The sequence below is a fragment of the Oppia nitens genome, unplaced genomic scaffold (genome assembly GCF_028296485.1).
Source record: "Oppia nitens isolate AA-2021 unplaced genomic scaffold, nextdenovo-longstitch-racon4-pilon3 scaffold13_pilon_pilon_pilon, whole genome shotgun sequence".
Lineage (NCBI taxonomy): Eukaryota > Metazoa > Arthropoda > Arachnida > Sarcoptiformes > Oppiidae > Oppia > Oppia nitens.
The window spans coordinates 226,914-447,529 of record NW_026533192.1 but is presented as its reverse complement, the minus strand read 5'-3'; the positions used below and the strand labels follow the sequence as shown (position 1 = coordinate 447,529).

Genomic DNA, 220,616 nt, shown 5'->3' with positions numbered 1-220,616 from the left:
TAATATAAGAGTAGATAATAATGTAGACATAATTTAATATATCGGATATTAAGTAAATTATTTTTAGTAATACTTTTCTGTATCAATATATATATCTAAAATTAAATTGTGAAAAATTGTGGAATAAAAATTAAATTAATTAAAATATTTGYYTTAAATAAAAAATACATTACTTGCGAAATATATTTATATAGAGATATACAGAAAGTTATATCATTTATTCAGTGCCATAATTATCAGTTCTCAATCTATTATAAAAATGCGGTATTATTTATTTGAAGTGACCTTGTTTAAGCAATTACAATCTATAATCTATTAAATAAAATAAAATATATAAACTAAATGCTTATGAGTATTATTTAAACCTAAGGCTAATATAAATTTGTGGTCTCTCTCTCTCTCTCTCTCTCTCTCTCTCTCTCTCTCTCCGCACTCATTCACTGTCCAATAAATATAACGGTTGTTGTTATTTAATATTAATATCAATTTACTGTAGTATTATATTGTTATTTGTGATATAGCTATTAATAAATAAATATACACTTATGTAATAAATTAGCATTTTATTTAACTTAAATGTTGTTGTTTTTTGTATAAACATTATATATATCATTAATGATAAATTTATATACAGTATAATACTGTACTAATAAATTATTCAAATATTACTAATAACTATATTTAAAAAATAACAACTATATTATAATATAAATTTTTATATTAGTAATAATGTATTTTTCTTTATTCAAATAACAATAATAATTTGTACATATAGCCCATAAACATTACCTTGCAACATATCATTAATTTATGTTTAAATAATAATTAAAATAATAGACTAAATTAGCAATTAGGCAACAATGCTTGTAAGCAACACTAATTTTCATCATAAAACTTATAGCAAACATAAAATTAATCCACAATTAATATTAAATTATTGATTTAGGTGTTAGATAAAAATCACAATTAATTTTTTGCGGACATTCCCTTGATTTGGTATTTATGTAATATTAGTTTTAATATATTAGAGTTTTATATACCTTAGTATTATATAAAAAAATGTTTAAATTGATTTATTTTTATGATATTAATTTTTTCAAAATAATTAGATATTGTTGATAATATCAAATATTGATATACAATATAAAATTATAGTTTGGAATTATATAATTTATTTTGCCATTTAAGTGCATTATAACTATTTCTAATGTTTTAATTTATATAGTATATGAACGTTTAATAATAATAATTGTATCAATAATATTATTATTATTTATTAAGTTTAATTAGAATCAAATCATTAATTTTTTTTATAAATTTGAAACTAAATGTAAATAAAAATTATTAAATGATAAATTTACACAAAAGTAAATAATGAATTTTTCATTTACCTAACTATTACTATCACTCTAATAATGAAACATTAATTATTATTTTTATTATTTGATTCAAAATATTTATAAATAATGACTTTAATTTTGATGTAAAAAATGATTGATATGTTATAGTTTATCATCACTCGTGTTAATATAGGAAGTCTACAAAAAAAACTATAAACTTTAGGTCATTTTAAATTAAATTACACATTCAATGACTATTTAATTATTATTTTATCAAATATAGGCTATAGGTTAGACAGTAGACATTTCTAAATGAAAATTGTAGACATTTAGGCTAACTGTGTGTTGTGATGAAGAGGGAAAGTCTATTCAATAATTAGCATATAAAATATGATTTACCATATAATGTCAAGGGTGAACATAAATGGCTGTCCCGGAGGCCATGGCCTATGAAATCATATAAATTATATATTTATTTTTTTCAAATGGCATTATTTGGATCATCGATAGTCTAATTATTTTATTTATTTATTATTATAGCGTTGATGAAAAAAACATTTAAATTATATATTATGAGTATAATACAGTAAATATTTACTRTATATTAATAGTAATTTTCTATTAAATAATTATATATAATTACATTTTTAAAAATTATATTTTATATAATTACAATCATCTTCAAACATATCAAATCATATACAGTACAGTATGATCAATCATATGATCCAATTTTTTTAATTGGCACACACCTAACTTATTATTTATCTCTCTCTCTCTCTCTCTCTCTCTCTCTCTCTCTCTCTCTCTCTCTGTGTGTGTGTGTGTGTGTGTGTGTGTGTGTGTGTGTGTGTGTGTGTGTGTGTGTGTGTGTGTGTGTGTGTGTGTGTGTGTGTGTGTGTGTGTGTGTGTGTGTGTGTGTGTGTGTGTGTGTGTGTGTGTGTGTGTGTGTGTGTGTGTGTGTGTGTGTGTGTGTGTGTGTGTGTGTGTGTGTGTGTGTGTGTGTGTGTGTGTGTGTGTGTGTGTGTGTGTGTGTGTGTGTGTGTGTGTGTGTGTGTGTGTGTGTGTGTGTGTGTGTGTGTGTGTGTGTGTGTGTGTGTGTGTGTGTGTGTGTGTGTGTGTGTGTGTGTAAATCATGCATTGTGTGTGTGTGTGTGTGTGTGTGTGTGTGTAATTATTATAAATTATTAGAAAACCAAAATCATAAGATATTAATTGTAAAATTTACAGTTATTTGTGCTTAAACTCAATTATTAAATAAAATAAATTAGTCAAACCACGCAACCTTTACTTAACTAATATTTCATTAACTAATAACTACAATATTTTTTTACAATTATTTACTAATTATTATTACTATAATTTATACGAAGAATAGATTTTTGATAAGTATTTAAAATATTCAAAAATAATGAAAAAATTATTTTTTAAATATTACAAAAAAAATCGTGACTATTAACTATTAATAAGCATATTATTTACTATTTATTATATATTTTTATAAATATTAATAGATATAAAAAATATTTTTTTTAAACAAAAATAAAGCAGTTTATAATCTATTATWTATATTTTTTAATTGGCTACTAAAATATTTTTATGCTTAATTTAAAATATTATTAATTTAAACTATAGACAATTTTTTATGTGTGTTTTAAAAAGACTCATTATTAATAATATACTTTTTATTAAAAACTATTTAAAAATACAGTACAAAAAAACAAATTATTACAATAATTCTAATACTTTTATTTATTAAATGTATGTTTAGGTATAATATTATACAGATATAATTTATTTTATGAATTATAATCAATAAACTCAAAACCATTAGTACAAAAAACAAATGGGACACAATTTTTTAAATAAATGTTTTGCTGTTTTTTCAAACATGTATTGTATAAATTTTTAATATACTTATTCAACTATTTTAAAATGCATAATACAATATTTTAACATTAAATTTATTTCATTATTGTTTTAAACTCAAATATATAAAGAGAGAAAGAGAGAGAAAGAAAAAATATTATAAATTGAATTTACATAATGTTTGCAAACAATTTGTAATTATGATATCAAAAAATTAGTTATTAATATTTGTGATACTTTTTAATAATTTTTAAAAAATAAATAAATATAATTTAAATTACTATCACATATGCTTTGATTTACATATTTATAAACTATAAATCACATATTTAACTACTTGTGGGAAACAATAATTTTTATATTCTTTAATACAATGTGTTATATATATACGAATTTAAATTATTTTTAATAATAATATAATTTAACAAATTATTCATTATAAATAAAAAAGTAATTTTAGTTAAGTCATAATTTATTCATAATTAATCACTAAAAGTGAGAATTAAATTCAGTGCCCATTCATTTAATGTAAAAATTGTAAATCAATTTTTATTTTTCAAAAAATAAAAATATATTTATTTATTTGTTTAATACCTGACAATAAGCTTTAGAACATCTGTTAAGTGTCATTTAGTGTACATTTAAAGATTAAATAAAATATTATTTAAATAAATTATTTAAAATATTTGTGTTATTATTTAAGTTTTGTATTTCAACTTATGTTATTAATTTAAGTTGTATAGCAATACAAAAATTTTATTTATATTATAGAAATTTAAGCATGTATATTAAATAGAAATCTTTATAAAAATTATATATTTATATTGTTATAAATAAAGTTATTATCATTATTGTTGTGCATGTTTTTAAATTAAACTATTGTATTATATTAATGTAAATGGTAAATTTTATCAAAAAGTTGAAATTACATTTTTACATTAGGAAAATAAATTTTTGTTTTTTAGATGCGACACAATATACGGTATTTTTTATATGTAAATATTACGTTAATCTTTAATACAACATTACTATCACTTTAAATATAATAGCTGTGTTGTATTTATATGTAAATTAAAATTTATAATATTAATAAAATAATTTTGTATAAATCAATATTTAAATTATATTTAAATAAATAGTTAGTTTAGTATTGCATTTATAAGTATTAGTGTTCATATAAATTCAGTTATATAATAGAATTCAATATTTGTTAATTATTAAGTTTATTAAATTAACTATTTTATTAAAAATTATAAATATATTTTTTTATATTATATGCTATCTAAACTTATCAATAATTTAAAAATATCTAAAACATTTAGTTATCTAATAAGCATTTTTTAATTGCTTTAAATGCTTAACAATTTGTTTTTCCATTAATTTAAAATTATAAACACATAAATCAAACTATTTCTAAATAACTACTCTTTAGTTACCGGTATTATATTAAACTATTATATATATTTATAATGCTTACAAAGTCATTTAATTAATAATTTTCAATAAATTTATGTAATTAACAATTTATTAGTTATATATCATTTCTTTTTTAATTTTATTATAATTATATTATGATTTTTTAAAAATATTTAAATAAAATAAAAATCTAATATTATCTATTTAAATATTAAAATTTATCAAATCTATATAAATGATCAATTAATAAACAAAAATAATTAATATTATTATAAAATTACAGAAAAATATTGTCATAGTTTTACGCTGAAGTTCCCGAGTTCAAGTCACTATGATTACGGGCTATTTATTGTTAAAAATATGATCACTTTATTTTAATTGTTTATTAATTAAGTTATTATTAATTTGTTGTACTATAACTCCAATATATTAAAATCATATATTTAATTAAAATGTATAGAATTTTATATACTTTAACTATACTGAATAATAAAGTAAAATTTGCATTTCATGATTTTGATAATCATTTTCATTAATCATTTAAAATATATAATTATAGGGTATTTGTTGTAAAATATAATTAATTATTTCATTTTGAAAAAAGTCTATGATTATTCAATTTTTATTTGGTCACTATGAATATAGTAAAAAATGTTGTGATTGTTATTATAAAGTATAAGTCTAATGCCTGAGTGTGTAAAAAACATCAAATGATTAAACGATAGATAAGCAAAAAAAATAAAAGGCATTTATAAACACAAAAAAACAGTTAAACTCATGAGATTAGACACCAAATGAACTGAATTCCTATCGTTTACATTATAAAGTAAAGGCAAATGTTATTTATTTTTTTGCCAATAATTATCTAAAATATTTAATTCAAGTGTAATATTTAGATAATGTTTTTTGGACTTTAATCACATTAAATAATCATTGATGTAGTAGTAGTTGAATGTAGTTTAAGTTCACGGGAGTGAAAGTTAAGATCACAGTATAATGTTATATAATATGTTAATTAATGTTTAATAGTTTTTAACAATAATTTAATAATACCTGTATTTCATGTGATGATATATGAGAAGCTCATTGAGAGTATTACAGTAGTGTACAGTATATGATCTTTTAATTATATGTTTATTGATGACATTCATTGTATGGCACAGCTATACTATGAACACAAAGTTCATAGTTTATATAGCTTTTGGTTAATTTACAGTACAGTATGTTATTACTAATTGAGTTTAATTATTATTTAATAAATTATATCATATTAACTGTAATATGATTGAAATTTATTAACATCTCATCATATTTTATGATAATAAAAATTAATAATAAGTGTCGTTATTTGACATAATAAGTACATATAATTTTCAAAAAAAACTTGAAAAGTTTTGTTTACTGAAATCTATAATGGCTTTTTGAGTCTGTCTGTCTGTCTGTCTGTCTGTAGCATTTTTTTTGCGAATTTTGAAATTCTGATTTCAGATTCGGTTAGAGGACTACTAATAATGAATTGAAAAGTTGCATCAAAATTTTGATATCTCTTCGGGAACATAAAAAAAATGGCGGCCAAAATTAAGAAATTTTTAAGAAATTTTTTTTAGGTATAGATTTGTATAAAGCATCAAAAACAAGCATAAGAAATATGCATTAAAATTTTGATATCTCTTCGGGAACAGAAAAAATGGCGGATTTGAGAAATATTTTCATGAAATCACCTTTATTTTTACTGTTTTAGATACAAATATTGACTTATATAATAAACTGAGCATATTGTATAAAAATATTGCGTCAACATTAATATTGAGTCAACATTAATATTGCATCAATATTTGATAAATATAAATAAAGTGAAAATATTATTTAACGTCTCAGTTCTAGTAGAGCCATCGAATAGACAACATGTAAGTAAATTAATAATTAAATTATATATTTAAATTATATTTATAATTATTTAATAAAATTTATTTTTATTTTCTGTTTGTTATTTTAATAACTACGTCAACATTAATATTGCGTCATTATTTAATATTGTGTCAACATTATTATTGCGTCAACATTTAATATTGCGTCACTAATAAATATTGCGTCATTATTTAATATTGAGTCAACATTATTAATGCGTCACTATTTAATATTGCGTCAACATTTAATATTGCGTCACTATTTAATATTGCGTCAACATTTAATATTGCGTCAACATTTAATATTGCGTCACTATTTAATATTGCGTCAACATTTAATATTGCGTCACTATTTAATATTGCGTCAACATTTAATATTGCGTCAACATTTAATATTGCGTCATTATTTAATATTGCGTCATTATTTAATATTGAATCAACATTATTATTGCGTCACTATTTAATATTGCGTCAACATTTAATATTGCATCAACATTTAATATTGCGTTACATTTAATATTGCATCACTATTTAATATTGAGTCAACATTATTATTGCGTCACTATTTAATATTGCGTCAATATTTAATATTGCGTCACTATTTAATATTGCGTCATTATTTAATATTGCGTCATTATTTAATATTGAAGAAACATTATTATTGCGTCACTATTTAATATTGCGTCAACATTTAATATTGCGTCAACATTTAATATTGCGTCATTATTTAATATTGCGTCATTATTTAATATTGAATCAACATTATTATTGCGTCACTATTTAATATTGCGTCAACATTTAATATTGCATCAACATTTAATATTGCGTTACATTTAATATTGCATCACTATTTAATATTGAGTCAACATTATTATTGCGTCACTATTTAATATTGCGTCAATATTTAATATTGCGTCACTATTTAATATTGCGTCATTATTTAATATTGCGTCATTATTTAATATTGAAGCAACATTATTATTGCGTCACTATTTAATATTGCGTCAACATTTAATATTGCGTCAACATTTAATATTGCGTCAACATTTAATATTGCGTCATTATTTAATATTGAATCAACATTATTATTGCGTCACTATTCAATATTGCGTCAACATTTAATATTGCGTTACATTTAATATTGCATCACTATTTAATATTGAGTCAACATTATTATTGCGTCACTATTTAATATTGCGTCAATATTTAATATTGCGTCACTATTTAATATTGCGTCATTATTTAATATTGCGTCATTATTTAATATTGAAGCAACATTATTATTGCGTCACTATTTAATATTGAGTCAACATTATTATTGCGTCACTATTTAATATTGCGTCAACATTTAATATTGCGTAATTATTTAATATTTTGTCAACATTTAATATTGCGTCAACATTTAATATTGTGTCAACATTTAATATTATAAATAAAGAGAAATTATTATTTCAAGTCTCATTTCGAGTTGAGCCGTCAAAGAGACAACATGTAAGTCTTACTTATTTTATTATTACACTTAATAATTAATATTATATTTAAAATAATTATTAAAAATTACTATTATTTGTTATTTCATTAAACTGATAATAGTGTCAACATTAATATTGCCTCAACATTAATATTGCGTCAACATTAATATTGCGTCAACATTAATATTGGATCATTGTATAATATTGAATCAACATTAATATTGCGTCTACATTAATATTGGATCATTGTATAATATTGAATCAACATTCAATATTATTATAAATAAAGTGAAATTATTATTTCAAGTTTCATTTCGAGTTGAGCCGTCAAAGAGACAACATGTAAGTCTTACTTATTTTAATTATTAAAAATTACTTTTATTTGTTATTTCATTAAACTGATGTGTCAACATTAATATTGCGTCAACTTTAATATTGCATCAACATTAATATTGCGTCAACATTAATATTGGATCATTGTTTAATATTGCATCAACATTCAATATTATTATAAATAAAGTGAAATTATTATTTCAAGTCTCAGTTCGAGTTGTGCCGTCAAAGAGACAACATGTAAGTCTTTCTTATTTTAATATTACAGTTAATAATTAATATTATACTTAAAATAATTATTAAAAATTACTTTTATTTGTTATTTCATTAAACTGATAATAGTGTCAACATTAATATTGCGTCAACATTAATATTGGATCATTGTATAATATTGAATCAACATTAATATTGCGTCTACATTAATATTGGATCATTGTATAATATTGAATCAACATTCAATATTATTATAAATAAAGTGAAATTATTATTTCAAGTCTCATTTCGAGTTGAGCCGTCAAAGAGACAACATGTAAGTCTTACTTAATTTAATATTACAGTTAATAATTAATATTATACTTAAAATAATTATTAAAAATTACTTTTATTTGTTATTTCATTAAACTGATAAGTGTCAACATTAATATTGCGTCAACATTAATATTGCATCAACATTAATATTGCGTCAACATTTAATATTGCGTCAAAGTTTAATATTGTATCAACATTTACTATTGTGTCAACAGTTAATATTGTGTCAACATTTAATATTGCGTCAACATTTAATATTATAAATAAAGAGAAATTATTATTTCAAGTCTCAGTTCGAGTTGTGCCGTCAAAGAGACAACATGTAAGTCTTTCTTATTTTAATATTACAGTTAATAATTAATATTATACTTAAAATAATTATTAAAAATTACTTTTATTTGTTATTTCATTAAACTGATAATAGTGTCAACATTAATATTGCGTCAACATTAATATTGGATCATTGTATAATATTGAATCAACATTAATATTGCGTTTACATTAATATTGGATCATTGTATAATATTGAATCAACATTCAATATTATTATAAATAAAGTGAAATTATTATTTCAAGTCTCATTTCGAGTTGAGCCGTCAAAGAGACAACATGTAAGTCTTACTTATTTTAATATTACAGTTAATAATTAATATTATACTTAAAATAATTATCAAAAATTACTTTTATTTGTTATTTCATTAAACTGATAAGTGTCAACATTAATATTGCGTCAACATTAATATTGCATCAACATTAATATTGCGTCAACATTTAATATTGCGTCAACGTTTAATATTGTATCAACATTTACTATTGTGTCAACATTTAATATTGTGTCAACATTTAATATTGCGTCAACATTTAATATTATAAATAAAGAGAAATTATTATTTCAAGTCTCATTTCGAGTTGAGCCGTCAAAGAGACAACATGTAAGTCTTACTTATTTTATTATTACACTTAATAATTAATATTATATTTAAAATAATTATTAAAAATTACTATTATTTGTTATTTCATTAAACTGATAATAGTGTCAACATTAATATTGCGTCAACATTAATATTGGATCATTGTATAATATTGAATCAACATTAATATTGCGTTTACATTAATATTGGATCATTGTATAATATTGAATCAACATTCAATATTATTATAAATAAAGTGAAATTATTATTTCAAGTCTCATTTCGAGTTGAGCCGTCAAAGAGACAACATGTAAGTCTTACTTATTTTAATATTACAGTTAATAATTAATATTATACTTAAAATAATTATCAAAAATTACTTTTATTTGTTATTTCATTAAACTGATAAGTGTCAACATTAATATTGCGTCAACATTAATATTGCATCAACATTAATATTGCGTCAACATTTAATATTGCGTCAACGTTTAATATTGTATCAACATTTACTATTGTGTCAACATTTAATATTGTGTCAACATTTAATATTGCGTCAACATTTAATATTATAAATAAAGAGAAATTATTATTTCAAGTCTCATTTCGAGTTGAGCCGTCAAAGAGACAACATGTAAGTCTTACTTATTTTATTATTACACTTAATAATTAATATTATATTTAAAATAATTATTAAAAATTACTATTATTTGTTATTTCATTAAACTGATAATAGTGTCAACATTAATATTGCGTCAACATTAATATTGGATCATTGTATAATATTGAATCAACATTAATATTGCGTCTACATTAATATTGGATCATTGTATAATATTGAATCAACATTCAATATTATTATAAATAAAGTGAAATTATTATTTCAAGTCTCATTTCGAGTTGAGCCGTCAAAGAGACAACATGTAAGTCTTACTTATTTTAATATTACAGTTAATAATTAATATTATATTTAAAATAATTATTAAAAATTACTTTTATTTGTTATTTCACTAAACTGATGTGTCAACATTAATATTGCGTCAACTTTAATATTGCATCAACATTAATATTGCGTCAACATTAATATTGGATCATTGTTTAATATTGCATCAACATTCAATATTATTATAAATAAAGTGAAATTATTATTTCAAGTCTCAGTTCGAGTTGAGCCGTCAAAGAGAAAACATGTAAGTAAAGCTTATTTTATTATTAGTGTTAATAATTAATATTATATTTAAAATAATTATTATCTGCTATTTGTTTTATTTATTTGTTTATTAATTATTGCGAAAATAATAATATTGCGTCACTAATTTATAGTGGGTTTACATTAATATTGCGTCAACATTAATATTGCGTCTCTATTTAATGTTGCGACAATATTAATATTAACATTTAATATTATCTATAAAGTTATTTTGACTTTTTCTTATACATAATATATTTATTTTATATTAAAATATTTAAAGTTAATTACAAATAAATATTTTAGTAGATTCAAAATCATGTCTGATTCTGAAAACGAAGATTACTTAGATTCGAAAAAGCGAAAAAAATCAGCTGATAGACAGAGAATAGCTGATAAAAGACTTAAAGATAAAGAATCACGTGATCGTGAAAAAGAAGCCGACAAACAAAGAAAAGCTGATAAACGTCTAAAAGATAAAGAATCACGTGATCGTGAAAAAGAAGCCGACAAACAAAGAAAAGCTGATAAACGTCTCAAAGATAAAGAATCACGTGATCGTGAAAAAGAAGCCGACAAACAAAGAAAAGCTGATAAACGTCTAAAAGATAAAGAATCACGTGATCGTGAAAAAGAAGCCGACAAACAAAGAAAAGCTGATAAACGTCTCAAAGATAAAGAATCACGTGATCGTGAAAAAGAAGCCGAAAAACATAGAAAAGCTGAAAAACGTTTCAAAGATAAAGAATTTCGTGATCGTGAAAAAGTAGCCGACAAACATAGAAAAGCTGATAAACGACTTCAAAATAAAAAGACACGTGATCTTGAAAAAGAAGTCAAAAAACTAATTAAAGTAAAAAATCAAAATAATTCTAATTTTAAGAAATTTGAAGATGCAAAGCTATTAGGTCCTACTGAAATCTGTTCGTGTTGTGGATGTTTATGGTTTATCACACAAATTCGTTCTTTCAACATAGTTAACTTCACAAAATTGAATGACAATGAGAAAGCACAAATCGATTTCTTTAATTTAAAAGAAAATTGTCATTTTTGCAATACATGTTATCAAGATATATTAAAGTCTAAAATTCCTCGATTATCTTTATCTCATGGACTGATGTTTCCAGAAATACCAGAATGTCTTAATAGTCTCAATGATTTAGAAGAAAGAATGGTGTCCGCAAGAATAATATTTGAAACAATATTACATTTACCAAAAGGTGGACAGTATAAAATGAAAGGAAATGTAGTTAACGTTCCAGTAGATCCAAATGCAATGCTTCCATTATTACCAAGAATTGACGATGAATTGCACATTATAAGAGTACAATTAAAAAGACGTATTAATGATCCACCTCGATTGGATAACAAAGACTTGTATAAAACTGTTAGACCACACGAATTAAAGCAAGCACTTAATTTTTTAATTAAACAAAGTGCCTATATAAATGCTGGTGTTAAACTAAAACATGACTGGTATAAACGATTTCCCAAAGAGTTTTCTCAAATAAATGAATCAGAAGAAGATAAACTAACTAATAATATTATTAATGATGACGATGATATTGTTGGATGTTTAGATACACTTTTGGATAGTGATGATCCACAAGTTGGAGTAGCATATGCTCCTGGAGAAGGAAAAAAGCCTTTAAATATTTTGATTGACATTAATGCTGCATCGTTGGCTTTTCCTAAGCTTTTTGCTGGCCAAGAGCGTCCGTTAATTACTAAAACTATGAAATTTTCAGTAGCAGATTACGCAAAATCAGAATTAAGAAGACATGATCGCCGTTGTGCTGAAAATATTCCTTATCTTTTTTTTACATTTAAACGAAAGCAATGGAATGAGGCTATAAGTGCTACAAATATTTTTAAAAGAAAAATAAAAGGACAAGCGGAATGGTCAGTTAATGATGCGTTGGACAGCACAAAAGTTAATAAAGCTATTGCATCAGACAAGGCATTTAAAAGCATGTCCAAACTTAGGACAAGTCCTTCTTATTGGGAACAAAAGCGTGACGAAACCATAGCAATGATAAGGCAACTTGGATTGCCAACTTTATTTTTCACTTTATCCGCAGCCGAATCATCTTGGGATGAACTACTTGTAATTTTAAGTAAAGTTTTAAATAATATGTCAATAACATTAGAAGAAGCAAATAATCTTCAAAGAGACGAAAAGTTATCATTAATAAGACGTGATCCTGTGACGTCAAGCAGATATTTTGAACACAGATATCGAAATTTTTTCAATCTAATTATAAAACCTGGAGTAGCATTTGGAAATAAACGTGTTATCGAAAGTTATTATAGAGTTGAATTTCAACATAGAGGTTCGCCGCATATACACGGTCTTCTTTGGCTATCTGATGCACCAAAATATGACAAAAATAATGATAAAAGCAATGATGATGTTATTAATTTTATTGATGAAATCACATCAACATCTACAACAGCTTATTACGAAACGGATGATGAAGAAGATACACAATGCGTTGATGAGGATACAACAAATCTCATTAATACGGTGCAAATACATCGACATAAAGATAATTGTCTTAAAGTAAAGAACACGTGTCGTTATCGATTTCCTATGCCGCCAATGGATGAAACAAAAATATTAAAACCATTGGATGAAAATGTTTTAGATAAAGACCAAAAAAAACATAAAGACAACTGTAGTTCTATTCAAAAATTAATACAATCATTTGATGAAAAAGAAAACAAAAATATAATTAACTATATGTCTTTTGACGATTTTCTTAAAATGACCAAATTGTCATATACCGATTACATTGATGCCATCAGATCTTCAATCAAACGCGAAGAAATATTTTTAAAACGTTTACCTAATGCAGTCAATATCAACGCATATAATCAAATTTGGCTTAAATTATGGAGGGCTAATATAGATATACAATATTGTCTACATCCATATGCTTGTGTTAAATATTTATGTGCCTATATAAGTAAATCTATGCGTGGGATGTCGTTGTTATTAAAGCAAGCATCAGAAGAAGCAAAGAAAGGTAATAAAACAATTCAAGAACAAGTACGACATTTAGCCAACACTTTAGTTAATGGAACAGAAATATCAGCTCAAGAAGCGGTATATCACGCTTTAAGTATGGATATTTCTCGAATGTCAAGAGTAACAATGTTTATAAATAATGGCCCACCAAATGAAAGATTTCAAATGTTGAAATCCCGTAAAGATTTAGAAGAACTGCCAGGTGACTCAAAAGATATATCAATTAAGGGTCTTTTAGATCATTATATGGCGAGACCAGTGATAATTGATATAGTTAATAATTTGTGTTTAGCTGAATTTGCTGCGTCATATAATTATTGCAAATCAATATCTTCTAAATTACTCGAATCAAATAAAATTGACTTTGACTTCGACGATGAAGAAACTAACGATGAAAGCGATATAAAAACTTCATTACCAAACATTATAATTCTTCAAAATAATATGGGATTTATGAAAAAAAGACAAAAAATGAAAATCATTCGCTACAAAAAATATAATAAACAAAATGATTCGAATAATTATTATCGTTCAATGGTAATGTTGTTTTTTCCTTGGATTGATGAAGAAAAAGATCTTAAAGATGACAAATGCAAAGATTTATATGAATCTAATATCGATACAATTAAAGCAAATTTGAAACTATTTGATCCACAATTATTAGAAACTGAATTATTTAACGCCATTAATGCTAATGATAAAGAAAACGATGCAAACGATATAAATGAAAATTCTAATGATGAAATTTCAAAAGATCATGAAATTTTAAATATTAGATCACCTATTGCTAATATTTTTGATGAAACAGACGAATCAAAAGAAAGCACATCCAAATCTTATATTGATAAAATCACTGTTCCAAAAATAATAGATGAAGATGAGTATAGAAAAATGATGAGATCATTAAATATTGAGCAACGCAACATTACAATGGATATTCTACATCGATTTAAAACAGGCAAAACGCCATTTAATATAATATTAATGGGATCTGCTGGTGTTGGTAAAAGTCATGTGCTTAAATGCATTTATCAGTCAATAATTCGCTTTATAAACACAATACAAGGAACAGATTTGGATTCAATCAAAATATTGATAACTGCATACACGGGAAAAGCAGCATGGAATGTTGATGGAATAACATTACATGCAGCATTAGCTTTTCCACATCAGCAAATATCTGGTGGAAATTTGAATAAATTGTCTGCCGATACTTCAAATACAATGCGCTGTAAATTAAAAGATTTAAAACTATTAGTTATAGACGAAATAAGTCTTTGCAGTAATAAAATATTTAACTGGATCGACAAAAGACTAAAAGAAATATTTCAAAATACTTTACCATTCGGTGGAATTTCCATACTATTAATTGGAGATCTTCATCAAGCAAAACCAGTTGGTGGTGGATGGCCATTTAAAGAAGCAAAAGATGGATATAACGCTATAATCGGTCCTTATTTATGGAGAAAATTCAAATCATATGAATTATCAATAGTGATGAGACAAAAAAATGACATTTATTTTGTTGATTGTTTGAATAGACTTGCAAATGCTGCATTAATTGAAAATGACATTAAATTACTTAAGTCTCGATTTAATGTGGACGATTCTTGCAAAAATAAATCAGTTTGTCTATATTATACTAATAATGAAGTTGCATTGCATAATACAAAAGCGATCGAAGATAAAGTGGGTGAATTACTTAGTAATAAAGCTATTGATGACATAAGAGGATACCGGGATATAAATGAGAGACAAAAAATTATTGACAAAATTGAAAAATTGACATATCAGGATACAAATGGCTTAATGAACAATATAAGTTTCAAAATAGGATTAAAATACATGATTACATGTAATGTTGATGTCTCTGATGGTTTATTTAATGGTGCATTTGGGACATTAATGAGAATTGATAAAGACAAATATACATCAAATATCAATACAATATGGTTACAATTTCCTAAAAATTCTGGATTAGAAATTCGCCGAAAGTACATGGAATATATTAAACAAAATTTTATTCCAAACAATTGGACACCAATAGAACCAATAAAAAAAGATTTCCAAATGGGTGGCTTTCTTAATGTTCACGTAACACGTTTACAATTTCCACTTGTGTGTTGTGAATCCATGACAATACATAAAAGTCAAGGATCAACATTTGAACAAGTTATTGTTAATTTAACAAAACATTTACCTCGAGAGTTAATTTATACAGCATGTTCTCGAGTTACATCAATTAATGGATTATACCTGGATGGAGATTTTAAATTAATTGAAAATCTAAAGCCAAGACAAAGTGATATGGAAATTTTCAATGAAATACAAAGATTACAATCAGAAGCAAGACTTCAAATGATAATTAAACCTTTAGAATGCTCAATACGAAAAGATTATGCTATTACTTATTTAAATGTTCAGTCAATCAGAAAAAACATTTTAGATTTACAATATGATGACAACATATTGGCATCTGATTTGTTAATTTTAGTGGAGACACGGTCAAAATGTCAATACAACTTATTACCTAATATTGGACAAATGTCAGCAATAAGTCATGTTTACTCTGAAAATTCTACAATTGCAATTGGAGGCGTTGCAATATATGCTAAAAACTCTAACAACGTATCAGCTATATGCTCATTAATTGATAGCAATGAAAAATCTAATTGGCATTATGAAATCTCTTGTGTCAAATTTAATAATATTGCAGTTGTTGGAGTTTATTTATCATCTCGTCTTCCATTTGATACACTCAAAAGTTTACTAAACAACATTGAAAATAAGACATCTAATTTTGTTCATATAATACTATGTGGCGATTTCAATATAGATTACTGTTCGAAAAACGGACAGACATTACTTAATTTAACTATGAAAACATTTAATTTGAGATCATTAATACCAGAAAATGTCTTTACAACTAATTATCGAAGTCAAATTGATTATATTTTTACAAATAATTGGAATGATAAAATTTATCAATATGACTTTTATGGTAGCTATCATATACCATTTTGGATTGATGTTTCCATTGACGTATCTATAACTGACATAAGTTCTCAATCAAGTGACTCATCAACTAAACAAGAAAATGATTTGATAAAGCCATTAGCAAAACAAAGCAAAATTTCTGAAACAATGTCAGAAATTCTTTTAGATGACATTAAAGAGTCTTCAGTTACAATTACAAAACTATCTCAAGAAACAATTCAAGATTATTTGAAAGTGAAAGATTCAAAAGTATCTGCTAAAAAGTTATCACAAGAAGATATAGAAAAGTACACGCAATTACAAGATCATCAAATTTCAAATATTTGGCTTTCAAAGACATACAACAATTATCTACATGAAGATCTTATAACAAGTGATTTACGATTACTTGATGGATCAGAAAACAATGGATGGCTAAACGATTCTCTAATTACAAATGGAATGGCTGTTATTTTTAACAATCAAGCTAATAATAATAACTTACTTAATTTTCAAACTTCTTATCGTTTTCAACAAAATTATCCATATTTAAAACCTAAGTATTATTTCACTAATGTTGGACAAGAATTACACCAGATTGTTAACACTGGTAACCATTGGATTTACATCAATGTTCAATATACATCATCAACAACAATTACATGTAATGTTTATGATTCGGTTAACACATTAACTGTTAGCGAATTAATTGTACGCGTCGCAAGTGCACATATAAGACAACTCGACATAACACCTCAATTAAAATATCAATTTTGGCGAGTAACAAAACAGCCAAATTCTAATGATTGTGGTGTTTATGCTTTAATGAATATGGCATTAAATATTTCTGGTATTAATCCAAGTTCAATAAGACAAACTGAAAATAGTTTCAATTTGCGTCAAAGATTACAAAGATGGTATGAATCTGGACAAATTTCATTGCCAATTACTCGAAATACCGAAGCAAAATCCAAATACATAACAATACCAACTCTACATTGTTTGTGTTCGAAAACATTTAATAATAATATGATTCGCTGTACACAATGTGGTGAAAGATTTCATCAAAATTGTCAGCAGGATAATAACACAACACAAAGCAATTTTGTTTGCACAAAATGTGTTGAACCAAATCAAGATATTTACGATGTATTGTAAATCATAAATCTATATATAACTATTATATCCTTTTTTAAATATACTTTTGTATTTAATATTTGATGTTTAAAATAAAATTAAAATTTTATATAAATGTGGTTTATTTTTTATAAATGACAATTAATTTGCGAACATAATATTTTATACCGTCAAGTTTTTTTTCTGATAATGCTTTCTAGCATTCTTAACTGGTTTTAGCTTAAAAGCATCAATACACTAATGTATATTTTTTTTTAAAAAGTTATAAACATAAATTTATATACAGTATATTTTTGCAGACAAAACTTATTTTAATAATATAATAAAAAACAACTAAATTTTAATATTATTAATTTGTTTTGATTTTATGTAATAAAATAAAATTACATTGTTCTTTATTAATAATTATCAATAAAAGTGTCAGTGACACTTATTGTAATTATATAAATATTGAATATAAAGAAAGCTATAAATAATAATAAAAACTAATGTAAAATTATTTAAAGCAATGTGTAATTATATAATTATCAGTTTTTAATTATTAGTTTTTTAAAACAGTTTTATGTTGTTTTTGTTTGATTTAAATATTTTGATATCAGTTATTAAATCAAATTTTACAATCTAAKATTTGAGTAGTATATTAATATTATTAGTTTTTAAACAAGAAAACTATTTTTTTTAAATTTATCAATAAATAAAATAAAATAAACTTGTTATTTTTATTGAATATTTAAATAGATAATCAAAATAAATGTTTGAATAATAATAATAAATAATATTCAAAAAAAACTTGAAAAGTTTTGTTTTCTGAAATCTATACGAGCCTTTTTTGTGTGTGTGTGTGTAGCATTTTTTTTGCGAATTTTGAAATTCTGACTTCAGATTCGGTTAGAGGACTACTAATAATGTATTGAAAAGTTGCATTAAAATTTTGATATCTCTTCGGGAACATATAGAAAATGGCGGCCAAAGTAAAGAAAATTTTAAGAAAAAATATTTTAAGTATAAATTTGAATAGAGCATCAAAAGCAAGCATAAAAATATGCATTAAAATTTTGATATCTCTTCGGGAACATAGAGAAAATGGCGGCCAAAATAAAAAAAAATTTAGGTAAAATTTTTAACGTTTAGAATTGTATAGAGCATCAAAAATAAGATATAATAAATTAAAATTATTTTTTTTATTTTTTTAAAAATGGCGGCCAAAGTAAAAAAATTTAGGTAAAAATTTTAACGTTTAGAATTGTATAGAGCATCAAAAATAAGATATAATAAATTAAAATTATTTTTTTAAAAAAAATGGTGACAAATGTATAAAAAATTAAGGTAAATTTTAGCGCTTAGAATTGTATATAGTATTAAAAATAAGATATAATAGATTAAAATTATATTAATTTTTAAAAAAATGGCAGCAAAAGTATGATTTTAACTGTTTATTTTGTTATACTAAATCATTTAATACCAAACATGATTATATTTGTTTATTTCATTATATTAATCATCTGATACCCTACATGACTATAGTTGTTTTGTTTGTCATTCCGAGTCATTAGATACCCTACATGACTATGGTTGTTTATTTTGTCATACCGAATCATTTGATACCATACATGACTATAGTTGTTTATTTTGTCATACCGAATCATTTGATACCATACATGACTATGGTTGTTTATTTTGTCATACCGAATCATTTGATACCATACATGACTATAGTTGAGTTTATTTTGTCATTCCGAGTCATTTGATGCCCTACATGACTATAGTTGAGTTTTGTTTGTCATTCCGAGTCATTTGATACCCTACATGACTATGGTTGAGTTTATTTTGTCATACCGAGTCATTTGATACCCTGCATGACTATAGTTGAGTTTTGTTTGTCATTCCGAGTCATTTGATATCCTACATGACTATGGTTGTTTATTTTGTCATACCGAATCATTTGATACCATACATGACTATAGTTGAGTTTATTTTGTCATTCCGAGTCATTTGATGCCCTACATGACTATAGTTGAGTTTTGTTTGTCATTCCGAGTCATTTGATACCCTACATGACTATGGTTGAGTTTATTTTGTCATACCGAATCATTTGATACCATACATGACTATAGTTGAGTTTATTTTGTCATTCCGAGTCATTTGATGCCCTACATGACTATAGTTGAGTTTTGTTTGTCATTCCGAGTCATTTGATACCCTACATGACTATGGTTGAGTTTATTTTGTCATACCGAGTCATTTGATACCCTGCATGACTATAGTTGAGTTTATTTTGTCATTCCGAGTCATTTGATGCCCTACATGACTATAGTTGAGTTTTGTTTGTCATACCGAATCATTTGATACCATACATGACTATGGTTGTTTATTTTGTCATACCGAATCATTTGATACCATACATGACTATAGTTGAGTTTATTTTGTCATACCGAATCATTTGATACCATACATGATTATAGTTGAGTTTATTTTGTCATTCCGAGTCATTTGATACCCTACATGACTATGGTTGAGTTTATTTTGTCATACCGAGTCATTAGATAACCTACATAACATTATTTAAATTATGTATATTTTACCAGTTTTTTATTTTTGTTACTATATAAATTAATACTATATAATTATACAAACTATTTGGTTTCAACATATTTATGATATTCAAGTTTTTTTTTCTAATAATGCTTTCTAGCATTCTTAACTGGTTTATTTTGTTTATTATTTTTAACCATTAATGAGTTCATATAATTATAGTTATTCACTAAATTTACATTATTACTATTTTGATTTGTTTATAAAATATTGTAAATTACCTTGTAAAATATCATTTATTTGTTTTATTAAGGTCTAGATAATAATTATAGTAATAAATATATTGTTAACATCAATTAATCCCTATTGAATTATTATTATAGATTATATAAAAAATATTGTATATATTATTACCTTGCACATTATTTATTTATTTATTTAATATTTGTTTTTTATCACTAAATATACATTATTATAATACTGTAAATGTAGTGTATATGTCATTGTCAAATAATTTATATAATTGCAATTAAATGCTAATTAGAAAGTGTCACAATTGACTAATCATTATTTATTGATAAATAAACAACAACAACAAAAATAAATATAATTTAACAAATTAATTTATTATACTAATAAATTAATATACAAATTTCTCAATAATCAATATACATTTTTTTTAAAAATATTATCTGCAACAAAAATATACACTTAATAATTACATATAATTAGCATAAATACTGTATTGAATAGTGTGACCAATGTCTAGGGCCATATCACGCTGAAAGCACCGGTTCTCGTTTGATCACCGAAGTTAAGCAGCCGAGAGCCCGGTTAGTACTTGGGAGGGACACCACCTGGGAATACCGGGTGTCCTAGACACTTTTTGTTGTTTTATAATTTTTAAAGTACTAACCGGGCTCTCGGCTGCTTAACTTCGGTGATCAAACGAGAACCGGTGCTTTCAGCGTGATATGGCCCTAGACATTGGTCACAGTAGTCTATGACTATTTATGACAAACACTATAAACTAGAAATTTAGCCAAAAATAAGTATAATATACTTAACAATTTGAAATACAATACAAATAAAAATTATTATAACTATAGTATTGTTTGTCAGCTAAGGAAATATTGTAGGTTTCAAAAAAAAAAATTATCAATTGATTGGGACATTCATCACATACTTAAAAAGGAAATGTATGTAAATGTGTGTTGTGTTGATGTTATAAACTTATGATAATTGCATCGGACTATTGGTTGTGTGTATCAAATAAATCATACATTTATCGCATATTTATATTACAGAAATCAATACAAAACAAACAAAAACTTTTATAACAAAAAACTTTTACCAAAAAAAATCATTTAAAAAAAGTTGACGTAATTTATGACAAATACATCTATTGTTTTATTATACAACAATCGACTCGTGCGTATGTTTTGTGACCAACAATCTGGTCGGCGGTCACTTCGGTAATTGTTTTCTCATAAAGCTATGACTAACTTATTGGTGACCACTTCGGCTAATTGTATGGACAACTGGTTTGATCTGTCCTAACAGTGTTAATAATATCGACACACAGTGTGTATGTGTTTGTGAAGTATCGATAGTATCGGTAATCGGAGTCAACACTAACGCCATCGACAGCAATGTCGGCGACAATACTGTGAAACACACAACAAATATACGGGTCTTTTATATATCTATAGCGGTAGTGACCACCGAAAGTGGACACTAGGCTGACATATACTGTCTGTGTGTTTATGTATGCCAACAGTTTGTCTCATCTGATCCTCAGATCGCTGTAATCTTAACGGACAATAGCTGTCAACCGTCAGTGACGACATCGGCAACTGTCACCCGCGCGACACGTGTCATACCATTTTGCACGCACTCGGCTGTGTTGTGGACATATAATTGCATTTTGTTTAATCTGGTGTTGACCTATTGGTAATGGCAGTGGTCCAGTGTGTGGTTGATATTTCGCCGAAAATGGGTTTACCGCACGCATCAAACGACTGGCCCACTAATGGTGGCGATGACAGCGGCGGTGGCGTCAGTGGTGGCGCCGGTATTGTCTCTGTCAACAATTTGAATGCATTGGCGGGAGTAGGTCTGGCCAATCTCGGCAACACCTGTTACCAAAATTGTGTGTTTCAGTGTCTGCTAAACGACAAACACTTTGTTTCACAGTTGTCGCCGAAATCGACTTCAACGGACACTAATCATAAGGTTACAAATGGTATCACTGATGACACTGACGAAGATTCAATCGCCAATCAGTTCCTGCATTTACTTCAGTCGTATCGGTCGCAAACGTGTGGCGCTATTCGTCCCGAAGGCATACGCGACTCTATGTTTAAAAGACATGTGACTTTGGCCGACGGCCGACAACATGACGCCCAAGAGTTTTTAGCACTACTGTTGGACGCTCTGAATGAACAATTAAATTGTTATAATCATTTGATAGCAGACATTCAGCCGCCGATTAAAAAACAAAAAGTGTGCGACACTACAGACGGAGTGTCGCCACCCGTGTCGTCATCATTAACTAACTCTTCTTGTGTTGTGGACGTCTTTCAGGGCCAACTCTGTTCCCGTGTTGTTTGTGATGTCTGTCACAATACGAGTCAAACGTTTGAGGCCTTCATGTATTTGGCGCTTCCGTTACCCGTTGTCTTACAAAAGCAACTGGTGGTTACATTTACACCACTGACTGGTCCATCCACTCGACTGCTCATTACTGTCGACAACAAATACGATTCGTGCGTACAAATGAAGACCAAAGTCCGACAAAAACTTTTGCTCGACTCTATTAGCGACGATCAACTGGTAATAGCCGAGGCCAGCGGTTATCATGTGACCAGAATTATCGACGATTCGGAAGACGTTCTCACATTCAATGAAAGTCAATCTGAGATCCATATCTTTCAACTAAACGAGTCCATCACTAATATGTCCGATTGTATCGAAACTGATACTTGTGTTATCTGTAAGTTTTATTGTCTGCAATTCTTTTAAGACGTTTCTTCTAAGTTGTCTTCTATTGTCATCAATAGGTTTAGAAGATAAGCCCATTCGTTGTTTGCTAAGACACCCGGGATATTGTGCTGCACTTATATGCGAGTCATGTCTTGAACATACAATTAAATACTATACCGAAGATTGTCCCCAAAAAGTATTTTCCTGTTTCTCCTGTCATATGGATGTCAGCAAAAATCAGTTCACCGAATGCCAGCCAATGGTTGAGAGGTATGTATCCTATGAGTTGTTGTTAAGATGTTATCATCGATTTATTTATTTATTTATTGTATAAAAATAGATGTTTTTGTATACCTCTAATATTTCGCTCCGATTCTCAACTTGTGTTTGGTATCCGACTCTTGAGAGTCACCCAACAAATGGATGCAAACGCATTGTACTCATTGGTCGACTCTCGAGTATTTAATCCGGAATACACGTATCGACTATTATTTACCGAACGTAACGGAATCGGTATAACATTTTTTATATACAAAAAAATGTTTAATTTTATTCTAACATACGTTACCTTAATTCTTGAGGTTGTTGTCGATGTGCGTGGGGTTCAGATTGTGAGGGTTGTGAAGTGAGTCGCGACGGTTTCATATACTTGTCTGAAGCCGACACCCTATGTGTATGTTTGGAGCCAATGATACCATTAGTACCATCGATGGAGATCACAAAAGATGAGTCGCTTAAAGAGCTGATTGTCGAAGAGTCAAAGAAACTGAATCTCGAAGACTGTTTGAAGGCATTTATTGCCAACGAATGTCTCAACGATTTAGATGATAATCTATGGTTTTGTAATAAGTGTGAAACACTGAGACCGGCCACCAAATCGTTACACATCATGTCTTCCCCGAAGACACTAATTGTTTATTTGAAACGTTTCTTGTTTGTTGCTAATACCTGTCACAAACTGTCCGAAAATGTCGACTTTCCCATCGATAAAGTTTTGGATATGAGTGAACTGGTATTAAACAATAAAAAGCCTTTACTTTACCGGCTTTCGGCAATTGTTTGTCATACGGGTACCGCACAGACTGGCCATTACACGGCTTACGTTCGCGACGAGACCAACGATCGATGGCTACACTATAACGACGATTTGGTCACTTGTGAAGAACCAGTCGATAGTGACTATAGGGCTTACATATTATTTTACAATCGTATTGAAGAGGAACAGTCACTTGTTATTAATGACAATAACAAGAAATAGTATTTAAAACAATACGACAAAACCAAAAACAGTTATCAATTTAATATTACACTACCTTTCCTTCCCATCCAATCGCTTCTCAATCACTCATTAATCAAATGTCACAATTACTGTACTATTATTAAACAAACAAAAAACAAGTTTTATTTTTTTCAATTTTGATTTTTTATATGATGTATATTGTATTTGTATAATACAGTAGTACTTTGTTTTTTGTTTCTCATATCATTGGGTTTGTAATATCTGTTAGTTATTATTGTAATTGTTTTAATTTAAACAAATATTTAAAACATTTGAAAATGTCATCAATTATTTTTATGATAATAATTGATATAAACATAACCATATATCTCTTTTATCAATGCTAAGCTAATGAACAGTTATTTTATGCATGTTATTAAATACTGTATTTTAAATATTGAATAAATTAGCCAAGAATATATATACTGTATACCGGTATATATATATATATATAWATCTCTTTAAAAACTGTATTATCAAATTGTTTGAATAATTAACAAAGTGATTGTTTTTTAAATAAGTTATTATTATGTGGAGAATATCAACATATGTTGCTCTCAATTGATACAATGTTTTATTGATAATTAATAGTTATATATATATATAATTTAACTAAATTATAAAAATCATTTACTAACTATAAAATTGTCATTTGTTTTTTATGCATAACTATTAAAATTAAACTTAAAAATTTAATTATAATAATGAATAAATTAATTGAATTTTGTATTATTTATTGTTTTTGATTTTGCAATTATCGTCTCATCCGACATATCGGTGGACATGTGTGTCAAAAATCCTATCATCGGATTGGCTAAAGATTTTATAAATGACCAAAATTACGGTAAAACTAGCGAAGTGTACACTTTTGTAGTGGTCTATCATTCTTGACATAAATAAAACAAATGTTAAGCATTTTTATTGATCACCGAATCCATAGTATCGGCAAAAGTGGTCAACAAACGGGTCGATTCAATAGTTGTGGAAAAATCTAGTCATTTGCAATACAGACAATAAAACTATAATTTATTTGTTATTAATATGGATAAATGTTCTGGATAATTTACAATAATAATAATAATAATAATAGTAAATGTAATTTGTTAGAAATATTGTATAAACTTGAAAAATGACATTGCTAATTAGTAGTTACTAACAAAAATTTCAATAAAAGCACCTTGCTCATTTAAAATATCTCATTAAAATAATTAAAGAATTTGAACAAATCATCAATTATTATAATATMTACTCTTTTATAACATTCAAATATGTATCAAATTATCTGTTTTTCTAATATAAGTAATAAGTTATTATTAGTGCTGTAATAACAGTCAAACATTTAAAACTTTTAATTTAAAACTTTTGTCTATTATTTAAATAACATTTTATTAATATTATTAATACAAAACACATTTTCATAAACAATGTTATTTATTTCATCGACAAAAATATCCCCCATTTGTTTAATATTAAAGTTTTGATTATTTATTGTATTAATACTGTATTGTTGTTATCATAGCTTAAGCCTTATATTATAAACTACTGTAATATAACTTTGTTTATGAATAGTCTGTAAAAATACTGATTCATTGAATGAGTGCAATGACTGACTGATTGAATGTTTGTTTGATTTTTTGAGCAAAAAATGTTTACAAATTGAATGTCAAACACAACACAAACAGTCAAACAATAAGTTTTATTATAGTATTAGTTGTGTTGTCAATGATATCATTGTTTTRGACAYACATTAMGATTGTCTTTCAGTTTATAACAAAACAARTTATATMTATATTATAGATATGAGTGAAGACTTTGATGACAATAGCGGTGATCATTTGAACGGCAAAGAAGTATTRGTCGGAAACAATAACAACTGTATTGTCAGCGGCGGTGGTGTCGGCGGCAAYGGAAAAGATGTGGACAAAGACGACAGGGATATGGATGTGGAGGATATGGGGGGMGTCGGCAATGGGGGCGACTTATTAACTCAAGACGTGGACTCACGCGACGGCCAACCGAAGGACAGACAGGAGAAGACGTTTGTGTTGAAGAAGTGGAACTGTTGTGCGATGTGGTCGTGGGATTGCGAGTGCGACACATGTGCCATATGTCGTGTCCAAGTGATGGACGCATGTCTTCGCTGCCAATCAGACAACCGTTCCGACGACTGTGTTGTCGTTTGGGGCGAATGTAACCACTCTTTYCACAACTGCTGTATGTCTTTATGGGTTCAACAGAACAATAGGTGTCCACTCTGTCAACAGGACTGGATTGTACAGCGAATCGGCAAATGATATACCAATCAAACACATAATGATTGATCGGATTGTTATTTATTATGACTAATATATCCATAAAATCATATTTTTCTTACTATTATTTGTTAATTAATTGAAATATAAGACTATATCTAAGCGATTGATGACATTTATAGTCAAATTGTATCCATATTTTATTATTATATATCATAGATATCTAACATTTATTGGAAAATGTCTGAAAAAATCATATTAATAACAATTATTTAAATAATTTATTAATAATAAAAAATAGTGCTTAAATAAATGTTTTAATAATTAAATAAACATTAACATTATCAAATAAAATTAATACAATCATAATTTTATTTGTAATAAATGCTATTTCAAATAACTTTCCCAAATTCAGTTTAATACAGTTTCAATAACAGTTAAACAATTTACAGTTTAATACAATAAAATTCGCTAATTTTCGGCTTTGATTAATACTAAAAATACCTTATAGTTTGTATATCGGTATAAATTTATAAAGATTTTAGTGTTAAATAAATATAATTGTCGCCATAATAACCAAACAAATACAATACTGATTGTATGATTTTGACAATTGGTGAAAAAAGTTAATTGTTTAATAAATATTTTATTTAATCACATTTTACACGTGAACTATATTAAGAGACTATATAAAAATATATAATATGACAAATATTATTCAATATTAATTATGTAATTATTTTAAGATATTATTTTTTATTATTATTATTTCGTATAATAGTAATAGTATTCAATAGATTTTCTCATTATTGGAATAATACGGAAATGTATGGATAAATAATGAAGTTTAACGATAGCAATAAATGACACAATTTTTTATACTTAAAATTTACTTTATTTTACGTATAATCCTATATTTATTCTCAGAAATAATATTATTTTTTTATTGATAAACAAAAACTTTTATTTTCTGGTTTATACATTGCCTTAAAGCTATTATCTGAACTAAACATTATTAATATTCAAATCATGGCTTTTATTATTAAGACAACTAGTTATTCAGTGCCTATGCTTTGAGGTAATGTGTTAGTTATGTGGATATTACTTATCATTATATTTTTAAAAAATACTTATATATTATATTATAATATAATTGATTTATAATTAATAAAAGCTTACAAAAAAATATTTTACAGTTTAAATTATTATAATATTATAAATTTAAATAATTATGGTTTTATAAATAATGTATAATAACAAGTGTGATTGCATAGTTTTTTGTGGATAAAGTAATTACTTTTTTGTTCAATTAAACAATATTTTAATATTTTTTGGGTTTTTATAAAATTCTAAGTTAATAATCAATATTATCTTTATCAATCAATAATATCTAAATTTGGCATTTTTTAATAATTTGATTTTTATAAATTTTTAGAAACATGTTTATTAAATACTAATATATAATAAATGAATATTAATTAATTAAAATTATATTTTATAATATAAATATAAGACTTTTGTCTTTTTATATATTCAGAAAATTATGAATTTATTAAACATCTTTATTATTTGTTTATATGAATATATAAATATACTAAATAATTAATGTTAATGGTAATTATGTTTTACATTATTTTTTTGAGTATTTAATTGCTTTGTGAAATAAATCAATAAAAACAACAATATCATATTAATAGGAAGCAATTATATCTATGATTTATATTATTATCAATAATATTTGTCAATTAATTATAAATGTTAAAGCAAATGCTACTAAATTTTATAATCATATATTGGTTAAGCAAAAAATAAATAACTTAAAGTTATATAATCAGATATAGACATAAATGTATAACAAAATTATTTGAAATACAATTTATAATAAATTGAGGTTATCTTAATTAATTAAACTTATATATTGTATAATAGTATTATAAGTGATACGGTATATATTTGTGTGTTAGCCGTCTAGTGATACTTTATGTACAACATAACAACATAAATAGGATTATAATTATATAATTAATTTGAATTATAAACAAAAATTACAATTAAAACTAAATTTATATAGGGATAGAAAAGATCAATTATGTATAGTACACATTGCTATTAGTTATTTTTCTAATTTATACTATTTTTATAAATTTGTGAATAATTAAATTAGAAACATTAATTTTTTATTTAATATTTATGCGTTAAATATCATACTAAATATTTACATACTAATTAATATAATGATTAAAAATAACCACTAGCTCTTAAACTCAATTAATAAATTTAGTAATAATTAGATTTAAAATATCAATATTACAATCAATTAATAAATAAATAAGATAAAAAATTTTAATTCAAAAATTGTAAAATGCAAAATTATTTTTAACATAATTTGCTAAATAAGTACATACTAACTAAGTACAGAGGGACTCATAACTTTATTTTTTCTATTATTATAAATAAAAAATTATCATTTTATCATAAAATAATAGTATTAGGCGTTGTTCACATATTACGTTCGCAGTTTTTAAAAAATCTAGACCCCCTCCCCCCCTATGTTCGCAATTGTTCGCATGTAATGATATTTAAAAATTACGTTCGCATGTCCTTAACCCCCCACCATTTAAATAAATATTTTATAAAATTATTTTCACTTTTAAAATAATCAAATAATAAAATAAATTAATATTATTCAAAAGTAATATATTTATTCAAAATTAGTTATTAAACCGTTTATCAAAGGATTAAGTTTACTCAAAATTAATCCCTTAAATTCATTCATTATTTAAATGCGAACGTTCTTATAGACTTTACCCCCTCCCCCTCGTTCGCAAAAGTTCGCTTTGGCAGACCCCCCTCCCCTCAAGTGCGAACGTAATATGTGAACAACGCCTTATTCCTTTTATAGATAAAGCTTAAAAACTTAATGTCTAAATAAACCGGTAATTAAAAATGTTAAAAATCAAAATATGATAATATAACAAAACAAAATACAGTATATCTAGAAAATAAATTAAATATTTAATAGATAATATGTACTTCTCAATATAATATTTATTAATTTGATATTAATTTGATATTAATTTGATATTAATTTGATATTAATTTGATATTAATTTGATATTAATTTGATATTAATTTGATATTAATTTGATATTAATTTAATATTAATTTGATATTAATTTGATATTAATTTAATATTAATTTGATATTAATTATAATTGTATACAATAATTATTACTAATTTTTTAATTATTATATGCAAAATATATTAATTTATAAGTATAAATTTAACAAGTAAATATATATATAGCATTATTATACAAAAAATTACTATGGATAACTTTCAATTATTATATTTAAATAATAAACTAGAAAATAATTATTTACTAAATTTATTTTATTTGTAGATATTATCAATTTATTTTTAAAATATAATTTACAAACAAAAATATAATTAATTTAATATTATTTTTTGTTAAGTTTTTCAATTGACTTCATTTCTTCGTCAGTCAATTTAAAACCAAAAACATTGATATTTTCCTTAATATACTTATCAGTCTTTGAGTTGGGAATAACGATAACATTCCTCTGGATCTCAAACCGAAGAGCCACTTGAGCGGTGGACACATTATGTTTGGCAGCAATTTCGACCATCTTTTTGTCTTTGAGTAGACCCGGATAAGTAGGTCCACCCAATGGTGACCACGCAGTTATAGCTATCTTATGTTTTTTGGCGAAGTCCAACATTGTGTGCTGATTTTGGTACGGATTGCATATGATTTGGTTGACGACCGGTACAACACCTTTAGCCATCACTTGGTTGAGCTGATGTTCATCAAAATTGGATACACCTATGGCTCGGGTGAGGTTCTGCTTCAAAACTTCAATCATACCCTCCCACGTCTCGACCCAATTCTCGTGCGGATAGTGTATGAGATAGAGATCCAGATATTTAACGCCTAAATTAGCCAACGATTCTTTGATGCCTTTGTGTACTTTACTGCGCGAGTGATAGTCGTTCTCCAATTTACTTGTGATAAACAGGTCCTCTCTTTTGATTTTATTTTCGTACTCTTTGAGCACTTTTCCAATGATATGCTCAGACTGTCCATAGTTTAATGAAGTATCGATGTGACGGTAGCCGGCGATAAGTGCGTCCCTAACCGACTGTTCAGTCACATGTCCGGCGCCATAGCCAACGATCGGCATCTTTACGCCATTATTTAGCGTAACTGTCGGCACATCTATTGCCATAAGTGTGCTGAAAGCACAGGTAAGGGTTAGGACTACTGATACGAGCATTGTATTTGAAACTAATTAACAGTTATATAATTATATGAAACTATGAATATTTTTATTGAAAGTCTTTTTCTTTTATAGACTATTATTATAAGTAAAAAATTTTGTTATAAGAGATAAAGAAAAATGTACATAAAAATAATAATGTGATAAAATATGATTAATTATTTGTATATTATTTAATCAATAATACTTGAGAAATATTGGTTAATATACTGTATATTTAATAAACAATGTGTAATATTGACATAAATTTGTAATAATACTAATGATAAAAATAGTTATTATTTAATTATATTTATAAGATATAAAATATTTTTATATATGATGATAATTTACAATTATATTTAGAAATATTTCATTGAAAAATGTAATAATTTAATTACTAATTAGCTTTAAATTGAAATATTTCACTTTCTCAAAATTTTATATTATCTTTCAATAACTACGGATCTATTTATGGGTCAACCCTTTGACTCTAATTACTATATTTACAGCACATATCAAATATTGACAACAATTTTCATACAATTAATATATGTTTGTGATTTACGACTACAACAAACTATACTAAAAATTGTATTGCAATTTCATTTTTAAATAATATAATTATTATAATAATACAATAAATTTTTATGTATTGATGATTCTACAAAAATATTCATTAAAAGTTCATCAAATGTTTTGGTTATTTAGTAATAAAAAAATATTATTATAATTATCAATTTATTATAAATTTATTCTTTACTTTTTATATAATATTAAATATAATTAAATAATTTACAGAATATATTTGATGTGGTATTAAACAAATTCAATTGACTGAAATGGCTAAGAGATTAGCTATAAATTTATATTAAACTTAAAAATTTCTTAGTCTTTTCCGTCCAAAGAACAAGTTTATCGTAAAATTAAAAAATTATTATTTCTGTTAAAATAAATAAAATATTTTATAATACCAATAGTGATTTTAAATTTTTTTGAGACACTTGTATTTATAACGGATTTTTAGACATCATTTAATTGACACTATTAAATGATAGGTATCTGTAAAATAAAAAAAATTTTTAATACATTTCAATTAAATACAGTATTTTACTAATAAAATAATTATAATAAATATTGTTTAATATTTATTTTGCATATTGAATATAAAATTTTTAGTTAATATTAAAATTAGGAAAATTTTAACACTTTAACAAACAAATTAATTTTCATATTTATAATTTAGTAATAAATAAAATTATTATTTGTGTATTAATAATATGTCAATGATAATAAAAAAATCCATGTTAATTTATCATAATTATTCACATAGTCTATCAATATTTAAAAATATTTTTGATACCAATATCATGAAGAGTGTCAGTTATTTTATAATACATATTGTTATAAGTAGTCAGTGCCATTGCAATGATATACTGATTAATGTTTTAAAGCTATAATTATTTCAATACAAAAGTGATTTTTGTTTGTGTTTAAATTTACTAAAGTGAATTTAACACAACGCTTAGTTTTATTTTTATTTAATTAATTATATTTGCAAACCAATGTTTGCTTAATACTAAAATCTAGAATTCACTTTTAAAAATGTATTTAAGTGTTTTACAGAAAAGTGAATAGTAAACACCTACTTTTAAGCAAAGTTTTGTTTTATTTTTATTTAGTATTTCACTGTTAAAATAATGCATTGAAATGTTATACAGAACAGTGAGTAGTAAACTCCTACTTTTAAGCAAAGTTTTATTTTATTTTTACTCTGTATTTCACAGTTAAAATAATGTATTGAAATGTTATACAGAAAAATGAATAGTTTACGCCCAGGGATTAAAGCTGACTCAATACGACCTGATTATTTCTCACGTACACTTTAGTATAAATAGAGGTGTCTTTCAGACACCAAAGTGGGTTCTCTTCTGAGATCAGTTCTCAGTTCTCTTCGGAGATCTCTTCGGAGTTTCTCTGGGAGTACTACAATGTATAACTGTTTATAAGATGAAATAAAAGTATTTGCATATTACTTTGTGTGTATTACTTACTCGTCGCGGCTGGTGGTCTTGGATTGCGTCATGGATTACACTATCGATGTTATACTGATGAAAGCTGACCGCAAGAAAGATTACATCATGGATAACATTATCGATTGAGTCATGGAAGTACACCATGGATTACGTCATGGATGGTATTATGGATCACATATGGCTTCACTACAGGCCCATTGGTCCTACAGGCTCAACAGTCCTATAGGATACAGTTAACATAAAGGATAGCAATCGAACGCCGCGTCGATGGGAGTCGTCCACTTATTACGTAAGCGAATACTATATAGAAGGGAACTCCGGTACTGTGTCCGCTACACGGTAGGATCTGACTGGTCCGACCAAAGACAAGTGTTGACACGTGATGACGTTGAGTAAACCTTATCATTGAGTAACCTATTATAAGCTATGCAAAAGTAAGCGCTATGATAGGTTAACTCAGATATAGTAATAAGTCACAAGACAAACTGGTCAACTGTTATACTGACCACCTGGTCCACTGACCAAGGTCGAAGGTCGAAGGTCAGAGGTCAGAGGTCAGAGGTCAGAGGTCAGAGGTCAGAGGTCAGAGGTCAGAGGTCAGAGGTCAGAGGTCAGAGGTCAAGGTCACATGTCCAAGGTCAAGGTCACTCGTCCAAGGTCAAGGTCACACGTCCAAGGTCAAGGTCACATGTCCAAGGTCAAGGTCACCTATACAAGGTCAAGGTCATCGAGATCTGGAAATCGGGTTTTATGTACTGATACCAATGGTACTTGTTGGAGACCAGTATGACAAGTAGTTATGGAGATATCAAGGAAAACATGTTTACTAAACAGACCTTAAAACTAGACTTTGTACCAATCAGTTGGATATCCGTACGGTAGTATTATACGGATAGTTTATGCAAGAAACAGCATAAACTAAAACAGTCGGTCGACTAAATACACAAATCAACACATATAGCTTTGTACACAACCAGTGATAGGAGATCCGCTCGCTCCTTAAGCCACATACCGTTACAGTTAATAATGCTGGTACGTGCAGGGCAAAGTAAGGGCTTAATCTTTAAGTAATAGTAGGGTTTACATCACGGGTTAGTGGACACTCATAGTGTTCACATATAAAATAGACCCGTGATAACCCCACTTCCCTTGCATTTGGTGGCAGCGTTGGAGGATTTCGAATACCCAAAAGAAACAATACGTATATACCAAATGTCCCTTACATTTGGTTTCAGCGATGGTGGGATGCGATATTCCACAAAAAAAACACAACACGCTTAACCACATGTTCCTTACACTTGGTTACATCGTTGGAGGATACGAAATCCTAAAAGAAACAAAATACGTTTTAACCTAATGTTGCTTACATTTGGTGGAAGCAGTGGAGGATGCAAATTTCCACAAAATACAAATTTATGGATTCACCGATATGTTATACAAACTACTGAAATGAACTAACCAAATATCCGAATAATACGTAATTACTAGAGACGTATAAACCAAAAGTCACTCGCATTTGGTGACAGTACTAAAGAATTTGAATAAAAGAGATTAACATAACCAGACTGGCGCTGAGTCCGAGCCATATGGCTTTGGGCGTAGCTGGTATATACATACATTGAACTTCAACCTTTCGTCGTGGATCGAATATACTGATTAAAGCACATTGGTAATTTTTAAACCGTTTACATAATTTGGTTAAATCAGTATAGCTATACATTTGGTATATCGGTTATACATTCACGTATGTTATCGGACACATAGTTTATGACAAAACGCTAGTCTATGGGACGTGAGGCATAGTTCTATTGCACTCCCAAAATACAAAGCAAAGTAATCATAAACTATAGAACTCTATTGTAGTGGCCGATAGCGCTGTGTATACATGTATCACTGCTTATATTCAATACATTATACTGAACTGATAAACCATTTTATGTACTCAACGCTCATTTAAACGCATGAGCATCAAGATGAAGCCAACACCTAACAACCACACTACGTTAAAACATAAGTAATTATTTTAATAATGGCTGACAATAACGATACCATACAACTTGTCATGAGAATAGTAAATGTAAACACGAATGCTACGAAGCCATCTACTGGTACATCAAAGCAAACTACATTTCACGTACTAGTTAATTTGGACCTGCTCTTATTTGGACTTGATGTTGGTATACGACTTGGTTTAACTGTAAACTTCAGCAGTCGTAACGTTACCGCTCGCATTATGTAAACATAGACGTGTTTTCACACAGCACGACACAGACATTTGAAGAATTCTAGTTGTTAAGCACAAGATTATTACGGTTTCGCAATTTGACTCAGTCCTTACCGCCGACATTAAAATGAATACGACGTCATTGTAAAAATGATTCGAGAGAAGGCAAAGGACGTAAAATTAAGAATAGCCAATATGCTTTCCTGGTTATTATGGTATCATAGAAAGACGGTGGAGAACAATTAAGCATAAATTATAGAAGACAACGATATTGCTATAGATGACAAATTGCGGATGACGAATCACTGAAGTGTTAGACCGCCTTAAGGCGCTCGTTATTTTAAAACACTTGATGTGACTTGGGGTTACTGGCATATCGAAATGGTTCAGACAACAGATTTTGGCACACATGAAAACCATAATGAATATCTGCTGACATATTAGATACTAAGATACGTGAAGAAAAACTAACATTAAAGAAAAAAGCTAAACATTATACAGCATTAACAAAGAAAGGTATTACATTTCTTTGGGGATCAAAACACGAAAAAACATTCAAAATACAATGAATGGGATTCAAAAGAGAAATAAAAGAAGTTTCATCAGACGAGATTTAATAGAAGAAGATAATCATGATTATTAGGAGATTTTAAAAGACAAATCCTAGAAGACTAACATGACAATGAGTAATCCGGAACTCAATTAGGATTTAGAAAGAGATAAAATTAAAGAATTTTTGAACTCACTGTGTAGTCAATCATAAGTTATTAAATAACTGAGTCATGTCAGTTAAATGAAGAAATGCTGCAGCTGATTGATACCATTAATTTATTTGAAATAATCGAAGTAGATAATTTGGGCCGTCGCTTCGAAATGGAATTTCAAAAATGAAAATTGATTGACCTAATTTATAAAAATGAAGACATAGTGAGAAAGCGTACAAACCTATTATAGAAAATGGTTTGTTGATGAAGTTCTGACGTGATATGGCGCCATAACGATAATACAGTTGGTCAGATACTTCATTGAAGATTTCATAAGAAATCTTAGATCCTCCATTTGCATACACCATATAATCAACAGTAAAATAAATTTGCGGAGAAAATTTGAAACTGTACATCGCAATTTTATCGATATATGGATGTGAAGACTAGTACCAATAAACGTATTTTTATAAAGTCCGCGTGTATTTGCTTTTGGTATTATTATTTGGAGGATGGAAGAGATTTGGTTCAAAGAAAAATAATGAATGCGTTTAACGATGATAAATCCCGTTATAGCGCTGACATCGCGATGTTACACACAAGGAGTAGATTTGGTGTCTCTACACAATCCTTCGGAGTAAGGTCTTAGTACCTATTTATGGAACCAATTGATAGGCCCATACATGATTAAGAAGCGGCAAATTTGTACACGACTGAGATGACAATTAAGAAAAAATTTAATTGTGTCGATCGACGAGTTTTACAATGCAATTACAAATAATTGAGAAGAATAGATCGCCGATAGAGGCAATTCAATGAGACTTAAATTTAATTTGACATTGACAACTTGAAGATGACAATTATGAATATAATTGTGTCGATCGACGAGACTTAAAATGGAATAGCAAAACATTAAGAAGAAAAGATCGCCGATAGAGGCAATTCAATGAGATATAGATTTCACATGACTTAGAAACCATGATGATGATAAATAAGAAAATTAATTAATTATGTCACTCGACGTGCTTTGCAATGAAATTACAGTACATTAAGATGAATAGAACGCCGATAGAGGCAATTCAATGAGATATAATGGGAATAAACAAGTGATCACTATTTAGAATTCTAAGTTATATAAGATGAGTAAAAAAGATTTTAATAAATGAATTTGTTATAGGAATCATAAGTTAAAGAATTCGTACATTAGAACATTTATAGGCCTATTAAAATGTATAATCGTACGCAATTTAAACCATTTGATTTGTTAAAACTATAACGTCATTAGTAAAATTTATATTTAGATTTTTAATAATTAAATTTAAAGATAGAGAAAGAGATAATTGTTAACATTAGTTGTTAATTAATAAATGTTATAAAGAAATAATAAATAATAATGGTCAACCAAACGACAACCTTGGCAGATATGGGTCAAGAATCAAGCACAAGAAGCCAACGGTTAATTAAAAATCGTATTACAGATGATTTCTGTTATTTGGCTAAACCATTTAAAGCAAATGAAATGAAAAGTTGGATAATCCAAGTATACATGTTAATTGAAACTTAAAAATTAATTAATTTCGTAAAATAAGTGGATAAAGATTTTATAATTATAATAAATTCTGAAAAATAAACTGGTGAATATGTAATAATCGATGACTTGAAGATGACTGCAATATTGTTTCAAGACATTCGCAATCGAAAGAAATTGGTATTAAATACCGAATATAGAGTCGATTTATTATGGATAACGATACGAAGACCACTACAAAATAATTTATCAACATAGTCCACTTTTATAAACTGATTGAAGCATAATTTAAGGAATCCTATGAAAAACAAGTTTATTATAAATAAGAAAAAACAAGATGACATTGGTGAATTTATCAAATATAGTTGGTTTATTATAAAATGAATAAACCGATACGAAGCTGAGTAAGAAATCGAATATTATATTGGTTGATAATGGGTATGAAGATGTTGACTAGAAATTACAAATAAAATGAATAATGAAAAAGACGATAACAAACAAACGGACAGATTGTACGTCATTAATTAAAATAGCTTAAATTTATTTATGTAATGCTTGAAATTTTGAAATTTGTAATTAGTTTATAAAAATTAATTGTAAACTATTGTGTACATGAGGGGTAGTTATGAACCAGACGTAATTTCTTAATTACGCATCTGAGGACAGATGCAGACTTGAAGGGGCGGAAGTGTTATAAGTAGTCAGTGCCATTGCAATGATATACTGATTAATGTTTTAAAGCTATAATTATTTCAATACAAAAGTGATTTTTGTTTGTGTTTAAATTTACTAAAGTGAATTTAACACAACGCTTAGTTTTATTTTTATTTAATTAATTATATTTGCAAACCAATGTTTGCTTAATACTAAAATCTAGAATTCACTTTTAAAAATGTATTTAAGTGTTTTACAGAAAAGTGAATAGTAAACACCTACTTTTAAGCAAAGTTTTGTTTTATTTTTATTTAGTATTTCACTGTTAAAATAATGCATTGAAATGTTATACAGAACAGTGAGTAGTAAACTCCTACTTTTAAGCAAAGTTTTATTTTATTTTTACTCTGTATTTCACAGTTAAAATAATGTATTGAAATGTTATACAGAAAAATGAATAGTTTACGCCCAGGGATTAAAGCTGACTCAATACGACCTGATTATTTCTCACGTACACTTTAGTATAAATAGAGGTGTCTTTCAGACACCAAAGTGGGTTCTCTTCTGAGATCAGTTCTCAGTTCTCTTCGGAGATCTCTTCGGAGTTTCTCTGGGAGTACTACAATGTATAACTGTTTATAAGATGAAATAAAAGTATTTGCATATTACTTTGTGTGTATTACTTACTCGTCGCGGCTGGTGGTCTTGGATTGCGTCATGGATTACACTATCGATGTTATACTGATGAAAGCTGACCGCAAGAAAGATTACATCATGGATAACATTATCGATTGAGTCATGGAAGTACACCATGGATTACGTCATGGATGGTATTATGGATCACATATGGCTTCACTACAGGCCCATTGGTCCTACAGGCTCAACAGTCCTATAGGATACAGTTAACATAAAGGATAGCAATCGAACGCCGCGTCGATGGGAGTCGTCCACTTATTACGTAAGCGAATACTATATAGAAGGGAACTCCGGTACTGTGTCCGCTACACGGTAGGATCTGACTGGTCCGACCAAAGACAAGTGTTGACACGTGATGACGTTGAGTAAACCTTATCATTGAGTAACCTATTATAAGCTATGCAAAAGTAAGCGCTATGATAGGTTAACTCAGATATAGTAATAAGTCACAAGACAAACTGGTCAACTGTTATACTGACCACCTGGTCCACTGACCAAGGTCGAAGGTCGAAGGTCAGAGGTCAGAGGTCAGAGGTCAGAGGTCAGAGGTCAGAGGTCAGAGGTCAGAGGTCAGAGGTCAGAGGTCAGAGGTCAAGGTCACATGTCCAAGGTCAAGGTCACTCGTCCAAGGTCAAGGTCACACGTCCAAGGTCAAGGTCACATGTCCAAGGTCAAGGTCACCTATACAAGGTCAAGGTCATCGAGATCTGGAAATCGGGTTTTATGTACTGATACCAATGGTACTTGTTGGAGACCAGTATGACAAGTAGTTATGGAGATATCAAGGAAAACATGTTTACTAAACAGACCTTAAAACTAGACTTTGTACCAATCAGTTGGATATCCGTACGGTAGTATTATACGGATAGTTTATGCAAGAAACAGCATAAACTAAAACAGTCGGTCGACTAAATACACAAATCAACACATATAGCTTTGTACACAACCAGTGATAGGAGATCCGCTCGCTCCTTAAGCCACATACCGTTACAGTTAATAATGCTGGTACGTGCAGGGCAAAGTAAGGGCTTAATCTTTAAGTAATAGTAGGGTTTACATCACGGGTTAGTGGACACTCATAGTGTTCACATATAAAATAGACCCGTGATAACCCCACTTCCCTTGCAATATATTTTTAATATTTTATAAATAACAGTAATTATATGAATTTATTTATTTAAATACTGTTTGTATTGTAATAACGTATGTAAAGTACAGTATATGATGTTATAATAAAATATTTTGTTTTTATAATACTATTAATTGCCTAAAGCGTTAATTATATTTATATAAAATTGTTTAAGTTTTTATATTTAAATTAAACCTTCAATTTATTTTTCATTACATAAGCATATAAATTTATAAATTACAATAAGATAGATATCAGATTAAAAAAAGTAAATAAAATTCATCAATATAAAAAACATTTGTATATATATATGCAATTTTTATTTGAATATTAAATTAATATTTTCATTAAGAAATACTTGATTCATAAGATTTACAAACAAATTTAATCAGTAAAAATAAGTTTTAATGTATAGTAATTAGTTACAAAATAAAAATTTTTATGATTATTTTATTGAATGTTAATATAAATCACTGTTTTATCTTATTTGTATAACTACGGCAATAATAAAAAATTATAATTATGATATTTAAATATAAAAATAAAATTTAATTACCACTTAATCATATTTGCATACAAACAAATTGACACTGATTGATACTGTATATTTTGAGTAATACAAATTATGTAAAAAATAGAAAGATTTTAATTATATGATATCTTGCATTTTTAATGTGTTTATTAAACACTGTTTATTAATCTAAATAATGTTTTTAAAAAACAATTTAAAATATTTGTAAAAATATTAATTAATATTAAATTGATAATAAGTTTTAAAAAATAAGATTTAATAATCAATGAAAAAATGATGATTTAAATTCTCTCAGTATTATTATCCGTATCATTAAAACCTGATCCCATTGTTATGACAGCAACCGGTTCGGGTATTTTGCCGTCAGGAAAATACTTGTCAATAATGGGTTTCAACTTATTGATCATCTCTTTCTTTCTGGACTTTAAATAGTACAGCTCTGCATCGTTATTATTGTCCAACCATTTGGCCACTTCCTCCAGAGCCATGTCCACTATCTGTCTGTCCTCTTGACTGATGATTGCACCTAACTTTTCGGTCGGACTGAACACTTTGCGTGCATTATAGACATAGTATTCGAGATCATTGTAGGCTTCGACTCGTTCTTTGGCTTTACGGTCGACTGCTTTCTCTTTGATAGCTTCCCKTAGCTTTTGGTCAATTTCATCGGGTGTAAGACGAGTGTTATCATTATTAATGACTATATGTTTCTTTTTATGAGTGTCCTCATCTTCGGCGGTAACTTTGAGTATACCATTAGCATCGATCTCGAAAGTGACCTTAATTTTCGGTACATCTCGAGGTGCAGGAGGTATGCCATCCAACTGAAATTGACCCAACAGATGGTTATCCTTAGTAAGTGGTCGTTCCCCTTCATAGACTTTTATTAACACATTTTTCTGGTTGTCCTCAGCTGTAGTATAGGTTTTGGACACTTTGTGTGGCAATACATTATTTCTTGGTATAAGTTTACTCATTTCGCCTCCTTTTGTCTCAATGCCGAGAGTAAGTGGATTCACGTCCAGCAAAAGCATGTCTTTGATGTCACCCGTAAGAGTTCCCGCGTGAATGGACGCACCCATAGCGACGGCCTCATCGGGATTGACGCGTTGCAGCGGTTCTTTGCCATTGAAAAATTCAGTGACCAATTGTTGAATTTTCGGTATACGAGTGGAACCGCCAATCAATAAAATATCGTCCACTTTATCCTTTGAAACGCCCGCGTCGTTCAAAGCGTTCTTTAATGGCTTAAGTGTCGACCGAAACAAATCCATATTCAACTCTTCAAACTTGGCCCGAGTCAGCACATCCTGGAAATCTTCGCCATCGATGAGTGCCTCCACTTCAAGCTGTGTCTTATGGTTGGCACTAAGCAAACGCTTAGCTCTTTCTACTTCTCGTCGCAACTTTTGAAGACTTCTCTTATATCGTGCAATGTTTTTGCCCGTCTTTTTGCGATAAACTTCGACAAAATAGTCGACAACTCGCTGATTAAAATCTTCGCCGCCTAAATGTGTGTCACCGTTAGTGGCCAACACTTCGACAACTCCCTGATCTATCTGAAGCACCGATACGTCAAAAGTGCCGCCACCCAAATCAAACACCACTATTGTCCTCTCGTAGCCCTTTCTCTCGAATCCATAGGCAATGGCAGCCGCTGTCGGTTCGTTGACAATACGTAATACTTGGAGACCAGCTATGGCACCGGCGTCTTTAGTGGCTTGTCGTTGGGCGTCATTAAAATAGGCCGGAACTGTGATGACAGCGTGTGTAACACTGGAGCCCAAATAGGCTTCAGCTGTTTCCTTCATATACAACAACACCATTGCACTGATCTCTTGCGGTGAATAATCTTTGAGTCCGTTTTTAGTCTTTACTCTTATATAGGGTCTGTCATTGTTGTCAATCACTGTATAGTCAAAAGACACGAATATAATATAATATGTCATATAATTAATAAAAAAATAAATAAATCTTCAGATTTCATATTATTATTAACAACAAAAAATTACCTCTAAATGGATAGTATTTTATGTCCGATTGAACCATAGGATCAGTCCATTCGCGGCCAATCAAACGTTTGACATCGAAAACAGTGTTTTCAGAGTTTGAGGTCAACTGGTTTTTTGCCGCATCGCCCACAAGTCGGCGACCATCGGAGGTAAAGGCGGCGTACGAGGGAGTGATGCGATTGCCCTGGTCATTTGGGATTATCTCTATACGACTATTCACAAACACACCCACACATGAATAGGTGGTTCCCAAGTCTATACCAATAACTATACCGACGTCTCGTTTCTTAGCGGAACAATGATTATCATTGCACTGACCACTGATGACACTTACATATATTATTGTCAAATATGTCAACGAAACTACTAATTGATTTATTAATAGCATATTTATAGTTATTTATATAATACAATAATATTAATGATAACCATTAATATAACAGTAGTGTATAAAACAGTACTTTTGTCAATTTATTAATTGTTTTTTAGTATAATATTATTTTTATTTATAGTTAATTATTATATTATATAAAATAGTAAATTTATCAATAGGATAAAGAAAATATAATTATTAGTAAATTTATATTAAATAATATAAATAATAATAATTATACTAAATATACAGTAGACAGTGTGATATGGTTACTAACTGTATATTAAATAACTGTAAATTATTACAATTATTTTTTAAATAACAACCGACACATTTAATTCAAAGAAAAACATAGTGTTTATAGTTTTATTATTATTGATGCAATGTATAGATTGATAACAAATATTTATATAGTATTATATTTTATATTATATATTATTATTATTATTAACTAAATTTATATTAATACACCACAATATTAATATTTTATAGTAATAAATTATATTATTACTAATAATATATGTAATTTAATTATTAATTTAATTTTTTTAATTAATATAAAATTGTCTAAATTAAGTTATGATTATAATGTTTATGTATCAATAATATATAGTGATAGAGACTTAAACAGCGATGCTTTTAATTTCAATTATCTGGTCAACAATAAGCTGGATTTAAAAGTGACCAAGGGCAATGTTGTAGATAATTTTAAATTGGATAAGATTGTAATTGGTCATTTTTTAATTAATTATATTATTGGGCAGATAATTGCAGTCGACTATCATTTTTACAATTTTTTAAAGTCGACTGTATATTATATAGCCAATGATGCAATTAATTAAAAAATGACCAATTACAAACTTATCCAGTTTAAATTGATCTACAACATTGTCCTTGGTCACTTTTAAATCCAGCGTATTGTTGACCAGATAATTGAAATTAAAAGCATCGCCGCTGTCGTCGTCGGCGCCGATGTTTAAGACTCTCACATATATAGTATTGTCATATTAATAATGTTTAACTGATTCATACATACAATTTATGATTACAAGTTAGTAATTAATACTATAATAATAGGCTATATCTTACAATCAGACCGCATCAGACTCCCGACTCATAATGTTTTGTGAATATCTATTAAACTATATTTTTAATATAAAAATGACCACAAGTGGCAAAGTTATAGATAATTTTAGACTCAATATATTTATAATTAATTATTTTTTATTTACTCTTATGATTGGCCAGATAATTGCATCAGACCTCTTTTAACAGGTCTGATGCAATTATCTGGCCAATCATAAGAGTAAATAAAAAATAATTAATTATAAATATATCCAGTCTAAAATTATCTATAACTTTGCCACTTGTGGTCATTTTTATATTAAAAATATAGTTTAATAGATATTCACAAAACATTATGAGTCGGGAGTCTGATGCTGGTCTGATTTTAAGATAGAGCCATAATAATATCATAATATATGTGATATTATCAAATTATTTCATATAAACATTGCAATATTGTAAGTTACAATTATTGTAACTTAATATAATCTTACAATGTATACTATAAGTATATTCTAATAAAAAAATTAATAATATAATTTGATTATATACAGTAATACTATGATAAATTTATTAGTAGTATTTGCAGTACAGTATTAAATATACCTGTATAAGTTATTATACACCATTTTAAGTAAATATAATAATTATGTGAAAAATAGAGTTATATATTGTAATTCATAGTACAGTATAAAATAAATAAATTAAAAAATATTGTAGTTTAATATTATTATTTTTATTAAAATATAATTTTAATCAAGATATAGTAAACAAAATCAACTACATTATTTAAAAATATTTTAATAAAATAGCATGTTTTAAAATATATGTATATATCGGAAATAGAAAAATAATTGTATATAAAATATATATAAAAATAACAAAAAATATGAACATAAATGATATGATAAATGATTAAACTATAAAAGATTATATTATAATAATAAAAAATATATTAATATAAATGTATATAAAGATATAATATATCAAACAATTAATTATTGAATTAATCTAATCTTCTTAATAGTGGTGAGCATTGACATCATCTACTTCTTAGACATGTATTTATTGACGGAATCGGCAATCTTTTCAAACGTCTTGTCGGTCTCAAAGTCTTTAGCACCGGCTTCGACGGTCTCGAAGTTGAGCTTTCCTTCCATACCCTAAGTCAATGATAGACACCCAACAAATTATTTGGTAAGTCATATATACAGTGTGTATATAATCAAAAACATTATATAATTATAAGTAAAACATACCTTTTCGGGCAAGAAGTAGGCGTTTTTGATTTTTTCACTGATTTCTTCGGGAATCATTTCACTGGAAAAGTCGTACGGTTTGATGACGAGAACCTTACCATTAAATTTCATATACTTGGATAACACATCMATTTTCATCTTTTTGTATTTGTTTTTCATATTCAACCGATGAGTTGTGAACAGTTTTGCCCGTTTGAAACTATTGGTCAAAATGTCGTCCAAATCTTTGCCGCTCAACGACTTACCGCAGAACTCTTTAAGTTCGGCCGATATCTTCTCAAGTTTTGACTGTACATCAGTTTTAGTAGATATGTCTCGTTTGAGTTTGGCTTTCATTACATACGGCATGTCTTTTGTGATAATCGTTATAATAGTTTCCATCAAATAGTCATCAGTTATCATTTCTTCGTCGATGGTAACCTCTGAAAGCATATCAATAATGATAGCTTTGCCTACCGGTGCTTTCTTCAACATTTTCATGGCCAACAGTGCGCCGTAAAAGTGTCCCAATATATCATAGTCTCCTTTCGGCTCCAGAACTTTCATCAGATTAACGTAATAACGGTTAATCTCTTTAATCGTTTTGAGGCCTTCCATCTCTTTGATCCAATTAAGACCAATGACTGGACGTTCGAGCTTCTGAGCCAAACCTTCAAGAGAGGCGAATATGCCTTCCAATGGCGGCAAAAAGTAAATGGGTTTACCAGTGGTCACACTGTTCAGTCTGGTATATGGCTCGTTGGGTATAACAAACTTGACTTTACACAGTTTGGCTCTACAAGTCTTAATTTCATCAGCGAACTGTTTCATCTCTTCTACCTTTCCTTTCTCGAAGTCCTTCATCATACCAATGGTGATGTTTTTTATGTCATTCAACGTTACTTTAATGTTATATTCTCTTTCCAATCCCTGTTGCAGTTCCACTGCAAACATAGACTCCATACCGATCTCACCTAAAGTCAAGTGATTGGGTGTTGTCTTGGGATCGATACCCAGTGCCACCCAAACCTGATTCACAAGTTTGGACTCTTTAGTACCGCTCGTGATTTCACGCTTAGCTCTCATCTAAGTTAATGTTAATTCATGATTATATTGTAAGTCAATATTAATATTAAATTTTGTTTATATCTATAGACATACCAGACATGAGACAACAGCGCTGTCCGCTTGCAATAATTTATCCATTATTTCTAAACAAGAATTGATTCTCTGTTTCACAATAGCAGCCAAAGCTGTATTGATATCAGACTCAGCCAACACTCCGACATCACCGATAGGTCCCCATTGAATGGCCAGACCGTGTAGTCCATCTCTGCGTCGGGACTCACATATGCGCTCACAAACAGAATTGGCAAATCCATAATTAGATTGTCCGGCATTTCCTTTACCACAAGCGACGGACGAAAAGACAACAAAATAGTCTAAATCTATACTCAATTCACGTGTAATGCGATCCAAGTTCTCGAAGGTCTTAGTCTTAGAATCAATAGTTTCCTGAAATTTATCAAAAGTATGATTTTCAAGGAGACAGTCGTTGAGTACGAGAGCCAAATGGAAAACACCACCAATTGGTCCCATTTTCTGTGCTTCTCTTAATAAATCTTTAGTGCCCTCCGATGTGAACGAGTTATGTGTAGAAACAGATATCTGAGTTTCATAAAACTTGAATTTACTTCCCATAGAACCCAATCGTTCAACAATAAACTTTTGGTAATTATTTTTGATGCCATAACGAGATGTGACCACAAATTTTCGGGCGCCGAGGAATATCATCCAATGAACAAACTCAAGTCCAAAACCACCCAAACCTCCAGTAATAATATAAGTCTTATTCGGATTAAAATACGTCTTTTTGGTGACCATTATCTTCTTGGACGGCGTCAAAGCTGTTTTCGCCACTCGCATGTCCTCTTCGTCACGCATTTTGATAATCAATTTTCCGATGTGTTTGCCAGTAGTCATGAATCTGAAGGCTTTTTCCGCCTCGTCGGGCGTAAAGATATTTTTGGTGATCGGTCTAATCATACCGTTCTTACAGTTCGCGTGCATCCAATCAAAGAACTTCTTCGTCCATCCAGAGTTGAGGTATAGTTTTTGGTCGACCGACACACCGATGAATGAGATGTCTCTCAAAAACGAGAACATTCCCAACTGTTTATTCATTTGAAGATCATATTTGCCGATCTCAACAAAGCGACCGCAATCGGCAACACATTCATAACTGGCGTCTAGTTTATCGCCAGACAGTGAGTTCAGTACCAGATTAACTCCCTTTCCTTTAGTAATAGATTTTATTCTGTACTTGAATTGAGTGCTTCTGGAGTTCAATATTCTGTCTTCAGGAATATTAAACCTATCCATCAAAAATTTTTTCTTCTCATCCGTACCGACCGTCACAAAGATATCGCAGCCGTAGTACTGGCATATACTGATGGCTGCCTGACCCACACCACCGGCTCCCGAGTGTATCAAAATTGATTCACCTGTTTGTTTGAATTTTATTAATTATTTATATTTATTTATTTTTATAGTTAACAAAACATACCTTTCTCCATATGCGCTCTTTCGATGAGTCCATACCATACGGTACTATAGGTACTCAATACTGTGACTCCGTCCTCCATCGACCAGTTATCCGGGATGTGAGTAATTAAATTTTCGCTGGCAGTAAGCGATGTGGCAAAACATCGGCTAACATCAAAGCCAAAAATCCGCTCTCCTGTGTCCACCCGACGGCCAGCAAACTCGAAACCCATTAAACAATCGGTGAACAACATCTGCGGACCGGCAGCGATACGACCTATCATTATTAGACAACCAATTTTTTTAGACCCCATTTATCAGTAATTTTATTAACAGCTAACAACATACCTGTTGCAGTCATAACATCTCTAAAGTTAATACCAGAGCAATAGACATTGCAGGGTACCATTGCTACCGGATTGTTCGTGAAGTCATAGCACTTGTCGGCTTTTACCAGATTTTTGAGATCAAACCATTGAAGAGAAGCCAAATCACGGGTATGACCGCAATTCAAGTAGTAGTCATCCGATTCCTTCTTGTCGTAGTCCTTAGTCAATGTTAAGTGTCGGTAAGAACCGATCTTTCCGTTTTTCAACACATTAATCGGTAAATCATTAGACAATATATCGGAGAACGGCTTCTCCTTAAAGTTGACCGATTTGGCCAAATTGTCGTAATCAAAGACACACCGGAGTGCCTCACCTCCCGGTTCCAGACGAAGACAATTAACGAGACCAACGATTCCGTTCTTTTGTGAATCGTTGGCAATGAGCCACAGATTTTCTGCAGTTTCGTCGTTTTCCTTGATTTCGATGATCTTTTCTTTTAGTGTCTCAAACCAGGTCTCAGTGTTTGTTGTATTGATTTCAATAATATTCTTTTTATTCGGTAATTTCGGCTCCGAAAACAACTTACGAAACAATATAGCCATCGATCCAATGGTATCAGTTTTGCGGCCAATTATGTTGAAGCCAACCGATTGGGCCATTTTGACGAAATCGGCGATACGTCGCTCCAAATCACTATTTGTCAAATGTTTTTTGCCGTTCATCTGATTCAATGCCAACTCTGGTTCAGTAAACTGATACCTGAATACTGTCAATAAGAAACCTTTATCTGATATTACGTCGTAAATCTCTTGTAACTGGTTTTCAGTATTAATATCCCACAAATCGGTGGTGTCTTTAATGACAACAAAGTTTACAGAAGATATTTCGGACGGAAAGACACTGCTCTTAGGATTCCATTCAATGAATTTAATTGATTGATTCTTGAGATCTTCATTCAACATATCGACAGACTTGACAGCTACAGTATAATTGACATCAATTGGATAGATATGAGCGGTTCCCAACTGGTTGTCCACTTCTTTAGCTAACAAGTTGTTCGTCAAATTCATCTCTAAAACTTTGATCGCTTTTTTTGGTACAATCGATTCGTTTACAATATCAACAAGTGATCGGATCAGGTGTTCATTTCTGGATACGTCGTTAATGATGTCCAGAGACAAGTCGTACTCTGGATTAGTCTGCAATTCGGTCAACAATTTATTGGTATTAATGTTACGATTTTCATCGACACATCCCTTGTATAATTCATTCAGAAGTTTAAGCAGAATATGATTGTCTTTGATGTTAACCAAATACTTTMTGACCAACTGGTCATTGATATCGGACTTCAATGTTTGATCATTTGATTCGATCAGTTCCTTGATTTTGTTGGCTAACGAAGAGCACACTTTAACGTACTCTCTAATAGCCTGTTTGTCGGACTCACTGATGGCTATACTATCATCATTGGACACAAACTGATAGGACTCTAACTTCAAGTCTTGTACATTAGTCTTGCGTGGAATGGGGAAAGCCATGAGATCTTCTATTTCCACGCCGTAGGTGACAATCATTCGTGAGTTCATGTCTACATAAAATGGCAAAACAGACGGATACACGTGAAACTCTTTGCCAAACAATTCCTCTATGTATTCGACACTATTTGTGGATAGTATGCCTTCGACTTCGGCTTCATCCCTACTGCCAGAATCTTTGTCCATATAGGCATCGATTCTGTCTTCGGATACTTTTTCCTCCAGTTTTTTCGCTTCTGCCGTTTTGTTTTTGGCGATTCCTTCGTAGAGTACTTTGGGATCGCAACGCATGGATCGGATCATTACCGGTACCATCATCTTTCTGAACGGCATAGCGGCAGCCATTGTTTGTAACAATGAATCCATGAATGTGATCCAATTGCCGTCCCAATTGATCTCTCCGTACAAAGTCTCGAAATTATTTGTCTTAACCGAATCGATTCGTCTGAATTTCGGGCCATAATCGTAGCCTAAAATCTTAAGATCCTTATAGATGTCCTGTGAGGTGAGGTTCACTTCAAAATCTTTGGTTCTCATATCTTCGGCTTCGATTAATACGTTTTGTATGCTTAGTGAATACTCATCGGTGGTACGGACTTTACCCACACAGCAGACATTTCCGGCCTCCATAATAGCAAACTCGCCCGACGTTTCAATGTATTTGCACTTTATTTTGGTTATATCGCTGTCTGATAGAAAAATCGGTCGTCTAAATTGGACGTCCTCGAAGATTACCGGTATTTGATTCCAAATGCGTCCATAAGAGGCGGCCATACGACGCCAGGCAAGCATGAGATATCCAGTGGCCGGATAGAGAACATTACCGTCTATGCAGTGCTCCGGTAGGAAAGCTTTAATACTATGGGCTGGATTATATACCTCATTCAAGTCAGCCGATGTCGGCCTGAAGTAGTTGTCGGGATATGCCCGAACAGGAAGATTATGATTGTGATCCCATTTCATTAATGAACTTAACGATTGAGTGTTTCGGGCCACTGGCCATTGGACTTTGGGGTACAGATTTTCGGTCGTTGGATTCAAGCCTAACTCGTATAGTTTGGCCACTGAGCTCAACAACATATCCAAATTGGTTTCGTTTGAATCTTTTTTGATAAGCGATACATAAGTGCCCGACTCAAGTGTCTCTTTGACCACTTTGGAGAATAGGCCGTGCGGTCCAATCTCAAGAACCAATGCATCGGACGGGATGTGCTTAAACTTGTTATAGAAATATACGGGACTAATGAGATTGTGTACAAAATACTCAGCCGATGCACTCTTGAGGACGTCGTCAACGTCTCCGTCGATAAGTGCCGTTGAAATCCATTTCTTGGATCGCGCTATTGGATTGGGAATCACTTTCTGTAATTCTTCTGTCAACTTCTTGGCCGATGTAATGAGATATTCGCTATGATATGGGATGTCATGACTTTGCAATTCACGTACAAATACTCCTTTTTTATTCAAATCTTCAATCATTTGTTTGGTTTCAATGTATAAACCTTTGAATATAAAAAGTTAATAATACTGTAGTTATTGTTTATAATTTAATTCAACGATCAAATACCTGACACAACAACCGTGTCTTTTCCGTTATTACAGACAACTGTTGTTCCTTTTGGACACAATTTCTTTGCCTCATTCCATGAGAGTCCCACCACAGCCATCAACCCTTTGGGTATTTTTCTGTCACTTTCTGTCACAACTCCTCTATAGTATGTTACAAGAAGTGCCTCTTTAGCAGTCAGTGCTCCGTCAGCATAGGCAGCGGCTATTTCACCGAATGAGTGTCCAATAATACCGTCGGGTGTTATACCCAAAGCATTAATTACATCAAACAATGCAATCTCTATAGCAGTTGTGGCACAGAATTTATTGGTCATTGAGTTCATAGAGTTCTTGTCGTCAGATAATAGCAAATGTTTTAAGTCAATGTCATAGGGTTTGAGTATTTCATGGCATTCCTCTATTTTATGGGCAAATATCTTGATCGGCATCAATGCCTTAGCCATTCCTACCCATTGTCCTCCCAGTCCGGGAAACAGAAAATATACTGGTCTCTGGCACTTAAGTGTAAACATAGAGGATGACTTCTTGTATTCATATTTATCACCATCGGTTTGTTTAATAATAATTGAACCTAATTAACAAAACACAGACAATAATATAAATTGTAATTTTGATGGTTAATCCATATATTATGCAAACCTCTGTAAGGCATTCCACTAGAATTGATTGTCGGCTCCAAACGCATAGTGTCGGCCACCAGTGCGAGGAAATCTCGAGTGACTTTCTGTGGATTGTCTTCAATCCATTTGAAGAACTCAGTCAATGCTGACTCAGTTCGGGCGCATACGTTAACAATGCGCGGAATAACATCAGCAATCTTGAGACTGTCCTCATCGACCAACTTGTAATTGGGCTCAAGTAATACATGTGCGTTAACACCGCCCACACCGAAGTTATTGACACCAGCGATGCCTACAAAAACACATATTTTTATATTTTATCACAATTTCTACAAAATATATTTAATACAAACCGGGTGTATATTTGGTATTTTCTTTAATCGGCACCAGAGGAGGACAAAACTCTTTGATATTGGCCTTAACATTATTCAGATGAAGACACGGAGGAATCATTTCATTTTCGTAGACAATCAACAACTTGGCCACAGACGACAAACCTGAGGCGGCCTCTGCGTGACCGATGTTACTCTTCAACAGACCAATGGGAAGCGTTCCCTCGCGTTTAGGTTTTCCACAGTAAGCATTGTAAATGGCTTTAGCCTCTTGTGGATCACCGACCTATCAATTAATTCAATCAATTAGTAAAATAAATTGTTTGATAATAGTTTGCTATTTATGTTTTAAAGTAATCACTGGATCATACCTTAGTGCCGGTGGCGTGAGCTTCAAAATAGGTGACTTTAAGAGGATCTACATTTACCTCCTCATAGACTTTAATCATCAGTTCTTCTTGGCTCTCGGCTGATGGATAGAACATACCCATCCGTTTGTTACCATCAATGTTGACACCACTGTTCAATACAGTGGAGTATATGCGCTTAGCATCGGATTTACGCTGTAATAATATGGAGCAAACAGTCTCTCCTCTTACAAAACCATCGGCCGATTCGTCCCATACTTTTGGTATACCATCGCAAGCGTTCAAACGGGTTGCCTGAAAGATCTGATTGGAAAATGGCTGCAAAGCCACTTGAGTTCCCGCAACAATAGCCTGTCGACACTTGCCTATAAATAATCAAATATAGATTTACCATTTTTAACCCATTTATTATAATTTAATATATAGCACATACCTAATCTCATGTCGTTCATAGCCGTATTGAATGCCACTAAACTCGATGAACAGGCCGTGTCGATGATCATCGACGGACCTTTGAAATCAAACACAAACGACACCCGATTGGCGTACAGACACTTTTGAGAGCCGGGCAGCCATAGGAGTGTGTCTGTCATAATTGATTGCGAGTCCGGCTGAACACTCTCGGGTAGGCCGTCAGGCATACCAAACGATGAGAAGCCAAGATAGACACCGGTGTCTGAGCCACGAAGTGACTGTGGATTCAAACCTATAAATTTATGACAAAAAAGCCATTAAATATTTTTTATTGTTAGTTCAACTAATGTTATTAACAGTTTCACATACCAGCATCAATAATGGCCTCATAGGTGGTCTCCAGAACCATTCGCGAGTGCGGATCGGTATTATCGGCCATAGTTTGGGTGATACCAAAAAACAGACCATCAAATTTGTCGGCATTTTTCAATTTACCCATTCGGGGGTTCATACCAAACAAATCTTTTAACATAATAATTAAGATTACAATTGAAATACATTTTGTCGGTTAGAGTTAGTTAGTTATTGATGAAAAAATTTGTTTTAAAAAAAGTTTTTTTATTTAATTATAATATCGTTGTATTATAGCGACCATCTTAGGACTGGAATGGCTAAGAGATATCTTTAAACAAAAACTATTTTCAAGTAATAGCTTCTCAATCATTACAGCCCATAGAAAGTGCTCAATGAGTTTGTGCACAGGTTTATCATTTCTTGCATACCTTTACATTGCTTAACATATATTTCTATACATAGTATCTAATTATTATACAATACTTTTATATACATTTATATACTTTTGTATACTTTTATATACATTTATATACTTTTATATACTTTTATACGAAATGCATTAAATATATTTAACTAATTTTTAATAAAATTAATAAATATTATCTCAAACCTTGTGGCCAACGGCGGTCATCTGCTGTAATCATATCGACTCCATTGTATAGATTCTGTGCAAACTCATCGGTGGAGTCGGCCTCTGGAAATCGGCCACCGATACCACTGATGACAATATCTTCGGACATAATTTTGGCCATAATTCAGGTAATTGGTTGTCGTCTTTGGTATTATCGAATTAATTTAAATATAAAAGTCACACAATTATTAAATAAGTAGCAATCAATTTATTTTTATAATCACAAACACTTGATAAGACACAAAATATTTTTTAAAAATATTAGTATTATTATTATAAAACTTTTATTCGAAAAATTAAATGATTGACAAAACTTTTTTTTTGTAAGATATTAAATACAATATTAAAATCTTTCTTTCACTATCACTACAAATTTATATATAAATAAATTATCAAATATTATTATAAAAAGTAGTGACGGTATTGGATAAACTGATTACCAGAATCGCCCGGTGCTCTCAGAGTCTGGCACAAGAATTTTCCACACCTTGTGATTGATTAAAGCTTATATACCTTTCCCTAACACACACTCTCTCTCTCTCTTACTTTACTGGATGTTTTAAAACTTTAAAAAACTGATAAACAAATTATTGCAAAAGTTTTGCAACTAATGAGTTAGAAAGAAAAATAAAAATAATGGATTTATATAAACTTATTATTATTAATAATAATAATATGTTGTTTACGATAAATAAAAATAAGCAATTAATAAAATAATCAAATAGCAAGAAACAAAATATTATTATACTCGATATAGCTAATCAATGATTTAAATGATAGACAATATTGAATAATAATAATAATACTTTGTATTTCATGAGAAAACACTGAAAAAATTGTTGGGATTTCCAGTGAATAAAATTATATTCTGCAATATATATAAATCAATGCTATACTAATAATACTAATAATAGTGATAACTTTCTCTTTTAATATATAATATTTTAATCATTATTTAAATTAAATCATATTTTCAATAAAAAAAATAATTTTTCGAATGATTTTTTAATTTAATGAAAGAGTGAGAGAAACAAATGGTTGTGAATGTGTGAGAGAATCTCGAAAAAAGAGATTCATTGAAAAAATTGATGACTTTTTATACACTTTTATTATTCAGTATATATCTATGCATTGTATAGTATAGTATAGTATAGTATAGTATACGTGAATCTAATAGCGGTCAGGATTAAGGTTAACTCGTTTTTAACAATTAATGTTTCATATAATATAACTTATTCAGTGTATATGTATGTGTTATTTTAACGGGAGGGCTGTCTAAAAAGCTATATGGGTTGTGCACTGGATTACTAAATCAAATAAAAGCGATAGCAATAAGAAATAGTCAATTATAGAGAAATTTTAACTCTCTCTCTCTCTCTCTCTCTCTCTCTCTCTCTCTCTCTCTCTCTCTCACTCACTCACTCTCTCTCTCTCTCWCTCACTCTCTCACTCACTCACTCACTCACTCACTCACTCACTCACTCACATACACTAATTTACTCAATAATCGTTTACAAAATTATTTATTCGTTGGACTAAACGATTCAAATGTCACAATATTATGAATATTGTAATTGTCTTAGTATTTCCTGATACTATGGGACCCAAAATATAATCATAAAAATATTTTATAAAATTTGAATATTAACATTAAAACACATTAGTATAACATAAATATTTTTATTGCTTTTTTCATTTTTGCTTTTTCTTCGAAATTTCAGTTTTCTTTGTTTTTGTTATGTCAATGAAACACTTTTTTTTTGTTATTTTTGTGGATGTGTTTGCCTATAACTATTGCCATTTAGCATTAATGGCAATATAACAAGTTTTTTGGCAATCATTATATGTAGTTTAGTATTATTATTATTATTATAGCCTAAAATTCAAGTTTTTTTTTACTAACGATTCTCTCACTTAATAGTAATCATTTATATATGTAGATATATTAGCTTAATAATGTTGTTATATTGTATGTATGGGACAGTTGGCTATGATGAGAGGGGAAAAAATATGTAGTATATCTGTACCAGTATGCCCTGGCTTATGATATATCATTAATTGTGCACGATTCAAGTAAATTATAGATATAATTATTTTTATTTTTCTAAAAAATCAAATTCACTTCATATTAAAAATAGTAGATATTATATAATAAAACAATAAACTAAATACTATTAATTGTTGTCAACTATTTCGAAATAGTTAACTAACAAAAGTCTTAGTTATGCCTTTATTATTATTATTATTATTATTATTATTATTACGACTAATACTAAATTTACTACTACTAGTACCTGTAACTGTATGCTTATCGTAAATACAGTTTAAATTGTTTGTTAATTATACCGTATCTTTAGGTATATATACAGTATAAAAAATGTCAATTGATTTTTTATTGTTTTTTTCAAAAAAAATTTATTACATTATCGTATAATAATTTTTATTAATTCACTTTGTTTTTTATTTAGGTTTATTAGCAACAACAACAACAATCTCTTAATTGTATTAAATTATAATTACACTAATYTGCATTTTAGATTATTTTCAACATTTTAAAGGACAACTAAGTTTATAATTATTAGAGAGAGAGAGAGAGAGAGAGAGAGAGAGAGAGAGAGAGAGATTCAGTTTTAAGGGTCATTATAAATGGTATACTAWATTATAATAGTTTATTTATTAATTTTTGAAACATTTTTTATATTGTATTATTAAATGATTAAATTTTTGTTATTGTTTAATCGCAACGTTTGTTTTCTAATTTAATATGAATTTTTAAATACCTTAAAAATAATTTGAAATATATACACGTAAAATAAATGAAATGTTTTTTAGAGAAAATCAACTAACAATTATTATATGATAATATAATTTTCAATAATACTGTATATTATATGAGTACTGAGTCTAAACTATTTACGAGTATTATTACTATGGATGTGCCATAAAAGGCTAAATTATGTGAAAATTTATTTTATTCTCAATTTTGTTTTGTTTTTAATATTTTGGATTGTATTCAATTGAAATAATAATAATAATAATTAATACAAAAAATATTTAACTAAATACAGTGAACTGGATTCAAATATACAGAAAAAATATAATAATTTTAAAACACACACCAATTTGTAAATAATTTATTATTTATATACTTATATTATTTAAAAAATACTCTCACCCTATCATAAATAATAATATTTTATTTTTTAAAGTATGATTTACATTAATTATTATACCTGGACCATCAATTAACATTCCATAGGGTTATAAATATTATAATCTGATTAAAATTAATTTTTACTAATAAACTATTATTATTATTATTACTACTACTACTACTACTACTACTACTACTACTACTACTACTACTACTACTACTACTACTACTACTGTACTACTACTAATAATAATACTCAAATAATTTATATCATGTATTTTATTGAATATATCAATATATAAAAAAAATATTATTTATTTTCTATCTTGTAATTTACTGTTATCATATATGATATAATTTATATGTTATTTTATACTTTATTTATGCTTCAATATTATTAATATTCATATAATCTACATAATATTCTGATTGTCAATTAAGATAATAAATATGTATAATCATAATTGTTAAATATGAATAAAAGTTATGGTATTATATTGATATAATATTTTATAATTTAAATATTTGGCTAACTGTATAATAATAATAATAATAATTATTATTATTATTATTAATGCAATAAGCATTTTACTGTATTAATAAAGGTATTCTTACTTTTTTGTGTAAAATTCAATTTCTATTTAAAGTAACTATAAATGTCATAATTAAAGATTGTAATACTAATATTAATTATTTTTCTTATTATAATTTATTAGAAAGTTAAAATGGTGTATATAAATTAAAACAGTAAAAAATTATAGACCTTCAAAACTTTTGTTTTATATAATTTTTAAAATTAATTATTCATTGCGATATTTGTACACATATAGAGATTTTTATTATCATTTTGTGACAATTTAATTGTTATCTTGTTATCACCTCATATGGCAACTTGTATTTTCATAAAAAAACAAAATATTATATGTATTGTGTGGTTACATAATCACACTAATAAGTTATATAAAAAACAAAAATTGCTAAAACAAGTTATGACAATTGATATAAATAAAAAAATTGTACTTTTTATACAGTATATGCGTTGACAATTTTTATATTTTTTTTAATTTATCACATTTTAAATAATTTTACTAAACATCGATATATTGACAGCGTGTTGATTAAAATTATAATAATAAATATTATATAAAAATAATTTTTATTTTTATGCAAAATAAAAAAAAATTGATGAATATATTTTGTTATATAAAAATTTATGTTTGTTTAGAGCTAACAAAAAATAAATACTGTATTAAATAAATGATATTATCAAACAAAGTAAACAATGAAAATTTAGACATACTTTAATGTTTTGGTATATTTTTAAAAAATATTAATCGTTTTTTAAATAATTAAAAAACAATCAGGAATTCAATGATTATGTTAATTTGCATTAAAAATTATTTTTTAAAAATATTGGTTAAATATTGCATTAATTAAAACGAGACATTGGATTTTTAATACAAGAAAAAAATAATAAATAATAATAACTATACTATTTTTCAATTTTAACAATAATTATGATAACTCCATGTGAGGTATAATTTTTTAATAATAATGATTGAACACTATATTAAATTGTTAAATATAATTATAACAATAAATGTTTATACAATCCTCTATATAAACACATATATGATAATAACAATTTAGAAAATTATAATGATTACAGTAAATTAAGTTAACAAAATATAGCCAATAGGTATAATTAACCAGGGTAATTGACACATGTAATAATATAAACGAATGTATAATGTTAGTAATAACTATTTGTTATCTAATAATTATATCAATACAAACAAACAAACACATTCACACACATACACACACAGATACATATATACATACATACATTACATACATATTGTATATAAATACACATATATGCATAGCTAAATACATATCTGAATTTAATTTGTTGTATTTAAAAACTATATAACTGTGTGTATTGAGAAAAAATTAGAAACCGTATAATTATTTCGTTTAAACGATTTATTCATTATTTATCTTTTTTTGTATGTCAATTGTAACAAAAAAAATTAATAATAAACAAGAATTTATAATTTACAAAATTTGCAATCCTCTGAGAAATTTAGTAATGTTTTACTTTAAAAAAATGCAAATATAATTTTTTTATAAATTTAATTAGACTAACATATATTTATTTATCAGTATTAAGCAATAATCTTGTTAAGACAGGTCAATATGCATTAATCAAATATTTTTGCTAATTAAAAAATCATATTAAAATACTAATGGAATAATTTGATAAATGTTCATTATTATAATAATTGTTATTATATCTAAATTATTGATAAACTATATTAAGTTAATTTTTATTTTAAAAGATTATGTGAATTAAAAAAAATTCGCATTTTTATTTTGTTTATTTAGTTAAATGTTATTTACTTTATTTTTTATTCATTCAATTTGATTAAATGTTAGGTCAATCTCCTACCAGTGGCCATCACTTAACTCAAATAAATTCAATATTTTTTTAATGTACTCTATTTTTTTATTAATAATTAAAACCTAAAAATTAATAAAACTTGAAAACCTCACACATTCTTAACAATATAACAACAACATTATGATAATAATAATAATAATGTTAACATTTTGTGACCTATAATGCAATGCAAACAAAACACAATATATTTTTTTATTCAAAATAAACTTTGAAAGTATTTGGTGTATAAAAACATATACATTATATTTATTTTTTATTATTTCATTTATTTATTTAAATTAAACAAATTTATCATATGATATAAAAATTTTTAATTAATAACKATATTATTAYTTTTGTTAACAAATTATTGTAAAGATATAATTTAATTTTTTAATTTTTAATAGTTTTATTTTTGCATCTAATAAATAATTTTTAAAGCAAAAACTTATATAATATACACTATAAGCATAATATAATAATAAATTATTTAAAATCTATCGCTTATTTAAATAAAATATGTGCACAAATGTCAATACACCTAAACTTATATAATCATAATTATTATTATTGCCGCATATCATTGAATACTTAATTAGCTAGTGTTTTGAAATAATTTTTATGTTGGTTGATATTTACAAATATATAGAAACATAAAAATTTTAAATGAAAAAATCGTTTCATATTATTTTAAAATCAATTTTATTGCTTATTATTTATTGATATCATCGTATTATTAACAGTATTTTTGTTGTTGCTGTTGTAAAATAAACAATTTTATGTCAAACAAGAAAATGAACAAAAAAAAAGTTTATAATTCATAAAATAATATTAATTATATTATAAAAAACAAAATATAATCGTGAATATTATGACAATTAAACTTATAGAGTATTATAAATTATATGCAAATAATTGTTATATATTCAAGTGAAAGTAAGTTATGTAAAGTAAGTAATAAAGTAAATATTGTGAATAATATATAWAATCAAACCATAAATATCAATATTATTATTTTATAAAAATAATTATTGTAATTATATATTTTATTTTTTCTATTAGGAATATTATTGAATGATCAGTTTTAAAAAAATTAACAATTATAGATAATATATTTTGATAAAATTAATATTATAAAAACACTTAAAGTTTGCATAATTACTTCAATTTTAGTATTAATTGAACAAATAAGATTTAAATAAATAAATTATTATTTTAAGGGCATACGTGTGCACAAAATTTTTAATGATTATATTAGTTTGTTATTCAAAATATAAAAAAATTCCAATAACTGACTTATTATAACAAACAATTTAATGATTGTATTTTGCACTCAGAAATATAGCCAAACAAATTAAATTTAATGGAAATTTTAGCATCAATTGAAAATTTCATACAAAATATTTTTTTTAATTTTTAGTTATTTCACTATTAAACAATAATTTATTATATTAATTAGAATGATATTTTTTTATATTTAAAGTTTTGCAAATAATTTACAATTTATAGATATAGACTATTTATACTTATAAGTTTTTACAATAATATATATATATAATGTATTTATAAATAAAATATACCTGGATAATTAATTGATGTCACTGATTAATCGATTGTTGCAAAATCTTCTTGTGTACTTTACCAATTATAAACAATATAAATTAAAATATTAACTTGATAACTTATAAAAACACAATTATATTGCACAATTAATAATTAAGCTCAATGTTTACTAATAGTTACTTAAATTTATAATGAATTAATTTTTAATATATTATAAATTGAAAGTAACAAAATAAACAATATTGACTTTCACTTAAATACTGACAAAAATTATTATGACTATAAAAGTCTAATATTGTTATTGTTATATATTTTTATAATATCTATTTAATTGTTGCAAAAAACAGTAAGTAGTCTTCAAATATAGTTAACAAGTGGTGTTCCCATTGAATGACTTTCAATTAAAAATTAAGTTAAAAACGAAAGATTCAAATATATGTTAAAATATTTTTCAAATTTATATATATATATCTTTAGGATAGAAAAATAAAACTTTTGTTTTTACGCAAAAAACTATATTTTCTAATGTCATAAATATTTTCCGATTGATTAAATAAATGGAAATTTCTAATTTTATTTTTATTGAGATTTCTATAACATTTCTATGCTTATTTTAAATAAATTAACATTTTAATTTTATTTTATGCATAAATATTAACATTATAATTTATAAACATTGATATATTTTTAATGTAAAAAAAGTAATAACAAAACCAATCAAATTATTTATTAAGAAATCCTTATATAAATTGGGTAATTACAGCATTTGTTGCAAAATAACAATAAATTTACTGTTTTTTTCTAAATATGTTAAACTGCTATTAATACATAGTGTATATGTATTATAGTTGCGTACAGTACAGTGTATGCAAATAAGCAAATTATTATCTGATCCATTCATGCTTTACATATTTATTATTTATATTAATACTACTATACAAAGTTAAAAAGCATATATTGAATATAGTATTAGATATATATATCTATTGTATATTATATGATACAATAAAATTGTTATTGTATTGTATGGATGATATAAGTTTTTCTTTTAAAAAAATTGAATAAAACACAATATATGCAATACTGTGATTGCCTGAAGTCGTGTCGCGTAAAATAACTATATTTGTTTGGGTCATTAATTAAGTCAATTTATGTTTGTTTTAATTAATAGGTTGTTAATTACTTATGAAATATTTATTTAGGAAATAAAAAATAGCATATGATTTATAGTCATTGCTATGTATTTAATAATCTAATTCGTTAAATAATTTTAATCACTTAATTAAACACTTTAACAAATCAATATGTATAATACATATAGATCACATTTAAAGTATTTTTTTAATTAGTTTTTAATTTCTTTTAACATATTTAAAAAAAATTACATAAATAATAAAATGACATATTCAATATATATATATATTATAATGTGCGGTTAAAATTTTCATTTTTAAAAAACATTTATATTTTACGACATTTAATTTCAATAAATTTTACATGCAAAAAAAATAAATAAAAATAATATTGATTATTAACATATTTGGCAATATTTATTGAAAAATTATTTACATAATTCAAATTAAAATAGGATTTTTCTATTTCTTACAATATCTTAATGAAATATATATATTTTGCACCATTTAATAATGTTTTTGTAGCAAATTTTACAAAAAAAATTATCGATATCATAATTGTAATAAATCAATAACAAATATTATTGAAAAACATTAATACTAGTAATTACAAACATCAAAATCATAATTATTATATTTTATAGAAGACAAAATCAAAAAAAAAGTTTATAAAACAGTTTAATTTAATGATTTAATCAATAGCTGGCAAATTAAAATCGTGATTTTCGTTTACACTTTTTTWTATATATATATTAATATTTTAAACTGACTAAAACAATATTGACGTAAATAATGTTCAATGACATTTAAGTAGCGGTATAATTATAAACAGTTTTTTATAGTACAGGTATATAATTATTAATGTAATGGTGACCAAACTGACCGGCTTTGACAGTGTAATACAGGATTAGTAGTATTTTTATTAGTTTTGAATTGAAGTAATTATTAATTTGTTAACTAAAAACATTGACAAATAATAATTGTTAAATCATTAAACAGTGTTTAATTAAAAACTTAAATCTTCTATTTATATGCAAAATTATATTTAACTAAATTATAAGTTATAATTATTAAAAAGATTTATAGATAAATATAATAAATAACATTATTTTTGTAAAATAATAGATTTATCCTRKATTATAATCAATATTGTATCAATTGTTTCTATAATAATGAGTAAACTTATTAAAAATGTACTGTATAATATTATTGTGTATATATTACTGTATAAAATAGATAAAAAGTTTTTGGTTACTATATTTATATATGATATATATAAACATTTATTTATTTTTTTGAAAATTTTCTATTAATAAACTCAAAAATATTACAATAACATGCAATTATATTACATCACAGCACAGGTAGGTGCCTTGTTTTAATACAAAAATTTTATTATTTTATTTAATACGAAAAAAATTGTTTGTTCTGTATAATTTAAACACTATCTGATTGATGTCATATTTAATTGGCTTTTAAAAAAATCAATATAATTATTACTATTGAATACTCGCAATAAAATATCCAGATTTTCCCAAATCTAATTAGTAAATAAATTTAAATAATAATTTATTATATTTATTTTGTATGGTTAATATACTGTACAGTATTATGTAGTGTTATTTTAATGTTTAAAAGTTATATCTAAAATTATAATATTAATAGTTTTATTCATTAATTTTTATTAAACAAAGTTTAAAATACTATGTTTATTAAAATAATCATGATTAAATAACAATATACAGTATATACTTTATTTTTATATTGAATGTAACTGTCAAATTGATAGCTAATTTTAAATTTTATATTATAAAATTTGTTATTTTACATATTGTATCTCTACTAAACTGTCCAATAATTGATTGAAAGATAGATAAATACTATATAATGAAAATTAATAATAATAATAATAAGTCTATAAAAGCTGTAAAATATTATACTTTACAATACATATTATATTATGTAATATTGTATAACAATATAATAATAATTTTGTTGTCATTTAGTTTAACAGATACTTGTTTTTTAATTAGTGTGTGTCCTCTATAGTAATGTAATCACATACAGCTATTGTATTTATTAGGTGTCTATATGTGGATATCCTCGATATGACAAAGTTTATGAATTAATACAAAATATATAAACCTGGAAGCTATATGTTTAAAACATTTTATTAAAAAAAATAATTATAATAGTATTGTATTTAGTTTTTAAAATATTGAATTTATTGTTTTTCTTGTTATGTCATTATTTATTTTTGTGTCTTTATATGTGTTTAATGATGTGTTTATAATTTATTCAAAAATACACACAAACTTTTAGTGAAAATATCTTATTCATGTCTATATGAAAATAAAGTAATAATAATTTAATGTAAATTATTACTTAATAACTTATTTGTGGAAAAATGTATTATTATAAATATACTTAAAAACAAATATATTAGAAACCAATTGTAAATTTTTGTTTTTGTTATTAAGTAAAAATTTATTAATTAAAATATTGCGATAATTATTTAATTGTTTACTTTTAATTTTAGTTACATAAATCAACCATAATTATAATATTCTTAATTAAAAATTAATAGTTTTAATATTGAAATATATAGTAATAATTATTAATTAAATATAAAATTAAAAAATCAATAATTTATTCATAACTTTAATTTTATTGTATGTAAGCATTGATAAAAGTTATCAAAACATGTTATTTGAATTTAATCTGTAAAAATACCTGTATAAATTATATTAATAGATTTTCATTATATGCAAATTAATTGTTTAAAAATAGATTTAAAAATTATTTTATTAATTGAGAAATTAATTTCAACTACATTTATTAAATAGCTAACGATTAATTTATTTTATTATTATTTTTTATGTGTCTAGGATTGTAGACAAAATAACCCGATTTATAATAAAAAGCATTATTAATCATTATTGTTATTTTAAAAATATAATTAGTGTCACAATAAAGATATAAAAATAATTAAAAATAAGATAAAAAAATATATTAAAAAAGTGTTATCATTAAAAATAATTCGCATTTTATTTCATTATTTATAAATTATCAATAAATATATTTATATTTATATATTCAACTTTTTWAAATTATTTTTTTAAATTATTACTATACATTCTGATATATTTTGTTTAAATTAAATATTTTATTAAAGAATTTACTTAAAATTAATATAAATAATAAACGAAGATTAAGTTAATCAACACATATTGACTTTAATATGAAAGTTATTGCAATAAATAATTCATTAAGAAAATTAATATAAAAAAATATTTTACACATAGATTGTGTACATTAGTTAGTTATACATAACAATGTTATGATGCTTTATTACCTACATTTAGGAAATACATATAATAGTATCTATCGTATAATATTACAATAAATAGTTTATATTGCCTCACAAACAGTACTTAAACACATTATATTAAATTAATACAATAATATTACATTGTATTTGTCAGTGTATACCTTGGCACGTTTGGCTATTATAATGCTTCCCCAATAATATCATTATTTTTTTGCTTAATTGTAAATCAAATCATGAAAGTCATAATTTTTAAAAATGCTAATAATTTAAAAAAAATATTTTAACGTTCTATCATTTTATAAACAAAGTTATGAAAAATTATCTAGTTATTTTTTAAAATAAATTTTTATAGTAGAGATTTAAAATATAATAAAAAATTATGCCTTTGTTATTTCAATATTTTAGATAAATAAACTAATTTATTTAATAAAATAATTTTATATAATACTTACCTGTTTTTGACATACATGTATAACAAATAAATCAATAAAAATATTGAAAAAAAGTTTAGATTATAACTAATTAATCTATATTTTTAATAAGAGAACAATAAAATTCTAAATTATTTATTAAAAAAATAATCTGTGAAATAATAATAATAATGTTGTTTTTAAATATTATTGTTAAATTTTGAAATAGTGATTTTCACAAATAATTATTAATTAATTTAAGCATTTGTTACAATGTAACCTAAACACTATAATCATATAATTATTTGTCTAGTTGTCTAATTAATTATTAAATTAGATAATTGCATAATATTTGTAGTTTTTATTTTGTTAATTTAGATAAATCAATGTGAGTACAGCTTTAAATTAATATGTAATTATTTCAAAAATTGATTAAAATTTAATAAACTTAAATATTTATTTTAATCGTATTTAAAATGTCACATTTAAGAGATTAAAATTTTTAAAACTAGTTTTATTTATTTGTTTTACCATTTAATTAATTTTGTGATATAATTTTAATTAAGAATATAATATGAATACTTGTAATTTAGTTGTTTTAAATATTTTTCTATTATTTTAAGTTTATAAATGTATTACATTAAGCTAAATAAAATTTACTTATAACATATAATTGTTTATAATTAAAATATTTTTATTGTTTATAATTAAAATAATTATATTGTTATTTACACTTTTAATAAAATAATTAATCAGAAATACAAAATATAAACTTATTATATTAAATGAATATATGAAAAACATTTATTTGTATAATATGTTGAACAAAATTATATTACTGTAAATTATAATTTCCGCTTTAGTTACAGTTTTTACACAAATTATTAAACCAAAACACTAAAAAATTAATCGTATTTTTAACATAGAGTTTAATTAGGTTTTAATTTTTGATACAATTATTGTATTGATATTATATGATACAATAGTTAATTTGTTATATAGTGGTGAATCATAAACATATCAATGTATGTATAATACAGTGTATAATATATTATTAAATATATAATATGGTCAGTGCTTTCACTTATTATAAAAGTTAGAGTCAGTGTTGACATATAAATAGGGGGATAGATATTTGACAGATAATAACTTTATTAATAATATTTATTACTTATTAATAAATAAAAAGAAAGTAAAATATTTACTATAATTGTAGAAATGGACAAATAGAAATTTTTAGTAAATTTTTTAAAAATAAATATCATAAAATATTACTTTATTATTATACTCTAGAATCTATATACTGTATATAGGATCCACATATCTATAGCTATTGTAAATTTTATTACTGTTTGTGAAACACTACACTACTATACAAATGGGATCTTCATATTATATTTATTGAATATATAAAAATATAATTATAATTTATAATCTTATAAACATTTTATTCATTATTTAATAATATTTTTAGTTTAATGTAATTAAATTAATTTTTGTATTTTAATTATTAATATTTAATTATTACTTGTAATCATAATGTACAGTATTTTTATAAGATAACAAATATGAAAAAAACTAAATTAATATGTGAGTCAAATAAACAGAAATATTTTTATAATCTCTAAAAATTTGACTATTATTTAACAAATTTATCTTTTTTTGCTAAACTATACCGGTAACAATTGACTTAATTATTTTAACTTTATTTAAGCTTATGTTAATAAAATCTTGGTTTATATTTTATTAAATATTTCTATTTTTAAGTTATTTTTAATTAAAAAAACTAAATTGACAATTGAATTAATTAAGAATTACCTTTCATTAAATTCAATCAATTTTCAATATAAATAAATATTTATAATAGAAATATAATAGTTTATTTATATAGCTTAAATTTTAATATATCAAAGTTACTTTTATAGTCAATAATACAAACACTTTTGATTGAATTTTTATAATTATAAATAAAAAACCATAAAAACTAAATTTACTAAACATAAAAAAATTCAATTTATATTTTATTACAAATATTTATTTTATTGTTCCAGTTTAATAACAACATTAAACTCAATATTTGAAAATGTATGTATATTTTTTTATTATTCACAAATTTTTGTTTCATAAACAAATTCATATTTATAAAAAACTATTAATTTATTATAAAATGAACATAATTTTTAAATATTATATTATTGAATATTGCAATTTTTTACTGTATTTGCATTTTGATAATTTAATTTACTAAAAATTCAATTTTTTTTAAAATAAATTCTTTATTTAAAAATCATAAATTATCAATAAAACATTTTTAATAATACTTTATTCATGATAAAAAATGTAATTAATTTGAATTTAATGATTTTTTAGTACAATTTTAGTACAGTTTTAGTACAACAATAGTAGATTTTAAAGTACAATTATGGACATTACAGGCAATTAAAGTATTTCTCAAATGTAGTGGACTAACAAATTATTGTTTTTTATAAAAAACTAATGATATTACTTATTTTATAAACTATTAATTGAAAATAAATTATTATTTTGTTGTTGTTATATTACTATTGTTTAGTTCATCTATAATACTATATAATAATGTTCATAAAAGTAATTATAATAATCATACAAACAAACAAAAATTGTTATTAAGCCGTCAAAAGGACTCGACTTTAGCTATAAATCGACAAAAAATATAAGTTTTTTCTCTATCAAATAAAACTACAATATTTATTGTATTTATTTAAAATGACAATTTGTGTCAAGTTTTGCATTTAATTTTCCCCAAAATCAATGGTAATCAAATCATCAAACAAAATATCATCATTTGTTTTAAGTAATAGAAGGACAGATAGATTATTGTTATAAAAATAGTTTAAATTAATTTTTGTTTTGTTTTAACATAAATATTATATATTTTTATGTCCTACTAACAAAATTTTTACAAAATTATATAATACTAAAACAAAAGCATATACATTACATAAAATAATTTTTATATTGAATAAAAGATATTTAATTGTTTTTTAAAAAAAGTTTATTTTATTTCCAAATAAATCTATAATGCTTAACCAACAATTACATAGGTGATTATATATAAAAATAATAACAATTTATATAAAAAATAATACTTGTATAAATCATAATTGCGAATAATATAAAAAGTAATATATATATATAWWWATTAAAATATAGATATATTAGATATATTTAATTTTTATAATATATTAAAATTATATAAAATCTATCAAAAAAAATAGTAACCAAATTAGGACGTGCACACGTGCTCACTGGCGCCAACTAACGGTGCACGTGCTAATAGATACTGAATCATACAACATAATTGTGCAAACATTCATATATTATATACTGTATATTCAGTATAAAACTATAAATTTTACTTATATTTATTTAAAAAAAATTATTAATTATTTCTTAGAGAGGTATTTATTGATAGCACCGGACAGCCTCTCGATGGCGTTCAGTGACTCTATGTCTTCACCCGCGCCCTCAACGGTCTCGAAGTTGAGCTTTCCTTCCAATCCCTATATATTTATATAAAAAAAATTATCATTTATTTTATCAAAAGTTTTAATTAAAAAAAGTAGAATATTGTCACTAATCGTCTAATTTTTAGTGAATTACATACCGATTCGGGCAGGAAATAGGCGTTCCTTATCTTATCGCTGACAATGTCCGCTGAATTATCTTCCGTAAAGTCAAAAGGCTTCAAAACCAATAGCTTTCCAGTCATTGTCAAGAACTTGGATCCGATGTTATACTTGAGTTTCTTTTGTTTGTTCTTCATATGTATACGATATGTTGTGAACAGTTTTGCGCGTTTGAATGAATTCATCAAAATCTCATCCAAGTCTCGACTCACAAGACTTTTACCGCAAAACTCTTTTAATTCAGACGCCATTTTGTCCAACTTTGTCGCCACATCCGACTTAGAGTCTACATCACGCTTGACCTTAGCCTTGACAACTGCAGGCATGTCTTTTGTGATAAACTTCAACATCAATTCAATTAAGTAGTCATTGGTAAGCATGTCTTCATCCAATTTGATTTCCGAAAGCATATCAATGATAACACATTTACCTATCGGTGCTTTCTTTAACATTTTTACAGCAATGAGTGCACCGTAAAAGTGGCCCAAAATATCATAATCTCCTTTAGGCTCCAAGACTTTCATCAGATTAGTATAGTAACTACTGATCTCTTTAAGATTACCCATTTTCTCCATCTCTTTAACCCAATTAAGACCAATGACTGGTCTATCAATCTTATCGGCCAAACCTTCGAGCGATGCAAATATGCCCTCCAGTGGTGGCAAAAAGTAAATGGGTTTACCAGTGGTTACACTGTTTAGTCTGACGTGAGAGTCGGCGGGAATGACAAACTTAACTTTGCAGAGCTTAGCCCTACAGTTCTTGATCTCATCGGCAAAAGACTTCATTTCGTCTACCTTTCCGTTTTCAAAGTCTTTCATCATTCCGATAGTGATATTCTTGATGTCAACTAATGTCACTTTAATATCATATTCTCTCTCCAATCCCTGTTGCAGTTCAACCGCAAACATAGACTCCATACCGATCTCACCTAATGTCAAATGATTGGGTGTAATCTTGGGATCGATACCCAGTGCCACCCAAACTTGGTTCACAAGTTTAGACTCTTTGGTTCCCGACATCAGTTCTCGTTTAGCTCTCACCTAAAAATTAGTTATATTTTTATTATTTAAAAATATATATAATATATAATTAAACTTACAATACAAGAAACCACAGCGTTATCTGTTTGAAGTAATTTATCCATAATTTCTAAACAAGAAGTAACTCTTTGTTTAACGACAGCAGCTAAAGCTGTATTGATATCAGACTCAGCCAACACTCCGACATCACCGATAGGTCCCCATTGAATGGCCAATCCGTGCAATCCATCCCTACGTCGAGACTCACATATGCGTTCACATACAGAGTTGGCGTATCCATAGTTGGATTGTCCGGCATTTCCTTTACCACAAGCGACGGATGAGAAGACAACAAAATAGTCTAAATCTATACTCAATTCACGTGTAATGCGATCCAAGTTCTCAAAAGCCATAGTCTTAGAATCAATAGTCTCTTGAAATTTATTAAAAGTATGGTTTTCAATGAGACAGTCGTTGAGTACGAGAGCCAAATGGAAAACACCACCAATTGGTCCCAATTTCTGTGCTTCGCTTAACAACTGTTTAGTGCCTTCGCTAGTATTGGTGTCATGAGTTGAGACTACAATTTTTGAATCAAATTGTTTCAATTTGCCTCCCAATGCCTTCAACCGATCCAAAACAAATTTCTGATAATCAGTTCTAACGCCCTTTCTTGATGTGAGCACAAACCTACGGGCGCCCATAAACAACATCCAGTGGATAAACTCCATACCAAACCCACCCAAACCTCCTGTAATGATATATGTCTTGTTAGGGTTGAAATAAGTCTTTCTGGTGACCATTAACTTCTTGGACGGATTGAAACCCGTTTTGGCCACTTTGGCCTCTTCCTCATCTCTCATACGAATTACAATCTTTCCGATATGTTTACCGGTAGTCATGTATCTGAAAGCCTTCTCAATCTCTTCGGCCTCAAAGACATTCTTATTGATCGGACGTATCATACCGTTAGTAGCGTTTTCGTGCATCCAATCAAAGAACTTCTTAGTGAATCCTCTTTTAAGATAAAGTTTTTGGTCGACCGACACACCAATGAACGAAATGTCTCTCAAGAAGGCAAACATTCCCAACTGTTTGTTCATTTGTAGGTCATATTTGCCGATCTCAACAAAGCGACCGCAATCGGCAACACATTCATAACTGGCGTCCAGTTTATCGCCGGACAGTGAGTTGAGAACCATATCGACGCCCTTTCCTTTAGTTATCTCTTTAATTCTATACTTGAATTGAGTATTTCTTGAGCTAAATATCCTGTCTTCAGGTATCTTATAATTTTCAATCAAGAATTTGCGCTTATCTTCGGTACCGACGGTCACAAAGATATCGCAGCCGTAGTACTGGCAGATACTGATGGCTGCCTGACCCACACCACCGGCGCCCGAATGTATCAAAATTGATTCACCTATTATTTAATAACACAATATCTAAGTTATTAAAAAGTTATAAAAATAAGTAATGATTTGCAATACCTTTAACCATATGTGCCCTTTCAATTAGTCCATACCATACGGTACTATAAGTGGACAGTATGGTGACGGCATCTTCCATCGACCAGTTATCCGGTACGGGTGATACTAAATCTGAGTTCACATCAATAGACGTGGCATAGCATCTGCTCATATCGAAACCACAGACCCGCTCTCCGGTATCAATACGACGTCCGGCAAACTCGAAACCGATGAGACAATCGGTGAATAGCATCTGAGGACCCGAAGCGATACGGCCTGAGATGAAATGGAAAATATGTTTTAAATTGTAACATAATTAACAATATCCTTAAATATCATACCTGTGGCAAACATGACATCTCTGAAGTTCATACCGGCACAGTATATATTGCACGGTATCTTATTTGCCGGCAAATTGATAAAGTCATAACTTTCTTCAGCCGACACCAGATTCTTGAGGTCATACCATTGCAATGAAGCCAAATCGCGATTGTGGCCAACATTGAGGAAGTATTCCGTCGACTCTTTTTTGTCATAATCTTTAGTCAGAGTGTAGTGTCTGTAAGTACCGATCTTTCCGTTTTTCAACACATTTATTGGCAGATCGTTAGACAATATATCAGAGAATGGCTTCTCCTTAAAGTTGACCGATTTGGCCAAATTGTCGTAATCGAAGACACATCGGATTGTCTCACCTCCCGGTTCCAGACGTAAGCAATTAACGAGACCAACGATTCCGTTCTTTTGTGAGTCGTTGGCAATGAGCCACAGATTTTCTTCTATTTCGTCGTTTTCTTTCATTTCGACGATCTTTTCTTTGACTTTTTCAAACCATTTCTCAGTGTTTGTTGTATTGATTTCAATAATATTATCTTTTTTCGGTAGTTTTGGCTCAGAAAATAGTTTTCTGAACAATATGGCCACTGTTCCGATGGTATCGGATTTACGGCTAATCATATTAAAGCCAACTGATTGCGCGGTTTTTACAAAATTAACGATACGTTTCTCTAAATCGCTATTTTTCAAGTTCTTCTTTCCGTTCATCTGATTCAATGCTAACTCTGGTTCAGTTAACTGATATCTAAAGACACTTAAGAGAAATCCTTTGTCAGATAAGACATCGTACATGTCTTGCAATTGATTTTCTGTGTCCACTTCCCACATATCAAACGAGTCTCTCATAACCACAAAATTAGTTGAAGTAATATCTGTTGGAAAGACATTCTTCTTGTGGTTCCATTCAATCAGTTTAAACGACTGCTTCTTAAATGACTCATCAACCGAGTCGACCGACTTCACGGCAATAGTATAGTTAACATCAATGGGATAGATGTGTGATGTGGCCAACTGGTTGTCTACTTCTTCAGCCAACAAACCGTTTGTCAAATTGATTTCAACGACTTTGATCTCCTTCTTCGGTATAATACTTTCGCTGACAATGTCGACAAAGGCGCGAATCATGTGTTCATTTTTGGTCACTTCATTGATTATATCCTTTGATAAATCGTACTCCGGTTTGGTCTGCATTTCGCTCAACACTTCATTGGTATCGAAATTGCGGTTCTCATCCAAACTTCCCTTATATAAGTCGTTTAGCATTTTAAGCAACACGTGATTGTCTTTTGGTTCGGACAGGTATTTGTTCACCAAATCATCGGTGATATTGTGGTTCACTTTATTGTCATTTGATTCAACCATTTCGGTAATTTTGTTAGCCATGGATGAACACACCTATTAATATAATAAACAAATATGTAATAAAAGGCTTCATTAGATTTGTTATTATATGCGGCAAACCTTTATGTACTCTTTAACAGATTGTCTATTGGCCTCTTCGATGGCAATGCTGTCTTCATTGGGCACAAACTGATAGGACTCGAGTTTCAAGTCCTGAACGTTTGACTTTCTGGGTATTGGAAAAGCCATGAGATCTTCGATTTCCACACCATATGTGACAATCATACGAGAGTTCATATTAACAAAGTATGGCAAAATTGATGGATAAACGTGAAACTCTTTGCCAAAAAGTTCTTCAATATAGTCGACACTATTGGTGGACAAAATGCCTTCTACTTCTTCCTCGACTTCAACATTCTTGCCATCGACTGACATGATTTGGTCGATCTTATCGTCATTCATATGTTCGTCATAGATCTGTTCGCCTTTATATTCGGCTCTCTTGTTGGCGGCGATACCCTCATAAAGGGCTTTGGGGTCGCACCGCAACGACTTGATCATCACCGGTACCATCAACTTTCTGAACGACATCGAAGCGGCCATTGTTTGAAGCAGCGAATCCATAAATGTAATCCAATTGCCGTCCCAATGGATCTCTCCATACAAATGCTCAAAGTTGTTGGTCTTCATGGTGTGAATCTTCCGGAATTTCGGTCCGTAATCGTAGCCAAGGATTTTCAAATCCTTGTAGAGATCAGCAGAGGTAAGATTGACCTCGAAGTCCTTCGATCGGAGTTCTTCGGCTTCAATCATCACATTTTGCAACGACAGCGCGTATTCGTCAGTCGTGCGGACTTTGCCCACACACGTGACGTTTCCGCTCTCAAGTATAGCAAACTCACCTAAAAAGATATAATCACCGAATCAGTCAAATTGTCAATTAAAACAYACAATTTATAACTAAAACATTACCCGAAACGTCATGATATTTGACTTTAATTCTGGTGATATCAGTGTCCGACAAGAAAATTGGTCGCCGGAACTGAACGTCTTCAAAAATAACCGGCAATTGATTCCACAGTTTGCCGTACTGTGCGGCCATACGACGCCACGCAAGCATTAGATAACCAGTGGCCGGATATAAGACATTACCGTCGACGCAATGCTCCGGCATAAAGGCTTTCATACTTTGACTTGGATTATACGTTTCGTTCATATCGGACGCGTAGGCGCGGAAAAAGTTATCGGGAAATTTGCGGACAGTGTTGGTGGTCTCGTGATCCCATTTCATTAGCGAACTAACCGATTGGGTACTTCGGGAAACTGGCCACTCTACCTTCGGATACAGGTTTTCGATTAGCGGATTCAAACCGATTTCATACAGTTTGGCCACAGAGCTCAACAACATTTCCAGATTAGTATCGTTAGAGTCCTTCTTAATCATCGACACATAAGTGCCGGACTCGAGTGTCTCTTTGACTACTTTACTGAACAGACCGTGCGGTCCGATCTCCAGAATAATTGAATCGCTCGGCAAGTATTTGAATTTGTTATAGAAATATACGGGACTAATGAGGTTATGCACGAAATACTCGGCTGACGCTGACTTGAGCTGGTCATCCACATCGGTCTCCAACAGTGCTGTCGAAATCCATTTCTTGGATCGAGGTTTAGGATTGGGAACCACTTTCTTTAGTTCTTCTGTCAACTTCTTGGCCGATGTAATGAGATATTCGCTATGATATGGGATGTCATGACTTTGCAGTTCACGAACAAACACTCCCTTCTTATTCAATTCTTCAACCATTTGTTTAGTCTCATTGTATAAACCTTTTTTGGAAAATACAAATATAATTATTAAATGACAATAATTATGATTATAATTATAGAAATACCTGACACGACAACTGTGTCTTTGCCATTATTACAGACAGGATTTGTACCCTTTGGACACAATTTCTTCGCCTCATTCCACGAGACGCCCATCACAGCCATCAATCCTTTTGGTATTTTTTTGTCACTTTCTGTAACAACTCCTCTATAATATGTCACCAAAAGTGCCTCTTTAGCAGTGAGTGCTCCGTCAGCATAGGCAGCGGCTATTTCACCGAATGAGTGACCAATTATTCCGTCGGGTRTTATACCCAACGAGTGAATCACATCACATAACGCTATCTCTATAGCAGTTGTGGCACAGAATTTGTTAGTCATTGAAGACATGGAATTCTTGTCGTCAGATAATAAAAGATGTTTTAAGTCAATGTTATGGGGTTTTAGTATTTCATGGCATTCATCAATACGATCGGCAAATATCTTGATTGGCATCAATGCCTTAGCCATTCCTACCCATTGTCCTCCCAGTCCGGGGAATAGGAAATAAATTGGTCGCTTATTCTTCAATGTATACATTGCTGAAGACTTTTTGTACTCATATTGGTTATCATTTGTTTGTTTTATGATAATTGAGCCTTTATTTTAAAAACAATTATTTTTTATTATTTTATTATAATTTTCAATTAAGTTATCAAATAATAATAATAGACAAACCTCTGTAAGGCATTCCGCTTGAATTCAAAGAGGGCTCAATTCTCATTGTTTCCGCTATCAGTGCCAAAAAATCTTGAGTGACTTTCTGTGGATTGTCTTCAATCCATTTGAAGAAATCATTTAATGCCGGTTCAGTTCTGCAGCAGATATTAACAATTCTAGGAATAGTGTCCGCAATTTTCAGACTATCCTTATCCGACACTTTATAGTTGGGTTCAAGTAATACGTGTGCGTTTACWCCGCCAACACCAAAGTTGTTAACACCAGCGATGCCTACAAAAAAAACAAACAATAAAATTAGAGATATATAAAACATTTTTGTATTTTTCAAACAAATGTGTAATTAATGTAAATGTAATGTACAAACCGGGTGCATATTTGGTATTTTCAACAATAGGTGAAAGAGGTGGACAAAACTCTTTGATATTGCCCTTAATATTATTTAAATGAAGATTTCTGGGAATCATTTCATTTTCATAGGCCAACAACACTTTGGTTACCGAAGAGACACCAGAGGCGCCCTCGGCGTGACCGATGTTACTCTTTAATAGGCCAATAGGCAGAGTTCCCTGACGTTTGGGTTTACCGCAGTAGGCATTGTAAATAGCTTTAGCTTCTTGAGGATCACCGACCTATCAATCAAATAATAATTGATTATTAGATACAATCAATAATTTAGTTTTCATAGCTTTTGATAAACCTTAGTGCCGGTGGCGTGAGCTTCAAAATAGTTGACATCTCTGGGATCGACATTAGCCTCTTTGTAAACCTGGATCATGAGCTCCTCCTGACTTTCGGCAGACGGAAAGAACATACCCATCCGTTTATTGCCGTCAATATTAACRCCACTGTTCAATACAGTGGCGTAAACTCGTTTCGCATCGGACCGTCGTTGCAATAAAAAACAACTAATGGTCTCTCCTCTGACAAACCCGTCGGCCGACTCATCCCATACTTTGGGTATACCGTCGATGGCATTCAAACGGGTCGACTGGAAAATTTGATTGGAGAACGGCTGCAAACATACTTGAGTGCCGCCAACTATGGCCTGTCGGCATTTGCCTTAAATTAAATAAAACAATATTATATTATATTATTAGTATTTTTACTCAAAATATTTGTGTTATACCAAGTCTTAGATCATTCATAGCCGTATTGAATGCCACTAAACTCGATGAACAGGCCGTATCGATGATCATCGACGGACCCTTAAAGTCAAACACAAATGATATGCGATTGGCGTACAAACACTTTTGAGAGCCGGGAAGCCATAGCAGTGTGTCTGTCATATGAGTCTGTGAGTCCGGCTGTACGTCTTCGGGCAGACCGTCGGGCATTCCGAACGACGAAAAGCCAATGTAAACACCGGTATCTGATCCGCGCAACGATTGCGGGTTTATACCTATGGATTACACGCAAACAAAACATATTAATCAAACTCTATGTATGACTTGTCGTATCGTCAAAGATATGTCATACCAGCGTCAATGATGGACTCGTAAGTGGTCTCCAACACAATACGTGACTGCGGGTCAATCACGTCGGCCATTGTGTTCATAATACCGAAGAAAAGACCATCAAATTTGTCAATATCTTTGAGTTTACCCATACGTGGATTCATACAAAATAAATCTATAGAAAAAATAATAATAATTATAATAATTAAAAGTATACTAATTATTATTATCATTATTAATATCTTTCTCGTCGTTATTTTTTTCTACAAAACTTCAATCAATCAAATTTAATAGTAATAAAACATTTATTATCTATTATTTCAATCAAAATTAAGCAAAAATAAAATCAGTTTGCTTTTGGCATAACATTAGCAATTGTTATCAAAGAGTTTTTTAATACAGTTTTGTATATATAATCAAACTTTTAGTTACTTAAAAACTTTAAACTTTGTTTACTAGTTTAATGTGTTAATAGTTTTTTGACATTTAATATGTAATGAATAGATAAGTCACAAATATTTGGGAGAAAGTAATTAAAATAAAAAAAATTCAGATAATTTTTTKTGTGTGTAATTAAACTTTATATCTTGTTTTTTAATAAATAACATTGATTTAAAAATTATGTATTACAGTAAATATTATTGAATTTTATAATAGTTAATCAATTAAACTAATTAGTTTAAATGTTATTTGATATTATTAAAATTTATATATAAACTAAATATAACTATAATAATTAGTTAATATAAAAATTGCAGATTTATTAATTTAATATAAATATTTAAAGTTCATTATAGAAAAAATGTTAAAAGCRAAGAAAAAATTAAGTCAAACCTGTAGGCCATCTCCTATTATCGGCGGTAATCATATCGACACCATTATATAGATTACTTGCAAACTCATCGGTGGAGTCGGATTCTGGGAATCGGCCGGCCATACCACTGATCACTATGTCCTCGTCCACCAAAGTGGCGGCCAAACGGTTGGGCCGCGGCTGACCTGATGATGAAGACATTATGTTTGGTCGATGGGTTGGTCGCGGGTATGGATTATCTTTATTATAAAAGCAGTCACTTATCAACACACTGTTGACTGCTTTATTGAATATTAAAAGTTTTTCTTTAAACAATAACTATAAACTATCAACTCTTGATCCACCAAACGTTGACAATAAAATTAAATACAAATTAAAAAACAATACAGAATTTTCTTTTCGGTTCAAATTTTTTTGTTGGTTATAATGTTTTCGGGTTTTAATAATCAAAAGTCCTTTTTTCACTCTCTCTTTCTTTCTCTTATCACTTGATTTATTAAAGAGATTAATGGAGAGTAAAAAATTAAAAGATGACTTTCACTAGTAGTGGATGACTACTTCACTAGCGATCTAAACACCAGTGGAGTAAAAGAAAAACTGTTAGATAACTGAGCGCTGGGAGCTCATATTTATAGGTTAAGGTATGCCATGTGAGTACTCAAACTTTTATAGAAAAGAGAAAGTAAGTGAAAGATCATAATAATTAACAAAAAAGCTTTTCACTATAACTTTAATCCCTTTTTCTAGGGAAAGGTAGAGAGAGAGAGAGAGAGAGAGAGAGAGAGAGAGAGAGAGAGAGAGAGAGAGAGAGAGAGAGAGAGAGAGAGAGAGAGAGAGAGAGAGAGAGAGTTTAAAGTAAGTGTTTAAAAGGGATAGTACTGAATATTGCTGTTATGCTATGTATTGGAAAAACTCGTTTTTGTCATACAAATTATACGGATAGTCTTACAACTATCCTATTATCACTTTTATGTATATTATATGATACACAAGTGTACACAAAAATTAATAGGTTGTTAACTATAACCGTATGTGTGTTTGTATTTCATTACAACTGAGAAATCTATATTATTTAAAACACATACAAATTAATTGTAACAATTTTATAGTGCCTTAAGTAGTGTACACTTGTTATTTAATATATAGATCTCTCTCTCTCTCTCTCTCTCTCTCTCTCTCACACACACACACACACACACACACACACACACACAAACACAGAAACTACAAATTTGATTAATTTTAATTTTTATGAGACAATTATTTTTATATATAAAAATTTGATATATATATAATTTTCATGTTGACATGAATTTAATTATCKACTAAATTATATTAAAAAATAATTTATTGGGCAAGCTTGATTAAATATTATTAAAATTATTTATATAAAAATCTTTWAAAAATATTTGAGTCCAATTAAACTTTGAAATCCTGATTTGAAAATAAAAATATTTAAAAAATATATATATATAACACTAAATTAATCATAAATATATTAAGTGGTATATCTTTATATATAATATAAGAAAATTTAGATTATTTTTACAAAAAAAATATTTTATATTAAATAATTTATTATCTTAAATTTATCTCTTATTTGTGATTAATTTTTAGATAGTTTTWTAAAAAATATTTTTTTTAATATGTATGATTATTTAAATAATGTATTMATATATTATCATCGTTTATAATTGTGTAATTAGAGTTAAATTGCAAATGAACTCATATTTAAAAATATTTAATTAACAAATGTTATTATGAAAAATGTGTGAATTAKTTGACCACAAAACATWTTTATTTTATCAGCAAAATTATTAATCAATGTTACAAAATATTTWCATAATTTAAACAAACATTTGAAGTGTGAAATGTATTAAATTAGTTTTTTAAAAGAATGTATTGTTATATAATATATCTAAAAACTTTCATTTATATGTTTACTATATTGTAAATTAAAATTAAAAAATTATAATGCTATCACATGTTTGAATCATATCTTAATCAAGATTATTATGACAGTGATAGATAAACTCCGACACAAAAATGATACACAAATAAAAATATATATATATTTAAGTACTTAAAATACCGGAAAATAAATRCTATTAGAAAGTGATATCAATTCTAAAGTTAATCGTTGAAAATGTTTCGGTTTCAATAATTATATTAATTTTTCAAAACACTTTTGATTATATAATTATTATTATTATATAAATTTAGATTTGTTATCATTTAGAGAGTACTCTATTTAATGTACTSRATGTAAATATTATTTAGTGATATAGTTTATCATATTTTATTGTTTTGTATAATTTATTTTAAAAACTTTACTAATWACAAATATTTTAGCAAATGATAATACATTATACTGTATTTAATGGATGACATAATCAATGATTATTTTTTTATATTTTGAAATAACAGTTTGATAATCAATTACAGGTATATATTKTTTATTCGAATGAATTTAATCAACAAATTATTTTTTAATTTTATTTTTATTTATAAAATTATTATCCAATAAATATGTCAATTAATTGTCATTTAAAATTACTCAATCATATTTCATTGAAATRTAATATTTATTTTACAAACATGTAATTACCATTTATATTATTATTTTTATTTCTATTATTATTTAATACTATTTTTATCGTATAGATAACACTAGAAAAAATCATATTTATGGYACAGTATAGTGCCATTTAAGGGCAATTTAAGCCAAATTTCCAATGACCATGATCAAATTATAAGTCATAATTGTATTGTTAAATAATAATAAAAAAAATAATATTGACGTATTTTGAAAAATGTTTTCCATAACAAATAAATCTATTTTTATAAAAGATTTTAAGTTACTAAAAATAGTAACAAAAAATATAAATTTTTTATACTTAAAATTACAAAGTCGGGCAAAATTATTAGACGTTTGAGATTATAATTATTAGTATTAGTAACAATAGGTATGCGGTTATGTTCAGGGACATTTGTCATTGTGTATCATAGATAATAGATAAAGAGTAATATTATTATAATATATATATATATATATACTGTCAAATCAATTATGGAAATATTTTAAACATACGTAGACTATCAAAATTGTAAATTTCAAAATATGTAATTTTAGCAAGTACACAATTATGATAATTTATTTATCTATTTTAATATTTATAGTGCACAAAAATTATACTGTTTAAACTAAAAATACCTAGTGTACTTTTTTATTATACAATAAGTACTTTTGAAACATTTTAGACAAATTTTTGATGTCATCACAAAAATTGTATAGACCTTAAAAAGTACAGTATTAGCATATATTATTGTACATAATTTATTAAATTTATTATTAATTATATGACGGATTATATTGTAAAAAAGATTTCAAAAGTTATAAATGATATGAGTTTGTGTGTGTAAATTAAATAATAATAAAAATAATATACAATGCAATTAAGTACAGTAAATAATGAATATTGATATGAAAATAATTGCTATGCAATCAATAATATAAAATAAATTAAAAATTCAATTACAATAAAATTATTTCAAAAATATATTTTTTATTTATTATAAAAAATTACTAAAAATTTGTTCAATAAATCTTATTTTGTTGTTTCAAACATAATGACAATAAGTATTATATAAAAATATTTGCAATTAATAAAATATGCTTACCTTTTTATTATTTAGAAAAATTTACAAAAAAATGTTGATTAACATTAAAAAACATTAAAAATAATAAAAATAGTAAAGTTAACAAAATTTATTATTTACAAATATTAATATAACTCTAAAACCCATAACATATAATAATTTAATTTTAATAACAATTTAAAAACAATATCTGTTATAACTATACACTTGTTTCATATTTTACTAATAATAATTAGTTTACAAAATTTTACAAAATTTCGTGAAAAGATTTCAACCATTTAGAGGTATTTTTCTTGTTTTATATAAAATAATATTGTGTTTTATTAGATTACATCGCTTGGAATTAATTAAAAAAATTTGTTTTATTTTATTTTCTTTAATAAAAAACACTTATTTATATGTACTCTAAAATGAATCCGTTTTTTGACCCAGATTAAATTATATGTGTCTATGTATTAATATTTAAAATTTAAATTTAAAATTTTTGTTAATATTGAATTATAAAAAATAGCAAAAATAGAAATATTATTATATCTTTCTTAAATTTTTAGATGTATATTAAAATTTTTAAGTTAATAAATTCTATTAAATAAAATATCAATTTTAATAATTGAATAATTATAAAATTTTCTTTAAAAAATAATAAATAMAAATATAAATAAAAAAAACTATAATACACAATGATTAAATTTACAAGTATTTATTATACTAAAAAATTCACAATTTTAATTTATCAAATTATTATTACTTTATTTATAACAATTAATATTTATCATATAATTTTATAATGAAGTTGCTTTTTTATTCAATATATATATATATTTAAAATTTCTAATATTAATAGTTATTAATAATAAGTTTATTTTGTCAAATATGATGTGAATGTAATTCACCATTTATTACAAATGTGTGATTTAAAAACAATAATTTTTATACTTTATATTGATTTATAATTTATAATTCAAGTATAAATAATTTATCAATATTAGATTTTTTAATATTTAAATATATAAAATAAATTGAACAAAATATTTATTTACTAAACAAGTTAATTATCTTAACAATAATCTTAATTTGATCAATGAAATAATAAAAATATTTAAAATGTTTTTGAATGACTAACTGTTGCTAAAATATATACATATATATAATATGTAAAATTAATAACTGTTATCAAAATGTTTTGTATAATATTTTAATATTATGATCTGAAAAGTTCATCGCTTATAACAAAAATTAAACCAAAAAGTGATTTATTATTTAAATAAAATGTGTACTCTGTTTATAGTTTTTAATAATTATAAATATATTTTATAAGGAAAATTTTATCATTTTCTTTTTTAAATTGTTTATATTAATATTATAATATAAGTAAACAAAAAATTGTTTGAATAAATAATTGTTACTTATTATAATGAAGTATATTTGAATAAAATATATTTAAAATTATTGGCATATTAATTTTTAATGTAATTTATATTTTTTTATAATGCTATGTTTGTGTATTCATTATAAATTCACTAAATCAATATTTAAAAATATGTTTATTTTATATCTGTATATATAGTATATTGTTTTAGTATTTTCAATAGATATTTTTTTTATTATATGAGTTTAAATATGATAAAAATAAATAACAATTTAATTATTAATTAGTTTTAGTTATGATATAAAATAATTTTATTTTTATTTATGACATGAATTATACAATAATAATTAAAATAGTATTAAATTGGTGTATGTACTGTACAATCACCAATGCAAATACAAAAAATACCCATTAAAAAAATAAATCGTCATATTTAATATTAATTCAATAGTTTTATTTTATAAAATTTACACTACTGAGTATGTTAATAATATATATACTTTATATTATATTATTATATTACTGTATATTGAGTATAATATAATTAAAATATCATATTTATATGTTATAATTCATATTTATGGAAATACCATAATATAGAAATAATATATAAATTTAATTACAATAAATGGATATTCCATTAATAGATTAATAAATAAAAATTTCTTCGAATAAGAAATGGAGTCATTTCTATGTAATAAATTTAAAAATATATATATAACTGAAAAATATTTGAAAAACTTTATTAGATATTTTGTTGTAATTGCTCATCAAAAAAACAGCATTAATTTAGTATTGTAATTACAATGTATCATATAACTTTATAATAAGTAAAAAAATTCATTACAAGATAATAAAAAATATTTGAAACTATTAACTATAAAAATGAATACAGTATCTACTTTTTGAAAAGCAATTAAAAGCGTTTAATTTAATAAAATATTTTTAATATTTTTTGTAATAAAATTCATAAGAGAAAACATTTTATATACTATAAAGCATTTATAAGATAATTTTTATAAATTATGTTTATAAAACACACAATTTATTTAATCAATTAACAAATTTGTGTTTAAAAATATAAGCTATCAATAATGTTTTATGCTAAATTAAATTTGTTGAAAAAATCATCTGACATTTAACATAACAATATATAGAAAGATGAATCTATTGAATATTTATTTTGAATATTTAAAGTTGAAAAAAATTGAAATATTTTTTTTATTGTTATAAATTATTTACATATATAAACAATATTTTGTATCAAATTACATGAAAAAATTAATAATTTATTAATTCAAAATTTATTTCAAAGTTAAAGCTTTCAATCCTTTTTAGTGATATTTATGAGGATGTATTAGATGTAAAAAAAGAGGCACTGAATGATTGATTTGATTATTATATATTTAAATATAATGATAATGACTTTTGCCGTGTTATTTGACCCATTGTTAGTGAAAGTGAGACCTATTTTTTCTTTGTTGTTATAATAAATTTTAATAAAATATTTGTATTCATTGATGAGGGGTTTTCAATAACTGTGAAAAATTGGCAATTCCTATATTGCAACACAACTACAGTATAAATTATGACAACAGTATAATAGTAGTATTATAGCACTGGTAGTGTTTATTACCTTAAACTATAGGTGCGCTTAGAGCGCTCTTTAGGTCACAACAAATCTCTAGTATTATTATTAATAATAATATAGTGTTATATAATCATATTTATATATAACAAATAATTTATATTATTATATTGTTTAGTAGTGTGTGTGTTGTATGTGTGATATTGTCGATAATTATTAATTTGCATTAAGATTCACTCTATAATGTAAAAAAATATCAAATGTTATTAATTATATGCAAAATGTGTGGCCTAACAGCAATTTAAATTATATTATTATTATATTTATAAAAAAATATTAGCATTGCGTGTGCATAAAACTTAATTTAAATTTTACAATATATATTGATTAATAAATTTTTTATTGATTATATTAATTACTATCATAACAAAAGTGTGATATTATATTATAAAACATTTAATATTTTGTATTATTATTTTTTATGTAAATAACGGGTCAACTATTCGATATATTAGTTAAAATATATTATAAGTAGTAAAATGTATAAATTGTATTACATATTGAAATTTATATTACTATCCTCTATATAATATTTCATAATCAATAATAAGCTTTTTTACATATTAAAAATTTTTGAGATTTTCTCTCAAAAAAATTATTATTTTTTCATTAATTTGTAAGACTTGCTGTAAAATACAGTAATTTTATTTATGTTTGTCATTGAACTCAATCATAAAGTTTGTGAGTTTTGCTATTAAAGCAAATCAAATGAGAATTTAATCAATAATTTCAGATTACATAGAAATATATTGATATAAATTATAATCAAAAAATTCATTTAATAAGATTAGAACATAAATTATCAATTAATTATTATTATTATTGTTTTTAATAATACAATTGTTTTTTAGAAAAAATAATATAAATGAAATAAARCTTCAGAAATCAATGAGCAATTAATTTTTTAATTTTATTAAATTTTAATTAAAATTTATCATAAAAATTTTCAATACTAATATATTAATTATTATTTAGTATATTTATAAATATTATTTTTAATAAAAATTGGTTGTGGTAATAAATAAAAAATCAATTTTAATTAAAGAGCAAAAATTATTATTTATAAATGATTACTTAGATATTATAGCTGATAATAATTACAAGTTTTATATTTATTATGTGATATAACAACTGCTAATAACAAAAATAGTATATTAATCAGTAACACATTTAATACATTATTTAAATAAAACAAATTAATAATTAATTAATAATAAAAATTATCATTTTTAAAATAAATTATTAAATATCAAGTGATGATTAGTTTTTGTTAGTCAAATGAGATTTATAGCTTTTTTACTATTTTTTGTTTTTAATGATACTAATCTATATCTTTTATTATGATATTGACTAAATTTTAACTAAAAAACAAATTGTCAATTAAATTTAAATATAATTTTAAATGATATCATAATATTGTACTGTAATACTGTATACATTTTGTTATATGAAATATTCAAAAATATTTTATTATTGAATAAAATATAATGAATTTGACTTAATATAAGAAATTTTCAGTTATCATCATTTTGTAAATTTACAATCAAATAATTCCAAATAGACTTTAAATTAATTACAGAAAAACAATGAATAAATTTTAAAAATTATATCTCAATAAATAAAAACTATATTATTTATTAAATATCATTAAATTATTGATTGATCCTATACTAAGATAAATACAAAAAAAAATTCAAAGTCAAGGCTAACTTATGTGTGTTAATAAAATAATTTTAATTATAAAAAATAAGTAAATATCATTGTATAACATATACATATACTTTTATACATTTGTACATCTATACTTTAATATACTGTATTATCTACTACTCTGTATATTACAGTATATGTTTAATATTAAATAAATTTGTTTGATTTTTCTATATTATTGTTATTATAATTATTCAAAATTCTACACATCAGTCAATTTATTATTCATAATCTATAATAATAAAATGATATAATATTTTTAAAAAATATTATTTAAATAAATCAATTCATAATTTTTTATTTATAAAATAAATGTTAATAAATACCGGTAATATATTACAGATAAAGTTTTTATAACTTAACCAATGAGGTACTAAAACATATACAAAATAGGGTTTATTATAGCCCGAGTCTATTTAATAACAAATATACTTTATATTTAAAAATGTTTTATTTAAAACTAATCTTCATAATCTAAAAATATAAATTTTAAATTTAGAAATATTTTAATTGTTAAATTTATTTGTATTATTAAATATAACAATTATTAATTTAAATTTAAGTTTGCATTAAAATAATTAGTTAATATTATTTTATAAAATAAAGTTTAATTTTAAAAACAAATAAATTTTATTCATATAATAGAAAAATACATTGTGTTTTACTATATTCAATAAGCAATAATATTATATTACCACTTATAATGTATCGTAACATTTTTTATTTWTAAAAAAAAATGATGAAGTGTTGTGCAAACTTATCATAAAACCAAAATTAAAACAAATTTAATAGTATTTAAATCATTTTAGTAAATAATATATATAGATATATTACTKTATATTTTTTATTGTTAATTGTATATTTACGACATAAAGCATATATCATAATAAATTGAATAAACTTTGAAATGTAAGTTTTTACTTAATGTTTTATTATCAATATTATTAGTACATATTTTAGATTTATTATTAGATTAAATAAATATACTGTATATAACTAAAAATTAATTTTCATTATGTTTGTGTAAATTATTTGAATAAATAAGAATTTAGACATATGATAAATGCCTGGTTTAAATTGATTAAAAATTTATTCAATTATTTTAAAATATAAAACAACACACAATTTAAATTCATGAATAAATTAAAATTATTAATATATGATAAATAATTAAAATTATTGCATTCATATTGTAATAATTATAATTTTTGAGTAGATATTATTTAAATTATAAAATATATTATTAATATTAATAAAATATAAATAATTTACAGTATATCCTATATTATTGCATTATTTAATAGTAAAAATAAATAGAATCTATAAATATTATATATATATTTATATTAGTGAACCATTTGAATAGTTAATTATATTATTAAATATTAGATTTCTAGATAGATTAAAAAAAATCATTATTCTAATATTATAATATACCGTAAATATTTCATTATATTTTATAAATACATTTATAAAATTAGTCAAATAATACTTAGTATATTGTAGATTATAAACTTTGTTTAAAAAAACATTACAAACATTTCCTATGAGTGATAATTATAATTTATATTTAGATATTGTAATGTATCTAACTTTTTTGATCAGTGAAATTAAGTAAATATTTTTTTAAAAAATAATTTTATTAATTTTCTGTGTGATAACAATTTTTTTATCGAAATATACGTTTAAAATAATATATATATATGAAAATACTAAATAAATAATTTGAATTTTTCTATTACATTTGTCCGTGACTTTTCCATATAATTGCCAATTGATAGACCAATTAATATGTAGATGTTTTCTATATAGGATAATATTAATTTTATTTTAATAAATTGCTACTTGAACTCAATAAAATTTTAATATTTGCGCATAAAAATTTATTAATATAATTTGCCTATAATTTGATTGATAGGTTCAGGTGACATTAGGTTGGGTATGTTTATATATATATACAAACACTGTATCTAACTTTCCTTAATATTATTTATCTTTTAAAAAATGATCATATGCAAATTATGAAATGTTAATTAGAACATAATGTATGAATAGTATAAATATAATACTATATTATTTAATTGTATGCATAAATAGTTTTAATAAAATCCATAGTAAATAATACAATAGAGAAAAAAATCAAACTATAAGTTATAAAATAAAATTAAATAATTCAATAGCGCCTAAAGTTATGATTTAATATCAACTACCAGTGTTTGCCATGTATTGATAGTAACATATTTTAAAAATAATATAAAACATCCGGTAAAATATAGGGTGTGGACTACCCCTAATCACACGAGGGTATACCTAACCCTATAAACTGGACTACATTTTTTTAAATATGATCAAACAAATAATATAAAATAAAACTTCAATTCAAAATCAAAATCCATATTATTATATAAGTTTTATTGTGTAAATAAAAATCCCTTAAAGGCTATAACTGTTAGTTTTAGTTGTGTTTGCATTAAATGCTTATTGATATTAATATTTACAATATAAGAAAGCCATTTAAATTTCAATAAGTTTATTGTATTATTTTTGTGTTTTAATTTAATTTTTTTATTTTACTTTTAATTTTAATTTTGTAAATAATAAATATTTACTATTTTGTATTAATGTACTAACCATAGRGAGAATTCATTCATTCATTTTATATGTACTTTTATTAATATTTATTGTTTTATTTAATGTAATTTTTATTATTTATAAAATTAATTAATATAGAAATAGTCAATGCAATCAATGCAAATATATAAAAATAAAATGATTAATACACTATTTTATAGGGGTCAATACTAAATGTCAATAAATGTTTAACATATTAATTAAAAAGTTAATTTCTTCAATTAATTATCTTATATATACAATATCTATACAATATTAATCTAAAATGAATAACTATTATGTAAATATATAATAATAAAAATATAATTATATATATAAATATAATTATAATCGACTAAAATATTAATTTAAATATCAAATGACATATCGTGCAAAATTGATAATTATTATAATTATTATAATGTCAATAATTTCGTAATTTGTAAATTTCTAATTATATTGACGCAAGTGTTTTATAAATGTCTGTATTGAATGACAAATAAAATAATGTATTTTAGATTTTATCTCAACTGTATAATAGAAATGTCAAAAAATAAGTAAATATTATTTTTGTTTGAATTAAATAAAATATTACTAATTAACATAAAAAATATTTACTACTGTTGTATTAAATTACTGACTTATTGTTCAGTAAAAAGTAATTTTCAATTAAATCATAACATTTAAGTCAAAACATTAGATAAAATATGATAAAACATTTTATTATGATTATATAATAAAGGGTCTGTCTATTATACAGTTATTTTTTGCTTTTTTATTAATTCTAATAAATAGTTTGATAAATCAATTCAATTTTTCTTGTAATTTTGATAGATATTAATTTGATTATTATTATGCGGCTATTATATTAAAAATGATAAATTGTTATTTTTATTAAAAAATAAAATAATATTATATGATTTTACAACCCCTTTACCAAATAAATTGTAAACATCATACAAATGTTAGTTTTAATTTTATAGCTTTTATAGTAATGTTAATTCAGTTATCTTATTTTATTATATTATATCTATATTATATTAACAAAATTTATAAGTCTTTAATTGTTAATGTTTTTAACAATTGCATTACTTTACCTAAAACTGTATTTATAAGTAATTCAATATATTTAGTAAACAAAAATTACAATATGTATTTATAAATTTCAATATTTTGTTTAACTCTAAATTATTATTTTAATTTTGTAATTCATGCAATTTATATCATTTAAGGAAAATATTAGTAAAAATACTTTATAATCTCGATATATAATATTTTTATATTGATCATATTTTTTGTATTTAAATAATTTATGAATTAATATTATACAAAAATTAAGATAAAGTTACAAAATTAATGCTAATTATGTGTTTTATTATTTTTTTATTTATTTTATTAAAAATGTTAAACATTTAAATAGAGATATCAAAAACATTGTTAAAAAATACAATTTATTATATTTATATATRCATTATATTCTAAACTACTTTAAGTACATTATTATAATAATAGAAATATTTTGTTTGAATTTAAGTGTATCTCTAACTGTCTCTCAATAGTTGTAGAAAAGTCGGTCAAAGGGCTGATTGAAAAAAAAATTGGTGTTAAAGTCAAGTCCTCAATAATCTCATCGCTTTTAAAGTCCATAGAGTAGAGAAGCCTATTATTAAATGATCAAAAAATTGAAATTTATATCATTTTTTTGCTGTTTAATCATATGATTGATTATAATATAGTAAAATATACAAATATTTATGTTGAAACATATCAAAAAATTTGTTGAGAAAATGTTGAAATTATATAAAAAAACTAAGAAAATGTTATATTTTGTGTAATTTTATTTGAAGTTTCGATTGATAACTCATTATAAAATTATTATTATTAATGAATTTACATTTAATTGTTTAGTAGTGTATTGCATATATTCATTGATATATAAATTATATAYTAATATATTGTATATAATGTACAAACATTTTATTATATTGAGTATATAAAGCTTTCTAACTTCAATTGTAAAAGCAATTAACTAATTTCATAATTGTTTTATAATTTATAGCAATTTTTTGTTATAGGGTTATTATTGTTATTATTATTTTACAAAATTAAATCATTTTTATTATTAATTGCTTATATTTTTAAGGATTTATCTTAAAACCTAGTAATTAATAATAAGATTAAGAAAACAAATAATTATAAAAATAATCATATTTTGAAATATTTTGTAAATAATAATATTGATTTAGCACTTAAAAGCACAAAATATGGCAATTAATACAATATTAATAATATTTTATAATAAATTTTAAAAATATAGTTAATGCCATATTAATTAGCATAACTTAAATTTAATTTAGATAATTTCATATATTTTGCATATTATGATACAATACCTTATTGCCAATAATTAATTGATTGTAATCTAATCATTAGATGTTAATGAAACATAACTGATATTATCATTATTTTAGATCTATTTTATTGTTGTTTTAAAAACTATTGTTAAGTATTTATATTTTTTACAGTCTATCATAATATTATTAAGGGAAGTTATAAATTAAAAATGTATTATTAAAATGATTTATCTATTACTTAATAAATAATAAAATTATAATAATTTTATTTAATTATCTTAATTTGCCATTAATACAATTAATAAACTTGTTATTAACATATAGTTTAGAATTAATATACTGTAGAATTATACAAATATAATAAAAATAAATAATACTGTATGGTACTGTAAAATTATATAAAAATATAAATAAAATATAAATAAAATATATTAAATAGATTTTTATATAACAAGTAATAAATATCTATACATACAAATAAAAATTGCTAAAATATAATTATACAAATTATGTAGTTTGTGGTGAGTAGCACTGCAATATCAATATTATAATTGTAAAAATAAGAAATAACAATTAAATTATTTTAATCAAATATCATAGTTTTAAATTAATTAAGTTTTTGTTTAAGTAGAGTTAAAGATACAAATAAAATATTTATATCTAATAAAACAGTATATGAATTAATTTAAACTAATTGTAACTAAATAGGTTAACAATTGCTTAAGATAGTACATTATACTAATTTAATAATTAAAATGTATTTATCTTGTTTTATAATACTAAAAATATATATTATTATAATATAGCAAACAAATAAATATATATTAGCAAAAAAAATACAATTGTTTTTTTTTGCAATAATATTAATAAAATAATGAACAGCATATTTAATTTGCAATTTATTTATTAAGTTTTAAAAATTACATGATTTTTAATTAACTTTTAAATAAAAATTTCATTATATAATAAATTGTATTTATGAAACAATTTAAAATACAAATATTTAAAACTAAAATAATTGTAAATTAAATTATAGTAAAATTTACGCTATATATTATAGATAAATTTTCGAACTATTATAACAAATATTAAATATAACATATTTTTCTTTTATTATATAAATTATTTATTAATAATATCAAAAAAATTTAATGATTCTAGTAATACATATTCTATATATTAAATCATTAATAATAAATAAATTTAATCTAAATTTGATTGATTTATAATAATAATAATATAAAAATTATATTATATACAAATACATCTATATTTGATTTTAATCAAATTTGTTATATTTTAGATAATTTTATTTCATTTAACCCTTTTATGTGTTAATAATTTCATAAGCAATTGCTTTTTTATATTTATATAATATAATATCATAATTTTAATATTAAAAATTAATTGAAACATTTAAAAAATTATATTATTTATTTTTAATAATGTACAATTAAATATTTTTAGAATTATTATTTTATATAATGTAATAAAAAAATATAAATTATAAATACAAATATTGACAAAATAATAAAAAATACAAATTATATAAATTATTAAATATAATATAAAACATTGTTTAAAAATTGATAAATAATTATTTAGTTATCATTGTTTGTCATCTTAACAGATACAATATAATTGTGAAATTATACAATATATTTACAATTGTAATATACAAATAATATTAATAAAATAATAATATTTTCTAATAATCTCATCAAGATATATTAATATTTCATGCTTAACTATATCTACTGCAATGTACAGTATACTGAAATTATAGATAAATTTAAAACTTTAAACCAAAATTATCAAACAAACAAAAAATGACTAAAATTTTGTATTGATAAAGATCTCAATAGTAACTAACATAAAATATTTTTGTATAATTATTAGTATATTGACCAAAACATAAATTGATCAATGATAGTAGTACAATGGCATTTACTAAAAAAAGTCAACTAACCCATGGGTGCTCATTAGCCCCCCTTTCCTAAAGGCACTGTTCTTAAACTGTCAATTTCTAATTAATATAAATACAAGCTATTGTAATAAACATAAATGGAAAAATTTATACAAAATAAAAATCATAAATTTAAATATATATTGTATAACAATATTAATAATAATAATAACGATTAATGAATAAAGTTTAGTTACGGTAAATATGTTTAAAGGCAACCATTTTATCAATGAAAATCCAATATATTTAATTAATTGCTATTATATTTAATAATTTAAAGCAAATGTATTGATGAATATACAGTACAGTGCAGTGACAGTGCAACTGGTTTTTTATTTACACGCAATCTTTTAGTTACATTTAAATCATTAAACAAAAGAAAATCAAAACAAATCAGGTTTTACACTGTTGTCGATGTTTTTGTTTTCTAGTTATATCATAAAATGTATAATATTTTTATAGTTATTACACACACACACACACACACACACACACACACACACACACACACACACACACACACACACACACACACACACACACACACACACACACCGGTACCTAAAGTTGTTTTACATACTGTACTTATATACCAAAACCAGATTTGTTGGGGATTTTTACAAAAGTTATATTGCATTACATGAAGTCATACACCAATTGAGTCAAAAATTATTTTAATTTATCCTTTTTTGTTGCAATTCTTACATATATTTCAGTCATCTGTATATCAAAAATAAAGTCTAACTCTTTTCTATTTTCAATAAAAACTGTTTTTTCTTCATTTCTATCTTTGAAGTATTTAAAAATATTAAATGATTATATTATGATACGATAGTATAATATAATATAATATCTATAATACAGTGATATTTTCCCCACTTTTTTCATAAGCATTTGTATTAAAAACTAGCAAATCATAAGAGGGAAAGTCAGTCTGTTATCGATGGAAAGGGAGATATCACTCACTTTCAAATACCCATACCATTAGACTCAGTCACCATTCCAGTGGTAAATGACTCATAGACCACCTCCCTGTTCCCTATTGCCTATTCCCTCCTAAATTGTTTAGATATCATCTATTCTGAAGGTAAACACAAACAACAAATATATAAGTTTTTTTTTCAATGAAAATCATCTCTCAGACCAAAAACTATAATCATTAATGTAATATTACTTTTCAATACTTTTAATTTAATATAATTTATGCTGTAATTATATATTTGAATAATTGAAAAAAATGAAATTATTATTATTGAAAATTAGATATTAAATAAGTAGATCTGAAAATTATATTATTGTTGACACCAATTATTCTCAAATTTAAATTATAGTCAAATTATTCATTAAATTAATTTTTTCATATAACTTAATAGATAATTATTGTTATTTTCCGTTAAATTGTTTAATAATATCTTAAATAAATAATAATTACTCTAGATGACTTATTAAAATAGATAGTTTTATAAAATTAGTAAAAAAAAAATATTTTTTTTATTGGTTATGTATTGAATGAGTGATTTTCACTGTCAAATTTGAATTTTGAATATTTTCTTTTTAATATAATTGTTAAATCAAAATAATAATTATATCTTAAACAACAGTCAATTGAAAATAAATTTTCTCACAACAACTAAATCTATATAATTAACGTCTTATGTATTTTATCTGTTTTATTATAAACACGTCAAACAAATATGAAAAAATATGTTGAAATATCAAAATCTTTTAAAGTTTTTATTGCATTTGTGTTTGAAATATAAGTGAAATAAATATTATTTTTTTCTTTAATTTTGTGTTTTTTATTTTTTTAAAAATAATAATCTAATAATAATAATTTTAGGCAATTATGTCCATTAATAACATGGCATTCATCTCAACATCTCCCGGTGCTACTGAACAAAACGATTTAAATAATATAAATTTTATTAATAATGACTTAAACAATATGTCTAATGATAACTATAATAATAATAATAAACCAAAACTTGCAGTAAATGTACGAAATGTTGTTTTCGGTTACAATAAGACCAATACTGTACTCAAGAGTATCAATCTTAAAGTGAGAGAAGGTATGTATAGTTATTGATATTTATTTTGATTTATATGTCTTTAATAGACAATTAAATGAGAGTTAACTACAAAATGATATTCAATTTTTTAGTTTATTTTTCTTCTGGTTTTTTGTTTCATAAATAACACTACTTTAACTATCATTGATATCAAACACACACATACTTTCACTGCATAGTAATCTATAACATGTTTTTGCTGATCCAGCAAACAGCCAGCCCTTTGCCCCAAATATTAATGGTCTATCTCACTGTCAGTATTACAGTAAAAAAATATGTGTTATTTATCCTAAAAAGTAGATTTTTTCCAAACATTTAGCTTTTGGGCAAATGAATGGACCCTTTAAAGCGAGAGAAGATAATATCGCCAACAGCTATAGTGTGCTTATACTGTACAACCAAATACAGTAAATGTATCGATATATATATATACTGCTATTATACAGTATATATGGATATATAATATATATATCGTATATACTGTATATAAGATTTTTTTAATTCCTATAGTTTTAGGGCTGTCGTTAAAATTAATATTAATTCAGTCGCTTTATGTCTATCTAACATTTGTTTTGCATTAAATATTATTCATTATTATTAAGTTATTATGATTTGTTCGCTTATTTAATCAAACATTTAATTTATGTATTTTTTATAAAGAAAACTATCGTTTTTTCAGAAAAGACACCAACATTTTTGTTATATATTTTTAAACACTGAGTGAATGAGTGTGTGTGTGTGTGTGTGTGTGTGTGTGAGAGAGAGAGAGAGARAGAGAGAAAAAAGGAGATCTAATATTTAGGTCACTATTAAATATTCAATTCACATGACATTTGCCAGAAATTTTGAGCAAACAAAGTGAAAATTACTCTTATTTTTCTTATATAACAAATTGTATACTATTAGTAAAATGAATATAATATAATATAATAATTTTTTTAATTTGATAGTACTTTATTATTATTATTATTATTACTGATATAAATCTGGTAAAATAAAAAAATATTGTAATACACTTATAGAGCAACACCAGATTTACACACATTAAAGTGTCCTAAATTATGATTATTATAGATTTGAGGGACTTTTTTAAAAATATATATAATCATAAGTATTTGAAAAATAAAAATATAATTTAGATGAGAATAAATACTATATAAAAATTTGAAACCATAAAAATACTGAATTTTATTTTCTTTTATATAAATAGTTATTTTATTTTATTATTAACTGATTAATATGCACACAGAATAACGTAGATTAATAGTTTTTGATGACTAATAATCTGATAAAAATCTAATGTTTTGTTATTCAAGTAAMATTTTGTTTTTAATAATATTAAAAATAATTTTATAATAAATTAAGGTATTTTTAAAATAAATACAAAAATGAAAAATCATTTTATAATACTAATTGAATAATGTATTTAAATAAAACATTTTAAAACGTTTATTCTCTTTATCTCATATTTTCARCATTTTTAATATAAAAACTATGAGTTGATATGAAATCATTTAATAATGTGTTAATATATTTAATAAATAATAAATATTTAATATACTTATAATTTTGCAAATAAAATTGTAAGTTAGATATATTTTTAATTTTTTAATATTACATTTTGTGTAAATATCTGRRATTCAAGATCTTGTTATATAATATACCACTATTTCAATACATGTTTTTTTTATAAATCATTTACTTTAAAGTGAATATTATTAAATAATAATATAATAAAATTAATAAAGATAATAGTAATCATGATTTTTATAAAATAAAATAGCAATAAAATTGATTTATTTCACATGTTTTAGACATATTTCCCAATTAAAATGCGTCAGTTTATTAGAAAAATATTATAATAAATTTTGCTATAATTTATGATATCATTTTTTTGGGGTAATAATACCAAATTTTTACAATGATGTTTTTGGCTCAAATGCCTGGGGCTAATTGTTGAGGTAGCCTTCAATGCTATAGATTATTATTTATATTTTAATTTTATATCAAATTATAATTAAAAGTATTTTTGTTTTGTATTTTATTAATAATATAACAAAATAATATATCAATACATATATTTAAGATCTAATATTATAAGACCTAAAATAATATTTTAAAACTTTTTTTTATTTCCATTTCTMTCTATATATATATATATATATATATAATATATAATATATATTTAGGCAATATTTTTGCACTATTGGGTGCTAATGGCTGTGGAAAAACAACACTTTTAAAGTTAATGTTGGGACGACTCCGACCTACAAGCGGTCGAGTATTAGTATTTGGCGCTAAACCCAACAGCAAGTATTGCAACATCCCTGGCCCCGGTGTAGGTTATATGCCACAGGAGATTGCATTGTTCCCCGAGTTTACCATACGTGAGATTCTAACATATTTTGCACTTTTGTATCACATGGACTCGGGTGAGGCCAAGGCTGAGATTGAAAAACTAATTGCATTACTGAATCTACCGGTAAGGGAACGATTGATCGGTCAATTAAGTGGTGGTCAACAACGACTGGCCTCTATTGCTGTCACAATGATTCATAAACCAAAAGTGATTATTTTGGATGAGCCTACTGTTGGTGTCGACTCATTACTTAGGTGTCGTATTTGGAAATATTTGGAAAATATATGCTATAAACAAGGTATGGTATGTTTGGACAGTAGTATAAATTAGTTATAAATTAAATTAAATATAAGATAAACAATAAGTGAATAATGAACTAAATATGACCCATAATACTGTATTCACTATTTACAGTATTTATTATATTTACATTTTTAATTATACAGTCATTTATACCATATATTTAATATTAAGATTAGTTTTTTATAAATCGGTAAACAAACACACACTCACTGAAACATATTACACACACACACACACACACACACACACACACACACACGATATTATACGCACGAAACAAATAAATGTAATAAATATTTTAATATTATTTATTATACATGCAAAAAATAATTTAAAAATTTTATACCGTTATTTTTCATCATAGTAATAAAAGTGCCATAGGATTATGTTTATTGTGTGAATTTAATATAAAATATATTTTTGTTTATAATTTTTATTTTGATATTATAAAAAGAAAAAAACCAAAGTATAGCAAAAATAAATTTAATAAAATTTAATATATTTAATATAAATATTATATTGTGTTAATATATTATCATATATTAATATAAAACATAGTTTTGTGGAATAATTTCGGTACATTGATAATCAAATTATAATTTTACASAAAAAAAACAATTTCTGAATAACTTGTTTTGTTATTCTTTTTATTTATTAGATTTTTTTGTAAAAATATTAAATTATTATAATTATGATTAAATTTTGTTTCAAAATTCAAGGTATTTGTCAAAAAAATGTTATATAATCGCCCAAAAAATAACTAAAATACTATAATGTATTATTAATGAAAATTTCCGCTAGTTTTTAAACTATTAATATTTAATGAAAGATATTTTGAAAATATTGAGATTTTATCACAAAAAAAATAAATATTAAACAATATTTTATGTGTAATATTATTAGTGATTATATTGATCACACAATTAGTGTCAATAGTATCACTTAAATGTGAGACCTAATTTAGTATGCTTTATATACGGTATCTACAGTAGTAATAAATCTTATTAAACAAAATACATGTTTTAGTTAAAATAAAATATTATTTAAAATAAAGTCAATTGTTTCGCAAAACAAATTTGTTTATTATTACTGTAATTACATTTTACGGTACATAAAATTATTAATAATTTTAGATTAGACACGAAAGTTATATTAATATCATATCAATTATATTAATGTTAAGTTATTATTTCGCAAAAACAAAAAATAAAATTTAGGCAATACTGTAATCATAACAACACACTATATAGAGGAAGCCAAGTGTGCGGCCGAAGTGGGTTTCATGAGCTCAGGTCAACTCCTCAGACAAGACAATCCACAGAAACTGATGCGTGAATACCAGTGCTCGACACTCGAGGAAGTCTATCTCAGATTATGTCAAAAGAATATTCAGCACCAGAAAGACATGAGACAATTGGAAGTGATGGCAACGGATGGACAATCGTCGGACATTTCGGATATTGAAATGCGGACACTTACTAACCCGATAACTGATGAAGACATCTCTGAGTTAGACGAAATATCGCACAGAATTAGCGGTAGTTATCGGAAAAAATTTATTGATATGAAACATATACAGGCAATGGTGTGGAAATCATTTATGCGAACCAAACGAAATCCATTCTTAATGATATTCTTCCACATATTACCATTGATTGTCCTAACAATACTCAGTGTGTCGATAGGCATACCACCGATCAATATACCGGTTGCCGTATATAACGGTGAACCAGTGGCCAAACTGTCTCAACGTTACTTAGATACTATTGATAGCAAACATATTCAATTAGTTTACTATCCGAGCAATGAGTCGGCTTATGAATCAGTGGTGAGGGGTATTAATCGGATGTCAATTGTGTTTTCCAGTAATTTTACCGATAGTTTTGARACACGCCTACTCTATCCGACAGAGTTGGACGACAATGAACTGGAGACCACAAAAATCAAAGTTTATGCCGACTTTTCCGACACAGTTGTCGGCAATTATATATGGAATTATATGTTAGAAACTTTTCATAAGTTTCTCAAGTCGTTTAGTCAAACTCTGGGCTATAATCCCCTAGCATTTGCCCTACCGATGCAATTAGTGGAACCTCCTATCTATGGTCAAAATGATCACTCCTTCAACTCTTATGTATTGCCGGGTATGATGTTGGCCTTCCATCACGGATTGCCTATGATTTTRGCTGCTTTTCTCATCATTTACGAGCGCAAGAACGCACATATGGACAGGGCTTTTGTGGCCGGCATTAAACCCATTGAGGTATTGATTGCACATATAATACATAACTCTGTGGCCGTCTTTACCCAAGTGTTACTATCACTCATCATCTCGTTTGTSGTCTTCAACAACACTATTGTTGGCAATTATGTCGACGCCTATATCATGTTTGTCGCTCAGGGACTACAGGGTATGACAATTGGATTGACCATTGCTCTGATTTTAGCTGATGAAGTATCTGCTATGGTTTGTATTGAGATTATTGTTATATTTATATATTATTTAGTGATATGTGTTTATGATACAGTACTAACATTACATTACAATAATATAATTAATAAATAAAAAACAAATAAACATTTTTTACATTTTGAAAGGTTTATATATTTTAAACATAAATTTAATTGAAATTAAATTCTATAAAAAAATATTTAAAAAATATTATTGAGCATAATTAATTTAATAATTTCAAATATTATGTTTGAAAAAATTAGATAATAATAATAAGATAAAAAAGATAGTAAAATTAATTATTAATCAAAATTAATATTACACAGTATTATTGATTTTTTATTAAGTAAAAGATCACGAATAGTAATCCATAATAATCAATAACAGAAATAATTTAGCTTATATTGATAAATAATTATAGTTATGTTCAAAAATAAGCTAACAAATTATAGACAATAAAAATACTGTTAAACGTTCAAAACAGATAATTAAATATTAATAATATTTAATTTATATTATTTTGTTGTTATGTTGTGTATAAATGTAACTATCAATATTAAATAACACTTTTATCCCATTATTATCAATCTTTTACACAAAATCTAGGTTAGTTTGACCGGACTAATGCTCCCCATTTGGATAATGTCGGGCGTGTTTTGGCCTCTTGAAGCCATACCGGCCTATTTCCGAGTGCTGGCCAACTGGACACCACTGGCGCAGCCAATTGAATCGTTGCGATCTATTATGCTGAGAGGTTGGCCACTCAGCAACCCATATGTTTTACTGGGACTTATAGTTAGCGTTTCATATACTCTAATATTAAACTTAGTAAATATTTTAGTGTTTTACAAATTTTCAGCAATTACACTTGAATCGTTATTTCATAAAAAATAGTAAAACATTTATAATTTTGTTTAGTTTTTTACAAAATAATTATTAAATATTTTAAAAAATAATAATAATTKGGTTCTCTTATGTGATATATTACTAACAAATTTAGTTATGCATTAATTATAAATTATGATTGATTTTAAAATTTAAATTTATTTTTCTATTTTTCCGAAGTTAATTCATTTAAAAAACCATATTATCTTAATTTATTGATTATATTTGCAAATAAGTTTTTTTGTTAMTTATGTTTTTTGAATGTGTGTTTATTAATACAACTGTTATCAACATTATACATGTATTTTATAACTTAAAAAAATATTAGAAAAGTTACAGTACTTATTATTAAATATTAATGATATTGGCCCTTTAGTTTTATTAATTATAAATTAAAATTATATTAATTTTATTCAAAAAAAAATTTAAATGAATTAAAAATAAAATAATACATTAAAGTATGAAAATGTAAGTTGTTGTATGTAAATATATTTAAATTATAAATAAAAATAAATTTTTTATAAATATTGTCTATAAATATTTTAAACAAAAATTTTAGTAATGACAAATACAGTAGTTTCACTGCTAATATATTATAATTTTATATTTTTATTAATAACTTATAACTAACTATACAACAACAAAAAGTAAATATCAATAAAAAAATATAATAAATTATTTTATTTGTCAATTAATTAACATATAAAACAATATCTTGAATTAATTTTACGACTATTTTCACTGTTTTCTATATTATTTTCAATAAAAAATAATTATATATAAAWATAATAATAATACTATGATATATAAATAATGAAATATATTATATAAATATATAAAATATACTATAATATTATACTAATTGTAAATAGTTTTCTATACATTGCTTACATTGCGGTCATCTAAAGGGGTCATCCATTTGATAACTTGTATGTTATTAAATAAGCATTGCTTACTATCATTATATTACTATTATTACTATTATTGTTAATATTTAAATAATATAYATTTTCTCATAATAATAATATAATAGTAATAAATAATGTCTTGACAGTAATGATTGCAAATGTTTGCGCTTGAATTGACTTTAATGCAAAACAAATAATTAGCACTTTAACAATAATTTTTATGGATAATCAAAATAAAGGAAATTATTTTTTTAAATCGTCAATTGAATAATAACTGATAAACAAATAGTAAATTTTTATATATGAATATCATATTTTGATTTATCATAATTTTATATCTACATAGTTATACATAGTTGTAGTATTAATTATAAATTATATTTAATAAATATTTAATGTTAATTATTTTTAATACTTTAAGATTAAATACAATAATAATTATAATAAATTAAAAGTTATTTATTAATTTTAATTTATTATAATGTCAATTCTATAGATTATTAATATTTTATAAAAATTGTAATGATATTTTATTATTATTAAAATTATTATTTTAATTATTTTGTATTTATGYTATACTGTAATTGTTATGTTAATTATTTTAAATAAACTTATTTCTAATACAACTATTAAAATAATCCTYTATTAAATAATATATTAACTATTCGACTATTGTTACTGTGAATAGTAAAATTCAAAAAAAAATAAAATAAATAAAATGTAACTAAAGATAAAATAAAAATTTATAAGTAATAAAATTATTAACATTAAATTTTAAACATATTTTCTAAAAAAATAATAATAACTGCATTTATAAACTTGACATTCATATTGAATAATAATTATAATAAAAAATTATAATTCTATTGCTATTTATTTATGTTTCACATCAGTTCACACAATTATATACATAAAACAGTTAACAGATACACATTATCTAAAAATAATAATAATTAAATATTAAAATTATTTAATAATAACAATAATCAAGGCAATAGGAAAATTTAATTATTTTATTTCTATTTTCTTTAAAAAATTGTTTTCAACGCAATGTAATGAAATTATTTTGTATTATGTTATTCAAAAAATTATTTTTAAASATATTTTAAGATAAAGTTATTAAAAAATAGATTTATCCAACAAAATGGAGAATAAATTTAGTTCATTTCCAGCCATAGACGCCAGTGATGATACACCCAATGCCATCAATGTTGACGGTGTCACCTATGGATATACCGATAGTTCATCTGTGTTAACAAATTTTACGTTACGTATAGTACAGGGTAATTAATGTGTTTATAATCTATATTAAAGTTATTAAAATATCATGTATTGAATGAATGAAAAAAAACATTTAAAATATAGGCAAAATTTTTGCACTGTTGGGAGCTAACGGATGCGGCAAAACAACAGTGATTAAGTTGATATTAGGTCGCATCAAACCTCGCAATGGTTTAATACAAGTGTTTGGTCTGCCGCCAGCTCACCGGGATCTGGGTATACCGGGTCCTGGTGTAGGATATATGCCGCAAGAAATTGCACTGTTCAATGAATTTACTATTGAACAGTGTCTCACCTATTTTGGTAAAATCTACAAAATGGACAGCCATTGCATAAATAATAGATTAGAGTTGTCTATAGAAATGTTGGATTTACCAAATAGGAAACATAAGATCAGTGAGTTAAGTGGTGGCCAACAGAGATTGGTATCGTTGGCAATAACAATGATACACTCACCACCGTTGCTCATACTGGATGAGCCAACAGTGGGCGTTGACTCTATCCTCAGATATCGGATCTGGTCATACCTGGAGAAAATCTGCACTAACTATGGTATCTTTTAATCAAAAAATAAGATATTTTTGTATTGTTTATTATTTAATTCTATATTATTATTTGATTAAAAACAGGTATTACAGTATTGATAACCACACACTATATTGATGAAGCAAAAGGTGCGGCAAACGTAGGATTTATGAGTAATGGATCAATGATTAGACAGTCTTCGCCCTATCAGCTAATCGTTGAACTCAACTGTCATTCACTGGAAGATGTTTATCTAAAATTGTGTCAAAAACATAATAAACGTTTACGCGATCAGAGACATGATAGACAAGGTGTCAATCAAATCATGACTACCGATACGATGCCAACTGAATCGACAAATAGTAAACCTATGTTAATCAATACTACCGGTACTTACAATCAACATATGATTGACATTCGACGTGTCGGTGCACTGATAGACAAAAATTATATACAATTCAAACAATTGACTTTTGGTATGGTATTATTTTTTATTATACCGTTAGTGTCAATTTATGCCACCAGTATTACCGTTGGATCAGTTCCACAGCATATACCAATAGCCATATATACCGGTGCAAATTTGCAGACCCGGCAAATGTCGAAAAAATTTCTCGCATCAATCGATGCCAAACTAATTAAACCAAAATATTATGACAATGAATCTGAAGCCATAGAGTCGATAATTACGGGTCAAAATATGTTTGCCCTGATATATCCGGTCAACTATTCGGCCAACTTTATTGCCCGACTGCCGTCGCCATTTGAGGTCAGCGATGAAACACTCAAGAATAGTACGATCCGCGAGTACGCCGATCACAGCAACCAAATTGTGGCCACTTATGTACGCTATTTATACCTACTCGACGGCTTATTTGAGTTTATGACCAAAATTGGTAAACAACTCAATCTTAATCCGACGGCTTTTCAGCGACCAATAGACACGTCTCGACCCATATTTAACGGCACATTCTACGACTCACATACCTATCCCTCGACGGGCATATTATTTATGGCTGTCTATGCATTTCCGTTGTGTTTGTCGGCATTTTTTATAGTCAACGACTTGCGAAACAAATCGCTGGAGCGGTCATATGTGGCGGGTGTTAAACCAGTGGAGGTGTTTGTCGTACATATACTTGAAATGCTTGTTTTGAATACAGCACTGGTATCGGAGCTGATGGCAATTACTTACTATTTGTTTGATATACCAGTGGACAACAATATATATCACACATTTATTTTACTAATGTTGCAAACAATGCAAGGCGTGGGCTTAGGATTATTGTTTGCACTGTTACTTAAAGATGAAGTCTATCTATTTGTATGTCTTAACATTTTTTTCTAATTATTTTATTAATAATAATATCAATAATTCTAATTTTTTTATTGTTTATTTATTAYCACACAATAGATAATATTAGTAGCCTTGGTATTGCCAATGTTTATATGTTCGGGTGTTGTGTGGCCATCCGAGGCTATACCACCGATGTTCCGATATATTACCGACTGGACACCTGTCACTTGGCCACTGGAGGCACTTCGGTCACTATTATTTCGACACGTGTCGCCACATAACCGGCGCGTATTGTTGGGATACTTTGTATCGATAGTCTATAATTTTATTTTATTTGTAGGCAATATCTTGTTGGTGACAGTATTGAAAAATTTTGATATATTTAATTTTATGCGTACAATGATTACAACTATACTCAAATATGTGCGAAACTATAAGAAATAATTTTTTAAATTTTAATAAATATATATATATTATTTCAAGAAATAATATATWAATAATGTTAGATAATATAATAGATAATAATAAAATATATTTAATATTCTTAGTAATTAAAGTTTATTATAATTAAATATAATGTATTGATAATTATGATCATTAATTTTGGGATTTCTTAAACATTTAGTTAGATTGAAATAGTTGTTGAAATACAGTACATGTAAAACATTTGTTTTATTATATTAACTAATTTTGACATATAGTATTACATTTTAAAAATTTTATTTTATTTTTAATAATTAGTTTATTTAATTTGAATTTTTTAAAACAATTATCAAATCAGTCGTGAATCACAATCATATAAAAACATAAAATGTATAGTCAGTGCTGTCCATTAGTATATATTTTAAGTATGTATTTTAAGGGTTTAAGTYAAATCGGTTGACCCAGAAATAGGTGGGAAWGTATTTAAAGTGTAATAAAGTCATAGAAAAGTTAAATATTTAGTCTATTATTGACAATAATATTRAATTAAAATCTATTTGATAATTAAATTATTACTTATATTAAGTGAAATATTTTTTAATTTAAGTTATTTTCAAGTAATTATACTTTATATATACAATTATAKTCTGAAAATTATTTAAAATRTTGTCAGTGATTGACTRTGTATTTTCATATATATTGAATGTTTTGAAAATGYTTTAACACTAATGATATAGAAATCAATCAATATTTTTTTTTTTTAATGTATTGGACAAATATAATCAAAAAWTTTTATTCACTTTTWGTTTTATTTAAAATGTATTCATAGAAAAATTCACAATCAATTTGTATAGTTTTATTTAATATAACATTGAAATCATTAATTTGTTTGATAATATCACCGGCAATGGACCAGTTATAACGTGTCTGTAATATATAAGAACAGGGAGGTCTCTCAATGAGACATGGATTCATCATTGAGACCAATATAATCATCAGATACTGCACTTTGTCTAACAACTCATGTGATGCATATTTTTTTAATGTATTATCACTGATAATCAAAAAACRGTAGTAYAGTATAACTATTTTAAATATTTGATAAMAATTAATATCATAAATGACTACTTACTCGTAAAAATTTAATTCAAACAATTCTTGTGCTATAATAGATAGACTGTAGACATCGGAACCTGTAGTATACTGTCTGCGAGACAGTACCTCAGGTGCCGTATATTTTAGCTCAATATCAGCATCGCTGGTATCGGAAGGCCGGTCATCCAGTTCGCCGTCAAAGCCAAAGTCACACAATTTTATATATCTTCCGTTTTGAACATTTTGGGCAATCATTATGTTGTCGGGTCTGAGCGCCCGATGCATTACCGATGGACGCCATTCGTGCAGATAGTGGACACACTCGAGTAGCTCTAGAAATATCTCACACGATATGAAATACTCGATGGTATCCATCGGTTTAGTCAACGATCGTTCAAAGATTATAGGTTTCAATTCAATAATATTCTTGAGATTATGTGAACAATACTCCAATTGTATGTAAAAGTGTTTGCCTTCAGGCCATGAGTTAATATATTTCAAGATATACTCTGACCTTAACTTAACTAAACATTTTAATTCATTGAAAACTTTTTCGTAGTATTCATTAGTTATCTCTATAGTTAATATAGTAAGTAAAATAATATATTAATTAAAAAWATATGAAAATAAATTAGACAATATTAATGATAAACTATAATAATGAAAATKATGAATTAATTATAAAATATTATTTATTATTTAATAATTAATTTATAACTTAACAAAAAAWATACTTTTTAATTCAAATCGTTTAATAGCATATATATCTCCATCGCATCGTTGTTTAACTTTGAATATTGTGCCAAAAGTACCGGTGCCAAYAGCACCCAACTCCTCAAAATAGCGCACATACAGGCTTTCTTTCGGCGCGTATGCRAAACGGTAGTCAGACATTAGTTTTGTTTAATATATGATTTATAATACATTTATATTTAATATTTAAAATTAAAAACAACGTAACTTAGATAATACAGTTATTAATATTCAAAGTATATTTWTTTAAAAAAACAATTTAAATAAATTAGTAATGTTTAACAATATTGTATAAAAACTAAAYATAAYWTTAAACACCACAYATATATACTGTATAWAAAATTACTAAAATAATAAATAAAATAAATAATACTCAATAATTTTTATGAAATAACAAAAATAAAACMATTTTTAAATATGTWTCAATAATAGTATACGACATTTAATTATCTATTGAATAAAACAAATAAAACACTTGACATACTGTACTAAAGTATATTTGYTAATATTATAAATAAAAGTTAATATACATGATAATGCTATAACTAATTTTATTAATGATTTTTTATCATAAATATTTTTACAGTCAAATGTTTGATTAGAAGCAATAATCATTGATTGCATATTATATTTAATGTAGTTTAACAATACTTGAACTTCAAATAAAAATACAGTAATTATGTAAATAAATATTTAATAGATAAATCGTGTGTGTAAATAAATATTTAAAGTTTATTTAAATAATGTAATTAAAATCATATCTAAATTATTACGCATTTTCAATAATATAACAAATATTAAATATAAATAAATCACTACAAATAGTCTGTAAATTAATTAATATGTGWTTTTTCACAATCAAAAATAACATTGTTTCTAATATTTTAAATAAATCATTTTTTTGACATTCAGTTTAGATAAATCAATAAAATATATCTAATMCTACAAAATAATAATGTAGTTATTTTGATAATATCTAATGTTAGCAATAATTGATAAAATTCAATTGACAYATATTRACTAAATTACTATAAATTGTATCAAATAATAATATGATAATATAATAATATGAGTATTTTCTATTTTAATTTTTACATTTCTACTATTTATTTAATTTATTAATATTTTCATTTTATATGTATAATAGTAACATTACATTACAYTAAAWTTTATCAATTAATAAATCTTATTGCTATWATTATATCAGTAGCCTAATAAATAAATTGTTATTAGACTTATATAATATCAYATGTCTATAGAAATATATATATATATTAATCAAATAGTAGAGTCATTAAATATATAGTGTAATTAAATTAATTACTTATCCAATTGTTTTTTACTATATTTTGGAAAAACATTAAAATCATAATATATAATATGTTAAGTATTGTATGTTTCGGTTGCATTATCTTATTTCCAGTACATACAGTATTTAATGTATTAAATCATATCCTGTATATATATAGAAATGTATTAAAATAAGAAAATAYATCAATAATCTCAATTGTATACATGATTTCYTGTCAATTGCCTGTCAATTGTATTYATTTACTATTAATATTGTATAATAATGTTATTTTATTATAATTACTATAAAATATTTATTATAAAAAATATATCAAAATTGCTAAAACATTTTATGTTTATTATGAAACTGATAATCACTATCAATGTTATCAGAAAATATTTCTTAAGACTTTTTGTCAACACTATTGTGCAATATTTCTAACATTTTTGCAATTTGTAAATATAAATATCAAATAAAACAAATAAATATAATATAATAAACAAAGTATTTTTTCAAAAAATCATAACTAATATGTATTTAAACAAAACCTGCGATAATATCAAAAGTATAGCAATCGACACAATCAGTTGCGGTACTAAATTAAAGTATCAATTATTATCATTAATTAGACCACAATTGTTACGTTGTGTCAAATTGTTGTTYATATTTGACACAAACGGTTCGGATGTATTGCTCATCACAACCGATGATGAAGTGTACGGATTTGGCCAAAATAAATTCGGGACACTCGGATTGGGTCACTACGAACAGGTAAAAGTAGTCACCCGAGTGGACACATTATGTGGCAAACAGATGTATCAATTCGTTAGCGGTTATGATTTTATGGTAGGTCTTACTGAATCGGGCGAAGTGTATACCTGGGGAATGGGACACAAAGGACGGTTGGGTAATGGTCTCAATGAAAATCATGTGTTTAAGCCCAAGAAAATTATCGTAGAGAAGGCCACCGATCTTAAAGTGGTGGACATTAAGTGTACGTATTGCTCGACAATTTTGTTGACCGATAGGGGACAGATCTATTGGTTCGGATATAAAGGGTTCAACAATAGTGAACAGTTGACACCAATATGTATTACCGGTGCCCAAAATATTGGCGCAATCAGTTCACTTGACTGTGGCGTTGATCACAGCATTGCATTGACCAACACTGGACAGGTGTATACGTGGGGCAGAAATGATATGATGCAATTGGGTTTGGGTCATAGCAGACAYGTCAATGTGCCCGCACTGATTGAATTGGACAGTAGTATTTTAATTAAAAAGATAGCATCTGGCTCCAATCATAATTTACTACTYACATCTACCGGAGCTATCTATACATTTGGTGGCAATATTAGCGGTCAACTGGGAATTGGCACACATGACAATCAAAATCAACCACAACTTATTGTAAGTCATAACAAGTTTGTCGACATCTATGCGAACGATCAGAAATCGATGGCACTGTCCGATAAAGGTTTTGTCTATATATGGGGTCAAACCAAAAAAAATATTATTGTACGACCAGAGCGAACTGAATACCATTGCTTTCAAACGGCAATCAATCACTATTTCAAACCAGTATTCACTTACCGGCCGCTAACCAATGACCAGTTGTTTGAACGCATCAATCGTGTTCAGCAAACAATTGCCGGGGCTTTTAATAACCAAAAATATAGTGATTTAACTTTTAARATACAAAATCGATTGGTTTTCGTACACAAATGGTTTGTTGTCCAGTGTTGCAAACATTTTGATCTAATGTTCACCAATGAATGGCTGGAAAAACGTACCAATATTATTGAGATCAGTGGACATACCTATGAAGGCTATTATGAGTTCCTTCAATATCTCTATACTGATGTGTTTGACACCAATAGTGTGGATRTACTTATAGATGTTTTGCATATCTCCGATGAATATATGGAACCCAATGTTAAGCTCCGGTGTGTGCAACACCTGAAACCTACGATTACTATGGATAACGTATGTACACTCTATACGGCAGCGCTTATGTATAACTCGACACAACTGGAGGTCTACTGTTTCGAGTTTATGGCCGACAAAATGTTTGACATTATTTCAACTGATTGTTATAAACAAATGCCCGATAAATATGCAAAACATTTGCTCACTGATTATGTATGGTATTTGCATGAATTAACCGATAGACAAATGTTTAACATTTAATAGATATTAATTAAGTTAATAAATTTTTTAATAATATTATTTTACATAATAAATTATTAAAAATTTTAGAAATTAATTTATTATGCAATAATATTATAACAGAAAATAAATTTGAATTTAATTGTAATAACTCAATARTATTGAACACATTTATAATATATAGTTATACAAATACTTTAATTATAAAATATTTGGATTTTTTTACAAATATTTTATATAATTATGGGAATAATTGTTTTTTAGAAAATATWTATACTCTAAGAAATGTTGTAAATGTCAATCAATTGTTTGTWAATTGATTTTTTGAGCGCACAGACATTGTAGAAGGACTGGTTCCCATTGAAGACATGTCACCAGTTCGAGTACCACCTCCAACACCAATAACGGCTTTAGGTGTAGAACCGGAAGCACTTCCTGCTTTGGATCCAGTCTTGGAAACTGTATTCGCATTGGCTTTTGAGCCAGTCTTTGAAGAAGTGATTTTTGTGTTGGATCTGTCTGTTAGTGATGYCTCTCCCACCCGAGTGATTGACGATGCTTTCGAATGACTGTTCATTTTATTGTTTTTATCTTTAGATTTGTCTTTATCTGATTTACGACAACAACARCAGATAATGAGTATAATAATAACGATAATAATAATTATTATTATAACGATTATAATCCATAACCAGTTATTGGAACCACTCTTTGCTTTMGWTTCAATTGATGTTATAGTTATTTGAGCACTGGATGTATTTGACTGACCAGTCGATATCGTATCATTATCACCGTTCGGACCACTAGTTACTGTTGTATTTGATTCTTCCGGTTTGTCGGCAACATAGATATGATTGCATTGATCTTCATCTTTGAATTTAAATAAATCTTTCAAAATATCCAATTGTTTGCCTTTATGTCCTTTGAACACACCGTCTTTCTCTGACTGTATGTCTAACGGCCAAAATGAGTCGCCTTGAAACAGGTATATCAATGTATTGTTAATATGTGTGATGGCATCGATAGTTCCCTGAGCCTCGAGAAAAGGTAAGATACTCTGTTGTGGATARTGTTTGCCYTCAATGGTAACATCCGTACAATTTCTAAATAAAGCGCTTAAGTCAACTAAACTGTACTTTTCTTTTTGTATGACAATCACTTTGCTATTGTCGTAGTTGAGCATTGCTTCGATAGGTTTGGTCCAATCGACCTGTGCTTTGCTAATACCCAGATGTTTATTATATGGCATCGGTTCCTCTGACCACTGTTCGCCTTCGACACGCAAATCATAAGACATAAACATATTGCCCTTTCCATCGATGTACTCAAAAAGATAAACTTTCATTTCGCCGGCGCCAACGCACACAGATGTTGTGTCCAAATAAACAGCGGCGTCTCCTCTCTTAAAACCTCCCGGCAATGGTAAACCTTCATCTCTGGGGGGAAATAGACTGTCCTTTGTATACCAATAGCGACCGCCACTCGTGAAGAACCACATCTGACCATTGGGTATATAGACTATAGAGTCGAGACGATTGCTATCTTTGCATAAATTGTTAGCAAAAGACAATATAACAAGTGATAAGAAGTATATCAAACAACAGATCACAGACTTGACAATCATAACTATTGTTTCAATAGTTATATACAGTTTATATTAGTCTATATATATATATATATATATATATATATATATATATATGCGATGATAATCACTAAGATTTGTAGAMAAATCACAGAAAAGTCAGTTAGAAATCTGATATCAATTAAGTGTTAATAGATTTAAATATTAGTTTTARTATTCAATCTCTTTAATAGAATTCAAATTTGTTTTTTTATTTTAGATTATTTACAACACGTGATGTGATGTTTTAGTTTTGTTTTATATAAATAACTAATAAATAATTGTAATAAATTTACTAATTTGTAAATTACATTAGAGTAACATTTAACATGCTGTTTTTTACKATTATATTTGAAAAAAGTTAATTTTTATTTTACTTAGTTATTTTTAATAGTGATAATAATTTTAAACATTTTCAAAAATTTATATTAAATAATATTAGTAAGTGGTATGCGGCACTTATTTAAAAATTATAGTATTAATTTAATATTATGATAAAATAAATGTCAATTAATGATTTATTCAATGAAAAATTGAAAATAATCATTTCTATGTCAATTTTTAAAATATATATTATTTATTCATTTTCATTTTTTCTGTTATTAACAATTAACCATTGCTCTGACATTAATATCTAACGGTCCAAATGTGAACCCATAGCAAAAGGTTTGTGCTCCGCACCAATAAGACTGGCCATCGTGTCCCGGTTCGGACAAACTAATTATATCAATATTGATAAACTTGTGGACCCGACTTTGCCGATCACGACTGACCAATATTTCAGTGGTTATATGATCGTAACAATTGACAAATTTTAGGCAATCCTTGAGATCGTTAGTCGAATTCATAAAACTTTCGATAATAATGGGTATCGTATATAATATGTTGTTATAATTTGCTGGGAAACCGGTCCCTATCAATGTTGACACCCCAACAACAATCACGGGTCAAATTAAAATGACTACGTCGGGCCTGGTTTATGGTTTCGGCCACAGTCTACATATTAGTGTAGTTGTTGTATATTATATAAGATTATCCAATAAKTTTTTTAAACCAATAAAKATAACTTACCATGGTATTTCTGACAATCTTGAGTCTGTTAATATTTTGTAGGACTGCTTTTTGGTCATAGGGTTTGGCGTAAAAGTACATTTGATTTGACACAAATATCTGGCTGAGTATAGTCATAMATGCTAACTGGGTSAATACATACATAAATTTGCAATTAAAATTATTTGGATAGTAATTTGTACTGTTTTATTATATAATAATATAATTAATATAATATTTATTTAATAGAAATTAGTATTTGATAGATCAATGAAAAATAATTTCACAATAATGTACACAAATCGTACACACTAATGTATATAATAAATGTTATATATTGATATATTCAATAATTTTTTAAATATTTATCAAATTGATGTGAGAATTTGTTTACARCATAAAAAATAAAAGTTTGCTTAAATGCTTATTTTATTATTAGCCTTGCATATTAGTAATAATATTAAATATATTTTTAAAATTAAAATAYTATAAAATAAACAAAATCTAGTTTTAAGCAAGTTAATTTAAAAGAAACTTTTTTATATTTTCTAACTAATTGTTTTTACTGTAATTATCTTAATATATTGAATAWAAATTATCTATACTATAGATTCTATGTATATAGATATATTTGTTAATAYAATAATATTCAATGGTTTAATTCATTTAATTCAAGTTAAAAACAAATTATTGATATATYAATGTTGATTAGTTTGAATTATTTGTCAAGGTATGTATAATCAACCCTAATTTATATGACCTCTAATTTAAASTASAGTAATGTATTATAATATTTATATATATATATATATKTTTAAGTTCAATAGCAATAAAAATAGTTTTACCAATTGATAGTATAATATTAATCTGTAATATTGTACTGCAAAATGTGTATAACGAAACTAACTTCTAATAAGATATTTTTATATATAAAACTAATTGCATAATTAAATACAATATAAATTTAAATTAACTTATACTTTACCGTTATTTATATTTGATATAAATTATACAATACTGTATGTTACACTTCAAATTTAATGAACATCAATCATAATTTAAATAATTTTAGTTAAATAWTTTAAAGTATTACCARTAAGTTAGTACTGTATTATAATATATATTATTAAAATTAATTAYAGTAAAATTCTAATTATAAATWTTATCACTTATTAATTTATTAAAATAATATTTAATTATCACAATATTATAGTTTTTATTAATAAATTTTATTCWTAATAAATTTAATACATTTTTTATCAATAAAATTAATAATTCATTACAATTTATTTTTATAAATAATACTCTTAAAAATTAAATAATAAATAATCTCTAAATAATTTATTGAAATAAAATATTAATTAAATTAATTTCTATTTCATTAAAAAATAGTGATTYATGTCATACAAGTCCGGCTTCTTTAGCCATCTTCCAGAACAATGACTGTTGATTCTGAAGCAAAGATTTTGGTGAATCAAACTCTTCAATTGATCCGTTATTCATCACTAATATCATATCATAGTCTAAGATTGTATTCAATCGATGAGCAATTGTCACAATAGTACAGCCGATAAACTTTTGACGTATTGTCTGTTGTATTAAGTCATCGGTTTCAACGTCTACGGCAGCGGTCGCCTCGTCCAACACMAGTATACGGCTTCGTCTGAGCAAAGCTCTGGCCAAACAAATCAGTTGTTTTTGGCCAACACTTAGATTACCACCGCCTTCGGTAATGCCGTGCATGAGTTGATCGGGSAGTGCGGCCACAAATGTTTTGAGATGAGCTAACTCGAGGGCTGACCACAAGTCTTCATCTGAGTACTGTTCGAATGGATCCAAATTAGTTCGCAATTTGCCACTAAACAGTACCGGGTCTTGTGGTATAATTGTTAGTTTCGATCTCAGATCATTAAGACCTATMCGAGATATATCWACTGAATCTATAACTATAGTTCCAGTGACCGGCTCTATGAGCCGAAACAGTGCCAAAGTAAGCGACGACTTTCCAGCGCCAGTCCGGCCAACTACACCGACTCGTTGACCGGCCATTACTTTGACATCAATATGTTTTAGCACTAAATCCAATTCACTTCTATATCTGGTACTGTAATCTTTGAACTCAATTAAGCCGTTTTGAGGCCAATCATCATCGGGTTTRGTATCTTTAACAAACMAATCGGCCTTTAAGTAWGAAAATAGAAAAATGATTATCATATCTAATATTATTCAATAAATATTGATATTTACTTCAGTTGGTGTTTGTGTATATTCWAGACATCTTTCAACAGAAACGATATCAGTTTCAAGTGTWGTGGCGGCGCCCACAATGGCATTCAAATTACTAGTAATTTTCATTGCATAGGTTAGAGTCAAGCCAGCCATACCGGGACTGATCGACTTACGGGTAACGACAATAAATAGTGAATCTAACAAAACAATAACATAGCCGAGAAACTCCAGACGAATGGACAGCCATCGATTGGCAACAGTAGACTCGTATGTCGTGTTGTGGTGAGTGTCGACTAATGTATTAAATTCGTTRATRAATCGTTCGGACATATCGTAGGCTCTGATATTGGTCGCACCCGACAACGTTTCCGAGAAGTGACCAATTACTGGCGACCGGGCGTTGGACTGGATTCGCCTCAACTGTCGAGATGTGCTRATATAGAAGCGCTGTATGAAGTAGTAGATAACACCTACWGGTATGATAGCCAACAATACATAAGGAGTCTCATAGCCAATGATAGCGAACGAGACTCCGGCGCTGAAGAAGCTTCTCATAGCACTCCTAATACTCATTCCCAACACTGTGTCRGAWGTATCGATATCTTTTGAGAACCGATTAAGTATGCGWCCCATCGGTGTAGTGTCAAAGTGAGAGATGGGTGCTCTCATCATACGCACCAACATTTCATTGTGAAGTATTTTGGATCCATTAAGACACGCCAATGTTATCGATATAGTGGCAATCAATGTGAACACTGTTTGGCCGCCTCCCAGTGCTCCGTACACCCAAAGTCGCAAATTTCTCAGCGACTCATCTAATCGTTTGATGGGATCAAGAGAGTCGTCACTCCATTTAGATAACCATAGACTCGATCCAAAGGTGAGTGCACTCAGCGCCACATCCGACAAGAAGACAGCAATAAGACTCCAGATTCCGATCTTTTTCAAGTACTCCACATAAACACTGAGTTTAACGGAACCGGTTTCGGCTTTTTCTTCTCTAATCAATCTTCCCTTTTCAATCCCATCAACTTTTCCCGCTTTTTCTTTAGGCTTATCAATCAAACTGATCCGCGATTGTGTTCTTTCTCGGACTCCTTCATCACTTGTGGCACTCTTTTGTCGCGATATAGTGCGYTGTAATTCTGGTTTAATTTTCGATACAATTTCATCAACGATTTCATTGTCTTCGAGCTCTTCGTCGGCCGAGTTTTCCAAGTATTGAACGAGAAAGTCAGCAAAACTGCCTTTCCTTTCGAGCAGCTCTTTATATGAGCCAAACTCCGATATCGAGCCATCTTTCATAACGACAATCTCATCGACATTCGGCAAAACTGATATCCTGTGTGTCACCAAAATTCTGGTTTTATGTCTCAATAACCCCTTGTGTCCGATAACGTCGTCGAACACTTGTTTGCCTACGTGTGCGTCCAATGCCGATAKCGGGTCATCCAATAGGTATATGTCGGCRTCGGCATAACAGGCTCTGGCCATTGCCACCCGTTGCTTTTGACCGCCTGACAAATTGATACCTTTTTCGCCGATTTCGGTTTCCTCWCCGCCCGGAAGTACTTCCAGATCGGGTCTCAGAGCGCAAGCWTCGAGCACTTTGTCAAAAGTCCGTCTGTCCATWGATCTCATAAATAGTACATTATTTTTAAGTGTCGTATTCATAATCCATGCCTGTTGTGGCACATAAGCAAAACTGCCRTTAACTTTAATCACACCATCTGTTTTAATCATATCGCCTAAMAGTGCCGACAACAGTGAAGACTTGCCGCAACCGACCTGACCCACCACTGCTATCAGTTTATTTGACCGCACTTTTAAYGATATATTGTTTAATACAGGAATTACATTGTCTTTAGACCAGGCAAATGATGCATCGTCTATAACCACTGGATCTTCAATAAGATTGTCGTGTTCTATAGCACTKGAATCCAGTTCCTCGCYATTTAAATATTTGTTGACTCGTTTAAGCGAAACTGTAAACTATCAKAAAGTTATCATAAATTTATATTAATGGTAATAGTATTTTCATTCAAAGAAAATACTATCAAAATAKATATATAAATACCATAACAAAACTGGTGATAATGTTTGGGATCATAGTTAAGGGAATGCCTAATATGCCAAACAACGATAGAGATACAAACGCTACGTTTGARTCCAGTATATTGTTTTTATCGATTAGGACATAGACAGCAAAACTAACAATTGATACCTATTTTTTAATGTAATACAATATCMTTAATTAACAGTAAATAAATAAATTATTGTCCATAACTCACCAATACTTGTGCCGAACTAAATGAGAACATAATGAATGCGTGTAAAAAAGCACGTGTAATAAGTTTTCCGATCTCACTGTTCCTCAATTTCATCACCTGTTCATTAAAWGACTGTTCCCAGGCATACATTTTCCATACTCGTATGCCCGACAATATCTCGTTCATTAACTTTATACGACTGTCCTTCAGTTTCATTAGCGACACTTGAATTTTGCGCAACCGTGTGGCCACAAACCCGTTCATCGGCATCAACACTATCATAATACCTAAACCAGCCAATGTGGCCACACCCAGTTTTTGCCACAATAGGTAGACAGCAATGATCACCTGAAAGGGCGCMGACCACATACTATTGACCATTGGTATGAACTCTACCACACGAAACGTATCCATTGTCATCAGATTCACTATCTCGCCAATTGTATACTGTTTTCGGCCATCATTGGACAGCAMCAAACTCTTTATGKACACAAAAAAAGTTAAATCAAATAGTTTTCTAATTAATGCTTATTTACCTTTTGGTACAATGTATTTGTCATACAGGAGCGCATCTTTAGTCGGATCAGTTGAGAGTAATACATGCTTTGTGAGSTAACAATACTAATAATCATTGACGATATAAATARTAGTARWGAATAAAAATATCCGCGCCATGCGGGTTGGGTCRGGTCGGACACAAATGTAATAAACCAGTCCAATAGTATAGGATTGATAAATGTCATCAATGTTGAGGCCAATTTAAACAGAAACAATACCAGTCCAAAAAACCAGTAGGTTTTCATAAGTGGCAATAATATRCCGGAACTTCGGGTCATTTGTTGGTCCTGTTGTATAACATTATAGTTTGAGCCACTGATGGGAAATATTTTAGTTGTTAAACATTTTCTAAAGTAGTGTTTGTGAAAGTTTAGTAAATTATTTTCGGTRAGAAACGACTTGTTCGGTGACCACATGTCCAACATTGTTAGCGGCTGTCKATAGCCCAGTCGTATTAATGGGTTTACCCACCAAAATGTCAGTATCGACAGTATTGATGCCCTGTTTTTAGGACATTCAAACTAAAAATTTAAATATAATGAGAGTTAAATATTACATATAAAAGTAAGAGTTGTTATTWATAAATATTTATTATACTTTTTCATTTCTTGATTTAATGATAACAGTATCGGCAATACATGAGAGTATCCATTGGACGACTAGTACGGGTGTGGTTACCATACGTATGATAAATATATGATCTGTTAGTGATTGATCTATTGGTTTCTTTAMACAAAAAATAATTATTAAGTTGTTAATAAWTTAATAACATATTATAAATACATTGCCAAAAATAATTGATAATAATGTCCTATAGTTGATGAGTGATGTYAACGATAGTAATATCCAGAGTATGAACAATGAGATCGATGTATGAATACCTTTCAGGCGCTCGTAATATATCATTGAAGATGATATTATCTTAATTATAWTAGAGTAATGTTAATATTATTTTTTGTGAAATTATAAAAAATTTACTTAAAAAACTTACAAAAGTTAATAATTTAATTAATGGTGTATAATAGGCAACAAGTGGTAATGCAGTCATATTTTGTAAYGATAGTATCAATTCAAATAGACTAAACATTGCTAATATTATTGATAATAACTGTAATTATAATTGCAAAATGWTGTTAATTCAGTAAAATTATATATAAATTAATTTTTAAACATTTTCACCAATTTTGATATATTCAAGTAAGTCCATGGAAGTGGTRGCYTATCTGATCGTATCGTATTATATAAYTCAAACACCGATAAGACCCAGAATAAGGCACAGGGAGTCCATGTGAGGGCTGTYTCTTGAAAACATATGGGAAAATCTGGATTATCTGTAAACCACGTTATGTTTAAGTCCTGTAGTTTTTTTAAATAAATATAATTCATTTATTATATCTAATTCAATAAACATACTGTAATTAAAAATTATTATTATTGCATCATTGTAAATGTACAGTATATTGCAATATTTATTTGAATAATGTACCGGTATAATGATACTATAAATTTATAAAAATACATTTACATTAACTAATCAATTAAATRTTATTATTTTTAGATAYACTGCTAGAATATAATAATTGTTATACAGTATTATTAAATATARAAATATAAAATTTATATAAAATAYCAAAAGTTATTGATATTATCTATTAAATGATTATTGTATTTAACAAAATATTTGTACTTAACAAATGTAATGTTATTAATAATAATTTTTATATATATAAAATCCAAYACATATAATTGAATTTATTTATTTTATTAAGTGAATCAAASCTAAAATTTTAGATACATATTAAACTTAATAGTWTTTTTGTTTTAATGTAAGTGTATTTATAAATTACCGGTATATTATTATAGCAATTAAWAAAATTGATGAAATCATTATATATATATGATATATATATATAATATAAACAATATATTATTTAATTTTTACAAACCCAGTATTTAGAGCCGCAAAATGAATCCATTATTAAACAATAGCAATCATATTATTGAAACTACAAACAAACAAAAGTAAACAATAAATTCAAATAATAAAAATTTTAAATAAATAAACAAAACATAATAAAACCTGATATACTGTACAGTAATATGACATACATTAGTCTAAAACATTGAGAAAACTACAACAGGTATGWTAACTGAACGTATAGTACATTAGACGAGAAATTTTTAGCCTTGAATTTAATGATTAATTCAAATAACGCCTTCAAAAAAAACTATTAAATTTCATTTTTATACTAAAGTATAATAATATGATTTACATTATATAAAAATTATTAGATTTGTTCAATAATGTACTCTTTTGAAAGTATTAATAATAACAATAATTTATAGATTAGCTAATTAGCTATTTTATTAAATATTAAATAAATAATAGATGAGTGCAATAATTGCAATTATTATATACACATTTTCAGTATTTATTTAATAAGTGGATTAAATAAATAGATAAATTACAGATAAATAAAAAAATATTATTTATTAATTAAATTAAATTAAAAAAAGTATTCATAAATATTTTTCTATCTTGATTTACAATTTATTTTTTAYTTATTAATTAAGTTTTTTTAATGAGATATAAATTATTTAATTAATTAGAATTAATATGAAAAATAAAATCCATTTCAATAATTATTCTTTGAATAGTTCTGCAAATATGACAAAAATAGTAAACGGTTTGCAAGTCATATGAAATAGCAGTTAAAATTTGTTTATTTCAATTAAAAATGTTATTTGAAAATCAAAGTACAGTATTATATATGAAAATATTGCTATATTTATTAGTAATAGTGTATCATATAAATGATTAAATTTGATACAGTATTCACACGATTCACTATTGATTTGATTGCTAAGAGCTTTAATATCAATGATATTATGATGCGGATGCTGTCGTAGCATCAGATGACTGACCAACTGGTTGCGGCAAAGCAGTGTCCACTACGACAAGTGACGYACCTCCCGGAGCGCTAGTTTTATAACCGCTGTCATTGTTGYTGGTGTTGTTAGCCATGGATTTTTGCATTTCGATATATAGTTTTTTACGGTTTTCRATGCCTGTCTTATATCGCTTATCTGCCGTWAAATATAAGATTATTTGACAGAAACAGATACAACAAATAGGTAACAAAAAACAGATAATGAAGACGACAGCAATACAACAGACAAATATGACACCAAACTTATTGTTGTCGTCATTCCTATCGGTYATTATATGTATAATTWAAAAAAATAAAATTTAATTAATTAAATAGTTTTTTAATAATTATAAAATACATTTTTTCTTATCGATTGACTGTAATCKCAATGTTTGACTTAACACAACAAATAACTGTTMMATTAGTTGATTTTTGCACTTAACCTGACTGTCCAAATATATTCAAAAGTACTGATAATTCAAATAATATTTTTTGWTTGTATAATTTCGTTATACTGTACATTATAWTCGGTATATGTTAATTAAATTATAGTGATTTAGTGAAACAATTAAGTTTATTACAAACAAATCGAGATAATAAAATACAAAAAAAATAATAATCGTTAYTTAAAAAWAWATTTAAAAATTTTCAAATATATCGTTATTAGAYAAACACTTTCAAACTAAATAGACCACTATTTRACAGTAACGGACAGTTAGATAAAATAMAGCATTAAATTTAGTTTTAATTGATATACAATAAACAGTGAAACATCTGATACCAAAAAAAAGAGATAATTRTTGTTTTGACACAMCTTTAGTTTGTGTTCTTCAAATAACAGTCAAAACGGCAGACAAAGRCAACGAAGGAATGGGTTTCTGGAATCTGTTTAAAGGTAAAGGACAGTCTTCAGGCCAAACAGGTGGCACTGGTAGTGGTAATGCCAGAGGCGGTGGCAAACCTGTCAGTAAAGTGCAAAGTAAAATATCTTCTGTGAATAGTAAAACACAAGTAAAGAAGACAACATCGATGTCATCAACATCTTCGACATCTAAAGCACCGGTAAAGAAGACAGCATCGACAATATCGACGTCATCGACATCATCAACATCTAAGTCACCGGCAAAAGTGGTCAGACCGGCACCAGTTAAAACACAGCCGGTTAGAGGTGTATCAAAAATACGCAAAACTAAATCAGTAGACTCSTTAAACAACGCATCGCCAACTAAACTAAAGGAGCACTTTAGCTCTAGACTCACATCATTGAATGGTCCGCTGGTCGGGGARATAGTATACGATGTCTGCGCTTACGTTATACACTGTCCTAYACACCAGAAGATARTCGTGGCCCAAGAGGTCAAATCCAAGTATATWTGGTTGCCGTTTGTCCATTTGCCGCCCACCCGCACCTGGAGCGAGGGTGCTTATGACGGCGCCAATATAGTACTGTCCAACGGCGACGCTCGGCTGTTCAAAAATCTTATGGCAAAACCGGCTTTCGATARGTTCAGTTGTATGGAGATATTTCGGTTACAATTACCGCAGACACAGAAGTTTAACATCAGACTTATCTATTACGTACGGGTGACCAACAAAAATCCCGCTTTCAAATGCTGCAAAAATACTGGCCGACTTCAGTGGTTAAGTGTATCGGARATTAACAATAGTAAGATAAAGACCAATCTGTGGGGTCCCGAAGTGAGCGAATTTTCCGCTCTGATCGGCGCTAAAAARTTGAGTCCGAAGATCAATGAAATCAGTTTAGACAAAGCCTTTATGTATGTGCCGCGCGATCCGCCCAGAAATCTTGAGGAAGAGATGCTTAAGTCGACTAACTATTCAGAGAAAGATATCGAGCGGTTGTATACCGATTATACCGAACACTGTTTCCCGGCCTTTGCAATGACATTGACCTCATTTAGYGATTATATGTCGAAATACGGCTTCGAAAAGATGGACAAAAAGCTTGATCTCTTGTTTCGAGCCTTCAATTACCAAAAAACAGGTTATTTGGATTTCCATGAATTCTTGTTGGGTCTGACCTCCATTGACCCAATGGCCCAAAATGGTCAGTCGCGGATCAAATTCATTTTCAAGTATTTYGATTTGGATGCAGACGGTTATCTCAATAAGAAAGAATTYACTTCAATGGTCAGCGAAATCTATCCGCAAGARAAGGGAGCGGCCATCGAAAAGAAGGTCATTGAGAGTATGAAAGCGATTGGTGTCCGAAAAAAAGGTGTCTTCTTTGAAGACTTCAATAAGGCTGTCGGTGCCCACAAGTTTCGCGGCACTCATGGTTTGTGTCGATCGAATAGAGCTATTGTCCAACAAATTTCTCGGTCAATGGCTAACCGAACKCTGACCAAAGCCACAACCAAACAGACATTTGAGACCGAAATGTTCAAACGTGTCAAATACGATGGCGTGTGCGGGTCGTGTAGAGACAAAAAATACAGTTACGCCATACATACGATGCGACTGGACATAAGAGGTCATTGGATATCGTCCACAAAGTTACCTGAAATCGATTCAATTGACACTTCTTCGTCTGGCAAAGAAAAATCCAATTCAAACAAAATGTGTAGTGTTTTGGGACTAACGAACAACAAGTTTTCAATAGATGTCGTGTGGAACCAGAAATCAATGGCCAATTATTTCATGAAAAARATACGCGAGTTTAACCAAACTAAAGGTACGCATARGGATAAAAAGGGACTGTTGTATRKCAAAGGGGAAAGGGAGSCATTTGTCAAACAGTTGGGCGAGTTTTGTGCACAGATGGAGAAAATAGTSAGTCAAGATGACCGATGCGCTAAAGCMACTTCACCCGCATTCATCATCGGTGACATTCACGGCAATCTCGAGGATCTGATGACATTGGAGAGAGTGTTGTGGAATAATTTTCCACTTGTRTCGGCCAACTTTGTATTTCTCGGTGATTATGTCGACAGAGGACAGTGGGGTTTRGAGTGCGCSCTRTATATMATGTGTATGAAGATGTTGGCGCCGGGAAAAGTCGTTATTTTGAGAGGTAATCACGAGGTAAGGGAACTGCAGCGACATTACACATATTACAARGAATGTGTCCGMAAATACGGCGATACTCTCGGAAAGAATGCYTACGAGATGACCAATCGGGTGTTYGACAAACTTCCGTTTTCGGCGGTCATCGACGATGCCATCTACTGTGCYCACGGAGGTATACCGAGAGACACACGAATGATTGATGACATTAACAAACAGAAGAACGATTTGCGTAATCCGGAAACAGAGTCRTCCATTGCGTGGCAAATACTGTGGTCGGATCCGTGCAATCAGTTACAGTTCAACGAGTCGGCCGAAYTGCAGGGCATTAAACCAGAGACTACAAAGGGATTCATACCGAACCAGAAAAGGGGAACAGCTTTTCTGTTTGCCGAAGACGCCATCAACAACTTTCTGCAGAACAACGGYCTCACTCATGTCGTCCGAGCGCATGAAGTGCCGGCCAAAGGGTTCMGATTTGATTTCGGCARCAAATGTACCACAATCTTCAGCTGTTCTCACTATTGCGGCAACAATAACGAAGCGGCYGTCRTTCACGTGGACAACGAAAAACTTCGTATTATACGTCTCGATACTGTCAACAATGCACCGGCCAGTGATTGATGGATCAGACAGATAGACATCACCGACAATAACATACACAAAGATATATACTATTTTATGTGTCCACTCATCACTCAATTTGCATCAATATTTTAATGTCCATTATTTTATATATATTATCTATCGTTATATTACTGYATAATATTATGATTTWAAAAATATCTGTATATTAAAAAATTATTTTATATAAATATTAAAGTTTTGTTTTGATATATTGATATATTTGAAAATATTTAATAGATTTTTATAAAAAAATAATAATAATTGAATCACAGATTGATTATCGCTTTGAGAATAGTTTGATAGAAAGGTTACTTTWATTMATTTWTTAGTTCAATCCATATGTGACTAAAAAAATGAAAGTACTGTTTAGCAATYAAATTGATTTATYAATTTGTTGTATCAATTTGTGTGTCAATATTTTTACAATATATTTTACATTTARACTTTTAGGTTTAAACTTAAACAGGTTTAATGRACTGTGAATGTAAGATTACATGAAATGCATTGAAAATATGTTTTCCCCAATGATTGCATAAGTATATCACTYATAATTTTTCACTTAACTAGACATACAATTAAGTGTAATAAACAYAWTATWTGTATAATAGTAGTGATACTGTAATGTAGCTATTATTCRATTGYATGATAATTACTAGCTTTAACACTGTATTAGATTAATACTAATATTAATTTAATAGCCATTCAAAATATTTATATTTTATGTAATTWATTGAACACATGTTATGAATGAATGTTTAATAAACAACTTTAAGACACTTTAATGGCTTAATACTGATTTTATTTAATAATTGTCATTAATTTTATTGAATAAAWTTTTTTGTAATATTTAAAGCCATATCCAAAATCGGATCAAATGGATTAATATTTGTCAATACGGTGACCACCATATGCTGGTCGGGCATTACAACCAACATAGTGGTCACACCGCTGAGTCCACCGCTATGCCAATAGTAACGCTTGATAGGCGCCATTTGACACTTGCCATCACAGGTGATGGGATGATCCAAATTGRTTAGTCCCCATCCATGTGCTAGTGATATATAATATGTTATACAGTATATAAAATATGTTAACTRATTATCAATAATGTTTGTGTCCAATGACTTACTATAATAACCAATACCACTGTAATTTCCCATTTCWATCACTGGTTCCCACAGTTTCTGCACTGTTGTTGACTTTAAGAGATCTGATAGAAARATATCATTAAAAAAATAATTAAAGATTAAAATAATTAATTAAAAAATTAGAAATAATTTTCTAAGGAAAGTATACCTGAATTTTGTTTGTTATAATAAGAGTTTATCATATAATTGCCGAAATGCAGCAAATCATTAGCAGTGGACACAACACCGGCAGATGTTAGCCACGAGTTGGCCGACCAGACGTCGTCGGCTATGAAAGCGTTATAGAGTTTTAGTTTGTCTTCGTTGATATGGTGTGACCGCAAATATGGCGAATCGCTTCGTATATAATAGCGACTTCTGTGGGCCAGTATCTGGTCGTGTCGTTCACATACCGTACCATTCATACCGAGCTCGCGAAACATGCGATTGATAGCCGTCTCGTACGGCTCATCAATAATAGACTCGATGATAGCGCCAACCAATTGAAAGCCATAGTTAGAGTAATTAAACTGAGTTCCCGGCGCCGATATAAGCGGCTCATCACGAAATTGTCTCACACTTTCGGTTGCATTTTTATAGTCRAGAAATTCACGAAAATCTTCGGGAAATTTGGTAACTCTAAGACCGGCCGAATGTGACATTACTTGTTCAACAGTAATCACAACATCTTTGCCCATCCATTGCTTGACGGGAAACACTTCGGGTCTCAAATAACTATGAATTGATTTCTTTAAATCGATTAATCCTTTTTCCATTAATCGACCGATCAGTGCTGTGGTCAACGACTTGCTAATACTGGCCATACGCCACACCGAGTCATCCCGAGTCGGTAAATTGTTTTCAATATCAGTYTCACCAAAACCACGGAYCATAACGTTCTGTCCTTTAATACCGACACCGACCACAACACCAGGTATTAGATTAACTTTTTGRACACTTTCGACATATTTCACAGTTTTGTCGATGGCTTTGGCAATATCCGTAACATTAGTTCCAATACAATGACAATTGTCGTCATCAGATAACTCATATAAATAATGTTCCGGCGATCGCACTAACAAACAATGTCCTAAATATAGTAAAATTATAAATAGATTTAATARTTTAGTCATTTTTTATATTTTAATTAATACTGTATATTGATAGTAATAATAATTTTTATTTTAATGTTATAATAATTTTTTTTATATAAATTTATATACTGTATAACTTAACTTATAATATAGAGATATTTCATATAGTGTATTACTAAATTTATATAAATAATAAAAATAATAGATAATACCTGTAATGATATTTATAATCACTATAAATATTATCTGTTTGTGAAATTAAACACATGTTTAATTTGATTCAATATATGATTATCACTAAAACAAATAAATAAAAAAACTAATACTATAGAAATCTAATTTTACACTTAACTACAATATTCAATATTTTAAAATAATATATTTATATAAACAGTAATTTATTATAAAACTATTTAAAAAAAACTATTTAAATCTATTAATTTATAGCATAATAGACATTATTACACAAATTTCATATCTTTTGTATCATTGTCTAACCATATATTTCTAGTTAGTAATTGTGATGATATTTCTATATTAACAACACAAGGCTTGATGGCTGAGGTTTGATAAATTGAATGTATAAAATGTGCAAACGATTCAATAGGCTGACCATTAATTTCTATAATTATCCCGTATTTTATATTATTGMTTTGTAGTTGTTCACTGTCGTCATTTAATTACCCGTAATATAAAATATTATTAATGTTAGTAAATATAATACTTATTCAAATGMTATCGATTGATATTATACTTTCCAATTGAAGGCATAATTATCTGATAGTAAATAAAAATGCGATTATTTTCCGACACAATTTTCATCCGTAATCCCATTCCAATTGAATGATCCCGAGTCGAATATCTGTCCGATTGTTAGCAAATTTGTTGGCCATTTCGCACATACCTTAATGAAAATAATTTCCGATTAATTTCTTGTGAAAGTTTAATTGATTAATATTGATATATATTKTATTAGTAGTAATCATACGGTAAATTTGACAGCCTTGTCCACCTAAAAAATGCTTATATCTTAAATTACCAATGCACGGGTAGCCCACAAATTCGCCCAACATATTGACAATGGCGCCGCCGGACATTCCCGGAACCATTTCGGCACTGCTTTCGATCATTACCCGATTGGCTACATCGTAGTGATGCACATAGTTTTTAACCACATCTCGGGCTAAAAGACTGACCGGACATATGATAATACCGGGACTCCAATTGGGAAACTTTTTGGCTGATATGGGAACTCCAATGGACATGACTTGATCGGCAAACATTGCATCGGCGTATTTGGCCGATTTAAGTGCCGAACCTGCCGATACAGCTACCTTTGCAACAACAATGGCCAAATCAAATTCTGGATCTGTTAACAATACTCTTCCATATCCTATTTTTATATTATTATTATCCATTAATGACAAATTGACCACTTGGTCTACAACGTGTGCACAAGTAATGAGATATATATGACTATTGGATTTAATATCAASTATACAAGCGGTTCCTGATTTTGCATATCGACACGCTTCCCACAAATCTYTATTTGCAATTGATAATTTRACTATTTTGGTCAACGCTTCCTCCACAGTATTACTATCCATCAGATACACCCTTTTAAAACAAATATGTGTCTGTTTTTGCCATAAATAATAACCACACAATGAAACAATTGGTAGATAAAATCTTTGATAAGAAAATGTTGATTAGTATTATTGTTTTGAATCTATTGAATATAATATCTTTTTGAGTGATAATAAGTTTTTAACAACCGATTAGCTATGAATCCAAACATTTTGTTCATTCTCTATGAATAATCAATCACTGAATCTTTAAGATATCATTAAATAATAATTTGTAGACAAAAATAATTAAATAAAAATACTTAATTTGAATTTATTATATTGATTTCTCGTGATAAATAATAAGTTAAAAATTAATAGCTTGYGATATCTTTATATTTATACTAACTGTATATTATATATCAAATTGTATTATATATTATAGTAAAACATAATTTTAATTTTAGACATTTAGCATTAATATATTGATGTTTTAGTGACATTTGTTGTACCGGTTATAAAATAAATTTCCTGTAAATTTTTAATTAAAAAACTAATTGCATTTAAATATAATTTTTTAATTAGTAAAGAAATTTTATAGTTAATAATAATGAAATTTTTAATTACTCTAAAATTTAGTCTAAGTAACAMCAATTAGCTAAAAAAATAAACACATGTTTTATTTGATAAAATAAATGATTACTAAAACAAATACTTTAGTTTACAAACTAGTGATACTCCMGGCCGGTATAATACAGTACAATAGATATATATATATAATTATATACCTAATTCTGTACCAAAATCTATATATATGTATCTAATTTTTACATTTGACTACAATATGCAATATTTTAAAATAATATATTTATACATTATGAATTTATACATTACAATATGTAGTACTTTATTATTAAAYTATAAATAACTAAAAAAACARTAAACTATACAGTTATACCAATGCACTACACATTGATTATACAAATTTTATATTTTCTATATCACTGTCTATCCATATATTTCTAGTTAGACGTTGTAGTGATTGAATTATATTTACAACACAAGGATTRTTGGCTGAGGACTGGTTGATTGAATTGATAAAGTATTGGATTGATTGAATAGGCTGTCCATTAATCCCTACAATTATCCCGAAGTTAATGTTAKTACCCTGTAGTTGTTCACTGTTACCATTTAATACAAAAATATTATTAATATTAGTATATAAATTAATTAATCAATAATATCGATTGACATATACTTTCCAATTGAAGGCATAATTATCTGATATAAAATAGATATACAATTGTTTTCCGACTTAATTTTWAGCCGTAATCCTAATTTTAATGAATGCTCTCGGAGTCGAATAGTTGTCCGATTGTTGACATATTTGTTGGCCTTTTGACACAAACCTTAATATAAAATATAAAATTTATTATTAAAAATAACAGTTTAATTGATTAATGTATTATTCGTAATCATACGTCCAATTTCAATGCCTTTTCCGCCATAAAAGTTTCGTTTTATTGAATTACCGATACACGGGTAGCCCACAAGTTTGCCCATCATATTGACTATAGCGCCGCCGGACATCCCCTGAACCATTTCGGCGCTGCTGTGGATCATTGTCCGATTAGCTACATCATAGTCATGCACATAATAACTGGCCACATCTCTGGCCAGAAGACTGGCCGGACATCTGATAATACCGGGACACCAATTGGGAAACTTATTGGMCGATATGGGAACTCCAAATGCCATCACTTCATCGGCAAACATTGTATCCGTGTAAGTGGCCGCTTTAAGTGCCGAACCTGCCGATACAACTACCTTTGCAACAACAATGGCCAAATCAAATTCWGGATCTGTTAACAATACTTGTCCATATCCTATTTTTCTATTACTAACATCACTTAATGCAAAGTTTACCGCTTGTTGTACAACGTGTGCACAGGTAATGAGATACAGGTGACTATTAGATTTAATATCAAGTATACAAGCGGTTCCTACCGGTGCTAATCCGCACGAATCCCACATTTCTTTTTTAGCAATTGACAATTTGACTATTTTGGTCAACGCCTCCCCCACAGTATTACTATCCATCAGATACACCCTTTTGAGACCAACAATATGTGATTGTTTGTTATGCCATAAATGATAGCTATTTATATGGAAACAATTAATACATAAAATCTGTTATTATTTTAAATMTWCAGTTTATTTGAAGATTGATTATAAGTTTTACAACCTATTAGCTATGAAACCAAAAATTTTGTTCATTGTCTCTGAATAGTTAATCAATAAATAGTATCAGTAAATAGTAATTTATAAATAATTTATTTGAATTATTTGTATTGATATCTTGTGATAAAATAATWACAGTTAAACACAAATAGATCGTGATTTCTATTTCAAATATATATCAATATATCTAATGTTGTAGACATCATGTTGTAATATAATTTTTTTTGTTAAATAAACATTTTTATATATRTATAAAAATATACTAATAAATTAGATAATAAATTAAATTAAATGTGATATTGATAATACTAATTGACATAAAATTTAATAATTAATTTATATTTATATGTTAATAACTTGTTTTTTATATATTTATTATTTTGTATYTCTTTTTTTAGATTAATCAAGTTTTCATCTTATTTCTTAAACCCTGTAGATATTTAAAGAGATAAATAAAAAAAYAAATTTTATAATATATAATATWTTACAAATTATATTTTACATTTAATAAAGTATACTTATGAGTAGTTATTTTATATTAATGATATACATATTACACTTAAAATCAGTTTAAGACAATTATTTGAACAGATATTACTATTATTATAATCATACTTATGCTAGCATTGGTAGTATATTTTGAAGGATCTGTAGTATAATCGGACTGTTTTTTAGTCACTACTGTTTCTGTGTTGAACTCTTTGCAATCAATTAGTGTTTTTAAATTAGATTCAATGCACTAAAATCGATAATCAATATAAATATATAGAAAAATATATCAGTATTATTAGAAATAAYAATATTATATATACCGGTATATCATATAAATAAATATAATCAATTATATAYTATATATATATATGACATACTYTTTGATATCTAATTAAAAACCAGCAATATTTAAGTTGATAACCATTGATATCAAAGATTACTAATAGTCCCGTCTCTTTATAGTAATCGGTTTGGCCATACATTGTTAGTATTGGCAAATTAGTTGGCAAACTTTGGACAGTCTTATTAAATCTGGGCATTTCATGGTTATAATCTAATGTATCAAATGATTTGCCATCAAAGCTAATGCCAAAGATATGGTAGTTATGTAACAAACGGTTGTATTTTTTATCGCTATTTTCATTGTATATTTGTGTAACAAATGGCATTGCATCCATTTGATCATCATCAATGACACGATAGGCAATGTATTKATTATTAGACAATTGTGGTTTAATTGAATACATTGAATGTCTTAGATTTTTGCTAATCTTATTGGACGTACCATTGAATGTTTGACCGAAATGATAAACATCAATAAACTCTAAGTTTGGCTAAAAGTTWTTTWAAAAAATTAATCAAATAAATCAAATAATTTATATTAAACAAAATTATTATTTAATTTTTTCAATACCTGCATAAAAGCATAAAAATAGTCATCAAATCTAAAATAGGAAAATCCAAACATATAATTRTCATTGAATTTGACTTTATTATCGTAATCACTGATTGAGAGACTCTCGGTCTTTGTATCAAATATTAGTCTCCATTGCAAACCATTGACAAACAGATAYAACATTCCCGACTCWGTTGGTGTCGGTATCTGTTGTAAACCAAAAGTATTGCTACGATTTACGGCTAAATAGTTATCACAAAACTCATTTGATGTCATTATTAACCAAATTTTATTTAAAGCTATCAGAAATGCTTTAATTTATTTTAAAAAAATGTTATTTAAACTTAAATTTATAATAAAACTGATGTAATTAACTAATAGATAAATAAAATTACCTGAATGTTTACAAAACATTATGTTATATTGCAATATTCAATTGTATTAKAATTTATAAATTGAGTACTGTATTCACTAATAAAAAAATAATTAAAAAAATATAATTAAAAATAATAGAAATTACTGTATTATTTGAACTATAAAATTATTATAAACACGAATTCAATAATAGTTAAATAATAATTATTTATTAATATATATTACATTATTTTAATATGTTTTTATATGTTTAAAAATCATGTATATTTTTATTTTATTATAATTAAAATAAAATTAAAAACGATTATTTTTTTTACTCTCTCTCTCTCTCTCTCTCTCTCTCTCTCACTCACTCACTCACTCACTCATTCTCTCTCTCTCTCTCTCTCTCTTTTCTCTAAAAATGTTCTCTCTCTCTCTCTCTCTCTCTCTCTCTCTCTCTCTCTCTCTATTATACAGTATCGATTAATGTACATTATCACTAACACTCTCTTCAATTTAATACATAAATAATATATATTTATATTTTAATTAATTAATTATTAAAATTATAATATATTAAATGTTTAAAAAAAATTGAACATTATTGAAATAATACATTTGTTAGTGTGTGTTTAATTTGTTTTATTTTATAGTTCAAAATATATTAAATAAATAATTATTTAAATAAATAATATAATATAAAATGTTTTTCTTTACACGTGCAATACTATTTAAAAATTCACTGTTTAGTCAACAATACATTTTATTTAAAATATTCATCATTAGTAATTATTTTAATTTTAATTATTTTTAATCAAAATATTAATCAATATACATATAAACATTTCTAATAAAAATTATTTAACCGTTATTTTAATTATTTTTAATTTTAATATCGAGAAAAGTTTTTTTTATATATATAAATAAATTAAACACACACTTAAAATTTTATCATTATTGCAAAAAAATTTTTTATTTAAACAAAACACAAAAAATAGTATACTGGTAGCAACCTATAGTATACTGTGAATGATACAATATAGCAAAATTTAGTAACAACATCTATCTACCTGTCCCTAAAACCTACCTGGGCTCAATAAGCATTTAAAATTTCCCATAGAAATAATATTGCTTTTAATAAAAATTTAAAATTTTAATTTAAAATTTTTGCATTTGAAAAAAATTTACAAAAAATAGCACTGGTAGCTAACCTACAGAGCTATAAAATAGAATATATTAAAAACTATAAATTGAAAAATATAGTTACACAACATCAGCCTACCTGTTAGCACTGGTAAAACCTACCAGTCCTCAATAAACATTTAAAAAAAAAATTCCCATAAAATAACATTATAAAATAAAAAGCAAAATATAACAAATATATTATTTAAATTTGAATTAAATATTTAAATGTTTTTGATGAAATGTGCAACAATAAATAAACATTAAAAACAGAATTAACAATACTTTTTATTTAACCGTTATTTTGATATTTTAATAATTTTAATCTATTGTTACGCTGACAAAACACAATATATATATATATATAATATATAAAGATTACAATTATTAGTATCTAGATATCTATCTATACTACTATATAATTTGGAAATGTTTGTCATATTTGTGTCATTATTTAATGTGTCGGCATTATTAATAATTTTAATTAAATAAAAAATTAATAAATAAAAAACGTATATAATAAACTGTAAGCGCGTAAGTATTGTTGCACGTGTTTTGAGCTAACTATTGATACACATTTTATTACGTGGAGATCTAACTAGTTATTGATAAAACAAAATAAATGATTACATTTTTATGTCTATATTAACATWATATTTTTGAGTTAGAAATAAATTGAYAAAACAATATAAACACAAAATATTAATAATAATTTTATTACAAAAATATAAAATAATTAGAAAAATTATAAATTTATGAAAACAGTTTCAAATTTTCAGAGATATTGAATAAAATAAATAAAAGATTTTTACATTATTTATCTAAATGTATAAATGATTGACCGCTAACTTCAAAACCTGTTGATTGTAGTGAACCCTGTCTTTGAATGTCTTGTTTTATTAGTTCATCTTTTTTATAATTATTTGTCAATAGTTTTGAAGTTTTCTTGTTTTTGTTATTATAACAACACATAACAATTGCGATCACAACGATTGCTAAAATTATTAAAATTATTATCACAAACAATACACTAATAATAACTATAAATAAGTTGTTATCAGTTCGTGAATCAGATTCTGAATCAGTTTGTGAATCAATTTGTGAATCAGTTGTTGTATTTAATGGCAGATCTGTTCTTCCAGTTGTCTCAGTTGACAGAAATGTTGTCTGAGTTTGAGTTATATTTTTGTTGCAATCTATCAATGACTTGAAAGTACAGAACTAAGTTTTAAACAAAATATAGAAATATATTTTATTATAAAATAAATTTTGTTTAAATATTTCATAAGTTATTAAAACTATTGAAATGTTTGAACTGAKAAAAACTGGTTTTACATTTGTTTTAATTGGTGTCCAACAGTATTTCAGTTGACGACCATTGATGTCAATTATGATCAAAAAGCCTTCGTCTCTATTTAAACTATTTTGGCCATACATTGCTATTATTGGATAACTTTTATCGATTTTGTCAACTGTTTTATTATAAGCATTCAAAATGATTTCAATCAACTCTGTATTAATAGACAACGATTTGTGGCCTAAGATTCTGTAACTATGGATCAGTCGATAGTATTTTTGGTCACTTTTATTGTATGTTTGAGTGACACAATTAATAACATCTGATTTAATATCGAATTCATTTATTCGAAAAGCTATATATTTATCATCAGATTGTGATCTAATTGTAGGCATTAAATGACCCAAATTTTGGATAACAACTGGAGTCTCATTATATGATTGACTAAACTTATAGACATCAAAGAGTTTCAAATTTTTCTAATAAATTATTAATATATAATAAATTGATTATCTCTTAWAGTTTATAATCGATAGGTAGTGTATTACTGYATTTTTATCTACAATACCTGCATAAATGCATAATAATTATTATCTTCAGTATTTAAACGATATGAAAATCCAAACAAGTATTGTTGTTTGAATTGAATTTTATTATCGTAATCACCGATTGTCAGACTATTGTGGGTTTTATCAAATATGAGTSTCCATCGCAAACCATTAACAAACAGATATAACATTCYCGACTCTTTTGGTGTCGATATCTGTTGTAAACCAAAAGTATTKCTACGATTTGCGACCAAATAGTTAACACAAAACTCATTGGAAGCAAAAAACAATGAAATATAAAACACAAAAATAATGAATACTATAATTGAGATAAATTAAAACAAAATTATCAATTATTTAGTATATGTTTTAAATGTATTGATTTAAATGTATARAAAATATGAATTACCAATTGTAKTGCTAAACATTTTTGTTTAATTAAACAGAAATCAATACTGTATMATATTTTATAAATATTAGTTTTACATTTATTAGATGTCAAAMATTATTTTGARTGTTTRTGTATTTTAAATTATAAWATYTAAATTACGAGACAATAATAATTCTTAATGTATGCTTTACATTATTATTACAATATATAATGCATTTGTATTTTAGCAAAATTAGTAAAATAAGATAAAAATTGCTTTTTATTTAGGATTTCTTAACAACACTAAWATTTTATTATAAAATACTTTATTTTATTGAMATCAATAGTCAATGAATGTTTAATTATTATAATAMTGTATAAATAAATGTTTACTATATTTTGCAAAACTGTAAATCAAAAACATTAAAATTGATATTACAATATTACTAYAGATTTAATTTATAATTGAAAAWTAATTWATTTTTATTAYATTCTAATGATTTTATGATAAAATAGATAAATTTTRMAAAAWATAAATCAATTTAAATCAATACGACATAAATCATGAATTATTTTGAATGGTGTTTAAAATCCAGTCAATATGTTTGGCCACTGGTATCCAATACAATGCTTTAGTATTGTCTGCACAGCCAATAGTATAGTCTTCACGATCTCTATTAATGTATATTCCAACCAAAACGGCCCGTGTCTTGGAATTGTCAGTATATTGTATTATACCGGCACCGGTATCACCCTTTTTTAATTAAAAATTTAATTAATTAACTACAGTTAYTTTATTATACAGAAAAACTGGAAAAATTCAGTTAATTATTAATAATATACAGTATGTCTTACATCACAACCGGTAGTATTCATAGTAATGTCATTTGATTTTAGTGAACACAAAAAATTTTCGGGACATTCGTTGTTTGCATTCAACAGAAAATTAGATTTTTGAAGAATATCTGGTGATATTTGCCAATACGTAATAGCAATCGGTTCCATACCAATTGGTATGTATTTAGATCCACCCCAACCATACATTGTTGTTAACTCTGGCTTAATATTATAAATGGTATGATTGGTTGGCAAACACAACGTGTTGTTGTTGACCGGATAATTRATGYCATCTTCTATATTGATATCTACACTTTGCCACAGTTTATACAATGCTATATCATATGAACTAATCTTTTGAAATTTATTATAAAATTTGTGTCTAAACACATGCTTTGGATGTATGAGTACACTAATGCCACCATCTCTTCCGGGTCTACTGTCCCTTAAAAACACACGTATTCTTGAATACTTATTTGGTTCACTTGAACTCCTTAATAATAATAATACAATAATATATTRATTATTAAAATATATTMAAACAAATATCAAWACATACTTATAGTTACATTGGGCAGCAGTTATAACCCACTGTTTATTTATTAGAGTACCGGTGCAATCATTGGTAGTAATAGAKCCCCATGATGAATCGTATTTAATGTAAACTGTCCATGGTGATTCAATAWATTCRGTATCACTACCACCATATATTCTGTTAGTATTACTCAACGGTTTAGTACCAATACTGTCAACAATTGTTGAGCTATTTGTCTGATGTTTGAAACATTTTGGTTGTGGTTTTACTTTTGTCTGACTTATCACATATTGATAGCCACAGTATTGACTGGTAATACCAGAATAGTAACCAATTTTAACAAACGCTGGCGAAGTGTTTGATATAATTATAAATAATATTGAAAACAATTTCAATAAATGCATTTTAAGGTATAAAATGTATAAATAATGAGTAGTTACACTCAATTAATTAATTATTCGTTAACGCGTGATATCAATACTTTTCAAACTTTGATATCTTATAACTCTGGAAGTGTTTGACCAAAAATTGTTATTAAGATATCTAATTAAAGATAATTTATTACAGATTTATAAATACTATTCAGATTTACAATTAAAACTTTATATCAAAAGATATATCAAAAAATCAACGACAAGTCATGTAATCATAGGTTCAAAAAGTATTCGCTGATACACTTTCAAATCAAATAATTTTAATGATAAATAAAGAAGTGATGTCTTAATATCTAGTATTCCATCCGTTTGCATCAATCACTGCCTGTAGACGTCGAGGCACACTTTGGATCAGCTTCTCGATGGCCTCAATAGGCAAAGTGTTCCACACTTTATGTATTGCACTTTTAAACTCACTAAAAGAGGTTCTGGAAGTCTTCGGGATCTGTCTGTCCATCTCATCCCACACGTGTTCAATGATATTTAGGTCAGGACTCTGTGGAGGCCAATCAATGGTTTCAATGTTATTGTTCTTCAGCCAATCCTTTGCCTTCTTCGATGTGTGTTTCGGGTCATTATCTGCTTGGAAGACAAAATTATCTCCCAATCCAAGCTTAAGTGCGCTTTGTCTCAAATGTGGATCTAATACACTATTGACATAGATGTTGGCATTCATTTTAGTAGTGATTTCTACGAGATGTCCAACTCCTGGACCAGCGACTGACCCCCAAATCATGACTGATTTTGAATGTTTAACAGTCGGAATCACATTTTCCTTGTTTAGCCCTTCAGCTATACGTTTCCAGCGATATTGTCTTCTTTTCGTGTCTTTCATCTCAAACTTGACTTCATCTGACCACAAGACGCGGCGCCAGTAGGTCAATGGCATCGGTAGATATTTACGGGCAAAGTTCAAACGTTTGACACGATTTCGCTCACTTATCATTGGTCTCCTTCTGGCCACTCGGCGATAAAATCCCATTTCACGCATTCTGTTTCTCACAGTGTTTGGACAGCAATTGACATTTCGCTTTTTCATCTGTTCTATTATCTCAGCGGCGGTCAAACTCTTATCTTTCACTACAAGTAGTTTCATACTTCTGTCATCTTGAGATGTCGTACACCTTTTACGGCCACTTCTGTGCAGATTTTTGAATGTACCGTACTTTTCATATTTATCAACAATCGATCTAACAGTGCTTCCAGTGGTTCCGAAGCGGGCACCGACCCTATCAGCAGACAATTGTGTCCGTGTCTTCATTTCATATATTAATTGTCTTATTTTTTCGGGTATTTCTTGAGTTTTGACCATTTTATCGTTAATAACCAATTTGTTTACTTAAGACAACTTATTTGATGAAAATAAATCACAAACCGAACGATATAATCGCAACAATGAGTCTTAAATCACGCTCTAATTGTTATCAGCGAATACTTTTTGAACCTATGATTACATGACTTGTCGTTGATTTTTTGATATACCTTTTGATATAAAGTTTTAATTGTAAATCTGAATAGTATTTATAAATCTGTAATAAATTATCTTTAATTAGATATCTTAATAACAATTTTTGGTCAAACACTTCCAGAGTTATAAGATATCAAAGTTTGAAAAGTATTGATATCACGCGTTAATGAATAATTAATTAATTGAGTGTATATATTGGCAGTTGTATAGCATAACAATGACTTGTTGTCTTGCGATTAATATTTCTATATATTTTAGTTAAGTTTAGATTATGTTAATTCGCGCGACAATAAATGTTAGCATATTTACAATAAATTAAAAATCATTTAATCAAAACTAATAAAAACGGTTATAAAAAACAGTTTTCTATTTTTGAATATCATTTTTGGTCTCAGATTTCTATCAAATAGTCATTTTATATCAGCAGTTGTCGTGTTTAACATCCTATCACTGATTTTGTCACATCATTTCATTCAATAAACTAAGTGCACACTTATGTCTACCATTACAATGATATCGTGTCTTATTTATGTGYTATCAGTGACAGTACTGACCAGTGGTCACAATCTATGTAAAGACGGTTCYCGTATTGATTCCATTGCTTACATCTATTCTTCGCAACAGTGGTTCTTCACGAGTGGMGGTCGCTATTGGTTTTCAAAAGATGGCGATTTTCCGCCCAAAGATGAAGGCACACCACTTCCCGGTGGCTTCAAAAAAGGCGAGGCCGCCATATTTAGGAACTCATTGGAGGCMTGCGCTAACTCACCGGAGCCGAGACGGTCCGAACGRGAGATACAAGTGATTGAGTTCGTGCCCGGAAAGGGAAATATGATTATGACATTTGATACCCGATATAACACTTGGTCGCCTCAACCGATTTCTGTGTCCGAAGAYAAAGGTCTCAGCAAAGCGCAGATCGATTGGTCAAAACCTATTGACRCKGCGCTCGACTAYCAGATGAACAAAGTGGTGRTCATTCAARAKGGSAWMTAYAGTTTGGTTGACTTAAGTGATCCAAAGTTTTGTATTACTAACAACAAAGTTGAGGGCAAAAGTTATCCAAAAGAGCCGATCGTCGAATCTTTCGGTGCTCAGGGAATCATCGATGCCATCACACAATTGGGCAACAAAAACAACACACTCTACCTGTTTCAGGGCGACTCATTTTGGCCGGTGACCATCCAAACCGAAAAGGACGGCAAAATTAAAGGCATTAAAGGCGACCGATTGAATGTCTTRAAGCATTTTTTCCGTTTTGTTGAAGAAGACAAATGTATTTATCCCGACGCAGATAAAGAGGAAGCACAGCCAACAATTGCTGGGCCCGGTKCTMWRGGTCAAAAGGATGCCATTACGAGTAATGAGACAATTACTGAATCMASTGATGTATCATCAGAATCACAAACAGAGTCACAGAGTACGACAACKTCTGAGTCTGAAAAAGATGGCAATAGTTTTCCGTGGTATTGGATTGTCATCATTATAATCATTRTTATTATTATTTTACTTATCATTATCTGTTGCTGTTTGGCCGGCAAAAGCAAATCGTCTAAAGATGACCGAAGCAGTAAAGACAACGAAGCTTCTGCTTCCAAAGCACAGTCTACTACCGGTGCRACTGTTAGATCAAAATCTGGAGTAGAAGMTGGAAAGGTTAGCTCAAAAGCTGAATCAAAAACAGGTGATGCCGCTGTTACTACTAGATCCAAAATGGGAGCAGCTTCCGGTGCCGGTGGAGCAGCTGCATCAAAAACTGATTCTAAAACAGGTGCTGATTCTGCCACTGGTGGTTCAGCTGCCGGTGCAGGAGGTAGTGCAGCGCGTGCTAGAAGTGGAGTAGCTGGYGCTGGAGGTAAAGGAGTCGGAGCCAAATCATCTATGGGTACGAGCCCTTCAACAATGTCTGTGCGTTCTCAGCATTAATAAGTGTATGACATAAACCATCGCTTTCAAGACATTGCAATTCAAATGTYATTTATTTTTAGTAATATTTAGAAATTTTCATTAAATCCATTAATTTGTTATATTCTGTTTTGACACCAAATATTTACAAAAAAAWATTTTTTATTGTATTTTTATATATTTTATTATTTATTTTATTCTATATATTGTATATTMAAATAAATTATAATTTAGAATTTTTTATATATTCTTAAAAACAAAATTCAATTTAATTGATGACTTCTATCAGTGTTTCAGAGTTAGTCCTTTCATACGATAAAATAGTATATAAGCGAAGTGTTTGAATGAGTTGGTGTCTGCCTGTAGGACACATTCATCGTCACAGCACTTCCAGTCTTCATTTGTTCGCACATTTGCCACGTAATGGCCTTTCAGAGCACTGCCCCGATGGCTGACAATCACAAACAACTCGTATGGCAGACCATTGAARCACAAGCAACGAATTGTGTCGTAATGAAAGTCGACTTCTTTAGTTATTTTTGAGCCATCATTTTGGAATCGTTTCAAATTAATCGTCAAAATGGGTGGACATCTGTCAATACATATCTTTTTTACTGACTTTCGTTTTTTACGRCACTTATCACAKGTAGGTCTCGACTCGCCATCCAATATCTCGTCTGACATATAAGCTTTAAGACATTCGTCGAGTGAGATGTTGTTGTCTGGTTTGTCGGGTAACGGTACAGATATATCCCAAAACACTTCCCATCGGTGACTCTCGTGATGACATCTTTTGCATCGTATKGTTGATCTCTGCTGACCAACAAAAAGTTGTACCAAATATGAGTCGTCCATAWAGTGTCGATATTGAAGCCACGCTTCTCTGGCAGACTTGGGTTCAAAYAGTTKTGTCGGTCTTTTTCTCTCCTTTGCTTCATTGACTTCTTCGTGCAGCGCATCGACTAAAATCCGGAGAAACTCTTGTGAGTCCTGTTGATTAAAATTATTGAAATCTGTCTTCAAATCTGCAAACACTTGCCGAAAGTCATGGACGTCCACAGACTTTGATGAGCTGTCMTCTGAAYTGTTTGTCATTTGRTTGCTGTTGTCTTCGTTGCCGACTCTAATCATTTGTCTGAATAGGACAGACAGACTCGTGTGAATCGCACCGTTAGCTGACTTTCCGTAATTCAAAATATAACTACGAAARTCATCGATGGARAAGAGCGCCTGAATTATGGCATTCATATAACAGTGATTTACGTGATTATTGAGACCAACGAGTGCTATCATTATCTTATTTTGTTTGGATTTTTATCTAACGATATGATTATCGATTGGAAAAAAGCTATTGATTTCTATAGTATATAATAGATAAACRATTAGATAATATAGTAATTATTYAATAAATTAATTTTTATTAATTACCAGAATCTAACAAATRTTAAACATTTGATTTATTTTGAATTTWAATTATTTTTGCGCGCTTAACACTTGTAATAAAACTATTTAATAATTTTATTAACTATTAATATATATATGTTATTATATCGTGAAATWAATAAATTTTAAAACCWAAATTCAAGTGATAATTAAGTWGTTTTTATATATTCATAGATTTTTAAAAATATTTARTGACAATATGAATATCCAGTTATTAGTTATCACTATTTTTATAATTAAATTACTAACCATTTTGTCTGTCATTGGGTTATCTGATGTCAACAACAACAGTCAACATAAATGAAAGTTTGTCTATCGGTGCCAACAATTATAGCAAAAATGGTAGTAATTTGGTTGTGGAAGAAGCGGACGAAGATGAAGATCGTAATCTGACGCTATCTGAAGATAGTATTATGTCTAATGTATTCAATAAGTCGGGTATTCAAGACCTGACCGATGCCTTCTCGTTCACGGGAAAGAATGACGACGAAATCCAAAGTGAATGTTCATTACTTAATAGTAACAATAGTTTGGCTCAACTCATACCCGGATGGGAAGGTATTCCCATTAATATTGCCATCAATTTTGTTGTCGGATTTGTATGTATTGTATTTTCTAAAAAATAAATGATTTTTTGTTATCATAAAATTAATATTTCCATTGAATTACTATAAATATAATCATTTACCAAAACAAACAGTTACTTCTTGTGGCTTTCGGTATTATTAGGCGTTGGGTTATTGTCACAGAAAAAGATATGTCTAATCATGGATTTAAAAGAGCCCTAAAAACTAAGTAATTATTGAAAATCGTTTTTTTCATATGAATTTTCATTCAGTAATTAATTTTATAATTGAATAGTTGGCTTCATTTCATATATGGCAACAAAAAATATAACGACAATATCTACTATTCAATGARACATATCAATCGTAATCATCCGAAAGCCTATCTTCCTCTGGTTTTGCACGGATACGACATGAAAGGCAACGACTTCGACGATGACGACGAMACTACTGTCTCCCCTGAAGTACCACTATTTATGACTTCTATTCATTCTCAACAATCGATGAACAATAGTGATATAAAAACSGAAACAAATCATAAGAAACAGGACTGTCCTACMARTCCTGTCTCTAATGAATCAAATCCKGGAAAAACACTTCAAAGAACCAAAAGTGAATTAGAGATCGCAAACGATCAGCTRAAGATTRCAAGACTAAAGTCAGTYCTTAACAGYGACTTAAAGAACGAAGAAGACATGACATCTAATTTGGTTTTCAAACTAAATTTGTTTWTAWCATTAATTATTTGTTATGTTTAACTAATTTAGTTTTATTTTATTTTTTATATATATTCTCAGATAAATTCAGACAAAACTGCAAAGACATTCAAACAATGGATTGTAAAATATTTGCTAATTAAAGACATCGATATATTGAATAAACGCGGTTCAGATGCCATACAATATCTAGTGTTTCAGCGATTTATTATCTATTATCTCACATTTATGACAATAATTTGTTTAACAATTATAATGCCATTCAATTTGGACGGCAGTCGTCTCGATAATAAAGATAACTTATATTACCGAAAGACAACTACACTCAACATTGAACAAAACTCGTCAATGATATGGATTCACGCACTCATGACTATAATGATTGTAATTATGGTATAATTATTRTCAATTGATATCACATAATGATTGGATCTAATCATTGATTYCTAAACATTGTTTCTAATATTTATAGGGATTTTATCTGATGAACAACTTTGAAGAGATGATCGTCAATGAAAAAGATCTGAACGTCGATAATAGGGTTGTATTGATTGAGAATATTCCTGAAGAGAAACGGGACGTGAATTTGTTGAAAAAGTTTTTGTTGCAAAAGTTTCCGACGGTTACCATAATTCGCATTACGTTTATCTACGACACAAGTAAAGTGATGTCAATGATGACACAGATGTTGACCACAATGGAGGCCAAGTCTTACTGTAAGTACTACTTGAAACAGTACGGCCAACGRTGTGAAGTCAGACCATACACTTTAGGCAACTTTTTGGGCATATTTTGTTGTTGTCTGTGTTTTCCCAAAGTTGATGGCATTGAATACTATAGAAAACAAAGAGAAGAACTGGACGAACAAATTACAACTGAACTCGAGGTGACGGCATCTCATCCGACACGTATGGCTTTTGTCATCTTTGCCAACGAAAATAATGCCAAAAAGTTTGTCATAATTTTTKATTTTTTTGACACTTAATTATTAMATATTGTTAACATTTATTTGTTTGTTTTGACATCAAAATCAGAGTTTACGATACATATCACMGCTATTTGCCGTATAGTATATCAAAATTGATTCAATGGATCAGAGGTCCGYCGAAAGATGACTTCAATTCGTGGACATGGATTGTATCTTATGCTCCATCTCCTGATGATATTGATTGGTAATATTGATTGAAATTTTAAACAGAAAAACARTACAAAAAAAATTAATGAAAATTTGTTTMTAAATTAGGAATCAGATAGTAGTCTCACCGATGAAAGTCTGTTTGTCGACAATTATCTTCAATTTGTTAATAGTTTTGGTCTTTCTATTCCTTTCGACTCCCAATTCATTGATTAATATGATTAAACTGTTGCCCAGTATTAACCAAACATTAGTCGAAGAAAYGGATAATCAGGATAATGACCAAAACGAAAATGTAGACAAAGTGGTCAGTCATTATATTTTCAGCAATTTTTAAATATCTAATAATAATAATAATACAAACAATAATATTTAAATACTTTTTTTGTTGGTCAGTCAATATTGTTGAGCTCCTATTTGCCAACAATGGTAATGTTGATATGTTCTTCAGTGTCGCCATTGTTTATAAAGATATTCAATCAGTTTATCCCGTGTCGCACAAAATCGGACTATAATTACCAAATTTTCTATAAGTTCTACATATTTCTTGTGTTTATGGTATTGATATTACCCTCACTGTCTAATCTAACGTATGTTTGCATASATATTATCCATTAACATAACTGTTTACTTAAAACAATAATTATTTCTTATAAAGTCTATATGCAATATTAAAGTCATGGGTAGCAGTGCGCCGCCTAAGCTGGCACTGTATATTTCCAACAGATAACGGCCCATTTTTTCTCAATTATGTGGTYGCCTCAGCACTGGTAGGCAATGCCATGGAGCTGACTCGTATACCCGAACTGGCTATGTATATTGTAAACATGTTGTTTGTATCGCGGACTCCGGCCGAGTATCTGGCGGCCCGACAAGACATCCGTTTTGAGTTTTTTTTCGGCATATTTTATCCMAAGATTTTGTTAATGATAGCTATTGTCAACACTTATTGTATATCAAATCCATTTATAGCACCGTTCGGTTTGTAAAAACACATTAATTYAATATTTRCCAAAYATTTCAATAATTTATATATAACTTTAGGTTTGATTTATATAATAATAAAACATTTGGCGGACAGGTATCTGCTGTATCACGTGTATGCGTCGTCACSAATCAACCAACGGATGCATAGAAGTGCCGTATTTTTTCTGAAGTCATCATTGGGTTACTTACTGTTTCAGGTGTACTTCAATTTGAATGGTAAGACCAATAAAAATCCATCGTTTGTTATATTAATAGCTCTGATATTACACTTATGTTATGTAATATTTAAAGGCCTCAGTCTTATTATATGCTCTTAATTATTCATATTATTATTATTATTAAACTATTGATATATTAAACATTTTATAATACTTTAWAAATATTTTGTAAATTTAATAAATTTTAATAATGATAAAATAAAATCAGCAAATGTGAAACTATTTAATTAAATGTAAAAATAAGTTAAAATTTTAAAATTAAACAATAATTAGTTTAAACYGCCTACCATRGTACCTAATCTAACAAAATTACAAACATAATTTAATARCATCAAAACACATTTACTCGCCTAAAMTCTTAAARCATTTTAGAGATTTTATTTTAAATATGTTAATAAAAATTTATCATTGTTAGCTAGCCTCCCGGTGCTATATGACACATATCTGTTAAAACTGTTAACGTATTAAAAATATATTAACACATGAAGCGTCTAACTGTCTCAAAAACATGATATATGAGTCATAAAGCACGGGGAGGTATCAAACAAATTTTTTTTGAAAATTGTTTAATGAATTCTATGTGTGTGTGTGTGTGTTTTGTGATCAAAATTTCAGATTCATTAGATCAGCGAAAATAAGGTATAGGGGATAAACATTAAAATTTTGATATCTCTTCGGGAACATAGAGAAAATGGCTTAAAATTTTTTTAAATAGATTTGAATAAAGCATTAAAACAAGCTTAAGAAATATGCATTAAAATTTTGATTCTCTTCGGGAAATATGTTAATAAAAAAAAATTGAAAAAATTTTATCATTATAAGAAAGGTATACGAATCAGAATTAAAATCTTAACATCTTTTCCGAAACATAAAATGGCGGCCAAAGTATAAAAATATTTTGTTAAAAATCACCAAAATATTGCATCACCAGAAATATTGCATCACCAGAAATATTGCATCACCAGAAATATTGCATCACCAGAAATATTGCATCACCAGTTTATACATATAATATGATATAATGACATGGTAATGGTTATTAGGAATAAATATATTGTTTATAATATGACAAAAACAAGTAATTTACGTAATAAAAATTTGTTTTTGGAATGGTTCTCATTTTTTTAATTAAATGCATTTTTTGGATGTGATTTCCATTTTTATTAGAATTATGCAAAAAAATATTTTATAAATAAAAATAAATTATACAAAAATTAAAACTTTATCAATGAAAAAATTAATTAATTGAAAAAATACATTAATTAAAAAAATACATTAATTAAATGAGTATTCAAAAATCAGGTATTAAAAATAATAAAATGAATATTGAAATATATATATATAAAACAAAAAATTATATTAAAATATTAATGTCAAACATTCAATTAAATGCAATCACACGGACAGGTATTTATTCATAGTGTCGGCGATTTGATGAAACATCATATTCATGACACTATCGGAGTTGGTTTTGACGGTTTCAAAGTTTAACTTTCCCTCCAATCCCTGATCACAACAAAAAACGATATAATAGTTAGATATTAGTAAAAAATAAATCAATAAATAGTTTTTTCTTAAAAAAACAAATACCTTTTCGGGTAAGAAATATGAGTCTCTAATTCTGTCGGATAAATCAGTTTCGGTAATATCTGTGTTATCCTGACTACAGGTGGGTTTAATGATCAACAATTTGCCGGTCATTTCGAGATACCGTTTGCCGGCCGTGTACTTCATTTGACGGTATTTACTCTTCAACATTAACCGATAATTGCTAAACAATTTTGCCCTTTTGAATGATTGCATGAGTATAGCGTCTAAGTCGCGACCCATAAATCCTTTGCCGACAAACTCGCGAACCTCTGAAGCGATTTTGTTTAGCTTTGAATTGACATCTGGTTTCTGACGAACTTCTCGTATGAGTTTCTCATTGATTGCTTTAGGCATATCTTTGCAGATGAATTTGGTTATCATTTCAATGATTGCCTGATCGTCACTCAAGTCTTCTTCCATATCGAGATCAGTCAGAGTGTCAATAATAACGGCCCGACGTATCGGTGCTTTCTTCAACATTTTAGACACAACTAGTGCACCGTAAAAGTGGCCAACAATGTCAAAGTTTCCGTTCGGGTGGAGTGTCTTCAATAGTTTTGTATAATAATTGGCGATCTCTTTCACATCTGTTATTTTTTCCATATCTTTAGTCCAATTCAATCCAATTACCGGTCGATTGATTTGTTCTGCCAATCCTTCGAGTGAAGCAAATATACCCTCGAGTGGGGGCAAGAAGTATACGGGATTACCGGTGCGCACACTGTTTAACGGTGTGTAGGCATCGGAAGGAATAATAAACTTGACTTTTGCCAACTTTTCTCTGGCATTGTGTAACTCTTCGGCAAATTTCTTGAATTGTTCCACTTTTCCAGTTTCAAAGTCTTTGATGTGTCGGACTGTTATTGATTTGATGTCATTCATAGTCAACTTTATTCCGTAATCCCTATCCAATCCCTGTTGTAACTCAACGGCAAACATAGACTCCATACCGATCTCACCCAAAGTCAAGTGATCGGGTGTAGTGCGCGGATCGATACCCAATGCCTGCCAWACCTGATTGACAATCTTTGACTCTCGACTACCCAAATGTTTCACGCGTTTAGCTCTAACCTATGCATTAAATTTATAAGCAAAAYATTATAAACTTTCTTATATAAATTATAACATAAGTTTTAATGCAGTATTTGTTATGCTGTACATAACAATAATGTAATAAAAATTTTATCAATATATTAATAGTTTTTTATGTTTTAAATTTACAACATTTAACAAAATAAAGTTTTTACTGGAATATAGTGTACTAATGTATAATGTTATGTTTGAAACATTTGTATAAAACATGAAAGTTAAACATTTAAATTAAATTTTAATAATAAACTGTAATATAATTAGAGTTTTGGATAACTTCCAAAAGGGGAGAGAAGTTCTCTAATAAAATCACTTGAATTTAATGGAAATTTTWAAAAAATATTTTATAATTTTATAAATASTACCAAAACTGAACAATTTTGCAAAACTTTCGGAAATAAAGTGAGGGAAGGAATTTGAATATAATAATTATAATTTTTATGCAAATATTTTAATTTATAGCTATTTTTTTATAAATAAATCATTAATATGAATAATAATCATTAATGAACAAATAATAACAAGTTTTATAATTTATTCATAKATATGAATCATAAATAATATAAATTTTATAGTACAGTAATCTATAGTTTTCTTAATTTAATTAATTACTTTATATAGTTTTAGTTTTTAAAGTGATTAAATAATGGACAACACTTACCACACAAGAAACCACGGCTTGTGATGTTTGAAGTAATTTGTCAAAGATTTCAAGACATGAATTGATCCGCTGTTTGACGATTCCCGACAATGAACTCATCTCAGTGTCAGACAGCACACCYACATCACCAATAGGTCCCCATTGAATGGCCAGACCGTGCAGTCCATCATTACGTCGGGACTCACATATGCGTTCACATACAGAGTTGGCGTATCCATAGTTGGATTGTCCGGCATTTCCTTTACCACAAGCGACGGACGAAAAGACAACAAAATAATCTAAATCTATACTCATTTGACGTGTTATGCGATCCAAGTTCTCAAARGTCTTAGCTTTCGAGTCAATAGTTTCACAAAAACCATCAATAGTTTGCTTTTCTAAAAGACAATCATTGAGTACAAGAGCCAAATGAAAGACACCGCCAATGGGTCCCAACTCTTGTGTTTCACTCAACAGTTTTTTCGTTCCGTCAACTGTTTGCGTGTCTTGAGTCGAGACAATAATGTTTGAGTCAAACATTTTGAATTTATTGCCCAAAGACTTGATCCGAGACAAAACATATCGCTGATAATCAGTTCGCACGCCATGTCTTGATGTGAGTACCAGTTTTCTGGCGCCCAAAAACAGCATCCAATGAACTAATTCAATGCCAAAACCACCCAAACCTCCAGTTATTATATAAGATTTGTTGGGATCAAAGTATGTCTTATAGGTTGCCATCAATTCAGTGGCCGGTTTGATATCAAGCATAGGTTTTCTATAAGTTTCTTCATCTCTGGTTTTAATGATAATCTTTCCCATGTGTTTACCGGTTGTCATATAACGGAAAGCCTTTTCAGCGTCTTCTGCCTTAAATACAGTCCTATTAATTGGTTTAATAAYACCGTTATTAGAGTTTTCGTGCATCCATTTGAAGAATTGTTGGCCAAATCCTTGAGTYAAATACAGTTTACGATCAGCGGAAACACCGATGAAAGAGATATCCCTTAAGAAGGCAAACATTCCCATTTGTTTGTTCATTTGTAAGTCATATTTGCCGATCTCAACAAAGCGACCGCAATCGGCAACACATTCATAACTGGCCTCAAGTTTTTCACCGGTCAAAGAGTTAAGTACCAAATCGACTCCCTTTCCATCAGTCAATTCCTTAATTTTATACTTAAACTGAATATCACGTGAACTGAATATTCTGTTTTCTGGTATATTGTATTCACTCATTAAAAATTGTTTCTTATCTTCCGTACCAACAGTTACATAGAGATCGCAGCTATACTTTTGGCACACATTGATGGCCGCCTGTCCCACACCMCCGGCTGCCGAGTGAATCAAAACACTTTCATCTATAAGTAAATGCATAACATTTATGAGCAATTAATTTGTTATTTTAAAAATRTWTTGGTATTACGTTTCTTCAGTTGTGCCCTCTCTATAAGTCCATACCATACCGTACTATAAGTGCTCAATACAGTRATTGCGTCGTCCATCGACCAGTTTTCAGGAATTGTTGAAATAAGATCTTCATTGGCGTCAATAGTTGTACCAAAACAACGACTCATATCGAAACCACAGACACGCTCTCCAGTATCAGTGCGACGACCGGCGAAYTCAAAGCCTAAAACACAATCTGTGAATAGACTTTCCGGACCAGACATAAGTCGACCTAAAAATATATAATTTTAATTTACTATTCATTATATTTATTGTATTATATTTATACGAACCCGTGGCTAACATGACATCCCTGAAGTTAAGTCCACTACTATAGACATGACATCTTATTTTATGTTTGCGAACATTACATAAATCGTAAAATTCATCGGTTGTGACGATATGTCGTGAATCATACCATTGAAGATGAGATAAGTCTCTGTTTAGACCGATATTCAAGAAGTACTCATTTGATGGGATTTTGTCATAATTTTTRGGTAAAGTTATGTGTCTGTAAGTACCGACTAATCTTTCATTTATTACATTTATTGCCAAATCATTGTTCAAAATGTCTGAATATGGTTTTTCTGTGAATTTGATCGAAGATTTGTTTGAATTGCAATCAAAAAGACAACGAAGACTATCGCCTCCCGGTTCCAGACGAAGACAATTGATTAGACCAACGATACCATTATGTTGTGAGTCATTAGCAATGAGCCAAATGTTATCTTTTGTGTCAATATTTTCTGTAACTCTTGTTTTCAATGTCTCAAACCATGACATATCGCTTGCATTGATTTCAATGATATTGTGTTTTTCCGGAACCGTTGGTTTGGTTTCAATCTTTCTAAAGAGTACAGCCATTGAATTAATTGAATCATATTTTCTACCGATTTCTTTGAAACCCATTTGAATGGCAGTTGTGGTGAAGTCATTGATTCTCTTCTCTAACTCAATGTTTTCCATATTTTTGCGTCCATTCATTGAATTTAACAGTAGTTCCGGTTCAGTGTATTTGTACTTAAAAACTGATAACAAGAATCCTTTGGAAACAATTGCATCGTAAGCTTCTTGAAGATAAACATCAAGTTTGACATCTTTTAAGTCTTGTGTGTCTTTCATTATAATGAGTTCGAGTTGTGATATATCTGATGGAAATGCCGAAGATTTATAGTCCCATTCAGTCATTTTAAACGACTTATTCTTGTATTCATCATTTATATTATCAATACATTTGGTAGCAATAGTATAGTTGACATCAATTGGATAAATGGCTGCTGAGGCCAATTGATTRTCAATTTCTTGWGCCATTAAAGCATTGSTCAGATTAATCTCCAAAACTTTAATATCTTTTTTCGGYACATAATTTTCGCTCACAATATCGAGAAGTGTACGAATCAAGTGTTCATTAGTGGACACCTGATTAATGACATCCATATTCATRTCAAACTCGGGTTGCATTTGRAKATCAGTTAACATTTTACTAATTGAATTTGAATCAAAATTTCTATTTTCATCTTTCAATATATCGCTGAGTTTTCCTAATATCTTAAGCATTATCTCATTTTTTTCAATGCTTTGAAGTCTTTTATCCATAATTTCTATTGAAAACTCATTGGAGTCCATCCAAAGTGAGTCTTCAATATCAAGGATTTGTCGGGCTTTTGATGCCAATGTAGAACAGATCTATTTAGAGAAAGTATTTTAATTGAATGCTAATTAATGTATAAAATGTAATAAATATATTATCAAACCTTCAGATAATTCAAGACATTTTGTTTATCGCACCGATCGATACAGTTTTGTTCATTATTGGCAACGAATTGATAGGATTCAAGTTTCAAGTCTTGAACATTGGTTTTGCGTGGAATTGGAAGTGCCATCAAATCTTCGACTTCGATTCCATGGGTGACAATCATACGTGAGTTCATATTGGCATAAAACGGTAGAACCGATTTATAGACATGAAATCGGGAGCCAATAACACCTTCTAAGAAGTCTTTATTGTCGATMTCGAGTATGGTTTCCAAGTCTTGCTCCATATTATCAYTTTTTGGTTCCATATCGACAACATTATTAAACACCTGTTCTTCGTCGAACACTTTTTCCTCGTTGACGGCCACCTTGTTTGCCGCCACGGCCTCAAAAAGTACTTTCGGGTCACAACGTAAACGTTTGATCATAACCGGAACCATTAGTTTACGGAAAGGCATGGCCACWGCCATTGTTTGCAACAATGAGTCCATGAATGTAACCCAATTACCATCCCATTCCACTTGACCCTTAAGTGATGAAAAGTTGTCTGTTTTGATATTTTTCAGACCTCTAAAATAKGGGCCGTAATCATAGCCGACGGCTTTCAAATCTTTATAGATATCATTAGTGGTTAATGTTATCTCTGTTTCCGACGGCTTTTCACTTAACACGTCATGAATTATATTTTGAACGCATAGGAAGTCTTGATCGGGACAATGAATTTTACCCAAACAACACGTGTTGTTGTTTTCTTGTACCACAAAATCGCCTGAAAAGTTAAATACATATTTTTTTTAAAAAAATACAATTTAAAATATTTTTATCATATTGTTTATTACCTGTATTTTCAAATATTTTCACTTTAAGTTTGGTGACCTCAGAGTCCGATAAAAATACGGGTCGTCTGAGCTGTAAGTCCTCAAAAACAACTGGTATCTGATTCCATATCTGACCCTTTTTAGCGGCCAAATGTCGCCATACAAGCATCAGATAACCGGTTGCCGGGAATAGCATATTACCGTCGATAGAGTGATCGGGTAAATAAGCTTTTAATTGTCTCGAAAGATTAATCACTTCTGTCATATCTGAGGCACTGCTTTTGAAATAATAATCGGGATATTTGCGCACAAAATAACTTTTATTGTGATCCCAACACATCAGCGAACTGATTGACTGTGTATTTCTAGCCACTGGCCACTCAACTTTAGGGTATAGATTTTCAATGGACGGATTGATTCCCAGTTCATACAATTTGGCCAAACCTGACATAAAATTGTCTAAATTGGTGTCATTGGAGTCACGCTTAATAAGTGACAAATAGGTGGACGACTCGAGCGATTGGGTTATTGTTTTAGCGAACAGACCGTGCGGTCCGATCTCAATCACAATAGCATTACTTCGGGATTTGGTTTAATTTGTTATAGAAATATACGGGATTTATTAGGTTATGCACGAAATACTCTGCCGACGCATACTTGAGCTGTTCGTCTTTAGGTTCCGACTCAAGAATTGCTGTTGAAATCCATTTTTTTGATCTGAGTTTAGGATTTGGAACCCATTTCTTGATTTCGTCGGTCATCTTCTTTGCCGAAGTTATCAGATATGGACTATGATATGGGATGTCATGACTTTGAAGTTCGCGAACAAATAGTCCTTTCTTTTTCAACGATTCAATCAGTTCTTTCATTTCATTATAGAGACCTAATTTGTTTAATAAATCAATTATTTAAATAAAGTATAAATTGATTTAATTTAAAGATGATTACCTGAAAACACAATCGTTTCATTTGAATTATTGCAAACAACGCTAACACTTTTGGGACATATTTTCTTTGCTTCACTCCATGACATCCCCACCACAGCCATCAAACCTTTTGGTATTTTCTTGTCATTCTCAGTGACTGCTCCTCTAATGTATGTTATAAATAGTGCCTCTTTTGTAGTCAGACAGCCATCAGCGTAGGCACAGGCAATCTCGCCAAATGAGTGACCAATTATACCGTCCGGTACTATATTGAGCTCTAATAATAAGTCAGTCAATGCTATTTCCAGAGCAGTTGTGGCACAGAATTTATTAGTCATTGAGGACATGGAGTTATTGTCGTCAGATAATAGCAGATGTTTTAAGTCAATTCCAAATTGTTTGAGTATTTCATGGCATTCCTCTATTTTATTGGCAAATATCTTGATTGGCATCAATGCCTTAGCCATACCAACCCATTGTCCTCCCAGACCAGGGAATAGAAACCAAATAGGTCTGGCATTCTTCTCCATAAACATTGAATGTTGTCTATGATATTTGTACTCAAATTGGTTGCTCTTAGAGTCTAATTGTTTAATAATCATTGATCCTATAAATATGAAATAACAATTATAATGATTAATATTATGGCAATTATTGATTAAATTGTTAATACCTCTAAAGGGAAGTCCAGTTGAATTAATGACTGACTTAATCTTCATAGTGTCGGTCAAAAGAGCCAGAAAATCGCGGGTAATCTTTGTTGGGTTTTTCTCAATGAAATCAAACATTTGATTTAATGCCGATTCAGTTCTGCAGCAAATATTAATAATTCTGGGAATAGTATCAGCAATMTTGAACTGGTAGTCGTCGACCACTTTATAGTTGGGCTCAAGTAATACGTGTGCGTTAACACCGCCGACACCGAAGTTATTGACACCAGCGATGCCTACAAAAAAATAATTAGCTAACAGTTTTGATTTGAATGCAAATATAATTAAGTCATACCGGGTGAGTATTTAAAATTTTCTTGAATTGGAACCAATGGCGGACACATGTCTGCAATGGCGGCTTTGATYTTATTGAGATGAAGATTCTTGGAAATGCATTCATTTTCATATGACATCAGAACTTTGATCACCGATGATATACCCGATGCACTCTCAGTGTGTCCTATATTACTCTTTAATAGACCAATGGGTAGAGTTCCCGAACGGTTCGGTAGTTTACAGTAAGCATTGTATATGGCTTTCGCCTCTTGAGGATCGCCAGCCTTTTATAATTTGTTTTTTATTTGTTATAAATTATTGTTAGATTAGTTATTGTCTTATAGATTCTATACCTTAGTTCCTGTGGCGTGAGCTTCAAAATAATTGACATCCAATGGATTCACATTAACTTCTTTGCAAACTTTAATCATTAGATCTTCCTGTCCTTCAGAAGAAGGRAAAAACATTCCCATAGTTTTGTTGCCATCAATGTTGACACCACTGTTCAATACTGTGGCATAAATACGCTTTGAATTACTCTTTCTTTGGAGGAAAAGACAAGCGACTGTCTCTCCTCTAACAAATCCATCGGCAGATTCATCCCATACTTTAGGAATGCCATCAAAACTGTTGAGTCTTGTAGTTTGGAAAACATGATTAGTGAAGGGCTGAAGATTTATCTGTGAGCCACCGACTATTGCCTGATCACACTTTCCTATAAATTACAATCATATTATAGTATATAAAGTCATAAAATTTAATTATTATTTTATACCTAATCGAAGATCATTGATGGCCAGATTGAATGCCACTAAACTGGACGAACAGGCCGTATCGGTCACTAATGACGGACCCTTAAAGTCAAACACAAATGATATGCGATTGGCATACAAGCACTTGGAGTTTCCCGGTATCCATAGCAATGTTTCGGTCAATGAATTCTGCGAGTCTGGCTGTACCTCCTCTGGTATGCCCTCAGGCATTGCGAAAGTTGTRTACCCGATATAAACACCTGTGTTTGAACCACGCAGTGTCTGTGGATTTATACCTGTAATGTATATGTAATGTAATGTATACAGTAAAGTGTGATTTAAGGTATAATTTAAATGTGTATTTTTTAATGTTTTTTAAGCTTAAGATATGTATATTTTAATTTTAAATACCGGCGTCAATGATAGCCTCATAGGTGGTCTCCAAAAGGATTCTCGACTGCGGGTCAATGGTGTCACCCATTGTAGGCATAATACCAAAGAAATTGCCGTCAAATTTGTCGATTTCTTTTATTTTTCCCATTCGTGTATTCATTCCGTATAAATCTAATTAATTAAATTGCAATAAATTATTTTCTAACTGCTAATTAAAATGTTAACATTTAATTTTTTATTTACACTTATTTTGCACTTATTTAAACTTAATTGGAGTATCAATTTTTTAGAATAATTAATTGTTAATGTAAGTAATAATTAATTTTTATTTTTATGATAATAACATAATTATTAATTTCCACTTTTGTACTTAAAAATAAAATTACTATTTTTTATACACTATCAACTTATAACAATAATTTTTAAAAGATCATAAAAGTGATTCATCAAAATAAGACATTTATACTAATTGACTTTTTTCTATCAATTTAGCTATTTTTACATAATTAAATTAAATTGATAAAATTTTCAAAGAAAAGTTATTATAGCCAAATAGCATATTAGTTATCTGGATACTTTTTTAATGTATATTTGGGGAAAACCTRTAGATATTATTTTTTTATGATTTCCGATCTGATTGCAAATCAACAATGAAATATTACAWTTAGCTTTTTATTTCCAATATTAATATTTTTTCACYATAATTGTTATAAATCATAACCTATTATTATATCAATATAATATATTTTTAATCAACATAATATAATATAGTATTTATTCAGTACTTAATATTTTAAATTAATATTGTTTTAACAATAAAAAAAATTATATATAAWTTTTTATTAGTCCTAATGATTTACACTAAAAAATACTAAATATTTTATTGCTAATGTATAACTTAAGTACTTAAATTTTAATAGTATTATATAAAAATATTAATTRTTATACCTTAAGCTAAATAAAAWTTTATAAKAAATATTTTTTAAACCATCAAATATTATAGTAACATATTCACATCATATTTATAATTAATTATATTTATTATTTGTAATATATATAAATTATCAAAAATTAAACGTTATTATGAGCTATAAATAWAATATTTATCTTAAATTTCTTTTAAAAATAATAATAWATATATAACTTTATATAACTTTATATAACTTTATATAACTTTATATAACTTTATATAACTTTATATAACTTTATATAACTTTATATAACTTTATATAACTTTATATAACTTTATATAACTTTATATAACTTTATATAACTTTATATAACTTTATATAACTTTATATAACTTTATATAACTTTATATAACTTTATATAACTTTATATAACTATTTATAAAATAATTTGTAATACCTTTTGGCCAACGGCGCTCATCGGCGGTAATCATATCGACTCCATTGTATAAATTATTTGCAAATTCATCGGTAGAATCKGATTCTGGGAATCGGCCACTCATACCACTGATGACAATRTTGTCTTCCATCATCTTCGGTAATGTCATTGTTGTCGACATTTTTTAATAAATTATTTTTTTAATTATAATTACAAGATTGGATAATGTCTTTATAATATTTTTTGCATAAATATATTATTAATACATTTAAACATTAGAAATTTTTGAWCTCTCAATTTTCTAATATTATTATATTATAGTCTTTAAAAAATCACTTTTAGTCATATATAAGCACATATACTACGTATACACGTAGTGTTATAGTTTATAAAAGATTTTTTTTTGAAACTTYGTAAAACTTTTTTTTCGCTACTAAAAAGTTATATAAATAACAAGCGAAAGTAATTAAAATTTTCCAAACATATRAACACAATCAATAYTAATCAAATATCTATATATAATATTTGATTTTATCGCATAAAAATATYTCACAATATTTTTATTTTTGTGAATCCGACACAAAATATTTACTAAAAACTTATAACTTCTTTGAAAACWCCTGTAAAATGATGATTATTATTATTTATATATATATATATATGAGAGATGAGGGACACTATATTAGTGAAAGAGAGAGGGAGAGAGAGAGCACCTGAGATTGATTGGACACCTCTTTATATACACACAAGTATTATTGAGMACTGGCTGTACTGTACAGTGTATATACTGTTGATAATACCGGTGTTTCTCTCTTACTATTTGAGTGCAATCACTTAATTGCTTTGAGTGTAACTTAAGGAGTGAGTAACTGAGTTAGTGAGAGTGAGTGAGTGAGATAAAAGTGATTTTTATTTATAATGTATTTTTATATATAACTAATATAAAACATGTATTTTGTTTGTAATGTCAGCAAAAAATTGCAATATTGACATGGGTTATGCCGCACCAATGATTGATGCCAAATGTTTTTTTCATCATGGTTAATTACTTTAAATAGCTTGTTTATATCACGATTTTAGWTTGTATAGTCAGTCTATACCCCCAACACCCCTTCTCCAGGCTTTCCCATATTATGTATGTTAGTGTGCACTCAATCCTCTAATCTTGAGGCAACCAAATAATAAAAAGTCCAATACTTTATTTAATATATCATTTTTTTATAAGTCATTTATTTTAGGAATTTTTAAAACTATTAAAAWCCTTTTTTTATATATATACTGTATATAAATATCTTTTCAATAATAATAATAATAATTTGTGTATTGGCTTTCTTTATGATAATGGTTGCCTTGAAAATGCATTTTAGRAGACCTGTGTAGTCAAACAAACATTAAAAATACTACTGTATATACAGTAATACTAATATTATAAATAAAAAGTCTCGAGGGTTTGAWTATATACTGAAAGTATGAACCAAAATGTTAAATATATAACAAATACGATAGTATTGAGTACAAGTGCATTAAAACTACCTTTCATACTGATATAAAATAAAAWTTWTGATAKGTACTGGTACTATTTATAGAATAATTGACAATGGTAAATTTTTATGAAACATAATATTCTGAGTATATTATCTTAGATTTCAGATTTTCCTACAATTTGTTGAAAGTTTAAGTTTTTTATAATAGTGATGAAATAAACTCAATACTGTTATTATTTTTACTATTTTTATTTTTTACATACCGCTACTTGTCAAGCAATTAATTAGCAAATGATATATAWATACTATAAATATACATTAATTATAATTTAAAATGTTATATAATTAGAAATTAATTTAATTTAAAAGATATTAGTGTAAGATAAATTTATTGAATACTAATATTTTGTTTAAAATTTCTAATGTAAAGTAAATATAATAAATATAACATACCATATCTGCTATAATGAGATCCCTGAGTTGAATCTTTTATTAGATAAAAAATAAATTAAAATTTTGATTGAATAATTTATTTATCACTTAATTGAAAATAACTTATTTATCAATAACAGTAACATATTTTATATTTGTATACTGTATCTGAAATATAAATTTATAGATTTAAATATAAAGATGCTTTTAATTGATGAAAAAATAAATGACTAAACTATTTTTTTCTTTAACATTGTTTTGGATGCTAAATTATTTAACTTTTAAAGATGATAAATTAACAGTTGTAAATTAAATTATTTTAGAAAAAAATAATTGCTTAATAMAATTTTTAAACAATAAAACTAATTACTATATAATAATTAATAATAATAACTAAACGACAATATTATTATTTTGGCAAATGTTAATTATTATTTTTATTTAATATAWTTTGAAAAAATATTTGCATAATATTTAAAAATAAATATATATATATATAGTATTAATAATATTATAACAATTAATTTATAAAATCTATTCTATGCTTTTTYATTATAATGAAAACATTAGTTCTATTATTTAATTGAATTCAATAATAACACATAATCAAAATTTAAAAATAAACAATTATAAATAATAACAGTAATAAAATTAGTATGCTAACAATTAAATAATATTTTTTTATTTAATAAAAAAATCAATTAATTATAATATTAAAACACAAAGAGTTATTCAAAAAAATAAAATAAATTTTTTATTTATAAATGTTTGAATTATTTAACTAGTTTTCAATTAATTGAAAAGTTCAAGGATATTTAGTCACGAAATTTTTTATTTCAATAGATCATTGAATGAATTGTATATTTATTTATTTGTTTTCACTTTTCATTATATTATTTTTGTCTATTAATACTAATAATTTAATAGTAAATGACTGATTTTGTTGTCAATGTAAAGTATTTAATTTATTAGCATATGATGTAATTTTTAATTAGTTTTTTTTGCAAATTTTTTATTTTTCAAGTTTATATTAATTTAAATCCAATTAWTTTTCTATAAAAATAATGATATACTTAATGTTTAAATAAATGTTTAACACTTAAATAATAACAATAATAAAACTATAYTTTTAATATAACTGTATACTGTATAATTTTTAATTAAATAATTTTGTCTACTATAATAGTTATTAATTATTACATAATTAATTTTAAAATTACATATATTAAAATTAATTTATGAATTTATATTAATAATATAATAGTAAAAATAATTTTAATGTAGTTAAAAATACATTAGTATTGTGTTCAATTCAAGTACAWGAATTAATAACAATTATTTTTTTAATAACAATTGACTAAACAAATTACAATCAACTGTTAAACAAACATTGTTTTATAGTTATAATTTGTAGAAATACTTTAAACAGTTAATAAATAGAGTATTTACTTCAATACAGTATTTATGACAAAAGTTATTTTTTCTAAGATATTAATCTTAAAATATTTTTCAAAATTTATTATACAATTATTGTACAGTATATTTAATGTAAAACAATGTGAAAATCCTATTTATATATATACTGTATATTTATTAGATAAATACAAAGAGTTTTCAAATCTACTCTAATGTTAACTCTTGCACCCAATCTATAGGCAACCCCTAAGCAACCCCTATAACGACATTAAGTATCAAAGTTCTATTGACTGACACAATGATACCTGTCCTCTATCACAGCTATTGATGAGTTCAATGATAAATGAAAAAAACGTGTTTTTTGTTGTTTTATTTATTATAGTATATTTTTATGTAAGTCTCATTGTCCCTTAAAAAACATCAAAAATGCATAAATTTTGTATTATTTTATCGGTGTATTGAACTAAAATATATAAATAATAATATTTTTGAACAAAATTAATTGAAATATTTTGAGTGTCTAAAAAAACTGATGCAAAATATATTTTATTATAAAAAATTATCATGATAATTTTAAACAACCCAAAATGTTATATGACTTACAAAAACATTGGTTTTTAAATTAAAAAATTTATAATTATGAGAATTTAAAAAAACTATTTTTTTCAGTGATAACTGCAAGTCTTTAATAAATACTCTCTCTCTCTCTCTCTCTCTCTCTCTCTCTCTCTCTCTCTCTCTCTCTCTCTCTCACACACACACACACACACACACACAGACACACACACACACACACACACACACACACACACACATACACACACTCTCACACACATAAAATCTTACATACATAACATATTAMAATAATTTTTTATTAAAAATTAGTTATAAATTATCTACTGATATATTGTGTATGTGTTTTGGCTCAAGGCACAATAAACAATTTTATAATGTTTATTACACCTACAATATTTAACTATAATATTATATTTATGTAATTAATATATTATAATTACTACCAAACTATGTGTTTAAAATTTGCATATTTAATTTTACACGAGAATTCATTATATAAATGTAAGTACAATATAATTAAGTAAACATATTATAAAATAACAATATCAATGTTATTAGAAATATAATATTTCATGTATTATACGAAATAATTGTACTGACAGATAAAAATAACAATTAGTGCATTTTAAGTTCAAATTTTTTAGCACTTAAATGAATTTTAATTTTAACTTTAGGCAATTGTACCTAGAACATAATATTAAATATTGCATACTTATTGCATTCTATCAAATATTTGGTTATATTTTATTTTATTTTTTGCATTAAAATAATTTTAAAATACGATAATGTTTTTAAAATAATTTAACTTTATGAAATATGATCAAATTTAGGAAATATTAATATATATAAAATATTAAATTATATTACGGTATATATTAAATATCTTTAATTTATTTAATATAAAAATACATAATATTTAAATATTATTACATTAAATCAATATTATTATTTTGATTTATTGTTTATATATGTAATTATTATACAAAAAATTAAATTATATTCACAATTAAATTTTTTGAAAATTAAATATTTATTATCGACATTTTTCTAATAAACCATTAACATCAAGTGTCAATAAATCACACACAAAAAATGTTCAAGTCAATTTATATAACTGCAATATCCATGATATTTATTATATCTTCTATACAGTATATATGTATACATAATAACTAATAAAACTATTTAATTTATTATAGTATTGGTCAAAGCACTTTTAAATTTGGAGTCAAAAGTTTTTTTATGTATTATAAAATGTATTTATTGTTATGAATGACTTATAAACATATATTATTATTATCAATATAAATACCATTTGATAGATTAGTCGGGAACTGTATACTACAGTATATAAAACAAGCAATTCTATTGAACTTTCGGTTAATAACATTTATTATGCTTTGTTTATAACATTGAATTTATTATATAAATACATATTATAATGTCATTTACATTATTGTGTAATCAATAATAATAAATGATACAATCTAAGTTTTTTTTAAAAAAAAGTTAACTATACTATATGTTAATATACAGTATTATATAAATAATTTTTAAATAACATAGAGCATAATATAAATTTATTTTTAAAATCTTTGAACTATTTTTGTTATTTTGTTTTGTTTCAAACAATAAATAGTTAACCTGAAATTCATTATAATTATCTAAATGAGATTTTTGGTAAAACAAGATAATTTTGAATAAATAAATAAATAAATAATAATAATAATAATAATAATAATAATAATAATAATAATAATAATAATAATAATAATAATAATAATAATAATAATAATAATAATAATAATAATAATAATAATAATAATAATAATAATAATAATAATAATAATAATAATAATAATAATAATAATAATAATAATAATAATAATAATAATAATACTGCATTTTCATAACACATTACATTTGTGGTTAAAAAATATTTTAATTTGTCGATCATTAATATCGCATTTATTTTTTTTTAAATAAAATTTTTAACAAACTTTTATTACTTAAGTTATGATATTATTGTTTTATTAGTATTTTGCTTAACTATTGCTTAATTTTAAATTATCAACAAAAACTAGGCGTCAATAATGAAAAAGATTAATATTGAAAGTATCCGATTAAGTGTAACTCTTAACAAACTTATATGTTTTTAAATACTTTAAATAACAAAATACTTGATATAAGGGATTGTTCACATATTACGTTCGCACTTTTTAAGAAATCTAGACCCCCTTCCTCCCCTATGTTCGCAATTGTTCGCATGTAGTCATTTAAAAAAATACGTTGGCATATCCCTAACCGCTACCCCCACCTAAGAAATAAAATATCTAATTGCGAACGTTCTTAAAGTCTCTACCCCTCCCTCTCTTTCGCAAAAGTTCGCTTTGACTAATCCCCCTCCCATCAAGTGCGAACGTAATATGTGAACCACGCCTAATAGGAATAATATCGCATTAATCTCTCTCTCTTTCTCCCTCTTTCTCTCTCTCTCTCTCTCTCTCTCTCTCTCTCTATCCCCCCATTTTAAYAAAATAGCTAATCATAAAAATCTAACCTTGCTAAATTTAATCTCTTACTRAGCTTTTTTTATTGCTTTTAAACTWTAAAATGCTAATTCAACATTGATAATTAAAACTTGTATAAATAAAAATTTTAACTTATAAATAGACGATTTATAAATATAATGTGTATCAACAAAGTTTGATAATAATGCTAAATCTGTTTGTCTTATTTTATAAATATACCAGATTTAGCAGCAAATCTACTAAAAATCATTTCTATAAGTATTAAGTAATAATCAAAATAAATAAATTTTAGTTGATTTGAATTGTTTGCAATTCATATTTTTTTATCTAAATTGTCTATAAATTATTGAAAAATTTAATAATTTACAAACAACTATTTTAAGCTTACCGGTATAAAAAAATCAATTTACAAATCTACTATTATTATTACTATTATCACATATATATTTTTTATCTCAAAAAATATATTAGAAAAATACATAAGCTAACAATTTTCTTAGTGAAAGTGATTGTAAATATATATATATATATATATCTGTAAAATAAGTTTACTAAAGATAAAATATATGATTAATGTCATTCACAAYAACATTATTGTTAACTGCATTGCTATCTTCGGGTACCTTTAGAGGTGATAGATATTGTAGATATATATRTARAAGAGAGAGAGAGAGAGAGAGAGAGAGAKAGATTCAGGACCTGTTAAGTTGTCTCTGACATCCAGAGTAAAAGTTGTCGGGCACTGCCCTAAAAAGCATGTCAACCTGTCTTACTGATGCCAACCTTTTCTAATGATTAACAATGTTAGTGAACTGCTTTATGTTATGCAATCTCTATTGTGATTATAATTTTGACTTATAAATATACACTAGACTTTTATTATAGATTTATAGGTATATACTTCAAGTATTACATAATATTATATATATATATTTATTTATACCATCCCATCCCTGATTGCTACTTCATAAATATCTGATAATATAATATACTGCATAACTAATCGGTAATTCCCCGTTGAAAGTAATGGCCACAGTTGAAGGTCAGTCGTAGCCTTTTAACTGACACTATCTGATGTGTTTGACCGACACATGTATTGGTTGATATTGTGTTCACTTAACATAATCACAACAATCATTAATAAAAAGATAGTCTATAAAGGATAGGCATATCAATGACTGACTTACAGTACATTTATATCAATTGCTATTTAATACTTTTATTAAATCTCTCTCTCTCTCTCTCTCTCTCTCTCTCTCTCTCTCTCTCTCTCTCTCTCTCTCGGTTACTAACTCACTCACAMATTTAACCATTTTTTWAATATACACAATATTATGCATYAAATGAAAAATCTACTAATATTATTGTATRATATATAAATATTTTGTTTAATACAAATACATGATATAGTTAATAATGTTTATATTCATGTATAGATATTTATAAAAACATACTACAGTATAAATCAATGTAATATACAAAATTATTTTATGATTTGCACTTAAAATGCACAAAAAACCTTATAAAAAATATTTAGTAAATTTTATATAATAATAAATTATAAAATATTAATTGTATTTAAGTAAAAATATACAATATAATGAAATATATTTATTAAAATAATTACAGTAAATATTATTTATCCTTGAATGAATGGTATAAAATTTTCTATAAATATGTTTATAAAAAATTATTATGTATACTTTTATTATTATTTATGAAAAATATTAATTAAAAATTTTTAATAATAAGTAACAAAAATAAGCTATTATAATTATTATGTTAATTTATTAATATGATTATCTTGTCAATATTATGTTAAAATGTAATGACAACTATAGCGATATATTTAAAAATATTTAAAAAATACACTTATATTTTAAAATATGACTAATTATTATTGGCAATAATCTTAATGGATATTAATAATGTAATAATAAAAAAATATTATAAAATCTATAGTTTGTAAAAAACAAAATCTTTTACGATAAATAACATTATTTTAAAAAATATCAAATGACTTTATGCACTAAAAATTTACTTGCTGACTTAAATTATAATAAACAATATAATTGATTGGTTTTTACAATAATATGATATATTTAGTTACATCTTATTATTTTTAAAAAATAACTTATTTTCAAATTTTTCCATAAAAACAAAATATTATTTTTATTATACATAAACTTTATTATCATTAAATAATATCTTATTTAATAAGTTTGTATGAATTTCTTTGTAAAATAAATTTCTTTTACATCATATAATTTATAGTATGTTTACCAATGTATCAAAAAATTCTTATTAGAAATACATTTACATTACTATTAGAGATCTAACATTTGCTATTAAAATATAGAGTACATGTACTACAGGTTTTCTATAATAGTTTAGTAAATACTGATGTATTAATTTAATTTAATTTTTGTTTATTACTATAATTAATAATATGTTTATTTGTTTTTTATTAATATTTTTATTAACCTTAATTAATTTTGTGTGATGTAAATGTTTTATAAATAATAAGAAATAAATTTGATTCATTTGTTTAAAACTTTCCAATAATTTCAATTATTTTAATGTCGTATTAGATAATTACATCGTTAAATAATTTGATATATTGTTTATCAAATATTATTAATAATAAAAAAATAAATTTTTCAAATTAAATTTAATTATGTTTAACACCATTGAAATTCATAACATTTGAATTTTGTTTAATAGATAAAGCGTTAATTATAATCTTAAGTCTAATTTAACAATAAAAAACAAATATTAATAGATAGTTCAAAATAAAAATTGATATAAAATTCACTTTAAATATTTTATGTTATAAAGATGACCTCAACATTATTGTACATATTTATCATAACCAATAATAAATAGTTAGTTAATAGTCATGAGTCCTAATCTATCTCAAAACTCATTTAGTTATAACTGGGGGACTGGTCCTCAACCTCACTGGCCTTCAACTAGTGAACCACTCATGAAAAAAACATTAATAACTTAAAATATTTTGTTTTTTATATAAGCATTCAAATTGAACATAAGTATTTTATAATATATATGATATATAATATCTATGTATGAGTTAGTGAATATAAATTAAGATCATCATTAATATAAGGGTTAAAAAACTATACGGTTGATTATATTTATCAATATTATGTAACAAAGAGATTTTAACTTTTTCATTTTTTTAATGAACTGAACTAGGTAAGAAAACTTGTTTAATTAAATTTATTTATTTATTATTTAATAGTATTGTTGTTACTCTTATAAATTATAAGTTATAATYGATGATAATCATGAATTGATGTWTAAATTGATTATTTAACCTTAACATTTTTTTAAAACAATGTCACAAAATTTGCTTAAATTTAATTTTATCATTTTTCTTAAAAACAATAAAATATAAATGTTTTCTAATAAATAAATGCCTACAAATATATATACTAATAATAATAATAAATAAATACATTAGATAAGTTGAAGTAAACAGGTTCAATAATATAATCAATATTTCATTATTATTTTCTAAAAATATGAATCAATAGATTAGTTAGTTATAAAAATAGTAATTTTTTATATAATAATTGATAATAATTATATGGTTTGGAATGCAATATGTTATCTATAAAATTTTTAATATATATTTTTAAATAATCAAAACATTTTATCCTTCAAAACGGAAAGTCTTTATTGTAAATATAATAATAAAATAATAAAMTAAATARAAATATCAATATTATAGAGTTATAGAAAAATTCAGTCAAAACTGGTTGATATTCAAAAATATACTTTTATACATTAGCATTGATTTTAATGTGAAAATTTAAATTGCCTGATTTTTTTTATTTCTAATTATAATTGAAATATTAATATCAGTATTATTAATAACCTAAAATATWTATATACCTGTGAATGTCAACAATATTTGATTTATTTAAAAAATAGACAATAAAATAACAAATAAATGCCTATTATAAAAAAAATTTATAACTCATTAATAATAATCCCACAAAACTACAACTACTTCTATCACCACATAAATATTTAATAATATTAAATATATGCTCAATCATTACCTGTTCCCCAGAAAATATTATATAATAATAAATATTTTTTAAAAAATTAAAAAAATTAATCCAATAAATATTGATTAATAGAGACAGCAATTTGATTGAACACAATATTCATGTCGTTATCAGAGTCACCTCTAACTGTCTTAAAGTTTAGTTTGTCTTCCAATCCCTAATACAACAAAAAATAATAGCAAATAAAACAAACATTAATTTTATAAGTATAGTCAATAAAAATATTATTTTTTTAATAATGTGATTACCTTTTCGGGCAAGAAGTATGAGTCCCAAATCTTATCAGTTGTATTGATCATATCGTCATCAAAAGTATTGGCCACGGCTTTAATAACCAGTAATTTGCCGCTCATTTCAAGATATTTTTTGCCAATATTTAGTTTGATTTGTTTGAATTTGTTTTTCATTTTTAGTCGATAATTGCCAAAAAGTTTAGCCCTTTTGAACGACTGGTTCAATATGTCATCAAAGTCTCGGCCAACAAACCCTTTGCCGACAAACTCTTTAATATCTGCACTAATTTTACTGAGCTTTGAGTTGATATCAGGTTTAAGTTTAAGTTCGCGAACGAGCTTTTCGTTAATAACTTTAGGCAAGTCTTTGCATATAAATTTGATTAGCATTTCAATGATGGCCTCATCGCTAATCATGTCTTCGTCGACTTCCATATCAGAAATAGTATCAATAATAACGGCCCGACGTATCGGCGATTTCCTTAACATTTTGGCAACAAGTAGTGCACCGTAAAAGTGGCCAACAATGTCAAAGTTGCCTTTCGGGTGGAGTGTCTTCAATAGTTTTGTATAATAATTGGCGATCTCTTTCACATCATCTATTTTTTCCATATCTTTAGTCCAATTCAATCCAATTACCGGTCGATTGATTTGTTCTGCCAATCCTACGAGTGAAGAAAATATACCCTCGAGTGGGGGCAAGAAATATACGGGATTACCGGTGCGCACACTGTTTAACGGTGTGTAGGCATCGGAAGGAATAATAAACTTGATTTTTGCCAACTTTTCTCTGGCATTGTGTAACTCTTCGGCAAATTTCTTGAATTGATCCACTCTTCCGGTTTCAAATTCTTTGATGTGTCGGACTGTTATTGATTTGATGTCATTCATAGTCAACTTTATTTTGTAATCTCTTTCTAATCCCTGTTGTAACTCAACGGCAAACATAGACTCCATACCGATCTCACCCAAAGTCAAGTGATCGGGTGTAGTGCGCGGATCGATACCCAATGCCTGCCATATCTGGTTAACAATCTTTGACTCTCGACTGCCTTGTTGTGTAACACGTTTAGCCCTAACCTAATATATTTATAATTTGAATTATAAACATTAAATCATTTGATATAATATAAAATATTCAATTTATTATAYATATATATGTAATATATCATATAAACTTTTATGTTGCATTCGTATAATACTACTGTATATTAAAATGTAAATTTCGACATAAATATAAATAATTCATTTTTAAACATTTTCTCTATAATATTTTACATACTAATCTAATTTAAAATTATAATAAGCTATTAAATACAAGTTATTTGATAATTAATTACAAATAAATTTTTTGATGTATAATTAATAGAGTAATTAAAGTTAATTAATTTTGGATGCGAAACAAACTTCATTAATGATATAGTGTTTTTTAAATACACTACACTTGCAATAATTATACAGTATTTATGATATCATAGATACTGTACTTAAAATATGCATAACTGTAAACAGTTATGAATACATTTTTATGAATATCAGAAAATAAAAAAATTGTTACAAAAATTAATACTTTTGTGAATAGCGGTAATGATTTAAAATTAATATCATATGATATGTTATATTACGGTATGTCATGTCTAACACTTACGACACACGAGATTACGGCTTGTGGTGTTTGAAGCAATTTATCAAAGATTTCCAGACATGAATTGATCCGCTGTTTGACGATTCCCGACAACGAACTCATCTCAGTGTCAGACAGCACACCGACATCACCAATAGGTCCCCATTGAATGGCCAAACCGTGCAGTCCATCATTACGTCGGGACTCACATATGCGTTCACATACAGAGTTGGCGTATCCATAGTTGGATTGTCCGGCATTTCCTTTACCACAAGCGACGGATGAGAAGACAACAAAATAATCTAAATCTATACTCATTTGACGTGTTATGCGATCCAAGTTTTCAAAGGTCTTTGCTTTCGAGTCAATAGTTTCACAAAAACCATCAATAGTTTGCTTTTCTAAAAGACAATCATTGAGTACAAGAGCCAAATGAAAGACACCACCGATTGGACCCAATTTGTGTGCTTCACTTAGTAATTGTTTAGTGCCTTCAGTGGTATTGGTGTCATGAGTTGACACAATAACCTTTGTATTAAAAAACTTAAATCTATTTCCCAAAGCCTTCACTCTTTCCAAAAGAAATTTCTGATAATCAGATTTAATACCCTTTCTAGAGGTCAATACAAGTCTTCGTGCGCCCATAAATAACATCCAATGCATTAATTCCATACCAAATCCTCCCAAACCTCCTGTTATAATATAAGTCTTGTTGGGATCAAAGTAAGTCTTAGTCATTACTGTCATTTCATTTGCGGGTTTGATATCAAGTAATTGACTTTTAATGGTTTCTTCATCTCTGATTTTAACGATAATCTTTCCAATATGTTTACCGGTTGTCATATAACGGAAAGCCTTATCAGCGTCTTCTGCCTTAAATACAGTCCTATTAATTGGTTTAATTAAACCGTTGGTACAGTTTTCGTTCATCCATTTGAAAAAATTTTGACCAAAATCTTGAGTCAAATACAGTTTACGATCAGCGGAAACAGCGATGAAAGAGAGGTCTTTAAGAAATGAAAACATTCCCATTTGTTTGTTCATTTGTAAGTCATATTTGCCGATCTCAACAAAGCGACCGCAATCGGCAACACATTCATAACTGGCCTCAAGTTTTTCACCGGTCAAAGAGTTAAGTACCAAATCGACTCCCTTTCCATCAGTCAATTCCTTAATTTTATATTTAAACTGAATATCACGTGAACTGAATATTCTGTTTTCTGGTATATTGTATTCATTCATTAAAAATTGTTTCTTATCTTCCGTACCAACAGTTACATAGAGATCGCAGTTATACTTTTGGCACACATTGATGGCCGCCTGTCCCACACCMCCGGCTGCCGAGTGAATCAAAACACTTTCATCTATAAGAAATTAAAAGTAATATTTAAAAAATGATCAGGGTATGTATATTAATTTTAATTTACTTTTTTTTAGTTGTCCTCTTTCTAATAGCCCATACCATACAGTACTATATGTACTCAATATAGTGATAGCGTCATCCATAGACCAGTTATCTGGTATTGGAGATATCAGATTTTCATTGGCGTCAATAGTTGTACCAAAACAGCGACTCATATTGAAACCACAGACACGCTCTCCAGTATCACTGCGACGACCGGCGAACTCAAAGCCCAGCAAACAATCAGTGAATAGAGTTTCCGGACCAGAAATAAGTCGACCTTAAAATTATATAATTTTAATTTATTATTCATTATATTTATTGTATTATATTTATACGAACCCGTGGCTAACATGACATCCCTGAAGTTAAGTCCACTACTATAGACATGACATCTTATTTGATGTTTGTGAACATTACATAAATCGTAAAATTCATCGGTTGTGACGATATGTCGTGAATCATACCATTGAAGATGAGATAAGTCTCTGTTTAGACCGACATTCAAGAAGTACTCATTTGACGGGATTTTGTCATAATTTTTGGGTAAAGTTATGTGTCTGTAAGTACCGACTAATCTTTCATTTATTACATTTATTGCCAAATCATTGTTCAAAATGTCTGAATATGGCTTTTCTGTAAATTTAATCGAAGATTTGTTTGAATTGCAATCAAAAAGACAACGAAGACTATCGCCTCCCGGTTCCAGACGAAGACAATTGATTAGACCAACGATACCATTATGTTGTGAGTCATTAGCAATGAGCCAAATGTTATCTTTTGTGTCAATATTTTCTGTAACTCTTGTTTTCAATGTCTCAAACCACGACATATCGCTTGCATTGATTTCAATGATATTGTGTTTTTCCGGAACCGTTGGTTTGGTTTCAATCTTTCTAAAGAGTACAGCCATTGAATTAATTGAATCATATTTTCTACCGATTTCTTTGAAACCCATTTGAATGGCAGTTGTGGTGAAGTCATTGATTCTCTTCTCTAACTCAATGTTTTTCATATTTTTGCGTCCATTCATTGAATTCAACAGTAGTTCCGGTTCAGTGTATTTGTACTTAAAAACTGATAACAAGAATCCTTTGGAAACAATTGCATCGTAAGCTTCTTGAAGATAAACATCAAGTTTGACATCTTTTAAGTCTTGTGTGTCTTTCATTACAATGAGTTCGAGTTGTGATATATCTGATGGAAATGCCGAAGACTTATAGTCCCATTCAGTCAATTTAAACGACTTATTCTTGTATTCATCATTTATATTATCAATACATTTGGTAGCAATAGTATAGTTGACATCAATTGGATAAATAGCTGCGTGAGCCAAGTGATTGTCAATTTCTTGAGCCATTAAAGCGTTGGTCACATTAATCTCTAAAACTTTAATTTCTTTTTTCGGCACATAATTCTCGCTCACAATATCGAGAAGTGTACGAATCAGGTGTTCATTAGTGGACACCTGATTAATGACATCCATATTCATATCAAACTCGGGTTGCATTTGAAGATCAGTTAACATTTTACTAATTGAATTTGAATCAAAATTTCTATTATCATCTTTCATTGTTGCGGACAATTTGTCTAAAATCTTTAACATTATCTCATTGTTGTTAATATTATTTAATTTTTTATCCAAATTATCATAATAGATGTCATCATCAATCTCTGTCCACAAGGATTCTGGACTCTCTAATATCTTACATGCTTTGGATGCAAGTGTTGAGCATATCTATGATAAGCAAAGATAAGTTACAAAATTATGAATTTATCAAATGATTTACCGATTAATAAATATACAAAACCTTTATATAATTTAATAGGTATTCTCTATCGCATCGATCGATACAATTTAGATCTTCATTTGCAACGAATTGATATGATTCCAGTTTCAAGTCTTGTACGTTTGTCCTCCGAGGTATAGGCAATGCCATAATGTCTTCGACTTCTATACCATTGGTAACAATCATACGAGAGTTCATATTTCCATAAACAGGTAATAATGATTTATAAATGTGAAATCTGGTGCCAATCACTTTCTCCATATATAACTTGTTATCCAATTCAAGAATATCTCCCAAATCTTTCTCAACGTCTTTACTTTGAGTCTCTTTTTCCATAACTCTGTTAATAGTCTCTTCTTCGTCAAACTCTTTGCCATCATTTTCAACCACTTTGTTAGCCATTATCGCTTCGTATAGGGCTTTCGGATCGCAACGTAAACGTTTTATCATAACGGGAACCATTAGCTTACGGAATGGCATGGCTACGGCCATGGTTTGCAAAACAGAGTCCATAAATGTAACCCAATTACCATTCCATTCTACCTGTCCTTTAATTGTAGTAAAGTTATCTGTTTTAACGTTATGAAGACCACGAAAGAATGGTCCGTAATCATAGCCAACAGATCGTAAATCTTTATAGATATCATCGGTTGTTAGAGTGACCTCACTTTCCGATGGTTTCTCACTTTGAATGTCATGTATGATATGTTGAACACACAGAAAGTCTTCATCCGGACAGAAGATTTTTCCCAAACAACAGGTGTTGTTATTTTCTTCAACAACAAAATCGCCTGAAATATAAGTACAGTATTTATCAGTAATTTTATTTTATGACAAAACATTAAAATTTATTTTTAATTACCTGTACTTTCGTGTATTTTGACTTTAAGTTTTGTGATTTCTGTATCCGATAAAAACACTGGACGCCTAAACTGTATGTCTTCAAACACAACTGGAATCTGATTCCATATCCGACCCTTTTTAGCGGCCAAATGTCGCCATACAAGCATCAGATAACCGGTTCCGGGGAATAGTATGTTACCGTCAATCGAGTGATCGGGTAAATAGACTTTGTATTGGCGCTGAAGATTGATTGTCTCATTCATGTCAGATGATGTACCTTTAAAGTAAAAATCAGGATATTTGCGCACAAAATAATTTTTATTGTGATCCCAACACATCAGCGAACTGATTGATTGTGTATTTCTAGCCACTGGCCACTCAACTTTAGGGTATAGATTTTCAATGGACGGATTGATTCCCAGTTCATACAATTTGGCCAAACCTGACATAAAATTGTCTAAATTGGTGTCATTGGAGTCACGCTTAATGAGTGACAAATAAGTGGACGACTCGAGAGTTGAGGTTATTGTTTTAGCGAAAAGACCGTGCGGTCCGATCTCAACCACAATAGCGTTATCGGGAATAGTCTGTAGCTTATTGTAGAAATATACGGGACTAATGAGGTTATGAACGAAATATTCTGCCGACGCATACTTCAAATCTTCATTTCTTAAATCAGACTCAAGAATTGCCGTTGAAATCCATTTTTTAGATCTTGATTTAGGATTTGGAACCCATTTCTTGATTTCGTCGGTCATCTTCTTTGCCGATGACATCAGATATGTACTGTGATATGGGATGTCATGACTCTCTAATATACGAACAAACAGTCCTTTCTTTTTCAACGATTCAATCAGTTCTTTCATTTCATTATATAGACCTTAAAAATAATAGTTATATTTAATTAATAATTCATTACTAATTATAATAATATTATAATACCCGAAAAAACGACCGTATCTTTTGAGTTATTGCAGACAACGTAAATATTTTTCGGACATAATTTCTTGGCTTCACTCCATGAGATGCCTACCACAGCCATCARACCTTTTGGTATTTTCTTATCATTTTCAGTAATGGATCCTCTAATGTATGTTATGAACAGTGCCTCTGAAGTAGATAGACAGCCATCAGCGTARGCACAGGCAATCTCACCAAATGAGTGACCAATTATGCCGTCCGGTATTATATTAAGTGATTTCATCAGATCTGTTAATGCAATCTCCAGAGCAGTAGTCGAACAAAACTTTTTGGTCATCGATGACATGGAGTTCTTGTCATCAGATAATAGCAAATGTTTTAAGTCTATTCCAAATTGTTTGAGTATTTCATGGCATTCCTCTATTTTATCGGCAAATATCTTAATCGGCATCAATGCCTTAGCCATACCAACCCATTGTCCACCCAAACCGGGATATAAAAACCAAACCGGTCTAACATTTTTATCGACTAAAATTGCAGACTGTTTTTGATATTTGTATTCAATATCGTTGTTCTCATTTGTGATTTGCTTTATTATCATTGAACCTAATTTTTTTTATTAATACAAATTAATTTATTAAATATTTATAATTATTAACATAATATAATTAATACCTCGATGTGGAAGACCTGATGAATTAATGAACGGCTGGTTCTTCATAGTGTCGCTCAAAAGCGCCAGAAAATCGCGGGTAATCTTCTTCGGATTGTTCTGAATGTAATCAAACATTTGATTTAATGCCGATTCAGTTCTGCAGCAAATATTGATAATTCTGGGAATAGTATCAGCAATATTGAGCTGGTAGTCATCGACCACTTTATAGTTGGGCTCAAGTAATACGTGTGCGTTAACACCGCCGACACCGAAGTTATTGACACCAGCGATACCTAAATTTAATAAATAATAAACATGTAAACTATTAAAATATTACGGCTAAAAAAATAATCCAAACCTGGATTATATTTTAAATTTTCTTGAATGGGAACCAATGGCGGACACATATCAGCGATGGAAGTCTTGATATTTTTAAGATGAAGATTACGAGGTATGCATTCATTTTCATATGACATCAGAACTTTGATCACCGATGATATACCCGATGCACTCTCTGTGTGTCCTATATTACTCTTTAATAGACCAATGGGTAGAGTTCCCGAACGGTTCGGTAGTTTACAGTAAGCATTGTATATGGCTTTCGCCTCTTGAGGATCGCCAGCCTTTTATAATTTGTTTTTATTTGTTATAAATTATTGTTAGATTAGTCATTGTCTTATAGATTCTATACCTTAGTTCCTGTGGCGTGAGCTTCAAAATAATTGACATCCAGTGGATCCACATTAACTTCTTTGTAAACTTTAATCATTAGATCTTCCTGTCCTTCAGAAGAAGGGAAAAACATTCCCATAGTTTTGTTGCCATCAATGTTGACACCACTGTTCAATACTGTGGCATAAATACGCTTTGAATTACTCTTTCTTTGGAGGAAAAGACAAGCGACTGTCTCTCCCCTAACAAATCCATCGGCAGATTCATCCCATACTTTAGGAATGCCATCCAAACAATTTAATCGTGTAGTTTGGAAAACATGATTAGTGAAGGGCTGAAGATTTAGCTGTGAGCCACCGACTATTGCCTGATCACACTTTCCTATAAATTACAATCAAATTATAGTATAAAAAGTTATAAAATTTAATTGTTATTTTATACCTAATCGAAGATCATTGATGGCCAGATTGAATGCCACTAAACTGGAGGAACAGGCCGTATCGGTCACTAATGACGGACCCTTAAAGTCAAACACAAATGATATGCGATTGGCATACAAGCACTTGGAGTTTCCCGGAATCCATAGCAATGTTTCGGTTAATGAATTTTGTGAGTCTGGCTGTACCTCTTCTGGTATGCCCTCAGGCATTGCAAAAGTTGTGTAACCGATATAAACACCTGTATTTGATCCGCGAAGTGACTGTGGATTTATTCCTGTTTATAAATTTAATATTAATAAAATATTAATAATATATTTTTTAATTTATGATATACCAGAGTCAACGATGGCCTCATAAGTAGTCTCCAAAAGTATTCTCGACTGCGGGTCAACGGTGTCACCCATTGTAGGCATAATACCAAAGAAATTGCCGTCAAATTTGTCGATTTCTTTTATTTTTGCCATTTTAAAATTCATACCATATAAATCTTTTTTAAAAAAAATAATATCAGTCATTATTATTATTATATATATTATATATACAAAATTAAATAAAAAATATTAAAATTAATATACAATAATTAATAAATTAATGTTAATATGGTATATACAATTTTATTATAAAAAATATATAAATATTATTGTTTAGATTGTTATGGTATTAAATAAAGACCTGTAGGCCAACGGTCATCATCGGCGGTAATCATATCGACTCCATTGTATAGGTTATGAGCGAATTCATCGGTGGAGTCGGACTTCGGGAATCGGCCACTCATACCACTGATGACAATGTCTTCGTCCATAATTTTCGGTAATGTCTTTGTTTTCGACATTTTTAAATATCTATTTAATTGTAAATTTAAACAAATATAAAACTATATATTTTTCACTTCAGAATCAAATATAAAATAATTAAAACTTAATATAAAATCTATACAGTTTATTAACTTTTTAAAACTTTAAAATTTTAATCTCAAATAACTACTGTTAAATAAGTAATCTACTTTTTATATATAACACCTATTTATGTTATTTCTTTCAAATTAAAAGTGAAAATTTATTTTGAAAAATTAAATAATATACAACTTTAGTCATTGAAATCAATATATTCAATAGATTATGTATTTACCAAAAAAGATTTGCTTAATATAATTACTTATTGATAGATAACAAATATATATGTAATGTATAACATATAATAACTACAGTATAATATATATATTAAAAATCTTGACAACAATTTCACAAACAATCATTTGTTTGTGACCGTCATGTTTGTCATCTGAAAAATAAATGCCCTCAAGATCTGGTCCTATGATATTCAGTACTCAATATTTGAAAAAGATATACATTGTGTATAAATCTGTAAAATCTATGTGTATATGTGTTTTTGACCAATGGTATCAAAATTGTAATTGCTCAATTATCGTTTAGAAAATTTGGGGGTTTAATTTTTTTTATATAACTAAAGTAAAAATAAATTATCCCTCTTACTTTAAAACATCACATATTTGTGATGATAATAAATAATGAACTAAATATATATTTAAATGGGTCACACGTATCAAATGCTAGATTTTTTTTTGGGAATATATTTATTGGAATTCTGGCTAAAAAATTAAAAAGAAAGACTGTCTGGATGTCTACAGATATACTAATTTTTCATTAAAAAAAATATATTTTTAATATATATTATATATAAACTATAGTTATTGTCCTTGAATTAAGTTCAGGTTATGCACTTTTTTTATTTATTATTAAAAGTTTCACATCATTTTTTTATAATGTAAAAGATAATGTGCTTTATGTGAATATATATACTGTATATATATTTTTTGAGATAACATTTTATTTATTACATGCGTTTATTGAATACTAAGTATCAATAGTAATAGTAATACACTTAAGGAGACCTTCCATTAAAAAAAATAAAATGGTCAGAGACTAGAGTTGACAAAATAGATAAATTTCTAGAAAGTTTCTAAAAGAAATTTCTGTCTATGGGATCCCCATATTAATTTTGTTCTCTCTTAACAATACATTATATTTACAAATAATAACTAAATATTTTTATTAGTATTTTAATTAATATTTAAATTATATAAATTAATTTATTTAATTATATTAAACTCAAAATATAATTGAATTATGAATAAAATGTTATAAAAACTATAATTAGACAAATGCTGTATATTAGTTATATATATATATATATATATATATATATATATATATATATATAGAGAGAGAGAGAGAGAGAGAGAGAGAGAGAGATCACATTTGTATAGTAGTCTAGTATACTGTATTGTAAAGCTTTATTATGAGTTATTAATATAATATTACAATAGCTATAGACATGGAAATCCCATAGTATTATATTAAAGTAAAATTTTTATAGAAATTTACTAGAAATGTTCTCAGGGTTTATTAGAAATCTCTATTTGCCCATCACTTTCAGAGAGTAATGACATGTAATTAGATGAATACATAAATTTTAATTAGAGATTATACACTAAATAAATTTGTATCATTTATTCTTCAACAAACAATTGCTATTTTAAAAAATTAATTATGATTTTTGTTAATATCTTTTTAACTATTAATATTTTTTATTATAATACAATGATTTATTGTAATATATRTTAAATTAACATTTTTGTCAACTGTTGATTATMTATAGTGTTTYAATAGTTGAAACATAATTTCCATAACTTTTACTTTAATAMTAATTTTTATTTTAAATGTTGTAGAGTAATGTTTAATAATTAATTTATGGTTTATTTAATTAATTTTATATTTAATCATTAATTTATAATATYWATGTTAAATTTAGGTTTATTAATTGTTTAATTAACACTGAAATTATGTAAATTAAAAATATAATATATTAGTTTAACTTCAAAATTATAACTTAAAAATATACAATTTCTTAGGTAATAAAAATGATAATTTTTTAGTCACACCTAAAATAAATAATTTAATTTTAGATTTAAACTAACGGTTCCCTTTCCAGTGGTGAATCATCAATGATATGTTGATATCATTGATAAATTTTACCAATTGTTAGCACACTTTTAACAAACTCAATCATTTTCATTACAACACTACATACCTGTGTTTCGTTTGGCAATTCAGTCTTTATTTGCCTACCTTTCCAACAGTCCAACAATATTGAGTACAAGTAAGCGATATCTATATGAAAACTCAGTTCAATATCCCGATCGGTATACTTATTCCATACGTAACGTCCGGCAGTACTCATGTGACTCAAACCAAAATCAGTCCATTTGGCCACCAAATCGTTATTCTCGTAAAATATCAACAGATTTCCCAAATGAATGTCGCCGTGAAATATACGGCTGTCGTGAAGATACTTCAGACCTAATAGTATATCAATAAAAATTAATTACCGGTAATAATGATAATAATACTAATTATTAAACTAAAATCATAACAATTAAGTTAACAGTGAATACAAAACTCTAATACACTCACCCATATTGATGGTCATCTTAATGGGACATATATTTAGATGGTTGGCAAAAGTCATGATAAACTTATCCATTTCGTAGGCCTCGCGCTTCTTCAGGTTAGAGTTCTGAGAAAAAAGATCAGCGGTTCCGACAGCGACTCATTGAAGTCGACAAACKTAACGGCAAATAGTTTCAAGTTTTTTGTGTCCTTCAATTTCTTCGATCTCTTTCGACATTTGACTAATTAATTAACAAATAAAAATTATACCAATAAGTGAATTGTTAATTGTAATGTGATTTGTGGGCTTAAATCTATATTATAGTCAGCGAGTAAAAAAGTATTGTTTTTTATGCATTTATACATACAGTATATAAAATGTTAATTTTATTACTTAATTATTATTTAGTTACGGTTAGTTTGTGGTTAGTTTGTGGTTAGTTTGTATATAAAATGTTAGTTTGTATTAGTTTGTGGTTAATTATTATTTAGTGTGTGGTTAGTGTGTGGTTAGTGTGAGGCTAGAAAGAGGTTGTATGGGTGGGTGGGGGTGGGTTTGTGGCAAATAATTTTCTACTGGATGTCTATATAATAGATTTGTTCCTTCGGATAGTCAATAATAAAGTCGAGTTCATCCAGAGCTTTGAGATCCTGTTCGATGTTCATTGAATGTCCACTTTCGCCCATTTCTACCCGTTTGTACAGCTGTTCTAATGGATCCCATTTAGGCGACTGTGGACGGGATAGGGTGTGACTCGTGGCCAACACATTCATTTCATAGCTCGGGTCGTCGTCCGTAGATCTGTCAGATTATCGACCAAAAGGATTACAACAACTTTTTTTGTCATTCCTCCGCTCAGTAATTGTTTTTTAATTTTTTATAAATTAAAAAAATATGTTAATTATATAAATTGTTAATTTGTAAAATTTATAAAAAAAATTAGTGCATTAATTAAATTTCATAATCTACTGTATCAGGTTAATTAAATTATATTTAGGAAAAGTAGYCAATAATAATGTTATACAATTTGATTGACTGTATAAATGTTATTTAATTATGTTATTTATTAATTGCAGAAAAATAATACATTATTATTATTAGACTATATATCAGAGTTTATAAATTAAGTAAAAATTAGTGACTCTTTTGATAAAATCTTCAATAATTGACAAACACTAGTCGGTCATGAGTGTGGTTATCGGTCATCAATTGATCGATCAGTGGCCACAATATTATTGCCGACATAATAGTTTGACATCGATTTGATTGATTTATTTTCATCCAATGATAWATTAAATTATGACATGAATCATATGACAGAATAAATAATTTACAAAAAAAAATATTGAAAATTGTTTCAAATTTAATAATATTTTCATAAACTTTAGTGATATAAAAGTAATTTTGAAAAAATAATTTATTTATATATATATAAAGTTCATGTCATCACTAAGTGAACTGATAGTTTCGGACAACGGATGTGTTTTATTTATTTTAATTTTCGACAACATCTTTAAACTCGGATCAGTCAATGGTTTAAACCGAATCTTTTCGAATCTATTTAATGCCTTTTTCTCGAATTGTTTGCCGACTTTGCTAACAATTGTTGGCATTTTAGACATCGTATGTCTTTGTTTAGTCATCTTATGTCTTGTGATCAACACTTTTGGTCGATCTTTTTGTGTGTTTTTCATTTCAATTTTTATGTGTTTTTCTTTTAAATTAATTACTGAATCGTTAACWTCATGGTTAACAGTGATGACCGACAATAGTGTTGGCATAGCTTCGGTTGATGTACTGTACTCTATGGTGTCGTCCGATTCATATTCAATATTAACTTTTGGTTTATTTTCTTTAGCACTCTGTATGTACTGTGTGTTAAATAGCATACAATGTATTAATATAGTAATATAGATAAAAAACATTTTATACAAATAATAATACTAATATAAATCATGTAAAAAATAAAATATGTAATAACTTAATATTGTATTAAAAAAATATAATTTTCTATATTGTATTTGACTACAATAAATACGATATACATAACATACATGTTTTATCAATAGTTTGTTATTATTAATTTATATATTTAAAATTTAATAATATTACATAAATCAAGTTTTTACCATATTTGTTTTTTCTGAAAAAATATGGATATTTTCAATAAATTTATTAATAGATTTCAAATATTTAAAAAAATATAATGTAAATTTTACAGTACATATGTATTAATAGATATGTACTGTATATATTAGACTTTACACAGTATGTTTTATATGTTTATTTGGTAAATATTTTATACCATTATATATATTATATATATTATAATTAATAATTATTAAATATTATTATTTTTATTAACTTATAACTAGTATAACTACTATATATATTATTGAAACTATTTTGTTTTTGTTGTATAAATTGCATATAGTTTTTATTATTTGTATTTATTATTTGATTAAATGTATAAAATAAATACATTATGATTTATATTAATACAAAAATATAATTACAAAATTATATATATATTAATTAATTATATCATGCATTGTCTAAAAAATTAAAAAATGCTTAAATATTTAATATGACAATACTTTAAAAATATGTAATTAAAATAGTTTTCTAGATATGAATGGTATGCCAAACGAGAAAGTTTGCCACAAACACAATAGAAACAGTACACCAAACAATTTATTTAGATAGTATAGCTTATTAAGATTATGCCGGGCCTCGGGTAGTGTACTGTTATCCTCTTTTAGTATATATTGACGAGTGCCCAACACATAGTCACCCCAATAGGTCGACCAATTGACTGCACGGACATCAAAATGAAATATCTAATCATAAAATATTGAAATAAAATAYATTTAGACATTTGATAAATAGACAGATCAGTGATATGTTAAAACTAGTCATACCTGACGATCAATACCCTTAAGCTGGTCGATGAGCATCAGTATGTTATTGTTGGTAAAGTTCCACTCATGAGTTGTGAACCATTCGAGAGCTCTAACCGAACGGTGCAGACGCTCATAGATGCGAACCATAATACGTTTGCGACCGAATAGTGCCATCAGTCCATCAAATAGATGAGCGGGTATTATGTGGTCAAACAATTCACACATTTTATTCATAAACTGTGACTCTTTCAGATGTAAACTTGGGTATCGGTAAAGTTGGCCACTCGGGTATTCAAACAAATAACTAATAAAACCGTTGAGTTGACCCCATATAAACTTATTTAGAGAACCGGACGTACAGTTGTACACAAGTACACCGTTTGGTCGTTGAGTGGCCGTAAACCAGACGATGGCAATCATTAAATTGATGACAATGTCCACCGGGACAATATCAGCCGTTGCTTTCGAGTTATAATTCATTGACCTTAAGATACCTTTACCGGCTGCAGTTATTAGACCGGTTGGTCCGTTCAAGTTATCTACCCATCCGGACATTGGTTCCTTCCACGATGCCGTCACTATTGATGGCCGCACAATGGCCACGGGTAGACTACCACACTCATCGAGCAATAAACTTTCGGCCAACGCTTTAGTAAAAGTGTAAGTATTAGGTCGATCGCCAATTAGTTTTGGTGTAATCGTATTGACCACATCTTCATCCATCCAATTGACAATATCGATGACATTTTGCGGCTCTACCGGTGCTTCGTATACCAGTTCTTCAATTTCCGATCGGTTACAGTTAGCGTAAGCGGTCGACACATGAATTAAAGCCTATTATTGAAAGTTTATTATTATTAATCAAACATATTATTATAATTAATGCCTATTTATTAGTTTTTTAATTCCAGTAATTAGTTTTRTGMTTTAGATTAATTAATTATTTGTAATTTTATTATATTATTTTCTTATATATATATATATATATATATATTTATTTATTTATTAACGACAAAACTTAAGAAATATATTCATTTTTAAAATAATCAAATAATGTACTTAAAAAATTAACAAAATAATCTGATTAAAATTTAAAATAACCAATTTCTTAATGTATTATAATTTATTTAATCATTGATTTGCATTTATTTTGCTTTTACTTGTACTGTATAATAATACAACACAAAGGCATGACCTGTAAATCTATTTAATTGATATTGAATTTACTAAATAATATTGAATATTATTTTTTATGATATCAAAAAAAGTTCACTGTTTTTCCTTTAAAATATCTTTTGACAAATTATTTAATCCTTTTTTGTGATAAAAAACATATGACTTTATATTTAAATTATTTGAGATTTAAATTTAAAAAAATAAATTAATTAATAATATATTTTCCTTGATAATTAGTTTGATAAATTTAACAAAAAAAAACTAATTAATAAACATGAAAAGTTCAATAAATAAATATATATATATTTATATTTTACCACTAGATTTGGCATTTTATGGCACAATGCGATTAATCGTCTCGTTCCCAATACATTGAACTCAATTGATGTCCTAATATTCAAGTGAAAGCACAMACACATAGAAATATTATTATTAAAATATTTGAGTGAAAAAAATTTAGTTATAACTAAATATTTACTTTAAAGGTTCGTCAAATTTGACAGTCGCTGCTGAATGAAATACAACTGAGACATCGTTTAGCAATAGTTTGAGATCAGAGTCGCTGATTCCCAGACCATCGAGAGTGATGTCACCCGTAATGGCCACCACTTTATTCAGGGCTTTCGGGTTCTCATTTCGAAGCTTATCAAAGATCTATCAATTTTTAAAATAAAAATTGTATTTTCAATTTAATTAATAAATTTTTAAAACATATATAATATAAATAAGACATACTTTAGTGTTGAGCAGTTCCTCGAGTCTGGTCCGGGGGTTCAGACCTTTTTTGGATCTCAACAATATGTATATATGTTTAACATCACTACACGATCGCAATAACTTTTCCACCAAAACCTGTAATTTAATGGAAACAAACAAAACAAAAATGTGAAAGTTTTATTTAATAAAAGTATTACATTTTATTATTATTTATTTAATATTTTGTTTTGTTTTGTATGTTTATAAGATTATATTAATATTTGCACAGATAATTAAATGCATTATCATGTATATATTATATAACAGTATCTAATAATAAAAATAATTACAGATATATTTTCCTTTATAATAAATAAATAGTTAGCAGTTTAAACATTTTACTTGAAAACCTATGCCCTAAATTTTTTAAAAAGTATTTTGTTGTTTTTAATATGTAAATTAATAAAATCTTATATTATAAAATTAATTTATAAAAATTCAAAAATATTAAATATATTTATATTTATATAATTTAATCAATAATACTAACTTTGCCCATAAAACCCGTGGCACCGGTTATAAAAATACTGCGATCCCTATAGAAACTGGCAATTTGTGAGACATCGTTGTTGTTGATAATGGATGACATGATTTAACTATTTAAAACATTAAATAAAATTCAATTAAATAATWAAAAATATTTATTTCAAAAAAATTAAAACATAATTTTAGATAATATTGTGTGATAAATTTTTCATTGAATAATATAAAAATTACATTAATAGAAAAACTTATGAATATAAAAATTACTTATAAAATTAAAATAAAAATCTTGAAGTTTATAAAAATATTTACATTTAAAATTAAATATATAATGTATTAAAATATTAAAATATTTATATATAAATATTAAAAATATATTAACAATTAATTTTAAAATTATTTTGAACTATAAACACAAACTTTTTTTAAGGTTAGGTTCAGAGTTGATACCAAATGGAGTGAGACATCAAATAATTATTTTATAATATATAATGATTTGAATATTTATTTTCAATTATATAATAACATTTAATTCGCATAATTTTTATTTATTTATTATTGTTATTAAATATTTTTCTCTCACTTTCTCATATGAAATGCATGACTATTTTACCACTAATGTCATCGCAATCACACTCACATCACGCAAAAAAACACTAACTATTCAATAACTGTATTCAAAAAAAAACTAATTGAATGATTTGGTGGTATAGACTATCAATTGATTACATAAGCTAACGGTGCGCACCCGCTAAAACACGTCTCTCTCTCTTTCTCAACTCACCGATCACTAAACTAGATTCAAAAATGTGTAACATTTAATATGAAAATGCATTTACTTTTTTGAAAGTAGAAAATATTTTTTAACAGTATTATGAAAATTAATGGATATATTAAAAAACAAAAAACAACAACAAAAGTCTTTAATATCACAGTATGGATCAGTTTTTTGGTGGTRGTGTGCGTGTGTGTGTGTATGTGTGTGTGTGTGTGTGTGTGTGTGTGTGTGTGTGTGTGTGTGTGTGTGTGTGTGTGTGTGTGAGAGAGAGAGAGAGAGAGAGAGAGAGAGTGGGTTGTCCCAAAATACCACATCAACATCACTACCAGCACAGCAGGAATTATGTATTGTAGGTCACCATTTGAATAGGTTCTGCCTTATCACCAGAAAACACAATCACTTGAGGCTACAAACCCTACTTTCACTTTTGATGAGCAAAACTACATTGACTTTAACGTTGAAATCGTTAATAATTCACTTGAAATACCGGAAGAATTTTGTTTTCATATAATAATAATAATATTAGTTATATAACTATTATTATTATTATTATTATTATTATTATTATTATTACTACTACTACTACTACTACTACTACTACTACTAYTACTACTACTACTACTACTACTACTACTACTACTACTACTACTACTACTATTACTACTACTACAACTAAATCAACAATTATTAAATATTTATTAGTTGCTGTCTTTCAAATTATTAACTTTCTGGGACTTTATTAATGAATATACACTTAAGGACTAAATCTAAATATTCAGTCATTTAATGGATTAAAGATTACATTTTGAAAAAATATTGTTTGCAATAAAATATTATTTATCTTAATTAATATAATTTCTTTTCATAAAAAGTTTAACTTAATTAATTTAAATTGTTAAAATAATATAATGAAGATATTTATGAAAATAATTGCAATTAAATTGATGAATTCGTTTACTTTTATATTAATTTACATCAAAGTACATTAAGTTTTATATTAGATATTTTGTATTATTTAAAATATTTTATTATAATTTTTTAAAAAAACAATATAATTACTGAAAAATAAATTTAAATACATAACTTAAAAAATAATTACCCTGTATAAAAATGTCCATTATCTTTTTGTTTTTGGATATTTTCTAACAAAATAACATTAAAATATTTTTTCAAATTAATTTTGTTAAGTGTTATATTTTTATTTAGATTAATAATGTCTTTAACATTCAATACACACCCATTTATTAGTGAAATACTTCCGTATTATTGTAGATCATTATATTATGTCGTAATTATATATAAACTTATCAAAAATATTAATTTTATTGCAGACATATTATAATTTTTATGACATTCAATATACAAGTATTTATTCAAACATTCATTATGACAATTAATATATAAATACTATATATCAATTTTATATTAATCATAAATTAATTATTGTATAAATAAAAATTTTAATATAATTAATAAAACTTAAACAAAACATAATTACTGTAAATAAATAAGTATAATCAATTTTAATTAATTTTTTGTTAAAAACTTTATTATTAATATTAAGACATTGAAAAATTAAATAATTACATTAAAAAATAGTATTTAATAGTATTAAATTGCACATTATTAAAAAATACTACTTGTATAAACTATCAATAATAATAAAATATAATAATAATAATTATTATTATTATTATATATAAAATTATTATAAAAATATTTTACGAGTAATAGTTGAGATAAAAATTTGTTGTAATCTGTGAAAACTGATAATATATAAACAAATACATTAAAAAATCAGCTGAAAATTATATATATATATAATTTTTTAATAGACAATCACAGCCATTAACAATATAAAAGCAACAATAACTTTGGCACTTGTTATGAGCACCGGTCGGTGGACAGTACCGGACACAGTATAGCTAGAACTGTCAGCTAATTTGATTTCTGGTCCTTTGGGGGGTCGTTGGGCTACAAGGTTATCATTTTTTAGTTGTCTATTATTATCATTATTATTGGTTGTTTTACTCTCATCCTCACACCTGTCCTTCCAATATCGGGCTTTAATCTGAGCTAACCGGCCGTTTTGTTTGAGTTTTTTGATGGCTGAATTAAACCTAGCCGTATACGGACTGTCTTTTTGCATGGCTATAGCGTACTGTCGGGGAGAGTATTGTTTTTTGTCCTGAATGTAGGTCAGGTCACAGTAGAGTCCAGTTAGGAACTCTGCAAAACTGCCCTCAACTATGAAAGCATACTTTGTTGAGTTGACTTTATCGACACCCTCTTTGGCATTACTGGCCATCCAATCGGGATGTTTTTCCATCTGACTGTACACCTTGTGAAGCACCGGATCGGTTGATTGCGAGAATAAGTGGTGAGTACTACCCGATCGATAGGTTCCGTAAGCCAGGTCTGAATCGGATAGATCTTTGAAGGAACGTATGTTTCCGACATTCTTCTTGTTTACCAGTATTGCGATGTCGTTCTCCATAAACGGTTCGGTAAAATCAACAAATCGTTTGCGAGGATCAGTTACAGTGATATCAGCGATGGCAAAGTCGGCTCTCTGTTGTTGTTATATTAAATTGAAAAATATAAGATATTTTTTTAATAAATAATATTTAGATTGTAAATAAATAAATTTAATTTATTCTTACATTATTATAGACTTCACCAATCATACCATTGATGCGGTTGTCTTGAATGACACCGTATTTACCGTCGGGCGAGAAGTAGAGTCTATATTCAAAGCCAATAATATCTGCAATTTCGTTCATCAGGTCAACCACATAGCCTTCGTATTTGCCGCTCAACCGGTCAGCGTATGGCCAGTTCTGGACATATAAGTAATGTTTATATTTAATATTTCTTTAATGAATAATTAAATGTAATTAAATATTATATAAATTAGATTATAATAATTAAATTTGAAAATATAAGTCATTGTAATGTAGTAATCTTTATTAGTTTCAGGTAATTAACCTATAATATAAACCATATCTTAATTGAATTTTTCTCAATTAGCAAAATTTTATTACTTAGTTTTATAAAAAGTATTTTAAATAATTTAATTAAAAATATAGTTACTTTTATAGTTGTTTTATTATTTTTTTAAAAATAAGATCAATGACAGGAAGTATTTCAATTATTTTGTGCAATATTTAAAAATATAAAAATAATTTTTATAAAATCTTATAAAAGATTACAAATATTTTATAAAATATAAAACTTGTTTAATACTTGTAAATTAATTATAATATTTAATATTTTTTACATTTGTATGAGTCACATAATAATTATTAATGAGATTTTAAAGTTACACTTAAATTAGTCATAATCATCAATAATTTTTACAAATTAAATCTATTATTTCATTTTGAATTAATTAAAAAACAAGATTACATCATAATGTAGATAATATAATATGAATACAAAACTAGAAACTACCTAATTATTATTAGTATATATTTAATATAAGATCTATTAATGATTTTAAATAGTATTAGTAATTAAATAATGTTAGTTTTTACATTTATATATATATATTTTTGTTAATGAGTTTATAATAATAACAATATAGCATCTAATTATTAATTAATATAATTTATATTACACATAGTATTTTATTAAAAATCAAGGTCCTTTATTGTTTGCACCCCAACCCACATATTTCATATTAAATAGTAATTCAATGAACACGAAATCATAGCAAACGTTTGTATTAAAATAATAATTATTTTTTAAATCAGTATTTTTTTATTTAAAATCAATTAATTTATTGATACTGTGTTAATATATCAATAGTATATATATAATTTAATTATAATTAAAATTATTGTTGAAAAAAATTAATGATTGTTATATAATAATTAAACAAATAAATGGAAATTTTTGAAAAACTTATAGACAAAAGAATAGTGATTATGAATTGATTTATTTATACTTTACATATATTAATAAATTAATTGCTTATCAATTATAATATAATATTAAATTTTAAAAACTTTTGATCATATGATTATTATGAAAAATATTTTTAAAAATTGACCAACARTTGGAAAAATAAAATGTTTTCTTATAAATTATAAACTATAATAGTTATTTGTTATATAATATATTTATAAATAGTAATTATCATAAAAATTATTAGTTTATATTTAAGAAACTTTTTAATTTAATTTTTAAATTCATACAGTATTAACATTTATACTAACATAATTATACTAACATAAATAATTATATATATTTTATATTTTAAATAATAATATACAAAATAAATAAATAATAATATTGATAATTATAGTAATTTTAATAACAATGTTATAGACATACATAAGATATCTTTAAAATCATATTTAATAAATATTTCTTAATCTTTTTCTGTTCATAAATTTATGTAAATATTTATTTAGTAAATAAACTATCTATTACTAGAATAATTTTATTGTTAAACATAGTTTTAATTATAAATTGATTAGCAATTTAAATATTCATCTGTAGATTCATAGCTTATTAAATATTCAAATTAAGTTTTTACAATATATTTTGTATATAAATAATATTAAATGATATGTTGTTAACCTAAACATACATTTTATATTTGTATTTATTAAAAAATAAGGCCAACAATTATATACTATTATTTATACAGTATTTATGATGAATTATGATGAAAATATAAGAAAAAATAAAATTTATGATAAAAGAGGATTTATAAATATATTAATATTTCATAATATGTTTATACAAATATAATAAATTTAAAATTTAATAAATTAAAAAATATATATTACTTATTAGCCACTAATGATAAATAATGGATAAATGATTAAATTATACTAACTCTTATAGTAACTCCTCTAAGTATCTCCGCTTGACGTTCAACACCATCACTGCACCGATAGTTTAGATTTATTAAAAATATTAAAATCAAACACAATTTGATCACTAAATTCATTGTATTTTCTATTACACAATTAAAAATTAAAATTAAATTTTATCAAAACAAATCTTAATATTGAAATTATTATTAATAATAAAACAAATAATATGCAGAATATTCCAGATATTTAAAAATTTATAAATAAAAACTCATTTAAATTAATTTTAAATTGATTTATATTATTAAATTAAAAAATATTTATATAAATCACGATTGTTTTTATATCAATCAAAATTTTATATAAGAATACTTCAATGTTCAACAAAAAACACTTTACAAACAAATAAAATTCCTGTCAATTAACAAAAACGGTTATATATGTAGAAAATACAAGAAATATGTTGTAGAGTTGTATATTAAATTAAATTACTGTATTAAACATAAAAACATAAATTGAATATATATTTTTCACAAACAAATAATGAAATGTTTTTTTCTAACGAAAGCTTTCTAATGAAAAATCGTGTGATTCATTGTATGGCATCTTTCAAAACAAAGTTTCATATTTKAAAGATTTTCATAAAAACTTGTTTTGCAAAACTTTTACTATGTTTTCAAAAAAAAACTATCATTAGTTATGAATTTATAAGTTATTTTTCATTATAAGTGTTATGTTATTATTACATACAAACATATATTGTATAATATAATACAGTGTGTGTATATATATAACTTTATCTTATGTGTGTATATATATAATATACTGATATATGTTTCATAAGATATACCATAAAAATGTTTGTGTTATATGTGGGCGACATTTACTCTTACCCTTGAATTACAGGTAAAATGATATGAGATATGATGGGTTGGGACACCAAATATAAACTAGCAGTAAGAGTAAGAGTATATTAATAATACAAAAACTTATATATATATTATTTAAACTCTGGGATCAGATATTAATTAAATTTTATGCTTTTTTATTATTATTAATTTATTTATATTAACATAAAATATGTTGAAAATGTCATTAATTTTTGTATACGTTAAATATCGGATTTTTTTTTAAAAAAAAATGTTTTAACTTATTGATGAAGTCCTTGAGTAGATAATAGTATTTAAGCGTAAATAATGAAATTATTAACACACAAAATATAACTTCAGTTTATTGCAAAAAACAAAAAACAAAACTTAAGATTTATTGAAATACATTATATATTTAAACTGACGGCATATGATSTGCTCTCCATTTAATATGAAAACTAAAATATAATAATTATCTAAACTTATCGATCATTGAAGCTATAAATTATTTAATACTCATAGTATATAATTGTACATGATGAGTTAAAAAATAGAAATTATATATATATATATATATATAGAGAGAGAGAGAGAGAGAGAGAGAGAAGAAATGGTATATATATATATAAATATAAAATATTTAATGAGAGAGAGAGAGAGAGAGAGAGAGATAAATTTGATTAATTATAATAAAATTGCAATAAATTATTTTTGTCATAAATATTTACAAATAAAAATATTATTATACTTTAAAAAAGTTGTGACAACTATACTATTGWAAATAGTTTTAATTTATACAAAAAAGTAAATATTAAATATAAATAAAAGTTTATTATTAGTATTAATTTGTTTTGACGATGTTKTTGTAAATTTGATAATTTTTGATAMATACATAAATAAATTAATATTTTTTAAATATAAATAATTTTTATTATAATTAATTTTTAATTAAATTATAATATAGTACTTTACAATATTAACGTAAAGACAAAAACAAGTCCATAAAAACAAGTCTAGTACTCCATTACACACAAAAAATTATATACATACATTGTATATATATTGCATTGAATGAATGCAATAACTATATATTGTAAACAAAAAGCTATTTGTAAGCTTTAAAAACAAAAAATTAAGTAGGCATAAAAATTTAATAGTTTTAGTCAATAATATGTAAGCATTTATTGCATTTTTAAAAATAAATTAATAAAAATAAGTGATTACTACAATTTTCGAAAATTACCATTAAAAATAGCTTGAATATGAATTTCAAAACTTAAATATTTTAGCAATAGCAATATTTTCAAATGAGAAAAATTTAGTAAATTTTAAAACAATTCATAATATATAAAAATATACTAAATAGAAAATAATAATATACAATGCTTATTGCTATGCAATAACTTAATATTAATGTTAAAATAATAATAGACAATAAAATTTTGCAATTTTATTTTTATTGCTTTGAATAGATTAATGCAAAATATAATATTTACTTAAAATAAATAAATTTAAAAGTTAATACAAATATAGATTACAAGTACAAAATAATTGTTTATAACTAACAATTTAAGGCATAATTAATAATCTAAGTTAAATTTATTTAATTAAATTGTATTAAAACTAAATATAAATGTCAAATAAATTATCACGTTAACTAAATATTTTTATTTTAATTATTTTAAGACCATTTACGAAAATAAATAATTTATAAATTTTTATAAGAACATGAATTTTAATATTTTTTATATGAAAATATATTTGTTTTGAGTTTTAATTTTTATTAGGCGCATAATACATTAAAAAACTCATTGTAAAAATTATTATTTTATTTAATAATTAATTTGTTAAATTAATATAAAAGCACTGGCATAAAAAGTATGGTCAGTTATTATTTAAGTCATAGATTGAAATTTGTTTTGAAAAAGTAATAGTTATAAAGTAAAATATTTTATATTATTGGCATAAATATGAAATTTATGATTTGTTAATTTTTTACTTATTTTAAGATATTTCATATAGGTTATCATAAATAAATTAATATTTAAATTAGCATTTTTTACAATAAATATTTTTTGTTTATATTTATATACTATTTTTTAAATATAAAACAATATAAATAAATATGAATTTATATTTATATTTTTAATAAGTGATTTTTAAGACTATTAAGATTATAATTTTTTATTACATTTATTTTAAATTTTAAAAAATATTTTCATTTTTTAAATTTTATCAATTATAATTTTATTTGTATGTTTTTACGCTTAATATTTTAGAAATAATTGTAATAATTGTATAATATAGAATAAGTGATAAAACTTGTAAATTTAAATAAGTTAATATAATATTATTTATTATAAAAAATAATTTTTTGTTTGTAAATTTTTTTGTGTGTAGTTGTGGGTGGAGTTAACTCACTGTATAATAAATAGTGCTTTTAGAGACTTGATTTTAAAGACTTGTTTATGTCTTTACGTTTATGTAGTAAARTATTAAAATAATTTAGAGTTGGAAACTTAGCATTATTTAAAAAACCGAWCCATAACCACAAAAAAAATAATATTATAAAACCAAAAAAACTGTAGAATAAAACAATAAAAACAAAAGCAAACCCAAACCGTCTATTTTTTAGTAAAGTTTATACTGTAAACTCTATAGAAACTGAAATTAAATCGATAAAAATAAGTAAAAAATCAGTAATCTATTTATTTAAACTGAAACCCGAACCGTTAAGTTACTATTACTCTACTCTAAGCACAAATTGGCGGGAATGGCATTGCAAACGATAGATGTGTTTGAATTTCAAACTTTGAAAAGTAGAGGTCTATTGATTTGATATTAAATATTTGAATAAAAAATATCAAATCATTAACTTTTAAACAATTAATTACAAATATTTGTAGACAACTAAACATAGAAATATATGAATAAAAGTCAACACTTTAATGATTAATAAATAAATATCAAACAGTTATTATCGAAAGTCTCACTAAAACTATCGATAGAATCGATAGTCAAACCAATTGATTGATTGAAGAGTTAATTATTAGAGAGTCTATTGATTGACGACTAAAACAGTTATAAATGATTTGTATTATTGAATGAACTAAAAGATGAATCAAATCGATGACAAACTATTTGTCGGCAATTATATTGCGGCCACTGATCGGCAACTGTTGACCGACAATCACATCCGACTAGTGATAACTGTTTGCGATTTCAGATACGTTTCCGATCACCAAATGGATGGCATCGAGTACTTTGTGGTCGATGTCAATGACACCGAATGGGCCGATCTGTTGACATATTTCGAGGACACGCGCCGTAAGATTGCCAATACTATAGCCAGAGGTGACAATGTTTTGGTTCACTGTAGGGCCGGTGTATCGCGCGGTCCGACAGTAGTGACGGCATATTTGATGGCTACTAATGGCTGGACATATGAACGGGCGTATCAATTGGTCAAATCAAGACGATCGTCGGTTAACCCGAATCCGGGATTTGTTAATCAACTGAAACTCTACGAACAGATGAATCTTCGATTGGAYGCCAACTACAAGAAGTTTAGACGACATATATTGACATCTTATATGCCATCGATTGGACACAAATTTATATTGAAATACTTTGAACGCAGAAATTATGTCGAAAATCTGTTCACTATATCGATGGGCAAACAATACCATTGTATCGGATGTGGTAAACACTTATTCAATGAGACTCATGTGATTGAAAACAATGTGACGACCGCCGATGTTGACCAAAATGGTGACCAATATTGCAATAAACTCTATATTGAACCACAAGAATGGATGGCTATGGCGCCCATTAATGATGTGATTCCGACTCCAGTCAAATCACTTGTCTGTCCAAACCATTTGTGTGTCCGATCAATAGGTCAGTTGATCTCATTTAATGTATTTGTTTGTCACTGTCCTCGACATAAAAGTCTCAGTTGTCTTCACATTCAAATATTTTGCGATTCAATCGTTAAAAAATTTATTTAATTATAAAATTGAGATTTGTTTGCTTACAAAAAAATTAATCAATAGGTATTGATTAAACTAAAAAATTAATTGAAATGTTTTTTGACATTTATTATTATTATTTATATTAAATATTTTGCAATATTGTTTATTCTGCTTTATTGTTTTGCAATATAGTATTTAATTAGATTGTAAATGTTGTTATTTAATTAAATACTGTATATGAATTTAATACATAAATTAAAGTAAAAATTTGAATTATTGAAAATGTTTAATAAATATATTGTATATTAAATAACTATTAGCTGTAATTTGTTTCAAAATTGTTTTGTAATTTTTGATCATAATTATCAAATTACACAATGAAATCATTAATTATATTTATGCGATGTCTAGGCTATAGAGTCAAAAGTTGTAATAATAGATCAATATTACTAAATATGCTTGTTTATTTTATGAGATTTTTTATAGTTATTTATACAATTTACTTGAATTTTTGTCAATTATCTAAAATATCGTATAAAAGTGAATATATGAGCAAAAATTTGAAGTATATTTTATGTACAACATTGGAAACTAGTGTATCGTTGATATATTTAATCAAATTTAATTACCAGATAAATAAATTGTCAATAAAATCAATCAATGTTTCTGAGATTACAAAAAAGTTTGACTGGCGGTCTCATTTGTGGCTTATATATTGTTTACTAAATGTACTTGTTGATTTTTTGTTATGTATAATCCAACAATTATATTTTAATGAATACTATATAGTGATTAACTTGAAAAAGACATATTATAACGAAACTAATTTTATAAAAATTTTATTTGAAATGTTAACACTATTGGCATTTCTACTATTCCTTCAATTGCCACTAATACTGATACCTGTCTACTGTGCCCTCAATTGTCAGATAATTAGTCAAATGTTTATTCAACTTAATTGTCATATAATGTCTAATGAGTTCCGATTGACAGTACCAAAGATATTGAGTGTACAGACTATTCATTATAATATTAGTGAACATACGGTCCAATTGACTTCAATTATGTCTAAGCCGTTGCTTATATTGTATGCAAATATCATATACCAATCGTGTGAATATATATTTCATTTGATAACATTTGCCATAAACCCAGTTGACGCCGGTATGTATTTTAGTAGGTTTTTACAAAATTTATTGTTTTTTACTTTAGGTAATTGGTTTGATCTACTGATATCATGTCATAGATTTTCGGCAATGTTTATAAGTTTTTTGTTGATCACAATCTGTGGGTCAAATGTGGCCACAAAATCACGACAAACATACGATTCTCTGACATATGTGGTGACCAAAAGTAGTGAACAAATACCTAAAGATTGCATACCATACCTGTCATTACTTATGAATTATTTGAAATCACATTGCATTGAATTGAACGCGTGTTCATTGTTTAACATTAGATTAACATTGATTTGGACCACAATTAGCATAATTATAACATATTCAGTCATATATATTGAATTAACACATCATTAGATATTTTTCCTATATATACAGTACATTATACAATATAAACTTAGTGTACATTTATCGGTTATGAAATTTGTTTGCATTAATTAAAGTTAATATACAGTAACGCTTTAAATTTGACGATTTAAAAATTTTATTAAGAAATAATTATTTTTAAATAAAATTAAAAAATAATTAGTGAGCTGTCAAATGGCTGAAAAATATCCGCCATCACCTTCAAGATCCCATAGCTTTCGTCGCGATTCCATCCGATCACGATTGGCATCGGTGACCAGTTATGACAGTACTGCTCAATCAATACCGGCTCAGACAGCCGTTGAAAGACTAGGCAGTAGTGATTTGACAGCCGATATCCCTGACAAGGGTTATGAAATGACTATGTTTTCCATGAGTCCCACCCCATCCCGTCCACAGTCACCACAATGGGATCCAATGGAACACCAGTACGAACGGGTAGAACTGGGCGAAAGTGGACATTCAATGAACATCGAACAGGATCTCAAAGTTCTGGACGAACTCGGCTTTATTATTGACTATCCGAATGGTATACTTGGAGCAGGATTTTTTGGATCAGTCTATCGCGGATATTATGGCAATCAGGTAATTACAAAATTCACATTTTTAACTATTAACTAATCGGTATATTTTTGTTTGCATTAATTAGTCAAATGTCGAAAGAGACAAAAGAAACCGCCGGAAGTTGAAAGACACGAAAAATTTGAATCAATTTGCCGTTAAGTTTGTTGACTTCCTTCAGGCGCCGTCTATAACCTCCGTTTTCATTGATGAGGACTATATCCGTGAGAAGCGCGAGGCCTACGAAATGGAAAAGTTTATCATGACTTATGCCAATCATCCCAATATATGCTCCATCCGTATGACCATCAATATGGGTGAGTGTAGGTCTCAATATTATTTACACGACCCTAACGCTCATTATTTACAATACGATAGGATATACCTAATCATGGATTACGCGGACGGAAGTTCACTAATGAATTATATGAATCAAAACGCCGGTAAACTAAAGCCATACCATCGGATTAAACTGACCCGCGATTCATTTAAAGGTAGGTTTTCATTCATCATTGACTTATTATTATTACTTTAGTTTAAGTAAATATTAATTTAYTTATTTTGTTTGTTATTTACTTATAGGTCTGAAGTATCTTCACGACAACGGCATATTTCACGGCGACATTCATTTGGGAAATGTATTGATATTTCACGAGAACAACGATCTGGTGGCCAAATGGATTGACTTTGGTCTGAGTCACGTAAGTAATGCCGGTCGTTACGTGTGGAACAAGTTCTCCGATCGTGATATCGAAAGAGGACTTCGCAAAGATGTTTCAGAGTTGCACTCAATATTGTGGAACTGCTGGAGAGGCAGAAAAATGGAGACCGAATTGCCCGACGAAACAAAATTGTGTAATGAAGTGATGGAAATGATTAAGTTTGTCAAACGGGTCCACACATTGGATGAAGTTTACCAAAAATATCGTCATATCATTGATGATTCACCTCTGGTAAGGGAACAGTTAATTTGAGTCTACATTACCGGTAAATAAAGCATTTTATAGATATATTTCTATGTTAAACAAATTATATTTACTAATTACCGGTAATTAATACTGTATTGTAATTTATGTTATTTTAAAATATATTGAATATTATCGGTAATTTAATTTACAGTACTTTAGAATATTTTTGTAGTTTTGTGTTTAGATTAGTATAAAATCTTTACAATAATATTTAAATAAATTTAATATAAAATTATTAAAGTTTTGTTTGCTTTCAAAAAAAATCAATAATTATTGATTAACTACTAAAATGTAAGTAAATAAAAATGTTTATTTTATGATCAATATTTTATTACATTTAGTTATATTGTAAAATACAATATAGTATTTACTGCTAATGGTATTTAATTAGATTGCAAACCATTATTACAAAATATACATTTATTAAAATTTAAATCAATTTCATATTAAATAAATATTTAGTTTTATATTACTTAAATGTTTATACATTTTTACATTTGATATCTTAAATATCAGAGATCATAAAAGTTATTATTATAGTACATAAACTACAGTTCATATAAGAAATTTTACATTTTATTTAACTTGAAAATGAAATCATTAAATTTATTTATGAGAATTTTAGGCTTTAGAACCGTTAGTTATAATAATAGTTTAATGTTACAAATTATCAGTTATTTTATGAGAATATGTATTATCCTAAATGTAATTGCTTTTGATTGCATACAGTTATCTTTATTATCTCGTAATCCGGGTTATATGAGTACTAATTTGAAAATAATCATATCTACAGTTATTGAGAGTTGCATAATATTATTATATTTAATCAAATTTGATTTTCAATTAAACGATTTGTCGCTAATCAATGTGACAAAAATGAGAAAACTATTTGCCATGAAATCCAAATTATTAATAATCTATTGTTTTCTAACATTTCTCATATATTTAGTATCGGATGCGATAAAGATCTGGTATTTTAAGGAACACTATATATTAGTTTATTTGCGTCGGACTGACTATACTGTGACCAATATTAGACTGTTTGTTGATATAATTATAAGAATTGGATTTTATCTATTCCTTCAGTTGCCATTAACACTCATACCTGTCTACTGTGCTCTCAATTGTCAGATAATTGGCCAAATGTTTGCTGAACTCAGTCGATATATAATGTCTACTGAATTCCGATTGAATGCACAGAATATATTGGAAATTCAGACAATTCACTACAATATTAGTGAACATACCGTCCAATTGACGTCAATCATGTCTAAGCCGTTGCTTATATTGTATGCAAATATCATATACCAGTCGTGTGAATATATATTTCATTTGATATTATATACCATAAACCCAGGCGCCGCCGGTATACGACTTTTTGATGTAATTTATTTATTTACTAAAATTGTTAATTTATTAGGTAATTGGTCTGATCTAGTCATGTCATGCCATAGATTGTCTATAATGGTTATAAGCTTTTTGTTGTTAACAATTTGTGGATCAAATGTGGCCACAAAATCGCAACAGACCTACAATTCACTGGCATATGTGGTAACCAAAAGTAATAGACAAATACCTAAGGACTGCATACCATACCTGTCATTAGTTATGAATTATTTGAAATCACATTGCATTGAATTGAACGCGTGTTCATTGTTTAACATTAGATTAACATTGATTTGGACCACAATTAGCATAATTATAACATATTCAGTGGTGTTTATCGAACTAACACATCATTAATTAATTAGCATTCAAATACATATTTAACACAAAGATATTATATATTATATAAAATTTAAAATATTTTAATTCATTGTGTATACAATATTTTTTAAACATAATTTACCGTAAAATCATGTTTTTTCTCCCACATGGAAATGTCTAAATGTATAATGCGAATTTTGTACCATATGAAAAATATTGTTTTTTATTTTGTATAATAATTTATTGTTTACCGGTAATTATTATCAGTGGTGGTAAAGTTATTTACCGTATGAAAATGTTATTTTTCATTTAAAAAAAATTCCATATGGGGGAAAACACGATTTTACGGTAATTATTTTCTATAGCACTTACCAATATTGTAGTATCAACATTTATCAGTGAATATTAAATAATCACAATGTTTAAATAGCATAATTTTTAACAATATAATTATTTAAACTATTTTTCTTTTAATTTTAGTGAATTAKATATTTAATTTAATTTTTTTTTTAATTAGTTAATATTCAACATTCAATTTTACAAAATTCTTATATTAATACTAAAGTTAAAGTTTATTTATTTTTGATTTTGATTATACATATTATAAATATTTAAAAATTTTATTTTATTTATTTTGGACTAGAATTTTGACACTCAATTCCGTAATTATGTAATAAATAATACGATTTAATTAGTATATAATAAATTATCATATTATTTGAGTCTCATATATTTATAATAGATATGAAAAACTTTAAGCAAATACTGATATTTAATACTTAAACAAATATTAGCATTTGAAGTCATATTATAAATTATAAATTATTATAATTTATAATATTATATAAATATCTAAAATCTAAAGAATTAAGATGTAATAAAAATTATACAAATGTCTTAAACATTAGTTATTACAAAGAGTATGATTTAAATAATATATTTTATACAATTGAATTTGTCATTGTATTTGGCATTAAGTTAATTATATAAAAAATTATGTACAAAAAATGATGATAATAATAATAGGTAAAACACTATAACTTAATAACTAATAAATTTAAAATAAAATCACTTTAAATAATAAATAATGTCATCACTAATGTCATCAAAAGTATCAACACTTGGCCAACACGTGTCAACCGATTGGATGTTCCGTTTATTTCATACTCTTCTGTTTGTTCCACACATTCATTAACCCAATAACTATCTCTAATTTGATCCAATTCTCCGCTATTCTTGAGCTCATCGATGGCAAAGTTAAATGCATTCAAATACTGTGATCCCCGGCGAAGACCTATGGCGTAGTGGCGCTGAAAGTCACGAAAGTCACTGTTAGTATCGTTGACGATCACCAAATCGCACTGTATGTTAGACAAGTACTCCAGAGTAACCGATTCCGTAATGAGCGCATAGTTACTCTCGTTAACCATTTTTAGTCCCTCCTCTTTTGTGGCCACAAAGCCGAACGGGTGTTGTGTCATTTGGACATACATTTTRCGAAGTATATCGTCCCGTGAATTATGAAAAAACAGAGCAGTGGCCGAATTATCTATTACACCGTACTTGACCTCAGACTGATGATACAGATCGACGAATGAGAGGATGTGATCGGCGTGTTTGCGGTGGACAATAGCGGCCAAACTTGTCGTCATAAATGGTTCGGTAAAGTTGACGAAAGCGCGCCTCTCATCGTTAATGGTCAGGTCGGCCACTGCAAAGTCGGCTCTCTATAAATCAAAAATAATTATTTAATTGAAAAACTTTTTTAATTAAAATAAACTTTTAAAAAAAAAATAATTAGTTAATTTTTCATTAGATGTCATTCAATTAGTTTAATTTTTATATAAATATATCCAATACATTAATTATGGCTTTTATGTTAGCTATGGATGGAAATGTACAATAATTGTACCATAGTTTTTTTAAATGCAAAAATATTTAATTTGAAAGTTAAAAACTTTAATAATATTATATAATTTATATATACTATTTGAATTGCAAATGAAAAAAAAAATTATGAGAATTAATAGATACAGTAAAATATAATTTATACTATTGTTATTTAAAAATTATAATACAAAAATGTAATATTTTGTTTTAGGAAAAATATTACTAAAAATATTTATGATAATATTTGCCATATAATAAATTATATAAAATACTAGTTAGTTTCCCGGTAATAATCATGTGACTTAATTTTCTGGTTTTAAATTATAAAAACAAAAAGCAATCTAAAAACAAATTTATTATTTAAATTTCGCGTTTAATAATATAATTTAAATGTTTTTTTTTCTTTACACGTGCAACAATAAATAAAATTAAAAAACTAACTGTTTAATTAACAATACTTTTTATTTAACCGTTATTTTAATTTAAATCATTTTTAATTGTTGTAACGCGCAAAAGTGTGACCAAGATATATATAAATATATAAACATTTCCAAATTATATAGTAGTATAGATTAGTTGACATTTTATACTGAGCACTACTAAAGTTATAAATTGAAAGATAATTGCATTTTAAAGACTAACATTTTATTTTTAATATAATTTTTTTGTTTTAATAATTTTAGTTCAATAATAAGCAGTCGTTAAGAACAAACATATCTATACTTGAAATGAATGGTCAAATCATTTATATAGAGATACAACAAATGGTTAAAATGATTGACCTATAAATAGGTCAACAGGTATTTGAAGGGTAATAAATACAGTAAAAGTGAAATATCTGACAAAATTGACAAAAAGTATTATATTTATGGATATTTATAAATATTTGTTAATTAAAGTACATGTATTACTTATTTTGTATGAAATATTTATAAACTAATAGTAATTTTAAAATTAAGATATTTAACTTTTCATACATGTTTTTATTTATTGTGTTATAAATATATTAATTTTTTTATTTATATTGATAAGCATAACGAAATTTGTATAATTTTTTTATCATAATATAATTGTACATTCAAATATTTTTAATACATAAAAAATTAACTATAAAAATAATAAATTAAGCTTGTATAAATTTTATTATTATGACAATAATTCTTATTATTGTGTAAAAAAATAAAATATCAAGATAATTTTTTTTTAATATTTACAGTAAACATTGAGAAACACAATTATACATTTTTATAGTATTAACTATTATAAAAATTACTATACTGATACTTATACAAAATGAAATAAATACTGTATAATTGACAATCAATAACTTTGACAACTTATCATTGATTAAATAAATGCATTATCTATAGTTCATCTTTGAATGTAATCTATTTTTCTTAATTTTATAATAAATAATTTGAATATTAAACTAACTAACGTAAATGTTGCCAATTTAATAATTCAAAAAATTATTATTTAATTAAATGTACATGTAGTTTATTTTAATTTATATCTATTATGTCATATTTTTGTAAGAAAATTATATTTATTTTATCAAATTATTTAATTACTTAAGTTAGTATAAGATATCATTTTTTTATGTATAAGTAAAAGTTGTGTGACAGTGAGTTTGACTTTTAATCTGCAATTTTTTTATGGAAATTATAATTTTTATGACACATGCATTACACATGTAAATCATTTATCATTTACTAATATTAGGGAATACCTGACTGTCTACCAGTCATATCAGCTCATAGAGAGTGAGTTCAAGAATCGGATTATTATCTGACGAGTTATCGCATGATTTCAGTCAAACATAGATTACTAACACATTTAAATTATTTAAATTTTAAAAATATATTAATTATATAATTTAGTTATTTTATTTAACTAAAGACTGTTATTAATTTTTTAATGCATTCAAAAAATTATATTTTTAATAAAATAAATTTCTAATATAAAGTAAATTTTAATTGAAATATTTTTATACTATAAATAAAAAAGATAAATTATTCAATGAAAATAAAACTTAAATAAAATGAATATAAATAATATACTTGACACCGATTTTTTTGTCAATTAATTAATTTTGTTAATTGTGTCACCAAAATATGACCAAAATTCTTAATGCTGTATAAACTAACTGTCCCTTTAGGTATTAATGAAGGGTTTTTGATAAAAACATAAATTAATTAACTTAAAATTAATTTTTAAAAGCACACTTATAGATAAAAAACATAGATTTATACCAATGTAAATGTTTGAATAGTTATGCATAACTAAAATAGATTGAATTAATTATGACATTAATAAAAGAATGTTACATTTTATTTTATAACTATCATTAAAATTATTTTTTTAAATAATTTAAAATATAAATTTTGATAATAAATGATTTAAATGTAACATTAAGTACATTTATTTTATTTTACTGATATTATATGATACCGTATTTTTTAAAAAATATAACAAGTTATATGGGATCGGGATATCCAGTTTAAGCCGGTCATTGAATTTACAGGAATTTCTAATACCTGTGCTTTTAAATACTGTAAAATATTCATTACAATAAACAGTAGTATATTTTTTTGGTAAAAATCTTAATCATTTTATAGTTAACTCTACGACAAACAGTCAACCATCAGTTATAATCGATAACTTATAATATTATATTAATATCACAATATTAAGTGAAAACAATTTTAAAAAAAATTGTTTGTTTGCAATATTTTTATAATAAGAATAATAATATTCTTTACATATAATTTAATGTAAGTAATATTTTTGTTAATTATTTTTCTAAGATCAATAAATTTATATCTAATTTGTCTTTTATAATATTGTACACATTAATATTATACTGTATATAGTTATAAAAATATATCAATTTACTTAAACTTAAAAAATAATTGTACTTTAACTGTATGTTATAAACTTTTTATATACCGGTACTTTTAAAATATAATAATATTATAAAATATTTAATTCTAAAATTACAAAATATACCCAAATGAATGTAGTTATATAAAAAATATATAATAGAGTTTAGTTTTTTCTATTATTATTAATAATAATATAATAGATATTATTAAATATTATTAGTGAAATAATTAATACTAAAGTAAATTTAACTAGCTAGCATGCTATAACATAGACAAGGTTAACAGGTAACAAAATTAAAAAATTGTTAATTTTTTTATCTAAATAATTAACATATTATTACAATTAGACATTTATTAAATGAAAAAATAATAAAATAATGAATTAGTAGTAAATTTGCAAAGTGCATGTATTAAATATAATTAAATTATTTGAAATGTTACAAAAAATATAGACTTATCGGAGTCATATAAATATACACTATGTTTTGCAATAATCATAATTACATAATTTTTTACGATATAATTAATTATTAAACAATGCAAAAAATTAATAAAATATTTGATATGATGGAAAAAATATCCAAATTAATATATTTATTAATTATTATCATTTCTATTAATATTAAATTTTACTAAAATATTCTATAAACACAATATATTAAATGTTAAAACATTAGTAAAGATTTGTTTAAAAAAATAAGGCATACATTAGCGACCAGTTCACCAATAAGGCCATCGAAACGACCGGTTTCATTGTCGTAGACGCCATACTTGCCATCGGGTACTTCGTAGAGGTCGTAGTCAAAGCCGGCACTCTTTGAGATGCGGTCTATGACCTCAATGGCAAACCCATCGTAAGCTATCTGTCCGTCTTTGTCTCGATACCGGTCCACATACGGCCAGTTCTGTACACATATCATACATTTGTATTAGTGATGATACTGTCATTAATATTCAACATTTATATTAAAAATGTCGCAATTTTTTAACATACGCTTAGCGTTACACCCCTGAGCTGAACACAAGTGTTCAATTGAATTAATATTGAATATATTATTACAAATAAATATATCACTGTTATTGTCATTATTGTTTAAATTTAGTTTATATTTTTACACCTAATTTTTATTATATTTAAAAATATTTACGTTTCACTTATGATTTGCACTTTTCTCAGTCTTAGTTTTATTATAACAATTGTTTTGAAACAACATTTTTCCTATGAATGTGTTTTTTCGTGAATTTCTATCGTAAAACAAACTAATGATATTTCAAAAAACATTTTTATTTGCCTCAAAAAGTATGAGTAATTTTTCCGTTTAAAAAATCTATTTTTAAGTCTTTTTAAAAATGTCTAAATGACTGAATGATGATCTCTATGGATGCCTCAGCTCTCTGYTCTCTCTCAGATGTCTACAYACATACACATAAAAAAGAGAGAGAGAGAGAGAGAGAGAGAGAGTATAAKTTAAATGAATGGTAACTCTATTTTGATATTAACTTTAGATTTCAAAAATGCTTTACTTCTGGATKTTAGCCAAACATTATTACCAAAATATATTTATAGTATAGTATATTATTTTGTGGTTGTATTAAATAAATAGTAAAAAACATTTATAAGATTCATTGATACTGAAAGAAAAAAAATTAGTCACCAAATAGTTAATAACTATAATTGTTATGAAACAGTTGGGATAATAATAATAATAACAAACAATTTATAACAATTCGGAAAATTGTTTTTAAAAGTAAAAGCAATCAATAAATTAAACAAAATAATCTAAAATTTATGTTCTGAGAAAAATCTTATTATTAAAATATAGATAAAGTAACATTAAATTACACAAAATTTTAAAATTTAGTATAAATTAAATTCAGTAAATTGTATGTTAGTTAAGAGTTGGTATTGCCATTAGTGCTTTCACTGGTAGATATTTGATAAATGCCTAACATATATATTATATAACATAGCAAATATTTTATAATAACTTATTAATTTATATCAACTTATCTTACACATTTAATTTGTACTATTATATTTATGCAATTTAAATTTATAAAATTTTATGGTTATAGCAGGTTTAGAGCATAAATAGAGATATATTTGATTATATTGTGTAATTAGTATTAAATTACTAAAACATAATAATTTATTATATTTATATGTAATATGCTATTGTCTAACAACATTGAAATTGAACACTTTTTTCACTGATTTACTATAATGTTTTAGGTAAACATTAGTGAACATTATTTTTATTACTTGATAAATACAAATTAATAATTACTATAAATATACAAATATTTTAATTTTGAAACAATTATCTACTTTTTTGCTAATTTTTTTAATTAATTAAATAAATATAGMATATTTGTAAAAAAATTAATTTGATTTTTAAAAATTCAGTTATCGATTCTGTTATTTAATGACAAAAAAATTATTTAAATAATTTAAAAAATATTAATACATTTCTTAATCCAGTTAGTGACTGGGATTTATAATTTCAATGCCAAACTGCTAAATAAAAAGATATATTGTATATAAAATATTTGTTATTAAATTAATTGCCAATGATATGTTTATAAATACAGAATTAATATTTTTTTGTAAACATTTTTGATGATTGTTATCATAACTTATAACTTTATTAATGTATATTTTTGTAATATATCAAATATATTTCACAACAAATGTTCAAATCCGTGTATTATTTTAAATATATTTTTATTTAAAAGTAAACATTATTTGCAATAATTTATTTCACAATAATATTGCATTATTTTTTTGATCAATTCTACGATTTAAATACTAATTTTAGTTGAAATCGATAATAACTAAAAATAGATTTATTTAATATAAATCAAATTATTTTTAAGATACAAAATATTGTTTAGAAGATATTAGATCTATTTAACTTAATATATTCAGTAAATATTTGATAAATTTAATGCAATTTAAATGTAAATTATTATAATATAAATTTAAAATACTATAACATTTTGTGTTGTATTGATAATTATTAATAAAAAACCGCTACTGACGTTGATTGTAATAATGATAATTATCATATTATTATTATTATTATTATTAATGTTTATTAATGAAATTATTATTATTTCCAAAGAGAATGAAATATAAATTTAAATATTAAAAATTAATGATTGTAATCAATAATTATTAAAAGTGCAAAATAACAATAATATAAAAAATAGTTTATTTATTGTTCAAACAATTACAATAAATCTTTCAAACATTTTATAAAAATTATAAAACAGTCTACTCTTTATTTACATTGAGAATTACGACATACTGTTAGATAAATTATGAAATATTTTTGCTAATAATTATATTCAATATAAACAAGTGATTAATAATATTTTTTTAAAAATTATTTATTTTTTTTAAATAAAATTAATAAACTAAATACAATTTAATTGTTTATAAATTACTTAATAATTTTTCAATTTATTAGTACAAACATTTTATTACAAAAAAGACCTGTACACTAGTTTTACGTAATAAAAATGTTGTCACGTAGATCATGTTTTTAAAAAATTAATAAAACTTAATTTGTTTATGTTGATTTTTTCTATGTAATTGTAATGTACAACGATTGACATACCAGTGCAGGTTTAGTGAAGGATAACTATGCCCTCGAAGGAGGCTTTCCGAAGGCTTTCCACAATATCAATACATTTACAAACACACTGTTTATAATCAGTTTTATAAACTCCGACACATTATTAGAGTTTATTGGGAATTATACTGAGTCTCGTGTGTCTGTCCCCACAATCTCTGTCCCCTCACTTAAAACAACTGATGATATCATATGATAAAAGTGTATTTTGATTATAATTTTTAAAATGATATATAATTATCGATATTAAGCGACAATCACATGAATAATGATAATCACAACAAAATTATTTAATTAATTAATTTTGTTTATTATCTCAATATTTAAAAAATAAATATTTTCACACAAAATGATTTATATTTGATAGAAAAACACTGACATTCAACAAAAAATCAGAGTATATAAGTACCGGTAATTTTAATAATATATTGAATCAAAGTTTTCATTTATCAAAATAATTTTATAACTAAACTTTTAATACTATAGTATTGGTTATAATACTTGTACTATATTAGTATATATATACAGAAAATACTAGTATTGTAATTAGATATTTGATTAGATTTTAAAATATTTTGTTTTTATTATTATTTTTTAACTTAAATCTATCGCTGAATTAGTTTAAAGTTGACAAAATAATGTCCACAAAATCAGCGCAAAACTTATCGGCAGTCCTCCATAAAGTGGACGACATGAGACTTGAGGACTGGCCAATGCCGAGACAACCGGCAAACAATGGTAAGTAAATATTTGAAATGTATTAAATAATTGCTACTTATATATACAGTATTTGTTAATAATTTAGTGTAAATAATATCAAATTAATTCTTTAATTTATAGATAAATATTATTTTTTTTTTAAAATTTTTATTTAATTTAAATTCAATTTTGTTGTTGTAATTAATTATTTAATAAAATGATATCCGGTAACATGACCTAATAATTGTTGTGTTAAAAATAATTAAATATCCTCGTTTCATTTTATAATAATATTATATTTAACTATTTCACTAATTTTACAAAAAAATTAACATTAAATAAAAATTAACATTTACTGTATAATTCATATATTGAATACATACAATTTATTTTTGTTGTGCAAGTTTTTACTAGTTTTGTAAATTATTATTAATATTAAAAATATTATTTTTAGTAATTAGGAAATAATTGATTATCTATAATTAGTACACTAAATATATGAACAAATTATTTTGTCATAAACAACTAATAGTAGTAGTAGTCAACCACAAATTATTAGTTTTATTACAAATGCAATATTACTGTATATTTGTAGGAAAAATATTGTTTAAAATGTTTTGTACAAAGTATTTACTAAAAAGCAATACAAACTATTATATACTAATATAAAATGCATAAAAGCATAAAACATTAATTAATATAAATTATCAATAGATTAATATATTATTATTTCTAGTTTATAAAATTATTAGTAAAATATAAATTAAAGTTTATAATATATAATTTATACAATACTATGAAAATTTTATTAAACATTTCTAACACTATGTTAATTATTTATAAATAACGCTATTTAGCTATAATAATAATAATAAAATCAAAATATAATAATATAATAAATCTTGAGAGTAATAATAAAAAAAAAATATTAATTTCATTGGTTTTAATACTATTTTGTGAAATATATCAATTGCAGAGGTATTACTTCGGACCAAATGTGTGGGCATTTGCGGCTCAGACGTCCACTATTGGAAACACGGGTCGATCGGCAATTTTATATTGGATAAACCAATTATCTTAGGACACGAAACGTGCGCCGAAGTGGTGGCCGTAGGTCCCGATGTCCATGATTTCAAAGTTGGTGACCGCGTATGTACAGAACCAGCTGTTCCCTGTCGATTGTGCTCGACCTGCAAAGAGGGTAACTATAATCTCTGTACAAACATCTCGTGTCACGCGACACCCCCGCACTCGGGCACTCTGACCAAGTATTTCATACATCCGGCTGATTATACATTCAAGTGAGTACTTATCGTAACCTATATTATGGATGATATGTATTATTAATATAACTAACATCGTGTTGCTTATCCATAAAAATAGACTACCTGATCACATTAGTGATGAAGAGGGGGCAATGATAGAGCCTCTCACAGTGGCCATGTATGCCTGCAAACGAGCCCAGGTAACTGTTGGCAAATTGGTACTTGTAACAGGTGCTGGCCCTATAGGACTGTTTAATATTATGGTGGCTAAAGCACTTGGAGCCGACAAAATACTTGTCACTGGTATGTAAATATTAAAACAATATTACATAAAAATATAAAACTAAATTGTTGTAAATTATCTCTTATATATAGACATTAATGAGAAACGATTAAAATTGGCTCAAAGTGTCGGCGCTGATCATACAGTATTGATCACAAAAGATAGTGAAGAAACAAAACTTGTCAAAGAAATAAAGGAAACGTTAGGTCAGATGCCCGACATTACCATTGAGTGCAGCGGTGCGCCGTCCAGTTCACGTCTGTCACTGTTGGCCACCAAACACGGCGGCATTGTTATCCTGGTTGGTCACGGACCCAGTAATGTTAGTTTGCCGATTGCCGATGCGGCTATTAGGGAGGTCAACATTCTCGGCTCATTTAGATATAAAAACTGGTATGTAATAGCAGTAGTAGTAGTAGTGTATGAAATAAGCATATTTTTGATATCAATTGCATATAAATATTTTAAACAAGTATACACATGTACAGTATATGTAATATTTACTACCAAAAAATTGCAATATATTACGATACTATTGATAAAATTAGTATAAATGATAATTTTTTGTTTATATAATTATTTTGATGTAGTTTTCCACTTTCAATATCATTGGTGAGCTCTGGTAAAGTGGATCTCAAACCATTAATATCCCATCGGTTTTCATTTGAACAAACTTTGGACGCTTTCAATACGGCCTATAAGGGAGAGGGCGTCAAAATTATCATCAATGTTGAAAACAATAAGCCTAAGAGTGGTGTTTAATAATTATTTATCTTAATTTTTATATATWTTATCTGCATTTTGTTTTTTTAAATAATTTTTTATTTAATCAATTTTATATAATGTATTTATAAATATTATAAAAGTACAAATTAATTGTTTATAACATATTTGTATTCTTTTTATTAAAAAAAATCTAAATATTTAATAATTTACTTTATATTATAACTATTGGATTAATGTTCCTCTACTTTGGGTATTATTATTATTAAGTAATGTTTTAATATATTTTGTATTTTATTATTATTATTATTATAATATACATTATATTACAACTTGTAAGTTAAATATAATTGTAAAATAATTGTACATTGTAATAAAAAAATAAATAAATTGAACTTTATCAATCACAATGTGTCAAATATTTAACATTTTAAATGTTTTCAAAAAAATATAACTAATCATAACTGATATCATTTGTAAACTATTTTGTCACGTAATTTAATTAAATTAGTACTAATGAAATGCTATATAATTAAACTAAATATTTCTAAACATTTATATACTGACACTAAAATCGTTAAAATGATAAATATTTTAAAATTATATTAATTATCAACTATTGTTTCAACATATCAACAATTATCAACATATGTTTGTTTTGTTAGATTTTTATTTAGTTATAATATTTTATGTTTGGTTGACTAGTATTATAAAAAATAATTTAATTAAACACAAAAATATAATATAATCTAATAGTTTTTGTTGATTACCTTCAATTGTTATCAATGATCAAACTTAACACTTACTGTTAATTATTAATCTATTTGTAGATATCAAACTAAATGTTTAAAAATAATTTTACAAAATTTGTTAAAATTTGTATAATTTTATATAATAAGTAATTTTTTATTGTTCAGATTACATTACTCACATTTATTAATATTATATGTAAATATAAATCGTATTAATATTATAATATTACAATATTAAAAAACAATAAATATATCTTACTTTTATTGATATAATCATGTAATTATTAAAGATTAAAAATGTAATTTTATTATAAAATTTAAACTTCAAGTTAAAGTTTACCAGTTTATATAGATTACTTATTAATCAGATAATTTTGTAGTATTTTAATAACATATTATAATAATTAAATATTAATAAAAGTATTTATGAATCAAACAAGAATTCAAAATTGTAAAATCAATWTATAATAATATTATTAATTTTTATTTTTAGTATGCCTTTATTTTAATTACTATAATGTAATATAAGTTTTAAATAATTTATATTATTAGTGTACGTTTTAATACTTTATAATAAAAATAAATTTGCATAAAAAATAATAAATAAAATAATAAAGTCTTAAAACAAATTAAACAATAATATAGATAACGACTTAAATATATTAGTTTAATTTTTCTGGTAAAATAAATTATGTCAGAAATTAGTTAATTAGTGACTATTTTAGATTTTCAGTATAAATATATTGTATATGTTTTGTGTCTAAATATTTAAACATATTTTTTATAGCTAATGATAAAACACAACATGTGTTACATAATTAGTATTTTAAATTATAATAGTAATCTATGCTTGATTTAGTTTTAAAAAATATTATGCATGTATTTTAGTAAACAATTCATTTAAACAAATATCTGTTTATAACAATAATGAAAATTATTTGATTGTTTTTTTCTAAATATCATAATTTCCTTAAAAGTTCACAATATTTAGTGATAAAATTAGTGATCAATTTATACAACAAAAAGCAAAATAAAGCATAAAGTAGTTTTCAATTTTAAAGACATTATCGATACTTAACTGTTAATTGACTACAGTTGACAAACAAGTCTAACAAATATATAAAAATTTTGTACAAATATTGAAATTATTAATAAATTTAATCAATAGCTATAATTACTTAATTACCGATTGTTTTATTTTTTTCAGAAATGTAAACTGCTTTCATAATCACTATATAAATAAGTGTTTGTTAGCTATTTTGTTCACAAATAAAAAATCATTTGTTATATAATAATACTAACAAATCGTACCAAAAAAATCAAACAAAGTTTTTACTTTCAGTGTGTTTGTGAAAATAAATTTATTATTATTAAAATAATCTGAATTATTTCCAATATGTTTTGTGATAATATTGTTACTGTTTTATTTGTTACCGTATTTGTCGGTTACTGTATGTGCAGCTATGGTGGCGGTGGCGGCGGTTCTTCAACGAGCAAACGCCAACAGGACGATCACGGAAACTATATGTTCAACTATGAAATCAAAGACGCCAAGGGTGGCCAAAACTACCGGAGCGAAAAAGGAGACGCTCACAATAATGTCCAGGGATCGTATGGTCTGCACGATGTCGACGGCCGTATGCGTGTTGTCGACTACTGGGCCAGCAAACAGGGGGGCTTCTCGGCTAAAATCCGATCCAATGAACCGGGAGTTGGCAACGCTGATGCCGCACACGCAACATATAACGGTGTAGATCAGGGACATGGACAACAATCACATATGGATATTAATCACTCAGATATGGGCAGCAAATACGGTGGTGGAGGCAGTGGTGGATATGGAGGCGGCAAATGGTAAACATAAATGATAATATGTTTTTGTTTAACCAATTTTATTGTAAAAATAATGTTTTTTTTGTTGTTGTGTAATATGTAATAAGTATTGTTAAATTTGTTATTTAATAAAATTCAAGTTAAAATTAATGTTACTTGAATATAATTATTTTTTAAATTAAATACTTAATGAAGATATTATATATTTAATATAAACAATTATTTAGACTAAAATTATTATAAGTTAAAAATATCATTTTTATAATTGTGTAAAAAAAATAATATACCAAATATTTTAAAAATATTATCCTAACATTTTAGTTAGAAATAATAAATCGATTACAATTAAATTATGATTAATATGTATTTATTAAAAAATCTAATATTTATAAAAATTTATTAATCGACTATTACTTGTATTATTTTACTATGGATTTTGATAAATTATTATTTCTTTAATTGTTGTTTTATAGTAGTTTTAAACGCAAAAAGTTACAAATTTTTAAGTAAAAAAGTTCAAAATTTATACAAATTAGATTAAATTCATATAATAATAGATGGCGATAATTTTTAATTAAGGTTCAGTAAACACATAAATTTTTAAATACATTTTAAAACTAATAATAGACTGATTGATTTTTTGAAAATAAAAAATGTTTTATTCATAATAATAATTTACAATATAAAATAAATCTTTATTAAATCAAAATTCATACAAATAAATTTAATTATAATTTTAAAAATATATTTTTAAAATCCATTTACAGTTTCATAAATTTCTTAAAATATTATTATACTGTAGTTACAGTATTTTATACAGGTATACAATATGTGAAACTATTTTATTTGATAATTTTGTTAGATTTTTAATTAAAAATTTTTTCACGATAACACTTATTGTTAATAACTGGATAAAATTTTGACTAAGATTATTTAACTAAAATGATTTATACTTAAATTATAGTTCAATTTTTAAATTTAATTTCTAACGATGTCAAGTTGTAATTATTTATACATTAGTTAAAATAGACGTAATATATAAAAAAATCAATAATTTTAAGAAAATTTTATATTTAAAAATAAATCATTTGTAATTCAAAAAAAACTTATAGTGATTCTCAACAAACCTACACACTTTGTTAATAATAACATTAAGTTATTTTTATAAAAACTAAGCAAAAATTACAAAATACTATATATATAAAGTTTAATAATTTAATAATTTTAGCTTTTAAATATATTTTATTAACATTCAAATAATATAATATAAAATTTTATCAGTTATTTTTAACTATAAAATTTCAAAAAATATATTTTTAAAATTAATTAAATAGCTGTATGATACTTGTATCTTACTTTTGCTTTACGTAAATTTAAAAAACAACATTTAAACAAAAATTATTTAAAAATAATAAATAATATTATGAATAATATTATGAATAATACTTGAATATTAATACTTATTAAATATTTTTATTATTTAAAGATTTGCTGATAATTATATCAACTAACTCAACAAATGTATAAATTTAGAATATAAATAATATTTCAAATTAAAATTCATTAGTAATTAGTTAATAAATAGCTAATAAGTTATAATTATAAAAACAATGTGCATCTTATATCATAATAACTTAATCGTATAATTATTATTGTATCATATTTTAATAGTATTTTTTGTAAACTTCTAAATATTATATTTTAAGTTAATATAATTAATTTTTTAAAAATATTAGTAATATTATAAAATGTATATATTCTATAATTTAAAAAATAAATCTAAAAACATTTCTATTATTCTTATATTAATAATCTTTTAATAATTTTAATATTGATTCAATGTTTAATAACTTAATTATTAACAGTATTTATCAAAATCTATAGGTATTTGAGTGAAAATAATAATTTTGATGACATGCTCACACATTATTGATTATTTACAGTACAATCACATATAATTTGTATTATATACTCTATACTACCGGTATATAATCACTTTATATAACATAAATAAATGTACTTTAAAAATTACCTAAATGTTGAAATGTTTTTTATGATAAAATATTATACTAACAATATTGTCTACTAGGTTAAAATAATAGGATAACGTCATTGTGAAATTTTTATTGGTTATATAAAATAATATAAATTAATTTTTTGCTATCTTAATAACTAAAGTGAACATGCTCATTTAGCAAAATGAGCAATCATAATATTGCAACATTTGCCAATTTATATCATAGTGATTTGTTATCACAGTTAATGTGTTTTTAAAAATTATATATGAATTATTTCTTTAAATAAATATGACCAAGTAAAATTTTTATATTATCAATAATTTGTGAACAATATCATTATATTTTAAYATATATTGAAAATTTTATACACTATTCTACAGTATTTTGTATTATAAATAACTAAATAGTATTACATTTTTAAACATAATATTTAAAAATTATAAAGTGTTTTCTCTACAATAGCTTATACATATGAATAGTTTAAGAAAGTAAAAAATTTAATTTACAATATTGAACTGAAAAAATAGTTTTATCGTTTTTTAAGCAAAATAATAATAATAATAATAATGTGGACACATATAGACAATGTTTGATTATATATTAATATTGTTTGGTATTAGTAAACAATGTAATTCATTGACAAATATATTAATATGTCTATCGTTTATATCATTTTTATTATATTCGAGTCACGCGTTTCTCACAGTAGACGGTCCGGTGATCACTGTCTACAAGATATTTACAGTAATGCTCACCATATCATCGATCACATCATACATACTGGTGCTCGTGAGGGCTAATAAAATATATGATCTCAACTCACAGATAAACCTTCAATTAGGTTATCATAAATGTCTTGATAAAAAACGGTTGACTACCAACATATCGTTCATCAGTGCATTATTGGTCAGTATTGTGGTAACTGTCCTCATAGTACTTGCTCTACATATAGATCCTCTAATCATCCAATCAATGAGTTTTACGTCAATTTCTCTAAAATCCCGTCAATTATTATCAATTCTAAGTCATCTCTATGTCAGCTATTGGTTAATAGCCGTCTCACTAATCTATGGTCAAACAAATCTACTTATCTATCAACTCATCAATGAATTCAATTTACAATTACTTAATCTAACTGCTGATAGTAGACCTGAAAAAAGTCATATAATAATGGCACAGGTATTTGTACTACAGTTACTCAAGTTTGACACAAAGTTTAACTTATGTATTGACCATTTAAAGTATTTTACGCTAATTCAGATAATATCCATTGATGTGACAAACGGTGCGATTTTTATTTACGAAAATATTAATAATTTAAGCTATTTATTATGTATTGCTGTGTATTTGGCAATCATCAACACATTTATTATAATCACCTATTTATCCGTCTTTTTAAAACATCGGACAAAACATCAACTGATAAACACAATACAAAAGTGGGACTTCTTTCTAAACGATGAAAATCTTGTCATTGAGCTAACTGTCCTCCAAAGCACTATTACTATATTAAATCATTGATTTGTTATATATTAAATACTATATATATTTCTATTAGTTTATATTAGTTAACAAATATCTGCATATTAAATAATAAATGAAAATTTATTTATCATTATATACTGTATCTGTTTTTGGTAAATATAGAAAGTTTTATTATTTGATATTTTTAATAATGAATTTAAATAAAATTTAATATTTATAAGTTTGACTTTTTAAATACTGTAGATTCTTCAATGTAAAAAATATTATTAACATTTTCAATAATTATTTGTCGATTACAGCAACTATTTGAATATTTTAAACAATTTCTTGATATTTTCAATAAATTTTGCTAAAATTTAAATAGTTGTTGTAATCTACAATTAATTGTTTTTTAAAATTAC

At 26.5% G+C, this 220,616-nt stretch overlaps 28 protein-coding genes, 1 long non-coding RNA gene and 1 other non-coding gene across 32 annotated transcripts; 12 read left to right on the top strand and 18 right to left on the bottom strand.

Moving 5' to 3' along the window:
* Positions 1 to 21,401: 21,401 nt before the first annotated feature.
* LOC128961072 (5S ribosomal RNA) lies at positions 21,402 to 21,520 on the top strand. Its single transcript, XR_008484607.1, has one exon. It is a non-coding gene; the product is annotated as a 5S ribosomal RNA (ribosomal RNA).
* Positions 21,521 to 22,028: 508 nt separating this feature from the next.
* Positions 22,029 to 25,101, top strand: LOC128960809 (ubiquitin carboxyl-terminal hydrolase 15-like). The gene is made up of 4 exons (XM_054306949.1): positions 22,029 to 23,633; positions 23,701 to 23,893; positions 23,964 to 24,136; positions 24,205 to 25,101. Exons 1-4 carry the CDS (start codon positions 22,595 to 22,597, stop codon positions 24,879 to 24,881), a joined length of 2,082 nt encoding a protein of 693 aa, XP_054162924.1. The 5' UTR covers positions 22,029 to 22,594; the 3' UTR covers positions 24,882 to 25,101.
* A 1,402-nt stretch (positions 25,102 to 26,503) lies between these two features.
* Positions 26,504 to 27,383, top strand: LOC128958428 (RING-box protein 2-like). The gene has a single exon (XM_054304285.1). It carries the CDS (start codon positions 26,702 to 26,704, stop codon positions 27,194 to 27,196), a length of 495 nt encoding a protein of 164 aa, XP_054160260.1. The 5' UTR covers positions 26,504 to 26,701; the 3' UTR covers positions 27,197 to 27,383.
* Positions 27,384 to 30,616: 3,233 nt separating this feature from the next.
* On the bottom strand, positions 30,617 to 31,491 carry LOC128959448 (9,11-endoperoxide prostaglandin H2 reductase-like). The gene has a single exon (XM_054305404.1). The coding sequence runs from the start codon at positions 31,451 to 31,453 to the stop codon at positions 30,617 to 30,619; it is 837 nt and encodes a 278-aa protein (XP_054161379.1). The 5' UTR covers positions 31,454 to 31,491.
* Positions 31,492 to 41,219: 9,728 nt separating this feature from the next.
* On the bottom strand, positions 41,220 to 43,342 carry LOC128959438 (endoplasmic reticulum chaperone BiP-like). Its single transcript, XM_054305394.1, has 2 exons — positions 42,951 to 43,342; positions 41,220 to 42,847 (listed from the first exon to the last, which is right to left on the bottom strand). Exons 1-2 carry the CDS (start codon positions 43,336 to 43,338, stop codon positions 41,220 to 41,222), a joined length of 2,016 nt encoding a protein of 671 aa, XP_054161369.1. The 5' UTR covers positions 43,339 to 43,342.
* Positions 43,343 to 45,331: 1,989 nt separating this feature from the next.
* On the bottom strand, positions 45,332 to 61,896 carry LOC128958280 (fatty acid synthase-like). Its single transcript, XM_054304099.1, has 13 exons — positions 61,503 to 61,896; positions 54,302 to 54,465; positions 53,707 to 53,859; positions 53,357 to 53,629; positions 52,927 to 53,288; positions 52,577 to 52,841; positions 52,243 to 52,515; positions 51,602 to 52,174; positions 48,519 to 51,536; positions 48,193 to 48,447; positions 46,788 to 48,130; positions 45,648 to 46,712; positions 45,332 to 45,551 (listed from the first exon to the last, which is right to left on the bottom strand). The coding sequence occupies exons 2-13, from the start codon at positions 54,441 to 54,443 to the stop codon at positions 45,435 to 45,437; spliced, it is 7,839 nt and encodes a 2,612-aa protein (XP_054160074.1). The 5' UTR covers positions 54,444 to 54,465; positions 61,503 to 61,896; the 3' UTR covers positions 45,332 to 45,434.
* A 7,736-nt stretch (positions 61,897 to 69,632) lies between these two features.
* On the bottom strand, positions 69,633 to 79,658 carry LOC128961024 (fatty acid synthase-like). Its single transcript, XM_054307230.1, has 14 exons — positions 79,034 to 79,658; positions 78,222 to 78,374; positions 77,872 to 78,144; positions 77,443 to 77,804; positions 77,110 to 77,374; positions 76,743 to 77,015; positions 76,091 to 76,663; positions 75,168 to 76,025; positions 74,316 to 75,097; positions 72,860 to 74,249; positions 72,540 to 72,794; positions 71,130 to 72,472; positions 70,006 to 71,070; positions 69,633 to 69,901 (listed from the first exon to the last, which is right to left on the bottom strand). Exons 1-14 carry the CDS (start codon positions 79,212 to 79,214, stop codon positions 69,785 to 69,787), a joined length of 7,890 nt encoding a protein of 2,629 aa, XP_054163205.1. The 5' UTR covers positions 79,215 to 79,658; the 3' UTR covers positions 69,633 to 69,784.
* A 15,611-nt stretch (positions 79,659 to 95,269) lies between these two features.
* On the top strand, positions 95,270 to 102,407 carry LOC128959429 (ABC transporter G family member 20-like). Its single transcript, XM_054305382.1, has 5 exons — positions 95,270 to 95,417; positions 96,171 to 96,399; positions 98,589 to 99,056; positions 100,279 to 101,528; positions 102,120 to 102,407. The coding sequence occupies exons 2-5, from the start codon at positions 96,177 to 96,179 to the stop codon at positions 102,405 to 102,407; spliced, it is 2,229 nt and encodes a 742-aa protein (XP_054161357.1). The 5' UTR covers positions 95,270 to 95,417; positions 96,171 to 96,176.
* A 2,043-nt stretch (positions 102,408 to 104,450) lies between these two features.
* On the top strand, positions 104,451 to 107,043 carry LOC128959421 (ABC transporter G family member 23-like). The gene is made up of 5 exons (XM_054305369.1): positions 104,451 to 104,589; positions 104,672 to 105,139; positions 105,217 to 106,295; positions 106,527 to 106,697; positions 107,035 to 107,043. Exons 1-5 carry the CDS (start codon positions 104,451 to 104,453, stop codon positions 107,041 to 107,043), a joined length of 1,866 nt encoding a protein of 621 aa, XP_054161344.1.
* A 307-nt stretch (positions 107,044 to 107,350) lies between these two features.
* LOC128959410 (interferon-induced, double-stranded RNA-activated protein kinase-like) lies at positions 107,351 to 108,846 on the bottom strand. The gene is made up of 4 exons (XM_054305357.1): positions 108,662 to 108,846; positions 107,965 to 108,502; positions 107,735 to 107,886; positions 107,351 to 107,355 (listed from the first exon to the last, which is right to left on the bottom strand). The coding sequence occupies exons 1-4, from the start codon at positions 108,819 to 108,821 to the stop codon at positions 107,351 to 107,353; spliced, it is 855 nt and encodes a 284-aa protein (XP_054161332.1). The 5' UTR covers positions 108,822 to 108,846.
* A 1,656-nt stretch (positions 108,847 to 110,502) lies between these two features.
* On the top strand, positions 110,503 to 112,161 carry LOC128959399 (RCC1 and BTB domain-containing protein 1-like). The gene has a single exon (XM_054305346.1). It carries the CDS (start codon positions 110,503 to 110,505, stop codon positions 112,159 to 112,161), a length of 1,659 nt encoding a protein of 552 aa, XP_054161321.1.
* Positions 112,162 to 116,215: 4,054 nt separating this feature from the next.
* LOC128959388 (multidrug resistance-associated protein 1-like) lies at positions 116,216 to 120,972 on the bottom strand. The gene is made up of 8 exons (XM_054305335.1): positions 120,863 to 120,972; positions 120,655 to 120,792; positions 120,469 to 120,597; positions 119,850 to 120,392; positions 119,335 to 119,793; positions 119,121 to 119,267; positions 117,062 to 119,035; positions 116,216 to 116,995 (listed from the first exon to the last, which is right to left on the bottom strand). The coding sequence occupies exons 1-8, from the start codon at positions 120,956 to 120,958 to the stop codon at positions 116,216 to 116,218; spliced, it is 4,266 nt and encodes a 1,421-aa protein (XP_054161310.1). The 5' UTR covers positions 120,959 to 120,972.
* A 107-nt stretch (positions 120,973 to 121,079) lies between these two features.
* On the bottom strand, positions 121,080 to 122,034 carry LOC128958981 (uncharacterized). 2 transcript variants are annotated; one of them, XR_008484564.1, is made up of 3 exons: positions 121,981 to 122,034; positions 121,818 to 121,877; positions 121,080 to 121,227 (listed from the first exon to the last, which is right to left on the bottom strand). It is a non-coding gene; the product is annotated as an uncharacterized LOC128958981 (long non-coding RNA). The 2 variants fall into 2 exon arrangements; XR_008484565.1 differs by having other exon boundaries at positions 121,952 to 121,988.
* Positions 122,035 to 123,671: 1,637 nt separating this feature from the next.
* On the top strand, positions 123,672 to 126,452 carry LOC128959377 (uncharacterized). The gene has a single exon (XM_054305326.1). It carries the CDS (start codon positions 123,672 to 123,674, stop codon positions 126,450 to 126,452), a length of 2,781 nt encoding a protein of 926 aa, XP_054161301.1.
* An 824-nt stretch (positions 126,453 to 127,276) lies between these two features.
* Positions 127,277 to 128,715, bottom strand: LOC128959366 (serine beta-lactamase-like protein LACTB, mitochondrial). The gene is made up of 3 exons (XM_054305316.1): positions 127,752 to 128,715; positions 127,585 to 127,665; positions 127,277 to 127,506 (listed from the first exon to the last, which is right to left on the bottom strand). The coding sequence occupies exons 1-3, from the start codon at positions 128,713 to 128,715 to the stop codon at positions 127,277 to 127,279; spliced, it is 1,275 nt and encodes a 424-aa protein (XP_054161291.1).
* A 721-nt stretch (positions 128,716 to 129,436) lies between these two features.
* On the bottom strand, positions 129,437 to 130,523 carry LOC128958892 (uncharacterized). Its single transcript, XM_054304855.1, has 3 exons — positions 130,452 to 130,523; positions 129,665 to 130,365; positions 129,437 to 129,580 (listed from the first exon to the last, which is right to left on the bottom strand). Exons 1-3 carry the CDS (start codon positions 130,481 to 130,483, stop codon positions 129,495 to 129,497), a joined length of 819 nt encoding a protein of 272 aa, XP_054160830.1. The 5' UTR covers positions 130,484 to 130,523; the 3' UTR covers positions 129,437 to 129,494.
* A 694-nt stretch (positions 130,524 to 131,217) lies between these two features.
* LOC128959360 (uncharacterized) lies at positions 131,218 to 132,538 on the bottom strand. The gene is made up of 4 exons (XM_054305310.1): positions 132,487 to 132,538; positions 131,723 to 132,399; positions 131,500 to 131,650; positions 131,218 to 131,422 (listed from the first exon to the last, which is right to left on the bottom strand). The coding sequence occupies exons 1-4, from the start codon at positions 132,516 to 132,518 to the stop codon at positions 131,218 to 131,220; spliced, it is 1,065 nt and encodes a 354-aa protein (XP_054161285.1). The 5' UTR covers positions 132,519 to 132,538.
* Positions 132,539 to 138,185: 5,647 nt separating this feature from the next.
* Positions 138,186 to 139,411, bottom strand: LOC128959351 (chymotrypsin-like elastase family member 2A). The gene is made up of 3 exons (XM_054305301.1): positions 139,020 to 139,411; positions 138,479 to 138,953; positions 138,186 to 138,377 (listed from the first exon to the last, which is right to left on the bottom strand). Exons 1-3 carry the CDS (start codon positions 139,397 to 139,399, stop codon positions 138,186 to 138,188), a joined length of 1,047 nt encoding a protein of 348 aa, XP_054161276.1. The 5' UTR covers positions 139,400 to 139,411.
* A 3,676-nt stretch (positions 139,412 to 143,087) lies between these two features.
* LOC128959335 (ubiquitin carboxyl-terminal hydrolase 2-like) lies at positions 143,088 to 144,266 on the bottom strand. The gene is made up of 2 exons (XM_054305279.1): positions 144,231 to 144,266; positions 143,088 to 144,160 (listed from the first exon to the last, which is right to left on the bottom strand). The coding sequence occupies exon 2, from the start codon at positions 144,093 to 144,095 to the stop codon at positions 143,088 to 143,090; it is 1,008 nt and encodes a 335-aa protein (XP_054161254.1). The 5' UTR covers positions 144,096 to 144,160; positions 144,231 to 144,266.
* Positions 144,267 to 144,485: 219 nt separating this feature from the next.
* On the top strand, positions 144,486 to 147,966 carry LOC128959323 (calcium permeable stress-gated cation channel 1-like). Its single transcript, XM_054305268.1, has 10 exons — positions 144,486 to 144,844; positions 144,946 to 145,040; positions 145,107 to 145,521; positions 145,609 to 145,920; positions 146,000 to 146,478; positions 146,562 to 146,699; positions 146,771 to 146,969; positions 147,059 to 147,252; positions 147,321 to 147,643; positions 147,707 to 147,966. The coding sequence occupies exons 1-10, from the start codon at positions 144,521 to 144,523 to the stop codon at positions 147,964 to 147,966; spliced, it is 2,739 nt and encodes a 912-aa protein (XP_054161243.1). The 5' UTR covers positions 144,486 to 144,520.
* A 1,214-nt stretch (positions 147,967 to 149,180) lies between these two features.
* Positions 149,181 to 159,808, bottom strand: LOC128957442 (fatty acid synthase-like). Its single transcript, XM_054303206.1, is given in 15 exon segments — positions 149,181 to 149,373; positions 149,458 to 150,528; positions 151,208 to 152,547; positions 152,613 to 152,867; positions 152,929 to 154,321; positions 154,390 to 155,159; positions 155,230 to 155,784; positions 155,786 to 156,091; positions 156,157 to 156,741; positions 156,808 to 157,080; positions 157,140 to 157,404; positions 157,474 to 157,835; positions 157,896 to 158,168; positions 158,284 to 158,436; positions 159,634 to 159,808. Coding segments are annotated over 15 exon segments (7,872 nt in total). The 5' UTR covers positions 159,794 to 159,808; the 3' UTR covers positions 149,181 to 149,262.
* Positions 159,809 to 170,194: 10,386 nt separating this feature from the next.
* On the bottom strand, positions 170,195 to 175,013 carry LOC128959312 (fatty acid synthase-like). Its single transcript, XM_054305258.1, has 5 exons — positions 173,750 to 175,013; positions 173,433 to 173,687; positions 172,030 to 173,369; positions 170,397 to 171,461; positions 170,195 to 170,305 (listed from the first exon to the last, which is right to left on the bottom strand). The coding sequence occupies exons 1-5, from the start codon at positions 175,011 to 175,013 to the stop codon at positions 170,195 to 170,197; spliced, it is 4,035 nt and encodes a 1,344-aa protein (XP_054161233.1).
* Positions 175,014 to 175,723: 710 nt separating this feature from the next.
* LOC128959303 (fatty acid synthase-like) lies at positions 175,724 to 183,980 on the bottom strand. The gene is made up of 15 exons (XM_054305248.1): positions 183,742 to 183,980; positions 182,776 to 183,000; positions 182,377 to 182,440; positions 182,223 to 182,325; positions 181,840 to 182,108; positions 179,401 to 179,545; positions 179,063 to 179,176; positions 178,730 to 179,002; positions 178,308 to 178,669; positions 177,975 to 178,239; positions 177,637 to 177,909; positions 176,983 to 177,567; positions 176,060 to 176,920; positions 175,788 to 175,988; positions 175,724 to 175,740 (listed from the first exon to the last, which is right to left on the bottom strand). The coding sequence occupies exons 1-15, from the start codon at positions 183,978 to 183,980 to the stop codon at positions 175,724 to 175,726; spliced, it is 3,996 nt and encodes a 1,331-aa protein (XP_054161223.1).
* Positions 183,981 to 184,811: 831 nt separating this feature from the next.
* On the bottom strand, positions 184,812 to 189,419 carry LOC128959292 (putative fatty acyl-CoA reductase CG5065). Its single transcript, XM_054305238.1, has 7 exons — positions 189,395 to 189,419; positions 187,525 to 187,630; positions 187,014 to 187,130; positions 186,757 to 186,932; positions 186,596 to 186,668; positions 185,121 to 185,936; positions 184,812 to 185,039 (listed from the first exon to the last, which is right to left on the bottom strand). The coding sequence occupies exons 2-7, from the start codon at positions 187,621 to 187,623 to the stop codon at positions 184,812 to 184,814; spliced, it is 1,509 nt and encodes a 502-aa protein (XP_054161213.1). The 5' UTR covers positions 187,624 to 187,630; positions 189,395 to 189,419.
* A 622-nt stretch (positions 189,420 to 190,041) lies between these two features.
* LOC128958310 (probable glutamate receptor) lies at positions 190,042 to 193,370 on the bottom strand. The gene is made up of 3 exons (XM_054304152.1): positions 193,145 to 193,370; positions 190,959 to 191,135; positions 190,042 to 190,867 (listed from the first exon to the last, which is right to left on the bottom strand). Exons 1-3 carry the CDS (start codon positions 193,256 to 193,258, stop codon positions 190,124 to 190,126), a joined length of 1,035 nt encoding a protein of 344 aa, XP_054160127.1. The 5' UTR covers positions 193,259 to 193,370; the 3' UTR covers positions 190,042 to 190,123.
* Positions 193,371 to 196,999: 3,629 nt separating this feature from the next.
* LOC128959284 (dual specificity protein phosphatase 12-like) lies at positions 197,000 to 198,000 on the top strand. Its single transcript, XM_054305226.1, has one exon. The coding sequence runs from the start codon at positions 197,107 to 197,109 to the stop codon at positions 197,998 to 198,000; it is 894 nt and encodes a 297-aa protein (XP_054161201.1). The 5' UTR covers positions 197,000 to 197,106.
* A 1,664-nt stretch (positions 198,001 to 199,664) lies between these two features.
* Positions 199,665 to 201,075, top strand: LOC128958306 (uncharacterized). Its single transcript, XM_054304138.1, has 3 exons — positions 199,665 to 200,093; positions 200,158 to 200,563; positions 200,652 to 201,075. The coding sequence occupies exons 1-3, from the start codon at positions 199,683 to 199,685 to the stop codon at positions 201,041 to 201,043; spliced, it is 1,209 nt and encodes a 402-aa protein (XP_054160113.1). The 5' UTR covers positions 199,665 to 199,682; the 3' UTR covers positions 201,044 to 201,075.
* Positions 201,076 to 203,817: 2,742 nt separating this feature from the next.
* Positions 203,818 to 211,063, bottom strand: LOC128959274 (glutamate receptor ionotropic, kainate glr-3-like). The gene is made up of 4 exons (XM_054305216.1): positions 211,019 to 211,063; positions 208,514 to 208,534; positions 208,227 to 208,424; positions 203,818 to 204,471 (listed from the first exon to the last, which is right to left on the bottom strand). The coding sequence occupies exons 1-4, from the start codon at positions 211,061 to 211,063 to the stop codon at positions 203,818 to 203,820; spliced, it is 918 nt and encodes a 305-aa protein (XP_054161191.1).
* A 486-nt stretch (positions 211,064 to 211,549) lies between these two features.
* LOC128958371 (sorbitol dehydrogenase-like) lies at positions 211,550 to 214,198 on the top strand. Of its 2 annotated transcripts, XM_054304228.1 has the most exons (6): positions 211,550 to 211,568; positions 211,778 to 211,895; positions 212,833 to 213,157; positions 213,240 to 213,424; positions 213,497 to 213,797; positions 213,995 to 214,198. In XM_054304228.1, exons 2-6 carry the CDS (start codon positions 211,796 to 211,798, stop codon positions 214,164 to 214,166), a joined length of 1,083 nt encoding a protein of 360 aa, XP_054160203.1. In that variant the 5' UTR covers positions 211,550 to 211,568; positions 211,778 to 211,795; the 3' UTR covers positions 214,167 to 214,198. The 2 variants fall into 2 exon arrangements, with proteins under 2 accessions (XP_054160203.1, XP_054160195.1); XM_054304220.1 differs by lacking the exon at positions 211,550 to 211,568 and having other exon boundaries at positions 211,594 to 211,895.
* Positions 214,199 to 216,275: 2,077 nt separating this feature from the next.
* LOC128959263 (adult-specific rigid cuticular protein 15.7-like) lies at positions 216,276 to 216,737 on the top strand. The gene has a single exon (XM_054305205.1). It carries the CDS (start codon positions 216,276 to 216,278, stop codon positions 216,735 to 216,737), a length of 462 nt encoding a protein of 153 aa, XP_054161180.1.
* The last annotated feature ends 3,879 nt before the right edge of the window (positions 216,738 to 220,616 follow it).

What these genes read in the sequence shown, in the direction of transcription:
- LOC128958371 (XM_054304228.1), top strand. Translation starts at nt 211,796, where the DNA reads ATGTCCACAAAATCAGCGCAAAACTTATCGGCAGTCCTCCATAAAGTG. An exon ending in GAGACAACCGGCAAACAATG is followed by an intron (nt 211,896 to 212,832) that starts GTAAGTAAATAT and finishes TATCAATTGCAG; the next exon opens with AGGTATTACTTCGGACCAAA. An exon ending in CCGGCTGATTATACATTCAA is followed by an intron (nt 213,158 to 213,239) that starts GTGAGTACTTAT and finishes CCATAAAAATAG; the next exon opens with ACTACCTGATCACATTAGTG.
- LOC128959448 (XM_054305404.1), bottom strand. Translation starts at nt 31,453, where the DNA reads ATGCTCGTATCAGTAGTCCTAACCCTTACCTGTGCTTTCAGCACACTT.
- LOC128959421 (XM_054305369.1), top strand. Translation starts at nt 104,451, where the DNA reads ATGGAGAATAAATTTAGTTCATTTCCAGCCATAGACGCCAGTGATGAT. An exon ending in TACGTTACGTATAGTACAGG is followed by an intron (nt 104,590 to 104,671) that starts GTAATTAATGTG and finishes TTTAAAATATAG; the next exon opens with GCAAAATTTTTGCACTGTTG. An exon ending in GAAAATCTGCACTAACTATG is followed by an intron (nt 105,140 to 105,216) that starts GTATCTTTTAAT and finishes GATTAAAAACAG; the next exon opens with GTATTACAGTATTGATAACC.
- LOC128959263 (XM_054305205.1), top strand. Translation starts at nt 216,276, where the DNA reads ATGTTTTGTGATAATATTGTTACTGTTTTATTTGTTACCGTATTTGTC.
- LOC128960809 (XM_054306949.1), top strand. Translation starts at nt 22,595, where the DNA reads ATGGCAGTGGTCCAGTGTGTGGTTGATATTTCGCCGAAAATGGGTTTA. An exon ending in AACTGATACTTGTGTTATCT is followed by an intron (nt 23,634 to 23,700) that starts GTAAGTTTTATT and finishes TGTCATCAATAG; the next exon opens with GTTTAGAAGATAAGCCCATT. An exon ending in TGCCAGCCAATGGTTGAGAG is followed by an intron (nt 23,894 to 23,963) that starts GTATGTATCCTA and finishes GTATAAAAATAG; the next exon opens with ATGTTTTTGTATACCTCTAA.
- LOC128958310 (XM_054304152.1), bottom strand. Translation starts at nt 193,258, where the DNA reads ATGAATTTAGTGATCAAATTGTGTTTGATTTTAATATTTTTAATAAAT. An exon ending in TTAGAGGAGTTACTATAAGA is followed by an intron (nt 191,136 to 193,144) that starts GTTAGTATAATT and finishes TTATATGTCCAG; the next exon opens with AACTGGCCATACGCTGACCG. An exon ending in TTGGTGAAGTCTATAATAAT is followed by an intron (nt 190,868 to 190,958) that starts GTAAGAATAAAT and finishes TAACAACAACAG; the next exon opens with AGAGCCGACTTTGCCATCGC.
- LOC128958306 (XM_054304138.1), top strand. Translation starts at nt 199,683, where the DNA reads ATGGCTGAAAAATATCCGCCATCACCTTCAAGATCCCATAGCTTTCGT. An exon ending in GCGGATATTATGGCAATCAG is followed by an intron (nt 200,094 to 200,157) that starts GTAATTACAAAA and finishes TGCATTAATTAG; the next exon opens with TCAAATGTCGAAAGAGACAA. An exon ending in GACCCGCGATTCATTTAAAG is followed by an intron (nt 200,564 to 200,651) that starts GTAGGTTTTCAT and finishes ATTTACTTATAG; the next exon opens with GTCTGAAGTATCTTCACGAC.
- LOC128959292 (XM_054305238.1), bottom strand. Translation starts at nt 187,623, where the DNA reads ATGTCATCCATTATCAACAACAACGATGTCTCACAAATTGCCAGTTTC. An exon ending in CCACGGGTTTTATGGGCAAA is followed by an intron (nt 187,131 to 187,524) that starts GTTAGTATTATT and finishes ATTAAATTACAG; the next exon opens with GTTTTGGTGGAAAAGTTATT. An exon ending in AAATTTGACGAACCTTTAAA is followed by an intron (nt 186,669 to 186,756) that starts GTAAATATTTAG and finishes CTTGAATATTAG; the next exon opens with GACATCAATTGAGTTCAATG.